We start from the raw sequence: 279,446 nt of genomic DNA, 5'->3' as shown, positions 1-279,446 counted from the left end.
CACTCGCCAATGACAGTGGGAGAGGAGCAGTATAGAAGGTAAGGCATGGAGCTCCCTGGCCAGTATGGGTACCCCCTGGCATGGACTCTGCATCTGGCTATGAGAGGACCAGTTGGCTTTCTCCTTGACATCCCTGCCACTTCCTCCTGCTGCTTGTACTCCACAGGGCAGGTTGGCACCTGCTATGTTGGCCTTTCCCCAACACTGTGTCACTGGAGTCTGGTAGTGCCCTTAACCGTCCCTCTCCCTGACTTCTCATGATGGACCAAAGCAAAAGTGGCAGCTCAGCCCCTTAAGAGGGAAAATGGGAACTACCACTAGGTCTTCCAGGATGCAGGCCCACCTGTCATAAAAAAAAGCTTGGTTTTTGTTCCTGATTTCTCTCTGCATCTTGGAGTCCTTTATCCCAGGCATGGGGAGGGGGAGGGGTGGCAAGGGAGGCAAGAGGTGGGGACATGGCCAAAGGGAAACAGCCAGGATGTCACTCTTCTATGCCTCTTCCTCTTCTTATCCAGGGCAGCACCCAGTGCCCACCCTGCCCCAGGGAACTAACAAGAAATGGGATCAGCAGCATAGGACTCTGAAGAAAGTGGAGTTGTTCGTCTACTTGCCTTCTTTTTCATTCATGAAAGCCTCCCCAGCTAGAGTCAATAACTGACCTCTTAGAGAGCTCCTTCTCCATCCCAGCAGCCTCTTACTCCTTCACTCCAGCCCTCAATAGCATTATCCCACAACCACACCTAGGTAGGGATAGAAAGCAGGAAGCTAAGGATGGGAGTGGGGAAGATTCTAGAGGAAGAGTGGGGCTCTGTTTAAATTGTTTATTAAGGGCAGCCCCGGTGGCACAGTGGTTTGGTGCCACCTGCAGCCCGGGGTGTGATCCTGGAATCCCGGGATCGAGTCCCACATCAGGTTCCCTGCATGGAGCCTGCTTCTCCCTCTGTCTCTCTCTCTGTGTGTCTATGAATAAATAAATAAAATCTTTAAAAAAAATAAATTTTTTATTAAACATGGGCTTGGGTTTGTCCCACTTTCAACCCCAGGGCCTTCTTGATGAAGCATTTAAAATATGGTTCCTTTCTAGTCTAATACCTGCCATATTCCCTTCCCCCTACTTACCAACTTCAATTCTGCATGCCCACTAAAATCCTCTTTCTCTCAACTCCATCCGCCCCCATCTCAAGCCCCATTTAAACCCCTTTTCCTCATCTTAGCCCAAGAAGAAGCTGAAAGCACCCTCTGACCTGGCCACACCCAAGATCGTGCCATTTGACCTTCTGCCTGAGACTGAGCCCTTTGACCTGAAGCCTGAGACAGTGCCTGAGCTCCCACTCTTTGACCAGCCGCCTAGGACACTGCCCTATTACCCAGAGCCTGTGCCTCTGCCCACCCCAGAGGAGCCGATGGCTGGTGGGGGCACTTAGGGTCTCCTGGTGACATGCGGTTGGGGATATGGGGTGTTACTCCAGTCCACCATCAGCTCACTCCTTAGTGGTGGTCAGTGTCGGGATGGCAGGCCTCTACAAAGCCTCCGGTGGGTGGTGGGTATTGTGAAAACACTCTCGCATTATGCAGAGTTCAGGGGAATGTGGTGTGTGCAATGGGGTGGGAGGTAAAGGGATGGGGCCCTCCCTTACCTCTCAGTTTCTGTCTTAATAGTAGACACAGCAAACACCATACTGGAGCTTCACCCAGTGCTGCCCTGCATGAAATTGCATGAAACTGTGCCATGGCATCTGATTCTCCTTCCTGTTCCCCTTCTGACTCCTCAGGGACAGGCCAGTTTGGCTCAAAGCTTCTTTGGAGAGGGCCCTCATAAGGCCCAGGCCTGCCTGGGGTCTGTTCTGTGTCCTGTCCACCCCCTCTCTGTGGCTGAGGAAAACATTTACACTTATTTTTTCCTTTTTTTTTTTTTTTTAGAAAATGTTTTGCAAAGGGATCCCTTATGTTTGCCAGATCCTGCCTTGGGCGGGGCACCCAAAAGCTGCCAACTCAGAGAGGCCAGAAGGGGGGACATTTTAGCTGGGTCTGGCTTGGATCCTCTGGCTTCCCTATAGCACAAAAGGGTTTCCTCAACTTTTTTTTTTTCTTTTTTTCCAAAATCATCCGTCTAAGGAGTTTTAGACATTTTTTTCCCTAACTGTCCGCTCCTCCATGAAAATTTAATTCTATAGATAACTATGTATCTGTGTATGTACTGGAACTCTTTGAACACTACAAGCTATTGCAATATCTAAAATTTCCTCTCCTCAAAAATCATATTCCACCCTCTTGGGGGCAACATTACCCCTATGGAGAATCCTGCTCCAGCAGAAAGGACCCTCTGCCTTTGGTGTCTCTCACCCCTTGTCTTGGGAATCTAAAGTAACAATCCTGAGTTTTTACAACTTTCCCTCTTTTCTACCTCTCCCTAAGTCTTGCACCCTCTTCTCACTTACTTTCTGAGCAGATCCGGGGTCTCTGAACGCCCTCTCCAAAGACTTCTCTGGTTATTTCCAGGCAGTAGTTGGGGACAGAGCTCTAAGGCAAGAGAGGCTCCCGGGGCACCCGGCTGGCTCAGTCTGTAGAGGATGTGACTCTTGATCTTGGGGTCATGAGTTTGAGCCCCACATTGGGTATAGAACTTTCTTTAAAAAGAAAAAAAAGATTAGGGCACCGGGGTGGCTCATTCGGTTAAGCATCTACCTTCAGCTCAAGTCATGATTCCAGGATCCTGGGATGGAGCCCCAGGCTCCCTGCTTGGCAGGGAGTCTGCCTCTCCCTCTGCCTCTCCCCTAACTCATGCTCTCTCTCTTTTTTTTTAATCTTAAAAAAAAAACAAAAAGATTAAAAAAAAAAAAAAAAAGGAAAGGAAAGAAAGGCTACTTATAGTTATATGACATTGTCCCTTCTCCCTGACAAACGTGAAGTGCCTGGCCAAGGACTAGGCACATAGTAGGTGCTCCATTACATTATAATCATATTAAAATCTTCCTAAGCCAGAGGATCGTCAGTGTATATGCAGGGTTGGGCAGTGGAGTGGAAGGGGCGGGAAGCCTCCCTGGGGCTCCTGAGACTCATCTTGGACTGGTGCCTTCCTGGGTCGGAGAGCTGTGTGTGCTTGGTGGGGGGCAGGGGAAACTGTGCATGCTTTTGCTCAGACCTGGTCATTAAAGGTAACTCTGGAAACCAAGCCTGTTGGGAGTGGTGGTTTTGTTTAATAAAAACGTGAAAACAGAACAAGCAGAGCCCTCCCTCCTTGCCACTCCCGGAAGCCCCTCCTTTGGTGCAGGAGCTCTGCCAGGGCAGTAGGGGTGGGACAAGGGTGCCTGGCCATTGCACCCAGGGTGGAGGGAGGCGCTTTGGAATTGTGTTGGTGGTTGTTGTAGCAACAGGCAGATGGGGTCAAGACAGCACTCCGAGCCTGTGAGTCATAGGGGAAACCTGGCTTGGAAACGGGGAGAAAAGAAAAAATCCATTAATGGAGGGGAAAAGCTAGTCATAGTGGTATACCCTCTGCAGAGCCAGTCCACGGGACACTATCCAGGGACTTAGGTCAAGTTATTTCTTCCCCCATCCCCTGACCTTCCACCAAGGCAGCTCCTCTGGTGTTAAGCCATCACTCTGGGGGAAACCTACAATGAATGGGGTTATTATATTTCCATATACCTTTCTGGAGTGGGAGAGACCCCTTCAAATCCAGGAATAAACCTCCCTTCAGGGGCCCCTGGGTGGCTCAGTGGTTGAGAGTCTGCCTTTGGCTCAGGGCGTGATCCTGGGGCCCTGGGATCAAGTCCCACATGGGGCTCCCTGCAGGGAGCCTGCTTCTCCCTCGGCCTATGTCTCTGCCTGCCCCCCCCCCCATGAATAAATAAATAAAATCTTAAAAAAAAATAATAAACCTCCCTTCACTGGGATTGCTCCCTGATGTTGTATTTGAGAACTTTCATCAGGAACTAGGAAGATGGGATTGGCTATAAGAGGTCTGCAACTCCGTCCCTAGCCCTGTTCGCTTTCAAGCTCAGCTGGCAAACACCTTTATTTTTATTTTTATTTTTATTTTTATTTTTTGGCAAACACCTTTAATCTAGGAAGCCAGGGGCCAGGAAAACCAATCAGCTCAGCCTTTAGGGGGTGGGGTAGGGCAAGGATGGGGGTGGGATGTGGTATCAGGGATGCTGGGGGTGGGGCAGGGAGACAATGTCAATTTGTTTTCCAGCAGCTGGGACTGTTTCCTGACTATTCCCTGCCCATCACCCTAATCCTTTCCCTAGCTCATCCACATTGTCTGAGTTTAGCGAAAGGAGGGGTTTTCCACTACCCTTTGGTGGAGCATGTGTGGGGTTTTAATCAGAGAAGTTGCTGCGACGTCTGGGTGGCTGAGCATCTGTCTTCAGCTCAGGGCATGATCCCAGAATCCTGGGATCAAGTACCGCATCAGGGTCCTTGTGTGGAGCCTGCTTCTCCCTCTGCTTGTGTCTCTGTCTCTCTCTCTTTCTGTCTCTCATGAATAGATAAATAAAAATTTTAAAATATCAGGCACAAAAAATAAAAAATAAAAAAATAAAAAAAAATCAGGCTGTGAAGGAGAGATTAGAACTGGAATTTTTTTGATACTGGAGGTGCAGGCAAATTATGGGTGAAGAGGGATGAAGAGGTAGTAGAGAGTTAGATCATGGAGAGTAATAAAATGGTGTGTAGGAGAGAGGACTAGAGTAGCAGGCAGAGAGAAGTGACTGTTAAAAGGAAACGCAAAGAGTACAACTGGAAATCAGAAGGAGGGGATCCCTGGGTGGCTCAGCAGTTTGGCGCCTGCCTTTGGCCCAGGGCGTGATCCTGGAGTCCTGGGATCGAGTCCCATGTCGGGCTCCCGGTGCATGGAGCCTGATTCTCCCTCTGCCTGTGCCCCTGCCTCTCTCTCTCTCTCTCTCTCTCTGTGTGTGTGTGTGTGACTATCATAAATAAATGAAAAAAAAAATTTAAAAAAAATCTTAAAAAAAAAAAAAAGGGAAATCAGAAGGAATGTTAAAAGAGGTTAGATGACTGGGTGGCTCAGCGGTTTAGCATCTGCCCAGGGTGTGATCCTGGAGACCCAGGATGGAGTCCCCTATCAGGCTCCCTGCAGGAGCCTGCTTCTCCCTCTCCCTGTGTCTCTGCCTCTCTGTATCTCTCATGAATAAATAAGGAGAGGTTGGAACTCTCTTACACCTAGAACAAGGAAAATACCCCTTCAGTGCCTCTATGCTTGATAAGAGGCAGAGGGATGGACAGAATGATAGTACTAAGCCAGCTATGGCAGGTGGAGACTACAAGTCCCAGCATGCCCTGAGCCCAGATCACCTTGCCTGCTGGGAGGTGTAGTTGAGTAATGAGAGCTTGAGGTAGCTTGATCCCCAGCAGTGCTGGTGCCCAATTTGGGAGAAGGGGTGGAACCAGCATTCTGTCTTTGTCCTTGCTAATGCTATTGAGAGGGAGGGAAGGAAGTTGGGAGAGGGTGTTCCTAGTTTTCAGTGTAAACCAGGAAACTGGGGGGATGTAGATGGGAGGGAAGAGGAAAGAGGTTGGGGGCTGGGGGGGAATTTCTGTAGCAGGTGGTGCTGAGATACCAAGTGGTGTGTGTGTGTGTGTGTGTGTGTGTGTGTTTGTGTGTTTATGAGGGATCGATTCATGTTGCCTCATTTTTCTCAGATGGGATTTTATTTTTATTTATTTTTTTTACAATTCTGGGAAACAATCTTCAGAAAACCCTTCAAAAAACTACAGTCTCTCATTCCTTCATGTGAAGTCCCTAAAGACAGTCTGGGCCAAAGAGATCTGGGTTTATGTTTATGTTCTTGGATGTGCCCCCTTTCCCTTTCTGTGCTCAGCCTCCCCTACCTTCTTGGGGTGGGGGGGTAATCCTGAGATTCTGAAATGTTGGCTCAGACTCAGGATCTTGGAAAATCTTCCCAGAATGGAAAACAAGGCTGGTGCTAGGTATTCCCAGGGGCAGAGGGAAATAAATGGCTCTAGATCTCAGGGAATCTGGGACCATGACCCCATTCCTGGCTCTTGAGCTCCCGTCCAGGGGGTAAAACAACAACAAGAACAACAACAACAAAACAAAACAAAACAAAAAAAACAAACCAACAATGGAAAAATTAATCCATCCCTTCCATTCCAAGCCTAGGAAGTCAGAACCAGAATAAATGTCCATGTTGGAGAGAAAACATGCTCTTAGCTGCCAGCCAGCTTCTTCCTCTTTCCTCTCTCAATTTCTACATGTGTTGGGGGGTGGGGAATGACCTCTACTGCAGCAAATCAGTATAAGGAGGTCAAGGGTGGGGAGCATGGACCCCAGCACAGCTCCCCTTCCCTACGACTCGTTCTGAAATGACCTGAAGTCTGGGAAACTCACTCCCCTAATCTTGCCTTCACGCTACCCTACCAGGGGTTCCCCTGACACTGGCTGTGAGCTCACTCCCCTACTCCCACCCCTCAACCGCTCCCCAAATCCCTTTCCATTTTGGCCTGGCTATTGCAATATGCGGCTTAGTGCACCAGAGGGCGCTCTGCCCATTTCCAAAGTTAAGTTGTGTTCCCTGGGACGCGAGGGGCAAGGAGTCGTTTAAAATGAGATGCAGGGATGTAGCAGGCGTGGAACAGGTTTGGAGGCTTCAGAGATATTTAGCCCAAGCGCGGTGCCACTACAGGCCAATCTCCGACCTGAAGCTCGGTTCCCCGCCTCGCCCTGTCTGTATAGTTACCATTCATTCAACACATATTTACTGGGCGCCCAGGCAGTGTCCAGCTCAGTGCCAAGGCTCTGGGGATACACCGGCGAAGGAGCTGGGCCGATGTCACAGCTGCCACGCACTCCTCAGAATCACCACCATCCTGCCCCAGGTTGGCTCAGTGTCCCCCAGGTCCCCGCCCAGCCCTCCGCCCTGCCCCTCACCTCTTGGCTCTGCTCTCCCCTTAGGACGAAGTGAAACTGCCGGCCAAAGTGAGCGTCGGCAAGTCGCTGAAAGAGGCAGAGGCGCTGCCCGAGAAGGAGGGCGATGAGCTGGGAGAGGGCGAGCGGCCGGAGGAGGATGCAGCGGCGCTCGAGCTGTCGTCCGACGAGGCGGTGGAGGTGGAGGAGGTCATCGAGGAGTCGCGCGCCGAGCGCATCAAGCGCAGCGGCCTGCGGCGCGTGGACGACTTCAAGAAGGCCTTCTCCAAGGAGAAGATGGAGAAGACCAAGGTGCGCACCCGCGAAAACCTGGAGAAGACCCGCCTCAAGACCAAGGAGAACCTGGAGAAGACGCGCCACACGCTCGAGAAGCGCATGAACAAGCTGGGCACGCGCCTCGTCCCAGCCGAGCGGCGCGAGAAGCTCAAGACCTCGCGAGACAAGCTGCGCAAGTCCTTCACGCCCGACCACGTGGTGTACGCGCGCTCCAAGACGGCGGTCTACAAGGTGCCGCCCTTCACCTTCCACGTCAAGAAGATCCGCGAGGGCCAGGTGGAGGTGCTGAAGGCCACCGAGATGGTGGAGGTGGGCGCCGACGACGACGAGGGCGACGCGGAGCGCGGCGAGGCGGCCGACCTGCTGCGCGGGAGCAGCCCCGACGTGCACACGCTGCTGGAGATCACCGAGGAGTCGGATGCGGTGCTGGTGGACAAGAGCGACAGCGACTGAGCGGACGCGGGGCGCCACCCTGCCCCGCCCCTCCCCGCCCGCCCAGCCCCCCCATGCCTTTCCCTCTGGAACTTTCTCTTTCGCATTCTCTCTTGGCCCCACACGGGCTGAGATATTTCTAAATTGACAACACCGCCCCTCAAGGAGCACCCCTCCAAGTCTTACAGCTGTTAAGACGGGAGGGGGAGGCAGCCTTCTCCATGGATAACCCCAGTTTGGGCGCAGTCTGGGTGGAACGGAGAGGAGAGTGGTCCGTGTCCTGGTCGTCCAGGTCAGGGACATTAAGGGAAATTGCTGTCATTTCCATAGTCGCCCAACTCCCCTTGGGGTAGGCTGCCTTTCCCCCAACCTCCGCCTCACACTCATACCCAGCTGCTGTCATTCCTGCTCACTGAGCTCTTCTGATTCCTGGAGGCCTCAAAGCCAAAATTACCATTAAAGGAAAGAGTGAATCCTGAAGAGGACCCTTGCCCACTTGGGAGGCTCCATACTGGGAGGACTTGAAAGCAGCTTTTGGGAGAACCTGGGGCAGTTGGAGGAAGAGGGTAGGGTGAGTCCTGACCCTGGAATGAGAGTCTAGCACAGGTTGTCTCTGTAAAAGGTCCCAACAAGGAAGGCTGTAGCCAAGCAGAGCCCTAGGGAAGGAGGGGGTGGTGTAGGGAGCACTTAAATTTGTTTATGCATTTGCAGCAGCAGCACATGGTTATGGCTTTGGGAAGGAGAATGGGAAATAGTAGAAAGTGGAAATGAGTGAAGAGAGGAGAAGTCTCCTCATTAGCAGCGTGAGAAACATAAGACAAGAACCCCCTCTTAGTGGGGTTCTCCGAGGACAGCAGGACAATTTTCAGAATAAGAAGGGTGGACACTGAGAAAGCAATGATCCAAAGGGAAGAAAGAGGAAAGTCTCATCCCTCTTCCTTCACTGAGATCTGAATGGTGCCCCTTGTGGCCGCCCATTTCTCAAGTCTAGAAAATGAGGGTTCCAGAAGGGGGCAGCATCAGACTGCGGAGATCTGGGAGTTTAGGAGGGAGGCCAACTGGAAAGAGAGCAAAGGTGCTAATGGCCAGGCCACCAAGCTGAGAGTTGGAGTGGAGATGGCCCAGAGTGTGTGGGCCAACCCAGCCTTGGCTCACTCCTGGCAGTTTCTTAAGATCCTTCCCTAGCGCTAGTATCATAAAGCTGCAAAACTTGCCAAGACCTCCTTGCCTTTGTGGGTTCCTCTCCTGAATCGGGGATGACAGGGATGCTACTTCCAGTCCAGGAGTCCACTGACAGGTTCTCTGCTGGACACTTCAGTGCCCCCTGCTCCTCCCCAGTAAAGGCGGCTTGTCAGAAGCAAAGACAACTTCCTTTCCCTTAAAGCACAGTCCAAAGAGGAGGACTGAAGGCTTCCTTCTCCTCCCTCACCTCCTCTGCTTTATCTTCCCTTCTCTGCTTTTTAGAGTTGCAGCTAATTGTTTTAAGGGGTGGAGGGAGGGAGCCTGGGGACACAAACCTTTTTTTTTTTTTTTTTTTTTTTTTTTATAATACAAAGCTTTGCTTCTCCGTCCTCCTTTTCTTGGTTCCCTTCTCTCTTCTGAATGGTTGGAGATGCTTCAGCTGAGGGAGGATGGGGATTGTGGGACAAGGTCCCTTGGTGCTGATGGGCTGAAGGGGCCTGAGTTGTGGGCAGGTACAGTTTCCTGTGGGCTCTGGGGAGCCTGTCATGTTGCTGTGTCCTGGTGAGCAGCCCGACCAATAAACCTGCTTTTCTAAAAGGATCTGTGCTGGATTATATTCTAAGGCAATTACAGAGGCTGGGTTATGGAGGACAGGAGACAACCAGGGAGGGGAAAAAGGGAGAGGACTGTTGGTTTAAACCTGCCTCATGTGCCTGGTGTGCGGAGTGTGTGTGTGGGGTATTATCATCCCCATCTCAGAGGTGAAGAAACACAGAATGACTTGTCTGAAGTAAAGTATCGGTAAGTGGTAGAGCTGAGATTCTAAGCCAGGCAGCCTGGCTCCACAGTCTGTTAAGAATCTGTAACCCAGTACTGTCTAGATCCACTTCCCTGCTGTCAGGACATTAGCCCTCCAGACACACTGTTAACTACTCAGTTTGAGCTTCCTCCAGATCCACACTTCCGAGTCAGAATCAGGCCTAGAGGAAGCAGACTGGGAAGGGGAAAAGTCAGAGACCCTGACTCAGAGTGCTGAACATCCTAGAGAAAGGATTCCAGAGAATGTCATATGTGCCAGTCATAGCCACACAGCATAGTTAATTCTCCCCACATCCTGGGATGGGCACCTATGTTGTTGCCTGCACAGCCTCTCTTCCCCATGACCAAGCAGCCTGCCCTACCTGTCCACAAGTTACCGATTTCCTTTTTTTTTTTTTTTAATTTATTTATGATAGTCACACACACACACACACACAGAGGCAGAGACATAGGCAGAGGGAGAAGCAGGCTCCATGCACCGGGAGCCTGACGTGGGATTCGATCCTGGGTCTCTAGAATCGCGCCCTGGGCCAAAGGCAGGGGCCAAACCGCTGCGCCACCCAGGGATCCCCAAGTTACCGATTTCCTAGAGCAATGACTCAAGTCATCATGTAGATTCTGAATGTATCAGAACCACCCTAATGAAAATAGTATCATTTCTGGGGCTCCATCCTAGCCTTCTGCCACTACTCAAACAAGCTAAGTCCTTCCTCATGAGCCATACATTCCTCTTCAACTCTCCTGCCCTTGTCCCCCAGCAATAAGCACAGCAGAGTCTGGAGTTCTAAATCTCCAAGAAATGGTTGGCTTCCTGCCAAAATAAATGAAATGAAAGCTGATGCTGAAAATTCAGAGCCTGCCAGGAGAGGATCCTTCTTTCTCTGGAACCCAGATGTACAGCTGTGAGAAGCAGGGAATGATGTCAGGGCCCCAGCTGTAGAGTAATATGGGAAACCAGGAAAAGCCCTGGGATACCAGGCCATCATTTACTTCTCTTACCTACAATAAGGCACCTGACACACACACACACACCCCTTTCCTTGTAGTCATGCCCTTGGCTGGTCCACCTCCAGGATGACTTGGCTGTACCTTCCTTACTCAGTTTTATTCTGGTTACCACTTGTTAAGAACAGTCCTAATTCTCTGAACAGCCATATTTCTGCTGGTTCCTGCTCCATGGCATTCCTTCTTTACATCTAAGTGTGGTGCCACAGCTTCCCTGGAATTCTTTTTTTTTTTTTTTTTTTTTATTTATGATAGTCACACACAGAGAGAGAGAGAGAGAGGCAGAGACACAGGAGGAGGGAGAAGCAGGCTCCATGCACCGGGAACCCGACGTGGGATTCGATCCCGGGTCTCCAGGATCGCGCCCTGGGCCAAAGGCAGGCGCTAAACCGCTGCGCCACCCAGGGATCCCTTCCCTGGAATTCTTTTCCCCTTCCTTTGCTGCTGAGGGGAGGAGGAGGGCTGGTCTCAGGCACTGATGAAATAGTCAACTGCCTACGAATAGGATTTAATGGCACTCCAAGGTCCCGTAGCTTCAAAGCATCTCTTCCAGTAACTAGTCCTGAACTTGCCCACCAAGCATTTTCCATAACAATAAACGAGGGGTATTGTCTTCTCAAAGGATCCCAGCAAATGTGATCTGGGATCTAAGGAATTTCCACTACAGCCTCAGATTGAGTTTATCAGGTCTCTAAATGGTACCTCCAAAACCCTAAGAGGTAACTTTCTATTGTGGTAGAAAGAAAACAGCTGCAGCCAGTCTCAGACCCGTGCAGACCCTCATCTGCTCCTACCTGGAGTATTTGAATAGACTTTAGATTTTCTTTCCAATCCATTCCCCACATTGCTGCCACGTAGAGATAAAGATAGAAAATATAGAAATAGGGAAATAGATTTTTTTTTTTTTAAAGAAAACATATAGTTAAAGCCTTCTTTTGACCAAAGGGTTAAACTTGGTGACATGGCTCATGAGGTCCCTTAAGAATCTGGTCTGGAGGCGGGGGGTCCCTGGGTGGCTCGGCCGTTTAGCGCTTGCTTTCAGCCCAGGGTGTAGTCCTGGAGACCCGGGGTCGAGTCCCGCATCGGGCTCCCTGCGTGGAGCCTGCTTCTCTCATTGCCTATGTCTCTGCCTCTCTACTTTCTCTCTCTGTGTCTCTCATGAATAAATAAATAAAATCTTAAAAAAAAAAAAAAAAAGAATCTGGTCTGTGGAAAGCCTGGGTAGTTCTGTGGTTGAGCGCCTGCTTTCAGCTCGGGTCGTAATCCTGGGGTCCCGGAATCAGGTCCCGCATTGGGCTCCCAGCATGGAGCCTGCTTCTCCCTCTCCCTATGTCTCTCTGTGTGTCTCTTATGAATAAATAAATAAATAAAATACTTAAAAAAAAAGAATCTGGTCCCTGCCCCAGTTCTTACTGTTCTTCAACATACTCTTTATAGTTTGCTGACCAGAAATGGACCATACATTTTCAAATCTGCGGCCCTTTGCTCAGTCTGTTCCCTCTCCATGGAATGGCCTCCCTCTCCCCACCTCTCCTCTTTTTTTTTTTTTTTTAAGATTTTATTTATTTATCCATGAGAGACACACAGAGAAAGGCAGAGACACAGGCAGAAGGAGAAGCAATCTCCCCACAGGGAGCCCGATGCAGGATTCGATCCCAGGATGCCGGGACTCTGGGATCACACCCTGAGCCAAAGGCAGGAGCTCAATTGCTGAGCCACCCTAGTGTCCCTCTCCACTTCCCCCTCTTAAACTGACATCTTCTCCAGCTCCACTTCCAGTCATTCCCTTCTCAGGGCTCCCATAGAACTTTAAGTCAATAAACACTTATTGAATGAATGAATGATTGAATGAATGAATGAATGACAAGACTCTTTCCATTATGTCATAAACTCACCTTAAACTGGCTTCATCAGAAACAAGACAACAACCAGGGGCGCCTGGCTGGCTCAGTCAGTAGAGCATGTGAGTCTTGATCTCAGGGTCATGAGTTCAAGTCCCATGTTGGGTAGAGAGGTTACTTAAAAAAAAATACAGGGTGCTTGGGTGGCTTAGTCAGTTAAACATCCAACTCATGATTTTGGCTCAGGTCATGGGTTGTGGGAGAGAGCCACAAATCTCGCTCAGTGGGAGTCTGCTTGAAATTGCCCTTCCCCTTACTTGTGTGCACATGTGCGCGCACATGTGTGCGCTCTCTCTCTCTCTCTCCTTTCTCTCTCTCTTTAAAACAAATAAATAAATCTTGGGGATCCCTGGGTGGCGCAGCGGTTTGGCCCCTGCCTTTGGCCCAGGGCGCGATCCTGGAGACCCGGGATCGAATCCCACGTCGGGCTCCCGGTGCATGGAGCCTGCTTCTCCCTCTGCCTATGTCTCTGCCCTCTCTCTCTCTCTCTCTCTCTGTGACTATCATAAATAAAATAAATAAATAAATAAATAAATAAATAAATCTTAAAAAAAAAGAATGAAGGAAAAAAGGCTGAAAACAAATACAGAGGAAATTAATGTAATCAAAAAGTCCTTGGTATTAGGTCCAGGAGTGTCTGGATGCAAATTCTGATGTAATATCATTGGGAGTTTCTCTCTCCTCCTATTTTCTCTTTTTCACTGTGTTTGCTTAACAATCAGATTTTCCCCATGTGTTGGCAAAGATGACCATCAATAACTGTAGGCTTATGGCTTAACAAGCTGAACAACCCCAGTTAAGAGGGTTTCTGTCCAAGTCCTTCCAGCCGGAATTGCGAATATGATATCCATTGACCCTGATAGGTCATAAACCCGAATCACTGTGCCTCTGACCACATCCAGGCAACTTCTAGAACCATGGAACAGAGAGTGAAGGAAGGCTGGTTTCCCAAACAAAAATCGAGTTACTGTTGTCCACAGAAAGGGGAGAGGATGATGGGCAGACAAAACAACAGATGTTCTTTCCCAATGATCTGTTTGTGATCCTGTGCTAGGAGCCAAGAGAATAAAAAGACAACATATCTAGCTGTTGATTTTAAAGGGTTTGCAATTAGTGGGAAAAGCATATGTACAAAAGAGCTCAAGAAGATGACTGTGAGAGAGGTAAAGCAAAATCCAAAGGTGGTACTCTGGAGAGGGATTAATCCTGCTTGGGGAATATGTGGATATTTAAAGGAGGAAGGGGGCTTCTAAATTGCTCTCCTAAACATCGGTAGGATTTCAAATAGATGTTGCAGGAGAGCTGAGAAGGTATTTTATATGATTTTTGTGCCACCAGAGCCTAGTGGTTCCTCAAATATTGTAGTGGTTAGTGCTTATTTGGTTGGGAAATATAAGAAAAAGACATCGGTCATAAAGGGAAAAAAGAACTTACATTGGAAGACTGCCAAGATATCCCATGGACTCTAAGGAATCACTGAACATCTAAGGTAGGAAGAATAGGAATCAGGGGCTCTCCAGAGACTTCTGAGAGGGAGTTGATGGATAGCCCTCTCGAACATGCTGACATTAATGGAACTCAGCTCTAAGGGCTCCCGGGTTTTGAGCCTCTCAGTTTCAAATTCCAGATTCCTGGTACAGAGAATCTGATTAAGGCAGTTAACATCAGTGTTCACCCTGGATTTAATAATCTATGGCCAGGAGGATGCGATCATGTAATATAGACATGGCTGAAAGAACCCTTTCCAGTGTGTGATTACAGTGCAGAAAGAGGGGTAGTTCTCAGGAAGGGAGGACTTGTTGAGAGCCAGGCAAGATCCAAGAGATCTCTGTTAACATAGTAGGTACTCAGTAACGATAACTGAATGAAAGCAGTGATGTGGGACATGGAAAGTTCTGCAGGTAAAGGGAACAGTATGTGGAAAGGCAGAGGCAGGAAAGCTGAAAGCATGGTTGAGGAACAGCTAATAGAATTATGGAATGTTGGAGCTCAAAGGGGTTTTGTTTTATAGATGAGGCAACAGAAGGAACTATTTTATTTTATTTTTTATTTTTAAAAAAAATTTTATATATTTATTCATGAAAGACAGAGACAGAGAGAGGCAGAGACACAGGCAGAGGGAGAAGCAGGCTCCGTGCAGGAAGCCCAATGTAGGAATCGATCCTGGATCCTGGGATCACGCCCTGAGCCAAAGGCAGACGCTCAACCGCTGAGCTACCCAGGCGTCCCTTTATTTTTTAATTTTTAAATTTTATTCAGAAGAGCCACTTTATTTTTTTATAATAAATTTATTTTTTATTGGTGTTCAATTTGTCAACATATAGAATAACACCCAGTGCTCATCCCGTCAAGTGCCCACCTCAGTGCCCATCACCCAGTCACCCCCACCCCCCACCCACCTCCCCTTCCACCACCCCTAGTTCATTTCCCAGAGTTAGGAGTCTTTCATGTTCTGTCTCCCTTTCTGGTATTTCCCACTTATTTTTTCAGAAGGAGCCACTTTAAAAGGAAGTTACTGTGCACCCAGGGAAGAAAGTAATTTATCTCCACCTAAGACTCAGCACAAAAGAGTTGTCAAAAGACAAGTGGTCCTTAAAGTGCTAGGAATAGGTGAGTTTGCCAAGGGAGGGAATCAGGAGGAGAAGAGGATGGAATTTAGACTTAAAGATAGGAGTGCCCACCTTTAAGAGGTTGTGGAGATTGAAAGGTGAGGAGCTGCCAAGTAGACCATGGATGGTCAGAGAAGTGAGAGGACACCTTGGCGAGTGTATGGTACTTTCATAAACATTATTTCAGGTAATTCTTACGAGTATTGGATGTCCCTCTTCTCAGAAAAGCCCCTTTCCTTCCCTCCAGGGCTGTGTCTCCACCAGGTGACCGTGATCCCTGCCCCTGTCCACAGCTGCCTTGTCAAGGACGGATATCTGGTCCTTTTTGGGCCAATGAAATCTTCTCTGCCAGCAATTCAGAATTTTGAGCTGACAGCCACAGAGACTGAACATTTTCATCAACAGCTTCAAGTCATAACAAAGAATGGGCAGAGCTTGAGTGAGACATTCTTTTTTTTTTTTTTAATTTTAAGATTTATTTATTTGAGAGAGATAGAAAGAGCACAAGGACGGGCAGAGGCAGAGGCAGAGGGAGGAGAAGCAGGCTTCCCGGTGAGTAGGGAGACTGACTTGGGGCTCAATCCTAGGACCTGGTGACCATGACCTGAGCAGAAGGCAGATGCTTAACCATCTGAGCCACCCAGGCACCCCCAGTGAGTTGTTCTACAAAGATTCCCTTTGGTGTGGTTCCTCAAATTGCCTTTCCCAAGATGTGGTTGTTCAACTCTTCATCGGAAGTTGGGATGGGATGCCTGGGTGGCTCAGCGGTTGAGCATCTGCCTTCAGCTCAGGGCATAATCCTGGGATCCTTGCGGGGAGCCTGCTTCTTCCTCTCTGTGTCTTTGCCTCTGTGTGGTGTGTGTGTGTGTGTGTGTGTGTGTGTGTGTCTGTCTGTCTGTCTCATGAATAAATAAATAAAAATCTTTAAAAAAAATAAACTTTTAAAGAAAAGAGGAAGTTGGGAGAAATCTGTTTCCTTCCAACAAGTCTCCCTGATTTTGCAATTTATTTTTTATTTTTATTTTTTTAAAAAGATTTTATTTATTCATGAGAGACACAGAGTGAGAGAGAGGCAGAGACACAGGCAGAGGGAGAAGAGGCTCCATGCAGGGAGCCCGATGTGGGACTTGATCCTAGGTCCCCAGGATCATACCATGGGCCGACGGCAGCACTAAACTGCTGAGCCACCCGGCCTGCTCTGATTTTGCAATTAAAAAAAATTTTACAAAAAAAATTACATAAGATAATGATAGCTAACATATACATATATATTTTTAAAGATTTTTAAAAATTTATTCATAAGAGACATAGAGAGAGAGAGAGAGAGAGGGGCAGAGACACAGGCAGAGGGAGAAGCAGGCTCCATGCAGGGAGCTCGATGTAGGACTCGATGTGGGACTCGATGTGGGACTTGATGTAGGACTCGATCCCGAGTCTCCAGGATCACGCCCTGGGCTGAAGGTGGCGCTAACCTGCTGAGCCACCCGGGCTGCCCCAATAGCTAACATATATTGAGGGGTTTCCATGAGCCAGACTATATTGAATGCTTTGCAGGTTATCTTATCTAATCTTCACAACAACCTATGAGGGAGGTGCTCTCATAGTTCCTGTTTCATTGAGGAGGAAACTGAGGCTCGGAGAGGTTGCACAACTGGCCCAAAGTCACATTACTGCATAGGTGGAGTGGCTGAGCACTGGACCCTGACAGGACCTGGCTTTTATCAGCTATGCTTCACAGTTAGCTTGAGATCATCTTCCAAAGACATTTTGGGGCACCTGGGTGGCTCAGTCAGGTAAGTACGTGTCTTTGACTCAGGTAATGATCCTGAAGTCCTGGGATAGAGCTCCAAGTCAGGCTCCCCATTGAGCAAGTAGTCTGTCCTGTGCCCCTCACCCCACTCATGCTTGCTCTCTCTCTCAAATAAATAAAATCTTCTTTAAAAAAAAAAAAGACATTTTAGGGACGCCTGGGTGTCTCAGCAGTCTGTCTTTGGCTCAGGGTGTGATCCCGGGGTCCTGGGATCAAGTCCCATATTGGGCTCCCTGCAGGGAGCCTGCTTCTCCCTCTGCCTATGTCTCTGCCTCTCTCAGTGTCTCTCATGAATAAATAAATAAATCTTAAATATAAAAAAATAAATAAGACATTTTAATGTAAACTAATCAACATCAGAATTATGTTCTCCATTCAAAGATGTGAGTGCTGAGGCTCAGAGAAGGTAGGGAACTTGGCCAGAGGAGCACAGTTCATTTTGTGTCAAAGCCAGGATTCAAACCCAGTGTGTCTCACTTCAGCTCCATCAGCTTTGTAGTTAATGCAATGGCTTCCACTGACCACTGCAACGGTCAAGGGAAGAGAAAATATCTTCAGAGATAGAAGAGAAGGATAAGTAGAGAAGGTCAGGAAGGAGGGGAGAATTGATAAAACCCAGAGAGGAGACAGGTGGGATCAGACCAAGGGCACTTCTATTCATTCACTAAGTATTTATTAAACACCTATTATATGCCCAGCACTGAGGAGACAAGGAAACAACAAGATTCATTTTCCTGGAACTGACAGATAAGAGACTCTATACAGATAAATAAAATGAGAACAATAAGAGTTCCACAGGAAACGCACAGAAAGATAGTGATTAACACACTGGGAGCAACTGCAACTGCTGGTGGGGGTAGTTAGACAAGGCCTCTCTGAGCAGCTGAGACCAGTAGGGTGAGAAGAAACTAGCTGTGCCAAAGAGGAGAAGGAAAAAGAATGGACTGTGCAAAGGCCCTGAGGTGGAAAAAGGATTAGCTGGAATTTGGCAGGCAGGAGGGAGGTTGGTGAGATAGGCAGGGCCTTGACAGGGATAAGGAAAAGGAGAACAGGGCACCTGAGTGGCTCAGTCATTTGGGCGGCTGCCTTCGGCTCAGGTCATGATCCTATGGTCCTGGGATTGAGCCCCACATCGGGCTCTCTGCACCTCTGGGAGCCTGCTTCTCCCCATTCCTTTGCCTCTCCCCCACAACTTGTGCTCTTTCTCTCTCTCTCTCAAATAAATAAAATCTTAAAAAGAATAAAAAAGAAAAAGAAGAACCATTTTATCCTAAGCCCCATGGAAGGCCACTGAAGGGACAGAATGACATGGTATGCATGATGTTTTAAGTAGCATAAGAACAGAGCTTTGCCTTGAAAATATTGAGGAAGGAGGACTGCTCTTCAGACAGGAGGAGGGAGAGATGATCTTCTCTGTTACGTTAGTGAGGGGGAAGTTGGGCAGTCCTGGTGAGTCTTCCCATGGCTGAGCCCCACAGGGGTCACCACACACACATGTTACCCCTTGCCCCCTTTGGTCACCACAGTGACTTGCCACTTGTTTATCACCCCCAAGATTCTTCTCCAAACCTCTTCTTTGCTGTGTCTTCTAGATTTAGAGCTTAACTGCCAATTCCTCCAGGGAAGAGAGAATAAGTAAAGTTTCTAGAACCTTACAAAGTCAGTTCTTAATCTAATTCCTGAGTCTCTCTGAAGTGATAAATGGAAACTTATCCTACTTATTACTATGTAACAAACCACCTCAAAACTTACTGGCTTAAGACAATGACAACATTTATTTTGCCCATGAATTTGTAATCTGTGTAAGGCTCAGCAAAAATGACTCACGTCTGCTTCACTAGGCCTCCATTGGGTGGCTTGAAAGCTGGGGGCTAGAATCATCTGGAGGCTGACTCCACTCACAGTTGATGCTTGCTGTCAGCTGGGCCTTAGCTGAACTACGCCTTCATGTGGCCTCTACATAGAGCCTGGGCTTCCTCAAACTGTTCCAAGGGTGAGTATCCCAAGGGAAAGAGTCATGTGGAAGCTGTATCGTGTTTGATGGCCTAGCCTCAGAAGTCATGCAGCATCGTTTCCACTGTATTCTATTTATTAGAAGTGAGTTACTGAGGGAGTGGAGTCAGACGCTACCTTTAAATGGGAGAAGTATAGGGTACCTGGGTGGCTCAGTGGTTGAACATCTGCCTTTGGCTCATGTCATGGTCCCAGGTCCTCTGATCAAGCCCTGCATCAGGCTCCCTGTAGGGAGCCTTCTTCTCCCTCTTTCTATGTCTCTGCCTCTATCTCTGTGTCTCTCATGAATGGATAATTAAAATCTTAAAAAACATAATAAATGGGAGAAGTATCAAAGAATTTGCAGACATGTTTATAAACCACTACAGGCTTGGGGCGCCTGGGTGGCTCAGTGGGTTGAGCATCTGCCTTCGGCTCAGGTCATGAGCCCAGGGTCCTGGGATTGAGTCCCGCATTGGGCTCCCTGCTCCATGGGGAGCCTGCCTCTCCCTCTGCCTCCCTCTCTATCTCTCATGAATATATAAATAAAATCTTTAAAAAACCACTACAGGCTTGAATGGGATGGACTCTGGGTTATTCACTTGATGGGTAGATGGTGGGAACTCCATCTTTCCCCTCCTTTAGACTCTTCCTTGGGAATCCAAGAGGAACGTTAAGCCTGGAGATATAGTTAGACACACTTGGATTTGAATCCTAGCTCTGCCATTTATCTGCTCTGTTTCTGGATAAGTCACTTAACCTTGGATAAGCAAGCCTCCTATTCTTCATCTGTAAAATCATAGTATCCTTCTCATGGGGTCATTATAAGGATTAAGTGAGTTAAAAGGTGGGTTACATAATATATGCTCAGAACAGTGGCTTCACAGTAAATGCTCCGTGTTAGCTACTGCTGATATAACTATTCAATATATGTTTATCAATACTTAACTCATGCTTAGGTGAGTTCTGGGCTAGATGCTATACGCTGGAATTACGAAAATGAACATGAAGGGCCTCAAGCTTCCAGGAACCTACAGCTCAGGGGGATATATTTTCTTTTAAGTAATCTCTATATCCAATATAGGGTTTGAACCCATGTCTCTGAGATTAAGAGTAGTATGCTCCACCAACTGAGCCAGCCAGGTGCTCCTGGGATGTGTTTTAAGCATGCAGGCAGAGTCTAGGCTTTGAAATCAGCCAGACCTGATTCTCATTGAGTTTGTCCATAGTTTCTAGTTGTGGGAACTTGGACCTGTCTTTCACTTTCTCAACCATAATTTTCTCAGTTGAAAATGAAAATTACAATAGCATCTACCTCACTGAGTATTGGTGAGGATCAAATGAGATAATCCAGGTAAAAAGCTTAGCACAGTTCTTAGAGCATGGTAGTTACTTAATACTTGTTAACTATTGATTTCATTTATTGGGAAGTAGGCTAATTAATGGAGACATTATAGTCCAAGGTAAATAGTGCTATACTAGACCAGGAAATAAGCTACTAAAGGAGTCCAGCAGATTACTTTTGCCAGGAAGAATCTCAGAAAGCCCCGAAGAGGTAATGTTGGACTGGGCTTTAAAGAATGAGTAAGAGTTTTCTGTCTGGATGAGGAAAGAGAAGGCATTCCAGACAGAGGGAAGAAGATCTGCAAAGGCATAAAGTCACAGAAGGTGTTGACATGTTTCGAGGACAATTATAGATTCAGTGTGGGAGTTCAAGGTGTGTGGCATGGAGGGAAGGAGGTGGGACATACTTCAGGTCAAAGCATTGGCTTACGTGGGAGAAACTGCCATCTGTAAGCTGGGGAGATTCAGTAGAGTGTGGAGAAAGGCCAGTGGTGGGGCTGGAGAGAGTTTTATAGGTGGAACAGATAGGCTCAGGGGAACATTTTATGTGCATGTGGGGGAGGGCAGTGAAAGAAACAAAGGCCATCTCATGAGGAGTCAAGGGAGGAGGGCAGGATTTGAGTGGATGGAACAAAGCTATGGGATGGGGAGTCCAAAAACCTGGTTCTAAACCCACCTGGTAGGGACTCCTGGGTGGCTCGGTGGTTCAGGGTTCAGCGGCTGTCTTCGGCTCAGGGGGTGATTCCGGGGTCCCCGCATTGGGCTCCCTGCAGGGAGTCTGCTTCTCCCTCTGCCTATGTCTCTGCCTCTCTCTGTTTCTCATGAATAAATGAAAAAAATCTAAAAAAAAAAAAAAAAACAACCCAAAAACACATGGTATAGCTCTGAGTATCTCTGTGATCTTGAGAGTGTCACACTACTTTGTCCTTAGTTTTCTATTGGTAAATAATATGGCTTCTATCTGCTACACATAATTATTGTGAAAAAGAGGTTATGAGTAAGTACTCTGCAAGCAGTAAATAGCAAAACAAATATCAGACCTTATGTTATTAGGAGAAGGTCAACTGCATGGAACAGCACAGCTAAAGCAGAGTTTAGGTGAGATGTAAGGTAAGGATATCTGTTCTACTGTTCTGGGGTGAAGATAATCATAAACACAGCAACACACAGACACACACACACACACACACACACACACACCAGATAAATAGAGTAATTTCCACATTGGTGCTGGACTGGATCTACAGGAGGGCAACGGGAAACTCAATTCTACCACCAGTGACTCTACCAATTGTGCTACAGATGTTTCACTTCTCCCTTGGATTTAAGGTGGTCCAAAGATCCAAATCTGGAGTCTTTGGGCTTCAGGTATCTGGGGAACTATCAGAATTGTGAGTAGAAGTCATGCTATTAATTTCTTGGGGTTAGAATCCATAGTCTTTAGCCAATCTCAAAAGGATCTGTGACACTCTCCCTCTGCCCCCCCCCCCCCAAAGATTAAGGGTCATTGATTTTTCTCACCAGAAATTGAGAAATTTCTCACCAGAAGGCAACAGATGTTCATTTTTAAATTTTGACTATTTGATTTTTCAAACCATGGGTATGTTTCATTGAACCATGAAATGAAAAGTTTCACTGAAAAAAAAACTCATCAGGGGTTATCTGGATGGTTTGATAAGGGCTCTGTTTAGATTTCATCTTTATACCTCTTTGTATTAAACACAATAAATGCAAATATTAATAGCTGTTATTTAAAAAAACCCTGGTAGTGTCAGCTCGCAAACACACACACACACACACACACACACACACCCCATTCCATTATGCAAGGTACATCCCTTATTTTGTAAGGTAAAATGTCTCCATTTCCTATAAACTACTAACTTCAAAGCAGTAAAACTTGGAATCGAAATAGAGTAGACGAAAAAGGAAAAGGCAGGTAATTTCAAGTATTTTAGCTCAGACGCATAAAGGTAATGTGTCTATGTGTCAGTCTTCACATGCTCTCTGGGCTGCCTTCTTGTGAACCCGCCAATGTGCGAGCCGTTGGCGTTTGATGCTAGAAGCGACGGAACGAGGGACAGGGTTAAATCCACTACCCTCTCCCCACGCACTCTAGTAATTACTCTATTTCCACGTCATGTTTCCGGGTGTGTGTGTCCCGACTCACGCAGAAACTGAAGTTCAAAGCAGGCGGGAGTCACCCATGTTCATTTTGCTGTCCCCAGAAACCCAATTCTGGCTTTGGGCCCCCTGAGAAACTGGCGATACCTGGGGACTATCTAACTGGTTGATTCCCACGTGGTAAGTGGCTTGCAACCTCGCCCCCACGTGGTGCCAAGAGCTGGGAAAAGGGAGAGCGGGCAGGAGAGAGCCGCATCAGGGGCATTTAAAGTGTCCTGACGTCACGCATTGCCAGGAACTCAGCTGAGTTTTCAGCAGGACATTCCGGTCATCTTCCCTCCCTCCCCCCGGGCTTCTGTGCCCAAGGCCGCCGCTCCTCTCCTGCTGTGGCGGAGGGAGGGGCACTAAGCGCTCGGAACAGCCAGCACTGGGGCGTTCCCAGCCCAATATTGGCTCCGCCCTTTCCCCCAGAGGCTCTCCTCATTGGCCGGTGGGTGGGGCCTCGGGTGTACAGTATATGCATCAGTGCCCTGGGTGGCCGGGAAACCTGGCCGTCTCATGAATTATGCAGAAGCGGCGTGTCCCTGCCAGGCTGGGGCTGGGCGGGGATTGGCTGGAGGGGCTGTAATTCAGCGGTTTCCGGAGCTGCCGCGGCGTAGACAGGGAGGGGGGAGTCTGGGGTTCCGACGTCGCCGCGGAGCGAGCGAGCCCGAACCGGATCCTTGACGAGCTCCCCTGCTCCGCGCTCTCTCTCCGCTTCTGCCCGGAGAGGCCCCGCGGCCTGAGGGAGCCCCGCGGCCCGCACCCCGGCGCAAGTGCAGCCCCGGCCTGTCGGGCCTGAGCCCGAGAAACAGGTGAAGGGGGTGAAGGGTGGGGCCGCCCCCCCCACCGGCCCCCAGGCCCGGGGACCCCGGGTGGGGGGTGCCAGAGGGTCCAGGAGCTTCTGCCTTGTGTGGGGGAGTTGTGGATGGAAACTTGAGTGGGGCAGGGGGGAGGAATACGTGGAGATGGGAGCGTCAATCAGGAGACAAGTCCCGGGATGACAGGAGCGGGCCTCTGAAGGGACAGGGGGCGCTGGAAGGAAGTTTCGTTCTTTGGAGAAAGGGCAGACTCCGAGGGAGAGGGAAAATGGGGTTAAGGAGGAGGACTATGGGGCGAGGACACTCTAGGGTGGGGGTGGCAGGAGTGAGGGACAGCCCCCCGACTTCCTGCTCCCTGAGGCTCTGGGGACGTTCCGGCCTCAGGAGCAACTGTCACGCCGGCGGAGATCACGGGGGATCAAGGGGTGGGGGTTTGGGAAAGAGCTTTGTCTGCGCTCCCCGGCGGCTGCCGGCTGAGCCAATTCCTCGGCCTTGCTCTGTGCCCTCTCCTTTAGGAGCCAGCCTGCCCCTCCAGAAGTAGGAATAGGTGTCTTCCCCCTACAGCCCCACAGGCTGGTTGGTTGTGGGTCGGATTATTGCATAAGAATCAAGTTTCCTGTAGGGAAATTGACAGTCTTGTACTCTTTAAATTCCTTCCCGGCTTTTTTTTTTTCTCCCTAGATTAAAAACCCTGCTTCCCTCCTCCCCTTCTGAAAACAAAGCAAAATACCAAAATACCCCCCCCCCCCCAAGCCAGTTCTAGGGAGAAATAAGCCTCTTTCTTCCTTGACATTGTTCTTTTATAGACACCTGGTAAACTTGGCCAGAAGATAAATAATTGAGTCCTTGCGTTTACTGGATTGTGGTGTTGCTTAATTGCATAGGACAGAATGAACCAATCGCGAGTGGGAGTTTTCTGTCTTGGAGCCAAGATCTTGGGTAAACGCAGAGGGAAACAAAGACAGGCTGGCCTTGGCAAAGCCATGTGTGCAAACTTTACCTGTGATTGGGGGGTGTGGTTGGGCTTAAGTTAGCAAAATTCAAACCCTCATCCAAGTTGCTTTTTTCTTATTTAGTGCATATCTTTCTCTGTTACATCAGGTGAGTGTGTGGTATGGACACACTTTTTTTTTAAGTTAAAAATGTACATAATGTGTCTCTGCTGGTTTTTATCGGGTGTGGATCTACAGGCTATGTTCTGTGTATGGGTTGTAACTTTTTGGCTGCTGTGCTGATAATGCTCTGGTTGGAATAAATCAGAACTATAAATCATCTCAATCTTTTTTTTTTTTCATCTCAATCTTTTATATGTGAATTTAGACTGTGTTATGACTTGATTCAGCCAAATTTCTGTTTTATATTAAATATGTCTGTGTTCCTTGAGCCAACACATTTATTTCCTTGTTATATGTGCCAGACTGGAGTACTAGCAGAATTTTTGCTCAGACATTTATTTGCATAGTGAGATGGGGAAATCTGGAAAACCAAAAAAAAATAAAAATAAAAAAAAGTATATATTGGGAGGTTGATCTTGAAGTCTATATATTTGTTAGTGAATCTTCCACGGAAAACGACTAGCAAATTCACGATTTTTAAAATTTCTGTATATAGTACTTTTGGGAAGGATAACTATTTAGAAATATCCACAGCTATGACTTGCGGTACAAAGGGTAGGTAGTTCACATGACATTAACCCCATTTTATAGATAGGGGAACTGAGGCCCAAGGAACAAAGCACTTGCCCAAGGCAGTGGAGTGCCATAGTGTTAGAACTTGTACCTTTGGTGTAGTTTGTTATTTTGACCTAACTATATTAAGTATTAGGTATTGGTTTACAGTGAGTGAGTGTAGACCCTGCTGGGAAAAGCGTCACTGAAATTCTAACATATATCTGGACAGTGAAATATCACCAACAGGCTGCTAAGACTCCTACAGAGAGAGCCAATAAACAGATGCAAAAAGAAGTAGAAATAGGGTTTGCCTAGGTTATTTTTCCATCTTCTGTGTCTAACGTGGGAAGTCACAAACTTTTTAGTCCGCATGACTTTTCATCAGAATTTAGCTATTTGCTAATGGAGGGAGATAAAAATGCCCTTTAATCCAGAGTGCCTTGTGGCTTCACCAGTGATCATTTGTGTCTCAAGAAAGTTGCTTTCTCCTGCTTGCCTCTACTTGTCTTGACTTTCAGATGTGAGTTGGGGCAGAGGTAGTGACCATCGCAGATGCTGAGGCCAGCACCTTTCTACCTTACAGTTTCCTCAGAGATGGTGTACAGGTCAACAAATATTTACTTTTTGCAACGTTGTGAAAGTTGCCATGAAGAATCAGAGGCTTTGTTCACAGCACTTGCAGACCACTAAGGGGACTTGATAAATGCTTTATCCCTATAGTGCAACATGTCCTCAAAGAGATGGTGAGTCGTTAAGGCTGTGCTCTCCAACAAAGAAGCTATTATATATTAAAATATGGATAGCACAGCTATAGAACATTTCCGCTATCCTGAAAGTTCTATTGGATAGTGCTGCACTAAGTGCTACCGGTCTTCAGAGGAAGGAGAGGTTATGAGACCTGGAATGGTCTAGGAAGTCTTCTTGCCAAAGGTGAGATTTGATCTGAGTCCCAAATAATAGTTGGAATTTGATAGGTGTAAAGAGCTTGGGGTGAGGAGGTATGATGGTACAGTAGGAACAAAATCCTGGTAGATTAGGAAGGTGAGTAGGGGAGGAATGTTTGCTTGTTAGAGGCCTCATTGAATGCCAGATCACAGAATTCCAGATTCTGTCCTTTTAAAGATTTTTGAGGTCAAGTATTAGTGTTTAATTATGGAGTGCCTATTATGTGTAGGGCATGTTCCTGGCATTGGTTAATTTGTACAAAGTAGATCAGTGCACATGGCCTCTGCCCTAGGGGAGTTGTCTTTGGGGCTGAGCTTATAAATTGGGCCAGACCCAAAGAGAGGTGTTCTGACTTATTACCAGATTTGTGTGTTTAAGTGCAGAAATGCCTTTTAGGATTTTTAATTGGCTGTAAATAGCCACTTACATTTTATGTCTTCCATATTTGAACAGTTGTACTATAACTTTTGGGTCATTCATAAAACCACCAAAAGAGCAATTGAGGGACATCCCCAAATCTTGAAGGAGTCCTGGTGTTCTGGAGCAGCCTTGGTGAGATCCAGCAGGATGACACTGAATGGCTGTTTCAGTCTTTGTTGGCTATAGTGAAAAAAATTAATATCACCATTACACATTTGTTACTAGGAACCTTGGCTTACTATGGTGCACTTTAGTCAAGATGGCCAGATGGTACTTTGGTGGTCAGTTGTTAGAAATGTCTCTAGTTTTAAAAGGAATAGTGTGTGGAAGAATGAATTTCTGTTCTGCTTAGTTCTCACTTGTCATGTTAAGATTATTGTAACTCTTAAGTCAGATAAGGCAAACATTTCATTTTGTTTTGCTTTAATTTATTTATTTATTATCAGCAAACATTTTATGCTGAGAGCTGATTACTGTGCTAGGCAGTATCCAAGGATAATGAAATATGGTTCCTATTTTCACAGAACTAGAGGTGTTATGCGGACCAAGGTATGTGTTGCTTTACACAGGGCAGAGGAGGTGACAGGATAAATGGTTTGAATCTCTCTCTCTCTCTCTCTCTCTTTTTTTTTTTTAAAGATTTTATTTATTTATTCATGAGAGACACACAGAGAGAGAGAGAGAGAGAGGCAGAGACAAAGGCAGAAGGAGAAGCAGGCTCCATGCAGGAAGCCTGATGTGGGGCTCAATCCTGGGACTCCAGGATCATGCCCTGAGCCAAAGGCAGATGCTCAACTGCTGAGCCACTCAGGCATCCCAGTGGTTTAAATCTCATGCTCTGGAGTCAGACAGGTCTGGGATCAGATCCTGAATCTGCTACTTCCTCTTCAGAACCTGAATCTCAGTTTCTTATCTGTAAAAGTAGAGGATAACAGTGCCTATCTCTGAGGCCCATTAAAGATTCAATGAGATAAAAGAGGTAAAATGCTTAGCATAATGCATGGCACACAGGAAGAACTCAGTAAATCTAAGTTCTTATTAAATGCCCCAGGAAAAGAGATTAATTGTCTTCAGGAGTGAGAAAAAGGCTTTATTACAGAGGGCCTTTATTACTTCGAACACCTATGAACAGCATTTTGTAGGATGAATAGGAATTCTGACAAAGTTGAGTGGTGAACAGTTGCTTACAGGGCCAAGAAACATGAATGTGCAGAGGCTTAAAACAGCAGAGTGTGTCCAGGGAGCTACAAGTAGAAGTTTTTTTTTTAAAGATTTTATTCATTTATTCATGAGAGACACACAGAGAGAGACAGAGACATAGGCAGAGGGAGAACTAGGTTCCCCACAGGGAGCCCAATGTGGGACTTGCTCCCAGGACCCCGGGATCACGCCCTGAGCTGAAGGCAGATGCTCAACCACTGAGGTGTCCCTAGAAGTGGAAGTTCTTAATTTAGGAGGACTGAACTGAGGGGAGAGGAAGCTGCTGAGCCATGGCTCTTACCTCTTCTCTTAATTATTCTTTTCACATATCATTAAAAGTAAGTTGTTTTGTCCTACTTACAAAAGAAATATTTGCTGTTACAAAAAATTTAAATTTGTAGAACATAAACTATGTGTATTTTATGTATATCTTGTTAATAGTTTGGTATGTATTTCTCCAGATTTTTTTGTACCCTTTTCTATTTACCAATTTATCTGGGACATATTTATTGCAAATTTCTTTTTAATAGCCTAATAAAAGAACAAGAAGAAAAGCAAATCTGCCCCCCAGAATACAGTAAGTTTTGGATTATCTAGCTTTTCTTTCTGCTACCCTCATCTATAAGAATAATGACTCTTCTAATCAGTGAACTTTTGCCTGACCTGATTTTTTTTTTTTTTTAACTACATTGGAAAAGGAACCTATTTTGAGCATTTATAAGGTAACATTGTAGCGTCGAAACTCTTAGGCTGTGTATTGGAGGGTTTCATGATCCAACATTGCTATAGGAGGTGAAAGATCAGGCTATGAGGTCAGACTCCTTGGACTTTAATCCCAAATCCAAGGACCCCTGGGTGGCTCAGTGGTTGAGTGCCTCCCTTCAGCCCAGGGTGTGATCCTGGAGTCCCAGGATCGAGTCCCACATCGGGCTCCCTGCATGGAGCCTACTTCTCCCTCTGCCTGTGTCTCTGCCTCTCTCATGAATAAATAAAATTAAAATAAAAATTAAAATAAAATTAAAAAAAAACAAATCCAGTGCCTCTTAGACTTTGGGTCAGTTGCTTTAACTTCTCTGGGCTTCAGTTTCTCTAGCCATAAAACATAGATACCAGGTTTCATTGTAGGGAAGTTGTGAGGATTAAGCAAAACAATGTGTGTATATATATATGTGTATATGTTTGTTTCTTTATAGTATAGTAGGCTCTATGCCCAATATGGGGCTTGAACTCACAAACTGTAGATCAAGGGTCGCATGCTCTACTGGCTGAGCCAGTCAGGTGTCCCGCAAGATAATATGTTTAAAGTACTTTACACAGTGCCTGGCAGATAGCTAAAATTTGAGTGCTAATAATTAATATCATTAAAATATCTACCTACAAAGGCAAGTTATGATTCATGGTAGCCATTAATGAACCAAAGGAAAGAAGGAGTAATTGGGAGATTCTAACTAATAGGAAAAAAAACTAAATGAATAGGGACCAGGGGGATTTACATTGTGGTGGAGGAGATGGAGGCTGTCACGTAAAAGGAATAGGCAAATCGTAAATTCCTGTCTACATGAAGGTCCCTGTGATAGGTCTCTTTGCATCTTCCAAAGCCTATGATTGTGGGCTATTTAAGTAATATTTAACACATTTTTAAAAAGATTTTATTTATTCATGAGACACACACACACACACACAGAGAGAGAGAGAGAGAGAGAGAGGCAGAGACACAGGCAGAGGGAGAAGCAGGCTCAGTGCAGGGAGCCTGATGTGGGACTCGATCCCTGGACTCCAGCATCATGCCCTGGGCATGAAGGCAGACTCTAAACCACTGAGCCACCCAGGGATCCCTATTTCACACATTAAAAATGTATTACACTTAGGAATTTGAACAGTCCCTTAGAGGTCTTCATAACACTAAAACTGGAGGTGATGTTGAAGGTTTGAGGGGTAGAGGAGTCAGACACGGAAGGTGGGGGTGTGGCATATCCCAAGTAGAATGAATGACCTATCTGAGGCTAGGAGGTGGTTTGTCCCTTCACATCTGTGTGTGTGTGTGTGTGTGTGTGTGTGTGTGTGTGTGTGTATTTAAGTGCATCTGTTTTCACCAGAGGAGTAGAGCTTTATTTTCTTATCCTGTAACTTACCTTTGCAAACGCATCTGTATTCAAAATAGCCTTGCGGTTAAGAAGAACCACTCAGCTTCTCCCTGAAACGGGTTTTCTCACACTGACTCTTCAGTTTGGGATCCGAGAAGCCAGGAAAGAAAGGCCCCCCAGTTGCATCTAGTCCGTATGTGGGGCAGGAGGAAGCCAGCAGAGCTTGAAAGAGAAAGTAAACCTTCTGGTAAATAAATGGCTTCCTTATTGTGGAGGAGGAGCACAAATTATTAGGGGGATGTTTGGGTAGTTTTTGTAAAAGCCATTTCTGAAAACTGATTTAGATTAGCGAAGGTGAGCTCAATTGAGGAAAACCCTGCCCAGTCTGGTGTTAACCACCTGTTTTCCCGCTTTGTTGATTGATTTTATTAGTTTTCGGTATCCTGACCACTCATTCTGGTTTTGAGAAATGGCAATTTGAGTCTGAATTTGAGCACCTGCTTAAGTGAAAGCTTCCTAAAATGCATATTTTTCACATCTTTTCTAATGTTAATTTTGTTTTGTAGTTTAGCAGACACTTTTTCTGGCAGAGTGAAAAACATTAGACTTTCCTTCTTTGTCCTCCCCTACTCTCCCCACTAGGGTAATCCTCAAAACCCCAAAGACCTATGTTAGCTGTGTAATTACCTCTCTAATAAACCAAACAGTGCAATATCGCATCGAGTTAGCATTAAAATAGTCAGCCTTTGAATTCTTTTCTACTTGTGGTTTAGACATGATAAATATTTAATCTCAGACTGATTTTGTCTGGCAAATCAGTTTGGAATTTGGGTTCCTTCTTAATCAATATGTTTAGGGAAAGCAAATTTATTGAAATGTTAACCAAAATAAAACATAATTAGGATGGTACCTGTCTTATACATTGGGCCAAGTGGAATAATTGAAGCATTCTGGAGCCAAATAGCTAGCTAGCTTGCTTGCTTGCTTTCTTTCTTTCTTTTTTTCTTATTATTTTTAAAAGATTATTTATTTGAGAGAGAGAGAGAGAGAGAGAGAGAGGAGGAGCAGTAGAGGGAGAGGGACAAGCAGACTCAAGAGCCCTAGGTGGGTGGGGCTCCATCTCAGGACCCTGAGATTATGACCTGAGCCGAAACCGGCACCACACGGGTACCCTCCCCCTCTTTTATTTTTTTTTTTAACATGTATCGCATTCTATTTAATTTGGAAACTCCTGGGTGTTTTTTTGTTTTTGGTCTTTTTTAAGAGAAGGAGAGAGAGAGAGAATCCCAAGCAGGCCCCTCACCCAGCACCGACCTCACAACCCTGAGATCATGACCCGAGCTGAAATCAAGAGTCAGACGCTCAACTGACTAAGCCACCCAGACGCCCCACAAATCTCAATATTTATTCTTAATTCTATGTGTTATTGTCCCTTTGCACTGAAGCGTGTAAATAAGAGTGGATTGTAAGGGAGCCAAAGCACGTGGGGACACTTTAAGGTCCACATAATTGTCTTGGAGAATATTGGGTTCATGGAACTGTCTGAAATTCCTGTTTCTCAGTGTACCGCTGTGGTGCCAAATGTTGATAGTGGACAAGGTTGTGCCTGTTGGGGGGGTAGAGGGATGGGGTGGTGTGTTTATGGGAACTCTGTACTTTCTGCTCAGTTGTGCTTTGAACCTAAAACTGCGGTAAAAAGTAAAGCCTATTAGTTAAAATCCTATTTCTGCAGAAAAATCCAAGGTGTCCTGTGTGATTCCATAGGCTTCTGCCTCAGTTTACCCTAAGCTTTCCAGTGAGAGTACCGTTCTTATATACCCAGTGAGAATATCTCCTGAGGAAGGGAGAATGAAGCTGGAGGTGGGAGTTAGAGACCCACACCATACAGCCTGGATTAAACTACTTCCCCTTTCCTGAGGAAAGATGAATGCTAGCTGGTCTCAACCACAGATTTGCTGCAAGAGTATATCAGTTTTGTTTTTCAGTTCCAGACTCCAGTTTTCTTTATGGTAAAAGCAATATTTTAGAAAAAAAAAAAAAAGAAAGAAAGAAAGAAAGAAAGAAAGAAAAAGTTTAATCAGTACCAAAAGGTTTGTAGTAAATGGAGAGTTTTCTTTTCACCTTATTCTCTGAACTTTTCCCAGGGACAGCTAGTTATCCATTTCTTATTTTTTTTCAAAGTGATTTCATTTGTATACATGCAAATATACTATTTCTTTTTCCCTTCCCTAAAAATGTAGTACATTATACACATATCAAAAGGTATCTTACTTTTTGTCACTTTGTTTATCTTAGTAAACACTCCACGTGAATATGTTTATGTCTGTCTCATGTTTGTTTGTTTTTAAGATTTTATTTTTAAGTAATCTCTACATTCAATGTGGAGCTTGAACTCATTACCCGAGATCAAGAGTCGCACACTCTTCTGACTGAGCCAGCCAGGCACACCTGTCTCGTGTTTTTAAGATGTACATAGTATTCTGGACTATGGATGCTATAATTTATTTTGATTTTTTTTTTTTTTTAGATTTTTTTTTTTAAGTACAGTCTACCCCTCCCCCATGTGGGACTCAAACTCATGATCCCAAGATCAAGAGTCACATGCTTTACTGGCTAAGTGAGCCAGGTGCCCCCCCCCCCTTTTTTAAAGATTATATGTATTTATTCATGAGAGACACACACACACACAGAGGTAGAGACACAGGCAGAGAGAGAAGCAGGCTCCATGCACGGAGCCCGATGTGGGACTTGATCCCAGGACTCCAGATCACGCCCTGGACCAAAGATAGGCCCTTAACCACTGAGCCACCCAGGGATCCCCCTCTTTTAAAAAAAATTAATAATTTATTTAATCTAATGATAGCCATAGACCATAGAATCTAAGACAGAAAACAATGTTGTGGTAAATATTCTCATATTTGTCTTTAGGCACATATGAATAAATCTGTACATCTATACTTTAAATGTTGTAACCATCAAATGCATACTGTTTAGAAATGTAGCTTTTCAGTTAACAGAGAACACATTCTTCTGAAACTTTAATTTTGGGGAGAAGTCTAGCTATGTCATTAAATGAAACTCCAATCTGTCACTTGGGCAGATAGGAATATTGCCTTTACTTCCTTACCTTTACCCTGTGCCTGCCCCCATTCAATTTTTTTGAACGCTTGCTGTTCATATTACCTATGATGTTAGGGCCCAGTTTCCATTAATTTCAACTGTTCCAGTCCTAAAACAACATGCCATTTTGTGTCCTTGAGCAAGTGGGGCAGAAGCTGTGTTTTGATTTTTGTATTGTTCCCTTGGATGGGCTGCTCATTGATGCTTCAGTTTAAATTTATAGAAGCAGTTCTCAAGAGTATTGCCAACAGACCCCTCAGGGCCCTGAGACCTTTCACAGGGTGTCTTTGATATCAAAATTACTTCCATAATGTTATTTGTATCTTTTACTTAGTTGTCATTTACACTTAATGCTAGTTATTGTATGTAGTGTACTCACAGAAGGAAAAAATGACTTTACTTAAGAATGTCCATGACACAACAGTAAACAATATTAATTTCATTTCCCTTTCAACTCTGGAGGATGTGCCTTTTTTGATATCCTGTGATGAAATGGGAGGTAGGCATAAAGCACTTCGGCTGCACACAGAAGTATGATGGTTGTCTCAGGGAAGAGATCTTGTGGGAACATTTCAGTTACAATTTCAAACTAGCTGCCTTTTTTTTTTTTTTATTTTAATGAAACACCATCTTTACTCTGAAAGAATGACAGACCAACTGGTATGCTGGTAGACATTTTCTCACAAATGAAAGAAGGGAAGCCATCTCTTCAAGGAAAACAACTGGCAATCTTTGTTGCCAATGATAAAATTTAAGCTTTTGAGGGAAAATAAATTTTGAGTTTGACAGTTTTTCCATATTAAACTTTTTAAATGATAAAACAAATGTTTTTTTTAATAGTTTATAATGAAATGTGTTGGTATTTGAAAGGTCTGTGTGTCTCTGAAGTAGTGTTTTCCAAATGATTAATGTACAACATTACTAAATCATGTTTGGGAAAACATTCTACTCAAAATGCAGGATAGGGGCACCTGAATAGCTCAGTCTGTTGAGTGTTTGCCTTCTACGCAGGTTGTGATCCCACAGTTCTGGGATAGAGCCCTGGGAGCCCTGTGTCAGGCTCCCTGCTTGACAGGAAGCCTGCTTCTCCCACTCGCTCTGCCCTTCTCCCTCTCCCTCTGCCATTCCCATCACTTCTACTCTCTGACTCTGTCAAATGGATTTAAAAAAAAAAAACAAAATCCAAAACCCCAAAAGCAGAATAGACTAATGGATCTCAGTGCAGCTGAGTATGAAAAGTTAGTTGAGATCCAACAGCATGCAATCTACATTGCATCTAATCTTTAAGAAACTACCACTTGTTGAATTTTGGTGTGATGTTAAGGAATATCCAAAATTATCTGTAAAGGCTATTAAGATAACCTTCATTTTCCAATTGGTGTTAGATCAAGTTTTCTTCATTCACTTCTATCAAAGCTATATACTGCAACAGATTGAATGCAAAAGCAAATATGAGAATCCAGCTGTCTTCTATTAAGCTGGATATTAGAGAAATTTCCAAAACTTTTACAGTGTCACTCTCCACTAATTTTTTTGGTTTTGGAAAATAGTTATTTTTCCACAGAAATGTTATTTATGTTAATATATAACTGGTTTAGGGGTAGCCCCGGTGGCACAGCGGTTTAGCACCGCCTGCAGCCCAGGGCGTGATCCTGGAGACCCTGGATCAAGTCCCACATCAGGCTCTCTGCGTGGAGCCTGCTTCTCCCTCTGCCTGTGTCTCTGCCTCTCTCTCTGTGTGTCTCTATGAATAAATAAATAAAGTTTAAAAAAATATATATAACTGGTTTATTATTTTTAATGAATATTTTTTAAATTTCTATTTTAAATTCTAATATAATAAATATTAGTAGATATAACCTTCATAAACAAAAGTTCTTTAAGGTCCTTATTTTTAAAGATATAAAGGAGTCCTGAGACCAAAAAGTTTAAGAACTACTAGTCTAAAGATTTTAATACAAGAACCCCCAGGATAAAAAAAAAAAAAAAAAAGAACCCCCAGGATACTTGTTTAAAACAAAAAGAAGATTCTATGGTTTTGACCCAGAGAGTCTGATTTTAGTAGATCTAGGGTCATTTTAACAAGCAATCAGGTATTCTCAAACAGATGATCCTTGGCTTGAGATATGCTGCTTTAAAGAACCATAAGCTATGAAGTCTTTTTTTCTTTTTTTCTTTTTTTAAAGATATTTATTTATTCATGAGAGACACAGAGAGAAAGAGAGAGAGAGAGTGAGAGAGAGAGGCAGAGACACAGGCAGAGGGAGAAGCAGGCTCCATGCAAGGAGCCCGATGCGGGAGTCGAACCTGGGAATCCGGGATCACACCCTGAGCCAAAGGCAGGCGCTCAAACACTGAGCCACTCAGGCATCCCAATATAAAGTCTTTTTTCGGATTAACAAAGTCATGTCTACAGGGTTCATAAATCGTTGTTGTTCTGGAGATAAAGGTAAATGGTAGGCATATAGTTTACTAAGGAAAAATGCTTTGGAGATCCTTCCTTCCTATTTATTTATCTTTTTAAAGATTTTAAGTAATCTCTACACCCAATGTGGGGTTTGAACTCACAACCCCAAGATCAAGAGTTTTATGCTCAGGTGCCTGGCATACAAGAGCAATATGCTCTTAATCTCAGGGCCCCTAGATATTTCTTTTTATTCTGTTTATTCTTCTTAGCATTTATGGACCTTAATATTAATCAGATGTGGATTATGACTATCAAAAGAATCATGATTTTACCAGATTAATATTCAGCCTTGTTTTATTGACAGATAATAAACGAACATATTAAGACAGTTTTTGACTGCTTTGATTAATTTCAGAGATATCTATTTCAGACATGACATGTCTTTTTAAAATATTACTTATTGAAGATTTTAACTTATTTAATTATTTTAGAGAGTGAGCATAAGCAAGGGGAAGGGCAGAGGGGGAGGGAGAGAGACAAGCAGACTCCAGAGCCCCACATGGGATAGGGCTCAGTCTCACGCCCCTGAGATCATGACCCGAGGCAAAATCAAGAGTTGAACACTTAACTTACTGAGCCACCCTTTCAAACTTGTCTTTATAATAAAGTTAGCTTTCATTTATTACATGTAACATAAGTAAAATTCTTATCTTCCTTTCTTTAAAAAAAATATTTTATTTATTTATTCATGAGAGATACAGAAAGAGAGGCAGAGGGAGAAACAGGCTCCCCACAGGGAATCCAATGTGGGACTCGATCCTGGGACTCTGGGATCACGCCCTGAGCTGAAGGCAGATGCTAAACCACTGAGCCACCCAAGCATCCTTCCTTTCTTCTTATAATTGCTTATATAACCAATTCAAAGAGGAATTTACTTGTCAGAAATCACACAGTATAGGTAAGACTTAAAAAGATAATTTTTAAAAAAGATTTTATTTATTCATGAGAGATACAGAGAGAGAGAGGCAGGGACCTAGGCAGAGGGAGAAGCAGGCTCCATGTAGGGAACCCAATGTGGGACTTGATCCTGGGACCCCAGGATCACGCCATGAGCCGAAGGCAGACACTTAACTGCTGAGCCACCCAGGTGTCCCTGGAAAGGTAAATTGATTCTACTAGCCTGGGAATTTGAAGACTCCAAGTTTGTGTTCTGGCCATACCATTATCATTGTGATCACGTAACATTTCTGTCCTTATCTGTAAAATGGGAACAACAACCTATTGATAGAATTGTTACATACAGTATCTCAGCCCCCTCAGGGTTCTCTTTGGCTGAGTGATTAACTGGAAAACCCAATGTGAGTTCATGCTTCAGGCCGAAGCATGATGTGAGTCTAAGAATTTATTCTTTTTCTAAATCATGTCCACTACCTCACATTGTTGGATTATAATTTCATGAGTAGTTGTGCCTTTTCATAAGTTCTTTTATTTTTTTAAAGATTTATTTATTTATTTATTTATTTATTTAGACAGAGAGAGAGAGAGAGAGAGAGAGAAGCAGAGACACAGGCAGAGGGAGAAGCAGGCTCCGTGCTGAGAGCCTGACTGGGACTCGATCCCGGGACTCCAGGATTGCACCCTGGGCCAAAGGCAGGCGCTAAACCACTGAGCCACCCAGGGATCCCCAAGTTCTTTTATTTTTTTAAAGATTTTATTTATTTATTCATGACAGAGAGAGAGAGAGGCAGAGACACAGGTATAGGGAGAAGCAGGCTCCATGCAGGGAGCCTGATGTGGGACTCTATCCCGAGTCTCCAGGATTACACCCCGGCTCAAGGCAGCGCTAAACCACTGGGCCACTGGGGCTGCCCAATAAATTCTTATTTGGACGCTAATGGATAAGATCAGCTCTTTTCTGAGTGCTTATATTACAAAACTATGATGTACATGAGGTGACTTATTTTTCCAAGTATTCATTTTGAGAAGACTTAATAGAAAAGCTTTTTTTTTTTTTTTAAGATTTTATGTATTTATTCATGAGAGACGCACACAGAGAGAGGCAGAGACACGGGCAGAGGGTGAAGCAGGCTCCATGCAGGGAGGTCGACGCGGGACTTGATCCCGGGTCCCCAGGATCAGGCCCTGGGTGGAAGGCAGCCCCAAACCACTTAGCCACCCGTGCTGCCCTAGAAAAGTTTTTTTTTTTTTTTAATTTTTATTTATTTATGATAGTCACAGAGACAGAGAGAGAGAGGCAGAGACACAGGCAGAGGGAGAAGCAGGCTCCATGCACCGGGAGCCCGACGTGGGATTCGATCCCGAGTCTCCAGGATCGCGCCCTGGGCCAAAGGCAGGCGCCAAACCGCTGCGCCACCCAGGGAACCCGAAAAGGTTTTTTTTAAATGGGGAGATAGCCTAAATAAAATTTAAGCTTTGTAGGTCAGATTTATCTTTAAAAATCCTTTTCATAAAGTTCAACTCATATATCTTAAAAATTAATGGATTATATACATTATATATACATTTTTTTTTTTTTAAAGAGAGAGAGCATGTACACAGGGGTGGAGGGGAGGAGCAGAAGGAGGGAGAGAGAGAATCTTAAGCAGACGCCATGCCCAGTGCAGAGGCCAACTCAGGGCTCAATCTCATGACCCTGAGATCATGACCTAAGCTGAAATCAAGAGATGCATATTAACTGACTGAACCACTCAGGCACCCCTATAGACTATATATATATTTTTAGAGCCATTTTAGGTTCATAGGAAAATTGAGCAGAAAGTATAGAGTTCCCATATACCCTCTCCTGTCTCTCCTCACAGTTTCTCCGATTATTAACATCTTGCTTTGGAATAATACATTTGTTACTATTGATAAGCCAGTATATATATTTTAAATCTCTACACCAGATGTGGGGCTCAAACTCATGACCCTGAGATCAAGAGTCACATGTTCCACTGACTGAGCCAGCCAGGTGTGCCATGAGCCAATATTAATACATTATTATTAACTAAAGCCCCCAGTTAATACTATAGTTCACCTTGTTGTATATTCTATGGATTTTGACAAATGTATGAGGACATATATCCACCATAAAATAGCAAAGAGCCTGATGCAACTCTAGGATCATGACCTGAGCCAAAGGCAGAAGCTTAACAGCTTGACTGACTGAGCCACCCAGGTGTCCCTCCCCCTAAATTTAATTTTCAGATTCTCCTGGGTCTAGATGGGGCTGGCCTGAGGACTATAGTCCAGAGTATGGATTTTTTTTTTAAAGATTTTATTTATTTATTTATGAGAGAGAGAGAGAAAAGGCTCCATGCAGGGAGCCCAACGCAGGACTCCTGGTCTCCAGGATCACACCCCGGGCTGAAGGCGGTGCTAAACCACTGGGCCACTGGGGCGGCCCCAGAGTATGGATTTAAATACTGATCTTTATTTTTAGAGTGATCTCTCTACCCTTACATATAATGTGCTAGATAGAGTGTTGATTCTTCTCTAAGACCTGAAAATTTCTGGGGATCCCTGGGTGGCTCAGTGGTTTAGCACCTGCCTTTGGCCCAGGGTGTGATCCAGGAGTCCCAGGATCAAGTCCCACATCAGGCTCCCTGCATGGGGCCTGCTTCTCCCTCTGCCTGTGTCTCTGTGTCTCTCATGAATAAATAAATAAAATCCTAACATTTCTGACCCTAGGTAGATTGGGATAGTGGAGAAATACTGGAGGTTTCTAAATCTTTTTCAGGAGAAGAATCACTATTTTTGGAGGTCATTTTTTCTAGGGCCCTTTTTAATTGCCTTTTTTTTTTTTTTTTTTGGTATATATCAGATTAAGGGATGAAAGTAAAAAGATACTATTCCAGGGGGTCTTTTCTTCTAAGGAGAAAAGTAACAAGAGCGGTTTGAGTGCTTTTGTGATCTCCTTGGTGGATTTGTCTTGGGGTTCAGAAACATTAACCCAATTTAAGTGGTATTGGATTCAGTTGAACGCCTTTTTTTCTTAAAAAACCCTCTTGGCTTCTGTGGCAACATATTCAGCCTGACTGGTCTTTCCTAGTTTCCTTTCCTGATTCATCCTCTACCTGAACACTAATGTTTGAAGGCCCTTAGGCTTCTAGGGCTTTCTTTTCCTTCCTTTTTCTAGATTCTATCCTCATTACCTGGCTTTAAACATCATTTCCATTCTGGTGATTATCAAGGGTGTGCCTCCAGCCCAGGCTTCTCCAGGCTCCCAATTCCTGTGTCCTGCTGCTTACTTGACATTTATTCTTGGGCAACTTTGTAGTTGTTTCCTGTTTGTCTTATCTAAAATGTAACTCTTAAACTTTCTCACCACAGGCTTGTGCCATTCCCCCCACCCAGTTTTCCCCATCTAAGTAAATGGCATCATCGTCTAACCAAACATCTGGAATAGCCCTCATTCACCTCTGCTTTTCTTCAAATCATCTTCACATACTTTTAGTGCTACCTCTAAAGTGTTCTTAAATTCCTGTTCCTGTCTCATTCTCACTTCTGTTCTAGCTCTGTGGTAGACTAGATACACTGAAAACCCTCTTCTGGAAAACACCAAGAAATGTTGTATAAACTGAGCTTTTAAGAAAGTTGGGGAAATCTTCAGAGCCAAAATCAAATGGCACCTCACCCAAAAGAAAGAGAAGACACCCACTTAGAATGCTGAGAGTGTGGCATTTACCTATCTTTTTGCCAAGGATTTTTAAAAAATAATTTATTTATTAGAGAGAGGGCACGTAAGCCAGGAAAGGAGAAGGAAAGGGAGAGGGAATCTCAAGCAGGTTCCACAGAGTATAGATCAACGCAGAGCTCGACCTCACCACCCCAAGATCATGATTTGATCAAGACTTGGATGCTCGGGATCCCTGGGTGGCGCAGTGGTTTAGCGCCTGCCTTTGGCCCAGGGCGCGATCCTGGAGACCCGGGATCGAATCCCACGTCAGGCTCCCGGTGCATGGAGCCTGCTTCTCCCTCTGCCTGTGTCTCTGCCTCTCTCTCTCTCTCTGTGTGACTATCATAAATAAATAAAAATTAAAAAAAAAAAAAAAAAGACTTGGATGCTCAACTGGCTGAGCTACCCAACTGCCCCTTTACTAAAGGTCTTAAGTTTAAAGGACACTCTAGGCAGGAGTCCAGGCCTTTGGTCTTGGTGAGGAGTTGGAGCCGCCAATTCTCCTAAAGAATTCCTAGGTATAGGCCTGCCCATTTTAACATTTGAATTTGAATTTGCACTATCTTTTTGGTCCTGGAAACTACAAGCTGAGATTTTAACATCAAAAGGTCTGTTTTCCTTTATTTTTTAAAAATTATATTTAAATTCAGTTAATTAACATATCATGTATTATTGGTTTCAGAGGTAGAGGTCAGTGACTCATTAGTCATATAATACCCAGTGCTCATTATATCACATGCCCTCCTTAATGCTCATCACCCAGTTACCCCATATCCCCACGCCCCTCCCCTCCAGCGACCCCCAGTTTGTTTCCTGTGATTAAGAGTCTCTTATGATTTGTCTCCCTCTCTGATTTTGCCTTATTTTTTTCCCCTCTGTTTTCTTTTAGAAGCCAGGACAAATAGTTACTTCCTCCAAGATGACTTCCCTAACTATCTAAAGTTTGCCATCCTGATCTCAGTCACATACTATCCTGTCATCTTTACTGTTCTTATCATAAGCGGTAATTACTTCCTTATTTACTTGTCTGTTTTCCTCCCTGTCTCAAGGAGCCAGAGACCTGTCCTGTTCACCACTCCATAGCTTGCCCTTGGTTCCTGATGGAGTTTTTTTCTTTGCCCTTTTTTTTTTTTAAAGATTTTATTTATTTATTCATGAGAGACACGGGGGAGGGGGGGTGCAGAAACATAGGCAGAGGGAGACGCAGGCTCCATGCAGGGAGCCCGATATGGGACCCGATCCCAGGACTCCAGGATCATGCCCTGGGTCAAAGGCAGGCACCAAACCGCTGAGCCACCCAGGGAGCCCACTTTGCCTTTTTTTTTTTTTTTTAAGATTTTATTTATTTATTTGAGAGAGAGAGAGAGCATGAGCAGGGGGAGGGGCAGAGGGAGGGGCAGACTAGCTACCAAGTAGGGAGCCTGTTGTGGGACCCCAGGATCGTGACCTGAGCCCAAGGCAGAAGTTTCACCGACTGAGCGACCCAGGCACCTCATATGTTTTTCTTTTCTGGATGAACAGATGGATGAGTGAGTCAAGTAAGGAGGTTCCTTCTGAGACAAGATAAAATGATGTGACCTAAATTTTCTATTGGTATTAGCCATTTCACTTAGAAAACACAATTAGGGATCCCTGGGTGGCGCAGCGGTTTAGCGCCTGCCTTTGGCCCAGGGCGCGATCCTGGAGATCCGGGATCGAATCCCACGTCAGGCTCCCGGTGCATGGAGCCTGCTTCTCCCTCTGCCTGTGTCTCTGCCTCTCTCTCTCTCACTGTGTGCCTATCATGAATAAATAAAAATTAAAAAAAAAAAAAAAAAAAAAAAAGAAAACACAATTATAGGGATCCCTGGGTAGTGCAGCGGTTTGGCGCCTGCCTTTGGCCCAGGGCGCGATCCTGGAGACCCGGGATCGAATCCCACGTCGGGCTCCCGGTGCATGGAGCCTGCTTCTCCCTCTGCCTGTGCCTCTGCCTCTCTCTCTCTCTCTGTGTGACTATCATAAATAAATAAAATTAAAAAAAAAAAAAAAAAAGAAAACACAATTATAATTTTTATCCAAATAATGCATATAAACAATTTAGAAATTTAAGAATACTGAAAAACTTATATTGAAAACAACAGTCCTCTGTCTCACCCCTCCTTACTTCGAAGCATTGCTTCCCAGACTGCTACTTTTTGGCCACTGAGTTTTTTCTCTGGTCTTGACTTCCATGCTTCTCAGTAATATGTGCACACTGCTATTTTTGACCTCTTAGGATTGTAGAGACCATATAACTTCATGTTATCATTGGTGAGGATGTATTTCTTTCACCACCAGTTCCTTCCCATCCTTCACAATAGAGTAGTCATAAGTTTTAAGCCACTTTAGCTAAATACCAATCATGTATTTTATTTCAACAAAAGATTGTTCACTGGTAAGCCAAGAAGGGTACTATGGTTATGTTTCCTTTTATATACAAATACTTGTTTTTTTCCTGGAGTTAATACTTTTATTTTTAAAAACTTGTTTAGTTTTCTTATACCTATTGCCAACTTCCCCCAAGTATCCAGCAGGTTTCTCAAATGCCTGGCAGTTTCCTTCCAATGCTTAAAACACATTGGCAATCTAATGTTTATCTTCTCGACAGTCATCCCTACCCCCACTCCCTGTCCTGCTGCAGTCAAGGTCTCCTGTGTTGAATTTCCTCTTTCCCCCGATCTCATGTCTTCCTCTTTCTGGCTTTACTACATATGTTGAAGCACATATATCAGTAACATGTTATCAAGAAAAGGTGCATGGAAACTCAATTTTTTTGAATAGCTGAGTATCCGAATTATCTTTATTCTTTCTTCACACTTGAATGATCATTTGGGCATCGAATCATTTTTCATCATTTTGAAGGCATTTTGGCTCAATTATTGGCTTTAAATCCTTCAGTATTTGTATTGAAAGTCCAATGCTGGGACACCTAGGTGGCTCAGTGGGTTAAGTGTCCAACTCTTGATTTTGGCTCAGGTCATGCATGATCTCAGGGTCATGAGATGGAGCCCCGCATCGAGCTCCATGCTCAGTGTGGAGTCTGCTAGGGATTCTCTTCTTCTTCCCCTGCCTTCCACCTCACCCCCGATAAATAAGTAAATAAAATCTTTAAAAAAAAATCCAATGCCTTTCTGATTTCTGATCCTCTCCAAGAGACCTAATTCTTTTCTCTGGAAGCTTGTATAACTGTTAAAATTTCACAGGATGTGCCTTAGGATGAGTCAGTTTTCATTTATTGGATTGGGTAGATGGACCCCTTTCAGTCTGGAAAAGGAAGTTCTTATTCTTTAATAATTCCCACCTACTCTTTTTCCTTTCTCTTTTTCTGGAAATCTTCTTGGTCAGAAATTGGATCTTCTGGACATCAGAGTCTGCTTTCCTCTCTGCTTCTATTTTCCATCCTTTTTGTTCTGGAGTATATCCTAAAAGGCTTCCTTGACTCTTTTTTTTTTTAATTTTTATTTATTATTTATGATAGTCACACAGAGAGAGAGAGAGAGAGGCAGAGACACAGGCAGAGGGAGAAGCAGGCTCCATGCACCGGGAGCCCGACGTGGGATTCGATCCTGGGTCTCCAGGATCGCGCCCTGGGCCAAAGGCAGGCGCCAAACCGCTGCGCCACCCAGGGATCCCCTCCTTGACTCTTTTTTTAAAATATTTTATCTATTTATTCATAGAGACACAGAGAGAGAGAGAGAGAGAGAGAGAGAGAGAGAGGCAGAGGGAGAAGCAGGCTCCATGCAGGGAGCCTGACATGGGACTTGATCCCTGGTCTCCAGGATCACACCCCAGGCTGTAGGCAGCTCTAAACCGCTGCGCCACAAGGGCTGCCCTCTACTTAACTTTAAATTCTGGCTGCCATTTTCAATTTCAAGAGCGCTTTTTTACTTGTCATCTTCATCTTCATCTTCGTTTTTGTCCTAATCCTGTCTAATGCACGTAACTTGTTTCTCCGAGGATACTATTTATAGTTTTATGATATTTTTCTTTTCTTTTGTTTTGTTTTTTTAAGTAGGCTCCATGCCCAGCTTGGAGCCCAATCCTGGGCTTAAACTCATGACCCTGAGATCAAGACCTGAGCTGAGATCAAAAGTCAGTCTCTTGGGACTCTTGGGTGGTGTCTGCCTTTGGCTCAGGTTGTAATCCTGGGATGGGTCCTAGGACCGAGTTCTGCATCAGGCTCCCTGTAGGGAGCCTGCTTCTCCCTCTGCCTATGTCTCTGCCTCTCTGTATGTGTCTTTCATGAATAAATAAATACAATCTTAAAAAAAAAAAAGTCGATTTCTTAACTGACTGAGCCAATCAGACGCCCCTAGTATTGTGAATTTTTTTTTTTTTTTTTTTTTAGTTTTTTGAAATTTTTATATGCTCCTAGTATTCTCTGATTCCAGGGTTCCTTTTCTAGTCTTTAGTCTCTCTAGTCTAGTCTCTCTTCCCTTCTCTCTCCCCTTCTCTCCCTGTCTCCCCCTCTCTCCCTTTCTCTCCCCTTCTCTCTCCCTGTCTCCACCTCTCTCCCTTTTCTCTCTCCTTCTCTCTCCCTCTCTCTCTCCCCTTCTCTTTCCCCTTCTCTTTCCCCTTCTCTCTCCCTTACTCTTCCCTTCCCTCTCCCCCTTTTTTCCCCTCTATGTTGGAGGTTTTCTTCCAAAGTGTAGTAATCCTTAGGAGCACCTGGCTGGCTTAGTTAGTAGAGCATGTGAGTCTTGATATGGGGGTTGTGAATTCAAGCCCCACATTGAGCTTAGAGCTTGCTTTAAAAAAAGAAAAGTGTAGTAGTTCTTATTTCTCAGTTCAAGTTGGTCTTTTGTGCTTGTTGGGCTTCACTGTGGGGTGTCTGGGGAAAGCCCTGGCTCCTGGGATTCTAGCATCTGATGTATGTAGCTTCTTTTTCTTCTTCTTCTTCTTTTTTTTTTTTTTTTTAAGATTTTATTTATTCATTCATAAGAGACACACAGAGACCTCAGGATCATGCCCCACCCCACCCCCCAAGCCAAAGGCAGCTGCCCAGGCATCCCTGTATGTAGCTTCTTATCTAATCTTTGTTGTTTTAGTTCACTGACTCTTGCTCTCAGCTGTGTTTGGTGTCCCCAAGTCTGTACTTGGCTTTCTCTAGACAATAGGTACTTTGTCTCCTACTAGGTTCAGAAAGAGATAGTTATCTGGGAAATCTCAATCATACAGATTTTTCAACAAGTTCTCTTATTTTCAGCCAAACCTTTCATCCCTGACCTCAACCATTCGTATTCCCTCCAACTTTGAGCTTTTTTGGGGGGGTGAGGGGTGGGGTGGGTGGGGCGGTCATCCAGCATTGTTCTGGCTGGAAATTCCTTCTGCAGGCACTTCCTATTCAGTTTTCTCAGCTGCGCTAGGTCAGTTACCATGTCTCCACTTGCTAGATTCCAGAATTCTATTGACATCTTTTGTCCATTGTCATCTCGTTTCCCATTCTTTGTCATCTGCTTTACTATCACTTTAGTAAGTTTTTTGTGTCATGGTTAACCAGGAGATCTATGTCGTGTTGTCTTGAGCTCTTCTTTGTTTGCATATGCTATTCCCTGTGTTGGGGCTGGCTACTCCTTCCTCTGTAGCATTACTACCAGTCTTGGAGAGCTGCTATACCTTGTAAAGGATCTGCCTTCTCATGTCACACCATCTATTTACATATAGTTATCTCATGACATGTCTGCTTTTCTTTCAAAACTGTATCTTCTTGGACAGGGACCTGACTGCACAACTCCCAGGAGCACCATTTGCCTAGTTATTTTGGAGTTGTGTTCTGGGTGGGGGTGCCCCTCTGAAGTTGTGAATTCCTCCTACTCTGGCAGGGACTGTAAGTTCTCTGGTTCAGGGTCCCTCACAGCTTGGTAAAACACCTGGTAAAGAGGCACTTAGGTGGTTAGTGAACCAATGTCACCCCTACATGTAACCTTCTAAATATCACAGGTGAACCAGAAAAGCTGTGAGATGAGGATGTTATAGATACCAGGGTGACCCTAGGTAATAATATTATGTTGTATATTTGAAAGTTGCTAAAAGAGAAGATCTCAAAAGTTCTCAACACACACAACACATTTGTGAGTCTGTGAGGTAATAGACATTAGCTCAGCTTGTGATCATTTAATGATATATACATATATCAAACCATTATGTTGTATACCTAAAAATAATACAGTATTATATGTCAATTATATTCCAGTAACACTGAGAAATGAGGAAAGAAAACTTGAGAAATGATGTATTTGGTTCTTGTGCATTTTTATCTAGCTAGGTCGTAATTATGTGACCTCCTCTTTTTTTAGTCCCAACAACAAAATACTTCTTTGAGAGAATAACAACTATGACCCTGTTTTTCTGCCTGGAAATATTATTTTCTCTCTGCAGTTACATGTCTTTTCCCCCTCTAACCACATTTTTCCAGTTACAAAGTTTATGGCTCTATGTACGCCTTGCCTCTTAAGTCATAGTGTGGTGGAAAGAGCCATAAACTAAGTCAAGAGGCTGCCTGGTTGGATATTATTCCTGATGCTCAAGTCAGTGGTCTTTTTCCACATCTGTGAAGTGAGGAGGTTGGAAGGGTGCCTTGGTGGCTCAGTCAGTGGAGAGTCTGCCTTCAGCTTAGGCCCTGATCCCAGGGTCCTGGGATGGAGCCCCGTGTCAGGCATTTTATATATTTTAAGAAATCTTAAGCAACAACGATCACAAACATGTTTTTTGTTATTGAGTGAGAGCCCAAGTCTTGAGAGTAAAGCATTGAAAAGCAAGCAATTGATTTACTGTGTTAAGTTTATTATTGGCAGCCTTGGTGGCACAGCGGTTTAGTGCCGCCTGCAGCCCAGGGTGTGATCCTGAGACCCAGGATCAAGTCCCACGTCAGGCTCCCTGCATGGAGCCTGCTTCTCCCTCTGCCTGTGTCTCTGCCTCTCTCTGTGTGTCTCTCATGAATAAATAAATAATAAAACCTTAAAAAAAAAAAAAAAGAAGAAGCTTATTATTGACTCTAGGTTGGATCTTAGACTTTTTACTTTGGGAGTATCTCAAAATAAACTTACTCATCCAAGTGGTTTTGTTTTTTGAAATGCCTCATTTCAGTGTCTTCTGTCAGTATTAAGTTAGGGTATAATTTCTTAGATTCCCAAATACTACCAACGTCATGAAATATGTTTTTTTAGATGATGACTGGGTAATAAAGTCTCACTATTGCAAATTAAGGAGAAATGACTATATCAGTTTAGCTTTATATCTAATTTTTTAAGGTTTTGTTTTAAAATTTATTTCCTTAAGTCATTTCTCTCTCTCTCTCTTTCTCTCTCTCTCTCTTTTAAAGGGTTTATTTATTTACTCATGAGAGACAGAGAGAGAGAGAGAGGCAGAGACACAGGCAGAGGGAGAAGCAGGCTCCATGCAGGGAGCCTGATGTGGGACTCGATCCCAGATCTCCAGGATCACACCCTGGACTGAGGGCGGCGCTAAACTGCTGAGCCACCCGGGCTGCCCTCTCTCTCTTTTTTTAAAAAAAGATTTTATTTATTCATGAGAGACACACAGAGAGAAGTAGAGACATAGGCAGAGGGAGAAGCAGGCTCCATGCAGGGAGCCCAATCTGGGACTGGATCCCTGGACTGAGATCACACCCTGATTCAAAGGCAGACACTCAACTGCTGAGCCAGCCAGGTGTCCCTATTTCCTTAAGTAATCTCTAAGACCTACGTGGGTCTCGAATTCACAATCCTTTTTTTTCCCCCAAAGATTTATTTATTCATGAGAGACACAGAGACAGAGAGAGGCAGAGACACAGGCAGAGGGAGAAGCAGGCTCCATGCAGGGAGCCCAATGTGGGAGTCGATCCTGGGACTCCAGGATCACACCCTGGGCCAAAGGCAGGCACTAAACCGCTAAGCCACCCAGGGATCCCTCGAACTCACAATCCTGAGATTGAGTCACATGCTCCAAATGAGCCTACTAGGAGCCCCTAGCTTTATATTAAAAATTTTTTTTCTTGGGTTGCCTGAGTGGTTCAGTAGTTGAGTGTCTGCTTCGGCTCAGGTCATGATCCAGGAGGTATGGGATAGAGTCCAGCATCAGGCTTCCAGCATGGAGCCTGCTTCTCCCTCTGCTTGTGTCTCTGCCTCTCTCTCTCTCTGTCTCTCATGAATAAATAAATAAAATCTTTTTAGAAAAAAAAAACATATTTTTTTCTTTTGAAGCTTATATATTTTTAAAGATTTTATTTAATTATTTGCAAGAGACAGAGACCGTAGATTGGGGGGAGGGGCAGAGAGAGGGAGAAGCAGACTCCTTGCTGAACAGAAAGCCCTATACTGTTCAATCCAGGGACTCCAGGATCATGAGCTGAGCCAAAGGCAGATGCTTAACTGACTGAGCCACCCAGGTGCCCCAAGGCTTACATTTTTTATTTATTCATTTATTTTTAAAGATTCTATTTATCCATTCATAAGAGACAGAGAGAGAGAGAGGCACAGACACAGGCAGAGGGAGAAGCAGGCTCCATGCAGGGAGCCTGACATGCCACCTGATCCCTGTCTCCAGGATCACTCTGGGCCAAAGGTGGCGCTAAACTGCTGAACCACCGGGGCTGCCCATACATTTAAATAGAAATTCTTCTATTGGGAAATTTTATTTATTTGCTCATCACTTAGAGTAAATCTGCATGAATTATTGCAACTATTAGCAGATGCTGAAGGAAGACCAGTATGCCCTTCTGTGGAGTTAATTAGCTTTTTAAGATATTTCAGGCTTCTTTGCTAAAAAGAATGTTACAGATTTTTTACTATTTTAAAATTTTTATTATTATTATTTTTAATAATTGCTCCATGAGCATTTTTTAAAAAGATTTTATTTATTTGAGAGAGAGAGCATGAGCAGGAGAGTATGGGGTAACAGGCAAAGGAAGAAGGAGTAGTAGACTCCCTACTGAGCAGCTGAGCAGGGAGCCCTCTACCAGGGCTTCCTCCTAGGATCCTGGGATCATGTCCTGAGCCAAAGACAGACGCTTAACCGACTATGCCACCCAGGCTCCCCTTTTATTTTATTTATTTATTTTTTTAAGATTTTAATTTATTTATTCATGAGACACACACACACACACACAGAGGCAGAGACAGAGGCAGAGGGAGAAGCAGGCTCCATGCAGGGAGCCCGACATGGCACTCGATCCCAGGTCTCCAGGATCACGCCCTGGACTGAAGGCACCGCTAAACTGCCCAGCCACCAGAGCTGCCCTCCCCTTTTATTTTTATAAAAGATTTATTTATTTATTTGAGGGACAATGCCAGTGGGGTTGGGGAGGGACAGAGGGAGAGGTAGAGAATCTCAAGCAGACCCCGTGCTGAGCACGGAGCCCTTGTGGGGCTTGATCCCACAACCCTACATCATGACCTGAGCTGAAACTGAGAGCCAGGTACTAACTCACTGAGCCACCAGGTGTCCGTGTTACAGATAGGTTTTTTTTAAAAAAACCTTTATTTTCATTCATTTAGTCAACAAATATTTGAGCATCCTCTAGGCACTGGGGAAATAGCAGTGAATATAAGAAGGTCTTTGCTCTTCTGCAGCATACACCTGTAGCAGATGGTGGTGAAAGGAGTTAAAAAAGAAATACATGGTGTATTGAAGGGTACTGAGTACTGTTAAATATTCAGCAGGGATAGATGTGCTGTCTTCTATGGAGTGATGTGAAGGGATGTTTGTGTGGAGGTCTGAAAAAAGTCAGAGTGTGAGCCATGCGATAGTCTAGGGAAGAGCTTTCTGGGGAGGCATGGTGTGTTCCAGAAGCAAAAAAGGGGACCAGCATGAGCAAAGGGGAAAGCAGGGGGAAAGGAGGTCAGAGAGGCCTCCAGAAGCAAAATGGGTTATCTGGGAGGCTAAAGTAGGAGTTTGCACTTTTTCCTGATTGGGTTTCGAACAAAAGAATGGAATGATGGGACTTCTGTTTTGAAAGGATCTGTAATGTGGAGATTAGACTGTGGAGGGACAAGAGTGAGGGCACCAAGACCAGTTAGGAACTTAGCACATTGATGGCAGCAGGGTAGAGGTGGGCTAGGTAAGAGGTGGCAATGGCTCAGGTTAAGATTGTAGCAGCAGTGGAGATGGTGAGAGGTGCTCTCATTCTAGATACATTTTGAAGGTAGAGCCAACAGGATTTGTTAATGGATTGGATGTTGGAGGGAAGAGGTGGAGAAGAGAGATTGGAGCCAAGGCTTATTTTAAAAATTTTTAGCCTGAGCCTGTGCAGAAATGGAGTTGCCATTTGCTTAAATGGGGAAGTTGGCCAGGAGAGGTCTTTAATGATGGGGTTGGTGTGGGGTACATAAAATTTGATCTCTTTGTTAGTCATCCAAGTGGAGATGCTGAATAGGCAGTCAGGTAGAAGATTGTGGAGCTCATGAGAGAGGATAAGTCAAGGGATGTAAATTTGGGGATTGTCAGTGTGTAGATGTCATTTTGAAGAAGTAGAATTGGATGACTAACTTAGAAAATGAGTGCGTAGAGGAAAGAAGAGGTTTACTATTCAAACCAGTTTTAACAGTGGCGACTCTTGATCTCAGGGCTGTGAGTTTGAGCCCCCATGCTGTGTGGGGCAGCAGGGTAGAGGTGTGTTATTTATTAAATAAATAAAGCTTAAAAAATAAAATAGTTTTAACAAAGCCTTTTCCTTTAAAACTGCAAATTCTTTTCTCATGGAAGTTAGACTCTCTATAAAGAATGATATTCTATCACTGTTTAGTAAAATAGTGTTTTTCTGCCACCAATGCAATAAGCCCCTTCAAACTGGGCACCCAAGTGGCTCAGTGGGTTAAGCGTCTGCCTTTCAACTCTAGTCATGATCCCAGGGTCCTGGGACCCACCCCCATGTTGGGCTCCCTGGCTCATCGGGGAGCCTGCTTCTCTCTTTCCTCTCTGCTCATGTGCGCTCTCTCTCTAGAAAATAATAAATAAATAAATAAACAAACCCCTCAAATTCAGTGGCACAAAGCTGTGGGCAGATAATCCAGAAAGACACAGCAGGAGTGGCTGCCTTTGCTGCACAGTTTTGGGAAGACTTGAACATCTGGGGCAGCCATCATCTAGAGGCTGCTTCACTCACATATTTGCTGCTGGGCTGGGATGATCTCAGCTGTGACTGCAGACCAAGTGCCTCCATATGGCATCTCCTGCCTTGGGCTTCTCACAGGCTGTTGGCTGAGTTTTGAGAATGAGCCTTTCAGGAAAATCAGGCAGAAGCCTTGGAAGTTGCATGTCGACACTTCTGACTTACTGTTGGTTGGAGTAGGCATGGTCTTAGCCAGATTCAAGGGGAGGAGACAAGGACCCCATGTCTCAACCAGAGGAGGATTAAAGAAATTGGGGTCATGCTCTATGACCACCACAAATGCCCTTTGAGTTTGAGGCTCTGCCCCCAAACCACAGCTACTTTGAAGGAAGGAGTTCCAACACAGGATCCATGGATACTTGTCATCAACCCCAGTTGTGCATTGCTCGAGGGTAAGTGACCAGGATTACCCTAATATCCCTTTTAGGGAGAGTGATCTGAATAAACCTGGGAAAAGGTTCTTCCTTCACTCTAATAAGTGGTGAGCTATATTATGGGTCGGTGATACTTAGATTCAGAAATTTAACTTCCCTTTCCCTGGTTTATTCCAGTTTCCTGTCTTTGAAGAATATTAATAATTCACATAACATTCCAGATCAGTGGCTGCTTTTTTGACTTGTATTTGGGTTTGTCCAAAGATACAATACCTACAGGCTTCTACCAGCAACTTGCCCTCTTTCTCCTTTCAGTTGCCCTCAAACCTGAAGATTTTGACATGATGTTTGCTTACCCAATCCACAGTTGTTTCTTTTTTCTTTTTTTTTTTTTAATTTTTTTATTTATTTATGATAGTCACAGAGAGAGAGAGAGAGGCAGAGACACAGGCAGAGGGAGAAGCAGGCTCCATGCACCGGGAGCCCGACGTGGGATTCGATCCCGGGTCTCCAGGATTGCGCCCTGGGCCAAAGGCAGGCGCCAAACCGCTGCGCCACCCAGGGATCCCCCACAGTTGTTTCTTAAGGGCTGTATTCCTTCCGTTTTAAAAAGTTGGCAGCCTGGGGTACCTAGGTATCTCAGTCAGTTAAGCATCTTCTTTCCACTCAGGTCATGGTTTCAGGGTCCTGGGATCGAGCCCACGTCAGGCTCCCTGCTCAGCAGGAGAGTCTGCTTCTCACTCTGTCTTTGCACTCTCTCTCTCTCTCTCTCTCTCTTAAATAAATAAATAAATAAATAAATAAATAAATAAATAAATAAATAAAATCTTTAAAAAAAAAATTGGCAGCCTGCCTCAGATTCTTTTGAGGGTGAGTCCCTCTGCATTTGTAGCTTGTTGGAAGGATACTTCTCCCCAGAAAAAATTCTAGATAACCGATCATCCAGGGGAGAGCCAATCTTGTCTCCTTGGATGTAGTTGTCATATTTGTGTCCTGCTTTTCAGTACGGTGCCATTAGTAGACGTTTTTGCAATAGGAGGTGGTATTTATGTCTGTGTACAAATGTGAGTGAAGGAAACTAAAGGGAATGTTCATTTGGCATCATCTTACATCCAGTTGGAAGCTCTAACTCAGAATGATACATGAGGGTTGCCAGCTGAGAACTCCTCCCATGGAGAAGGAATCAAAGCAACAGGAGAATTTTTGACAGGACACATGTTTAAGTACTGTGGATATTCAGAGTTAAAGCAGTGACTATACCAGAGATGGGGTTAAGGAAAGCCTTTTTTTTTTTTAAGATTTTTTAATTTATTTATTTATGAGAGAGAGAGAGAGAGAGGCTGAGACACAGGCAAAGGGAAAAGCAAGCTCCATGCAGGGAACCAGACATGGGACTCAATCCCAGGCCTTCAGGATCACACCCTGGACTGAAGGCGGTGCTAAACCACTGAACTACCTGGGCTGCCCAGGGAAAGCCTTTCTAACAGAGATAGTAAAGAGACATAAGGTACCAACAAGAAGAGAAACTCTTTAGGCAAGAACATCTTTGGGGAAGGAACAAAGGCTGGGGTCATTCAAAAGGAGGAAATAAATGGACTTGAAAGTCTTCTTGATGCTGGAGAGAGGAGGGAGTTAATGGAATTGGCTGAGGACTTGGGAAACCTTAGCCAGGGCTAAAGATTTGGGATTGGAAAATGAGAAATTAATGTATGTCTTTATGCTGGGGGAGTGCTGTCTGTGATTTTACTGTTATTGGAAGGTCCCTGAGGGATTATCCTTGAATTTTTCCAACAGCAGAACTGAAAGAGTTGATCAGTTGGTCTGCTCCCCAGAATAATTCTTACCAGATGTGGTGTCCATGCCTGGGACCATCTGGCTGATTCAGTATAGTGGTAATATCCCAGAGGTTTATTCAGTACATGCTTTAGGAATCTCTATTATAAACGTGGCTGTGCTGGATGCTTCAAGGGTGAAGGGGAGAATGCACTAATGAGCGACAGCCAAAGCTCTTTCTGCCCTTGTAGGGCTGGCGTCCAGCAGAGTGGTTGTAAGTGCAGGTTATGGAGTCCTGTTGCTCAGGGATGGGGAGGGATGGTGATAGGAGGACCTCGGGAGGGAGGCCTTGGTGTTTTTGAGCAACTGGAAGAAGAGCATAGTGAGTGCTGGGCGCTCAGCCAGCAGACCAGTGCCAGCCAAGACAAGAAAGGCATGGCTCACCAGGCCATCGGTCACATAAGTTAACACTTACAAACACAGACTGTGTGGCAACTGCGTCTTAAGTTCTTTGTGGACATTAACTCTTTCAGTTGTTATAGTGACTCTCTGAGGTAAGTCCTGTTTTCTGCCCTTTTCCACAGGCAGGGAGACTGAGGCACAAAGAGGCTAACTGGCTGGCACTCACTCCCCTACACGTGTCTAAGTGGTGGTGTCTGGATCCACGCTTGAGGCATAGCACTATTCTGCCTTGATATGACATATTTTGGTTTTCGGCCTGAGAAAAAAGCAAAGTCATCAGAGGTGCTCTAAGTACGGGAGTAGCAAGATCAAGCCTGTGTCCTAGAAAGTCCTCTCTACTCAGAGGATGAAATGGGACTGGTGGGAAAGCAAGCACACTTAAGGAGACCCTTAAAAGCTCTTGTCATGGCCCATGTGTATTTCAGCTTTGAGCTTTCTGGCTGATTTTCTTTTCCCTTTGATTACTTTTCTGGGGATTTGGCAGGGAGGGGAATAGGTGAGTTTGTCAGTTGACATGCAAGCCCCAGACCTTTGTTGTTAAATGTCAATGTACTCCCTCCGCTGCAGCATTTATTCTTGGCTTACAGGAACCTTCATATCTTGAGGGAATGAAGCCTGATCGTAATTTACAGACTAAATAGTCTTTGGAGGCCATCCTGCCCAGGGTCCTCCATTTGGACATCAAACGCAACAGGAGCCTGGGAGGTTGTCTCTTGCTCCTTTCTTTGTCTGCATCCCTTTTACCCTTCAGACAGTCATCAGACCCCATCATAACTCCCTCTTTAATATCTCTGGAAGATGTCCACTTCAGAATAGCTCTGGGGCTGCTACCCAACTTCCAGCCACCGCCAAATCTCACCTTGATTATTGCTGCCTGAGGGATCTTTCTGAAATGTCAATCAAATTGTCACCAGTCTGCTGAAAATTTTTTAGACTTCCTTATTATCCCTGGTTAAGAGTTCATTATTTCTTAGTATGACTTACACAGGAGCCTTCTCCAACTTCATCTCATGCCATAATTTTTACACAGTCATTGTGATGTCCTGCTTCATTGCAACTGCCTGAACTCCATCCCGGAAATTAGTATTCAGACCATCAGGAGTAAGGACCAGCATCCAGCTTCTGAAAGCCCCTTAGGTGATCCTGATGATCCAGAGTTGAACTCTGGTCTCTGCTCTTACTCCAGGATTCTCAATCTGGCCACACAATTTGCATCATCCGAGGAGATTTTTTTTTTATAAAGATTTTATTTATTTGCTCATGAGAGACACAGATTTTAAATTATCGAAACATGGTTCCCTCCCTCAGCAATTCCGATATAATAAATCTGGTTTGATTTCCCAGGCATCTCTACTTCCAAAGAAAAAAAAATTGCTCTTGGAATTCTGATCCGCAGCCAGGAAGGGGAACCTCTGCATGCAGAGGGAATATTCCAGAGGGCAGAATTGGGGGTAGGTGTTACGGGGAAGCGGATTGGTTCTGGGGTGTTTTGCCCTTTCATGTGCAGATCTCCGTGTATTTGAAGAACTGCTCTTCTGTAATTATCTTCCCTTCTCCTAACCACACTTCCTATTTCCCAAGTCTTCTTAGTGAGCAAAATGTTCAAGTTCTGACTCCTCACACCCTGATTATCCCTCCCTGAAGAGTGTCTGTTTTTTAGTGCGCCATTTTTTTAAACTATTCTTTTTTTTTTTAAGATTTTATTTATTTATTCATAGAGACACAGAGAGGCAGAGATACAGGCAGAGGGAGAAGCAGGCTCCGTGCAGGGAGCCCGACATGGGACTCGATCCAGAGTCTCCAGTATCACGCCCTGGGCCGCAGGCGGTGCTAAACCGCTGCGCCACCGGGGCTGCCCTAGTGGGCCATTTAAATTGTGATAAATTAGAGATTCATTCTAGATGTGGGCCAGTTATAGCGGGATGGATAGATTCTTTAATTCAAACACTGTATATGGCTGTTTAAAATGCTATAAGATCAGGGTGCCTGACTGGTTCAGGTGTAGAACATGCGATTCCTGATCTTGGAGTCATGAATTCAAGCCACACGTTGGGCAGAGCGCTTTCTTTAAACAAAACAAAACAAAACCCCATAAGATCACATTGGCTTGATGTCATGATTAACTTCATAGGTTACTCAAAAATCAACGAAAACTCCCTCTCTAGCCTAATGTAACCATTAGGTTCAGAGCAAGAATTCTGAAAACAGACTGCTTGAATTAGGATTCTAGCTCCATGACGTTACTACCTGTATGACCTTGAATGAATCGCTTAAAATTCTGTACTTAGATTCCTCCTCTGTAAAACAGGGATAACAATGAATCTATCTCCTAGGGTTGTTGTGAGGATGAAATGAGTAAATAAAATATGTTAAGTGCGGGCAGCCCTGGTGGCGCAGTGGTTTAGCGCTGCCTGCAGCCCGGGATGTGATCCTGGAGATCCGGGATGAGTCCCACGTCAGGTTCTCTGCATGGAGCCTGCTTCTCCCTCAGCCTGTGTCTCTGCCTCTCTTTCTCTCTGTGTCTCAATAAATAAATAAAATCTTAAAAAAATATATGTGTTAAGTGCTTAAAAATAGTGCCTGGAACATAGTAAGTGCTGTACAAATATTAGTGATAATCATTAGTCATTAGGCCTAATCATAAACCAAGATTCTTACTTTCCATCTTTTTCTTTCATTTGGGTTATCACTTAGTGTTTTCACCATTAGTCTGTTTAGGACCTGGAGCTATCCTTAGGTGCACTGTGTATGGAGATACTTGATTGGGGGGCACCACCCAGCCACCTCCTGTTCTTCTCTTCTCCCCTTATACATACACACTAAATCACAGCTTTACAAATTCCCTTCTTCAGGAGGTAATACAAAGACTCATTAAAATGCATGCATTTTATGTGGCAGGGAAAGCTGACTTCATCATTTAACGCGACTAATCCGATGAATTTATCTGTTTCCCTGGACACTAGGAAATGGAAGTTAGCATAGGAAGTACTGACAAAGGAACAGCAGTGGGAGGAAGAAACAATTCAGTATACTGTGCACCCAGCATCGCCTAGGAGAGATGCTGTATATCCATTATTGTTATTATTATTTTTTTTAACTTAAAACAGTCTTTCAAAAGAGTGGCTCTTCCCCATTTAACTGAAGGAAAAGCCAGTTCCGTAGTTAAGTAATATCCTTAAAAGAAATAGCTGGTAAATGGCAGGCAGAGTTTGGACCCTGGCCCATCCCATGTCAAAGTCACTCCCATGTCCTAGGCCTCACACCACCCTGCTTCGGTGGAGCGTGTCTGGTCAGGGGAGTGGAAGTGTCACAAAATGGGGGGGCTGTGTGACGCACCAGTTTGGTCTGTGTTGTGGTTTTTATCTAGAGCTCAGACCTGTTCTCAGGCAGCTTTAACCATAAGCTGCACACTCTGTGACTGACAAAGCACATCTTCTTGTGTTACTTTCAGTTTAGAAGGAATTATGTTTATATTGTTGCTCCTCACATCTGAAATATTTGTAATCAAATATGGTGCCTATGCCACATGAAGTATGGAGAATACATCATTTTTTCAAAGATTTTATTTATTGGGACACCTGGGTGGCTCAGTTGGTTAAGCTTGGCTCAGGTGATGATCCCAGGGTCCTGGGATCAAGCCCTGCATTGGGCTCCCTGCTCAGCTGGGAGTATGCTTCTCCCTCTTCCTCTAGCTCCCCCTGCTTATGCTTTCTCTCTGTTAAATAAATAAATAAATAAATAAATAGATAAATAAATAAATAAATAAAATATTTAAAATTTTTTAGATTTACGTATAATCTTCCTATTATAAAGGCAAACACCTGCTCTTAAACCTTATAAAAGTACTATTTGGACATGTTTACTATACGGGCATACTTTTTTTTTTTTTTTTAAGAGAAAGTGAGTGTGTATGAGTTGGGGGGGTGGAGGGGTAGAAGGAGAGAGAGAAAATTTTAAACAGGCTCCATGCCCAGCATGGAGCCCGATATGGGGCTTGATCTCATAATCCTGAAATTATGACCTGAGCCAAAAGCAAGAGTCAGCCGCTTAACCAACTGAGCCACTCAGGGTCCCCCAAGCATACTTATTTTGAATTATCTTTTTCTAATTTGAAATTTCAGAGTCTTCATGTGTTAGGTAATTGTGAATGCAATGGTTAAATAGTTAAAACTGTAATAGTTAAATGTGAGCTCCCTGCTATTCATTACACCTTTATCCTACAGTGAAAATTTCATGAAGATTAAGTATCTTTGCCTAGCATTAATTGCCTTTTACTTTATTCATTTTTTTCTCCTCCCTGATTTACTCTATGGAGTTTATAGCTACCTCAGATTATTTAAGAATGTCATATGGAAAAAAAAAATGTCATATGGTGGGACACTTGGGTGGCTCAGTGGTTGAGCGTTTGCCTTTGGCTCAGGATGTGACCCCAGATTCCTGGGATCGAGTCCCGCATCGGGCTCCTTGCGTGGAGCCTGCTTCTCCTTCCTCTCTGCTTGTGTTTCTGCCTGTCTTCCTGTGTCTTTAAATCTTAAAAAAATAAATAAAATTAAAATAAAAAAAAAAGAATGTCGTATGGTAAGGAAAAATTAAATTAAAGCTTGCAAATCTAAATAATTTTGTGGCCCTCAATGAGATTAGCAGGATTAGATTGAAAACACTGATAGAAATCAAGTAGTTGGGCAGCCCCGGTGGCGCAGCGGTTTGGTGCTGCCTGCAGCCCAGGGCGTGATCCTGGAGACCCTGGATCGAGTCCCACGTCAGGCTCTTTGTATGCCTGCTTCTCCCTCTGCCTGTGTCTCTGCCTCTCTCTCTCTGTGTCTATCATGAATAAATAAATAAAATCTTAAAAAAAAAAAAGAAGAAATCAAGTAGTTGTTTTGTGGCCTTTGAACAAAAATATCTTTTCATAGAAAAGTGTTTACTATATATTAAGTTTTAAAAGAGAAAATAAAAAAAATAAAAAAATAAAAAATAAATAAAAGAGAAAATAAAGCTGTAAAATTACTCTGATCCCAGTGTTTAAGATTTATTTTTTTACTTTTAAGTAATTTCTATATCCAGTGTGGGTCTTGAACTCACAACCCTGAGATCAAGAGTTGCATGCTCTCTACTGACTGAACCAGCCAGGCATCCCTAACGTCTTAAAAGAGATAACGTATATGCATACTCTGAGATAGATTAAAAGGAATTACATGAATTTGTCAACTGTGGTTCTGGAAAGTGGTTAGGATATGGGTGATTTTATCTATTGTTTTTTTGTTTTTTGTATTTTTCCAAATTTCTATAGTGAACATTATTACTTTTATTATCTTTAAAAACATCTTAAAGGGGTGCCTGGGTGGCTCAGTCAGTTAAATGTCCAACTATTGCTTTCCACTCAGGTCATGATCTCCTGGGTCTTGGGATTGGTCCATGTCAGGCTCTGAGCTCAATGGGGAGTCTGCTTGATGATTCTCTCTGCCCCTTCCCCTGTTCTCTCTCTCTCACACAAATAAATAAATCTTTAAAAAATATATATATCTTCAGAGTGCCTGGGTGGCTCAGTCAGTTACGCATCTGCTTTCGGCTCAGGTCATGATTCCAAGGTCCTGGGATTGAGCTCTGTGTCAGGCTCTCTGGTCAGTGGGGAGCCTGCTTCTCCTTCTCCCTCTTCCCCTGCCTATGTGCTTTCTCTCTCTGTGTCAAATAAATAAATAAAATCTTTTTAAAAAATCTTCTTAAAAGGACTAATTTCTATAGAAGTTAGTGCAAGAATATTTCTGTTACTTTAAACTTAGGTTGCCTTAGTCACTGGGCCTTTCCTGACAGCAAAGAGGGGCTTAGTATAGGCAACTGATAAAATAATGGCTATGCTCTATTTATAATATAGGTATTTCTAATATAGAGTATGGCTAGTACCCAAAGGAGAATCTTGTGACATACTGCAAGGTGGAACAGAAATTATCTTTAGATCACTTTCTGTTCTGGATTGTTGGATGTCCCCAGGGGCCTCACTTTGGGCCCTCACTCCACTTGTAAATCCACCAGTGCATGGATGTGAAGTAGAAATCTTAATTTAAAACAAAGTGTTATGAAATGATAACGAATCCCTTTTGTAAGGGGTCCTGATTTGTGTTTCTCAACACATCTCTTGGTTTCCTTAGAATGCAGTATATTAATGAGAACTGTGACTTTGAACAAATTTTTGTGTGTGTGTGTGATCTTTACAGTAATAAGTTCCCCATCAGACAATAGCTGTTTGCTTTATGACTTGTTGGTAAGTTATCCCCAAGGGGTTGAGAAATTCCTGTTTTGAAAAGTCCGGAAAGTCTTTGGTGACTTACTGTTTCATTTTTATTTTTCTTTTCTCTAAAGTTGTAGAAAACAGGATCACACTTACATTCCCTTTATATGCTACCATCTGCTGTCTGCTAACCTAAACTTAGCACTCATCTTTGGAGAGAATTAACCCGGACATTGTGCCCTCAGCCAGCCCCTCTGTGGAATGAATTCACTTCTCTCCTGTGCGCACCGAATGGTACTTGGCATTCAAATTGTACAAATCATTTTCTGGGCCCTGTGGTTCAGTGAAAGTGGTTATTAAATTACAGGCTTAGCATTATTCTGCAGATAAGAAATACTTTAGTTAGAACTTAAGTGGAGTTCTTTAGATTAATTTGTAATTTGAAAAAACAGAAATGAGATTGTGAAATAAGTAGGCTCTTGTAAAACTTTTTCCAGTAAAACAGTGGCCACAAGCTAGTTGGCAGTGGTTTTCCTAGACAATTTGGCTAGTGATCTCCTAAAGATATGCAGTTCTAATGAAGAGCATTTGGGCTGATTGCCCTGTGACTGCTGTGAGTTAAATATGGTTTATAACTAAGCTGCCTGTAAGGAAGTCATCACTACTTGACTCTGCTCATGTTCTCCTTGAAAATGCTACCTGCTTTTTGGCTTTAATTTGCAATGATTTTTAAAAAAAATATAGGATAGCTATTACGAGATTACCTGAAGTGATTAGACTAAGAAGTAGAGCATAATGCCAGTCATTTTTGGTGCTTTAATTTTACAGAAAAAAAAAACAAAAACAAAAACTAGGAACTGGTTGCTGGCTTAAGAAATGACATAGTTGGGACGTCCAGGTGGCTTGGTGGTTGAGCATCTGCCTTTGGCTCAGGGCCTGATCCTGGGGTCCTGGAATCAAGTCCCACATCAGGCTCCCCACCGGGAGCTGCCTTCTCCCTCTGCCTGTGTCTCTGCCTCTCTCTGTGTGTCTCTCATGAATAAATAAATAAGATATTTTTAAAAAAGAAAAAAAGAAATGGCATAATTATTGTGCTACTTACTATCCCCATTGTATCATCCCCCCCACTAAAACCAAAACTACAACAACAAAAAAACCCCTGTGAGTTATGGACTAGAAATCAATTAGACGATTTTCAACAATTTGTAACTTTTTAATGGTTTGAAAATGCAGACATTTGTGTGTGATCCCAGTGTTTCATCTCTAATTGAGCAGGTGTAGTGGGATGTTGCTTTATGGTTCTAAATAAAGTAGGACTTCAGGGAGGAGATTGTGATGGCTCTACATTTGTATCCAAGATAAGCAATTAGTCTATTTTTTATTAATTTATAACACTGGACTTTATTATAAAAAGTAGGGGTCTAGGGGCTCCTGGCCAGCTCAGTTGGTAGGGCACGTGACTCTTGATCTTGGGGTTGTGGGTTTGAGCCACACATTGCAGTTACAGAGTATACTTAAAAAAAGTAGGTATCTATTTCTTTAAATCCTTTATTAGGAGAACCATCGCTTTTTGGTTATATCAGAGAGGCAGTGTCCAATAAAAATAGAAAGTAAGGGACACCTGGGTGGTTCAATGGTTGAGCATCTGCCTTCGGCTGCTCACCGGGATCAAGTCCCACATCAGGCTTCCTGCATGGAGCCTGCTTCTCCCTTTGCCTATGTTTCTGTCTCTTTCTCTGTGTATCTCTCATGAGTAAATAAATAAAATCTTAAAAAAAAAAACAAAGCAAGACACATATGTAATGTTTTATTTTCTAGTAGCCACATTAGAAGAAGTAAAAAGAATTGAGTAAGATTAATTTTAATAACATATATGTGTGTATATATATATGTGTATGTGTGTGTATATATATATGAAGAATATATATATATATATATATATATATATATATATATATGAAGATTGTATTTATTTATTTGACAGAGAGAGAGAGAACACAAGGAGGGGGAGCAGCAGACAGAGGCAGAGGGAGAAGTAGGCTTCCTGTTGAGCAGGGAGCCCGATGCAGGGCTCGGTCCCAGGAGCCTGAGATCCCAACCTGAGCAGAAGGCAGACACTTAACCCACTGAGCCACCCAGGTACCCCTGAATAATATATTTAGTTTAACTCAGTATATCTAAGATACCATTTCAACATTGAGATATTTTACATCCTTTGTTGTTGTTTATACGAAATCTTCAAAATCCAGTGTATACTTCACACTTATAGCATGTCTCAGTTTGAACCAGCCACCTTTCGAGTGCTCAGTGATCACATCTGGCTAGTGACTATCATGCTGAATTATGTAGTTGTAGAGTTTTGGCACTTGTATACAGTAGCATCTACATAAAGTGACATGTTATACAGATTTCTATGCAAATCACATCCTGAGAAACATAAGGCAGATCTTCATACTTGTAGCTTTAAGGCAGATTTTACCTTGGCCCTAATGTGCATGTTGTAAGAGAGTTCTAGTGGCCTTTGATTTCTTGTTGAGAGTAATATACACCATGGTTATAATACCTTAGCTACTGCTTTCATTCCAGCCAGTTTAGTATACATGTACCACTGCCCAAGCAGCATCTGTCCTGTGGCGGGTTGGTCATGGGGGTAGTGAGGACAGGGGCAACAGCAAAGGTGTGGTAGCTGAAAATGTTTGGGGGTTGCCTAACAGGAAGGCAGACATTGTTTTGGGTTTTTTTTTTTTAATCTCAAGCGCCACTTCTAATGTTGTTGAAAGATTTACTTTATTTGTGTAAACATTGGTCTGATTGGGGCAAATACCTCATTCTGACAATCTCATTGCTTTGCTTGTTGAACCTTTTCACCAGTGCAATTTAAGCCTGTGAATACCTCAGTTCTGTGCTGTAAATGTAAAGTGCACACTGGATTTAGAGAATTTAGTACCAAAAGAAGAATGAAAAGTACCTCATTAATTTTTGTGCAATTACATGTAGAGGTGCTAACGTTTTAGATATATATATTTTTAATTTAATTTTATTATTATTATTATTTTTAGTAAGCTCTGTGCCCCATTCAGGGTTTGGACTTGTGACTCAAGATCAAGAATTGTGGGATCCCTGGGTGGCGCAGCGGTTTGGCGCCTGCCTTTGGCCCAGGGCGCGATCCTGGAGACCTGGGATCGAATCCCACGTTGGGCTCCCGGTGCATGGAGCCTGCTTCTCCTTCTGCCTATGTCTCTGCCTCTCTCTCTCTCTGTGTGTGACTATCATAAATAAAAAAAAAAAAAAAAAAAAAAAAAAGATCAAGAATTGTATGCTCATGGGACGTCTGGGTGGCTCAGAGTTGAGTGTCTGCCTTTGGTTCAGGATGTGATCCCAGAGTCCCAGGATCGAGTCCCACATCGGGCTCCCTGCATGGAGCCTGTTTCTCACTCTGCCTATGTCTCTGCTCTCTCTGTGTGTGTCTCTCATGAATAAATAAATAAAATATTTAAAAATAAATAATAAATAAATAAATAAAATTAATTTACTTGTTTCTATTTTTTTTTTTAAGATTTTATTTATTTATGAGAGAGAGAGAGAGAGAGAGGCAGAGACATAGGCAGAGGGAGAAGCAGGCTCCATGCAGGGAGCCCTATGTGGGACTCAATCCCGGGACTCCAGGATCACACCCTGGGCCGAAGGCAGATGCCCAACTGCTGAGTCACCCAGGTGTCCCCCCCCCTTTTTTTTTTAATATGACTGCTAGAAAATTTAAGATTCCATACGTAGCTTGCATTATATCTGTTGGATAATGCTGCCTTAGATTGTTCATTATTCAGTGTAAAAGACTACTGGGGGCAGTAGTTGGTGCCTTGGGCAGAGCTGGTGGCTCAGCGGTTTAGCGCTGCCTTCACCCCAGGGTGTGATCCTGGAGTCCTAGGATCGAGTCCCACGTCGGGCTCCCTGCATAGAGCCTGCTTCTCCCTCTGCCCTTGTCTCTGCCTCTCTCTCTCTCTTTCTCTCTCTCTTTCTCTCTCTCTCTCATGAATAAATAAATCTTTTTTTAAAAAATTAAAAACATAAAAGACTACTGGGAAGATACTGCCTGTGCTTTTCTGAATGTGTGCGTGAGAGTTCCACCAATTGATGGCATCTTTGCAGTAGCAGGTGGGGTATTCTGTGTGTGTCCCCAAAGAAGATGGAGGGAGAACTGCAGTGCAGGCCTCTCGAGTTCTGTACAGAAACCTGATCCTGAACCACATAACTACCATTACGCTTGCTTCTTTAAAAACAGAAGACCTGCTGGTTTTGTCACCAGTTTGCCCCATACTTTTTAACGAAAAGAGCAGTTATAAGGGTGCTTCTTTGTGCCTTCTCTGAGAAACAAATCCAAGAACTCTAGATAAGTGTACGTGTTTGTGTGCATTCAGCCTTTCATTAAATGTTCGCACAATCCCGGAGAATCATCTTAGTATACTTTGATCTGTAAGTATATTAGTCTTTGGCTATTACTCTAGTTATTTTGGCCACTTCTTAAGACTTCTTAGTCTGTAATGATATTTTTGTGACCTAAGCTATTCAGGAAGAGGGCTAAAGGCGATCAGTGGGGTTGTTTTCTCATACCTGAGCATTTCTCTGGGGTATTTGTGAGCTTGGGGACAACTCGTATGACTGGTATTTAGCTTCTCTTCTTTCTCATCCTCAACTGAGAACTTTTAAAATTTTTATTTATTTATGATAGTCACAGAGAGAGAGAGAGAGAGAGAGAGAGAGAGAGAAGCAGAGACACAGGCAGAGGGAGAAGCAGGCTCCATGCACCAGGAGCCAGATGTGGGATTCGATCCCGGGTCTCCAGGATCGTGCCCCGGGCCAAAGGCAGGCGCCAAACCGCTGCGCCACCCAGGGATCCCTTAACTGAGAACTTTTAAAAACAAAATGCTTTTCATTGAATGAGAGAATCCCAGGAAGGTCTTTGCTTATACTTTTAAACCTATATTCTTAGAGTTAGCTCTGTGTCTTTGCCGAACAGCTACATCCGACATATTGGGTTTAGCGTATGTTTGTTGACTATATCTTCCAGTTAACCCTCTTAAAAAGGGGGATAGGGTAGAAAGAAAGGAGCTGACATCTGTTGAGCATCTGTTGCATGGCACATACTGAGCCGAGATATTTAAAAATATTATCTCAACAGCCATGAGAGGTGGGAATGATGATCTCTGTTTTATAGATGAGGAAGTGGAAATCTGGAAGTTAAGGTATTTTTCAACTTCACGTACCTCTGGTAGCTAATGGATTCTGGAACTTGGCAGATGCCATGCTCCCATTGACATCCCAGTGTAGGAGAAACTGTAGTGTGCTTCCAGAGGTAGAGACTATCAATGTGTCTATGTTGCTGTAAACTGGGAGAAACATATAGGATCCTGTCCAAAGCATCTTGTATCCCTAATCACAGACCTGATGCCTGTGTTGGGTAGATGGGGTGTTTCTAGATTGTTTACTCACACTAGTGCTTGCAGTGACCATATGAACATTTTGGTTTACAGTTGGGACCCCTGATTTCCACAGGATGGCCCAATGGAATCAGCTACAGCAACTCGACACACGGTACTTAGAGCAGCTTCATCAGCTGTACAGCGACAGCTTCCCAATGGAGCTACGGCAGTTTCTGGCCCCGTGGATTGAGAGTCAAGATTGGTAAGTCCTTCCTGAGAAATTCCCCAAAGTGTCAAGTTTTGATTTGAGTCAGGAAACATAACCTATTCTAGCTTAACTCTGTCCTATTTCATAAAAAAACTGATGGGTACAGGTGATGGGATGAAAGAGATCAGGAGATAAAGAGGTACTCTCAGTCTTGCAAAAGCGTTTTATCCATTAGAAGTGTGTGTGGGCAACTGTCTCTTGGCACCTCAAAGCAGCCTGCCTGGGGTAGCTGTTTTGAAGGCTGATTTGAATCTCATTTCCTTGCCGAGGTCCTCTGTGTGTTCTGACACTCCAGGGATGCACTACAAATATTTTTTGCTTCAGTGAGAGTTCTCTCATGGGTGGAAATTGGGACCATAATTCTGATTCCCCTTTAATTAAAGGAATGAGACACAGAGTAAGAGAAATAAACTCATTCATAGAGAAGATAATGGCTCAGAATTCCAACAACTATTTCCTTTTTTTTTTTTTTTTTTAGAGAGAGAGAGAGCTCCAGGAAAGGGCAGAGGGAGAGAAAGAATCTTATTTTTATATTTATTTATTTATTTATTTATTTATTTATTTATTTATTTATTTATTTGTTTGTTTTAAAGATTTTATTTATTTATTTGTGATAGAGATAGCAGGAGAACAGGGGTAGGGAAGAGGGAGAAGCAGGCTCGTTGCTGAACAGGGAGCCTGATGTGGGGCTCGATCCTAGGCCCTCAGATCATGACCTGAGCTGAAGGCAGATGCTCAACCAATTGAGCCACCCAAGTGCCCCGAGAATCTTAATTTTAAGCAGGCTCCATGCCCAGTGCAGAAGTCACACGGGGCTTCATCTCACAACCCTGAGGTCATGACCTGAGCCAAAACCAAGAGTCAGATGCTTAACAGACTGAGCCACCTAGGTGTCCTTTTTTTTTTTTTTCATTTTGATATGTTCAGATCCATATATTAATTTTCATTTAATTCAGGCCTATGACCTAGTTTTTTCTAGAATTTGGTGAGGGCCCAGGGAGGTGAGTCAGAGATGATGGAGATGGGCCACCCCAGCCTGGGATTGCTTATTAGTTACTAATAATCTGGCTGTGGAGCTGAGAAAGCAAACTAGCATATCTGTTCACTTTGCTCTTATATCTTATGAGTATATAAGATATTAATCTTATACTAATATCTTTTAAGTATAGACTATGACAGTGGCTTGTAGTATCTGATTATAATTGTTAATAATCATTAAGTTCATGACATATCTTGTTGCTGAGCAAGGTGAATCTAAAGTGATGAGTGAGTTAAAGCATCAGGTTTGTCTTGTTTTCTTCGCTCCTTAATGGTGATTTCTGTGCATGCATGTGTGCGCATGTGTGTGCATGCGAGTGTATGTAGGTTTCAGAATCATTCTGTATCCTTCTTTTTTTTCCCAGGGCATATGCAGCCAGCAAAGAATCACATGCTACTTTGGTGTTTCATAATCTCTTGGGTGAGATTGACCAGCAGTACAGCCGTTTCCTACAGGAGTCAAATGTTCTCTATCAGCACAATCTGCGAAGAATCAAGCAGTTCCTTCAGGTGTGATAAGAAACTGACCTTGCAGAGTAGGATGTTAGCTTCTGTCCAGGAAGTATTTCTCTTCTCATTAGCCTGGGTAATGAGATTCTATCTTGTACTTTAAGTCAAAGGAGAAATTATTAGCCCTTTCTCAAACCTCTGTGTACCCTCCCTTGAGCATCATTATCTGAAATCCAATTCTTTTGTCCGTTGACGTCATCGCATAATTGTTAACGGTAATCGTATTACATTAGCATGTTAATAACAAGATCAGAACTAGTGGTTTCATAGGAAGATGACCTAATTTTTTTTTTTTTTTAGTGGGGGGATGTGGGCAGAGAGAATCTTCACCAGGCTCCATGCCCAGCAGAGCCCAGTGCGGGGCTCAATCCCATGACCTTGAGATCATGACCTGACTCAAAGTCAAGAGTCAGATGCCCAACTAACTGAGCCACCCAAACGCCCCAGATGACTTATTTTTCAATGTTAAATGTTTGACCATAATTGGACACCCACGGACAAGGTCTGTCACCTCCATGTAAGACCACGATAGCATATTGTCCAAAGACTCAGACTAATGTACCTTTTGTCACAGTACATCTCATTGTGACGGTCTTTTTTCTGTTTTTCCTTCATCTCCCACCAGTGGCAGCCAGGTTCTGAGGCCCTTGTTTTATTGTTTCATGTAGTAGATGTAATCTTTTGGGTCCACATCTTCTTAGTCTACTGCTACTTTTCGTTTTCTCTCTCTCTTTTTTTTTTTTTAATTTTTTTTAATTTTTATTTATTTATGATAGTCACAGAGAGAGAGAGAGAGAGAGAGGCAGAGACACAGGCAGAGGGAGAAGCAGGCTCCATGCACCAGGAGCCCGATGTGGGATTCGATCCCGGGTCTCCAGGATCGCGCCCTGGGCCAAAGGCAGGCGCCAAACCGCTGCGCCACCCAGGGATCCCATCATTTTCTCTCTCTTACTTATAGAGCAGATATCTGGAGAAGCCAATGGAGATTGCCCGAATTGTGGCCCGGTGCTTGTGGGAAGAGTCCCGCCTGCTACAAACTGCAGCCACTGCAGCTCAGGTGAGACATGGGAAGAAACAAAGTACTATTGAAGATGTGCTTTTCTTCTTGTGCACAAAGATGTGCTTGCTCTTACACAGTCATTAGGATGGACACTGACTTCCATGGTAGAAGTGGATGTACTGGGGGTTTTCTTTTAAACAAGGAAAAGAATTTATTTTTTTTCTTGAGTACATAATGTACTCTTCTTTAAAAAAATTAAAACTTGACACAATACAATAGTACAAGGAAGAAAATTTTACAAAAATCTAAGATGTCATTCTCTCTCTTTATTATCTCTTCCCAGGAAATCAACATTAATAGTCTAGTGTATATCCTTTCATGCCTTTCTCCAGCCTCGTATAAACTACAGAAAACACACACACACACACACACACACACACACACCCTTTATTTATTTATTTGTTTATTTATTTATTTATTTAAAGATTTGTTTATTTATGATAGACATAGAGAGAGAGAGAGGCAGAGACACAGGAGGAGGGAGAAGCAGGCTCCATGCCAGGAACCCGACACGGGACTCGATCCCAGGACTCAAGGACCACGCCCTGGGCCAAAGGCAGGCGCTAAACTGCTGAGCCACCCAGGGATCCCCCACACCCCATATTTAAATGAATTTAATTCTCTGCATCTGGCTTTTTTCATTTAATATTATATCCTATAAATCCTTTAGTGTCAAGTTGTATAAAGTTAAGTCATTTTCTTTATTTGCTGCATAATATTCTGTGGTGTAGATTTGCTGTAATTTATGCAATTTTCCCCTCTTTGATAGACATTTGCTCCATTCTAGTTTTTCTTTTCCATTATAAAAATTACTACAGTGTCTCTCTTTACAACTTTACATATTTGTGCTTTGACTTCTCTATGATAGATTTTCCGGCATGGAATTGCTAGGTCAAAGGGTTTATGTATTTTAATTTTATAAGTCTAGATTCCTTTTCCCAACTGTAACAGTTCACATTTGCCCCAGTGTGGTATGATAATGTACTCTTCTTAGGTGTATAGCCTTGGAGATGGTTTGGGATTAAATCATTCAGGTTCATATGCATTTCTCTTTTGTGGTTAACTTTGAGAGTATGCTCACTAGAGTAGAGATACAGTTAGTTTAGGGAATAGAGATAACATGACACTAACTGGCCCATTGAAGAAACAGTTCCATGCTACTGGTCTTCTCACTTATGTTAATATATGAGCGACATGTCTATCTAGTATATTAATATATTATCTGTCTAGATATATTATCTATCTAGAACATTTAGAATATCTAATATATCTATAATATCTGATCTATTATGTGTGTATGTGTGTACATATCCTTTGTGTTACGTGAGTTTTGACCCTTGCTTTTGAGGTGGTTGTGGTCTGGCATAAAGAGAAAAATCAAACAACTTCATAATGCACAAAACACAAAATTAAAATATACTAAAAAAATAATAAATAGATCAATGACCATAAAAAATATATTGAAAAAAAGACTTTTAAAAAATGTACACTCCCTATCCCACCAAAAAAGCCAATAGGCCCGATGGTTTCAAAGGTTTTGTTTTAATAACTTTTGTGGTATAGATAGTTCTATTATCATTTAAACTCTTTCAAAGTATAAAAAGACAAGAGGTATTTCCAGCTTATTTTATGAGGTTGGAATAATCCTAATATAAAAGCCTAAAAAAGAAGTGTAAGTAAAGAAAATGGTTAGGATTTTGGTATCTTTTTTAGTGTACCAACCATGGCTTATATTTTTGGTATGCAAGGATGGCTCAACATTAGGATCAAGAATTTTATTAATGTAATTCATTAAATTAGTAAGTTAAGGAAGAAAAACCATATTTTTGTTAGATAACAAAACTTAGTGCCCATTCTAGATGAAAATAATTTCTTAACACAGTAAAGAATATTTGTCAGGACCTTCTTAATACAATAAAGAATATTGTCAGAAACCAAATGGAACAGAATGCACAATGGTGAAACACTAAATACTAAAGTATTTTCATTAAAAACAGATACAAGGGGCGCCTGGGTGGTTCATTCGGTTAAGTGTGCAACTCTTGGTTTCTGCTAGGATCATGATCTCATGGGTCGAGAGATTGAGCCCAGTATTGGGCTCCCCACTCCATGGGAAGTCTGCTCGAGAATTCTCTCCCTCTGCCCCTCTTACCCCACTCTCTGTCTCTCTCTCTCTCTCTCAAATAAATTTTTTTTAAGATTTTATTTATTTATTCATGACAGAGAAAGAGAGAGGCAGACACAGGCAGAGGGAGAAGCAGGCTCCATGCAGGGAACCCAATGCGGGCCTTGATCCCGAGTCTCCAGGATCATGCCCCCGGGCTGAAGGCAGGCACTAAACCGCTGAGCCACCGGGGCTGCCCTCAAATAAATAAATCTTAAAAAAAAAAAAAAAAAAAAACAGTTACAAAATTGAGGATGCCTCCTACAATTGATATTTTTATGAAGGATGCAACTAATACAGTAAAACAGAAAAAGGAATTGGGTTTAAATATTGGAAAGCTAGAGACAAAATTGTCATTATAGATAGGTCTTCCTATAAGATCCAAGAGAAATAAAAAAAATAAAAAGACTATTGACACTAAGAAGAGTTCAGAAAGATGATTGCATTCAAGATAAATAGTTTAAGAATCTTATGTAGTTCTCTTATATAATAGCAACAGTAACCTGTTAGAAAATGTCAGGGAAGAAAAGATCTGATTCATAATAGTAAAAACACTTGTATGCAATATGCATATATTATTGGTATGTATGATAAAATGTCTGGAATGTTTTATACCTGATTCATCACAGTGGTTGGTTATAGGAGACTTTTTTTACTTTCTCTAAGTGGGTTTTATTTTCTTTACTATAATCAGAGACTTTTTTTCTTCCCCACCCCACTTTAAAAAATGTTTTTGATAAAATACACATAACATAAAATTTACCATCTGAGCCTTTTTTTAAAGCTTTTCTTTATTTGAGAGAGAGAGGGAGAGAGAACATGAGTGGGGGAGGGGAAGAGGGAGAGGGAGAAGTGAACAGGAACTTGATGCAGGGCTGGATTCCAGGACCCTGAGATTGTGACTGGAGCTGCAGGCAGATGCTTATCTACCTGAACCACCTAGTCACCCTTATCTGAACCGTTTTTAAGTGTACAGGACAGTAGTGTTAAGTTCACTTACGTTGTTCTACAATTCCTCTCCAGGACTCTTTTCATCTGACAAACCTAAAATCTATACCCATTAACAGTTCTTTGTTCCCCTCTCACTGCAACCTCTGGCCACCACCACTCTACTTTCTATCTCTGTGAATCTGGGACCTCATAGAAGTAGACTCATACACAGTTTGTATTTTTGTGCCTGGCTTCCTTCACTTACCATAATTCCTTACAGTTCATCCTTGTTGTAAATGAGTTGGAATTTCCTTCCTTTCAAAGGCTGAATAATACTCCACAGTATATAGACCACATTTTGTTTATCCATTCATCTGTTGAGGGACACATGGGTGGTGTCCACCTTTTGTAAATAATGCTGCTGTGAACATAAGAGTACTTTTTTTTTTCTCTGACATGACAAAGATGTAGCCAGAACATAGAAGAAAGGACGTGTAAGCCTAACTGAGGGAGTCAGGGCAGGTATCACAGAGAAAGAGAGATTGTGTTTGAGCCAAGACTTAAGGCTGATTACATGTATACCCAGCTGATGAGGAGAGAGCACTCCAGGCAGAGAGAAGATCATGGTCAGACATGGAGACATTAACACATTTATTCTTGGGAGGGTTGTGGAAAAATTCAGCATCTGGTTGGATAAGGAAAGGTCAAGGGCCATATTGTGAACACCTTTAGGTAGTCATGCCCATCGACTGGGCTTTGGAAAAGCGGTTTACCACAAGGGTTTGGGGGCCAGACTGCCTAGGTTTGAGCCTCATAGCTTTGCCACTTGCTGTGTAAACCTCAGGCAGTGGGAATGTTCCTCCATTGGGAATGATTATAGTACCTACTTCCTAGAACTAAATTAATTCATGCCTGTAAAATGGTTAGAACAGTACCTGACACATACATGTGAAGTAAACAGCAACTGCCCTTAGCTGCTGCTGTCACAGTCACTATCACCCACATCATCAATGTCACCAAGACTGTAAGAAATGAAAACCCGCTGAAGAACTTTAAGTAGAGTGTTGATGTGCTCAGATATGGGCAAGGGGGGAACAGATAACACTACTTTTGGAGGCACTGGAAACCAGGAGGTTATCAAAGAGTGCTCACCCATGCATGGGTTTTGGAGTTTTCTGTCATGGAGAACCTTTATATTTTCATCCTGTCCCATAAGATAAAAATATTCGATTTGAGCCAATGTGGGTACAGGCTCTAACTTTGTCATAAGAGGCAGGGGAGAGTAGATGCCCTACGGATGTTCCCAATCTTATAGATACAGGGTTGGCAAACAGTACCGATGGCCCAAATCCAGCCTGTTATGCCTGTTTTTGTAAATGAAGTTTTGGGGATCACAGCCACACCCGTTTAGCGATACGTTGTCTGTGGTTGCTTTTATGCTGCGATGACAGGGCTGAGTATTTACAGCAGAGACCGTATGACCCACAAAGCCAAAAATATTTACCATCTGACCTCTGCAGGAAAAATTTTCGGCCCTTGATCTAGAACTATGAATTGAATATTTGCGGCCTCAGCCTAGGCCTTGCTGTTATTTTCTCTGTTTACATCATCTGGCATATTCTTAAGTATCTTATGAGTAGAGCACCAGAGAGGAAGATGAATAGATGTGATCCCTACTAACCAGGGCTCTCGGTCTAGTTGGGATGATAGATATACAAACAGTCAAAGTGAGAGAAACATAGAGGAAGATGTGAGTAATTTTGCCTACAGAAGTTGAGTAAGGTTTTACAGGAGAGCAAATAGTTGCATTGGGTTTGATTGAAGGTGAATGAGTTTAGGGGTGCTTGGGCAGAAGCACATGCCAAGCTGAGCGGACAGCTCGTGAGGAGGTAGAGTGTGAAAAACATGCTGTGTGTGGGGGAAGACTGAGTAGTTTGGAATAACTGCAACACAGGGAGGGAAGGCTTCACTTGTCATCAGATTGTGTGAAGCATCTGTCTGTGCTGGGTTGAGATGGATATACCAAGCAGCGGGGAGCCAATAGTATTTTATAAGGGTACTAGAGGCAGGCTTCCGTGGGTAGTATTTAACCACCTCTGTTCCCCTTTATGTACAGTGCCAATTTAGAAATAGACCTGGCAGTCAAAAACAGACCAAAGTCTGAGCTGTATTGTTGTTGGCAAAACAAAACTGGAAAACATGATTTGGGCTGGCAACTCTTGGGGATCTCTGATGCCTGCCCCTGTATTAGATCTTGGTGTGCAGAGATTGGGTTTGCAAAGCATCACATCCCCAGCCATCCATATTGGAGCTTCAAAGACCAGAGACTAATACTTACTGAACACAGAGCGCTAGGTCTCTAGAACTGCTTCTAGAAACCAGGCGCTCACTTCTGCCCCAAGTGTACCCTAGGAAGGCAGAGGTGGAGGAGAAGTACCAGCTAAAGTGCTGGGTTCTTCGAAGATCTATGAGTGCAGAGTCTTTCTCCTAATCTCCCCAATCAGATGAGTCACTCCCCCTCTGAAGAGAATAAATAGGAGAGGAGGTTGCCTTCTCTAAACTTCTCAGGGAAGTTTGTGTTCTGTGGACTTGGTTGGGAACAATTGGAAAGGGGGAGAATGGGTCCCTGTAGAACTGGCATGTTTGGATCTATTTTGGTGACTCCTGGTATCAGTGTAGAAACCAGATTGGAAATGAGGATTAGAGGCAAAAAGGTTAATAGTTGGGGCTGAAGCTGAGCTGGGGCACTAGAAATCTGTTTGTGTGATTACAGAGCACAGAGCCAGGAGGATTTGGTGATTCAGTGTGAAGTCTGTCTCTAAAAAAAGAAAAAAAAAAAAAAAAAGTCTGTCTCTGAGACAGAATTTCTAGTTTGGAAAACCGGGCCTATGATGTCTTTCCTGGACTCTCAATTCTGTTCCAGTGATTGATACCTCAGTCCTATACCAACATACACTGTCTTGATTACTATAGCTTTTTTTTTTTTAAGATTTATTTATTTGAGAGAGCATGTACTCAAGCAGGTGGCAGGGCAGAGGGTGAGGGAGAGAATCTCCAGCAGACTCCCCACTGAGCACAGAGCCTGATGTACCTTGATCCCACAACTCCGAAATAAGACTTGAGCCGAAATCAAGAGTTGGCCACCTAACTGACCGAGCCATCCAGGCTCCCCTATGTGGTCTTTTTTGGGGCTCAAGTATCTTATTACTCTTTATTTTTAAGTTTTTATTGATTTATTCATTTTAAGTAATCTTTGTACCCAGCATGGGGCTCGAACTTACAACCCTGAGGTGAAGGCCTGCATGCTCCTCCAACTAAGGCAGCCACGTGCCCAGATATCCTATTATTTTGACAAAGTTTATCATGTTCACATTTCATGTGCTATTTGACCTTTTCAAGGTACCAGCCTCGCCTTCTCCTCTGAGGTATTTTCTCTTAATCTGGCATTTCACCTCTGGGACAGTGGCTTTTTTATTATGCCACAGAAATGTGTTGGACACCACCTACACTAAATAGGCATCCGAGATCTGCAGTCATAATTATTCTGAAAATTTAAAAAGATTTTATTTATTCGGGAGAGAAAGAGAGAGAGAGCGAGTGAGCATGAGTAGGAGGAGTGGCAAAGGCAGCAGGAGAGGGAGAAGCAGGCCTCCCGCTGAGCCGGAAGTCCGATGTGGGGCTTGATCCCAGGATCCCTGGATCATGATCTGAGCCAAATGCAGGCACTTAAACAACTGAACCACCCAGATGTCCCTATTTTTCTGAATGTTTTTTAACATACTTAGCCTAGAATGAAGTTTTTGAAGGTAGGGACCATGTCTTAGTTCAACATGTGGTCTCCTAGTGCAACACAGAGTGGCTTTCTAGAATGACTTAAGGTGAAAAAGGCAAGAGCAGAGGCAAGGTGTCGGGAGAGCCTCTGTGGCATCACCCTGACGTTGCCTGGCACACTACCTCTGTTTCCCTTTACCTCCCAGTGGCAGCCACACCACAGCCAAAGAGGAAGGGCAGTGGGTGGGATGGCGACTGGACAGAGGGAGAGAGTATTTTTCTCCCTTTATTTCCCACATTCTCATGTGTGCTGATTCCCTTCTCTGGCAGCAAGGGGGCCAGGCCAGCCACCCCACAGCCGCCGTGGTGACGGAGAAGCAACAGATGCTGGAGCAGCATCTTCAAGATGTTCGGAAGCGAGTACAGGTGAAGCAAGTCGTGGGCAGGAAGCCTTTCCTTGGGGACATTGCCTGTGGGTCCTGCGTGTGTCTTTTTTGAGGTTTTGGCTCCATTTTAATTCTCAGAAACTTTCTTTTCCCTCTTCCCAGGAAAATCTTTTTCACTTCTGCTTTTTTGCTGTTTTGTTTTCTTTTGCTTTGGTTTGTTTTGTGTCTTTGTTTGAAACAGGATCTAGAACAGAAAATGAAAGTGGTCGAGAATCTCCAGGATGACTTTGATTTCAACTACAAAACCCTCAAGAGTCAAGGAGGCAAGTGAATAATATTGGAGACATTAAAATCCACTGTAGAAACTGAGCCTGTTCCCTGAGTTTCAGGACTTACTGGATCTGGCATCTGTTTAGACATGGTGCTGGGGGTGGAGGTGACACATGGGGGCATGGGGGTTGGGTGGGGTGGGGGGTGGCTACTGGCGCTTCAGGGAGCACCATGGTTAAGGATACAAGTATTCCATCAGGCCAAGGAGGTTTTCCTTCGTCCACAGACATGCAGGATCTGAATGGAAACAACCAGTCGGTGACCAGACAGAAGATGCAGCAGCTGGAGCAGATGCTCACTGCACTGGACCAGATGCGGCGGGTAAGAGCACTGTTACCGTCCCTCCCCCTTTGTGCCGCCCCCCCAAGCTGTATGGCATCTTGTGGCAGAACTTGCCTGGTTTCTAATAAATTCCTTCTCTGGAATTGACTAGAGTGTGGTTAGGGATGGTCTGAGAAAATGTTTTCTGACTTTATTTGGGTTTCCAACCAGAGCATCGTGAGTGAGTTAGCGGGGCTGTTGTCAACTATGGAGTACGTGCAGAAAACTCTCACGGATGAAGAGCTGGCTGATTGGAAGAGGCGGCAACAGATTGCGTGCATTGGAGGCCCCCCCAACATCTGCCTAGATCGCCTAGAAAACTGGTAAAAGATGACAGAGAAGTGCCTCCTTTCTTTCTAGAAAGCTGTGCTATAAAAACATGGTCATAACTGCAGGCTCAGGAGTTGGGTGCCATCTCACAGGTGCAGCTTTCATGTCCTCAAATTAAGTCTGAGAGTTAAAATCTGAAGAGTTTTACTTTATTTGGGCCAAATTTATTTTTTACTTTTATTTTTATTTTTTAAAGATTTTTATTTTATTTATTTGACACAGAGAGAGAGCCAGAGAGTACAAGTACGGGGAACAGCAGAGGGAGAAGGAGAAGCAGATTCCCTGTAGAGCAGGGAGCCTGATGCAGGGCTCGATCTCAGGACTCTGGGATCATGGCCTGAGCCCAAGGCAGCCACTTAACTTACTGAGCCACCCAGCCACCCCATTTGGGCCATTTTAAAATAAAAATTTGCTTATATTGCTATATCTTAACTATGTTTTTATTTAATAATTTCTTTATTAGAGAGAGTGAGAGAGTATGTGGAGGGAGGGGCAGAGGAGGAGAAGGAGGAAGGGAGAGAATCTGAAGGAGATCCCGCACTGAGTGCAGAGCCCCTTGCCAGTGAGATCATGATCTGAGCCAAAACCAAGAGTTGGTCATCCAACCAACTGAGCTACCCAGTTGCCCCTGTTTTATTTAATATTTTATTTTATTTTTATTTATTTATTTATTTTTATTTATGATAGTCACAGAGAGAGAGAGAGAGGCAGAGACATAGGCAGAGGGAGAAGCAGGCTCCATGCACCGGGAGCCCGACGTGGGATTCGATCCCGGGTCTCCAGGATCGCGCCCTGGGCCAAAGGCAGGCGCCAAACCGCTGCGCCACCCAGGGATCCCTTATTTAATATTTTAAATAAAACTTTTGGCTTAGGGATCCCTGGGTGGCTCAGTGGTTTGGCACCTGCCTTTGACCCAGGGCACGATCCTGGAGTCCCGGGATCGAGTCCCACGTCGGGCTCCCGGCATGGAGCCTGCTTCTCCCTCTGGCTGTGTCTCTGCCTCTCTCTCTCTCTGTCTATCATGAATAAATTAAAAAAACAAACAAGCAAACAAAAAAAAAACACTTTTGGCTTAACTATGTAGCACAGACCAAAGTTTGAATTTTAGTTACTCTAATAATCTAAAATGACACATACTGTTTATAAGGGAAACCACTTCATACACAGGAAATTATTAAAGAGAAGAAGAGCCTTTTATTTTTTTTTATTTTATTTTTTAAAATTTTTATTTATTTATGATAGTCACACAGAGAGAGAGAGAGGCAGAGACACAGGCAGAGGGAGAAGCAGGCTCCATGCACCGGGAGCCCGACGTGGGATTCGATCCCGGGTCTCCAGGATCGCGCCCTGGGCCAAAGGCAGGCGCCAAACCGCTGCGCCACCCAGGGATCCCAAGAAGAGCCTTTTAAAAACCGATCATTGGGGATCCCTGGGTGGCTCAGCAGTTTAGTGCCTGCCTTTGGCCCAGGGTGTGATCCCGGATTCCCGGGTTTGACTCCCACATCGGGCTCCTTGCATGGAGCCTGCTTCTCCTTCTGCCTGTGTCTCTGCCTCTTTCTGTGTGTGTCTGTCATGAATAAATAAATAAAATCTTCTAAAAATAAAAAGTAAATAAAAAAAATAAAAACCAATCATTCAGGGATAACTGGGTGGCAGTTAAAGATCTGCCTTTAGCTCAGGTCATGATTCTAGGATCCTGGGATCGGGTTCTGCTTTTCCCTCTCCCTCTGCCATTCCCCCTGCTTGTGTTCTCTTTCTCTCTCTATCAAATAAATAAATGAAAACTTTAAAAAAATAAAAAATAAATAAAAACCAATTGTTCAGAGATACCTACAGCTAAAATTTCAACGGCCATCCCTCTAGCCATCTGTTATTGAACATATATCCATAAAGATAGTCCTCTCTAGGGGCAACTGAGTGACTTTGTTGGTTAAGCATCCAACTCTTGATTTTGTTTCAGGTCCTGATCCTCAGGGTCGTAAGACTGAGCCCCATGTTGGGCTGTGCCTTCAGTATAGAGTCTGCTTGTCCCTCTTTCCCTGGCCCCCACCCCTACCCCCAACGCACATTCTCTCTCTCTCAAATTAATAAGTTAAATCTTTAAAAAAAGAAAAAAAAAGATGGTCATCTCTACATTGTCACATCAGTGGAATCATTCTTTTTTTTTTTTTTTTTTTTTTTAGTGGAATCATTCTTTATCTGCTCTTTTGCTTTCATTTATGCAGCAGATCTTTAGTGAGCTGAGCATCCAGATGTGCAAGGCCCAGCAATGTGCATGATGCATGGGCTTGAACTATGAGAAATTTGACATAAAGGGGCACCTAGAGACTTAAAGCATGACATTGGAAATTTAGGACAGCCCTACATGAGAAAGCCTGTTTGTTCATATCCTCACTAACCCTGAATTTTGTTAATTCACTTAAAGCAGTGTTAAGTGTTTTCTGGTCAGGGACCCAGAAAGCTTAAGTTCTGGCAATGGGAGAATGTAAGTGGCAAAAGAGAGTTGGGGAACCCAGAAATCTCAGCAGCTGTCCTGTTCCTCCTCATGCTCCACACACCCCCACATCTCTGCCTTCTCTCTTCAAGGTCTTTTAGTGTTTATTAATCATGCGCTTCAACCTCTTCTGTCATGCAAGGGGACACGAAGACCTGTGCTGCAAAGGGACGTGGCCAGGGTTACACAGATAGTAAGTGACAGAGCTAGCTCAAGCCCATCCTCTTGGGATGTCTAATTGCCTACACTTCCCACATTTTGGTACAAGGATGGGTTAGGATAAAGGCAGTACCACATTTCATATTTCATGTTCTCCATACCTGAGTTTGAATGCTTGTCACTTTCTTTCTTTTTTTTTTAAGATTTTATTTATTTTAAGAGAGAGGGGGAGAGAGAGAGAATATAATCGAGGGGGAAGGGCAGAGGGAGAGGGAGAAGCAGGCTCCCCGCTGAGCAGGAAGCTCCACCCTGGGCTCAATCCCAGGACTCTGAGATCATGACTTGAGCCAAAGACAGATGCTTAACCAACTGAGCCAGCCAGGTACCCTTTCTTGTCACTTTCTGATGATTATTCTATTCCTGCTTCTTAGGGATATAAGTTTTAACACTTCTTCCTCTATGCCAGCTCTTTTTGAAATGTTAAATTTTAAGAAGGAACTGTTAAAACACAAAATCCCTATTTCTTATTTTTATTTATTTATTTATTTACTTACTTACTTACATAAGCGCTGCACCCAACATGGGGCTTGAACTTATAACCCCGAGATCAGACGGCACATGCTTTACCAACTGAGCCAGCCAGGTGCCCCCCATTTTTTATTTGATATTGCTGAATGATACACTCACAAGTGATAAATGTTACGTTATACCACAATAAAAAAAAAATTCCCCCTTTCTTATCCGAAGGGACTACATGGTGGTGTTTATATCTGTGGGCTTCCCTTCCCCTTCTCCAGCTCACCGGTGTGCACTCACTTAGTAACTGGTAGCTTTCTCATTTTATTGGCAGGATAACCTCATTAGCAGAGTCACAACTTCAGACCCGCCAACAAATTAAGAAACTGGAGGAGTTACAACAAAAAGTGTCCTATAAAGGGGATCCCATCGTCCAGCACCGGCCAATGCTAGAGGAGAGGATTGTAGAGCTGTTTAGGAACTTAATGAAAAGGTAACTTCGAATTCCGGTTCCTTTCCCTCATCGCTCCCCACCCCACCACCTCCTTTGCTTTGAGGCGTAGAACGAAAACCAGTTCACTGCAGAGTGTATATGTGGACTGCTGTCCTCTTTGCCTTTCAGTGCCTTTGTGGTTGAGCGGCAGCCTTGCATGCCCATGCATCCTGACCGGCCGTTAGTCATCAAGACTGGCGTCCAGTTCACTACCAAAGTCAGGTGGGCCCCATATTTCCTCTTTTGGTAGATATTTTATTTTTTAAATAAATGTTATTTATTTATTTATTCATGAGAGACACACAGAGAGAGTCAGAGACATAGGCAGAGAGAGAAGCAGGATCCATGCAGGGAGCCTGATGTGGGACTTGATCCTGGGACTTCTGGGATCATGCCCTAGTCTGAAGGCAGACGCTCAACCACTGAGCCACCCAGGTGTCCCTGGTGGATATTTTATTGAGAGATGTTCTTAGGATGAGAGCCGAGTTGATGGCCAGAGTTTTCCTTTCTAGGCCTCACGGGTGGTAGTATAGTGGGTATGGAATTTGCTGGCATAATATCGTATCAATTTGCTTCTTAATTCTCCTGTCAAAAGCTAAGGAATGATTACCTCTTTTTGAGGTTACATGAATATATTCCTACAATTTCAGGCCTATAGTCTTGGGCCATTGTGTCTCCTTCATCCCTGCAACAGAGGCATACTAATGCTGGTTATGTTCTATCCTTGGTGCCTACTTTTCACTACGAATTTTAGGGGAAAGAGTAAGGCATCGAGATATAGAAGCTAAGAGGCCATAGAGCAGGTGGGTGGTGGGCCTGCAGGGTGGGGTGTGACTTTCACACCCAAGTCAGGACAGGTATATTGGGGTTTGGTCTTCTGCAGTGAAATTTCCCTCTTTAGAAACTGGGTGTTAGGTTTCAGGCTTAACAGAAAGCATACCAGCTGCAGAGCGCGTGTTCCTGTAATAATTCTCATGAAACGACTTTCATTATCCTTTTGTAAATCTCATACAACTTTGTCCAAGTTTGTGGTTTTTACGCTTTCTATCAGTAACAATGGGCCTGAAGGGGTGATACTCAGTGTAAGGTCAAAGATGTCACTAGTAGGAAGAGGAATCTGGGATTGTGTTTTATTCACCTTTTAGAAATGAAGGGTTATGAATTCTGTATTCCTTTGAGTAGGAGTTAGTGGTGGAGCCTATTGACTTGTTTTTAAAACTGATATATTTTTTTCTTTACTCAAAAACTTTCCCTCCCACTTTCTTTTGAAATAGATTGCTGGTCAAATTCCCGGAGTTAAATTATCAGCTTAAAATTAAAGTGTGCATTGACAAGTAAGTACTCTGTATGTTAGCTTTTTTTTTTTTTCTTTTTTCAAATGAGGGACAGAAATGAGAACTTGGATAATTATCATGTGAACTTAGAGGCTTTATCTCCATTTGGGGATCTTCATTTTTTGAATAGAAGTTTTCAAAAGTCTTGCAGTTCATTGTCATTTGCATGCCTGAACAAAAAACCACAAAGCTGGTGGTACAGATATGAGTTGTGATTGCTATTGTGACCCTGGGTCCTCCTTTTTCTTTAATTTTTTACCTGCAGACTTTTATTATAAAGATGTTGATCCTTCTTGAGAAGGTTAATGTGGCATAAGCAAAATACGTATAGAATTTCTTAACTCTTGACTTGCTCTTCAAGCTGTATCTTAGATGAGAAAAATAGCCAAACATTGTTTCTTTAAAGGATTTATTTATTTATTTATTTAAAATTATGGTAAAAATTTTAACATAAAATTTACCATTTTAATCATTTATAAGTGTATAGTGTTACATATATTCACATTGTTGTGCAACGGATCTCCAGAACTTCATCTTGCAACATGGAAACTTTCCAACCATTAAATAACAAATTCCTGTTTCCCTGTCCTCCCAGCCCCTAGCAACCACCATTCCACTTTCAAAAAAAATTTTTAATGAATAAAGATAAATAGGAATGGTGTAGGAAGATGCCTTGCCAGATACTAAAATGTATCACAAAGTTTCAGTTACTATATGAGTGTGTTACTAGGGCAGGAATAAATTGATTGATCATTAAAACAAAACCTTATGTCCAGAAATAGACTTCAAATTTATAGAAAGAATTAATATACGTTTAAAGTGATATCTCAAATCACTGAGTAAAGGATGGATTATTTAGGAATTAATTATGGGAAAACCTGATACTGAGGGGGAGGTGGAGGATTTGAATGATAAATTAATGTTTTATTTTTTGTTGTCCATCAGATGTATTTATATGTTTAATGATCTTAAAAGCATAGGTGAATGTGTAATATAATGATGGTAAAATCGCAAAATGGTGGGACCACTTTGGAAAAGACTTTGGCAGTTTCCTACGAAGTTAAACATGTACCTACCCTGTGAGCTTACTATTCTATTCCTAGGTATTAACCCAAGAGAAGTGAAAGCATATGTCCACACAAAGGGCTATACACAAATGTCCGTTAATAGGTGAATGAATTTTAAAAATGATAATTGAAAAAATAGGTGAATGAATAAACAGTTTGTGGCATATGTATAAACATACACTAACCATACCACTGGAGCTTCATGATTTGTGGTATATCTATAAATGGAATATCAGGGCAGCCCCAGTGGCACAGTGGTTTAGCGCCGCCTGCAGCCTGGGCCGTGATCCTGGAGACCCGGAATCGAGTCCCACGTCAGGCTCCCTGCATGGAGCCTGCTTCTCCCTCTGCCTATGTCTCTGCCTCTCTCTCTCTCTCTCTCTCTCTCTCTCTCTGTGTGTGTCTCTATGAATAAATAAATAAAATCTTAAAAATAAATAAATAAATAAATAAATAAATAAATAAATAAATAAATAAATAAAATATCATTTACCGATAAAGAGGAATGAGCTACTGACAATTGCAACACATAAGAAATCTCAAAATAATTACACTGAATGAAAGAAGCCAAACCAAGAAAAGTACATACTTTAGTTTCCATTTCTATAGAATTCTAGAAATGCAAATGAATCTATAGTGATTGAAAATAGATCAGTGGTTACCTGGGGACAGGTGGATGGAGTGTGGGATTTGGGAATGGATTACAAATGGACTTGGGGAAACTTTGGTGATGATGGATATGTTCAATATCTTGTTTAGGCTGATGATTTCACAGGTATTTATAACACGTATAGATATGTCAGACCTTATCCAAATACATTTTCAATAGTGCACTTTATTATTCATCATTTATGTATCAAAGCTATAATACAAAAAGTTTTTTTTCTAAAAAGGAAATCTAAGGGTGCCTGGGTGGCTCAGTCAGTTAAGCTTCTACCTTCAGCTTGGATCATGATCCCGGGGTCCTGGGAACAAGCTGCATGTGGGGCCCCTTGCTCAGCAGAGGGTCTGCTTTCCCTCTGCCTGCTTGTGTTCTCTCTCTCTCTCTCTCTCACTCTCTCTCTCTCTCTCTCTGTTAAATAAATGATTAAAATATTTTTTTAATAAAATAAAAAGGAGATCCAGGTGGAAAATGAGGGGAATTTCCTGGTAAAAGGACTCTTAAGTTTTAAAATGTGATATAGGGAAAGATACCTTCTAAATGGTTTAAAATTTGATCTATTTTATTTATTTATTTGAGAGAATGAGCACTCTTTTGAGAGTGACAGAGAGTACAAGCAGGGGGAGCAGCAGAGGGAGAGGGAGAAGCAAGCTCAATCCCAGCAGGGCTCAATCCCAGGACCCTGGAATCATGACCTGAGCCGAAGGCAGATACTTAACCAACTGAGCCACTCAGGCACCCCAGAATTTGATCAGTTTTAATCTGTAAGCCCACATGAAATGTTTTATTTAATAAATGTGTAGATATATTAGTACATATATAGCAATGGATAAGCACTTTTAAAACTACTAGAATAACAAAAAGAAGAAAGGAAAAAAAAGAAGAAAGGAAAAGACTGAAAAATGTGACTATATAAAAAAATATAGGGACACCTGAGTGGCTTAGCGTTTGCGCATCTACCTTTAGCTCAGAGTGTGATTCCGGAGACCCGGGATTGAGTCCCACATGGGGCTTCCTGCATGGAGCCTGTTTCTCCCTCTGCCCGTGTCTCTGCCTCTCTCTGTGTGTGTCTCTCATGAATAAATAAATAAAATCTTAAAAAAAAAAACAAACCCTATATATTCAAACACATAGAGCTGAAAGATGGTGGATGTAGTGGGAGGACTGTTTCCAGCTAACATGAAATGGGATGATCTGAGTTGTGGGTAATAGTAAACCTTTACAGAAAACCCAGTGTGGCTTCATTAATAAGGAAATTTGCAGCCCAGTGTAACTGGAAATGCAGAGTGAGGGCAAGTTCCTGACGGTGAGATTAGTGACTCACTTATGTCACCCAGGACCCAGAAACTTCCGTCTGCCTTCTCTGCCATCATAAGTATCACCAGCTTTGTAAGGTTTCCTTCTGAGTTGCAGTATGGTTGCTTGTAGTAGTTAAGAATCCATGCTTCCTTGCTCATGTTCAGTTGAAGCTATGGAAAGTAAATCCACCCTGGGTTGTAATTCCTTCCAGTCTGCATGAGACAGGGTAGGTACATCCTCACCCCAGGAGCACTGCACTGTAGACATGCTGTGATCTGATGTGCTTAATGATCAGGATCCCCTGGAAGGATCCTGAACAGGATACTTGAGCAGAACCAAGGGTCTATTGCGAAGGAGGAGTTGACGCCGGGTAGGTATGTAGAGGGTTGTCGTATTTCATATATGAAATGTAGTTGAATTGTTTACAGAAATTCCTGGGAGAACAGTGATTTTTCCAGCAAAGTAAATTATAGTATTCAAAGTAGACTTTTTGAAAAAACACGGAGCCAGTTTTATTAACACCAGTTTATATTCTTAACAGAGACTCTGGGGATGTCGCAGCTCTCAGAGGGTAAGTTCAGCCCAGAGGCTTCCTTTTGATCTATTTAATCTAACTCTGTCCTCTGGCTACTCAGTCACCTGTGTGGTTGGTTTTTCTCCTGTGATTCAGATCTCGGAAATTTAACATTCTGGGCACAAACACAAAAGTGATGAACATGGAAGAGTCCAACAACGGCAGCCTGTCTGCAGAATTCAAACACCTGGTATGAGGCAGAAGCCTGGATCCTGGTCTCCAAGGGCCTCTGGCAGAGGGAGAGGGTGGTAGTGGAGAGCCTCACATGACTCAGGTGCTCTGCTTTTCTTACAGACCCTGAGAGAGCAAAGATGTGGTAATGGGGGCCGAGCCAACTGTGATGTAAGTTTTCTTGGGAATGAAAGCCAACTGGGAGGGTTTTCTTTGATGGAAAGAGAACAGGTGCCTTCTTATTGCCCAGAATTGGAGATACTGACCCATGGTGAAGCTGTAGTCATACAGAAAAATCATCACAGGTCAAAATGACATAGTCAGAAGTCACATCTGCTATGGAGTTCTCCAGCTTAGAGCATTTCCTTGAGTGTCTCAGGAGTTGGCGGGAGTTGGCTCATCTTTAAGGAGTGGAAAGTCCCTGGCTGACTTACCCACACCCATTTAATAGAAAAGAAGCTTTCCACCTTGCCTGGGGCTTTCCAAATTCCCCTTCCAACTTCTGCCAGCAGAGGCTGCTTGGCTCCATTTTTTAGTGACCTGTTTTTCTCACTGAGATGGCATAGAAGGTTGTAATAGATCAGAGTTAAACATCTAAGAAAAAGAAAAAGAATCAAACTGGTCCCCCTATTTCTCTTATTGTCTTCCTCCCTTGGATTCAGGTTATTGGATTCTTAGTGTCAAGAATAAACTTTTAAAAAAAGAAATAGGTAAATGTGACCAGGAACTAGTTTTTAATCTTTTTAAAAGATTGTGACACCCTGTTCTTTTTCTTTTCTTTTTTTTTAATATTTTATTTATTTATTTGAGAGAGAGAGAGAGAGAGAGAGAGAGAGAGAGGCAGAGACACAGGCAGAGGGAGAAGCAGGCTCCATGCAGGGAGCCCGACGTGGGACTCGATTCTGGGTTTCCAGGATCACACCCCAGGCTGCAGGCAGCACTAAACCGCTGCACCACCAGGGCTGCCCCCCTGTTCTTTTTCTGATGTTTATGCCCTGGGCCATTTTTCCCTTCTCTAAAATATAGAATACCTTAAAAAAAAAAGTGAATTTATAGTACTTGACTATAAAGAGTGATCTATGTGCAACAACATAGAACAATGTATGTGGCATATTTGTTTAGAAAAAGCAAGATGCAGGCACCTGGCTGGCTCAGTGGGTAGAGCATGAAACTCTTGATCTCAGGATTGTGAGTTCAAGCCCCACACTGGGTGTGGAACCCACTTAAAAGAAAAAAAGAAAAAACAAGATGCAAGATAATTTGAGTAGTATATTGGTGTATCTGTTTAAAAAGTATGCTATACTTTTTTTTGTCTATTCATGTGTGCATCACAAAGTTCTCAAGGAACTTTGTATACTGAACAGTGTTTATGTATTTTTGTAATGCTGTTAGTATCCAAGACTATTCTATCTCTGCAATATCTGTATTTTTACACTGCATGTATATTATTTTTATAGTGTAAAAAGTGTTTTAAAAATGAATTGGAAAAAAAACGAATTGGAATTGTGTTTCTGAGAATTCACTGGAAGTCTTAGTGAAAATTAGGTTGCTATATTGCTGGTGGGAGTATAAATTGTCACTTCAGAAAACAATTTGGCATTATAACAAATGAACATACCCTATAAACCAGCAATGCCACTCCCAGGGTGTTTTTTTTTTTTTTTAAGATTTTATTTATTTATTCATGAGAGACAGAGGCAGAGATACAGGCAGAGGGAGAAGCAGGCTCCATGCAGGAAGCCCAATGCAGGACTCAATCCCAGGACTCCAGGATCACGCCCAGGTCCGAAGGCAGGCGCTAAACCACTGAGCCACCCAGGGATCCCTCCCAGGGTTTAACAATAGAGAAATCTTTGCACATATGTACTAGGAGACATGTACGAGATGTCACAGCAGCCTGATGGTAGGTCCTAAATATAAACCATCATCACCACTAGAGTAGCTAAAGGATTTGCGGTAGAGCCATATGGTGAAATGCTATAGCTGTGAAAATGAATTACCAGCATATTCACACAACCATGGACACAAAAAGTGAGGCATGCAGAAGTGAGTCACTAACACATAGTATGTTTCCATATGTAGAAGATTCACAAACATCTAAAACTAAACAATGTATACATTATGTAGCGATATAGATATGGTAAAGCCATAAAGAAAAGCTAGGAAAAAGGGGCTCCTGGGTGGCTCACTTGGTTAAGCATCTGCCTTTGGCTCAGGTCATGATCCCAGGGAACTGGAATCTAGCCCTAGGTCGGGTTCCCCACTCAGTGGGTAGCCTGCTTCTTTCTCCCTCTCCCCCTGCTCATGCTTTTTGTCTCACTTCCTCATTCTCTCTCTCAAATAAAAAAATTTTTTGAAAGGAAGGAAGGAAGGTAGGCAGACAGGCAAAGCAAAGCAAAGCTAAGCTAGGAAATGATAAACCCCAAAGACAAAATAGCAGTTACATCTAAGGGAGGAGGGACAAGGATGGGAAGTGCACCCTGGGAACCTCAGTAGTAATGATCTTTTCCTTAAACTGGATCATGGGTATAGGTGTGCATTGTTTTGTTTTGTTTTGTTTTGTTTAAGATTTATTTATTTATGATAGAGAGAGAGAGAGAGAGGGGCAGAGACACAGGAGGAGGGAGAAGCAGGCTCCATGCCTCGGAGCCCGATGTGGAACTCAATCCCGGGACTCCAGGATCGCGCTCTGGGCCAAAGGCAGGCGCTAAACCGCTGAGCCACCCAGGGATCCCCTGCATTGTTTTGTTATTCTTTGTGCCTTGCCCATCTTATAAATAACCTATTGGGTCTGTACCATTATAATAAAACCTGTAAAAGATGAGGTTGAAGGGATGCCTGAGTGGCTCAGTGGTTGAGCGTCTGCCTTTGGCTCAGGTCATGATCCTGGAGTCCTGGGATGGAGTCCCACATCAGGCTCCCCGCAGGGAGCCTGCTTCTCCTTCTGCCTATGTCTCTGTCTCTCTCGCTCTGTGTCTCTCATGAAAAAATTAATAAAATCTTTAAAAAACAAAAAAGATGAGGTTGAAGATCATAGCACTTAGAGTTGAAGGGCATATGTACTGAGAGTGGTCTCCCTGGCTGCGTGTCCATGGCCTCCTGGTGGATTACCCTTCATGGTATAGTGTGGCTGTGGCATGTCACTCTCCTCAGCTGTGGCTGTTAGTATCCAGGACTGTTCTCTCTGAGGAAGGGGGTGTGTCCTTCTTGTTATTGTAGGCCTCCCTGATTGTCACTGAGGAGCTGCACCTGATCACCTTTGAGACGGAGGTGTATCACCAAGGCCTCAAGATTGACCTTGAGGTAAGTTCTGCTGCAGAGTCGGGACAGGGCTGTCTGCAAGGGTGATTCAGGACAAGAACTTGTAGTTGGGATTTTTTTCTACAGAAGGTAGAGTGATGATGACTCTTTGCTCAGCACTGTGTTTGTTTTCACTTGTTTTTCTCCAAAAACTCCAGAGTATACCAGTAAAGTTTTGCGTGGGTGCTTAGAAGATGCACAGTTGACCATCAAACAACACAGGTGTTAGGGGCATCAACCCCCTGCCCAGTTGAAAATCTGTGTAACTTTTGACTCCCCCCGCCAAACTTAACTACTAGTAGCCTGTTGCTGACTGGAAGCCTTACTGATAACATAGTCTATTAACACACATTTTGTATGTTTTATATATTCCTATGATAATGTAAGCTGGAGAAAAGATAATATTGCTAAGAAAATCATAAGAGAAAATACATTTACAGCACTGTACTCTATCAAATAAACCAAATCATCCACGTGTAAGTGGACTTACGTAGTTCAAAGCCATGTTGTTCAAGGGTCAACTATAAAGTCAGCTTTCAGCAAACTTGATATGAAAATCTGCATTTAAAAATTAGAGTTGACTTTATAAAGTTTGAGCAAAACAGTCTTTAGACTTAAACCAATGTCTTTAGGATACAGGAAACCATGGCATTTGCATTCTGTTTTACCAACTTTCTTGATTTTAAGTTCAAGATATACGCAAAGAAAGCTTTGTCTTTGACTACTGGGAGCTCTCTGTTTAATGGGTAAATGTAGCTTCAGTTCTCAGAGAATGCCTTCCAGGTTTTCTAAATGTGGAATCTGTGGACTGTGAGTCTGACTTTGAGCAAGTCTGATTTTCAAGTTCCTGATTATGTCCTGTGACCCATGTTTGGCATTCTTTCCACTCTTGGTGTTGAGCTGACTCAGCCACACTCCTCCCCAAAAGTTGACAGTAGGTGTGGTTCATGGCACATCCTTTTATTCCCAAACGTGCAGTTATGGCTAAAGAGATGTTCAAAACTGTGAGGGTCCTCCCCAATTCATTCTCCATTTTCTCCACAGACCCACTCCTTGCCAGTTGTGGTGATCTCGAATATCTGTCAGATGCCAAATGCCTGGGCATCAATCCTGTGGTACAACATGCTGACCAGCAACCCCAAGGTAGGTGCCCGTCCTCTGGAAACCATTGTTGTGGTCCCTCGTGTAGGTCATCAGGCGCCGCTGTCTCATCCCAATGAGCAAATATGTCATTTTGAACAGAACGTGAACTTTTTCACCAAGCCCCCGATTGGAACCTGGGATCAAGTGGCTGAGGTGCTGAGCTGGCAGTTCTCCTCCACCACAAAGCGAGGACTGAGCATCGAGCAGTTGACTACGCTGGCAGAGAAACTCTTAGGTTAGCATTTTCCCTCTTTTCCCTGCTGCCCTCCTCAGAGAAGGAATCTGGCCCGTGGGGCTATTCATTCAGGAAAATTTGCTGAGCAAGGCACTGTGCTGGGGTCAGAAAAACATGTGCTCCAGCAGTTTTGGGGGGCGAGTGGAAGGATGCAGAGGCAGCTTGCCTCATGGTCGTCATTTCTGAGGTAAGAGGCAGATTTCTTTTCTCTTGGTGGCTGGACTCCTCACCCCGTTCAGAGCACAGCTTCATCTAACCTTAGGAAGATATTTTTTAAGTGCATGTTAGAAGGTGGAGATGAAAGCTTGACATCCATGTCTGTTTCTTCAATAAACTGGAGAGGCTTGTTTTTTATGTTTTTCTCCTGAAAAAAATTTCATGCACTATTTTACATGCTACCTGGACTATAAGTAGCTTTATCCTGTGCTGTCCCCAAACTTGCCCCTCTAATTCTGTCAGCTTATTACTGTGTGCTGCTGGTCCCCTGTCCACCACACAAGACCAAGAAGAGGTGGTATGTGAGTAGCAGGGAGAGACTTGGTATGTCATCCACCACCTCTGCGAGGCTAAACAACCCCTCAGGTGATCAAATGATGATGGGGTTTTGTGAGGGTGTAGGTGTGTATACGCACGTATGTGCACATACATGCCCTCTACTGTAGGGACCTGCAAACACATGAAAACCGATGGTTGCTCGGCCCATTGTGGGACAGATATGTGTGAATGTATGTTGTGTTACAATCCTAAGATCTTGATTCAAAGCTGAAAATTACACTGTTTTATTTGTTCTTTTCCTTCAGGACCTGGTGTGAACTACTCAGGGTGTCAGATTACGTGGGCTAAATTTTGCAAAGTAAGCTATTTTATTAAATCCTTATGGATTGGGAGTGGGAGTGAATGCACACCTGTGAGGTTGTCCTGGATGGCACTGGGCTTGAAGACTCATGGTCTGGAGGCCAGTAGGACCTACTTGAGGGGAGATGGGCCTGGGGATTTTGGTGGCATGGTGCCCCTGGGAAGGAAAAGACTGGAAGGGTAGACTTGGCTTTCCCATTATTCTTTTCTTTAGGAAAACATGGCTGGCAAAGGCTTCTCCTTCTGGGTTTGGCTAGACAATATCATTGACCTCGTGAAAAAGTATATCCTGGCTCTTTGGAATGAAGGGTAGGTTGAAACTTTTGTGTCTGGTGGAGTGCACATGTGTAACAAGTCACTTGCTCCCTCAGCAGGCTGGTGGTGGGGACCCTATCAGCTCACATCTGGTTGCTCTTCTTTGGCTCCAGATACATAATGGGTTTTATCAGTAAGGAGCGGGAGCGGGCCATCCTGAGCACAAAGCCCCCAGGCACCTTCCTGCTACGGTTCAGTGAAAGCAGCAAAGAAGGAGGTGTCACCTTCACTTGGGTGGAGAAGGACATCAGCGGTAAGTTTGACTCTCACCCACCCCACCTAGTGGCAGTTGCCTCCCCGCCTTGGTTACTACTAGTTTCAAGCACCTACTGCCCCCTAGTGGGCAGAGATGGCTTCACACTCCCCTGTCATGGGCTTGTAAAATACTTCAGTGACTTCTTTTCTCCAAATTCTTTCAACTGGAGGATTGTTTGCAAGTTTTGTTTTGTTTGCTCCAGGGTCTAATATTTGCCTAGCAGTTTAAATCTCATTCTTCATCTCCTTGCTTACCTACCCTGTTAATATATCTCACACGAGTAGTTTTCAGGTATATTGCCTACGACCCAACTGGGTAGTCTCTCCAGAAGCCAACTGAACATTTCCATAGTGCCAGGTTATTGAACAGGATATTCAGGGCTCCGGAGCTAGGTTGGCATAAGTCTTTCCCTTTCGAGGAAAAATAAATCAGGTTGTTTTCTCTGAGATTACCTGGCCATAGGTTCCCTTATCTTCCCTTACAATATCCCATGACAGGTAAGACCCAGATCCAGTCGGTGGAACCATATACCAAGCAACAGCTGAACAACATGTCGTTTGCTGAAATCATCATGGGCTATAAGATCATGGATGCTACCAACATCCTGGTGTCTCCACTGGTCTATCTCTACCCCGACATTCCTAAGGAAGAGGCATTTGGAAAGTACTGTCGACCAGAGAGCCAGGAACATCCTGAAGCCGACCCAGGTAGTTGTTGATTTTCCGAGGCTGGCATTTAATTCTGGGAAAAGTGGGAAATTGCAGGATCCCAGGCGTACAAACAGGTAAATGCCCAAAGAGTCTGGTGATCTTTATTCCTCTTTGTGGGAAAGAACTTTGTAATGAGTGCTTTTTTGGGGTGGCTGATGGGGTTGGAGAGAGGAGAGGAGTCAGAGTCACTTGTCTCTGCCCCACAGGGAACCTGCCAGACTAAAGGGAGAAATAAGCACATACACACCCAAACATCTAAATTGCCACCAAGAAAGAGTGAGAGTGAGGACAGGACTCTTTAGTAACAGGATGTCCAGCCAGCACCACACTTCTTACACGGTAGCTGCTGGAAGGTTTGCGACCAGACTTGAGTCTAGTGTATTTCCTTTTCCCCATCACTGAACAATGTGAGCAGTGTCGAGTGGGATGGAGAAAAGCTTTCTGGAGGAAATGAGTGTTAGCAGCACTGAAACGTGGTTTACGGTTTATAAGCAGAGGCAGTGGGGGAGTGGTGATTGAAGGGGAACCTATAACCGGTGGGAGGGCGCAGGATGGGATGCAGAGTGATTGAAATAAGTGGTTGTGTAATGTGCAAGAGCACAGGTGTTTCTGTAAGTCTGTAGACATTGTTCCACAGTAAGTTTGTAAGGGTTAGTGTTGTCATCAGTGCGGAGGGGGGGCTCTGCTAGTCTGTCCCATCCGAATTTGCTTCTTTGGCTCCCTGGGTTCTTCTCCATCCATATCCTGATGGGGAATCTATGATTTGCCATTCTTTGTTTTTATTTCACTTCCCTTAATAAGAGAGCCTTCTGGGGGCTCCTTAAAGTCATCCTTTGAGGGTAGCTTCCCTACCCCAGTTGCTTTTGGAAAAACTGTTTTTATGTAAGGACCTCAAGCACGCACACACCCACCTTTTCCTAGGAATCCCCTCTGAGGAATTTCTTGGGATGGGGGAAGACTGGGACTTGGAAGAGGGAATTTGAGTTACTTGATAATTGGCTTCCCTCATTTCTCTGCTCTAGTGCTGGGTTTTGTTCATACTATAGGAGAGCTAACTCTCACTTCCTGTCTGCTACTTATCTTGCTTTGCAGCCGTGCTTCAGTTGGGAGATCTGTTTATCAGCCTCGACACACTACTCTTTGTTCCTTTTGCAGAGGACATTTAGGTCCAAGTGCTGGTCCTTTGGCTCATTTTGCTTTCATGATCCAAGTTCCCAATCTGAGGCCATGCCCTCCATTATCATCAGCCATCCTGCGTGACCGGGAGGCAAGGTCCTTTCCTGCCTATAGTCACCGGTGTTTTCTCAGGGGCAAGACTCCAGGCATGAGAAAGGAACCAATTACTTGAGTGCTCTGCCCACCTCCTGGGGAGGCAAGTGTAGGCAGTGGGCACTGGAGGGCTTGGTGTGGTGGGAGCATGACGAGGGGATGGGCCCAGTGCTACGGGAGTGCCTGCATTAAAGTGGGAGTCCTCTGGGAGATGGGTCTGTGCCCATCATTTCCTCTTGATTTCCATTATGAAAATATTTTTGTCCCCAGGGACAGATCATCTTCCCAGGTCTCTTCTTTCCTCCTTACTTCTCCACCAGACCCCTCAATGGCTTGAAGGAGAAAGTCCTCTCTTAGAAACAAAAGCCCCCTTACCTTACAAAATGGATGAAGTATGTTGACAACCTTGTACGCAGCCATAGCTCCGCTTCGAGTCTGGGCTCTCCTCTGTTTCTGGTCTTGCTGAATCTCAGGCCGAGGCTCATTTTCTCTGCTATCTGATCACTGAGGAACTAAATCCTTTTCTGTCAGGGATGTCAGCTCCCCTCAGGTCTATGCCACAGTGGATTTATGACACCAGAACCCTGCCTGGGTAGTGTCTTTGGATTCTGCACCATGTGAATCTATTTCTTGGCCCCAGATAACCTTGGAAGGCAGTCTAGTGACCCCCTGACAATGGCTTTTCTCAGATTGTCAGCATACTTTCTGCCTCCTTAGTCTCTCTATAAACCACAAGCTTTACAGTTGTGCTGCTCTTGGCCCACCCCACACCTACCCCACCCCTGGCTCACACCTCCTAAGTGATTTGCTCACCTGAATCCCTCAGATTTCATGCCAGTGTCTCCAAGCTCCTTGACCTCTTGGTGTAAAGATTTAGCACCTAAATTCATTTATTCCAGTCCTCACATTTCTAACTACGGAATAAGAATTATAAATGACCGGGGCGCCTGGGTGGCTCTTGTCAGTTAAGCGTCTGCCTTTGGCTCACGTCATCATCCCAGGGTCCTGGGATCGAGCCTCGCATTGGGCTCTGCTCAGTGAGGAGTCTGCTTCTCCCTCTCCCTCTGCCTATTTGTGCACACATGCATATGCACTCTCTCTGTCAAATAAAATGTTTAAAAGATAAATTATAAATGACAGAGATGGGCACCTCCCTCTTCCCCTCCCTTTTAGAGGAGAAAGTGCTTTGCCCTGGGTGTCTTAGCTGTGGGAGACATAATGAGGCCCCCTGTCTTCAGCCCAGAGTGGATGGTACTGCCACACCAGGCAGGCTCCCTTAAGAGAGAGGCTGCTTTTTGTGTGATTTCACTATCCAAATGGGGAGTTACTAATATAGCTCATCTGAAAAGTAGTAGAGGCAGATGGATGCCCATTAGGAATGAAAGGTGTGACTCTGGGCCTTTCCGAACAGCACGAGCAATTTCCCCATTCTCTTCAAGACTTGGTGACTTTGGCATCTGAGCAGGACTGTGGTATCAGAGCCCAGACAGGATAGGCTCCAATCCCACCTGCAGAGACGTTATCTAAAAGACTCAGCCAGGCCAGAACACAGTCCTCAGATCACATGCAGGCAGGTCAGTGCTCACATCATCTAGGGAAAGAATGAACGCAAGGTTCTAGGCTCAGGTGGGACCAGGGTGTGCTGAAAAGTCTCTGCACGTCAGGAAGGCTTTATGGAAAAAGTTCACCTGCCAAGCTGCAAGCTCCTCGCTGGAACCCCAAGTCATACAGGGTGGTGGGCGGGCAGCCCTGAGGGGAGATGGGGTTCAAAACAACCTCTGCTCCAGGATGAGGTGAGATGCATGTCAGCCAGCGCCGTGAGGCAGCCAGCTTCCTCCTGCCCTCTACCCACAGTGGGGTCGCAATTAGTAAGTCCCACTTCTCTTCTTCCCAGGTGCTGCCCCATACCTGAAGACCAAGTTTATCTGTGTGACACCGTAAGTGGCTTCCCTTCTCAATTTGGCCTTCATTTCTGGTGTCCTCAGTTATCCTGGGAGTAGGACACTGGGTGAGAGCTACCCTGTGAAGGGCCCGAATGCCCTGGGCTCTGTGTAGTACTCAAAGTGATCTTGCGTGTTTAAAAAGCTTGAGCTTTTATTTTTCTGTTGGAGACCAGAGTTTGATGGCTTGTGTGTGTGTGTTTTGTTCTTTTTTTTTTTTTCTCCATTGTGTCTTGTCAACCCGGCCCTTTCCCCTCCTGCTGCTCCCCATTTCCTACAGAACGACGTGCAGCAATACCATTGACCTGCCGATGTCCCCCCGCACTTTAGATTCATTGATGCAGTTTGGAAATAATGGTGAAGGTGCTGAGCCCTCAGCAGGAGGGCAGTTCGGTGAGTGTTTGGTGACAGACTTGGGCCTTAGGAGGGAAGTCTGTCCCCTTTGTGTGGCCAGCCAGCCCAGAGCTGGCCCCCCATGCACTGGTAGAAAGAGGCTGTACAGCAACACTTTCCCTTAGAAACCAAATGCGCACCATGCCTGTGAGTGCAAATTTCCTAGTAGCAACATGGGAAATAGCAATAAGAAACAGTGAGGTTAACGTCAATAATATCTTTTCTGTAACCCAATAAATCCCCAATACTAGCATCTTAACACATAAGAAAAAGTTAATGAGGTTTTTTGAGGGGGTACTAAATCTTTGAAACCTGCTGGGTGTTTTACAGCAACGACCCATCTCGATTGGCACTAGCCACATTTTGATGTTCAGTAGCCACCTGTGGCTCCAGGCTGCCGCATTGAACAGGACAGCTTTAGATCTTCTTTACACATGGACAGTGAGGAACAAGTTAAGGGATGAAGGGGACTGAGCCCTTCCAGAAGATAAGACCCTGTAGGGAGGAGAGTCCATCTGGATTATCGGGCCCCGTCTTGGCCATAAGCGGCAAGGACACTGGATGGTTGTGGTGGCAGTGGTGGCCAAGCCTCAGGAGTGTGCCCCACCAGCTGTTGGGCTCAGGCATCTGAACGAGCTCTCCCGGTCTGTCCCCCCAGAGACCCTCACGTTCGACATGGAGTTGACCTCGGAGTGCGCTACCTCCCCGATGTGAGGAGCGGCGGGCTGAGGCTGCAGAGATTGGACGGAGGCACCTACCTGTGTTCCATCACCCCTTACACAGCCAACCCCCAGATCGTCTGAAACTCCTCTAACTTTGTGCTTCCAGATTTTTTTTTTCAAATCTCCTTCTTCTGCTATCTTTGAGCAATCTGGGCACTTTTAAAAAATAGAGAAATGAGTGAATGTGGGTGATACGCTTTTACCTAAATGCAAATAAGAATGTGTTCTCAGAGACTGTGATCAGGGGATGTGGAAGAGGTGGCAAGAGGGAGAAAAAGGAAATGTTCTGGTCTTTTCTTGCTCCCCCGCCCTCCTTTCTCGGCAGCTTTGTGTTGTTAGACAAGTGCCTCCTGGTGCTCGCGCATCCCTCTGCCTGTCTCTGTAAGCTAATGCCTCTAGCTACATTACTCCTGGCATTGCACTTTTAACCTTGCTAACATCCAAATAGAAGATAGGACTTTCACAGCCCCTATAGGTTTCTTTTTAAATTAAAAAAAAAATTAAAGGGCAAAAAACACTGTATCAGCATAGCCTTTTCTGTATTTAAGACAAGTCAGTAGCCTTCTTGGTGCTTTAGGCATTCAGCTTTCTTCAGGCTGATAATTTATAGAAATCCTGAAATGGGCTTCAGATCCACCCCTTAAAAGACATCTGAAGCTGTGGCTTGGCCTTTGGTTTTGAAATAGGAAGGTTGAAGGACAACCTGAACCTAGACCTTTTTTTAATAAACAAAGTTTTGTTTTGTTTTGTTTTCCCCTTTACTGTGTTGGCCTATCAGTTGGTAAGGCTGGGCAGAGGACCCCACCCCATCTCCCTGGACTTCCGCTCCTGTTCCAGAGCCTGGGTCTTGCCTCTGGGTGCCTTATAAAGGATGGAGTGATCCTTCCTTCCTCCCTGTCCACCTGACCCCCCCACTCCTCGTGTAGGGCTCCTTCCAGTGTCTAAAGGTCCCTTGTCCTGTTTGCTTTGGGAATCCTGGAATGAGAAGGTGAGAGTTACAGGTTGACCACCACAGACTGTGGGGCCCCAGCCAAGGGTCTAATTGAGCTCAGGGAATACGGTTCTTATCCCGGTTTCTTGGTGATTTCCCGAGGCACCTCTAATCACTTCTTCACTTGGTTAACCCAGGGGCAAAGGCTGACTGATAAACTCGAGGTCTATCCCTTGTGTGAGGGAGTGTGTACCCTGGCCTCCCCCCAGTGCTGGTGACTGTCTCCTCCCCACTGGGGCCTCCCAGATGAGGCACAGCAACTCCCGTTTACTGTGCATTTCAGAACACTGAGCGGTCTCCAATATTCAGGCCTCCTCTGACCCAGAGGCCTGACTAGATTGTGTGGTCCGGGACCACCTTATCTGGGTTGGTCAGAGTTTCTGTGTTGTTTGTTTTGCCCATACTCACCAGGTTCAGAACTAAAGGGAATGAGGACCTTCTCTCCAAGACAAACAGGGGTTGCACTTGGCCATCCCTGTCCTTCAGCCTAGAAACGGTAGGTAGTACAGAGCTCTCCCTTCTCCAGCAACTCTTCACAATAAGCTTAACTCAGAAACTGAGAGAAGATTTAGATTAGAGGGACCTGGGGCAAGGATCCCGGCTTCTCTGGAGCAGATATTATAAAGTTCATGGCTTTGAGGTAGCATGTGTATCTGGTTTAAACTCTGAGTGTAGCAAAAGTTCTGAGAGGCTTCGAGACTTGTTCTGACCCCTTCCCTCCAAGCATCGAGCCCTCCAGGACCTGCCCACCTTCTCTCCACCGTCTCCCCCTGCCCACCCCCAGCCCAGCTGAAGGGTTCCCATAGATGGCTCCACCTACCTGCACAGTGGTTTGTGTGCTGCTGTCCTGGTCACCGCATCAAATTCCAATGTATACTTCATAGTGTAAAAATTTATATTATTGTGGGGTTTTGTTTTTGTATATTGCTGTATCTACTTTAACTTCCAGAAATAAAAGTTATATAGGAACCGTCTGCGGGTGTGGCAGCTCTGTGTCTGGCTGCTGGAGATGCTCCCCCTCACTCCACCCCCTTCAGCTCTGAGCTCTGAGGGGGCCTTACCCCCAGGCCGAGCCTGGGTCCTGACAGGAGTTGAGTGCCCCTGGCTGCTGGTCACTGTAGCCCACCTCTGGGGCCCCAGCTCCTCCCCCGCCTCACGTTGGCCCGCGGCCTCCAGGGCAGGGGGGGGGAGGGGGGGATGGGGGCAATCCGCAGCCGCCTCCCCTCCCCCCCCCCCCCCCCGGGCTTGCAGACCTCTGCAAGCCGCACCAGCCTGGCTGGGGTCAGATAAGCGCTACCTCAGGGGGCTCGGGGTGAAGATACTCCCACCCCACCCCACAGCCTCCCCTCCCACAGCCGCTCCATTATCGCTTTCTCTTCAGTTCCCTCGGCGGGGATGAACGGAAACGCTCCACCGGCTGCGGGGCCGGGCCGAGGGCGGCGATAATCCGCAGACGTCGACGCGCCCACTCGGCCGGCTCCCCGCCCCCGCCCCCGCCCCCGCCCCCGCCCCCGCCCGGGAGCCGAGCGCCGAGCAGACCGCGCCGCCCGCCGAGATGCGGGGGGAGATTAGCGGCCGCCCCGCCCCGCCCCGCCCCGCCCCGCCCGGGGCCCCTGCGCCTCCTGCGCCTCCCGCGGCGGCCTGCGCACCCCTCCTCCCCGCTTTGAGCTCCGAGGAAACCTCGCGAGTAGGTCCTGGCTCCCCAGTCCGGGCCCCGCCTCCCCTCCCCGCCCAGGGCCCCAGTGACAGCCCCTGGGCCGCCAGCAGGCCGGAGCCAGGGGGTCCCAATGGGAGACCGTCCTGCCCGCCCAGCTTCCCTGCGGGTCACCGGCCCGCCGGCCCTTCGAACGGGCTGGTGGCAGCGGGATGGTGCCACCTGCTGGCGTCCGGGGAGAGGCCTCGGGAGGAGGGACTGGTGGGGAGGCGCTGCCGCCCCGGCCCGGCCCCGGCCCTCCGCCAAGGGCGGGCTGCACGATCGCTTGGAGCGGCGACTAATGCGGAGAGGCCCGGACCCCCGGACCCCGTTCTTCCCGCTCCCGGCCCCTACCCCGGAATTCCCGCCCCACCTTTCCCCAAGGCCTCAAGCGCTACTCGTTCCGTCGACTGAGCAGCGCACTGACAGCGACCGGGGGCTGGACAGCATCCTCAACACACGGAAAAGGGAGCAGAGTTGTAGCTTTAGAAACAATTACAGCATCAGGCACACAGGAGGGAAGGGCAATGCAGCCCCAGTGCCAGGGATCCCCATTCCCAAGGAGCAGGCGGGGCAGGGGCGGGGGCTGCCCAACCAGGAGCCGCACCACCAAACATATGAAAAAAAAAATACTTTATTCAAAAACACTGTTTACACAAATGTGTGGCCTATGTACAAAGTACACAAGAATCCCTCTCCTTGTCCCCACCTTCCTTCAGGGATGTTTAGACCTGAGACTCCCCACCTTCTGCCAACAGCGGCCCCCCACTGCATGTCTCATAGCCTCAGAAGGAGGGGCGCATGAGGCTGGGAGCCAGGCTTTCTCAGACCTCAGCGTTATGCAATGGTGATGAGGCCTGTTCCAGGTGTACCCCCCAGCAGAGTGGACAGAGACAGGCTTTTACCCCTCGCTCCAGATTGCACAGGCCTGCGGCAAGCAGCTATAATTGATGCTGTCTCTTACTGCAGGGTTTTTTCTTCCAGGAGGGGAGGGAATCAACACTGAAGTCCCGGGCCCTCTGTTCACCCACCATGTCCTAGACCTGTTCCTGGCCGTGTCCTACCTCTCCTGGGAGCAAGGTTGCAGAGCGTCAGGGAAAGGTGGCTGAGGCCGGATGGAGGGAAGGGGAGAGAGTTGGAAAGAGAACAGGACTGGGCAACAGCACCACAGATGTGAAGCCCAAGTACCCTGGTGGAGGCCAGGAGGCCAAGAAACTACATGCTTACAGCAGCCCTGACAGACCCGACTCCAGTGACCCATTTCTGCTGTATTAGGGCCACGGCCTGGATAAGCACTTGGTTCACAAAAGTCACAAGTCCATAGTCATTAAACTATAAAATATTACTCAAAATTGAACCCCTGGCCTCCCTCCCGAAGGGAAGAATCAATAGACCAACACACGTTGAGAGCAGATGCACATACATAAATGCACATGTACAAGCTTTGGGAGTCAAAGCTTCTAACTCAGGAGTACGACTTAAGCTTAGAGACATGACCTGCCTCCGGGGCCCTTCTTGAATAATTTCATTCAAACAAGTGCTAGGCAGTAAAGGCCCCTGCAGGAATAGGTTTGCCTGCATTGCGTGCCTGCAATAGCAGCAAAAGCGGCCCCTTCTACAACAGATACAGGCCCCAAGTGCTCTTGGGATGCCCTGATCTGAAAAGCAAGAGGGTGGCTGCTGTCCCAGGAGGACAAAGGCAAGACAGGCACATCTTGTGTGTCCGCACGCACACACATGCACACACACACGTACGTGTGGACATGTGCTGCCAGCAGAGGCACCAATATATGCACAGCAACACTAAAATCACAATTAACATGACCCCTTCACACTGAGTGTTGTTTCCAAAGAGAAGCCTGGGATTCAAGCATTCATGAGAGGGAGCCTCGGGCCGCAGTGAAAAGACCAGCAGGTGGGGAGAGGCGGGGGTCCAGACTGTCCATTGGGCGGCGTAAGAGTTCCTCCACATGCCGGGCTACGTCCATGGTCTCGTCCAGGTCAAATTCTCCATCCTGGTCAAGGACGGAGTCAGGGCTGGGAGGGAGAGGGTGAGGGAGGTCAGAGGGAGCTGGTGTGCCTCTGGCCCCCTCCGCACTCAGACTACAGTCTCATGGGAACACGACTGGCTCTGCCTGGACGCCTCCCTAACCCCAAATTGAAAACGTCAGTTGTTGGCTCATTGGGAGATACTCAAGTTCTAGTCTCAACTCTCACTGCCTTCTTCAGTGGATTCAGAGAGTTCCTCTCCCTGCCCCTGTCTCTGTCATCCTCTGCAAAACGGGGCGGTTGGGCCAGTGAGTTTGGCCCACTGCAATGCTATTCCGCTCTATCCTGGGCTCCTTCTGAACACCTACATCAGGTGTCATGTCACCTTAGCCACCTGTTAGGTAGGTATTTACTCCACTTTACAGAGGGGAAAACTGAGGCTCAATTTGGAAACTTGCGCAGGGCCACCTGGCTGGCAAATTGATTCAGGACTGGTCTTTGTGACTTGTAACCCATGGTCATCCCACTGTAGCTTGTGCCTCCCAGGCACCCAGACACATCCAGCTGGGGCCACCCATGGCTCAGAAGAGAATTATTTCTCTGCCCTGGAAACTCCAGAGGAAAGCAATTGATACCTTGTTTCCACCCAACTCTTAAGAACAACAGCTTCACCTGAGCTAAATGCTTTTACCTGTACTCTCTCAGTCCTGCCCCCAATCCCATGTGGTAGGTATTCTTGCCTTTATTTTACAGATGAGGAAACTGAGCATCTGGGAGGCTCAATAATTTTCCCAAGGCCACATAGCTAGTCAGCCTCAGAGCAAGGAGCCTGCTATGTGTAGCCCATGCTCTACACTTTTTACTGACTGATCCCCCTCCCTGCACCTGGGTACATGCTAGAGCCCAGCCTGGGTGGTCTTAGACCTACAGGAGCTCTGGGTCCCTTTGCCCACCAGCCCTCTGGGGGCCCAGCCTGAGGCCAGGTGCCCAGGTCCTCCCCGAGAAGCCCCGTGAGAACACAACCTACTTCTGTGGGTACATGTTATAATGAGCCTGGGGGCACACGGCCGGGGAGGGGGCCTGGTCCATGTAGGTGGCGCTGGCCCCAGCAGAATCTGTAGATGCGCTCACAAACCTGCAGGAGAAACGAGGCAGAGCCTCAGCGGCCTCACGGCAGCAGCTGACCTGGGGAGGGCCCAGGGGGTATGGAAGGACAAAGTGCCCACTGTGCCTGGGACTCCAGATGTGGGCCTGGGGCCCTGGGTACTGGTCCCACTGATACTAAGCCCAGTTCCCTCTCCAGGGGGAAACTGAGCCAGGTTTCAGGGGGAAGGGAGGGCTGGGCCACGCAGGGCCTGTGAGCGGGAGGGGCAGTGGTGAGGGGTGAGGGGTGCTGAGGGGAAGAGAGAGGCAGTGGGAGGCCAGAGCTGGACCCTGGGTACTTACTCAGGGACCACCTGCTTGATCTGTGGCTTCACGTATCCGTCTACTGCTTTAGCTGCCAAGAGGGGGGAACAGTGATGAGAACCAGTCTCTGGGAGCTCAAGCCCACCGCATGCAGCCTGCCTCCTATTCCCATCCCCCAGGGCCTTGGCAGGGATGAGATTTCCCAGACTATTCCTATAAACACCTGCTGATGGCCTCGGCCTCAGGGCCACCCAGACCCCATTGCTCTCTCGCTCCTCGCCCCACCTCTGCCAAGGAAGTAAAATCAATGCCAAGCAGCAAACCCAACAACGGATTGGGGACAAGTTGAAGATGAAAAACTTGTCCATTTTGCTTCCTACACTCAACTGGCAGGGTGGGGGGGAGCGGGGACAGGTTTGAGGGTGGGAGTCCTGAGAGCAGCCCATTAAGATAGGAGTAACAGGTGATCTGCCAGTATGATTATCCTGCCTCCTTTGCCAGCACTGGTGTCTCTTCTTCCCAGAGTGCAGAAGGGAGAATCCACCCAGCTTTTTGGTTTGCAGAGAAGACAACTGGGTCAGAGGCTTTGATTTCCCTCTCGGTTGTAAGTTCTGAAACCCCCTCCATGAGTTCTGCACCAAGCCATGGACCCAGTCCACAGGGGAGATGGACCCTGGGCTCCTCCTGGGGAGTCCCCGCTGCCTGGCCCCAAGAGCTTTGTCTACAGGCTGAGGAAGGGCCCAGGACCATCAGGGTGAGACACACCGAACACAGGAGTGTAATACTTGGAGAAGACCTCATCCTTGGGCCGGTCGGGAAATACGTAGATGAGATAGTTCAGGTCCCCCAGCCGGTCCGCCAGAGACCGGATAGAGAAGTCGCGTGTGGTGAACGGCTTCAGGTTCCACAGGTTGCGGTCAGCTGTGAAAGGGAAAGGCTCATTCCCACCACCCACTACCCTCAGGGGCAGGGGCATGGGGTTTGAGATCAGGCTTGTAGAGACATTTGGGGTTTTACTAGCCTGCTCTGACAGCCCACCCCTTGTCTTGTGCTCCTCTGGCATAGGGGTGAGTAAGTGACCATGGGACCATTCTACCCAGCGAAACAAGCAAGGAGATGCCAGGAAGGCTAGGTCAGGGCAGAGAAAGGAGAAGAACCCAGAACTGCTGAAGAACTTCCCCAGCAGCTCTGGAGGCTACGGGGCCAGTGATTTTAGGTTCTCCACAATGGAAGATGGTAGAAAGGAAATTCAGGTCAAGTCTTTCCCCTGGTGAAACCTTTTAAGGATGCAGATGTCATGGAGAATGGGGAGCAAGGACATGGGAGCCCAGGTTCCTGGGGCCAGAGTGTGGGCAACATAGAGCACTCACGAGAGTCAAACTTCCAGGCAATGGTGATGCCCCCAATTTCGGAGTCGCTAAAGCGCAATAAAAAGGTCCCATCGGGCTTGTTGATGAGCAGGTCATGGGCCTGTTGCTTATTCACAAAACCTAGGATGGCCCTGGGTGCATGAAGCATAGAGTGTCACTACTGGGCCAGCGTCTCCTGCTCCCTGAGCCCATGGCCTCCCAAACCCTGGGCCTCTCCATTCCTCACCCGTCATTCCAATGGGGCTTGTGATGCTTCTTCAGCACTTCCATGACCCCATCGAACCACTGCCAGAAGGTATAGTTCCAGCCGGGCAAGTTCTCCTGAGAGCCCCCAGGAAACCCTCAGTCAGTCAGGGTTTGTGGCCCGGTCATCACAGGTGGCCCAGGAAACAGTCAGTGCCCTCTTGTACTCACACATACTCTCAATTCCTCACCTGACCTGCCCCCCACTCAGCAGTCCCTAAACGGACACAACCCCAGCCCGTAGCCTAGCGATGGGACAGTAAACCCGACTCTCCTCTCAGACACAGAGGTTGGGGGTAGGAAGTGCCCAGAATTCTCTGAGCTGGACGAGACCTCCAAAGTCATTTCTACTATAAGGTACAGGGGGGGAAACTGAGGCACAGAGCCGTGAAGGGCCTGGCCATAGTTAACAGATCTAGGACAGGGATCCTGACTCCCAGCCCCAGGGTCCTTCCACTGTCCTGCTCTGGCTCTTAGAGCTTAGTGCAGTTTCTCATTGCCCCTTCCTCCATTCCCTGGGGTATTAGCTCCTGTCTCTCCTGGCTATAGGAGAGGGCAACTCAGGATGGAGGGTGGGGCACTGACTGAGGCCAGTAACCTGTCTGTGAGGTGGGGAGAGACTGGCAGGGCATGGGTGGTCCCAGGCAGGCGGCTGGAGGCAGTTCCCTCACCCTGTTGAACTGGGACCAGGACACCGACATGCCGTTATAGTCTTCAAGGTGGCTGCTGCTGCTGTTGAACAGTTTCTGTGCCAGGAACACGAGGTTCTCCTTGGTCAGGCCCCGGTTACTCTGCACTTCGGCCTTGAATTTCATGTTGAGCGCCTCACACAGCTGTGGCCACAGCACTTTGTCAGGCACGGCAAATGGCACCCTGCCCTGAGAGGGAAAGAAGAAATATTTACACACACACACACACACACACACACACACACACACACACTCAGATACACAGATACCACTCGAGACAGGACTAAGAAAGATCCAGAAAAGGAGACACAAACACGAGAGAAAGAAAGGCAGGGTGGCAGGGGCAGAGGGGTGGGCATACGGTGATAAGAGACCCAGACTAGGAGTCTGGGATAGAGATCAAGGACTCAAACCACAAGCTGAAGTGAGATCAGAGACCAGAGCCCAAAGTCTAAGCTCACAGATTTAGGAAATCCCAGTCCCGAGACCCAGACCCCAGATGGTGCCTGAGGACGTGCCATGGGTGGCGCACTCACACAAGCTGCTCCTTACCTTACCTCAGCTCTGATGTGGCCGTGGGGCTGGTGGGGGATCACCCAGCAGGGGCCCAAGGGGTTGGGGCCTACCCAGGGAGACTCCTAGGACCCAGGGGGGCTGGGGGTGGGGGCTGAGCTGGGACTCCCACGAGGACTCACCGGCTCGGCAAAGGCATTGTCCCACAGCACGGTGGCCGTAGCATTGTGGTCCTGGCTGCCGTGAACGATGACAACCACCGGAAGGGACAGAGTCTACAGGAGTTAAAGGAATGAGTATAGAAGGCACACAAGCACCCACCTTGCCCTCACGTAGCCCTCATTCCTCACCCAAGATCCCACCCACAAGCCCTCCCAATCAAACCAAGGCAAAATCAAACAAACACAACACAGCAGGCTTCTTCTTGGCCCATTACCTAAGCTCTGTGGCTGGTACCAGATTATAACTTAGCAAGCAGGCACCAGCAGACTGAAAGCAGGTTTTCTGATAGCCTCATGGGCTAAATGGTCCGTGACCGGGTGAGGATTCAGAACTCTGGCTTTCCCAAACCAGTCAGGTGGCCTCGGCTAAATCTTCACCTTTCTCGGTGACCTGTGGGGGCTGGTAGAGCCCGGCCTCACCTTCACCTGGAACACAAGCTCGTTGCTGCCAACGCTGAACTGAGACTCAAACAGGACTGTGAACTTCTCCTCTGTCACAGACTCTGCGCCCCTCCGGTCAGCACGCTTGATCCTCTTTAGGGACTGCAGGGTAGGGCATGGGGCGGCGGATGAGGAGAGAGCGCTGGTTACAGCTACTTGGCCCTGGGCAGACATTCCCTCCAGGGGTCAGGCCTTGGCCTCACCATGTTTCTGAAGTGCGCGCTCAGAGTGCAGGTGGCTTGGTGATACTCCATCACACAGCAGTTGTTCAGGATCTCTCCACTGCACTCACTGAGAAGGAGAGGAGAGCCCTGTCATGTGGGCCCCGGCCAGGAGCAGGGCTCTGTGCTTGCCCTGGGCCGGGGGTTCACGCCGGGGAAGCCCTCCAGCAGCCCAGGCCTCGTCCCCCAAGAGCATTTTATCTCCAGGTGCCAGGGTGGCTGTCAGTTAAGTGGCTGACTCTTGATGTCGGCTCAGGTCATGGTCTCAGGATTCAGGGGATCAAGCCCAATGTTGGGCTCCACACTCAGCATGGAGTCTGCTTGTCCCTCTCCCTCTGCTCCTCCTTCTGCCCCTCTCCCCGCTCTTTCTTTCTCAAAAAAAAGAAAGAAGAAAGAAGAAAAGAAAGAAGAAAGAAAGAAAGAAAGAAAGAAAGAAAGAAAGAAAGAAAGAAAAGAAAGGAAAGAAAAGAAAGAAAGAAAGAAAGAAAGAAAGAAAGAAAGAAAGAAAGAAAGAAAGAAAGAAAGAAGAGAAGAGAGAGAAGAGAAGAGAAGAGAAGAGAAGAGAAGAGAAGAGAAGAGAAGAGAAGAGAAGAGAAGAGAAAGGAAGGAAGGGTGTTTCTCTCCATGTCTTGGGCTTACTTTCTCATTAACCTGAGAGTAAAGCAAAGTCTTCAACGGTGGGCTCTGGGTCTCTGTCATTAGGTTAAAAATTCCTTCAACATTGAGATTGATGTGGGGACCTTCAGGGCCCTCTGGCAGCTTCTAATGCACTTAACAATAAAAACCATGACCACAGCCAACAAGGACCTCATGGTCAAACCCTGCCCCAGTTCCCTGGCCTTAGTGGGTTCTTCTCCCCTCACATAGGACAAGGGGAGCCATGCTGACTTGTCTATTTGCTGAACATGCAGACTTGGTGCTACCTCAGGACTTTGGCACCTGTTCTTCCTATTGCCCCAAACATTCTTGACTTTCTTGTTTAGGTCTCAATTCAAATATCTCCTCAAAGAGGCCTTCTCCAGCCACTCACATGGTGAGGTAACATCTATCCAGATGCTGTGGCATCACTCTGTTTTCATTTTCTTTCTAGAGTTCATCACTTTTTGACACTGCTGTATTATTACAAGCATATAATTGTCTCCCTCCTGAGCCAACATGTAAGCTCTAAGAGAATGAGAACCTCTTTGCCTTCCTGTCCCCAGACCCCATGGTAGGCACTCGATACACAGGACCAAGTCTCCCACTTCACTCATTTATGCCCTCATCCATTCATTCACTGCATCCTTTGTGGGCAGCCTGCCCTGATCCCTGGATCCCACTCGGGGTTCTCTAGCCACATAAGCCTTCTCTCCACTCTCCTTTTGGTCAAGGCCCATGTTCTCTCTGTCTGAAAGTCGTCTCTCTCTTCTCCCTCCACATGGTCTCACTAGCCACTCCCATTCACCTGCATCCCAACACTGCCATCCTGCCCCCTGCCCCAAGACCTCCTTCTGCAGGGCCCTACATCTCCCCTGTCACACACAATACTCTTCTCATGACTGCCACCTGCTCTGCTGGGTTAGGCAAAGACGGGACCAAGTACTGTGTGGATCATCGCTGTGTCCCAGTGATTAGCACGGGTGCTTGAACAACCCAACAGTGCAATCCATGCAGACCAACTATGTGCCAAAGGAACAAAATATATACCAGGACAGACAGAATGAGCTAGAGAGACACTGGACTATTGCTGCAGAAAGGGAGGCTGAGCTGCTCCATCACACAGGACCCTGGCTACAGAATAGACATGAGCTTCCAGGCCAGAATGGAGGGAGGGGAAGGCAGGGACTGAGGCACACGTACTTGCGAGCGTTCTCATTCTTGAGCAGTGACTTGGCCTGCTGCTCGCTGATGATGGTGGCCTTCACCTGGGGGGGGTTCATGTGCACGTTCAGCTTCCCGCCCACCAGCAGGCGCACTGTCGCTGCAAACTTGGTCTGGGTCTTCAGGACCTGAGGGGGCTGCTTCTCAATAATGAATGTGCTGCAAGGACACAAGGGACCAGACCAGACATGATGCTGGCTCAGGAGAGGGGGCCTGGTCCCCCTTGTGGGGAGGCTACTGGGGTTTGGCAGGTAAAGGAAGAGCACGTGGCATAGCTCCTGTTCCCAGAGAGGCCACTGAGAAGTCAGAGGAGACGGTGGGCCAGGGGAGGGGGACAGTGAAATGACTCAGCAGCTGGCACAGGCTGGCGGGGGGCTGGGAGGAGTCCACATAGCGCCCACAACAGAAACCAAGCAGCCATTGCAACTGAGGACAGAGGGCTTTGGGACCCGGGCAAGAGACAAGGACTCAGACAGGAGCTGCCCCCCAACCCCAGGGGGCAAAGCACCTGCCTCCCCCAAGGCAACCACCCGGGGCTGGGCGTGGCCAGAGGCAGCAATCACCTGGTCACCAGGGCTGAGATGATGTCTGTGATGGTGGCATTGACCTCGGCCAGCATCTCCTCCACTGGGCCGGGGATGGGCAGCTGCTGGCAGAGGTGCTCAGCTCTGCGGATCTGCTGCCGGTTCTGCCAGATGATCTCGGCCAACTTCTCACACCTGCACGGGGGCCCCAGGCCACCGGGAGGGCAATAGAGTCACCCCATCGCCCGGGCTCCAGGCCCCAAGTCCCAGCTCCAGCCTCACCAGGGAAGGCTCTGTACCTAAGCTCCCGCCCCTGTTCACAGAGCAGAGCAGAGCAGAGCAGAGCAGAGTGCCCTGCCTCTCAGGAACACACAGAACCATCTGGGAGCAGCAACTCCAAACTGAGTCCACTCAGCCTGAGTGTTGCTCCGCACACCCAGCCCTACCCTCCTGCCCCCTCCCTAGCACAGTGACTCCCTTCCTGGGTAGGTGGCACAAGATGGGGGCCCCAAAGTCGCTATCAGAAACCAGAACCCCTAGTGAACGAAGCCTTGCCACGGGGTGGAGCGAGCTGGCTGCTCAAGGAAACGCAGGAGGCAGAATGAGCAGCTGGTAGCACCATTCCTGCCCCAGGCCACCCCCCAGCCACCATTACCAGGACTGTAGCACGTCCAGGCTGCCCTCGGGGGGCCCTCCGTTCCCTGCCAGCTGCTGCCGCCGCTTCCACTGGATCAGTTCATCGTCCAGGATGATGGTCTGCTGCTTCCGCAGCAGCTGCAGGGTCTTCTGGTGCTTCTCGGCCAGCTCCTGAAGGGAGGTGGGGACAGCAGGCCCTCCTGGGCTCCCAGACAACAACCCTGCAGGCCTCACTCGGGAGGCACAGGCCTTCCCCTCTCCCAGACCTGCTCTGCCTCAAGTGCCCCCCACAGGAAAGAAGGATCTGGCCTCCAGCTCTCTCGGGTCCTGCTCTCTTCCTGGCCTTAGCCCTCCCTCGGGTTTCGCGGGTAGCTCAGGATGCGGACTGCAAAGCTTGGGAGGAGAGGAGAGAGGACGCAGATCCCACTTACCACGCGGTACTGCTGCAGCGTCTGGGCCTCACGCTGCAGCCAGGCCTCCAGGGACACTTGCTTCTGCTGGAGGGCCGTCTCCCGGCTCAGGCGCTCCTGGGGATTCAGCTGCGCCAGCTGGGAAAACTGAGCTACAGGAGGGGACAGGACACCCATCACCATCATCTCCCAGCTTCCTGTAGGAAGCCCCGTGCAACACACACACCTGTTCTGGAGGAAACACCCTCGAGGGTCTGCCTGACATCTGACCAATGGAACCTGGGCTCCTAGCGGCCAGGGGGGCCAGACCTGAGCAGGCTCTGGTCCCTGGCCTCTCCACTCTGATCTCCCCTTTAGGGAGTGTGCAGCCAGAAGGAAGCCTGAGGGCACAGCGAGGAGGATCCCGCCTTGAGGCCTCCCCTCCCACCTCAGTCTACACAGCTGCCTGCCACACAGGGGTCCAGCATGGAGCCTCGCTGCCTGGTTCGCCCTGTGCCCTCACCATTTACTACTAACTGGGTGAACTGGGGCAAATCATTTCACTCTTCGGGGCCTCTGTCCGTCCATGTGCAAAATGGGAGAATCTCGGCCCCTGCCTCAGTGGGTCGCTGAGGATTACAGAAGTGATGATGCACAAAAGGCTCAAGGAACCGCCCTGCACAACATGGATGATGTAGGTGTTAGTCCTGGCTGGTTATAGTGGCTTACAGAGCAGGTTTTTTTTTTTTTTAAGATTTTATTTATTTATTCACAAGAGACAGAGAGAGAGAGAGGCAGAGACACAGGCAGAGGGAGAAACAGGACACACACAGAGAGAGAGAGAGAGAGAGAGAGAGGCAGACACAGGCAGAGGAAGAAGCAGGCTCCATGCAGGGAGCCTGACGTGGGACTTGATCCCGGGTCTCCAGGATCATGCCCTGGGCTGAAGACGGCGCTAAACCGCTGAGCCACCTGGGCTGCCTACAGAGCAGTTTTAAAGGGTGACAGAGCCCAATGGCGGCTCGGTCCTACCCATGTCATAGGGCAGAGCCTCCTCAGGGAAGCTCCAGCCTTGCTGGCCTGGATCCCACCCCTGGAGCACAGCAGCCTTTCCTAGGGAAGAGGTGTTTCTCTAGGGGCTGGGAGGAGCCTAACATGTTTGTTTGTCCAGGTTGGGTTACTGTGAGCTCAGCTGACCAACCAGAAGGAGATGGAGAGGCATGGAGAGGGACAGAGAGGGACAGAGAGAAGGCAAGAGAGAACGTCCAGGGCCCACTGGCCACACAGAAGCAGCAAGATTCTCTCAGGAGAGGGAGGCAGCTTCTCTCCAAACTAGTGTTGGGACTCACCCATGGCAGCAGCAATAGGGAGTCAGGGAAGCCTCCTTACCCTTTTACCAAAAATGTATTATGAAATACTTAAGACCCAGGGAAGGAAGAAGGAATGATGCAAGGAATACCTGTGTATCAATAACCCAGCTTAAGAAACCATACATTTCCACAGTGAAATCACACCTACACATCCTTCCCTGCTTGCAAACCCATCCCTGCCTCTAAAGGTAACCCCTATCCTAAATGCTGGGATTATGATGCCCTGCCAATCACCTTTCTGAATATCCCAGTGTCCTCACTTGGGCTGAGTCAAGGAGATGTGAGCATCGGCAAATCATTGGTTAAGTTCACAGCAGGCCTCGGAGGGCCATGTCACACTGACCTAGGCCCTGTCTCATGGACACACAAACTGAGACAGATTAAAGCAAATCTAGACAGCCCAGAGAAGCCCAGAACGAAAACACAACTGGGAATACGGTTCTGATCCCACTACCCGGGACTGAGAGAGAATACTGTTCAGGTGTGTTACGCAGCAGAGTAGTCCTGAGGCCGCCTCAGAAATCCTGCCACCCAGAGGGAGGTCATGGTGATCCTCACACCTGGGCCCAACCTCCCTAAGCCAATGACCCACTTAGGTCTCTCCTGACACTTTGCAGAAGCTTCTGGGAGGGAGGTCAGAAGATGTGAGGCAATTGTCTTCTCTGCTGAGGGAGCTGAGCCTTCCCTCACACAAACAGATCAACAGTCTGTGTTCCTGATGAGTGAACTTGATAAATGAGACAACTGACATTGCATGATGGGTACAAACCCAAAGCAGAATCTAATCCAAACCCATAAGGAGGAAACAGAAAACCCAGGAATAGGATCGGAAGTACTATGAACCATCAAAGGCTTGGGGTAGAACTGATAGCCTGGGGGTACCTGGATGACTCAGTTAAGCATCTGACTTCTGCTCAGGTCATGATCCCAGGGTCCTGGGATTAAGACTTGCATTGGGTTCCCTGCTCAGTGGGGAGCCTGCTTCTCCTTCTTGCTTTGCCCCTCCCCTCACTCGTTCTCTCTCTCTCAAATAAATAAAATCTTAAAAAAAAAAAAAAAAAAAAAGAACTGAGCCTGAATTCTCCTATTCCCAAATCTAGGAAGAAGGCTGTTCTTTCTCTGGGGTCAGTCTGAGATGGATTCACAGGAAGGCATGCTAGAATCATCTCACCAATATTTACTCAACACCTACTATGATTCTGGCAATGTGTTGAGAAATTCAGAGTACAGGAAATACTGACACAGCAGGGTGAGGAGAGCTCAAATAGTTAAAACAGCATAGGGGCGCCTGGGTGGTTCATCAGTTAAGCATTGGACTCTTGATTTCTGCTCAGATCATGAGATCAGGGTCTTGAGATCAAGCCCTGTGTGGGGCTCTGCGCTCAGGGGGGAGTCCGTTTCTCTCCTCCCTCTCCCTTTGCCCCTCTCCCTGCATGGTCCTTTTTTCTCTCTCAAATAAATAAATCTTAAAAAAAGATAAAATAAAACAGCATAACAGCATTCCAAAAATATTTAAATAGTTTTTAAAAATGAAGGAACAGAGGCAAATAAAATTTAGGGAGAACACAAAATAAACATTAAAATATAGATCTCAATACAACTGTATTAAATAGTACATTAAATATTAGTGGAGTAAACACCTCAATTAAAAGCAGAGATTGTCAGAATACATATAAAAGCAAGATTCAACTATATGGTATCTACATTTTTTTATAAAGATTTTATTTATTTATTCATGGGAGACACAGGAAGAGAGGCAGAGACACAGGCAGAGGGAGGAGAAGCAGGTTCCATGCAAGGAGACCAATGTGGTACTCGATCCTGGGAATCCAGGATCACACCCTGAGCCAAAGGCAGACCCTCAACCACTGAGCCACCCAGGTGTTCCTATCTTATCCTTTTTTTTTTTTTTTTTTTTTTTTTTTTTACGATTTTATCTATTTATTTGAGAGAGAGAGAGGAGAGCTTGAGCAGAGTGTGTGTTGGGGGCGGGGGGGGGTGGTGGTGGGAGGGCAGAAGGAGAAGCAGATTCCTCACTAAGCAGGGAGCCCAATGCAGGGCTGGATCCCAGGACCCTGGGAACATGACCTGAGCCAGAGGCACTTAACTGACTGAGCCACCCAAGCACCCCAGTATCTACATATTAAATTTTAAAAAACAGGGATCCCTGGATGGCTCAGCGGTTTAGTACCTGCCTTCGGCCCAGGGCATGGTACTGGAGTTCTGGGATTGAGTCCAGTGTTGGGCTCCCTGCATGGAGCCTGCTTCTCTCTCTCTGCCTGTGCTTCTGTCAATCTCTCTCTGTGTCTCTCATGAATAAATAAATAAAATCTTTAAAAAAAAAATTTTTTTTTAGGGGCAGCCAGGGTGGCTCAGCGGTTTAGTGCCTGCCTTCGGCCCAGGGTCTGATCCTGGAGACCCGGGATCGAGTCCCACATCAGGCTCCCTGCATGGAGCCTGCTTCTCCCTCTGCCTGTGTCTCTGCCTCTCTCTGTGTGTGGCTCTCATGAATAAATAAATAAAATCTTTAAAAAAATTTTTTTTTAAAACACGTATCAAGATATGCTGTAGCTGTACAGAATAAGAAGGCTGGAGTGGAGGCAGCCCGGGTGGCTCAGCGGTTTAGCGCCGCCTTCAGCCCAGGGCCTGATCCTGGAATCCCAGGATGGAGTCCCATGTCAGGCTCCCTGCATGGAGCCTGCTTCTCCCTTTGCCTGTGTCTCTGCCTCTCTCTCTCTCTCTCTCTCTCTCTCTGTCTCTCGGTGTCTCTCATGAATACATAAATAAAATCTTTATTTTATTTTATTTTTTTTAAAGTTGCTTGCATTTTATTTATTTTTTATTTTTTATTTATGATAGTCACAGAGAGAGAGAGAGAGAGAGAGAGGCAGAGACACAGGCAGAGGGAGAAGCAGGCTCCATGCACCGGGAGCCCGATGTGGGATTCGATCCCGGGTCTCCAGGATCGCGCCCCGGGCCAAAGGCAGGCGCCAAACCGCTGCACCACCCAGGGATCCCTAAATAAAATCTTTAAAAAAAAAAAAAAAAAAGGAAGGCTGGAGTGGACTTCAAGATAAGAAGTATTACCAGATATCAAGAAAGGCATTTCAAAGTTATCAACATAGCAATCAATCAGAAAGACATAATAAGTATAAACTTATATGCATCTAATAACAAAGCTTCAAAATACACAAAGAATATTTACAGAAATAATTGGAGAAGCATACAATTCCACAATATAATAGTTTTTGATCCTTTTTCAGCATCTGATAGAACAATTAGGCGCCCCCCCCCTCCAAAAAAAATCAATAAAGACATTGACCATGGTGGTTCTTAAAGTGTGGACCAGGGATTCCTGGAGGCTTTCCAAGAACTTTACTGAGAATCTACAAAGCCAAAACTGTTTTCATAAGGTCTGAAGACCTTGTCTTTTTCTCTTTTGATCTCTTATAGGAACACAGTGACATTTTCTAAAGGCTACAAGATATGTGCTCTACAACAAATTGAAAGCAAGACCAAGCTATCTCCTACTAAACCTCACATTAAAGAGATGTGTAAAAATCTAAAAGCAATTCCACTCGCTAAATTTTGTTTTGGAAAACACAGATTTTTTTTTGGTTTGGGGGATTTTTGGGGGTACAACTTTTTAATGTTAACATTATGCATTATGTTACATATGTTAATATTAATTAACTTAAAATTGCTACTTTTAAATGAAATAACTTTGAAATACACATTCTTTCAAAGTCCCAAAGATACATTCACCGAGATAGGACATACACTGGGCCATAAAACATGTCTCAATAAATTTATTTTTATTTATTTATTTATTTATTTATTTTTAATAAATTTAAAAGAACTGAGATCAGGGTGCCTGAGTGTCTCCGTTGGTTAAGCATCTGCTTTCAGCTCAGGTCATGATCCCAGGGTCCTGGGATCAAGCCCCCTATCTAGCTCCCTGGGGAGAAGCACCTCCTCTCCTTCTGCCCCTCCACCTACTTCTGTTCTTTCTCAACTAAATAAATAAAACCTTAAAAAATAATTAACATAAAAGAATTGAGATCATACAGCGTATGTTCTCTGACAATAGTGGGATTCAATAATAAAATGCAACTAAAAAAAAAAAAGACCAAAAGGAAATGCAAGTGAAATCAATAATATGACATCTAGGGAAAAAAAACCCCAAATATTTGGGAATTAAACAATATACTTCTAAATAATATGTAGGCAAAATGATTATTCAGAAAAGAAAATATTTCAAAATCATGAAATTCAGCTAAAGCATTGCTAAGAGAGAAATTTAAGCTCTAAACATATGTATCAGAAAATAAAGGCTAAAGTCAATGACCTGTGGTTTTACCTTAAGAAGCCAAAGAAAGAAGAGCAAAAGAACAGGCAACTTGACACTTCTTAGTCTCACTAGGATGGGGCCTGTGTGGAGTTGGGAGAAGATGGACCATGTCTCAAGACTCCTCAAATTATACTGAGAGTTAATTTGTTCTGAGTTAAATTTTCTTTCCCCACACACTTATCATGACAGTCACTGGAAAACTATAGACCTAGGAGTTTCCACTGTCACCTCCTCTTTCCAGTTCCATATCCTATCAGGGAGGCTCAAGAAGGGGCATTTCTGGAGTTCTACCTTGCCCCAGCCTGGTTCAACAGGAGACTCCCAATCTAAGTCCTTCCTCTGATTGGGGAACACCTTGTCCATATTCATTCATTCATTGAGCTACTCACTGAATACCTACAATTAGGAGAGAATATTGTTTAGTAGAGTACAGGGATTTTATGACATATCTCTAGTTGAGATCTGGTTCCACAACTAATAAACAATCCAGGCCAAATTACCTCCTCTCCTGGAACCTCAGTCCTACCATCTATAAAATAGGGATGATACAAACTATCTACTTCCTGGGGCTGTTGTAAAGTTTGGATTGAAAAAATGCATGCAGGGACACCTGGGTGGCTCAGTTGGTTGAGCATCTGCCTTCAGCTCTGGTCATGATCTCAGGGTCCTGGGATGGAGCCCCTCATCAGGCTCCCTGCTCAGTGGGGAGTCTGCTTCTCCCTCTCCCTTTGCACCCCCCCCCGCCCTCCCCCACCCATCCTCTCTCTCTCAAATAAATAAATTAAATCTTAAAAAAACAAAAAAGAAAGAAAAAGGAAAATGCATGCAAAGCCTGAAGTCTGGCCCATCGCAGAGGCTCAATCACAGGGAACCATTACTTTACTCCAAAGCTCCGAGTGAGGCTCTGTGGAAGCAGACACTCACCCTGGATCCTCAGGCTCTCCTGATACTGGATGATGAAGTACTCTTGAGTCTGCTGCAGCTTCTTCAGTTCATTCTCTGTGTCCTGTGTGACCAGTCTCAACTCCTCAAATGTCTGGTTGATCTGGAGGTGTTTCTGGGACATGGCGTCAACCAGGATGCCAGCTGGAGAATTACCCTGGGGACATATTAGAGGGAAAGTATAGGCCACAGTGAGCTGGGCAGTAAGGATGGAAGGCAACCTCAGGCTTTGGGGAACACTACGATCACAGACCCCAAACTTCAAATCTAGAGTAAAAAGGGTAATTTGAGTCAGAAGGATAGTCATTTACCAGAATTGGTGTGGAGTTGGAAAGAAGGAGGGAACACAGGTGACCTGGCAGATTATGGCAACTTCATAAAGCACTACAGAATCTTCTATTATTATAGTTCTGGCGTCCACCAGAATCACCCAAACAGGGTCTCTCTTTGGAGAGACTTGAACTCAACACATCCAGGAGTTACCTGGGTTTTCCTGTGAATGATGATGACCCCTCATTCCACATCCATTCACTGATCCAATGTCTTGGATCGTGAGAGTTGCTGGGGACCCAGTGGAGAACAAGGCTGGGTGAACACACATCATCTGTGTCCTCACACAAGATCTTCTTGTAACTGAGGGAATTTACAGGGGAGGCATCGATAAAGCCTTGGATCTGGCCATTTAAGTGACCTGGTCTGATCTATTCCTTCCACATCTGGCTGAGAGGAGACCAAATCTTCAGGGCCTTTCCAGTAAACTGTTCTCAGAATAAAATCCAAACTCCTTCTATAGCCTCCGCTGCCCTAGCCAGTAGCTTCTGCTTACCGCCGCCCCCCCCCTCCCCGCCCCACTGCTGCCCAAGCACATCAGGTACTTTCCGTTCTTTGAATACACAAACATGTTCCTGCCTCAGGGCCTTTGCACTTGTTCCATCACTCTGGAACATTCTGGCACCAAATCTTCCTAAGGCTGGCATTTCAACTGGCACCTTTTCAGAGTGACTTTCTCTGATGCGTCAATTTCAAATAGTACCACCCTTATCTGAAAGTGTCTTGTTCTTTTTTCTTTCTTCCTTGTCTGCCTCCCTGCACTAGGATATACGCTCCCTGAGTGCTAGAACCTTGTCTGTCTTGTTCACCACAAAATCCCCAAGGGGTAGGTCATCAGAGGTTTTCAAGAACAGCTTGATGTGGTTGGGAGAAGGAATGATGTCCCCTGTGAGCATGACAACCCCTATGCTATAGACATGTATTTCTTAATTGGAGCTAAATTCATTCATATGTTTACAGAGAGTTCTGCGGTGACAACAAGTCAAGGGATATAAAAGTTTCCTAGAAGACTCTTTATGACCTGGCTTTTGCCTCTCTCTGGCTTTACCTATTGGGGTTCCCCAGTTGGCTCCCTTCCCCCCAGTACCACTGGCTACCTGCAAGTCTTCAAATGTGCTAAGACGGTTCCTACCTTCCTACCCACACATACACTCTTGTTATTTTGCTCATCATTCCTTCCCCCTCACCCCTATAGCTTAGACACCCCTGTCTTCATGACATCCCCCTGCCAGGCTATCCCAGTCTGAGCTGGGTGCTCTTTTCATATATGCCCCCTTAGTACCCAGCTCAGCCCTAGAGAATTTATCACTGCTTGAATTCCTTTTAGGTGAGGACCAGGCCTTTATCTGTCTCCCCAGTCCTAGCCCACAGGACCTCCATAATTGTTTACTGGATGAACTGTAAGATTCCTGACATCAGCATCCACAGCAATAAATAAATAAGCTCCAGGCACTATTCTGTGGTCTGTACCCATGTGATGCCATGTTATGAAATTCATCTTGCTCTACTCTGGATAATATAATGTTCATCCCATTGTTCAAGCAGATGTGCAATGCTTCCAAGATTACAGAGCTTGGGGGATGAGGTTCTAAGCCTCACCTCTCTGAGCTTGCCAGGGTTCTCTTCTGACACAGATCTCAGCTCCACCTCTCCTCACAGACACCACCAGAGAACATTCCTTATTTCACCTCAGTACCATTTATTAAATGACAAATCATTTCCCTAGTGGTTTGTGATGCCATGTCCAGTGTGGGTTGAATTTCCAGGCATGTGTGCATGTGTATATGTGTGTGTGTTTAGGGCCTCCTTTTCTGTTTCATTGGTCTGTTTGTCTATCCCTGGCCCACACAGTATCTCATTCATCCCTGATACCAACTCCATAAAGTAGATGCTGGTACTATCTCCATTTACAATTGAAAAAACAGGCTAAGCGAAGTTAAGTAACTTACTCAAGTTACACAGCAAGTAAGTGCTTGAGCTAGGGCCTGAAGCCAAGGACTGTACATGCATGTACTGTTCCTTCTCACACTTGCCCATGTCCCTTATCTCTCCAGTGCTCTCTTGCCAGCATTTATAAAACACAGTTGTGTCTGGAGAAAAAGACCTCAGCTCCTGTCCCCACACCTGTGGGACACTCACATTGTTGGCTTCTCGCACCAGCCTCTGTTCATTGTATAGAATATGTCGGATGCAGCGGACCAGCTCCATGGGGCAGCCATCATATGTGTTCTGAAAGAATCCAACAGCAGTTCTGATTAGCTACCCGCCACTCCCACCATGCCGGTCATGGTGCCATGTGCCCTCCACCTACCCCCCACCTCAACTTTTTTCTCCTCCAGCCTCTGGCTCAGCTTTCCCTGAGAAATCTCAAGAACTGTCACCGACACCACTATCTCTCCTTGACTCGATTTCCACTCCCAAAGCTTTATATTTGGTTTGCAGTGCATTAGAAACTCAGTTCACGAAGTTTACAAAATACTTCCAATCTGCCATCTCCTTTGGCTTTCAGAGCATGGATCCTATGATGCATGCAGAAACTATTATCCCTATTTTGCAGATGAGAAAACTGATGCTCAGAAAGGTTAAGTACTTGTCCAGAGGCAAACAAATGAGCAGATGACTCAAGACTTGGGGCATCCAATGCCACGGTCAAGGTACTTTCTACCATGGCCCTGGCCCTGGGTTCCTATTTTGCCTTCCTCTTCCTCCCAGCTTTCTCCTGTTTCCCTCCTCTTCTGGGATGGACTTTTTATTGCTCTGGAACCCTGCTGCTTGTATTTAAGAAGGGTTCTCTAAAAAATATAAGTAAGTTCCAATAAATGCTTGGCTGTGATTACCACCCACACCCCTTTCCTGCTTCCACAAAAACTTCCTCTCCCCCCTAGACTCTTCCCGCTACCTCCCCAACCTTCCCGGTTAAGAAGTCACATCCTAACAACTACGTCCTTCATTCAAGGCTCCTTTATCCAGCTCTCGCCTTCAGGGCAGTTCTGCCCCTCTTCCACCTGACTTCAGCTGTTCTGGCACCTTTAAAAGCGTCTTAGGAGAGATGTCTGGTTGCCTCATTGCCTCATCCCCTCTTTTCTAGGACTTTCAGGTCTTCCTTTCCCTAGCAAAGTACTCTTGACTCAGTCTATCCCCATCCCCTTTGCTTCATCAGTTTAGAATGCCACTTCACCCATCTCTCTTCTGTCCGGTACAAACACACACCTCCTCTTGCTCTGTAGCATGGTAAAGGTATCGACAGGTCTGATTTAGAAAGAGGGGGTGGGGGAAATTGAACAGCAGAAGTCATGGAGCAGCTCAGGGTCACACAGTGAGTCAGTGACCAGGCCAGGAAAAAACCCAGGGGTTCTGATGCTGTAAAGAGAATGCAGACACTGCTTTCCTGCTGATGACCTAGTGTTCACACCCACCTGCAGCTGCGAGGCATAGTGCCCCAGCTTGATCTTCAATAAGAACCCATCTTCCCCGACTTGGTGCTCTGCCTTCTTCTGCAGCTCCTGCACCAGGCCCTCCAGGAGCTGGGTGGCCTGTGCTCGGTCCTGGGGATTGTCCAGGTCAATGGCATCCCTTGGGGCAGGGGAGGGGAGAGAAGCCTACTGTGATGTCTCCTTGGGCAAGAAGGTCAGGAACCGAGAGGGACTTGGAAATCCCAGGCTCTGGTGAAGGGCACTCCAGAGCTCACAAGACTTGTTCCCTGGCAACTCCACAGGCCCTGGAGTCTAGAAACACCCCCTCTCTCCTCCCAGGGTCCCATTTCCCTGTTCCCCTTTCCCAGGGACGCCACCCCTTCCACACAGACGGGCAGAAAGGACCAGAATCACACGAAACCACAAAGAGGAGAGTTAAAGGTCAAGGGGCCTGGCTGGTAGGCCCCGCAGCGGACAGCTCAGGGCAGGGGGACTTACCACGGCTGGCTCTCGATCCACTGCGCTAAGTAGTGCCGAACCTCGATGGGGAAGTGCTGCCCATACAGCACCTGCATCTGGCGCAGGGCATCTCCCTGCAGCTGCTGGGCTTGGATCCAGCCCGCCATGTCTGTTCACCTAGGGTGGGCAGGGGGCTGCAGAGGCGTCTCTCCGCCACAGGGGTGAGGGCTGGGCCTGCCTCCTCCCTGCCGAGCCCACCCATCCCTGGACCGCAGTCAGGCCTGGCCCCTCCCCTCCCACAGACACAGACACGCTTTCCTGTGCGGGAAGAAAGATGGTGAGGAGGGGAAGGCCGCCCTGCCCTCCAACAAGGAACCCGCTGAGGCTTGGGGAGGGGCTCTCGAAAGTCAGGTGCCCTCCCCCTCTTCCTCTCCCCTCGCCCCACCGGGGCTTCCCCGGGGGTGGGGGGGAACAGCTAGAAAACTGAAAGAGAAACTTGACGCCGAGGCCCACGGGCCCTCTGGGGAGGGCTGCAAGAACCCCCACTACCCTGCCTCGAGCCCCCCGAGTCCCAGTTTCTGGGGTGGGGGGCGGGGTGTTATTCTAGCCGAAAGTTTGGGCGACGGCACCGACGGCTCCCCCTAAAAGCTCGCTCGGTCCCCGCCGGCACGTGGCTGGGGTGGTTGGAGGAGGCAGGACGGGGGAGGCAGACGCTGCCTCTTCCACGGCGCCCCCCGGCCGTGCCCCGCGGTCTCCCACGGTCCAGCCCGACAGCGCCCCCTGCTCCCCGTGCGCGGGGACGGCGCCCACCCTCGGCCCCCTCCCTCCGTCCGCGTCCAGCGTCCAGCGCCCGGCACCCTCGCCGCACCGAGGCTCCCTCTCCGGTCCCGGACACCCGTCCCCGCGCCCGGGCCGGCCGTCGGGCTCCGGGCCCCGGGGCGCGGGGGCCGCGGCGGGAGTCGAGCGCCCCGGCTCCGCGCGCGCCGCTCGGGCAGCGCTGCCGGGCCACCCACCTGGTGGCGCCGAGCGGTCGGGCGGCGGGGCCGGCTGTGCGCCCCGCGGCTCTCGCTCGCGGCCCGGGCTCCCGGCAGCGGCGGCGGCGGCGGCGGCTGTTACTACAGGAAGGAGCAGAGAGCAGCGATTTCCTCCTCGAAGGTCAGCTGCCTCCGATAGACCATACACAGCGCGCGAGCTCTCGCCAACACCCCTCCCTGCCTCCGCCCTCGGTCGCTGGCTCCCCTGCGAGTGCGCAGCGGCGGCCGCGGCCCGGGCCCCCGGCGGCGAGGATGGGCGGCGCCGCGCCCGGGGGCTGCCCCGACGGCGGGGTCCCCCGGGAGTCCCAGGCGGCCCTCGCCCGTGGGCCCCGGACCTGCGGGCAGCAGGCTCTGGAGTGGCCGGGGATGGGGGTGGGAGAGCCGGGAAGCCCCGGCTTCTGGAAATCCCAAACCAGGGCCTCAGTTTTCTCACCTGTAAAAAGGGAGGTGGGAAGGGTTGGACTAGCTAGAGATGCCTTCCAGCTCTGCATTTGTCATCTTTTGAGTCTCTAGGTTAAAAAAGTAAATGTAAATGTGTGTATGTGTGTGTGTTTCTGTGGGTTGGGGACAGGGCTTTTGTGACCTCAGAGGCAAAGCCGTAGGGAGGGGAAAGACTGGGGATTCCAGAGAACGCAGTTCACCCCAGGGCTCCACCTCCCCTCCTTCCATTGCTCCCACCACCCTGAGCTCGCCCCTGCAGTGGAAACAGGAAAGAACTTGGCAGTCTTATGTTTCAAACCCCTCCCCAAAATTGTGCAAAGAAGAAATGGAAGCCCAGAGAGGGGAAGGAGCTTGCCCAGGGTCACAGAACGGGCATATGGCCTGGTGTGCAGACTATGATCCATAAATGAGCCTGCCCCTCTGCTCACCCAGTCCAGTCACATCTGAGGCTGGTCCTACCTTCAGAAAGGTCCAGGAGGGCTGTCTTGAATCCTCACAAACTCACAACTGCTGGTAGGCCTTGCCAGAGTAGGACACGCCCTCCCTGAACCTTGCCTGGATCACAGTCCCCCCTCCCTGAGAGCCCCCTACGGGGCCTGCAGAGTTGGGCAAGGCTCGGCTGGAAGCCTTCCATCCCCTTTGCCCAGCTTCCCTCTCCCCTGGGCCTCCCCTCTGCCTGGCAGCTGGCATTGGCAGCACCAAGGGAGAGCCTAGCTGGGCCAAGACCATGTGTCCTGGAGGGAATCGTTCTTGTCTACCTCCCTCCTCCTCTATGCTTTCTTGGATCTGCCTTTTCTCTCCATTCCCTACCCCCTCACAACACTCCTCAACCTTCTTGCTCCTCCCTACCTCCCCCACTTTCATTCTTTTTTTTTTTTTTAAGGTTTTATTGATTCATGAGAGACACACAAAGAGAGGCAGAGACATAGGCAGAGGAAGAAGCAGGCTCCCTGAGGGGAGCCCGATGTGGGACTCGATCCCAGGACCCCAGGATAATGACTGGAGCCAAAGGCAGATGCTCAACCACTAAGCCACCCAAGCATTTTTTTTTTTAATTTATTTTTAAATTTCAGAGAAAAAGCCAAGTTTCAGGCTCCTTAAGCTGGGATATATAAGTCTGACACACATGCTTCCACGTATGGCTACAGTATCTTAGTCTCATGGAGGAGGAAGCATGCAGCCTCTCCCTTGCTTCTTCCCTTACTCTAGGTGATTCATTTGGCAGAGGAGGACCAGACACATAGCACTAGGAGGTCACCTGGAATAAGAGTCAAGTGTCAGAGGTGGGAAAACCTGTAAAGATGATTTCAAATGGGGAAACAGAGGCTGGAGAGAGGAAGTGATTTGGCCAGTGTCATACCACCTGTCAGTGGCAGATGCAAACCCATTGCCCATGAGCCTCTCACCTCCAGCAGATGGGTAAGCCAGTTGTTGGAAGGAGAGTCCTTGGATTCTGAGTCCTCTGAGCCGTATCTGGAAGGCAGAGAACCATTCTTGCCATGGACCCTCTTCTGGGCATTTGAAGAAGGTGATATGGGGGCACCAAGTCCAGAGTGGGAGCCCTGCCTGCCCCCTTCCAGGTAGCCGCCTCTCTAGCCTACTCCCCAGGGCCTGTAGGGGCCTGCTGCTCCAGCTGGCAGCTGCACCCACCAAACATCTGGCTAGATTGGGCTGGGCTTGGCTAGAAGGTAGATAGTCCTGGGTCCTAAAAAGCTAGGACTGAAGTGCCAGTGAACATAACTGGAGGGGTTGGCCTATAAATGGATGTGCCCCAGGACCTTCAGGGAACTCACATGCTATGCCCTCACCTTGTGTCCAGTGGCTGCCACTGCTCACCTGGCTAGATCTGACTCTCTCCTCTTTGGCCTCTGTCTGTGAGGCCCTGAATCTCAGTGTCCTTCATGGCCTGTTGCCTCCTCTTGCTTTTTGATTTTCCTCTTCTTTTAGCTTCTTTCTCTTTAGGGCTCTGTCTGGTTCTCTGGTCCTGTCTGGGTTTCTCTCCATTTCCTTGTGCCTCTGTCCTCCCTTTGCGATGCAATGGGGTGGAGGAGGAGCTTTGGAGCTTTCCCAGGATGGGCAAAGGCCACCCAAGGGAGTGGCAGAGGGAAGGGTGTCAAAGTTGGGTTGGGGGCAGAGGTGATTGTGGTCTTGGCTCTGGATAACACAACTACCCGGAAATGTCAAATTTGGGGTTTCTTTTTGTTTTCAGTCCCCTGCTTTGGTCTCTGCTATTTCCCACCACAAAGCACTCTGGTGGTTTTAGGGGCCCAGACTATAGAGGAGAAAACTGAGGCCTATGGGATAGGGTTCAGGAAGATCAGAAATTGCTTAGGGTCCCAGGCTGGCCTCTGTTAATTGCCCCTCATTTCCAATTCCAAGACACACCATTACATGGAGAGTGAGAAAGGATTTTAAAAAATCATATGGGGGGCAACCTCGGTGGCCCAGCGGTTTAGCGCTGCCTTCAGCCCGGGGCATGGTCCTGAAGACACGGGATCAAGTCCCACGTCAGGCTCCCTGCATGGAGCCTGCTTCTCCCTCTGCTTGTGTCTCTACCTGTGTGTGTGTGTGTGTGTGTGTGTCTCATGAATAAATAAATAAAATCTTAAAAAAATCATATGAGACTACATCCCCCAAAAGAAGACAGACCATAAAATATTATTAGGAGCAGTAATAATCCCTAGCCTAGTTTGCAGTTAGCATATGACATACATAGCCTGACTGAATCATGGCACATTGGTATACAAACGTCATCCTAGGGATCCCTGGGTGGCGCAGCGGTTTGGCGCCTGCCTTTGGCCCAGGGCGTGATCCTGGAGACCCAGGATCGAATCCCATGTCGGGCTCCCGGTGCATGGGGCCTGCTTCTCCCTCTGCCTGTGTCTCTGCCTCTCTCTCTCTCTGTGACTATCATAAATAAATAAAAAAAAAAAAATTAAAAAAAAAAAAAAAAACAAACGTCATCCTACCCTTTAACTCAACTGATCCTTGTGACAACCTTGAAGGTAGGCAGAGCCCCCTTCATCCACTTTGGTTACTCCAGGAAGGAGAGCTGTCCACAGGTGTCTGGCCAGTTAGTATACAGCTGGATCCAGTTAGTATATACTAGGATCCCAGTAGCCCAGCCCATGTGCAGGTCTCCGTAGAGCCTTCCTGACATCCCCCAACCCCAGCACACACCCACAGAGGGAAGACGTCTCCTCTGGCTGGGCTAGCCCATAACTGTTCTGTTGCACAGCACATGGCACATCCATCTCCACACCACTCCGTGCCCCTGCTCTGTTGACCTGTGCGTTCTATGAAGGTGGGTTTGAATTTACAGAGGAAGGGAAGAATCATCCCAAGTCCCATTTCCAGCCTGCCCTTGGAAACCAGGTTAGCCTAGAAGGCTGTGCTCATGCCCCTTCCCTGGAAAGAACAGATTGAGGTCACCTTGACCTAACCGTCCCTGGCGGGTGGGAAGGGCTGGCAGAGGGAGGTGGTATAGAGATGTCTTTGTTTCCTCTGCTCCAAGTCCCTTCTTCAAGGAGAGTTCGTTTGGGAGCCAGAGGGCAGAGGGGAGGCGGGGTGGGGGTGAAGAGCCTTCCCAAGAAAGCTGGAGGCATTCCAGGAAGTATCTCTGCTGGCAGAGAGAGAATTGAAGCCCTTGGGCTTATCCATTCTGCTTTCCCCCACCTTGCCTCTGCTGGATTGTCGACCTCCTCTCTAAACTCTTGGAAGGGGAGCCATAGGCCCACATTCAGCCTATCCTGCACCCCCAGGATCACTGTCCCTTTCTCTCCCCAGATTCCCTCCCTATCCTGGTACCTACCTGTAGGAACACTGCCCCATTCTAGTCCCTGAAGAATGTCCTTCATTCTTCTTAGGGGAAGCAGGACTTACGGAAGGGGTGTGTGTGCAGTCAGTAATTCTGCGTGAATTGGGGGGAGGGGAGGAAGCTGCTGGGTCCTGGGTGAAGCCTGTCTGCCCTTCCTGCCTCTGTCCCTTGTCCTCCACCACTCTTCAGGGAAGTCAGTTTACAGTGAAGTTACCAAGAGAACACAAGGCCATCCTGCCTGAGGCACAGTGACTATCTCCTGTTTCTGGGAATAGGGGCGGGAGGGGTTCAGGACCCATGGGGGGGAGGGAACACCTGCCTCTCTTCCTTTGTCCAGCTGCCCTATCCACCTGCCCAGGGAGAGCCACCTATGGGATGAGGAGGTGAGAGGGAAAATGTCTGTGCTCAGCACACATTTCCCGCCAGTTAGGAGAACAGGGAGGAGCTCATCTTTGCTCTTCCTTTTCAGGGCAGGGGTTAGATCCTGCTGCCTGCGGGGTGGAGAGAGGACAGGTGGCCCCCAAGTGGGACTGCCAACTGTCCTAAGCAGCCCTGCCTCGAGTCTGGCTCTCATCCTCTCCCACGAAGACTACCAGGTCCCTCTACTCACTCATTTCTTCTCCTTCCAGACCAACAAGAAATCTTTTGTGCCTCAGCCAGCCAAGTACCCTACCTCAAGCCTTCAGTGGGGTGTGTGGGAGAAGACCGTGCCTCTCCTTGCTTGCCACCCCCACGGCTTGGCCATTCTCTTTTGTTACGACTAGAGGGGGTTCCTTTCTCCCTGTCTGTTTTTCATTGTTCCCTGGGTCATTATGTTACAAACCCAACCACAACTTTGCTGCCGTTCCCCTGCTCCCAGCCTCCGAAGGTGGCTCCCCAGCACAGGGCAAGTGGTAGATGTAAAGCCAAAATGAAGATGAGGCCAATGCTCCGTTCCCTCCCCACTGGCTACTGGCCTGCTCTTCATTGGCTACTGGGATCCACCGACTCCTGGGCCTTCCCTTTACTCTTTCTTAAGCCATGCAGTCTCCCCAGTGCCCTGGCCTCTCTCACTCCAAGCTTTTGCCCCCTTCATTCCACCTCCCTGCAATACCATTCCTCCCTTGGCCACCTGGTAACATCCTGCTCATCTTTCATGGGGTCAGTGTGATGTAGAGAAAAATACAAAGGCTTTGGAGTCCTAAGGACCTGGTACAAAGCCTGGCTCTGCTGTGTGACTTTGGGCAGCTGAGTTTGCCTTTCTGGGCTGAGCTACCTCCTTCGTAAAAGGAAAACAGTGAGACCCATCTCCTAGGATTGCTCTGAAGATTCAGTCACAGTGACTAGCATATGATAGATGTTCAGGGACCCTGGCCAGTAGAGGTAGGCATTTTCTCCTGGGCCTCCTGTAGCTCTCAATCCTGTACTGAGGCCACTATTTCTGGCTCTTCACTAGTTGCTGAAAGGCTATGTTCCACTGCTTGGTTCATGATAGAGGCTTCATAGGTATTTGTTGGCCTTTTTTTTTTTTGGCTTAATGAAGGTCCCTCAAAAAGGAGAGGGATTCCCCATGCTCCAACACTTCAGGGGGTCCCTTGCACTGATACAGACCTCTGTTTCCCTTTCACACATCCTGACCCACAGCATCCAGAAGGCTCTCTCTGCCACCCTGGCCTTTGCCTGCTCTAGTGCTACTGACTTGCTTTCCTGCCATGCAGCAGCAGCAGCAGCAGCAGCCTCATCTTTGCCTGAAGCTGGGCTGACTTTTGAATTCTTAATCCAATTCTCCAAGCCAGGAAGATACTGCCTGAGGTGACACTCTGCTCCTTCCTCTGTGTCAATTTTGTCCTCCCTGGATACCACCACATTGCCCTAGGGCTCTGAGTGGAGAGGGCACTGTGACACTGTCCCAGGAGGCAGGTGGCTTTCCAGAGAGCCATTCCTTTAGTTCTGGCTGGAAGGGAGCCCAAGTAAGTGAGGCACACAAGAGCAAGACAGAGAGTGTGTGAGAATTCCCGTGTGAGTCCTGCAAGGACCTGCACATCCATCCTTCACATCCCATCTCCCCACCCTCACCTCACTGCCACGCCACCTACTCCCGGCCCAGCAAGCTGCCTGGGGTTGGGCTGAGGGAAAGAAAGAGTAAATACACATTTATTAAGTGCCTTCTGTAAGCCAGGCATGATGCTTGGCTACTTTCACAAATATTGTCTCTCCATTTTTTCTTTTTAAAAAAAGTTTATTTATGTTTTATTTTTAAAAAAGATTTTATTTATTTATTCATGAAAAACACAGAGAGAAAGAGGCAGAGACACAGACAGAGGGAGAAACAGGCTCCCTGCGGGGAGTCGATGCAGGACTTGATTCCAGGACCCTGAGATCACCCAGGTGCCCCTAATGTTTTATTATTAATAATAAATATGTAATCTCTACACCCAACATGGGGCTCGAACTTGTGACCCCAAGGTCAAGGGGTCACATGCTCTTCCGACTGAGCCAGCCAGGTGTCCTTTCCTAATGTTTTAATAGGTAGTACAGCACATGGCAAAAACTCAGAAGATTCCAGGGTGCCTGGGTGGCTCAGTTGGTTAAGCGGCTGCCTTTGGTTCAGGTCATGATCCCAGGGTCCTGGGATTGAGCTGCGCATCAGGCTCCCTGCTCAGCGAGAGGCCCCACCCAAGCATGCTTGCATGCTTTCTCTCAAATCAATAATTAAAATCTAAAAAAAAAAACAAAAACAAAAAAACCTCATAAGATTCAAAATGGTGAAGAATTAATTTTCCACCTTTCCTGTCCCCCAGATCCCTTTTTCAGAAGCAACCACAATTACTCAGGTCTTGTGTGCATCCCGGAAAGATTCTATGTATTTATAAGCCTATACTTTACTTCCCATGACTCACACATAAGGGGAAACTGAGGCCCTGAGAGAATTGAAGTAAGGTAACACAGCTGGTAAGTTGGCAGAATTGGGATTTGGAACCAGATCTAATTGAAAAACTCAGCTCTTTTCACCACCCACGCTCTGGCATTGACAAAGCCTCTCCTGAACCACCGGCTGTGACAAATCTCCATTCTAAGGCCCTAGAGATCTGGAGATCTGCCTTGCTGTCTGTTGAGTGTCCAATGCCTGTATTGACTTAATAAGGAGGAATCACTCCCCTATGAAAGAAGATAATTTCCTGCCAGGGTCCTTCCTTGGCTTCTGTCCCCAAGAATAGCCTGATTCCCAGGGTTCAGAGCATTCTGGAGAGGGAAGCCACATGAGCATAAGTTTCTGACTAGAGGGGATTGTGGTTGTGGTTTCAATGATGTTTCCAGAAAATGGTCTCATGTTCTCCCTGTGGCTGGGCAGGGCTGAGGGAGTTGTGAAGCAGGGAGCTGTTCTCTCTTCTCCATGGCAGCCACATGTGTGTTCTTGAGAGCAGGGGAAAGAGGCTGGAGTCAGTCCCTGGGTGAGAGTAGGTTGTATGTATGCACAACGGCTGCCCACCAGAATTCCAGGCTCTCCTCAAGCCTTTTTCTCTCCTGGGTCAGGATAGGGTCAGCTAAGAGATGACCAACTCTCTCTCCAGTGGGTGTCAGTGCGTCTGTAGGTATGTGTCTGGGAAATTTCTATGTGGGCTCTCTGTAGGGCTTTCTGGATCGTAGCTTCCCGTTCAGTTTCTTTCTCGGATTCCTTCTGTGTTATGTCCCAGTTCTGTGTCCCCTCCATCTAGGGAACTACATCCCTGAGGCCCAAGAGAAGAGGGTCTCACCTTATCTGAATTGACAAGTAGGGAGAGGTAGGTGTTAGACCTTCCTTCCTGTCTTAGGTTGACAACATTCTTGTTTTGCTGAGGTAGTCACCCAGAACATTCCGTCTTTCGTGTCTGTGCACACAGCCAGCCAGATCTAGCTTGATTCATAGTGGTCAGTCAGACATGTGCTGTGAGACACAAGAATAAAGGTGTACCTACCCCACCCTCATGTGCTGTGAGACACAAGAATAAAGGTGTACCTACCCCACCCTCCAGGACATTCTAACTAGCACCCTGTAGCCGTCACTTAGCAGCAGCCAAGGCAGCTGGACAGAATTCTAGACCTCACTAGTCCTAGGAAGAGGGGTGCAAATCTTTGCTGTTAATAGCTCTATAGTGCCTAAGTCTTTCAAAGCCCTATACATGTATTATCTCACTTAATTCCACAACAATGCTACAAGGTAGGTCCTATGACCATCACCACATGACAATGAGGAAATCTAGGCCAAAAACTTGCTCAAGCAGTTGACAGCAAGTCTGGTTTTAGATTCTTTGCTCTTAATTACTACACAGTCCTCCTGATTTCCATTTCTATTCTTAGAGTATAGGGTTTGTTCCTCAAATATTTATTGGGTGTCTGCTCTGGGCTGGGCATGGGATGGACTTAAATGGGATATTGTGTGCTGTCAGGGGTAGAGAGATACATAAACAAGACATTGTCCTTCAACACAAGAGGTGCCACGATCAAGGCATGAACATCATGTGATGGGAGACAGGGAGAGGGAAGTTCTCACTGCCTAGACAGAGGGCAGACATCTAGAGGGCAGGACCACATTCCAGGCAAAGGGAACAGCATGTGTGCAGATGGGAAAACTTACAAGGAGAAATATGGTATACTCAAGTGCCAAAACATCTTGCACAGGGACCATCAGAGGGGTGCCAGAGAGCTCAGAGCTGGTGTTTCCGTCCAGCTTCCTGCTCCAGCCTGTCCTGCTCTAACCTCCAGGTGCCCCGCACCTACTCTGGGCAAAGCACTGTGCCAGGTGTTGGCCCAAAGTGTGGGATAGAAGCAGTTGCCTAGGTGGGGGTGGGGGGGAGGGAGGACTTTGTGATCAGCTACAGACACAAAGATCTTTGTGGTTGGTGCCATTCTGGAGGTAAAGGGAAGGCTGCTGGGAAGAGCTGCCAAAGGAGGTTTATGGGAGAAGTTGGGGCCTTGCAGATCTCGATCATCTCTTGACATGAAGATTTTTCAGACTGTGAGGAAGGAAAGCTCGGTGTCTCTGTGTAGGGTCCTCCTTCTGCCCCTGCAGCTAGGTTTCTGGAGATCTGACACGTCTTGCTTTGGTGCTGACCCTTGGAGGGTTGCCAGGGAAACGGTTGGCCAGCTCCAGAGATATAGCCAGAAGAGAGGAGAGTGGGTGACTCAGGCTCACAGGACACCACACCCCCTCCCCATTACACGGAAGAGGCTCTCAGAGACCCCTTTCCTCTGGATCTTACAGAGGCGATCGTGTTTATTCTTCCCTTTCTTGATAGAGCAGTCCTTCCCTCCCCGCAGCTCTGACTGGTGGGAGCTAGCAAGAGTCCCCAGGGAGGGAAATGGTGTCAGACGCCCCCCCCCCCCATTCACTCTGGAACAGTGGACGCATCCAGTTGGCCTGGGCGAGTGTAAACTCCTGCTGTGCCCATTCAGGCTTTCCGCCCGGGGGGTAAGCAGGCAGCCCTGGCTGAAACGCCCTCCAGGGAGCAAACCCGGGATAATTATTGATGGGGCAGCGGTGGACTTCTGACCTGGGCCTGGGAGGGACAGGCCCCGGAACGCGGGCCTCGGCCCGGGGGAAGGGCGGGTGGCGGGCCGCGGAGGGGGGCCAGTCGACGCGACCCCAAGAGTCGGCGGCGGGCGCTGCTCGCGGTGGTCGAGCGACCCAAACAAAGCAGCATGTGCTGGCGGCCCAGTGGGACCCGGCTCGGGGCCCGGGAGGGGCGCCTCTCGCAGCGGCGACAAGGGGCCGCGCGCGGCGCCCGCCCCTCCCCCACGCCGGCGCGCCGGGGGGTTCCGGGTCCCTCCCCGGCGGCCGCGGCCCGGGTGCGAGGGGCCACGGGGCTCACGAGCGCGCGCCGGGCGGAACCAGGAAGCGGCGCGCGCTGGCGCGGGGCGCGCTCGGGCCGCGGTGCGCGAGCGGCGCGCGCGCCCCCGCGGGCCCCGGCGTGAGGAGACACGGCGGCCGGAGCCGTCACCCCGGGCGGGGACCCTGCGCAGGCGGCTACGCGCGGCGGCCCGGCGGAGGGAAGCAGCGAGCGGGCGGGCGGCGGCGGCGACGGCGGCTGGCGCCCGGAGGGCCGACGAGGTAGGAGCTGCTGGGCGAGCGCTGGGCTCGGGGCCGGGGAGCGAGGCCGGGGAGCCTGCACGGGCGGGGCCCCGCGCCCTGGCCGCCCAGACGCCCGCCGGGCCGCGCCGCCGCCGCCATCGCTCCCCGGGCCGCGGGGGCTGCGCGCCGGGGTCGGGGGCGCGGGGGGCGCCGGGGCACGCGAGGGGCGTCGTGCCGAGGCGGGGGCGGGCGGAGGGGGTCGAGCGGGGGGGCGGTGCGGGCGCGCGTGCCGGGGTGGGCGTGTGAAGGGCCCCGCGCCGACCCCTGCCGGCGGAGGGGGCTGCTGGCGTCCACCCCGCGCCTCCCGGTTGCGGTGCCAGGCAGCCCCTGGCGGCTCCTTGCCTTGCCTCCTGTTTCAGAAGGGGGATCTGCGACTCCCGGGGTGGGATGAGCCCGGGGGTGCCCGGTGGGGTGAGGAGGTGTTAGGCAAGCCTCAAGGAACAGTGCCTTATAAGGAGTCAAGACAACAAATACGAACGTTTCGATCCGGCTCTGGGGTCCGGGATCCCACATCAGGACCCGCCAGGCCCCGGCTGGTGAGTGTGGCAGCGGGATGCGGCATGCTTTGTGTTTTTTTTTTTTTTCTTTCTTTCTTTCTTTCTTTCTTTCTTTCTTTCTTTCTTTCTTTCTTTCTTTCTTTCTTTCTTTCTTTCTTCTTTTCTTCTTTTTTTTTTCTTTTTTTTTTTTGCTAGCCAGGGATAGTAAAAAAAAAAAAAAAAAAAGCCCTGGTGTCGGGGGTAGATATGGAGAGTCGGAAGGCAAGTCGTGGTGTCACAAAAGCTGGTCTGAGGCTAAAGGAATCTGGCACGATGGTCAGGCTGATCAAAGAAGAGAAAAGAACTTGTGTGGAGCAAGAGGCGTTTGCAAACACTTGTAGCTAGCAGTGATGGAAAAGGCAAAGAAGAAAAACAAGTGCCAGCTTTTAGGAAGATGGGATTAATGAAAACCACAAGAATGTGAAAGGCAGAAACAGAAGGGATCCTTCCCAGTTCTTGTTCTTGTCCCTCGTGAGCCTGTCAGACCTTTGTATCAGATAAATAGTACTAAAAGTGGGTCATAGAATGTTGGAGCTGGAAAGGACCCTGGGATTATGCTACATTCTCTTATTGTACAAATGAGGAAATTGAGGTCCCAGGTAGATGGAGTAAGTGGCCTGCTCTGTTGTCGCAGCTGTTCAGTCCTTCTGGGGCTGAAATGTCGGGTTGAGGACTCTCAGGTCAGTGCTCTGCCCAAAGCACTGTGCAGTAGATATTTACCTAAATACAGTTCCATTAATTGTCGCTGGAATGTCCTCGGGGAATGCCCCTTGGAAGGGCTAGTGTGTCACCAAATTATTAAACAGGTTTATGTCTTTTTTTTTTTTTTTTTTTTTCCCAGTCTTCAAATGGTGTTTATCATCTACTGGTATCTTAGGTTTCCAAAGTGTTTGGATAGCCGCCTGGGCCATAATAAGCTTTCAGCTGTTGCGTATATTATCTCAGATAATTTTGTTATTGTTCAATGGAGATAGCATAACTTTGCTTTTTTTCTCAACTTTCTTGTTATTTGTTTGTTTATATTTATCAGCTAGTAGGAGAGGATGTGTTTTATTTCATGTGCCTTTCATGTTTTTCTAATTTTATTTTGTAACACTGAACATTGGATCAGTTCTGATAATTTCAGATAGTGGAATCCTATTGATTGATTGACTTTTTATCGAGGCTTTGAGTTTTTTGTTTTGGTACCAATTTCCATCTCATGGCAGATTATAGTTGTTAGAATTGATAGTGTAACGGGGAGAAGGGGGTTCTGATTTTAAGAAAAATTTACCATTTGGCAGTTTATGATGTCATGTTTAAGTAAAACACTACACCTTTGGTCAGGTAAGTGTCATCTCGTAGATTACTTGTTTTCCAGAGCCTTTCAGAAGATGAAAATTTCAAGTGCCTGGTTGAGACACAGGGAAGGATTGGAGAGAGCTTTCTTCAAAAAAGCAAAACCTCAGAAAAAAAAAGTTGATTTCTATCACTAGCAGTTTGGTTATTGCATAACTTGGAGCTGAACTACATAAAATCTTTGCTGTATACCCAACTCCATAAATTATCCAGCCTTCTCTCTTGTCCTGGCTTTTTCAGCATTCATGTTTTTGCCAACAGGATATTTTGGATTGTGTTAAGAAATTTAAGGTGGATATATTTCTTCCATGGGTACTTCGTGATATATATGATAGAAAGGGGGGAAAAAGTGCTATCATTGTTTGGAGTGTTACAACATAAATATTTTGGTCAGCACTTCCTATTGTGCCCCAACTTCTCATTTCATCTTCATTTTCTGGCTCTCAATTGATTTTTTTTAAGTGTTATTTACATATGCAGAAACCACATCAAGACTAGTAAAGGGTGCCATTTATTTATTTATTTATTTTTTTTAAGGGTGCCATTTATTGCTCTTCTGGTACTGATGTCAAGTTTTTCAAGTTATATTAGTGTTAGTATTCAAACTATTTGATTTGTGTTAGGTTTATATTTATGTATGTGCTTGTGGTGGTTCATTTGACTTGTTTTTGTGTAGGTAGGTGATCGAGGTAATCTTATAAAGGGAAGATGTTATAAATAGGTAAATAACATGCAAGATTAGATTGCAAGTTGAAGGTAGAATCAAAGGAAACTTAACTATTCTAGTGCCCTGTAAACATATATGAATCTCAAAAGTGTTCACAGATTTCTGGATATTCTAACTACCAGTGAGACATTTTTGCCTCTCTTGTTAGAGTATAGATTGCCACATTATTCTTACAAAAGGAAGCAAAAACAAAAACCTTCCAGTTTTTATTAATTTGTCTTGAGTATTTGAGTATCTTTTAAAAAGATATCTGACAATTCCAGGTTACTGAGTTCTTCAGAAAAATAATATCCCTTTACTGCACAATAAAGTGTCAGAATACTTTGACTCCGGAACTTAATAAAAATAATGTTGAAAAGTTAGCGCTAAAGTACCAGTGTCCCCAATTTTGTGTAGTGGTTAAAGGAAAAAAATTTTTCTTTAAATCTTAGCTTTGTTAATAGAAGTGTTCTAAAATCGGAAGTATTTTTTCCCCTGCAATGTTGGAAACACAAGTTTTAGGCTTATTTCTGGGAATAAGAAAGTCAAATTTCACAATCTAGTTTCCATTGATCAGACTGTTTTTTTTTTTTTTGTACATTTAAATCGTGAGCATCACAGTGATAAAAAACTTTTTTGAAATTGTACTCATTTTTAATTATCCTTATTTTAAGTAGAATATTGACATTGGATCTTTTCTTGTTAATGATGATAATCCCTTGTTACTGAAAAACTTAAGTCAGTTTGGAGATTTTACAATATAAATCTATGCTCTTTTTACTAATCAAAGAGAGGAGTAATTTACAGGTGTTAGATTTCTAGTTGGTTGAATGAGACCCTCACTTTTGATGGTTTCAGGGTTTTAGATGACGTTTATTACTTTTGTTAGTTTTGGACACACCCATGACTTCCTTGGAAGGTATCTTTGAGGTTTGGTTTCCTTTTTTTTTTAATGGTAATATTGGGGTGGGGGTGCTTCCTGTTTGTATTTTCAAAATTAGGTCCACATGTTAACTTTCTGATACTGTCACATTTTAATTTTAAACATATAAAGACAAGAATCAGATGACATGTCGTTTATCTTTGTCCATTGTACTGCTTGCTTCCTGACAGCCTTACTGAGCTCAGCCTGAATACCCAGTTAGGAAGGCAGGGCATTCCTGATTCTTTTCCCAACTGTCTTCAAGGTATAGCAGCCTCAGAAGGACTCTTACAACAAAGGTGCAGTTAACAGAAAAAAGGGGCTATTGGTATCTGTCTTCTTCCAGGTACCTAGATAATGTATAGCACTAAGAGTTGAAATGTGTTCTGTGGAGCCTTGAACATCAGAATTTTAAAGAAGGGTTGCCTGGGGCTTATGTTTATATGGTCTAGAACCCCATGTATTAGAGTGATTATAGCAGGGTGTTTTTTTTTTGTTTGTTTGTTTGTTTTTTTTTAAGTTGTGAGAGACACAGAGAGAGGCAGAGACCTAGGCAGAGGGAGAAGGCAGGTTCCTTGCAGGGAGCCCAATGCAGAACTCGATCCCCACACCCCAAGGATCAGGCCCTAAGCCAAAGGCAGACACTCAACTGCTTAGCCATCCAGGCATCCCTGACTATAGCAGTTTTTCTGACCTCACTTAAGTCCTACAGAATGTCATGGAGAATTTAAATAAGAACTAGAACAAATTTAGGGTATGGTAGTAGAACTTAGGAGAAATCATCCTCAACTATAAAACTCTTCTTTGACCCTCCTGGGTAATTTTTGTGTGGTATGTCACCTTTAACATAAATATTGGAATATGGGTTATATGGAGCCTTGAAGAGAAGTATATCCTTGAAAGGAATACATACAGTATTGTTTCAGGGATTAAAGCTAGTGGCCTTTTCCTGGCTCTTAACTAACTATATTCTAAGGACTATAATGATGAGATAGACTCCAAATTAAATTGGCATTCAAATATATTTGCAGCTCAGGGGCATTTTATGTCTCCTAAATTTTCTTTTGTATCACATTAGTAAAGTCAATTACCATGTTGCACAGTTATGCATAATGCACTTTGCAGTTGAGCTTAATACAGATTATCTTGACCTCCCAGTCTCCCCTCCTCAATATTCAATAAAGGAGAAGTTATAATTTGTCTCGTACTGGATATTTTCTTTCTTGGATTTATTCATAATAATTACATCCATTATCTATGTATCATAATACTATTAAGATGAAAAACCATATATTGATTGATAAGAACATTTATGTTTTGGAAGCTGGCTTGCAAAATCTACTCCAACATTCACTCTCCATTTATTACTCCATTGCTTTTGGCACTCTTTTTTTAAAAAAAAATGTTTTCCAGATTTATTTTTATTATGTGAAGTATCTCTACATTCAGTGTACTGCTAGTTTTCTGAGGTGCTTGTGCTGACTCATTTTTTTAATTATACTAAGATATAGAGTATGATTTGAGAGCGGCAGTGAGATTCTCAGAAAATATGAAAACTTTCCTTTCTGACTAGTTAGAGAAAGGTTGGGGAAGACAAGGGGAAATACATCAATGAACCAATCAATTATTGTTATTTGTTGGGATTAATTTGATGACTAATATTTTCAATGCCCATCAGGCTAAGTAAAGGGAATTTGGCTTTACCCTGTAATGATAATAGGACAAACCCAAGTATTTTCTAATACTGCTTGTTTTCCCCTGGTTGGGTTTTTTTTTTGTTGTTGTTGTTGTTGCATATGGGAAATCAAGCCAAAGTTACCAGTAACAGCCACATTCATTATTTGTATTAAAAACAACTATTTACCACTCTGGGCTATAGCTCTACCTATCAGGGGCTCATCTGGGAAGATGTTAATAGTTATCTGTATAATTATTCCATCTTTCAAAAAGTGATCAGAAAATTGGTTTAAAAATATTTCAAATTGGGATGCCTGGGTGGCTGCCTTTGACTCAGGGTGTGATCCTAGGGTCCCAGGATCAAGTCTCGCATCAAGCTCCCTGCATGGAGCCTGCCTCTCCCTCTGCCTATGTCTCTACCTCTCTCTCTCTCTGTGTCTCTCATGAATAAATGAATAAAATCTTTTAAAAAAAACTACTTCAAATTATGTCCAAAACCTAAAAGTGGAAAGATAACAAAAATAATACCTAACACTGCCCACTTAAAAGTGTGCCAAGCAATGTTATAAGCTCTTGCCATATTTTAACTTATAATCCTCAAAGGAGAGAGTATCATTTTCAGATGAAAGATGAAGAAATGGCCACAGAGAAGTTAACTTGTCCAAAGTCATATTGCTAGTAATAATGGCAAGACTGGATCTAGACCCAGGACAAGCTGACTCTGTAGGCTGTGTTCCTAACCACTGCACTGCAAACAAGAGCAGGCAACTGCAACTTTGCAATGACATTTGGTGTCTTTAAGGCTTATATTTCTTTATTTGTGCTCCCAAATGGACTTTTGTTTATTTTTAATAGAAAAAAATGTATTTAGAAATTTTTAGTTTATGAATGTGATAAGTATTTTTCCAACTAAAGTATATAATCATGGTAGAAATTATGTTAAAACAGAGAATGTCTTAATTCTGACTATAGATTGTCCTTTGTTGTTCTGCCACTAGCATTATCAGATATATCATAGAAGATCTATAAACTATCTCCTTGGCCTCTTCTTTACAAACAAAAGGATCATTTGCACCAAGTTAACATGTAACATATTTGTTTATTGAAAATGCAAATACCCAGTTCATTTTATTTACAACTTTATTTTGAAGGGATTTGCGACCCTATTCTTGCTGTATTGAAGCTTTTTAGAGTTACTAATTGTGATTTCTAAGAATTTTAATTTGGGGTTTAATTTTTAAGGCAACTGAAGCAATTATTGTGTGTTTAGAGCTATGCAAACGCCAGAAACTAGAAACTAGTCTCAGAAATTTATTCCTTTTTATATGCAGTGGTCTCAGTGTTTTTCCTTGGAGGTAGATTGTTGTGAAGTTAAATCTTGGAGACAGAATTCACTACCCTAAAGTGTAGTAGTTTGAATTTGAGAGGTCAAGTCAGAGAGGAGAGAAACTCGAATTCCCTGAGCAGAGGGTATAAACTTGTTCAAATAAACAGAGGATGTTGTCTTCCAGGATTGTCAAACTGTCACCTTTGACCAGGGTTGAATTTTCTTTGAATGTTGACAGAAGTTACAATGTCAGTGGAAAAAGCTTAATGTGAAGTATCTATAACTCAGAATTTCCTTATGTTTGTGTCAGTGAGATCCTACAATTAAAGCTGTTTTTTTTTCTTCTGTGTCTGATGAGTTTTAAAAAGCCTTCAGTGGGGTTTTCCATCCTTGAGGTAAGAGTAAATTAGAAAGTTTGTAAGAAATTATTTTGTGTTGTCTAAAATTCAGAGCCTATAATCTGTGGCAGATTGTTATGTTTTTATAAAGAATGAGACTTAATTCAACCTGCAGAAAATGTGTTAAATAAGCGACGTTCACAAATGCCATTGTAGTTTTTGTTTTTTTTCCATTGTAGTATTTGTAAATAGAAACTTTTGAGCCCTTAATCTGTTAAAGTACTAAAAATTACATTTATCAGCTTTATTTAATTTTTTTTATTTCTTTTTTTTTTTAAAGATTTTTTATTTATTCATGATAGACATAGGGAGAGAGAGGCAGAGACAGAGGCAGAGGCAGAGAGAGAAGCAGGCTCCATGCAGGAGCCCAACATGGGACTCGATCCCAGGTCTCCAGGATCACACCCTCGGCCAAAGGCAGGCGCTAAACTGCTGAGCCACCCAAGAATCCCCAATCAGCTTTATTTTTTTTCTCAGAATTTATTTACTTATTCATGAGAGACACAGAGAAAGGCAGAGACAAAGGGAGAGGGAGAAGCAGGCTCCCTGCAAGGAGCCTGATGCGGGACTGGATCCCAAGAGCTGAAGGCAGATGCTCAACCACTGAGCCACTCAGGTGCCCCGAATTTATCAACTTTATAATGCAGCATTCTACAAGATTAAGATAGTCATTTGTAATTTGACTAGGTAAAGCATTCTCTCAGAAATAATTTTAATTTTATGTTTTCATTTTGCTTCATGTTTCTAAAATATTTTGGTAATCTTTTATGCTTGAGAAAAATAGCAAACTAGAGATCCATAGAAATACATAGCTCTTTACAAAATGAAACAGTCCACCCTGTGGGTTTATGTTTTATAATTTGTGATCTGTTTCTGATAGAAAGTGAGGGAGAATTACAGTGAGAACTGGACATTATAGAGCCTTACTCAAAAGATATGGAAAGCCTAATAGGTACAGATGCAATGCACATACTCCTCTTTGTGTTGTTACTGTTTCAATTATGTAATGATATAAGGAAACTCTGAACCTATCCTGAGCATATTTTAAAGATAAGTTTATCTTGAAATGAGTTTTAATATCAAATAAAAATACTGAATTCATTGTGATGCATATAGATTTATCTTCCTCCTTAACTGCTGAAGGTATCAAAACAAAATAGAAAATATTTGACTTCCTGAACGCCATGGCTACAATTAATATGCTGAATTGTGATGAAGCAGGATTCCTTGATTTTGCAATACCAGAGCATAGCACATAATTTTAGAAGAATGGATCCTTAAGTAAGTTATTACCTTAAGCACACATTTTAAATTATGTCCTAGAAATATGACATTGTCAAAATTTATGGTTTTGAATTTCTATTACCCAAATGTGAGAAATTCTAGTTTGAGAGAACTTTGTAATACATTCCAGTTCTGTTGGTAAATTTGAACAAGGCAAACATAAAAACTAGCCAGTGGCTTTTATGGAATAACTCATAAAAGAAAAAATATATATGTAAGTGCATAAATATTAACAAGTTCCTTATGTCAAAAAAAATGCCAGAAGCCAAAGATAAATGACAAAAATAAGAAAAACATTGCAAACATAGATGGCAAAAGGTTGTGGGTTAATGTTATTGTTGTATTTATTTATTTATTTATTTTTAAAAGATTTTATTTATTTATTCATGAGAGACACAGAGAGAGAGGCAGAGACACAGGCAGAGAGGGAGAAGCAGGCTCCATGAGGGGAGCCCAGGTGGCCCAGTGGTTTAGCGCCGCCTTCAGCCCAGGGCCTGATCCTGGAGGTCCGGGATCGAGTCCTGCATCGGACTCCCTGCATGGAGCCTGCTTCTCCCTCTGCCTGTGTCTCTGCCCTTCACGTGGGACTCGGTCCCGGGTCTCCAGGATCAGGCCCTGGGCTGAAGGCTGCGCTAAACCACTGGGCCACCCGGGCTGCCCTGTTGTTGTTTTTAATAAAGTTTGTTTGTTTGTTTGTTTGTTTAATGAGAGAGAGAGAGAGAGTGTGCGCGCCAGCCAAGCAAGGGGAGGAGCAGAGGGAGAGGGACAGGCAGATTCCTGCTGAGCACAGAGCTGGATTCGGGGCTTGATCCCATGACCCCATGACCCCGAGATCACAACCTGAGCTGAAACCAAGAGTTGGATGCACAACTGGCTGAGCCACCCAGGTGCCCCAGGTTATGGGTTAATATTAATATATAACGAATATATATCAAAGTTAAAAAGATGGTCTCCCAAAGGGAAAATGAACAAAAGAAGAGTTACAAATGCTCAGCAATCATATAAATTTATGTTCAGTTGCACTAGAAATCAAATGCAATAAAACAATTACATGATTTTTCCACCGAACAGATTTACAAAACTAAAAATATTGAAAAAATAAAAACAGTGTTGCTTAGGAATGTGGGGAAACTGACACCTTCATATTCATTGGTCAGCTGTAAATTGGTACTTTTTTTGAAAGGCAGTTTGATGTATGTATTGAAAGAATTAGAAATGGGCATTCCTTTTGACCTAACAGTTCTATTTAGAGGACATCTGAAATATATTAAAAGATTTATATATAAGGATGTTCCTCATAGTGTTTGTTTGTTTGTTTATTTATTTATTTTTTTTTAAATTTTTATTTTTTATTTTTTATTTATGATAAGCACACAGTGAGAGAGAGAGAGGCAGAGACACAGGCAGAGGGAGAAGCAGGCTCCATGCACCGGGAGCCCGACGTGGGATTCGATCCCGGGTCTCCAGGATCGCGCCCTGGGCCAAAGGCAGGCGCTAAACCGCTGCGCCACCCAGGGATCCCTGTTTATTTATTTATTTATTTATTAAATATTTTATTTATTTATTCATGACAGACGCACAGAGAGAGAGAGAGAGGCAGAGACACAGGCAGAGGGAGAAGCAGGCTCCAGGCAGGGAGCCTGATGTGGGACTCGATCCCAGGTCTCCAGGATCACACCCTGGGCCAAAGGCAGGCACTAAACTGCTGAGCCACCCGGGGATCCCCATAGTGTTATTTAAAATAGCAACAAGGGATCCCTGGGTGGCGCAGCGGTTTAGCGCCTGCCTTTGGCCCAGGGTGTGATCCTGGAGACCCGGGATCGAATCCCACGTCAGGCTCCCGGTGCATGGAGCCTGCTTCTCCCTCTGCCTGTGTCTCTGCCTCTCTCTCTCTCTCATTGTGTGCCTATCATAAATTAAAAAAATAAATAAATAAATAAAAATAAATAAATAGCAACAAATTGGAAAAAACTTCAGTATTCAGCATTAGAGGATAAATGAACTAAATTGAATATTTTATATAATGGAATACTATTCAGCCATTTCAACATGTTATAAAACAATATTTAATGATGTAGGTAAAGTTTACAATATATTACTAAATGAAGAGGCAAATTGCAAAGCACAACTGTGCTTGGAAAAGTATAAACATTGAAAAACATATTCTGCGTTATAGGATTCTGGGTGTGTGCATGCATGCGTGGTTTCTAAGTGTCTTCCCATTACAAGTAATAATAAACGGAATACTTTGTGTTCAAGAAAGAAGTTATTTTTAATGAATGGAAAAAGAAAATATGAGATATATATGTGTAACAATATTATTTAGCCATAAAATAAGGGAATCTTGCCATTTATAACAACATGGATGAATCTAGAGAGCATTATGCTAAGTGAAATAAGTCAGAGACAAATGTATGATCTCACTGATATGTGGAATAATAAAAGTAAAAAACCAAACTCATAAAAAAAAAAAGATTGGTGGTTGCCAAAAACAGGGGTAGAGGACTGTGTGAAGGTGGCCAAAGGGTACAAACTTCCAGTTACCAGATGAGTAAGTTCTGAGTATGTAATGTACAGCATGTGACTATAGTTAACTGTATTGTGTATTTTAAAGTTGCTAAGAGAGTAGATCTTAAAAGTTCTCCCCCCACACACAATTGTAGCTATGTGAGGTAATGGATGTCTTTTTTTTTTTTAAGATTTTATTTATTTATTTATTCATGAGAGAGACACACAGAGAGGCAGAGACACAGGCAGAGGGAGAAGCAGGCTCTATGCAGGGAGCCCGATGTGTGGGACTTGATCCCGGGACTCCAGAATCATGCCCTGGGCTGAAGGCGAAGGCAGGCGCTAAACCGCTGAGCCACCCAGGGATCCCCAGTAATAGATGTCTTAACTAACCTTATTTTGGTAAATGTTTTACTATAGATATATGTGTGTATGTATATGTATACACACACACATACATACATATATCAAATTACTACATTGTATACCTTAAACTTACACAATAATTTATGTCAGGTATGTTTAAATAAAGCTGAGGGGAAAAGTTAAAACGACTTTTGTGTGTTGATTTGGAATGAGAAACTTATTTTTATTTTCAGTTAGTATTTCCTTTTTAGGAGCAGAAAGTGAGTAGTTTGTGATGTTTATGTTAAATATTTCCCATAGTATATTTATTTGGTGTGCTTTATGACATCTTTTTTTTTCATATGACATCTTTTATTAAAGAACCATATTAAAACTATTCTAATTTTATATTTAATGTTTTCAGAATCAACATAATTTGAACTTGAGGACTGAGTTATTAACTATATTTGGTGGAATGGTCCATATTTTTATATATAAGCTTATGGTGAATTACATTGTTTTTATAATTGTAATGAAGAGATTATATTGCTTTATTTGTGTATGTGCTCTGTTAAGCTACCATTCTTTTTTTTTTTTTTTTTTAAGATTTATTTATTTATTCATGAGAGACACAGAGAGAGAGGCAGAGACATAGGCACAGGGAGAAGCAGGCTCCTTGCAGGGAGCCCGATTTGGGACTCCATCCCGGATCCCAGGTTATCACGCCCTGAGCTGAAGGCAGATGCTCAACCGCTGAGCCACCCAGACGTCCCATTACCATTCCTTTCATATTGAAGATGTGTTTTTGTTTGTTTGTTTGTTTGTTTCAACTTTTGGGAAAAAAAGTTAGGTCTAGTTTATTTTAACATGTGGTAACCCTGTGAACATCGTATTATTTCAATATATTTTGTGTATTTGCTTTTGTACTGCTTTCTCTTTCATGATGATACCTACAAAGATTGCTAGGTTTATGGGTTTTTTTCCTTGTAATCCCATTAGTCATGCTTAATGACTTCTCTAAATGTTTATTATGTTATTCATTTGGGACTATCTGGTAAAGGAAACCTCTAGTGAAATATTTTCTCTTGGGTGTATGTCATTTCTAATACAAGAGACTTGTATTCTGCCTTAATTAAATTCACATTAAATAGTTTCCTTGTAATTAGATTTAGTGTTTAAGAAGTGTTAAGTGTTAAGTTTAAAGGAGAAAAATGAAGATAAATTACAAGTTGATGTTTCAGAAGAATTTTGGTGCACAAGTATTTAGGTCTTAGTACTTTTGCAGCAAATAAAATTACAGTCTTAAAATATATATATTTGAACCCAGCAGAAGACTTACTTATTTTATTTTTAAAATTCTAAAGATTTTATTAGAGAGAGAGTAAGCATACAAACTGGGGGACGGGCAGAGGGAGGGGGACATGGATACACTCTGCTGAGCAGGGAACCCAACTCTGGCCTTGATCTTAGGACCCTGAGATCATGACCTGAGTGGAAGTCAATCGCTTAACCAACTGAGCCACCTAGGTACCATAAGATTTTTTTTTTTTGAAGTAATCTCTACATCCAATGTGGGGCTTAAACTCACCACCCCAAGTTCAAGGATTGCATGCTCTTCTGACTGGGCCAGCTAGGTGCCCCAGGCCTACTTATTTTATGTAAAATTCAGCTCGTTAAAAATCTTCCTTAAGGGATCCCTGGGTGGCGCAGCGGTTTGGCGCCTGCCTTTGGCCCGGGGCGCGATCCTGCAGACCCGGGATCGAATCCCACATCAGGCTCCCGGCGCATGGAGCCTGCTTCTCCCTCTGCCTGTGTGTCTCTGCCTCTCTCGCTCTCTCTCTCTGTAACTATCATAAATAAATAAAAATTAAAAAAAAAAAATCTTCCTTAACCTGGATTGTGCCATATAATTTATTATAATGGAATTTGCTGTAACAGAATTTTTTTTTAAAGATTTATTTATTTATTCATTCAGAGAGAGCGAGAGAGAGGCAGAGACACAGGCAGAGGGAGAAGCAGGCCCCATGCAGGAAGCCCGATGTGGGACTCGATCCCGGGTCTCCAGGATCACACCCCAGGCTGCAGGCGGCACTAAACCGCTGAGCCACCAGGGCTGCCCTGTAACAGAATTTTAAGTCAGTTTTGAGAATACTAAAACATAAGAGAAATCATATAGTACTTTTTAGTGCTTTGTAAACCTAAATCCATAAAATAGTTAAATGTATAAAGATAAATATTTTCATGTATTGAAGTTAAAACCATAAACATATACTGCCCAGGATGCCTTCATAAATAAATCCTGTTGATTTTCTGGTTCTTTTTTGCTTATTATTTTTCTTTTCTTTTCTTTTCTTTCTTTTTTTTTTTTTTTTTGCTTATTATTTCTTAAACTTCTCTGCCTCCTAAAAATGTGATCAGTCTCATTTAATCCAAAATTGTTTTCCTTTGGCTTCAGTGTATTGATCATTGCTGATTTTCTCTCTCATCTGTTTTATCACTATGATATTATTATGACCAGTTAGAATAATCCCCTTCTATTTTTTTCTGCAATTTTTATGTTTTTATTTGAGAGAGGGAGTATAGGCAGGGGGAGGGACAGAGGGGCAAGCAGACTCTCCACTGAGCAAGGAGCCTGTTGTAGGGCTCCATCACATCCCTGAGATCATGACCTGAGCTGAGGTCAAATGCTCAACTTACTGAACCACCCAGGTGCCCCTCTTCTTTCTTCTTTTATGTATCTGAATCATACTTACCAAACCATGAGATACTTAAAAAATCATATAAATTTGGGGCCTCAAATTTAACATCATAACTTTTATAATATGGCATCAGCAAACTATAGAATATATTTTTAAATTAACATATAAAATGATTGGGCACCTGGGTGGCTCAACTGGTTAAGTGTCTGCTTTAGGATCAGGTCATGATCCCAGGGTCCTAGGATCAAGTCCTGTGTCAGGCTCCCTGCTCTGCAGGGAGTCTGCTTCTCCTTCTGCCCTTCCTCCTACTCATTCCCTCTCTCTGTTTCTCTCTCATGTATGCACTCTTTCAAATAAGATCTTTTAAAAAAGGAATAAAATGATTTATTGCTTTCTTAATTTAGAACTAATTATTTGATTGTGTTCTAGTCTTTTTTTTTTAAGTTTTTTATTTTTTGTTTTTAATTTGAGAGAAAGAATGAGAGCATGAGTGGGTGGGATAGGGAGAAGCAGATTCCCTGCTGAGCAGGGAGCCTGCCCTGGGGCTCCATCCCCAGACCCAGGGATCATGACCTGAGCCAAAGGACGCTTAACCTACAGAGCCACCCAAATGCCTCGATTGTCTTCTATCTAGTCTTTTGTCTGATTTTTGAGAACTTGGTTATTTCTCACAAAGATGAGTCTTCCCCAAGTCTGTAAATCTTAAGGTTATCTCTTTAAAGGAGCTCAAATATATGTAACATTCAAAAGATAAAAAAAATATTTCTTTCAAAAGTTATTATAATTTTGTTTGAAACTCTTTAATCTGCTTTTTGTTTCTTAGCTGCCAGGGGGCTTTGTGTGTGTGTGTGTGTGTGTGTGTGTGTGTGTATGTACTTAAAAATACTTCCAAAGTGAGTAAAGAAATTTATTTCAAAATTTTCCAGTAATTGGGCTATCGGTTAAGGTAAGACTTAATAAATATTTGTTGACTGGTGAATAAATGGGCTGTATAATCACAATACTTTTTAAGGCAAAATTAGATAACAACTTGCCCCATTAAACTGTATTTGCTAGTGGTTCTTAACTGGAAATGAGGGGACCTTTTGAGACTCTAATGAAACCATTGACTCTTCCCAGTAAAATACGCATACACATAAAATTTTGCATATGTTTCAAGAAGTCCATGGACTTGGGTGGCTCAGTGGTTGAGTGTCTGCCTTTGGCTTAGGGCATGATCCCTGGGTGCTGGGATCAAGTCTCACATCAGGCTCCCTGTAGGGAGTCTGCTTCTCCCTTTGCCTATGTCTCTGCCTCTCTCTCTCTGTGTCTCTCATGAATAAATAAATAAAATCTTAAAAAAAAAAAAGTCCATATACTCAGGCTACAAACCCCTAATATAAACATCCAGCCTTCATTAATACAGGTAGTGGAGGTGGGGGCATATGGAGAAGAGATAATAATCCAAATTTACACAATGTGTACTTATTTTAAAACCTCTAGCCTGATTTTCTTACCTGGGGGCTCAGGAAGGACTTATTTACCCCCAGAAACTCAATAAATATCAATCTACTTCAATATTCAAAAGGTCTATTTCATTGCATAGCCCTAGCATAATTTAATCTACTAACATCTATTAATGGATATTTAAGTTGTTTCCAGTTTTACTTTTTTATAACGAATTCTGTGGTGTAGATTCTTAAGTTGAGTGGGTGTTTTTGCATTTACTGGACCATCCTTTTATTTTTTTAATTTATTTTAAATTTATTTTTAAAGATTTTATTTATTTATTGATGAGAGACACAGAGAGAGGCAGAGAGAGAAGCAGGCTCCATACAGGAAGCCCAATGTGGGACTCGGTCCCAGGACTCCAGGATCACTCCCTGGGCGGAAGGGAGGTGCTCAACCACTGAGCCACCCAGGCATCCCTGGACCATTCTTTTAATGTAAGTTCTAGAAGTTAGAGTTGCTGAGCAATTTGTATAAATAGTTCACCCTCCAGAGAGACCATTCAAAAGCCACCCTTGGTAGTTAACATGCCTACTAAGAACTAGTGTATGATGAGGATGGCCATTTCCCCATATCTTCCATGACTAAGTATCGATAACCTTTATATCTTTGCTAGTCTCCATATTTTTATTTCTTTGATTTCTAGCAAGGTTAGACAGTGCTTCACATGTTTAATGGCCATTTTGTTTCTTCTTTGTCATTTGCCCTTTTATATAATTTAGCTAATTTTTTATATAGCTGTTTGAGTTTTCCCAAAGATCTTTCTGTCTTATGTATTTCCTCTCAGGAAATTACTTGCCTTTCAACTTTGTGTAGTATTTTTTTGCAGTACAAAATGTTAAATTTTTATGTTGTCTAATTTAATAGTCTTTCTTCTCTGATCTGGGTATTAAGACATGCTTAGAAAAACCATCTCTACCCAAAAATTATAAAATTTTCATTCGTATTTTCTTTTAGACTATTTTGTGGTTCTATTTTTTGCATTAAGTTTCTCCATTCATCTGGAATCTATTTCTGTATAAGAAGTGAAGTGGCAATGTAGCATTGTTTTCCTGAGAACAATACTATTTATTGATCACTCACTATATGCCAAGCATTGAGCTAAATATTTCACATGTATTAACAATTTTAGGGCAGCCCCAGTAGCGCAGCGGTTTAGCGCCGCCTTCAGCCCAGGGCGTGATCCTGGAGTCTCAGGATCGAGTCCTACGTCGGGTTCCCTGCCTGGAGCCTGCTTCTCCCTCTGCCTGTGTCTCTGCCTCTCTCTCTCTCTCTCTTTCTCTCTCTGTGTCTCTCATGAATAAATAAATAAAATCTTAAAAAATTTTTTTAACCTAAACCAATTCCAAATGGTGAGCTAGTTATTAAAAGAAAAAAAAAAAAAAAACCACCATTCCCCACCATCTCAGCTCCCTCTTTGTATACTGATAAAGTACATGGTTAACATATATTTTAAGTCCTCATAGCTGTTTAGATCCACTGCTTCTTTGTTAAGTTCCAGAGATCAGTGTGTCTCTGAATATATCCCATTATTTTAATTATTGGACATTTTATTTGGTTCATTACAGTTTTTTCAGAGAGTAAGTCGGAGAGGTGAGAATTTTTCTGGATTGCCTCTGAAATAGGCATTAGGATAGATTTTTTTATCTGATTCAAAATGAATTTCATTCTTTGAGCAGATGGTAGATAATCACCAGTAGTTCCATTAAAGATACACTAGATTTAGTCTTAAACATGTGTTCCTATAGAAATAGTAACAGAGTAGTAACTTTTAAAAATAATACTCTGTCCACTTTCAACTCCCAATAGTGTAATTTCATTATGACATTTCAGTAAGTTATAGTAAAGCTTTATTTTTTTAATTTAATTTAAAAGCTTAGTATTGCTTTCAAAATGTTCTTCTAACCAAAACATTGAAGGAAAGTTATACATGTTACAGATAAAACATGTATGAACTAGAAAAATGTACACAAGAGTTATATAGGAATATGTAAAATATTTGTTATGGATAAGCACAGTTGAGTACAAATACAAATGCAGTTTTCTAGTAGCTACCTTTATTTTTTTAATACATTGAACTTTATTGAAATGAAGAACCTTTGTTCATCAAAACCACCAAAGAGTAAAAATACAAGCTACTGAGAAGATATTTGCAACATTTATCACTAGTAGCTACCTTTGAAAAAGCAAAGAGAAACTAGTGAAATCAATTTTAATAATATATTTTCTTTAACCCAATGTATTAAAAATATTGTAAAAGGTGAAAGATTTATGCGATCTGAAGAGAAACCAAAGTATATGTATTCAAAATATTGTCATTTCAACATGTACTCAATATAAAAACTACTAATGAGATATATTTTACCTTCTTTTTTTGCCAAATCTTTGAAATCTGGTGTTTTATATTTATATACCATATCTCAATTTGGATGCAAAATTTTCATCAGATATGTGTGAACTGAATAAAAAATACATATACAAAGTGTGTTCAGATTTCATAAGATTTTCAGTTGATGAAGTGGATTCACATAGCCAGGTTGTTCCAAACATACTTGAAAATTTTCCAATAACTAAATCAAGTATCAATTTTTAAATTTACATTTAAGTTTATTAAAATAAAATAGCAAACTCAGTTCCTCAGTCATACTAGCCACATTTTAAGTACAATAGCACATGTGACTAGCGGCTATCATATTAGGCAGTGCAGTTACAGGCCTTCTAAAGAAATAAAATATAGGCTGGTCTCCTACTTTTAACATCTAGCTTACAAATGACTCAAGTACAAATAGGGTCTTCTCTCTGGGAATTGAAGCCATTGCTCTGTAAGGTAGCAGAAGCTACTCTTACCTAAAGATGATGATGATACCCCTAAAACTTCCCACCAGACCCTCCACCATCACAAAATACACATAAACATATACAGATGCACTTACTTAAAAAAAAACAACAACAAAAAAAAAACTGCTGCACTGAATGCCTGGGTGGCACAGTCACTTAAGTATACAACTCTTGGTTTCAGGTCAGGTCATGATCTCAGGACTGTGGGATCAAGCTCCACATTGGGCTCTAAACTCAGCGGGGAGTCTGCTTGGGATGCTCCCTCTCCTCCTGCCCTTCCCTCCTGAGTGTGTGTTCTCTCTCTCTCTCTCTCTCCAGCAAATAAATAAAACAAAACAAAAACAAAACTGATGCACTGAAGTATGGTTGAAGCATTATCTACCTCCTGGAAGCCCTTCTCTTTTCTTGGGAATAGGAGAAGACCAGTCTGTGCTGTGTGGCTGCTGGGATGGAGAACAGACAGGGGTAGAAGGATTATTATTTTTTTTACTAATGGTATCCCTGACTAGAAATCCTAACATCTTTTCCTTCAGAAACAAAATTATAGAGGGTAACTAGTTTTTACAAGATTGTAGATCAACTGAGGTTTTGGGGTTTACCTAGGTATTTTCATCTCTTTATAACTTTGTTCCCAAGGGAAAATGTTCCATGTTCCAAACAACATATGTACAAATGCATTTTGAAATATGATTACAGTTGTAAAGTGACCAGGAAGAGGATATGGGAAAGATGTTGGGAGTTGCTTGTCATTTTTATTATAGGAAGATACAGGGGCTTGAGTACTGAACTTTGATGCATCAGACCAAATTGTCTCTTGTTGCCCATATGACCTTATTTATAGCTGTGGAACTAAAACCTAAAATGGCCCATTCAGTTCTAGGTATAACTCGCCTATCAAATCACTTTTAGGTAGAGTTTTTTGTTGTTTTGTTTTCCTTCTCTCTCTCTCTCTCTCTCTCTGTGTGTGTGTGTGTGTGTATGTGTTTAAAATTGAATTTGCCTAGAAAATATCTTTTGGTCTTAGCTACTATTCATTTTTATGATATACATAAAGTTGATACTTAGAATTTGAAACCTTCTGGTTACAGTTGAATTCTTTTCCTTTCAAAAGAGATTACTGGGCAGCTCGGGTGGCTCAGCGGTTTAGTGCCTGCCTTTGGCCCAGGGCGTGATCCTGGGGTCCTGGGATCAAGTCCCACATTGGGCTCCCTGCAAGGAGCCTGCTTCTCCCTCTGTCTGTATCTCTGCCTCTCTCTCTCATGAATAAATAAATAAAATCTTTAAAAACAACAACAACCGAAAACAAAAGAGATATTCCTCCCCCCCAATGTTAGTTTAGTCTTTGAAGATACCTAAGGAGGAGAGTAATTTTTAGTTCTCTGTAGATGAGGTGAGGATAACTCCAACTGTGTGAAAGACTGAACAAATAGAGCTTCAGAAAACCAACTTGGTAGAGAGATTTTGGAACCTAGATAATGCCTAAGCTCCATTTTTTTTTTTTTTTGCCATTCTTAAGACCTTTCTACTTAGTTTATCTTATCTATTTATCATTTTTTAAAAGATTTTATTTATTTATTCATAGAGTCAGAGAGAGAGAGAGGCAGAGACACAAGCAGGCATCATACAGAGAGCCCAATGCGGGACTCGATCCAGGGTCTCCAGGATCACACCCTGGGCTGTAGGCGGCGCTAAACCACTGCACTACCAGGGCTGCCCTATTTATCATTTTTTAAGTAGGTGTTCCACACTGGGTATGGGGTCCAAACTCATGACCCTGAGACCGAGACCTGAGCTGATATCAAGAGTCAGGTGCTTAACCGACTGAGCCACCCAGGCACCCCTCTACTTAGTTGGAGATCTAGATCTTTGATTCTAGAAGGAATCCTTGAAGAAATGGATAGAACTTCTGTGTTGCTTTGAATATTGGCTGACCTCTAAGCCATATTAGTTGGCTTCTTAATGTTTAATACAATATACTTTGTAGCCCTTACTGCTAGGTAGGCCTTAGGAACTCCTTTATTTTAGTTTGGTCCCCAAAATAGGTTAATTATATTAATTATACACACACGCAACATCCCAATATAGTTTATTGAATATAAATTATTCCTCAATAAAATTGAGGATTATTTTCATTAAAAAACTTCCTGGGGTGCCTGAGTGGCTCAGTTGGTTAAGTATCTGCCTTTGGCTCAGGTCATGATCACAGGGTCCTAGGATTGAACCCCACTCTGGCTTCCTGCTCAGTGGGGAGTCTGCTGTTCTCTCTCCCTCTGCCCCTCACCATGTACTCTTTCAAAAAAAAAAAAAAATCCTGTTTTCCCAATATAATATGATAACCTATTTTAGATTATTTAAAATATCTTAAAAATGAAAATTTAAAAAAAAATAAATAATAAATGAAAATTTAAGAGCATGCATAACAGTTGTTATGCTTTTAGGGAGTCTGTTTTGTTTTAAAATTCATTATATTCATTATTGTATTAAACAAAAAAAAAAGGTTGTGTTGATTTGAGAAGCAGGTGGCGCATTTTCAAGTATTACAAAATATTTATGTTATACCTAAGTTTTCACTGTGATGGTTACTTTAGTCTACTTGTTATTTTAGTAGACTTTGATCTGTATTTTATTCTGTAGGAAAAAGAAGAAATGGAGTGTTTGCTAGCCACCTACCACCTTGTGCTGCTATGCATTGATAGGTAGAAACTTGAGTCCCATTGAATTTTTAACTCTGCCCTATATTTTTAATACCTTGTAGAGATTGAATCTGCAAATCATCTTTGAAAGAGAAATGATTTGATGTGATTGTATCAAGCAGGAAAGCTATCCATATATAACTGTGTATCTTGGAAAAAAGCTAGACTAATACCACACTGAAATGATCTTAACTGTGGAATCCTTGATTAGACCCGATTTGTTTTGCATGTACTATATAGCTCCTTAGAGATGACCAGCTTTCAACGAGGATAAACAGATGTCCTAGTTTTATCAGAAATTGCTTTTACATTACCAGGCCTTTCACAAAAGCAGTCTTCACATTTTCTGGTTGATTTTGTTGAGGTGCTTTTAAAACTTTTTTTCCAAATACTGTTTTGAATACACAGATTTTGTTCTTGTAAGATCCTGTCTCAGGTGGTATCCTTTGACCCCAACAGAAAAAAAGAAGAAAATTAAAGGCAGAAATTAGAAAGTATAACATAGTCTGTATCTGAATTTTAAAGTATTTAATACTAGGATCTAAGTTCCATAAAAGGCATGTCTGTTTTGTTCACTGCTATATCCTTAGTACCTAAAATAGAACATGGCATCTAACAGATGCTCAATAAGTATTTATACAATAAATACTGTTTCTGTGAGAGGGTTGATCCACTTTTGTTTGTGGTAGGCAGATACTCGTCTTCGGTAATAAGCATTGGCTTGTGTTGAAGATACCTTAACTCCATTTATTCCCCTTTAATCTCAATATAGAGGACATATCCAGAGATTGCTTCAGCCATCAGAAAGTGTTGCCTTTTCTATGGGAAAAAAAACGAGAGGGGAAAGCCAATTCCCTTTGTTACTTTTGCATTTAAAGTTAAAGATGGAAGAAATATGAGTTAACTAGGTAAGAACTAATAAATTTACCAGTTTAACCAGTTCATTCCATTAAGTATATTTACATTGTAGAACGGCTATCACCATTCATCTCCAGAATGTTTTCATTATCCCAGACTGAAACTATGCATTAAACAATAACTTCCCATTCCTCTCTCTCCCAGTCCCTGGCAACCACCATTCTACTTTCTCTCTAGAAGTTTGACTATTCTAGGTGCCTCATATAAGTAGAATCCTATAACATTTGTCTCTTTGTCTATGGTTCTTTTTTCTTTTCTTTCCTCAAATTTTTTTAGTTTTTGCTTTGTACCTAGACCTAGCCAGTGATGCACACAAAATAAATATCCAAAAACAAGTTAATTCAACAGCTTGTTGCATACCACTAGGGGGTTATTAAAGCTTTGAAATAGGATTCCTAGTCTTTATGTCTGTAAGCTTATCTCCTCCAGGTCTTGTTGATAAAGCTGCACTCACAGTAATAGCAGAGATTAGTCTTTCTCCATGTTTAATAAAACAAATTGTTCTTCTTTTAGCCTGATGATGAACTGGAAAATTACTGGTACACTGTTGGAATTGTTTATACAGATACTAAGGTAAACTCTACATAAGGGGACAGCAACTACAAAAGAGATTTTGATTGTAGCTTCAGTAAGAAATTATGCACCTGGGTAGCTCAGTCAGTTAGGCATCTATCTGCCTTTGGCTCAGATCGTGATCCTGGAGTCCAGGATCAAGCCCCATGGAGGCTCCTTGCTCAGTGGAGAGTCTGCTTTTCCTCCTTCTCCCTCTGCTCCAATCTCCACTCATGCTCTCTCTCTCTCAAATAAAATCTTTAAAAAAAGAAATTTTGTTCATAACTCGTTTCTTTTCTGTTTTCTATTCTCATTATATCTTCCTTGTTCCTTCCCTCCCTTTCCTTTCCTTCTTTCTCCAATCTGTCCCTTCCTCCCTCCCTTCCTTCCTTTTTGTTCTCATTTTTCCAAGTAGTTGCTACAGAGACCAGCAGACCCTGTGGCCCAAATATAAATAAAATAGTTGTGACTCTCCATCAGTTTATCTGGAAGGATAGGGAGAAAGAGAGAGAACTGAACTGAAGGAGGAAATATCCCTAATTTTTTTTTTTTAAGGGTGGAAGTAACTTGTTCGGAGAAAGAAAAGAAATACACTGTGAGATCTGATGCGTAAAGAAAGAGAGGGAGAACCTTGGAGAATGATTTGAAAAACAACCCATGCAATTTAGATTTCAAGTAGAATCTTAATCTGTGGACTACTTTAGAGCCTCTTAAACAGAACATTAAACATATGGCCATAAAGGTAGAAACTTGAGGTTTTTTTTTTTTTTTTTACCACTGTATCTCTTGCTCACTGACCCTGGGCAGATGATTTCTGTTATCCTTGACTCCATCTTCTCAACCTGTAAAATGGAGTGTCACCAGTTAGGTTCAGAACCAGAGGAGTTTGGGCCAAAGCCATAAGAATATGAAAGGCATTTATTTATTTTTTTAAGATTTTATTTTTATGTAATCTCTACACCCAAGGTGGGGCTTGAACTCACAGCCCTGAGACCAAGAGTCGCATCCTCTACTGACTGAGCCAGCCAGGTGCCCCTGAAAAGTATTTTTTAAATTCAATTTTTTTGATGTTTACTAATGCAGGTGTTAGTGTGCGAGAGACAGAAGTATTGACAATGAGAAATTACCCAAAACCAAAATTGGTTTCTATTAGAAAGGTAGAAATAGTTGTCATGGAATTCAATAACCTCAGTATTCTGAGATTTCTATAACTTTCAGGAAGTTAGGAGAATATTCCAGTCCTTCTTGTTTAAATATGAATGGATGTGTATTGCTATTATTGCCCTGCCCCACTTCTTACAAATTTAGATTGCCAGTATTTATAAAGTTTACTGGTCACAAATAGAGTCTTGCATCTCCCATTCCTTGTCATAGGGCCCTCTTGCAGTTCAATATGCTTTTATTGGCACTTACTTTGGTTTTCTTTACAGAGGCAGCTGCTAATTAGTGACAGCTTTTGAGCAAGCAGCTTGTCATTTTTGGCAGGGGTAGGGGACATCCATAGCAATTCAAGACTATATTTCACTTACTAAATTTACTTTTGCTTCATGGAAATACATCTCAAAAAAAGTCTGTAGTCAAAGGTGGTTGTGTTTACTAAAATACCTCCCCGAGTTGGCATTCAGTCCGACAGTTGAAGAACCCTCAGGAGATTAAAAAATAGGTTCTGTGTCTACCAGACCAATGCCCATTCATTTGTCCTGAGTCATCCTTCTAACGTTAATCTACATTCTGGTTGTAGAACCTCATCATCTTGTTTTGGCACAATAATAAATCTTACTGGATTGTATTTGGTAGTATGCATGGTAACCAGAGGAGTGAACTGTTGATAAATGTTGTGCTTTCCATTTATACTCAGCTTCTTTCTTGAGACATAATTAAAGGAAAGAAACAGTTTAGTTTTCATAAAGAAGAAGCTTTCTTTGGAATTTCAGCTTATATTAGCACCATCGTATTTCATGTAATTCTCCTCTTTGAAATTGCTGCAATAAGATGTTAGCTCTATTTTACAAACTTGTCACGATGTTTGTGGAATGGTACATTGCAATTATATTTATCTTGATTAGTACCAATGATGAGTCAAAACCTCCGTCACAGTTTCTATAAAGTGTGATTCAGTCCCATTATTCCTGTAATAAGGATTCAAGTTAATGACTTCCATAGTGTCAAAAATAACATCTTGGAGAAAATAACTGACCTACCATTCATTTCCACTAATTTAGCTTCTTTTTGTAACATGAAGGTCTACCAAAATTATATTTAATTTAACACCCAATTATTGATTATCTCTCATGTACCAAGTACTGTGTTGAGGAAATCAAAATGAATGAGAAAGGGTTCCTGCCCTGGGATAACTTCTAGTCTAGTAGTTAAGCAACAGATGACCCAAAATAGCATTGGTTCTTATGCCCAGAGTGTAGGGTAAATTCTAATTCTAGAGAGGTAAAGCATTCTACCTTTTAAAAATGGGATGTTCAAGGGGCTCCTGGGTAGCACAGTCAGTTGAGTGTCCAACTCTTAGTTTTGGCTCAGGTCGTAATCTCAGGGGTCATGAGATCAAGTCCTACATCAGGCTCTGCGCTCAACGCAGAGGTTGCTTGAGATTCTCTCTCCCTTTCCCTCTGCTCCCTCCCTCCCCACTCTCTCTCTAAAATAAATAAATAAATCTTGAAACAAATGGGATGATCAAAATAATAAAAGGCATAAGATACAAGTATTGTGTTGATTCTTTTTTTAGCTAGAGATGGTAAAGATTGTATGAGGGACCTTTCAAGATTGTATGGAATTGCTGGGTATCCTTGTCCTAAATTTTCCCTTGACATGTTGCACAACACTACTATTATTATTTTTTAAAGATTTTTATTTTTATTTATTCATGAGACACACAGACAGGCAGAGACAGGCAGAGGGAGAAGCAGGGTCCATGCAGGGAGCCCGATGTGGAACTCGATCCTGGAACTCCAGGATCATACTCTGAGCCAAAGGCAGACGCTCAACTGTTGAGCCGCCCAGGCATCCCACACGATACTATTTTTTAAAAAATATTTTATTTATTTATTCATTAGAGACACAGAAAGAGAGGCAGAGACATAGGCACAGAGAGGAGAAGCAGGGTCCATGCAAGGAGCCCGTTGTGGGACTCGATTCTGGGAATCGAGGATTAGGCCCTGAGCCAAAAGCAGATGCTCAACTGCTGAGCCACGCAGGCGTCCCTCGCACAATACTATTAAATTCAGAAGTTGTCTTCCACATTAGAGTAGCTACTTCTTAGTGGCATGGCTTAGTGAACCCACATGATCTCCTAATATTCAATTAATATTTATCCTGCACTGTGCACAGTAACCTAGTTATTTCTATATTTGTCATATTAGCATGTATCAGTGATCGCAGGAATTTACCATTTACACATTGTCTAAATATGTGTATCAGTTTTAGGCAAGTTGATGTTTAATTATTGATGTAAGGTGAAAAGTTATTGAGATAACTGACTTTAGTAGCTTTTAAGATCCTATCTTTACCCCCTGGAATATTTCACTAGTTGTTGTCTCATTTGTATTAATGATATTGCCCTTTTAATGAAAAATGTTTTTTGCCAGCAGAAAAGCCTGAGTTTAGAATGATCTCTGGTAAATATTGGTGATGAATAGTAATGTATCTAAGGGAAACCCAATAAGGAATTCAGGGACAAATATAACAAATGTAACCACTTTGCTGCTTATAGGAAATGTCACAGTGCTAATTCTGACCACAGGTGGTCAGGATCTAGGTTTTGGCCTCATTGAAAAGTTACCCACCTCCAGAACAGTTCTCGTTATTCTCCTCCCACTCCTTTTTACAATCTAAAGCATTAGGTGATTTCTGATTGATTTAGAGGAGTGAAGGCGAGCCACCAAAGACCTACTATGGCTGGCTTCATTTGATTGTGTTTTAAGGTTGGTCATCTCGATGTTCTCTCACCTTTAGGAAAGGGGAGTCCCACTTAAAGCATTTTGGGATTGTCAAATAATTTTTCATACCTATTGTGATTTGTACTTTGTGTTAATTCACTTTGTACCTTTTATCATAAAGCAGTCTTGAGTCACAGATATCAAGTCAGGAATTAGATGAGGGTTCTTTGAGAGCATGAGCCTTGGAGGTGGGCAGCCTTCGTGGTAATCCCAGCTCCTTCACTTACTTGCTGCAGGACATCAGGCAAATTCTCTAACTCTTAGGCCTGTATCGTCATCTATAGAAGAGGGATAATAATCATACTGCCTCATAGATTTGTCATGAGGATTAAATGAGGAAGCTACGTGCATACAACAGTACATAATGGGGATCCCTGGGTGGCACAGCGGTTTGGCGCCTGCCTTTGGCCCAGGGCGCGATCCTGGAGATCCGGGATCGAATCCCACGTCAGGCTCCCGGTACATGGAGCCTGCTTCTCCCTCTGCCTGTGGCTCTGCCTCTCTCTCTCTCTCTCTCTCTCTGTGACTATCATAAAAAAAACAAAAAACAAAACAGTATATAATGTAATAAGAGCTCCTTGAATGTTTACCATTACTATTATTCCTATTACTCCTACTATGACTTGTACCCTCTTTTTCTCCTTTCCCATGCAAATTCTTTCTTATTATTAAAGACTTGATGATTAAGTATAGGAAAGGCTTGGCAATTTAATAGTTTATTTTGTTTCCAACGCAAACAGTTTCTAGTGTGGGTAGCAGCAATTAATTTAGCATATATAACAAACAAATAAGTTTTTCCTTAAACCCCAAACTTTCTTCGTTTTAAGCAAGGTATTCTCAAGAGTGGGTTACATACTCTCCATCATCAAAGCGTAGAATCTTTAGAACAAGAGCTTGTCTCAGAAGAAGCCTCCTGTCTCCATTGCCACCACAACCTGAAACTAACGAGGTAGAAACCACATAGAGCCCTATGACATGCTGTAGGAGCCCTTCTTAAGGACCCATCACTTTTAAGTTCTATGTAGATAACTACACCAGGAATCCATCTGAGAAAACTTTAAAAAGTCTTCCTTTTTTTTCTTCCTTCTCCTTTACTTTTATACTCAAAAAGATCTAATTTTGTTGCCTCTAGGAAGATTGAATGTATGGATGCTTGCTTAATTTAAAGAAGTCTACGTGCGAATACAGTGTTGTTTCTTTGGGGGTCGGAAATCTTTGTTATTATAACTATTCAGCATCACTACCTAAAGAAGATTAAAAATCATATTCTCTGTCCTCTGCTCCTTCTTGTTATTAATCATAGAGTCTTTTCCACATCTGATCTAAGAAACTGTGTAATCATTGTATGTACGCCTGCCTATGTGTGCTACTGATTGTCAGCATTGAACCTAGCCAGTGTCTTAGCATGTTGGACTTTAGTTTGAGAAGAGGAAAGCTAAAGATTTATTTTTATATCAATCAGCTGGAGACCTTATATGTTGTCACATTTATTGTAGCCAAAATACCGTTTTATTTTTAGATGGAGAACTCTGGAACACTAGTATAAAATCTGGGATGGTTCCAATTCTTTTCTTTTCCTCATATTTAAGTACACGTTAAATCTGGTAGTTCTTAACAGTTCAATTGCCATTTAAAAAGTGTAGCTCCATGTGATCTTATTGTTTTTATTTAGTCAAGTGAGACACTTTACATTGCCTCGGTTCTGGGTCTCACACTTGCTTTGTTTTTCTCTGGAGCTTTACTGGAAACCAAATGCTCTTGCGTACTAGCTGCAGAAGCGGGAGGGGAAGTTGGCAAGAATTAACTGCTTTCTGTTTGGTCTGTCTGAAGCAGCTGACCTTTTGGAAGGAAATCGCTGTGCTTTGCTTCTTCCTGTAACAGTGCAGCCTGTGAAAGAACATATACACCGTTATCCTGGCTGATGTCTTACGGCGTAAGCTGTTAGTTAAGAGGCAGGAGTCTTTCACTGCCTCTGTTGTGTGGTATAGGAACAAGCATTCAGGTTCACAGTGTTAAGTTGTGTAGAGATATCCTAGTTGGTATGTAGTAAGGGAACATTGTTTCCGGAAAAAGTAGTTTGTTTAGCAAAAATGTTTGCATTGTATTGCAGAGTTTAGCAAAAGTATTTCATTGTATTGTGGTAAACATGGACAATTACTTTGTGCACAATTTTAATTCATCTTAATGTTGAACATAGTACCTCTTACACTAGACAGTCTTTTTTCTGAGAGACCAAACATTTTGATTTTCTAAGAGGTGAATGCTTATTTAAATGTCATTTCATCTCAGAATTAGCTTCTTAATATACCTGCTGCCCATTGTTGGACCATCTTTTCTACAGGACTTGTTTTACTGAAATGCAGTGAGTATTATACCCCCACACATAGACATTATTTTCAGAAAGCTGCAGTTGGGCTTCACAAATGGAGTATCAGCCAGTGAGTAACAAAGGAGCGAGCTGATGGAACAGTTCTCTCTTAAAGAGAGGATTTTAGTCTTCATTATTTTAACCAAAACCATTTAGGTTCATTTTTTAGTTTTTTTTTTTTATAAAGAATCACATTTTTTTATTTTTTTAATTTTTATTTATTTTTATGATAGTCACAGAGAGAGAGAGAGAGAGAGAGAGGCAGAGACATAGGCAGAGGGAGAAGCAGGCTCCATGCACCGGGAGCCCGACGTGGGATTCGATCCCGGGTCTCCAGGATCGCGCCCCGGGCCAAAGGCAGGCGCTAAACCGCTGCGCCACTCAGGGATCCCTTTAGTTTGTTTTTTGAAATGATTTGTATTCAAGTAAATATAAGCAAAAACAAAGTAGATGATGATTATTGATAAATACGGAGAACATAGCTACATGAAAAGAGGGCAGAATACTGTGTTCTCCATTTATTTGGGGTTCACTGGGTAGGTGTGCTTTTCCAATATATTATTGGTTTCTCTCCTGGTATTTACTATTGATAGTAAAGATTATTGGGTGAGCATTAGTGCTAGTGTTCAGAAAAAATATAGACAGTAACATGGGGAGAATTATCTCACGGTTTCCTTTCCAGGATTTCCCTACAGGATTTCTTTTCTGTTCTTGGAAACTGGTCTGATCTGTTCAACCTTCTTGAGACAGTGAAGAATCCCAGAGGGAGTGTAAACCTTCCTTAGCTTTGGCTATAGATTCTTGGCACAAAATAAGTCGATATCAACATAACAGGAAGACTTTCCCCCAGTTCTGTTGGCCTAGGAGCAAAGTGAGGAACCAATGGCTAAGGTTTTCCGTGATCTGATTTTATAACTATAATCTTCTATGGCCTTGAATTGTTACCTTTAAACTATGAAGGGCCTTTACCTAGGCCGGTTGTATTCAGGTGTGTCATTAGGGATAAAGGAAGTATAGTTTTTGAAAAGCAATTCTTGAGATGCTGTGAGTGGTTTTTTGTGTATTTCATTCTGTTTATAATTGGTAGGTTTGCAGGGACAGTTAGTCATATCAAGGATGAAAAAAGAGCCAAATATGAACCTAAGTATATTATTTCTTGTCGTGAAATATGACTTTCCCAAACATTCTTTTTTTCTGTTTTTCATGTTTCTTTCAGAAATCACAATAAAACCTCCTAAATTAAAACTCCATTATCCCTAAGCTCACCACTCTTTAACTTGGTCCAAGTTCTGGTTCACCTTTTTTTTTTTCTTCTATTGGTATTCTGAACTTTTTGGTATGAACATTTTCAAACATGCCCAAAATAAGAGAATAGTATATAATGAATATCTGTAAATTCATCCCTAAAGTTAAAAAATTACCAGTTTTCTTAATCTTTTTTCTTCCATTCTCCACAAACACTTTTTTGTTTCTTATGGACTTCAAAAAAAAAAAATACTTCAAAGTATATTACTTTTATACTACCTCTAAAGGATTTATTAAACAAAAAGGATAAAATGAACAGTTATTGAATGAAAGGCATTTTAAGGAATTTTTTTAAAAGATTTTATTTGGGATCCCTGGGTGGCGCAGCGGTTTAGCGCCTGCCTTTGGCCCAGGGCGCAATCCTGGAGACCCGGGATCGAATCCCACATCGGGCTCCTGGTGAATGGAGCCTGCTTCTCCCTCTGCCTGTGTCTCTGCCTCTCTCTCTCTCTCTCTCTGTGACTATCATAAATAAATAAATAAAAATTTAAAAAATAAAAATAAAAGATTTTATTTATTCAGCACACCCAGAGAGCACAAGCGGGGGGAGCAGCAGACAGAAGGGAGAATAAATAGAAGAGACACACACACACAAAAACAAAACAAAACAAAAAAACAAAAGAAGAGACACACAGACAGAGAGAGGTAGAGACATAGGCAGGGAGAGAAATTCCCTGCGGAGATGACGACCTGAGCCAAAGGCAGACTTTCAACCACTGAGCCACTCAGGCATCCCACACCCCAAGGGACATTTATATTCTTTGCTTTGCTTTGCTTTGCTTTGCTTTGCTTTGCTTTGCTTTTTTTCTTTCTTCTTTCCTCTTTCCTCTTTCCTTTCAGATTTTATTTATTTATTCATGAGAGAGACACAGAGAGAGAGGCAGAGACAGACAGAGGGAGAAGCAAGCTCCATGCAGGGAGCCTGATGTGGGACTCGATCCCGGGACTCCAGGATCACACCCTGGGCCGAAGGCAGGCTCCAAACCACTGAGCCACCTGGGGATCCCTATACATTTATATTTAAATGAAATATAAATAGATGTCAAAATTATAAATTAGTCTTAGCCATTAATAGTCTTGAACTACTATTTAAAAATACATTGTTGCTATATATTTGCAAGTGATAGAATTGTACTTCTTTTTAAAAATGATTCTGGGGCAGCCCCAGTGGCTCAGGGGTTTAGCGCCGCCTTCAGCCCAGGGCGTGACTCTGGAGTCCCGAGATCGAGTCCCGCCTAGGACTCCCTGCATGGAGCCTGCTTCCTGCTTCCCCCTCTGCCTGTGTCTCTGCCTCTCTCTCTCTCTCTCTCTCTGTCTCATGAATAAATAAATAAAATCTTTAAAAAAAATTAATAAAAATAAAAAATGATTCTGAATTTTTACTATTTCATGCCCTACTTAAATCAAGACTTAATTAATAAGAAATTTGTAAGAGAAATTGCCATAACCTGGATATTGTTTTGTGGGAAATGTTTGTTTTTATGTCTTTTGCATGTCCCTTTATGGAACCATCCTGTGGGATGAGTAATACCAATTGCTCATGATCATTAAATTTATATTTCAAATTTTATATTTTAAACCAATTTTAGTAAATCAAAAACTATAAAAAAGTGTACCAAAATGCCTTCACCTAAATGGAACAACTGTTTATAGTTCTCTTTGACCTTTCTCTATTGTTTGTCCTTTAGCATACATACAGTGTACACTTTTCATTTAACATTCTTTTCTTTATATTTAAAAAAATAATGTCTACATGGCCTTATATTTCAATATTGCCTTTATATTTCATTCAGATTGCTGCATAGTAGTCCATCACATTAATATGTTATAGTTTAACTATCCTCCTATTTTAGATTTACGTTGTTTCCAGTTTCTTACTATTGTGTATTATATGATCTAACTAATGATTGTCTCTGGGAGTTGACCTAGTGCAAGTGTTCTTCAAAGCAAATTTTGCCAAGTGAAAATAGTGTAACTCTCAAAGGCTAGAGGGAAGCTATGAACTTTAATGAGGAAAATTTGGGAACATATATAGATTTATTAATAAACTACCCTTTTTAAAAACCAAAACAAGAGTAAGGGATTATCTTTTGTACCATCTAAGTGGTACAAAATCTCAGTATATTGCAGTGGCTGAGGAATTTTTATTTCGAAACTGAAGGATTCGAACTATATAAAAGCCACATTCTAAGATGAATTGGGGGGATCCCTGGGTGGCTCAGCGGTTTGGTGCCTGCCTTTGGCCCAGGGCGCCATCCTGGAGTACAGGGATCAAGTCCCACGTCGGGCTCCGGGCATGGAGCCTGCTTCTCCCTCCTGCTGTGTCTCTGCCTCTCTCTCTCTATGTCTATCATGAAAAAATAAATAAATAAATCTTTAAAATAAAATAAATAAGATGAATTGGTCTTTTTTTTTTTCTTTTTTTTTTTTATTTATTTATTCATGATAGTCACAGAGAGAGAGAGAGAGAGAGAGAGAGAGAGGCAGAGACACAGGCAGAGGGAGAAGCAGGCTCCATGCACCGGGAGCCCGACGTGGGATTCGATCCCGGGTCTCCAGGATCACGCCCTGGGCCAAAGGCAGGCGCCAAACCGCTGCGCCACCCAGGGATCCCCTGAATTGGTCTTGATTAACAGTACAGAATGGGTCCAGATATAAACCTTCATTAGAAATGAGGCTGGGCAGCCCGGTGGCTCAGCGGTTTAGCACGGCCTTTGGCCCAGGGCCTGATCCTGGAGAACCAGGATCAAGTCCCACGTCAGGCTCCCTGCATGGAGCCTGCTTCTCCCTCTGCCTGTGTCTCTGCCTCTCTCTCTCTTTCTTTGTGTTTCTCATGAATAAATAAATAAAATATTTTAAAAAAAAGAAATTCTGAGACTAACAAAGGCTACATGGCAGTGTCAGATCATTTCTTACTTTTCCATAATGCAGATAATCGTTATTTGTGGGCTCCAGAAACTGTTTTTAGTTATCTGGAAAATAGTATTGATGTGGCTTCTTCCCAAATGGGTTGTTCAAGTTGCTTAATGGATTTTGACACAGAGATGATGATAATGCACGTGTGTATTAAAGCTGCGGGCCACCATGGCATGAGGGAGCCCAGTTTCTATAACGGTGTCCTACCAGCTTCAGCACAAAGTCTGAGAAATACAGATTTTTATGTCCCGCCAGGGACAGTTTCAAGATGAGAGTCAAAACTCTACTCTCACTGATTTTTTTTCTTTTTTTGCAGTTTTCAGCCTTGTTTTTGATTTTGAAAAACTGAAAGGACAGATCAATGAACACTCATGTATACCTTGTCTACATTGACCAATAATTAATAGTTCTCTTTGCTTTGTCACTCTCCCTACTACCACCTCCCCCTTTCTCTTTCCTGTGAAAGTAAATTGCAGCCATCATGACTCTTTTTTCAAACATTTGAGTATGTATCTACTAAGAACAAATCTTTATAACCTCAATGCCATTATCAGTCTCAAGATATTTAACATTGACACAATGATATCCAGTATATAAACTATATTTAAATTTAATTTGAATTTAAAATTTTTTTTGTAATTGTTGCAGTAATGTCCTCTTTTTTTTCTTTTAAAGATTTTGTTTATATATTTGACAGCACAAGCAGGGAGAGCAGTAGGCAGGGGAATGGCAGGCAGAGGGAGAGGGAGAAGCAGGCTCCCATGGAGCAAGGAGACCAGTGCAGGCTCCATTCCAGGACCATGGGATCGTGAGTTGAGCTGAAGGCAGATGCTTAACCAGCTGAGCCACCCACATGCCCCCCAGTAATATCCTTTAGAGATGTAGTTTGTTTTATTATTTTAAAAATTATGCTCTAGGTCATAATTGTGTCTCTTTAGCCTCCTTTAATCTAGAATAGTTCCACATTTTTCTGTCTTTCCTAAGAATGTTATAATTTGGATTTGTCTGATTGTTCCATGAGTAGAGGTGAAACATTTAGTTTGTATATTCTTTTCAGTAGATCACATTTGGAGACATGCAACAGTTCCTGCTTATCCACAGTTTTGCTTTCTGTGATTTCAGTTACACATGGTCCTTCTGACCTCTCATCAGAAGGTTAATAGTAGCCTAATGTTAAATCACAGTGCCTGCATCATTCACATTAGCTTATCTCATCATGTAGGCATTACCATCACAGGATGGATGAATGCAGTACAATAGATATTTAGAGAGCAAATGAGACCACTTTCATGTAACTTCTATTATGTACATTGTTAAAATTGTTCACTTTAATTTTTAGCTATTTTTAATCTTTTACGGTGCCTAATTTATAAATTAAACTTTATCATAGGTATTTATGTATAGGAAAAACATACTATATATAGGGTTTCGTACTATCTGTGGTTTCAGGTACCCACTGGGGGGTCTTGGAACATATGCCTAGCAGATAAGGGGGGACTACTATAATGTCAGTTTGTTCCATGGTTGGAGATACTTGATTATTTGGTTCATCAGCTTTTCCACTGAAAATGTATCTTTTCCCCTTTATGAATAGTAAGTAATATGTGAGTTAATACTTTGCGACTGTGTGAATATCCTGTTCTCCAGCAAGTACCACCTAATTAATGGTTTTAACGGTTTTAGTACCATCTGAGTTTATTCTCTTTATTTCTGAGATTGCGTTTTTGGCTAAAATATCTTATATGTAGGTGAGAGTTTTAATTTTAAGTATGTGATAATCCACTAAGACTTAACCTATATATTTAGCATATAGCTCCCCTTCCCCCTTCCTTCCCTCTCTCTACCTTCCCTCCACTTCTCCTTCTCCCGCCCCCCACCCCACCCCAACTTCCCTCTCTTCCCAAAGTAGTATGTAATGATTTGGCTGTGACATGAAGATTTACGACTGATTGTCTTCCCAGAATATGATCTCTATGTTGCCTGGGCAAATTTTTCCTTGTTTCTATGTGAGCCAAATACTTTCATTCTTTCTTTTTTTTTTTAATATTTTTTTTAATTTTTATTTATTTATGATAGTCACAGAGAGAGAGAGGCAGAGACACAGGCAGAGAGAAGCAGGCTCCATGCACCAGGAGCCCGACGTGGGAATCGATCCCAGGTCTCCAGGATCGCGCCCTGGGCCAAAGGCAGGCGCCAAACCGCTGCGCCACCCAGGGATCCCCACTTTCATTCTTTCTATTCTCTTTCCATCTGTTTAATAATCTGATTTTGTTAGCAGTTGCCTTTCTGATTACTTATAAAGTAGTGTTTAGAAATTTTTTTTTAAAGAGCAGATGGCTCTGGTATTGACCTACTTCTAGATGAGATAGTAGGTCAATACAAGTAAAAACTTGAACCTTGTTACTTGATGTTAGGTCAGTTTTAATCTGAACAAAGTCTTTTAATCCATTATTATTGCTATTTAATATTTTTCCATCCTTTCAAGTTTCTACTACTAGTTTTCCACCAGCACTGAGTATTGTGTAATAATGTTTATATTGACAGTAAGGCAGTAAACCCAACCAAGGAACTTGCTCTTTATAGTCTCTTCAAAGTCTGTAATCACTAAATGGTGCTGATATGGTTAACAGTTTCAAATCCTGGTTCCTTGCCTTAGACTTTTCAGATCAGAAGCAATGTTTGTGTATCTTCTGCATCATTTGCCAAGTAGCCCAAGCCTTTGCCCAAATCAGAGAGCCTTGCCATATTAAATATGTCATCTTATTCTAATTTCTTACTTTTTCTCCTTTTTAAATTATGAAATACAACAAACATAGAACAATGCAAAAAATAATATGAAAAACCACCACCAGTCCCCAGGACAGAGGCCACCTGATACAGTTGAGGACTGCCCAGATCCACTGCCCCTCAGTGGTATGAGACCTGGAGCAAATTTTTCACTCCATAAAGAAACCCATACTTATTAAGAGTCATTCCCAATTACTATAGCCCTTGTTAACCACCAGCCTACTTTATTTCTATGGGTTTACCTATTCTGGACATTTCATATGATGGAATTTACAGTATGTAGCTTTTTGTGTCTGGCTTCTTTCATTTAGCATGTCTCAGTATTTCTTTCCGTTTTATGTCTGAATAATATTCCATTTTATCCATTTTATTTTTCCACTTATATCCATATTATCCATCCATTCATTGATGGACATTTGGATTATTTTTACTTTTTCACTGTCATGAATAATGCTGCTTTGAATACTTGTGTACACGTTTTTGTGGACATAATGCTTTCAGTTCCCTTAGGCATACACCTAGGAGCAGAACTATGGGGTCATACAGTAACTCTGTATTTAACCTTTTGGAGAACTTACAGATTACTTTCCAAAGTTATACCATTTTATAATCCTGTTTAATTTGCTGAGCCTCAATTTTCTCATCTGTAAATTAGGGGTAATAGTAGTGCCTAGTATGTTTGGGTTTTTTTTTTCTTTTTTTTTTAAGATTTAATTTATTTATTCATGAGAGACACACAGAGAGAGAGAGGCAGAAACACAGGCAGAAGGAGAAGCAGGCTCCTTGCAGGGAGCCCGATGTGGGACTCGATCCCAGGACGCAGGGATCACGCCCTGGGCCAAAGGCAGATGCTCAACCGCTGAGCCACCCAGGCGTCCCAATGCCTAGTATGTTTGTGAAGATTAAATGAATAGATTCATAAAAGTGCTTGCAGTTATAAATAATATAGTAGATATTCAGTAAATGATAGTAAATGATATATCTAGATGATGGATAATAACATTAATATGTTATTTTAATTCATTTTTTAATCATTTCTGAAATTTAGTTTTGTTTATTGGATAAATCAAAATATTTGTTGCTAATAAGTCATACTTTAATTATGTGTCCTTGGAAGGAATAGGAAAAGGTACAGCTCCCCGCTGGCTTGGTCTTCTCTGTCAGAAGGGCACATTGGAATGGATCTTTGTTTTTTTCTTTTAAAGTTTAGTATACTTAGACAGTCTTGCTCTTGTTACACCACCCTTCACAGTTCTTGGCTCTCTTATTTGGAGGTGTGAGAACAGCCCCCCCAGTGCTTTCCCACCACCTTTCATCCATTCTCATCTATAGAAGTCCTTCTGCCAGTAAATTTGCCTAAGAAATGGGAATTCCATCTTTTAAAAGGAAGATAATTGAAGGGTAGCAAGAGCTTTTTATGGAGGGTTGACTTTGGAAAGGGTTACTGAAGTGAGTTAAAATTGGAGATGAGGAGAAGGAAGTCAACTTTGTAAATTTAAGGTTGTAAAAATCAGAATAATTTTGGATGCTTATGATGGCCCAGGCACTGTTTTAGCATTTACACACATTAACGTATTTTTTTAAAAGATTTATTTATTTATTTATGATAGACATAGAGAGAGAGAGAGAGAGAGAGAGAGAGAGGCAGAGACACAGGAGGAGGGAGAAGCAGGCTCCATGCCGGGAGCCCGATGTGGGACTCGATCCCGGGACTCCAGGATCGCGCCCTGGGCCAAAGGCAGGTGCTAAACCTCTGAGCCACCCAGGGATCCCCACATTAACGTATTTTTTACAACTTCCCAAAAGGTTGTGCTCTTAGTACCATTTTACAGATAGGGAAAGTGAGGCACAGAGAAGTATAAGAAGTTAAATCTTACAGAACTTTATGTAGGTGAGTTCACCATTATCTCCAAAACTCTAACCTCATTTTAGAGACTTTGTTCCTGAGATATGATGGGATGGGGTGGTGGTTGTGGAATGGAGAGTACAAGTTACAAAATGCTTTAAATTATGCACATGAGGGGCATCTGGATGGATCAGTTGGTTAAGTGTAGATTTGGCTCAGGTCAATGATCCTGGGGTCCTGGGATCAAGCCCTGCATTGGGCTCACTGCTCAGCAGGGAGCCTGCTCATACTCTGTCGGTAGCTCTCTGTCAAATAAATAAAATCTTTAAAAAAGTGACGCCAAGGTGGCTAAGCGGTTGAGCGCCTGCCTTCAGCCAAAGGAGTGATCCTAGAGTACTGGGATTGAGTCCCACATCGGGCTCCCTGCTTGGAGCCTGCTTCTCTCTCTGCCTGTGTCTCTGCCTCTCTCTGTGTGTCTCTCATGAATAAATAAATAAAATATTTTTAAAAAATCTTAAATTATGTACACAAGTCCAGTGAGACAAGTCACTACACACATTTTAAACCCCCCCCTCCTATGCCAAGCTACAATTCATTTACTCAGCACATATGTATTGAGAGCTTTCTATTGTCATGTACTCTGTATCCCCACCCCCACCCCCAGTTAGATATGCCATGGCTTTGGCCAGTGTTCTAGAAGTCTTAAAAGAGAGTGATGTTTTTACTTTTTTTCTATAAGATTTTATTTATTTGAGAAAGAAAGAGCTCTGCAGGGCTCCATCCCAGCACCCTGAAATCATGACCTGAGCAGAAGTCAGACTTTTAACTGACTGTGCCACCCAGGCACCCTGAGAATGAAGTTTTTCTGGAGAAAGGTTTATATTTTACTTTTAAAAGGGAAAGCATCTAATAAAAAGGTACTCATTGTCTAGACATGATTATTCCTAAATCCCACCCACTCATATCATTTATTTGTTAGCAGACATTCATTTTTATAGTTTTGAATAAGCCTGTAGAATCATGAGCTTATACTTTGAAACTTTTTTTAAGGAAGTGCCCGAAGGTCTGCTTTATTTGAGACTCCTAGGATATATCCAGATATATAAGTTCGATTTCAGTACCTGAGGCTTTCAGAAAGCACAACATTCTGCATCAAGGCTGGTTTAGAGAAGCCCCTGTAATAACATACCAAAGATACAAACCACTTCCTTGTCAGAACATCACGCATTGAAGATGGAACTGCCTGTAAATAAGCAAAAGAAAGTATGTATTAAGCACAGAAGTGCAGTTACTGCATATGTGGAGTAGTATTTCAACGGCGGGATGAATACTGGTGAGAAAGGACAAGGATTCAGCTTATGCCAGGTATAGGCATAGCTTAATGATGAGTGTGAAGAATTTGGGCACATATGAGGAAAAGCACTACTTAGGTTCTAGCTTCTATTGATGTAATGTGGGGTGGGGTTTTTTCTCCAAATTGTATATTTTAAATTGTTATATGATAATTTCAGTAACTCATCTTATGTTCCATGTGTATATAATTATTAGCTAAAAAGTAAAATGAAAAGGATTCTGTGCTATTTATTGTACTTTTATTTTACATTTTTAACTAGTACTTGGCAACATCTACTTTTCTAGCTCTGTCAAAGCATTTTTATGTAGTGAAGTTAAAATTATTTTTATTTTTCAAAATAAGGTGGTTACCACCTTATATTTATCAGCTATTCTTCAAATGGCATTTTAGAAAATAACTATTATAACATGTTCATATTTAGAACCATAAAAGCTATTCTGACAAACTCTAAGAGCTCAGCATTCTACTCTGTTTTTTGTTTGTTTGTTTGTTTGCTTAAAGATTTATTTATTTATTTGAAAGAGAGTGAGCGAGCAAGAGCACACAAAGGGAGAGAAAGGCAGAGGTTCCCGCTGAGCAGGGAGCCCAATGTGGAGCTCAATCCCAGGACCCTTGAGATCATGACCCAAGCCGAAGGCAGATGCTTAACCAACTGAGCCACCGAGGCACCCCACATTCTGCTCTTTGATAAAAAACTAAAAACTAATATAAAAACTTAAGATAGTATGTCCTTTTTTTTTTTTTTTTTTTTAAGATTTATTTATTTGGGAGGGTGGAGTAACCTGAGCTGGAGGAGGGTCAGAAGGAGAGGAAGAAAGAATCCCAAGCAAACTTTGCACTGAGCATGGAGCCTGATGTGGGGCTCACTCAGTCCCACAACCCATGAGATCGTGACCTGAGCCAAAACTAAGAGTCAGATGCTTAATCAACTGAGCCACCCAGGCACTCCATAGTGTGGCATTTATATAGTATCCCCACATATATGGCATAGTACCATGGTACTTCTTTCTTAAAGCGATAATAGGCACCTGTAATATGCTAAACCATCAGGATATATGAAATATTTACTAAATATGTATTTATTCACTAGCAAATATGTCTTGATTACTTATTTGCCATGGCAAGCCACTGTACTAGGCATTAGGGACACAGTAGTAAATAAACATGCTCCCTTCACTCACTGTTCTTAGAGTTCAGTGGGGAAGATAAACAAAAATAAATTAACAAAAACTAGAAGGGAAAATTACAAATTGCGGCATTATTAAGGAACAAGTAGAATATTGTTAATACAGATTCATCCACGTTGTAAAATCTGTTCCATTTTCTTGCATTAGTATTTCATACTGATGATCATTGTTCCATAATAACTTTGAAAAGAGGTGATGGATTTGACCAAATTGTGTGTATACGTTTATTTATTCAACAACAACAAAAAATTGACAGAATGCTATGTGCCAGGCACTGTTCTAGGCCTAAGAGAAAGTATGAACAAAACAAAGTTACTGTGTTCATGGTGATTTTACCCCAATGAGAAGTCAGTAAACAAATATGTTATAAATGTCAGGAAGTGATAAATGATGTGAAGAAAAGTCAAGTAGACCAAGAGGTTACAGTGTGACCGGAATACTGTGCTCTTTGCAAGGACTGAGGGGTCTCTGAGGAGATAAACAATTTTCCTTCTTTTGTCTCTTGGGTCAGTTCAGTTAATGAATGCAGGATTCAAGACAATTTTTGTGTTTGTTGGTATTGTTCATATAATCATTAAAACAGCTATGGTGAGGTCCTACTTCTTTCCAGTTCCTTACTACTAAAAGATGAATACCTGAATTATGTTTTTCGTTCCTTCATTGTTCTTCCATATACTTAACTGTATAAGGATCTCCACCCTCCCATCCATCCCTTTTCATTTTATCCAAAAAACATGTGTTGGTATCTGTCCCAATTTTCCAAAATCTTGGGTTACAATTCATTTAATTAAACATTATATTGTAAAAAAAATATATTGTACAATTAAATTCTTCCAGATGTTAGATTATAATATTGATTGCCTCTGGAAAGAGCTCTTTTATCCAAACCTTTCTCCTAGTAAACTCTCAGCCATTGACATTTGATGTCTTAGATGATCTTACAACGATCCCAGCCTTAATGCCCAAAAGCCCTAAATAAAATTGTACACTGCTCAAGTGTTCTATAGCATTGCACAAGTCTAAAATAGGTAACTGGCACCCACCCCACATCTCATTGTTGGCTAACTGACTTGTCCCATAAATAGCTCAGTGTTACACGATCAGACAACTACAACTGACAGAAGGGATTTTTGTTTCCTAATACACATGTGTAGTTTCTGGTACTCAACAAAATCAGGATCTGATTCACTGGACCCTAATTGTAACACAGTTAAGAGAATGGTGCAAATCAATAGCCAAATCATTTTGGGTGGGTTTCAGGTTAGCCTGCCTTCCACCAAATTCTACATTATGGATCATAGTATTACAGCAAGATTCAGTTTTACTACCTCTGTGTACATAAAGTAATGTTGCTGCCACAATTGGATTGATTGCAGAGAATTTCTGCCAAGTGAATTAAAAATTCTCAGGTTAATCTAAGAAGACATTATGGTAGTTTTTCTACCAAGTTTTCTACCAAAACTTTTTCTAGAATCAAGAGTGTATTTTAAAAACCTACCTACTATTGGAATATAATGGTTCTTGTTTCTAACTCTTAGCTGGGATGTATTGTTTTTATGTAAGAGAGATTTTTTTTTAAGATTTTATTTATTTATTCATGAGAGACACACAGAGAGAGGCAGAGACACAGGCAGAAGGAGAAGCAGGCTCCCTGCAGGGAGCCCGACGTGGGACTTGATCCCGGGTCGCCAGGATCAGGCCCTGGGCTGAAGGCGGCACTAAACCGCTGAGCCACCTGGGCTCCCTTAAATACGGTAATTTAACAGAAGATTGCTTCATAAATTTCTTAGCAGTAACTCAGAAGGTGAAAAATATAGATAAATCTATATACCCTTTGTGTGTAAAGCATTGCTGCGTAGGTAACTGGTAATAGTACATAGGTTCAATTCATGTTTCAGATATTTTCATTTATCTTCTACTGGGTCTTTTTCAAAATGGCGGTACGTTTATTGCATTTCTTAAAAGGCAAAAGACCAAATCTAAAACAAATGATTTTTTAAAAAATTCCAATGCTAATTATCTTACTGTTGAAATGCTGCTTATTTTTACTTCAAGTTTGGAACAAAAATAAAGAATATGTGTGTGATATCAAAGCTATAGGCAGTTCTTCCCCTAACTGGCTTTGTACTTTTACTTGTAGAATTTCAGTATGTTTTACAGTCAGAGCTTTATGAAGCTATATATCAAGTTATATACCTTTCCATGGCTATACTGAATGTGTACATTTTGAAACTTTTTTTTTTAAGATTTTATTTATTTGGGACGCCTGGGTGGCTCAGTGGTTGAGCATCTGCCTTCAGCTCAGGGAATGATCCCAGGGTCCTGGGATCAAGTCCTACACCAGGCTACCCACTGGGAGCCTGCTTTTCCCTCTGCCTCTGTCTCTGCCTCTCTGTATGTGTCTTTCATGAATATATAAATAAAATCCTTTAAAAAAAGATTTTATTTATTTGACAGAGAGAGATGGGCATGCAAGCCATCACATAAGCTGGGGGAGGGGCAATGTGAAAGGCAGGTGGGGAGAGAGAAACAGACTCCTGGCTGAGCAGTTCTGCCAATGCAGGGCTCCATCTCAGGCGCACGAGATCATGACCTGAGCTGAAAGCAGGTGCTTAACCGACTGAGCCACCCAAACGTGCCCATTTTGAAACAGTTTAAAGCTAAAATTCAATTAAAGAATACTGATCTTTATATTCTACCAACCAGGGCTTAAAAACATTTATCTCTAGGTTTTTATACTGTGAATATTTATTCTAATGTATTTAAAGGGGGAAGAAGGAAAAAACCCACCCAAACCACTGATTGTTTGTTTAATAGATTGTAAACCATGGCTGTGTGGATACAAGCCCAGCAGCTCCAAGGCGATGCCCTTCATCAGATGCAAGCATTATATGGTCAGCATTTCCCCATTGAGGTGCGACATTATTTATCCCAGTGGATTGAAAGCCAAGCTTGGTAAGTGAACACAGTTTTTTCTATCATATTTAGTGAAGCACAAGTATATTAAAGTTTGATTGGAAAGATAACATGATGGAGACTTTAAAAGTTGTACATTTTTGGGCAGCCTGGGTGGCTCAGCAGTTTAGCACTGCCTTCAGCCTAGGGCATAATCCTGGAGACCTGGGATTGAGTTCCGGCTTCCTGCATGGAGCCTGTTTCTCCCTCTGCCTAAGTCTCTGCCCCTCTCTCTCTCTCTTTATTTCTCTCTCTCTCATAAATAAAATCTTTTAAAAAAAGTTGTACATTTTTTTAAATGATGTGACCCATGAAAATGTATTTAGCCCTAGCTTAGATTTTAGGGGGCTGGAATAACTCTCGGAATTTTTAAAATAGGATTTTTTTCCTATTTTATTTTTTTTCTATTTTATTTTATTTTTTAAAAGATTTTATTTATTTATGAGAGAGAGAGAGAGAGAGAGAGAGAATGGCACAGGCACAGGCAGAGGGAGAAGCAGGCTCCATGCAGGGAACCTGATGTGGGACTCCATCCCAGGACTCCAGGACCATGCCCTGGGCTGAAGGCAGGCGCTAAACCGCTGACCCACCCAGGGATCCCCTCCTATTTTATTTTAATAGTAAATTCTGGCTAAAAGCATTAGAGCATTGCTGCTAATAAACAACAGTTAACAAATATGTTTTGAGTGCCTATAAGGTGTAGAATTCATATGAACAGAGTAAAGCGCTTGTCCACAAAGAATGTAGTGCTTAATGGGGCAGCTAAGGTATGCATATGCTTATCATTTAATAAAATGTATTATTAACAAAGTTAACAATGGAGACATTGGTGTTTTTAAATTTATATATAAGGTAAAGACCAAAAGACAATACACAAAAACATTAACAGTAATTACGTTCTTGGTGGCAGATTTAACAAGCATGTTTTTACTTTTCTTATTTCCCAAATTAGTGTTTATATACTCAGAAAATTGTTTTTAAATTCTTTCAGAGTTCGTATAATGCAGTAGATTGACAACAGCTTTTATTTTTTTTCTTTAAAGATTTTATTTATTCATGAGAGTCACAGAGAGAGAGAGGCAGAGAGAGAAGCAGGCTCCATGCAGGGAACTTGACGTGGGACTCGATCCCAGGTCTCCAGGATCACGCCCTGAGCCGAACGTGGCGCTAAACTGCTGAGCCACCTGGGCTGACAGTGGCTTTTAAATGGATGTTACTGCATACCAGGCAGCAGGCCATCACTGCTCTGTTCAGGGCCTGGGAGCATGTTGAATGCCTGTCCATCTGATCTGACAGACTCATCAGCTGCTTCAGGCCTCTGTGAGGGTGGTGGGGTGGCAAGGCTGATTGAGTGACTGGGGGCGGCCTCCACCCCAGCAGAGCCCAGGAGAAGTGGCCACTCTGCGACTGTCTGAGGAGGGCTGTGTACCTTATCAGTAATGCTGACTTGCAATAATTGCAGTTGTATGTTAGTAGCAGACTTCTGGTCGGAAGGTAGAGAGCACCAAAGGAAGGCAATTTTCTGGGCAATTTAAAAAATCTCAGCCTCGTGTAATGAAGTGAGAAAAAACCAAGCTAAACATAAGCACATCAGGTGTACTTTGCATAGCACTTCTCTATTTCTTTTTCATTTTCTTTTCCGTTTAAATAATTTGGAGTTCAGAAAAACATTAGAAGTTTCTGGTGATTTAAAATTTCATTTAGTAGATTTCCCTGTGTAGTTTCTTACCGAACAAATGTTAAAAGACTTGTGTTGATATCAAGGAAAGCCTGAATTTTATTTAGTTTTGGTTTTCTTAAGAACATAAAGATTTTTTTTAAAGATTTTATTTTTTTGTGAGAAACACAAGAGAGAGAGGCACAGGCACAGGCAGAGAGAGAAGCAGGCTCCCTGCAGGGAGCACCATTTGGGACTTGATCCCAAGACTCTGGGATCACGTCCTGAGCCCAAGGCAGATGCTCAACCGCTCTGCCACCCAGGAGTCCCAGGAACATAAAGATTTTAATTTTTTAAAATGTCCAGTTCTTCATGTTTAAGCTAAAGCTAAGAAAAGCTTTTTTTTTTCTTTTAGAGTAGAGAATTAAGTTTTCAAATACCAGAGCCAGTACTTGATTTCCTGAGTTTTGCACGGAGACTGGAACTTCTCAAGAGTGGGTTCCTCAGATGAGGAGCATTATTGCCAGTCAAAACAGAGTTGCAGGGCTGCCCTTCATTCCTCCCAGGCTTTTGTTTAACACATACTTTATTTAGTAGAGAGAGGCTACATATTTAAAATTTGCCTTTCTCTGCTCCATTCTCAGCAGATATGGGCATATTATTTGCTGAACTACATTATCAGTGTTTCGGCATACCTGTTTGTACCTTTGTTTGAAATTAGTTGCTAACTGACTTCAGGGATGGAGAGGTATAGCCTTTTAGCTACCGCTAGATCTCTTGTTTGGCTTCAGACCCGGTCAGCAGTAAGTGAATGTTATTTCAGTCTGACAGCTGTTTGGTTTCTGCAGTAAAGCAACTTAATACTACTCAATAGCAATTGTTGCCTAAAGTGTTTGAAAACAGAAAAAGAGTTGGAGAGGGGAATGGGGGAAGGAATAAAGAAGAGAAGAAAGGGAAGGAGAGAGGGAAACCATTCAATCTTTGTGACCAGTTCAATGGCTCTGAATTAATACAAAGTCCATAGAGTGGTTTCTCTGTGTCACTAGAAGAGTTAGCATTGCCCACAGGTCCCAGATCTGCAACCATTGACTTGTGTAAATACTTTTAGGCACCTTCTGTCTTAATATCTCATTTCCAGGTTCCTTAGAAATAGCAGTAAGTGTTGTTCCACCTGTTTTTAAGAAATATTCTGTGAGGGCAGTCCCAGTGGCTTAGCAGTCTAGCGCCGCCTTCAGCCCGTGATCCTGGAGATTCAGGATCAAGTCCCACGTCAGGCTCCCTGCATGGAGCCTGCTTCTCCCTCTGCCTGTGTCTCTGCCTCTCTCTCCTTCTGTGTCTCTCACGAATTAATAAATAAAATCTTTAAAAAAAATATTCTGTGAAATTAGCAACACAGAGAATTAGTCAAGGCTAGAAAAAGCATGTAGAGCATTCTTGACCTCGTGCCTCTTTACCCCCTTGAGGGGTAACTATAAATAGGAAGTTATCAGTGCCCTTATTTCCTTCAGAGTACACGAAGCACTTTCCTTTTCCCTTCATTTCTAGAAGAGATAGCATATGCACCAGAGCAAGTCAGTAGGAGGAAGGAGAATGGGTAGTACATTGTAAAAAAAGAGAGAAAGAGAAAGAAAAAAGGGAGAAAGAAAAGATACAGCTAAGCTAATTAGAGGATTAGTGATAGATTAACATAGGCATCTAGTTGATTTGAAGTGGACCGTTTCCTAAAACTTGCAGTGAGTGTTATGAAGAAATCACTTCAGCTCAAGAAAAGGTGTGATGCATTGAGGCTGCATTTATACAGGCTCGTGTGCATGTATGTATACATATGTATGTAATTTTTTTCCCCTAGGGACTCAATAGATCTTGATAATCCACAGGAGAACATTAAAGCCACCCAGCTCCTAGAGGGTCTGGTGCAGGAGCTGCAGAAGAAGGCAGAGCACCAAGTCGGGGAAGATGGGTTCTTATTGAAGATCAAGCTGGGGCACTATGCCTCGCAGCTCCAGGTGGGTGTTAAAACTGGTCACACTAACTCTCTCCCCTAGGAGGGACTCTTCCTTCATTTAGTACTTCCCATAGAGATTTTCTTTCTCCAACCAGTGTTGACTTACATGTTAGGTGTATAAAGTTCTTACTATATAACTTTGTCATTGTACCCTTTTCTTTTTTAAAAATTTAAAAAGATTTTTATTTATTTATTTGACAGAGCACAAGCAGGGGGAGGGGCAGACAGAGGCAGAGGGAGAAGCAGGGTCCCTGCTGAGCAGGGAGCCTGACATGGGTCTCCATCCCAGAACTCTGGGATCAAGACCTGAGCCGAAGGCAGATGCTTAACTGACTGAGCCACTCAGGCACCCCTATTTTTAAACTTTTTATTTGAAAATTATTTCAAATTTATAGAAAGTTGTAGGATTGATACAAAGAACACCTACCTATGCCCAGATCTACCCATTGTTAACATTTGCTGTATCATATTCTGTTTCTACACACATAACATTTTTTGTCACTTGAGAGTAACTTGTGTATATCATGTCCCTTTGCCCCTAAGTATTTCAATGTGCATTTTCTTTTTCTTTTTCTTTTTTTTAAGATTTTATTTATTTGAAAGAGAGAGAGTGAGTGAAAGAGAGAGAACATAAGCTAGGGGGAGACACAGAGGGAGAGAAAGAAGCAGGCTTCCCAATGAGCAGGGAGCCTGATGTGGGGCTCAGTCCCGGGATCCTGGGATCATGACCTGAGCCCAAGGCAAATAAATGTCTAACTGACTGAGCCACCCAGGTGCCCCCAATGTGCATTTTCTATACTTAGTTATAGCACAGTTACCAACTTCAAGTACATGTGACACTAATAAAACATTCTTAGGTGATCTTATATTTCCATTTTGTCAACTGACTTAATAATTGCCCTTTAGGGCATTTTTTCCCTCCAGCTCAGGACCACATATTGCATCTGGTTGTCATGTCTGTTTAATCTGGAACTGTTTCAGCCTTTGTCTTTCATTACATTGACTTAAAAAAAAAAAAAAAAGATTTTATTTTTAAGTAAGCGCTACACCCAGTGTGGGGCTTGAACTCACAACCCCGACATCAAGAGTTACAAGCTCCACCAACTGAGTCAGCCAGGCGCCCCTTCATTGACATTTTAAAATAATTCAGCTCATCTATTTTTAAAGATAAAGTGGACCTCCTTTTAGGTTTGTGTGATGTTGCTACCTTAATTAGATTCAGGTTACACGTTCCTGATCAAAATTCTGAGTAAGAGATGTGTGTCCTTCTCAGGATATCACATCTGGAGACATACACCATCCGTGTTTCCTGCATCAGTGGTAGTAATTTTGATTACTCAGTCGAGATGGTGTCCACTTTCTCCTCTGATGTCTTTTTTTAAGTTATGTATACTTTTTCCAAGAATGATGCCCTAGTACTTTAGGCAAATTAAGAGGCAAGAAATAAAATAATCTTACTTTCTCATTGTAATTGGGTTTCCTATGATGTACTTTTCTTGTCTCTCATTTTTTGGAGGAGCAGCATTGCTTATGATTATGCCACATGTTTCCAGAAGTCTCCTCCATCATAAAATCTTAACCCTGCTCTGAGGTAGGTTTAGGCCCCATTACATGTTATGGACCAAAGTGATGTCTGCTATTGGATTCTTGCAGAACACATATGACCGCTGCCCCATGGAGCTGGTCCGCTGCATCCGACATATTCTGTACAATGAACAGAGGCTGGTGCGAGAAGCCAACAATGTGAGTGTCCCATGGGTGTGGGGACAGGAACTGGGAAATCTTTCCTTGCCCACCTCTCTATGGATCCAGATTTTTAAAGATAATCCAGTGTGTATCTGTTGATGTCTCTATAAACAGAGTACTGTCCCAAGAGGCACAAAAGAAATAGAGGACTGGTCTCTAATCTTTTTTTTTTCTTAAAGATTTTATTTATTTGAGAGAGAGAGAGGGAGGAAGAGAGGCAAGAGAGGGAAAAGCAGACTCCCCACAGAGCAAGGAGCCCAATGCAGTGCTCAGTCCCAGGACCCTGGGATCATGGCTTGAGCCAAAGGCAGACATTTAACCAACTAAGCTGTGTAGGCACCCTCTCTGATCTTAATTGTTCCATAACCTTGATGAGATTATCACCACAAAACAGTATGAATAGTGTAAAATAATTTAACCCCCAACAAATGGTTTTGGAGTAAAGGCATGTTCATATTTCTTTTTTTTTTTAAGATTTATTAATTTATTCATGAGAGACACACAGAGAGAGGCAGAGACATAGGCAGAGGGAGAAGCAGGTTCCATGCAGGAAGCCTGATGTGGGACTCGATCCCAGATCCTAGGATCACACCCTGAGCCAAAGGCAGATGCTCAACCACTGAGCCACCCAGGTGTCCCATATGCTCATATTTCTTAATCATACTTAAGAAAGGTTTCTGCTGAGCCCCCTCTCAGCTAAGTGTTGAGAGAATGGCTGAGACCAGGTCACTTAAATGGCTAGATCCATAAAAGCCTTGTTGATGCCTCCCCTGTAACTTCATTTTGTGGTCTCCCTGATGCTGTCTATGAGAGGTTCAGCTTCTTCCTTCAGTTACAAGAAGATCTTGAGTGGGACACAGATGATGTGTGTTCACACAACCTTGTTCTTCACTTGGGTCCCCAGCATCTCACATAGTCCAAGACATTGGATCAGTGAATGGATGTGGAATGAGGGGTCATCATCATTTGTAGGAAAACCCAGGTAACTCCTGGATGCGTTGAGTTCTAGTCTCTCTGGAACAAATTCGGTGGTATAGGTTTGGGTGACTCTGGTGGAGGCCGGACAGCTACAGAAATTTCCACTATGGTTTATGAAGTTGTCACAATTGGCCAAGTCACCTGTTTTCCCTCCTTTCTTCCTTCCTCAGCAGCAGTTCTCACAAATGATGTGTGCAGTTCCTTTGACTCAAAATTTCACTTTTGGGGATTCAGCCAGATTATAGGTGCTAGCCTCAGCTTTTCCTTTAGATTAAGACCTGAGGTTTCTTCTATCCTCACTGCCCAGCTCACTGTGGTCTGCACTCCCCTCAATCTGTCTCCAGGGCACTTCTCCAGTTGGAAGTCTTGCTGATACCATGTCCCAGAAACACCTCCAGATCAACCAGACATTTGAGGAGTTGAGACTGGTCACACAGGACACAGAGAATGAACTGAAGAAGCTGCAGCAGACTCAAGAGTACTTCATCATCCAGTATCAGGAGAGCCTGAGGATCCAGGGTGAGGCCCGTGCAGCCTGGACAGTGTGTGTCATGAGGGCTAGAAGGAAATTCAGGTCAGGTTGGAAGAGAACCAGATTTCCATTCAGAGACACTTCCCTTTCTCTGGAGTGGCCAGAACCATTTGCACTAAGGTTGGAGCAGGGAGGAGGCTTAGGAAAGGGAGAGGACACAGGCTTGCCCTAGGGGAGTGTGGGTCTCACTCAGTCACACTCGGAGCTCCTGATCTACTGGAGAAAGCATTTCCTCCTATGGGAAGAAGTTCCAAGTCTAGTAAAAAACATTTGTATATTATTGGTGTTTCATAAATGCTGCTTCACTAAAATGTTAAATTCTCTGATTAGGGAAGTATAAGGGCTAAGAGCTGTGTTTGTAATGACATTCAGTGCTGTTTTGTGCAGTGATTCAAAAAGGCTGTCCAGGCGCAGTGCATAATACATGCACCTTTCTTAGCTCTTATAAAGAAAGCTCCCCGTCCTGTGTAAATCCTTTAGGTGCTTGGGTACTGAAAACTTCAGTCTCGAGGTTGTAGAGCCCCACCAGTGCCCCCTGTTGACCTTGTAAGAATTTGACAGGATGACTTTAATTTATTTCCCTCTCCCTGCAAACATGCCCAGCTGAGAATCAGCAGGGCATCATAATCCCAGCATTTAGGATAGGGGTTACCTTTAGAGGCAAGGATGGGTTTGCAAGCAGGGAAGGATGTGTAGATGTGATTTCACCGTGGAAATGTATGGTTTCTTAAGCTGGGTTATTGATACACAGGTATTCCTTGCATCATTCCTTCTTCCTTCCCTGGGTCTTAAGTATTTCGTAATAGATTTTTGGTAAAAGGGTAAGGAGGCTTCCCTGACTCCCTATTGCTGCTGCCATGGGTGAGTCCCAACACTAGTTTGGAGAGAAGCTGCCTCCCTCTCCTGAGAGAATCTTGCTGCTTCTGTGTGGCCAGTGGGCCCTGGACATTCTCTCTCGCCTTCTCTCTGTCCCTCTCTGTCCCTCTCCGTGCCTCCATCTCCTTCTGGTTGTTCAGCTGAGTTCACATTAACCCAACCTGGACAAACAAACAAACATGTTAGGCCCCTCCCAGCCCCTAGAGAAACACCTCTTCCCTAGGAAAGGCTGCTGTGCTCCAGGGGTGGGACCCAGGCCAGCAGGGCTGGGGCTTCCCTGAGGAGGCTCTGCCCTGTGACATGGGTGGGACCGAGCCGCCACTGGGCTCTGTCACCCTTTAAACCTGCTCTGTAAGCCACTATAACCAGCCAGGACTAACTCACCTACATCATCCATGTTATGCTGGGCGGTCCCAGCATATGAGCATATGAGCATATGAGCCTTTTGTGCATCATCACTTCTGTAATCCTCAGCGACCCACTGAGGCAGGGGCCGAGATTCTCCCATTTTGCACATGGACAGACAGAGGCCCCGAAGAGTGAAATGATTTGCCCCAGTTCACCCAGTTAGTAGTAAATGGTGAGGGCACAGGGCGAACCAGGCAGCGAGGCTCCATGCTGGACCCCTGTGTGGCAGGCAGCTGTGTAGACTGAGGTGGGAGGGGAGGCCTCAAGGCGGGATCCTCCTCGCTGTGCCCTCAGGCTTCCTTCTGGCTGCACACTCCCTAAAGGGGAGATCAGAGTGGAGAGGCCAGGGACCAGAGCCTGCTCAGGTCTGGCCCCCCTGGCCGCTAGGAGCCCAGGTTCCATTGGTCAGATGTCAGGAAGACCCTCGAGGGTGTTTTCTCCAGAACAGGTGCGTGTGTTGCACGGGGCTTGCTACAGGAAGCTGGGAGATGATGGTGATGGGTGTCCTGTCCCCTCCTGTAGCTCAGTTTTCCCAGCTGGCGCAGCTGAATCCCCAGGAGCGCCTGAGCCGGGAGACGGCCCTCCAGCAGAAGCAAGTGTCCCTGGAGGCCTGGCTGCAGCGTGAGGCCCAGACGCTGCAGCAGTACCGCGTGGTAAGTGGGATCTGCGTCCTCTCTCCTCTCCTCCCAAGCTTTGCAGTCCGCATCCTGAGCTACCCGCGAAACCCGAGGGAGGGCTAAGGCCAGGAAGAGAGCAGGACCCGAGAGAGCTGGAGGCCAGATCCTTCTTTCCTGTGGGGGGCACTTGAGGCAGAGCAGGTCTGGGAGAGGGGAAGGCCTGTGCCTCCCGAGTGAGGCCTGCAGGGTTGTTGTCTGGGAGCCCAGGAGGGCCTGCTGTCCCTACCTCCCTTCAGGAGCTGGCCGAGAAGCACCAGAAGACCCTGCAGCTGCTGCGGAAGCAGCAGACCATCATCCTGGACGATGAACTGATCCAGTGGAAGCGGCGGCAGCAGCTGGCAGGGAACGGAGGGCCCCCCGAGGGCAGCCTGGACGTGCTACAGTCCTGGTAATGGGGGATGGCCCGGGGCAGGAATGGTGCTACCAACTACTCATTCTGCCTCCTGCGTTTCCTTGAGCAGCCAGCTCGCTCCACCCCGTGGCAAGGCTTCGTTCACTAGGGGTTCTGGTTTCTGATAGCGACTTTGGGGCCCCCATCTTGTGCCACCTGCCCAGGAAGGGAGTCACTGTGCTAGGGAGGGGGCAGGAGGGCAGGGCTGGGTGTGCGGAGCAACACTCAGGCTGAGTGGACTCAGTTTGGAGTTGCTGCTCCCAGATGGTTCTGTGTGTTCCTGAGAGGCAGGGCACTCTGCTCTGCTCTGCTCTGCTCTGCTCTTTGAACAGGGGCGGGAGCTTAGGTACAGAGCCTTCCCTGGTGAGGCTGGAGCTGGGACTTGGGGCCTGGAGCCCGGGCGATGGGGTGACTCTATTGCCCTCCCGGTGGCCTGGGGCCCCCGTGCAGGTGTGAGAAGTTGGCCGAGATCATCTGGCAGAACCGGCAGCAGATCCGCAGAGCTGAGCACCTCTGCCAGCAGCTGCCCATCCCCGGCCCAGTGGAGGAGATGCTGGCCGAGGTCAATGCCACCATCACAGACATCATCTCAGCCCTGGTGACCAGGTGATTGCTGCCTCTGGCCACGCCCAGCCCCGGGTGGTTGCCTTGGGGGAGGCAGGTGCTTTGTCCCCTGGGGTTGGGGGGCAGCTCCTGTCTGAGTCCTTGTCTCTTGCCCGGGTCCCAAAGCCCTCTGTCCTCAGTTACAATGGCTGCTTGGTGTTGACCTTGCTGGGTTTCTGTTGTGGGCGCTACGTGGACTCCCCCCACCCCCCGCCAGCCTGTGCCAGCTGCTGAGTCATTTCGCTGCCCCCTTTCCCCCCGGCCCACCATTTCCTCTGACTTCTCAGTGGCCTCTCTGGAAACAGGAGCTATGCCACATGCTCTTCCTTTACCTGCTAAACCCCAGTAGCCTCCCCACAAGGGGGACCAGGCCCCATCTCCTGAGCCAGCATCATGTCTGGTCTGGTCTCTTGTGTCCTTGCAGCACATTCATTATTGAGAAGCAGCCCCCTCAGGTCCTGAAGACCCAGACCAAGTTTGCAGCGACAGTGCGCCTGCTGGTGGGCGGGAAGCTGAACGTGCACATGAACCCCCCCCAGGTGAAGGCCACCATCATCAGTGAGCAGCAGGCCAAGTCGCTGCTCAAAAACGAGAACACTCGCAAGTATGTGCACCCTCCCCTCATGTCTGCCTCTTTCCTCCAGTCCTTACAACAGAAACAAAGTGCTCCCGCCTCCTGGCCAGAACTCTGGATACTGCCATTCATAGTACGAGCTCCATTAGCCCTTCTGGCCTCCTCTAGCTCTCAGAGAAAGAATTTAAGGCCTTTCTTCTGTTGCAGAAACACATGATTTTCATTCCTTTAGTAGGAATACATCCAAGAAAAATTTATTTTATGTTAACATGTTATTTCTTAGTATTTTATGCTGCTAACATTTCCTCTAAATGACATCAATTTTTACAACTTTCTTTATTGGGTCCCCCCCAAATATTTTCTACCCTATATTTACTGAGACACTGTGTGGGTTTAGAGTCGAGTCTCTCTCTGCAGTGACTACAGTGGAGAGATCCTGAACAACTGCTGTGTGATGGAGTATCATCAAGCCACGGGCACTCTGAGCGCGCACTTCAGAAACATGGTGAGGATGGGATAAGAAAAAGAACAAGTTTTCCCTAGGGGTTGGAGGGCTTTAACCTTTTTGTCTCCTTTGCAGTCCCTGAAACGAATTAAGAGGTCTGATCGTCGTGGAGCAGAGTCAGTAACAGAAGAAAAATTTACAATCCTGTTTGAATCACAGTTCAGTGTTGGTGGAAATGAGCTGGTTTTTCAAGTCAAGGTAAATTAAAGCCTTCCTTCCTGTGAGTTGATGTGTGTGTATGTATTTTGTATCACAAAATAATTTTTTCGATCACATAGCATCTTAACTGTCAGTGAGCAGAAAGTGGGAAATCCGCATCCTTGAAATTGCATCTCCTAGATTCCCTTGAGATCTATAATAATAGGGATGCCTAGGTGGCTCAGTGGTTGAGCATCTGCCTTCAGCTTGGGTTGTGATCCTGGGGTCCTGGAATCGAGTCCCACATCAGGCTCCCTGCCTGCTTCTCCCTCTGCCTGTGTCTGCCTCTCTTTCTGTGTCTCTCAAGAATACATAAATAAAGTCTTTAAAAAAAAAAAAAAGATCTACAATAACAAGCAATAGCAAATTGAAATAGCTGGAGATACAGGTAGGAATGAATCAAGAGAAACATCACTCTGGATGAATTTGAGTAACAGTTATAGTAAGTTTTATTTTTTTATTTTTTTTTAAATACAGTGTTTATTTTTAATTTTTATTTATTTATGATAGTCACACAGAGAGAGAGAGAGAGAGAGAGGCAGAGACACAGGCAGAGGGAGGAGCAGGCTCCATGCACCGGGAGCCCGATGTGGGATTCGATCCCAGGTCTCCAGGATCGCGCCCTGGGCCAAAGACAGGCGCTAAACCGCTGCGCCACCCAGGGATCCCCTATAGTAAGTTTTAGACACTTGTTACTAGCTCTTTTTCCCTAAAAATGTCTCACATACTCATTTTCTTTTCTCCTGTTCTCCATTTGAGAAATTTCCTGCACCCTTCAGAAAAATCTAAGTAACATCTCTTTTAAAGATCTAAAATTGGGCAGCCCTGGTGGCTCAGCGGTTTAGTGCCACCTTAGCCCAGGGCATGATCCTAGAGACCCAGGATCGAGTCCTGCATCGGACTCCCTGCATGGAGCCTGCTTCTCCCTCTGCCTGTGTCTCTGCCCCTCTCTCTCTCTCTGTCTGTCATGAATAAATAAATAAAATCTTAAAAAAATAAAAAATAAAATAAAATTTCTAATTCGCCTGTGATTCCTTGAGCTATTCAGTTTCTGTATTCAAGGGTGACATTTACCGAAACTTGAGGAGAGAATGAATGTGTCATGATGAAAAGAAGAGCAAGAGAGGAAAGTGTCGCTCTTGACACTCAGCCCTTCTGTTTTGTCTTTCTAGACCCTGTCCCTCCCGGTTGTGGTGATCGTCCATGGCAGCCAGGATAATAATGCAACAGCCACCGTTCTCTGGGACAATGCTTTTGCAGAGCCTGTGAGTGAATTCCCTGGGCCTGCGGGTGTCAAGATCTTGATGCTGGTGTCATTAATCTCTTTTGTGTGTTCTCCCCCAGAAAAGCATAGAAAAAAGTGCAGTTTTCTGTGGTAGAAGACAGAGTGGAGAGTATGTGAAGAATGGAAAGAGTGTGGCCTTAGAGTCATGCCAAGGCTTAAACTCACAACCCACCGTTTGCTCACATTGTGACCACAGGGAATTCACTTTCCCTCTTTGAGCCTAAAGTTTCCCTTAAGTTTCTGCACCACAGGGATAATAGTGCTCCATAGCACTGTTAGGAAAAAGAAATTAAGTAACATGCAGGGGCACCTGGTTGGCTCACTCAGTAGAGCGTGCAAGTCTTGATCTCATCATCGTAAGCTCAAGTCCCATGTTGGGCATAGAGTTTACTTAAAAAAATAATAAATGAAATTAGGTAACATACAAAATCCGAAATGCTTGTCACATAGTCAATATTTAGTGAATGTTCTTTTGAATCCTTGTGTGAGACCATGAATGGAATTTGGGACTCCCAAGTTCCTTCTAGATGGTAGACCTCTCAGGACGCTACTTATAGTTTAGCAGTTACTTCTTGACATCTTCTGGACAATAAACGAGGGTGCCATTTAATGTCTTTTCCAAATCTTAGGTTCTTGATTCATGCCAAGTCTCTCATGAAGAATGAAATACTGTCTAAGGGAATAAACATGATTTTGTGGATTTATTCATCAAATACTATCAGAATATCACTATTATGCACTTGAGCGTTTTCAAAACATTTTCAGGAAGAGTTCTAAAAAAAAAAAATGGAAGAGTTCAGGGGTTACACATTTCCAGGAGCAAGTAGTCCATTAAAGCATGATAAAAGGTTACGATTGGTATTCAGGATATAAAAGTATGTCCTTCTCTAACATGACTCTAACGTGAAGAGTCTCACTGAATTCTCTCAACAGTCCTCTTTACAGAACAATATTTTTGCTGCAAAGGTGAGATTTTTAGCAGAAATTCTACGATAGCCACTCTATAGATCCCGAGTTTGAGGCTTCTCTTAAAACTATCTGCCTGCAGCATGTCCTGATAAGCCTTCTGGATAGAATTGCTGCCTTTCCTCTCATTCCCTTCCCTGTCTGTCCACTGAGCTCATTCCTCATGTAACTTTGGCAGCTCTTGCAACATGGTCTTGCTAAATAAATTGCCTAAATTTAGGCAATGCCTGAATAAATAAGCATTTTTAACATTTTAAGTTGTGTTAATGACAAGTGTACATTTTATGCTCTTTTAAAATAAATACATGCTTATGGGAATATATTCTACAGATATATTCCATCTGTGTCAAATGTATAACTGCATTGCAGAATTTTTTGTAATAGCTAAAGGTCACTAGGCTGATACACAGATGTCCATCTATGGGGGCCTGGCTAACTATAGTACTGTTCTTCCATTCTGTGACGTATTTAGCAGCCACAAAAGAACATGTGTTTATGTGCTGATATAAGGTCTTGTAGGTATAGTATTCAGTGAAAAAAGGGAGATGTAGAACATGTAGATTTTATGCTACCGTTTATATATATGTGTGTGTGTGTGTACTTTTTTTTTTTTTTTTTTTGGTATTTACTTATTTAGAGAGAGCTGTGCGAGCAGGGGTAGGGGCAGAAGAAGGAGTAAAAAAGAGAGATTCTCAAGCAGACTCTCCACTGAGCATAGAGTTTGATGCAGGGCTTGATCTCACCACTCTGAGATCATGACTTAAGCTGAAATCAAGAGTTGGGCACCTAACCAAGAGAGCCACCCAGGCACACCCCCATTTATATTTTTAAAAAGGAAAAGTTACACATATTTCCTGGCATGCATAGAATATCTTTAGAGGCATACACACTAAACCAGATTACATACTGTTGGGACATATGGGGCTGCTGGGACACAAGGTTAAGAAAGTGACTTCACCAGGATGCCTGGGTGGCTCAGTGGTTGAGTGTCTGCCTTTCATTCATGTTGTGATCCTGGGGTCCTGGGATCAAGTCCCACATCCGGCTCCCCACAGGGAACCTGCTTCTCCCTTTGCCTATGTCTCTGCCTTTCTCTCTCTGTGTGTCTCAGTCTCTCATGAATAAATAAAATAGAAAAGAAAGAAGAAAGAAGAAAGAAAGAAAGAAAGAAAGAAAGAAAGAAAGAGAAAGAAAGAAAAAGAAAGAAGAAAGAAAGAAAGAAAAAGAAAAAGAAAAAGAAAAAGAAAAAGGAAGGAAGGGAAGGGAAGGAAGGAAGGAAGGAAAAGAAAAGAAAAAAAAAAAGAAAAGAAAGAGAAAAAGAAAAAGAAAAAGACTTCACCGTACACCCTTCCAAGCCTTTTACATTTTATATCACATATATTGCATTACTGGGTATTTACTCAAAAGATACAAATGTAGTGATCCAAAGGGACCTCTGCACCCCAGCATTTATAGCAGCAATGTCCACAATAACCAAACTAGGGAAAGAGCTGAGATGTCCATTAACAGATGAATGGATAAAAAAGATGTAGTATATATATAATGGACTACTACTCAGCCATCAAAAAGAAAGAGAAATCTTGCCATTTATAACAACGTGGATGGAACTAGAGGGTATTATGCAAAGTGAAATAGGTCAACCAGAAAGACAATTATTATATGCTCTCACTCATATGTGGAATTTAAGAAACAAAATGGAGGCCTGGGCAGCCCCAGTGGCTTAGCGGTTTAGCACCGCCTTCAGCCCGGGGCGTGATCCTGGAGACCTGGGATCGAATCCCATGTCAGGCTCCCTCATGGACCCTGCTTCTCCCTCTGTCTTTGTCTCTCTCTCTATCTCTCTCTCTCTCTCTGTGTCTCTCTGTCTCTCATGAATAAATTAATAAGATCTTTAAAAAGAAAAACAAAATGGAGATCATAGGGGAAGAGAGGAAAAGGTAAAACAAGATGAAATCAGAGAGGGAGACAAACCATAAGAGACTCTTAATCATAGGAAATAAACTGAGAGTCGCTGGAGGGGAGGTGGGGAGGGGGACATAGTAACTGGGTGTTGGACATTAAGGAGGGCACATGATGTAATGAGCACTGGGTATTACATAAGACTGATGAGTCATTGACCTCTACCTCTGAAACCTGTAATACATTATGTTAATTGAATTTAAATAAAAGTTTTTAAAATAATAAATTTTATATCATGTGAAGCAATTGCCTTGTCCAAAAAAAATTATAATAATGAAAAAATGAAGTATTGTGACTGAATGGAACGAAAAGCAGTTTATTAAAAATTCAAATTGTAACCTGTTTCTCGATAACAAGTGGTCCATAGTTTCCATTCTTCCACATGAAATTTTTTCATGTTGAGCTGGAATTCAAGGATCACACTTGTGCACACACATGCATGAGTGCACACACAGTTCTCTCTGCCTGCACCTAGAAAACTTAGTCTTTCAGATTTCTGCTCTCCTGAGCTTACAGTGTAAGAGGCAGACCTTGGTCACATTTTGTTTTTGTGGCTCTTAGAATTAGGATGAGACTGTGCATTCAGCAGCTCTTTTACAGAACACCATAGATAGCTTGAGGGTACCTTTTAAACTATATGTGAGGAAGGGAAAATGGAAACTTCTGAATTTCACAGAACCACATATGTCAAAAAAAAAAAGCTAGAACTTATCCTCAGGCTTTAGCAAGACAAATGTTTGTAACTGCATTGAGCCATCAATGTTTTTGTTTTGTGGGTTGAGTGAATAAATCACACACTGTTTTCTCATAAGATTCTGGCCTCTCTCCCTCTCAGGGCAGGGTGCCATTCGCCGTGCCTGACAAAGTGCTGTGGCCACAGCTGTGTGAGGCGCTCAACATGAAATTCAAGGCCGAAGTGCAGAGTAACCGGGGCCTGACCAAGGAGAACCTCGTGTTCCTGGCACAGAAACTGTTCAACAGCAGCAGCAGCCACCTTGAAGACTATAACAGCATGTCGGTGTCCTGGTCCCAGTTCAACAGGGTGAGGGACCCACCGCCAGCTGCCATTAGATCAGTCCCTCCAAACTAGATGCCTTCTGGAGTCTTCCTGCCCTGGCCACTTGTTCTTCATGACTCTAATGAAATGTGCCCAAAGCAATAGAAAGTTCCTGAATACATGGATAAGCACATACTTTTTTTTATGTAGAAAATTAGATCTTTGAATAAGTAAGCTGGGTTGTATGTGAGGTTAGTGCTTTTTTTTTTTTTCCTTTATAAAGGAAACAGAGCAAAGCAAATGACATATCTCACAAGAAGTAAAGCTTTTGTGATCCGAAGTCTATATATAGTTCTTTCCCATTGACTCTCTGATGCTCCCTGCTGTGTAATCCTGTAAAGCCAGGTTAACCATGGGACCCTCAGCCCACAAAAGGAAATACTGATGGTGGAAACTTCTCCTCTGGCATTGAGTAATTGAGATGTGACCTGTCACATCTTTGACTTCAAAGCCAACTTTTGTTTCTTTGCTTACAACCCCATCCCCAGGTGTTTTTTTTTTTTTTTTTTTTTTTTTTTTTTTATCCCCAGGTGTTTTAAAAGCCCTCATTCAAAAACAGCAAAGAGGGGATTCCTGGGTGGCTCAGTGGTTGAGCATCTGCCTTCAGCTCAGGGCCTGATCCCAGAGTCCTAGGATTGAGTCCCACATTGGGTTCCCTACATGGAGTCTGCTTTTCCTCCCTCTTCCTACGTCTCTGCCTTTCTCTCTGTGTCTCTTGTGAATAAATAAATAAAATCTTAAAAAAAAAAAAAAAACAGCAAAGAAAGAGCGCAGATCTGAGTGAAAGTGTTTGTAGCAGAGGGCCACTGGGTGTTGGTAATCGCTTTGCTGTATTTTCTCCCTCTTTTCTTTTCCTCTGTATTCGTGGTGGTTTGTTTTTGTTTTACTGTAGGACCATTTGGTAAAATTCAGGCAGGCACGTATAATTGTATGATTCTGACAGTGTGGATGTTTGTTTTCCATTTAATTTTTTTCAATTTAAGTACATGCAGGCAATATTCAAGGTGTTACTTGGCCTTCTTGTGTTCACTGTCGTATCTCCAATCAGGAGAATTTACCAGGACGAAATTACACGTTCTGGCAGTGGTTCGATGGTGTGATGGAAGTGTTAAAAAAGCATCTCAAGCCTCATTGGAATGATGGGTGAGAATCGGCATTTCCTAAGTCAACAATAGAGTATGAAGCTCTTCTTTCTGCTGCTAAAACATCACATCTGCTTCTCCTCCTTTGGCCTTTGTGATCTAGGGCTATTTTGGGTTTCGTGAACAAGCAACAGGCCCATGACCTACTCATTAACAAGCCTGATGGGACTTTCCTGCTGAGATTCAGCGACTCTGAAATTGGCGGCATCACCATTGCTTGGAAGTTTGATTCTCGTGAGTTGTTCCCTTTTTAAACCTACCATGGCTCTAGTTAGCTGCTTTTTTTGTGAAATTACTTCAACAAATGACTTATTGAGCACTAATTATGGGGTCAGTTCTGATGAAGGGCACACAAATGGATCACCATGAATGAGGCAGCTGGATTGTGAGCTTATTTCAGTAAATTACTTGGATAAGTTAGAGTCCTTAGAGTGGAAGTAATAGGCTATTTTAATTATTCCTTTATTCTAATCAACATAAAGGCATGGCCTTTATGGGTGATTATTTCCACCCAAGAACAGTTCTTTCCTCTGATCCTCACAATAAGATAACAGTAGCTCATTAGTTTTTTTGCAGCTTAAAAATATTAAGTTTTTCACAGCTTCATGCATTATCTGGCTATGGACATGCTTTCTGTCTCTCTCATATACTTCTGTACAGAGATCAAGGATTGGGGTCAATCAGAACTATTTCTTCTACAGAGGAACTAAAAGCCATTTGAACTTGAAGCTACCTGATATCATTGGATCTCTAAGGAAGTGCTGTATGCATTACCTGCTTATCTCCCCATGGCTTTTATAAATCACTTGACCTACAACCTGTGGTTATTGGTTTTATTTTTGTTTTAAGATTTATTCACTTACATTAGAGAGAGAAAAAAAAATAGGAGGGGGAGAGGGAGAGAGAACCCCAAGAAGACTCCCCACTGACCTTGGAGCCCATCACTGAGGCTCACTACCACAACCCTGAGCTTATAACCAGAGCTGAAATCAAGAGTCAGAAAATTGACTGAGCCACCCAGGTACCCTACCACTTGTGGTTATTTTTAAATGGAGCTCTTTATGGGGACAGTAATAACTCATAACACAGAGCTTTGGTTTGTAGCATATTTGGGTTTTAAGATTTCCTGTTCAGAAATCATGCTTAGAATATGATTATTCTGTTTATTGTTCTAGAGGAAAGAATGTTTTGGAACCTGATGCCTTTTACCACCAGAGACTTCTCCATCCGGTCCCTAGCTGACCGCTTGGGAGACCTGAATTATCTTATCTATGTGTTTCCTGATCGGCCAAAAGACGAAGTGTACTCCAAATATTACACACCAGTCCCATGCGAGCCTGCCACTGGTAACAATGTTCGCATTCTGATTTGATTTTGTTGTGATTTTAGTTTTCTTTTAGTTTTTTTTTTTTTGCGTGTGTGTGTGTGTGTGTGTGTGTGTGTGTGTGTGTCTGCCTGTCTTGCATGAAAACCTACATAATAAGTATTTAGTTATTGGTATTCAAGCATTATTCAGGGCAATCGTAAATCCTGGACTATATTTTTCAGTCATATAGGTAATATTTGTTGCTAAGCTTATTTTTTTAACGATTTTATTTATTTATTTATTCATGAAAATACACAGAGAGGAGAGAGAGAGAGAGAGAGGCAGAGACACAGGCAGAGGGAGAAGCAGGCTCCATGCAGGGAGCCCGACGCGGGACTCGATCCCAGGTCTCCAGGATCATGCCCTGGGCTGAAGGCGGCGCCAAACTGCTAAGCCACCTGGGCTGCCCTGTTGCTAAGCTTAAATCAAACAAAATTAGAAAGATAAAAATTGTTTTTCAAAACAGAGATGGTTTCATTGTTTTCTAAGCATAAAGGTATTCTGTGTTAATTGTAAAATTTCCAGAAAAGTATGGCAAAGAAAACAGATACCACATAACATCTCTCACCTAGAGATTAACCACTGTAAAAAATTCAGTGAATATTGTTCCCATCAATGTAGACGTGTATTCTGCATTACATCAGTCACCAGATGCCTGTTAGGTACTTCCTGTGTAGAGATGACAATCTAGTAGAGGAAGGAGGGCAACAAACAAATACATTTATTTAGTGATGGATGCTATGAAGACAAGAAAGCTTGGTAAAGGGTTAGATGTGGGACAGGGAGAAGGATGGGGGGTGACATTTCACTAGACAAGTGGTGGTCAGGCAAGGTCTCCCCGAGGAGGTGCTGTCAGCACAGAGCTGAATGAAGTGAGGAAGCTAGCCACACAAAGATCTTGACAAAAAAACTTCTCAGTTGAAAGAAGTGCAAAAACCCTGATGTGGGAGTGAGGTTGGTGTGTTTGAAAAACTCCATGAGGACCCAGGAGATAGAGCTAATGAGCCAGAAAGAAGAGTGTAGGAGGTGAGGCCAGAGCAATAGAGGGGCCAGACTGTGTCAGGCTTGGAGTCCAGTAAATGTTTTGGGTCACACCATATATCATCTTTTGTGATCTGATTTTTTTTCTCCCACTTAAAAATATACCATAGGCAGAGTTAGCAGGTCTGTAAATATAATCGTACAACATTGCTTTAATGATTGCATAGGATTCACTATATAGTGATTCAATGTCAGTTATTTTGAAAGATTTACAATTTAAGTTATTGACAGTTTTCTGTCATGAATTAATATCGAGATAACCTAGGGTACCTGACTGGCTCATTCATTAGAGCATATGACTCTTGATCTCAAGATCAAGAGTTCAAGCCCCATGTTGGGGGTAGAGCTTACTTAAAAAATATATAAATAAATAAATATACTGAGATAAAATGGTGCATACATCTTGGTCAACTATTTCCCTAGGATAGACTCCTAAAGTAGAATTCATGTCGAAGAGTATATATACTTTTTTTTTAGATTTTATTATTTGAGAGAAAGAGAGCATAAGTTGGGGGGCAGAGGGAGAAGGAGAAGCAGGTACCCCCCTGATCAGGGAGCCCCACATGGGCTCAATCCCACAACACTGAGACTATGACCTGAGCTGAAATCAAGAGTTGGATACTTAACTGACTGAGCCACCCAGGCGCCCCTAGATTTATGTGGTAATTTGGATTAAACTTATCATGGTTTCTTGTTAGCACAGCTAATCTAGATTTTTAAATCCTATTTTTTTACAGCATTTCTTTGGTTTTTATCTTTTTCTGCCAATCCATAAAATTCTTTTTTTTTTTTTTCATAAAATTCTTTATAAACTATGAAACACAAAAAGCATGCAGTATTATAAAAAAGTAGTTCCTCACATTTGAAGCCTTAGAAGAAGCTGGTTAGGATAAGAAGCAACTTGTAAACCATGTAGCATTTCACTGTCTTGGACTTGGTTACCAATATAGGTTGTAAATCCTCCCTCTGAACATCATTGTAGGGTCTATCAATCAAGCACTTTTAACATTTCGTAGTTCCCGGCAGCCAAGGTGGCTCAGCGGTTTAGCGCTGCCTTCAGCCCAGGCGTGATCCTGGAGACCCGGGATTTAGTCCCATGTGGGGCTCCCTGCATGGGGCCTGCTTCTGCTTCTGCTGGTGTCTCTGCCTCTCTCTGTGTGTCTCGTGAATAAATAAATAAGATCTTTAAAAAAAAAATTTCCTAATTGCCAAAGGGTATGGAATACATAATTAGATGTTAACTTCCCTGAAATCATTGCCTTCCACATTCACCACAGGGATACAAGCCTACTTGTGATGGGAAAGAGCACTACAATTTAATGGTCATCTAAAAGTAGAGTTTCTGTTGGACAGAAGAATTATTTAAAAAAAAAAAAAACATATTTTATTCATTCATGAGAGACACAGAGAGAGAGAGGCAGAGACACAGGCAGAGGGAGAAGCAGGCTCCACGCAGGGAGCCCAATGTGGGACTCGATCCCGGGTCTCAAGGATCACACCCTGGGCCGAAGGCAGGAGCTAAACCGCTGAGCCACCCAGGCGTCCCTGGACAGAAGAATTAGAGGGAAGTTTATACTCTCTGATGCACACACAGAAAAGCCCTAATAAAACTTATTATGGTATAATGTAATTAATTTTGTGAGTATAAAATTAAAGCACTTGTATTTATAAGCATTTTCCTTCTTTTTAAGATTTACTTTTTTATTTTTTTTAATTTTTATTTTATTTTTTATTTTTTTATTTTTTTTATTTATTTATGATAGTCACAGAGAGAGAGAGAGGCAGAGACACAGGCAGAGGGAGAAGCAGGCTCCATGCACCGGGAGCCCGATGTGGGATTTGATCCCGGGTCTCCAGGATCGCGCCCTGGGCCAAAGGCAGGTGCCAAATCGCTGCGCCCACCCAGGGATCCCAAGATTTATTTATTTATTTGAGAGAGAGCGAAAGAGAGAAAGCACAAGCAGGGGGAGCAGCAAAGGGAAACGGAGAAGCAGGCTCCCCATCAAGCAGGGAGCCCGATCCCAGCACCCCAGGATCATGACCCAAACCTAAGGCAGATGCCCAGCTGAGTGAGCCACCCAGCTGCCCCTTAAAGCACTTATATTAGAGTTAGTTACTTGAAGATTGAACATTGAATCAAATTCTCAGGATTTTACAGGGTTTTTTTTTTTCCTGTTATTCAAAATAGAAAATAAAGTTCTCAATCATTAAAAAAAAAAACTCTTTATCCTCTTGACCATACTCACATAGCCAAGCAACAGTGATTCCAGAGACCATCCAGTCAAATTCATTCCTTTCTTTGTTTTCTTGGTGCAACAAGTGTTTGTACCCCTCCCACTTGAAGGTCTCCAGTGATCAGGAAATCAGTTCTTCCCGAGACAGCCCGTTTATTTTGTGGGCAGTTCTAATTATGACAGCATTCTTCTTTCTGTGGTTGAAATTTTGTCCTCTTCTTATCTCCTTCTAATTTTATTCCCTGGGATACAAAGCAAATCCTGTCACTCTGCTGCATCTGTAACTTTAAGCTTTTGAGATATTTTTTTGTTTTTATACTTAATGTACAATTAATGCTCGGTTTAGATTTGTACTAAAGTATATATTTTCTGTGGCTTGAAGAATTTATTAACACACTCAAGCCAACTCGGAAGGTAACTTAACTTGCAGTTTTAGTATTGAGGCTTCCCCTAGACCAGGTCCAACTAACATTAAAATATTAAGTGCTTGTATCAGATCCTAAGATAGAATTAGGTGGTTGTGTCCTATCCTGAAAACTGTGATTTTTAAGAGAGATTGCATTTTTATTTCACTGAGAACTTCGGTTCTCATCACTGTTCCCCCTTCTTGGCAGCTAAAGCAGTAGACGGATACGTGAAGCCACAGATCAAGCAGGTGGTCCCTGAGTAAGTACCCAGGGTCCAGCTCTGGCCTCCCACTGCCTCTCTCTTCCCCTCAGCCCCCTCACCCCTCACCACTGCCCCTCCCGTTCACAGGCCCTGCGTGGCCCAGCCCTCCCTTCCCCCTGAAACCTGGCTCAGTTTCCCCCTGGAGAGGGAACTGGGCTTAGTATCAGTGGGACCAGTACCCAGGGCCCCAGGCCCACATCTGGAGTCCCAGGCACAGTGGGCACTTTGTCCTTCCACACCCCCTGAGCCCTCCCCAGGTCAGCTGCTGCCGTGAGGCCGCTGAGGCTCTGCCTCGTTTCTCCTGCAGGTTTGTGAGCGCATCTACAGATTCTGCTGGGGCCAGCGCCACCTACATGGACCAGGCCCCCTCCCCGGCCGTGTGCCCCCAGGCTCATTATAACATGTACCCACAGAAGTAGGTTGTGTTCTCACGGGGCTTCTCGGGGAGGACCTGGGCACCTGGCCTCAGGCTGGGCCCCCAGAGGGCTGGTGGGCAAAGGGACCCAGAGCTCCTGTAGGTCTAAGACCACCCAGGCTGGGCTCTGGCATATACCCAGGTAGGAGAAAGATTCAACCAGAAGATATTGAGAGTTTAGAGTGGATTTGGGCAAATGTCATCTCCCCTTTCCCAAAGTGGAGATTTTTCTTGCTCTGTATAAGGACCAGATGGGCTTTAGATATGTGGACAGCCAGGATAAGGGGGAGCTGGGGTGGGTATGCTAGTTTGAGTCTCTATCCAGATAGCAAGAGGATTCTTTTTTTTTTTTTTTTTTTTTTAAGATTTTATCTATTCATTCATGAGAGACACAGAGAGAGAGAGAGAGAGAGGCAGAGACACAGGCAGAGAGAGAAGCAGGCTCCATGCAGGGAACCCAATGTGGGACTTGATCCTGGGACCCCCAGGATCACAAGCCCTGGACCAAAGGCAGGCGCTAAACCACTGAGCCACCCAGGGATCCTCTAGCAAGAGAGGATTCTACTCTCCACTGTTTAAATCATGAGTATCTTTTCCCATGAAGCCTAGGCCAAGGGTGTAGGCAGCCTTGGGCCGTTCACTTGGTAGGGTTTGGGGCTTCGCTTGGTCTCTGCTGCTTATCATTAGGTCTGACAGCCTTTCCCTTCCCTTCATTTTTTCTTTTTCTTCCAAGCCCTGACCCCGTCCTTGACAATGATGGGGAGTTTGATCTGGACGACACGATGGATGTGGCACGGCGTGTGGAGGAGCTCTTAGGCCGACCTATGGACAGTCAGTGGATCTCTCACGCACAGTCGTGACCCCGCATCTCCACCTGCAGCTTTTCCGTCCTCGCCAGAGGAGTTACTCTTGTGGATGTTTTAATTCCATGAATCGCGTCTCTTTGGAAACAATACTCATAATGTGAAGTGTTAATACTAGTTGTGACTTTAGTGTTTCTGTGCATGGTGGCACCAGTGAAGGGAGTGTGTGTGAATGTGTGAGTGTATGTGTGCGTGCGTGCGTGAGTTTGCACGTTGGGCTGTTTCTCCCCCTTGCTGTGCAGAGTGTAGTTGCAGCATCGGGGCCACAAACAGAGGCTGTGGTTGTTTTAACCTTGTGCAAAAAGGCAATAGTTCTGTGAATCCTGGAACTTAGCCATGTGTCTGTTGGAGTAAGAGGACAAAGGGAGGAGAAAGCACCTCTTCTCCAGTGAGATTTGTCACTGTGTCTGCCAAGCAATTGATATATAACCATGATTGTCTCTGCTTTCCTTTGAAATGTAGAAACTGCCTTTTGAAAAAGAAAGCCTCCCTCCATCTTTCCCTGTCCCCCACCCCTGTTTTCCTGAGTAGGGATGGGCAAAGGGGAAACACACCATGATTGTTGGGACAAGGGAAGTCATGGGTTGTCTGATGGGTAGTGGCTTTTTAAATAATGCTTATAGCCCATCTACATGTTCTCTCCCTTGCCCTCCTTCCTTCCCCTCTGTGAAATTGCCACTCAGTCCTGTGTTTGTATACACGCACAGACACATTTGATGAACCAGGGGAAAGAGGGTCACATAATCGCAGCTTACAGTGTTGATGTCCTTTGTGTCGTGGCCAGAGTGGAAGGAAAGTCGGCTTGCTACCCAGAGCAGCTGCCCCCCGCCATCCCCGGTCTGCCCGTCCTTCCACCCAAGTGCGGCTACCCCAAGGCTTATTGATAATGGCTGTTTGCACATGGTGGTGTTACGTTTCTAAATTGGGATTTCTTGTTTTCCTCTTCCCACCCTCATCTGACATCACAGTTCTTTTGACCTGTGGCGGGTTCTGTGGCATTCGTGCCCAGGTCACCTCGTTTCCCTTCACTGTTCACATGGGCTGTCTTGGGGAGGGGGTGGTAGGAATGCAGCCTGAACCTGGGGCCGGCGTGTTCCGCGCTCTGTTGCCCACTTGGTACGGGCTGCTGGGTGTCACGCGTTGGTAATTTGGGAAATGCAGTCAGTGGATTTCCTAGGAAGTTTGGTAAGCTGCAAAAACAAAACAGCTTCAGTACAACATTGTCCACAGTTTCTTCCGTAGTTTTACATCAAATGGAAGGAATGGGCTATGGCAGTCAGGTGGGAAGAGGGGAAAGCAGATGTAGCTTTTGGGGTAGGCCTACAAGGTCACTCACCCCTGGCCCCCCTCTCCAAAAGAAGGAATGGCCCTAAAAACCTTATTTTTATACATGTGAGTAAATAAACATATTTTTTTTACAAAAATGACTTCTGAATTTATCAGTGTTTTGATGTTAAAGGAAAATATTCCTCTGTAGTAAATTATTTATTGGAAGATGACTTTTTAAAAGCTGCTGTTTGTCCTGGCTTGGTTTCATACACTGATTTATTTTTCTATGCCAGGCAGTAGAAGCTCTCTGCCTCTGAGGAGCAGGCCGACCCCTCCATGACACCAGCATTGACACAGGATGCGGCTAAGCCCTTTACACACCCCTCAAGATTTGATTAAAATTCCAACCGTGAGGCTGAGACTGTTGGGGAAAAGGGGAAAGGAAGCCTGACTGCTCTGGGACCCAGTCTTAAAGAGCCCTTACCTGCCTGTCACTCAGGCTTCACCGACACTCACCTCTGAGGCCCGGAGTTCAGCAGCCCTGCCGCCCGGCCATATGGGGCAGGGACTGACTCGCTTCCAGACTGGTAGCACACCCAGCCCCAGGGAGTGCTGTTGGCACTAGGGGTGCTGGGACTGGCAAGTGTGGCTGCCCAGAGCACAAGGGTTCCGTGCTGGTACAGTTGCTGAGCTGTCCTCAGCTTTCCTTAGGCTGTGCCTATAGATGGGAGAGATCTTTGACCGAAAGGTGTGCTCGCTATCTGCATTGTATTTTCTCTTTTCTCCCTGCTCCTGCAAACCACAAAAGAGGCAGTGACAAGTCTTGACCACCTCTGCCTCTCACTTGCTCACACACACACACACACACACACACACACACACGTCATCAAAACATTTCAATGTGTGGTATGTGCAGGGTTTTGTAGGGGGTTGGGGAGACTAAAAGTGAATATAACTTAAAGTGGAAGTATACTTTTTATAATTTTTCTTTTTAAAACTTTGTGAAATTATTTCAGATACATATTTTAGTGTTGAGGCAGATTAGTCTATAGCCACCAAAAAAGTATTGTGTATAATTTGGGGCAGTCACAAAATTGTGTATTTTATGTTACAATAAAGGCTTCCTCTGAAGGGACAATATTGAGTTCTGTTTTTATTTTTTTCCTATCAGGAGGTCAGAGAAAGTAGCTTTGATAGGGACATATTTGAAATCATCAGTGGAACTGTGAAAAGCAGAACTAGTTGGGAACTGGCCTCAGAGAGTGTCTTCAGCTTTGAAGGCAGAGGGGGCATTTCTGACCTTCCTATTCATAAGATGGTTTAAAAATCAGAATGATAGTCTGTATCTCCTAGCCACCTGATAAACACTCTTCCTGTTAGAAAGCTCATCCTTAAACTTCACATTTGAAGTGCCCACCCTATGCTGGGTATGGTGTGTGGGAGGAGAAATCGTCCTGTCCTCAAGAGGATTATAGTTGGGGAAAGCCAGCAATACAACCAATCATGATAGGATATTGGCTCCTGCTGCAAAAAAGTTATCCTGAGGCCAACACTAAATACTAGAGAATAGGGAGGAAGGGCACCAATTAGTTTGAGCTGACTCCTAAAGAACAAAGAGTTGAGAAAGGAGAGGTATTCCTCCAGAGAGACCAGTGCAGGCAGAGGCTGGAGATGACGGAGGGTGTGATATGGCTGGATAAAGTGATTTGTGGTTCTAAACCCAGGCATGCATCAGAATCTTTTGGGAGACTGGTTTAGAGCACAGATCGGGCCAGCCCGGGTGGCTCAGTGGTTTAGCGCCTGCCTTCAGCCCAGGGCTTCGAGTCCCATGTTGGGCTCCCTACATGGAGCCTGCTTCTCCCTCTGCCTGTGTCTCTGCCCCTCTCTCTCTCTCTCTCTCTGTCTCATGAATAAATAAAATCTTCAAAAGAAAAAAGAAAAATATATAGCAATCAGCTAACAATAAGTGTAACTTAGCTGGGTGTGGTCAGGGAAAGAGATCTGTGAAAATAACTGTCATGTGAGGGCAACTGTGGGCATACTCAAGTCTGTACCCCCTTATTGAGCAATATCTAGCTTCACGCCATATGAGGGTGGGTGGTGGGAAGTAGAAAGACTCCCTAATATGATCCAGCCACTCACTAAACATGTAAATAATAATAACAAACCCTGGAAAATTCACAAATATACAGTAAACAGTATACTCCTAAATAGCCAAGTGAAAAAGAAGAATAAATTTAAGTAGTCACACTTCACAATAAGTAAGTCAAAACACTACAAAGCAACAGTAATCAACATAGTGTAATACTGGCATGAGGATAGACATATGGATCAGTGGAATAGAAATCAGAGTGCAGAAGGAAACCCATGTGTCTATGGTCAACTGATTTTTTTTTTATTTTAAATATTTATTTATGATAGCCACAGAGAGAGAGAGAGAGGCGCAGAGACACAGGCAGAGGGAGAAGCAGGCTCCATGCACCGGGAGCCCAATGTGGGATTCGATCCCAGGTCTCCAGGATCGCGCCCTGGGCCAAAGGCAGGCCCCAAACTGCTGCGCCACCCAGGGATCCCCCTGATTTTTTTTTTTAACTGATTTTAACAAGGGTGCCAAGACCATGCAATGGGGAAAGAATAGTCTTTTAAACAAGTGGTACTGAGACAACTGGATAGCCACATGCCAAAAAGTAAATTTGGAACTTTACATCACATACAAAAATTAACTCAAAATGGATCAAAGACCTAAATGTAAGAGCTAAAACTATAAAACTCTTAGAGGAAACCATAGAAAGCTTCATGACATTGGATTTGGCAATGATTTCTTGGCCATGACACCATGAGCAACATAAGGTAAGTTGGACCTCATAAAAATAAAAACTTTTGTGCATCAAAAGACAGCAGAGTGAATAGGCAACCCACAGATGGGGAGAAAATATGTGAAAATCATGTCAGATAAGGAATTAATATCCAGAACATGAACTCTACAGCAACAATAATTTTTAAACAGGATGTGAACAGATATTTCTCTAAAGATACACAGGTAGACAATAAGTACACAAGAGAGGCTCAATCATTAGAAATCATTAGAAATGTATATCACAACCACAATGAGATACCATTTCTTACTCATTAGATTGGCCATTATCAAAGCAAAACAACAACAACAACAAAAAATAACTGGTAGGGTACGTGGAGAAATTGGAACCCATATGCATTGCAAGTAGGCATGTAAACTAGTGCAGCGACTACTACCATGGAGAAGATAGCGTGGAGATTCCTCAAAAAGTTAAACAATTCCCATGTGATCCAGCACTTCCACTTCTGGGTATATACTCAAAAGAATTGAAAGCAGGGATCCAAAGAGATATTTGTACACCCATGTTCATTAGCAACATTATTCACAATAGCCAAAAGATGAAAACAACAGAAATGTCCATCAGTGGATGAATGGATAAACTGTGGTCTAGACAATGGATAGACCACAAATACAATGGAATATCATTCAGTTTTTAAAAAGAAGGAAACTCTGACACATGCTACAACATAAGCAAATCTTGACATTATGCTGAATGAATTAGGCAGACACTAAAGGACAAATATTGTACAGTTGCCTTTATACCAGCTACCAGGAATAGATTCATAAAGACAAGATAGAATCATGGTCATCGGAGAATGCGGGGAGGAAGAATGAAGAGTTACTGTTTAATGAGTAGAGTTTCAATTTAGGAAGCTGAAAAGGTTCTGGAGATGGATGGTGGTGATGGTTGCACACAATGTGAATGCCACTGAAGTGGATACCTGATATGGTTAAAATGGTAAATCTTATGCATCTTTTATCACCATAAAAAATAAAAACCTAAATGTAAGAGCTAGGATTATAAAACAATTAGAAGAAAGCATAGTATTCTTCATGACTTCAGATTTTGACAATGGACCCCTAGATATGACACCAAAAGCACAAGCAACAAAAGAAAAAGTAGATAATTGGACTCCCTCAAAATTAAAAAAAAAAAAAAAAAAAAGGGCAGCCCCGGTGGCGCAGCGATTTGGCGCCGCCTGCAGCCCGGGGTGTGATCCTGGAGACCCGGGATCGAGTCCCACGTCCGGCTCCCTGCATGGAGCCTGCTTCTCCCTCTGCCTATCTCTCTCTCTCTCTCTCTCTGTGTGTGTCTCTCATGAATAAATAAATAAAATCTTTAAAAAAAATGAAAAGACAACTCACAGAATGGAAGAAAATATTTACAAATCATCTATCTGACAGGGGACTTGAATGTACAATATGTATAAAGAACCCTTACAACTTAATAATAAAAAGACAAATAGCCCAATAAGAAAAGGGTAAAGGATCTTAAAAGACATTTCGTCATAGAAGTCAACAAATGGCTAATTGATACACGAAAAGATATGTGATCATTGGTCATCTGGGACCATGCAAATTAAAATGGACTCTGGGGAAAAAAATAAAAATAAAAATAAAAATAAAAAGGACTCTGGGGCACCTGGCTGGTTCGGTTGGTAGAGCATGTGACTCTTGATCTCAGGATCTGAGTTCAAGTGCCACTTTGAGTGTGGAATGTACTTAAAACACACACACACACAAACTCAAGTCACTTCACACCCCACTAGGTTGGCTATAATCAAAAAGTCAGATAATAATAAGTGTCAACAAGGACCTAGAGAAATTGGAACCCTCATATACTCCTGGTGGGGTATAAAATAGTGCACCAGCTATGGAAACCAGTTTAGCAGTTCCTTCATCAGTTAAAGAGTTACTATAGGACCCAGCTATTCTACATTGGAATGTGATAAATCACTTGCATTCATTACATTTTTATGCAAAAAAAAAAAACAATAATATATGTCCACAGAAGGACTTGCATGCAAATGTCTATAACAGCATTATACATAGTAGCCAAAGAACAGAGATGACCCAAATGCACATCACCTGATGAATGGGTAAATAAACGTGATGTGGCATATCCATACAATGAAATAAATATTATTTGGCAATAAAAAGGAATGAACTACAGCTACACAGTAATACATGGAAGAACCTAGAAAACATTCTAAGTGAAAGAAGCCAGATACAAAAGACCATGTGTTACATGATTCCATTTATATGAAATATCCAGAATCGGCAAATCTATTTTTAGAGAAAGTAGATTTGTGGTTGTTTTTGCTGGGGATCAGAAGGTGGGAAGGGACTGGGGTGATAGCTAAAGGGTATGGAGTTACTTTCAAGGTGATGAAAATGTCATGAAATTGCTGATGTTACACAGACCTGTGAACATAGTAGAAACCATTGAATTGTATGCTTTAAGTGGGTGACTTGTATGGTATGTAAATTGTACCTAATAAAACTATTAGTTTTTTAAGATTATTTATTTGTTTGAGAGAGAGAGAGCAGAGCAAGAGTGAGAGAGCACGAGTGGGGGGTACACAGTGGGAAAAGCAGGCTCTCCACCAAGCAGGGAGCCCAGTGAGGGGCTAGGATCCTCAGGCCCTGGGATCATGACCCTCAGGCTCTGGGATCATGACCCGAGCTGCGCCAAAGCCAGACACTTAACCCTCTGAGCCACCCAGGCGGCCCGCTCTCACTCCTTTTAATTTCTTGTTTAGATCTTACACTTGATTTTTTTTTTAAATTATAGCTTTCAGGGCGCCTGCTTCTCCCTCTCCCTCTGCTGCTCCCCCTGCTTGTGCTGTCTCTCTCTCTCCTTCTCTCTCTCTAATGAATGAATAAAATCTTTTAAAAAAATCAATAAAAATGAGGTGCCTAGATGGCTCAGTGGTTGAGCATCTGCCTTTGGCTCAGGTCATGATTCCAGGGTCCTGGGATCGAGTCCCACAGCGGGCTCCCTGCAGGGAGCCTGCTTCTCCCTCTGCCTATGTCTCTGTCTCTCTCTGTGTTCTCTCATGAATAAATAAATAAAATCTTTAAAAAATAAAATAATATAAAAATAAAAGGGGGTGAGATCAAGGTGGGGTAGCCCGACAGCGAGAGCAGAAATGTGCAAGGGAGCTCAGCTGTGAAAAGGAGGGAGACCCCTGTAAGACGGATGAAGGGTTGACGGGAGAGGTTTCAGTGTTTGAGAGCCTGGGTCCAGAGTACAGGAGGAAGGATGGCTTAACCACAGACAGCAGAAGAACCTCATTCTAGAGCAGAGGTTCTCAAACTTCACAGTGGGAGGGTAGGAGCCTAACTGAGGTGGGCACCTTGCTCCAAGCTGCAAAAAGACCTCATGTCATTAAGATGAGAGAAGTTTGTTTTTCCTGGGCATAAAGGTTACTAGCTAACACCGATGGTGACCCCAGTTAACAGGTAAAGTTGGGATGAGCTACGGGTGACAAATGGTGCCACCAAGTCGTCTTCTTTGAGGGCTAGTTATCGCTTGTCTGGATGACATGCGGGTGACGGGTTCTGGCAGCTTGGCTAAGTGGGGGAGGGAGATTCTCTTCTCCCTGTGCAATCTCTCAGTCATTGCCTGTGATGAGCATCCCATTCTGGTTTATGCTTATTCAATAATAAAAGGGCTTCCTGGGACGCCTGGGTGGCTCAGTGGTTGAGCATCTGCCTTCAGCCCAGGGCGTGATCCTGGAGTCCCGGGTTGCGTCCCACACCGGGCTCCCTGCATGGAGCCTGCTTCTCCCTCTGCCTCTCTCTCTCTCTCTCTCTCTCTCTCGTGAATAAATAAATAAATAAAATCTTTAAAAAATAATAATAATGATAAAAGGGCTTCCTTTCTCTACTACCTTTGTCAGGGAAAGCTAGTGGATCTTCGGGGAGAGGGTTTCTGGACTGGGAGACAATTTTGTTTTTTAAACAGTTCTCAAGCTTGAACCTGCTCTTCCGGGGTGCTGCGCCCTTCTCCCAACTCAGGCTGCTTCGTGGAGCTCTTTTTCCTTTTCCACACTCAGCCTTCTCCTCCTTCACCTGCAGAGTTTGAAGGCCACACTGCTTTGGCGGGAGACCTCCTCCCGCAGGCGGGCCGGGGCGGCTCCGCGCACGTGCGGCCTCAGGCGACTGTCCCTTTAAGAGCCCCTCCCCCGGCCAGCTCCGCCCTCAGCCCGCGGCCGGATTTCCCCGTCGGGGCCCCACCCTTTAAAGCCCTGGCTCCATCTTTCTGGCTGGCTGTGAGCGCAAACCAAACCGGAGGGCCCGGGGCCCTGGGAGCTGGGAGTGGGCACAAGAGGGCTGTGACAGGTGCATATGGGCCATGGAACCACCGCCCGGGCCGCAGGAGGGACCCGGAGCCGGGACAGGGTGGATCCTGGGATGAAGCAGAGCCCCTCGGGTGGGCAGGACTTGTCATTGGTTGAGCAGCTGCTGGCTGCCAGGCACCGCGTCAAACCATTTCTGTATCTTCTGCGGAGCTATTATTATTCCCATTTTACAGACAGGGCAGCGGAGCCCAGAGCAGCAGGCTGCCTTGCCCAGGGCCCTGCAGCTAACCAAGTGGCAGAGCCAGGGTCCGAACTCAGGTCAGTGTGACTCCGAAGCCTTGATGTCCCCTCCTCTGCATCACCTGCCTGATGGGTCCTGACTTCTTCTCAGCCTTCCTTTTTCTTTGGTTTCTTGTGTGGTAGAGTGCGGTGAAGGTTGGGTTGGGTTATGGGGAGAAAGGGGTTACCCTCTCCTCCCCCCAGTACCAGAGTTTGGGTCCCTTCCTCCTCCCAGGAGCTGCTTGGAGATGCTGCTGCTACTGCTGCTGCTCCTCCTCCTCCTCCTCCTGGGGCTGCTGCTACCACTGGCCTCGCTCCGGCAGCGGCAGCTCCAGGGTGCCAGGCCGTCCTGGCTTGCCGGCCTCCAGCACCGTGTGGCAGGAGCGGCCCTGCACTGGGCAGCCGCCTGGCAGCAGCGCAGACTGGAGCAGAGCACCCTGCATGTGGGCCAGAGCCAGCAGCACGCCCTGAGGTGGTGTCTGCAGGGAGCCCAGAGGCCCCCCTGTCCCCTCACGGGGGCCACAGGTGTGTTTCCAAAGGTCTAAGGAGGTGGCCCAAACAGAAGTGCCACCAGACAGTCAGATTCTGGAACCTGAGGACTTCCCTTCTCCCCTTCTACTGCCAGCACAGAGGGGCCTGATCCAAACACCCTACCCAGGCTCAGGATTATTCAAAATGAATTCTCCATTCCTGTGCGCCAGTAGCCTTGTCCCGGGCCTCTGCTGGGCTCCTTCCTCAAGGGTCTTTTTTTTTCTTTAAGATTTTATGTATTTATTCATGAGAGATACACAGAGAAAAGCAGAGACATAGGCAGAGGGAGACATAGGCAGAGGCTTCCCGGGGAGCCTGATGTGGGACTTGATCCCAGAACCCCAGAATCATGACCTGAGCCAAAGGCAGGCGCTCAACCATTGAGCCACCCAGGTGCCCCAGGTCTTATCATTCTTACCTGAAACTCAGGAAACTGTGGCTTCAGGAGGAGTTTATGATGTCTTTGGGGCTACAGATACAAGCGCCTTCCGGAACCGTCTCCCTCTGACCAAGGCCAGCCAGGCCCAGGAGGAAGAAAGTCGGGGTCAGGAGCTGCCCCCTACCTCAACCCAGTACTACGGGGAGGTCTCCCTGCAGGTAAACTGAGAAGGCTGGAGCATAGCTGCACCAGAGGCCCCATCAGGCCAAACCTTCCCCCATCAGGGTAGACAAAGAACCCCTAACCTGGGGACTTGGGGACTGGCTCGGGCCCAGGGCCAACACCCTTTCTTGTCTCCTTCCAGGCCACCTTGCTGGGTCTGGCAGCCCTAAACAAGGCCTACCCAGAAGTGCTGGCTCCAGGGGGCACTGCCCGGGTGACCCCTACATCCCCCTGGCCTCACCCTCTCCCTTGGCCTTGGCATGCCCTGGGCCAGGTTAGCACCCCTGGAGCCAAGCACCCCGGGACCCTGCTGCAAGAGGCACTGAGGTCCCCAGGGCTGCGGGCCCTGGAAGCTGGGACGGCAGTTGAACTCCTGGACGTCTTTTTGGGCCTGGAGGCCGATGGTGAAGAGCTGGCTGAGGCAGTGGCTGCCGGGAACCCAGGGCGGGCGGCTGAGCTGCGGGAGGCCCTAGAGCAGGGGCCCCGAGGACTGGCCCTCCGGCTCTGGCCAAAGCTACAGGTGGTGGTGACGCTGGATGCAGGAGGCCAGGCCGAGGCTGTGGCTGCCCTGGGGGCCTTGTGGTGTCAAGGGCTGGCCTTCTTCTCACCTGCTTATGCCACCACTGGAGGTGAGCAGGACTCAGGGCTAGTGAGTTGGGGGCATGGGGCAGACGCCACACAGCGAGCTGCCAAGTAGTGAGCCCTACCTAATCACTTCATTTAATCCCCCCAACACCAGCAGCTCCATTTTACACATGCACAGACTGAGGCTCGTAGAGGTTAAGAGACTTGCACACATTCACGCAGCAACAGCATTTACCCCCAGGTCTGCTCCCCCCGGAACCACTGCCTCTTCCCAACCAGGGCCCTTGAGGCAGCACCCTGAGCCTGCGGGAGCCAGGAAGGAGAGGTGGAAGGGCAGCCATGGGATCAGTTGCTCAGAGACTTGGGGCCTGGGGTCCCTAGCAAAAAAGCAATGGCACCACCAGCTAAAGGGCTGCTTGCTCCCCCCCAGGGGTGGTGGGCCTGAGCCTGTGGCCAGAGCAACCTCGAGGGCTCTACCTTCTGCCCCCTGGAGCTCCTTTTATTGAGCTGCTCCCAGTTACGGAAGGAGCCCAGGAAGAGGCTGCCTCTACTGTCCTGCTGGCCGAAGCCCAGAAGGGTGAGGAGTACGAGCTGGTGCTGACCAACCACACCAGCCTCACCAGGTGATCACCTGGCTTACCTCTAGGGCCACCTCAGGCCCTCCGGGACCCTACCAAGGGCCTAAGCTCACCAGCACTCCTGCCCTGTCAGGTGCCGCCTGGGTGATGTGGTACAGGTGGTGGGTGCCCACAATCAGTGTCCAGTCGTCAGGTTCGTCCGCAGGTAGGTGACTCCCTGGGGGAGCTGAGGGGCTGTCCTAGGGCCCCAGGTTCCTCTGCCTCCCCCTTCCTCCTCCCTAGGCTGGGCCAGGGCCTGAATGTGCGAGGAGAAGACATTCAAGAGGATACATTCTCTGAGGCCCTGGGCAGGGCGGTAGGGCAGTGGCCAGGGGCCAAACTGTTAGACCACAGCTGTGTGGAGAGCAGCATTCTGGGTAAGCTTCTCCATCAGCTCCTGCTCCCCATTCCTGAGTTGGTTGCCCACCCCACCCCCCGCCCATACCAAATCCATCCTGAAGGAAGAACTCTACGAAAGAGGTAAGACCCAGCCTCCTTTGCTGCTCCTAGTAAAGCCCTTCCCCACATCTAACTCCCATCCCTCCTGCTGCAGCCCCACCCCTTCCCTTTCCTGGCCTGTTTCATACTTACAATTAGGCTTTGGGTTCCTCTCCATTTACCACCCCCCCGCCTTTGCCAAGAAATTCCTTTCCTCCCATGAACCTCAGGGTGAGGGAGAACAGGTAGGGGCACAGGACTCGGTGTTGGAAACCAAGAGCATGTGTGTGCATGGGGGTTTGTCTCCAGATTCCTCCGAAGGCTCTGCTCCCCACTATGAGGTGTTTGTGGCGCTAAGGGGGCTCAGGAACCTGTCAGAAGAAAATCGAGACAAGGTAAACAAGACAGGGATGGGATGTGACTGCCTGTCCTCTTCACTCTGCACGCCCCCTCCTGTCCCCGTGCCATGGGCCCAGTGCTGCGATGGGGGGGAGAGTAGGGGGAGGAGAACCTCCCTGGGGCTCTGGGAAGGGAGAGAGGTCCACAGACACAGGAGACACAGGTGAACATATGAAACGCCTCCCACACGTCTCCTGGCATCCTCAGGCGCCCACCATCCACAGGTCACACAGCCACACACCAGCCTCCTCACTCCGGCCATTCTGTTTCCAGCTTGACCACTGCCTTCAGGAAGTCTCTCCTCGCTACAAGTCACTGCGGTTCCGGGGCAGCGTGGGCCCTGCCAGAGTTCACCTGCTGGGGCAGGGGGCCTTCAGAGAACTCCGGGCCACCCTTGCAGCCTGCCCCTCGTCCCCCTTCCCTCCCGAGATGCCCCGGGTCCTCAGGCAGAGGCATCTAGCCCAGTGTCTGCAGAGGAGGGTGGTGTCCTGAGCTGAGGCCTACCTGCTGCCCCATCCCCCTCAAAGGCCACCTGGCTCTTTCCTCTGTGGCCTTTCTGGATGGGAACCCTTGGCCAGGGTCGTGGACTCTGTCACCTGACAGTGGCCCATCAGAGCTGCCAGGCCTTAGGGAGGCTTGGCCTAGTCAGCTGCTGCCTGCAGAGCCCTGCTTGGAGCCCCAGGCCCCCTCTGGAGGACACTGCTGGAGTTTCCCGCCACGCTGATGCTCCCGCGTCTCCAGCCAGTGCACTGTGCAAGCTCCAACTGTTGGCAGTTACTGCTCCCAGGAGCCACCCTCGGCCTATAAGAAACAGGACTTAGAGAAAAAGACCTTGGCGTCATTGTCCCTCAGGGCGACAGCTCTGAAGTGTATTCTGTGCCAGTTGTCCACAGTGATAACCTTCTCAATAACACAGTTCTTACTGGTTTTCCTGCCATCCCTCCTATCCCCACCCCCTTCTGTGGTTTCTAGGATTACCTCCCAAATAAACCTCTTGCACCAGATTCTTGACTCCGGATCTGCTTAGGGAGGAACTGTAAGAGGCCTGTTTGCTCTGCTCCTGCTGGCGGCTGGTTCCCCCCACCTTCAGCTCTGGACACCAGGGCTTTCCCCCCACTCTCCACTCCAGGTCACCCCCAGTGTGTGTGCACCTTCTTTCTATCCCAAGCTGGTCCTAAATGTGGAGGGATTGCTCCCCAACTTCCCTTGCCCTGGCTTAGCACAGGTCCCTGTCTGGCCCAACACCCACAAACCACTTTCCTGTGTAGGAACTGTACTACACATCATGAAGTATCACAACAGGAAGCAATCTCAGAGACCATCTGAGTTAACTATCCATCTTACCAGTGGGGAAACTGAGGCTTCATGAGGTTGTCAGCCTCACCCAAGGCCTTGAAGCTCCTCCTGAGTAACATGGCACCAGTTCCCCTTCAGTTGCTAAGTCTCCAATCCTGCCTCTGAATTACTTCTGAATTCCATGGCCACATCCAGGCCACCCAGCCCCCCATCAGCCCCAGGACTCCTTCCTGCTAGAACCCTCCCCTGGCTCCCCAGTGCCCACAGGACTGAGGCCAATCAGCTTAGCCTGTAAGACCCTTTGACCCACCCTGGTCCTCACTTCCTTGTCCAGCCACCTCTCCCCTATGAGGGGAGCCACAACTATGATGCCCACACCCTACTATCCCACATGAACTAAGCACTGTCACCTCCAGGTCTTTGCTCAAGTTGTGCCTTCTGTGGAATGCACCCCTCCCCCAGCCTTACCTGATAGAAATCCACCTTGCATGCAAGGCCTTTCTGGGGTCCTTTCTCCTACTGAGCTATCATCATGCTGGGCTGTCTTCTCACCTGGATTCTGGAGTCTGGGAAAACCGGAAGATCCAGTGCACACTGTGCCCCCAGCACCCATTGCAGGGCCTGGCAGAGAGCAGGTGCTCCACAGACGTGCCCTGTATAAAAGTGACTCTGGCTTGGAGATGGCACGGTCCTTCCCCCAAAGGGGCTCACTCTTTGCTGATGGTGGGATGGGACTCCATCCCCCTCTCCAGGCAGCCTGACTAGGAAGGAAACTGCACAGGTTGGAGGACCTGCTTTCCTCTCCCTGCCCACGTTCAATTTCCAGGATTTTCCACCGTGGAGGTTGGTGGGAGGGGCAGAGAGAAGGAGAGAACTGGGGAAAGGGAGAGGCAACTAAGAAGCCTGTTCCAAGAAGGAAGAAGGCCAAGGAACCCGACAGACCCCAGGTACGGCAACAGAGGCAGAGGGCACAGACCTGCTGCCTGGCTGCCCTCCCCCCACCACACACCCCATGTGAAGTGTGGGGCTCATAGCTGCCTTCTCTTCTGCCCTAATTAGCAGCTGCCCCCCCACCATTGTCCCAGGCCAGCGCCCCAGCCAAGGCCTCCTTTGTGCTCCCAGATTCCTGGGTGCAAGGTGGCCTCATTAGTGCCGGGAGACCGCCCCATCTCCAGGGAGCAGGCAGACAGACAAGGGGGGTACCAGGGGCACAGTGATGGCACTCCCGCTTCTGAGAGCCTTGGCGGCCATTCTTTGGGCCCAACCTGGAGACGGTCCCCCTGCAGGAGGCTAATCTTAGATTTGCCTTTGTCTGGCCCCAGAGAGGACGCAAGTACCCGCCTGTCCCCCACCACCTCAGAGCACTATAAACCCCAGGCCCTTGATCGGGGGTCACAGTCAACGGCCTCAAAGTTCCTGGCTATTCCGACCACTGCAGACAACACCCTTCCTGGCTACCCCACTCTGAGCTCCAGACGCCATGAACCCTCCCTCTACAAAGGTAAAGCCCCAGGGATAGAAGGGGTGACTCATCCTACCAGCCAGGCAATGGAAATGCTTGCTCAAGGGGCTGGAAAGAAAGCTGAGGTGTCTCTGCCCTTGGTCTTTTCCCATGTGGGATCCGAGGCAGGAGACTGATGGGGTGAAGCCTCCGCGGAGAGCCTGGGGTAGCACTAGAACCATGGCCTTCTCCTGAGAGCTCATGCATCAGGCGCGGTGCTTGCACCTGGTCTTTTGTGTCTTCCTCCTGCGGCCTGCGCTATAGGGATTAATACCCCTTTACAAGGGAGGAAGTTGTGGCCCCTAAGAGGTTTGGAAACAGGCCCGAAGCCACAGAGTGCAGTTTCCCCGGCAAGGGAGCAGGCAAACAAGACAATTTGGAACCTGCTAGCCCTTGACGTGCACGTGTTTGTCCGAGGAGAGTCTATACAGGGCCTCTGTTTCCCTGAGTGAACAAACTTCTGGTGCAAACACGCACCCGGTTTTCAGGCGCTTTAATGGGGGCACAAGGGACTAAGGGTCCCCAGAAAAGAGGGATTCACTGCCCAGGGGATCTCAAAACGCCTCCTGGAGGAGATGCTGTGCTGGGGCTTGAGAGATGAGCAGGTAAAGGAGCCAGAGAGGAGGCCTCCAGCAGAGGCAGCAGCGCGCAGAGGCAGCAGCGCGCAGAGGGCGGGGACCTAGCGGACTGAGAGGTGGGAGCGCAGGCGGCGGGGGCGGAGCCAGGTGGGCGGGGCCCGGGCCGGGGGGCTGCAGCCTGGCGCGGCCGGAGGACCCCTAGCGTGTGGCCCGGTGTCTCCCTAGGTCCCCTGGGCCGCCGTGACTCTGCTGCTGCTCCTCTTGTTGCCGCCCGCGCTGCTGTCGCCCGGGGCGGCCGCGCAGCCCTTGCCCGACTGCTGCCGCCAGAAGACGTGCTCCTGCCGCCTCTACGAGCTGCTGCACGGCGCGGGCAACCACGCGGCCGGCATCCTCACGCTGGGCAAGCGGCGGCCCGGACCCCCGGGCCTCCAGGGCCGGCTGCAGCGCCTCCTGCAGGCCAGCGGCAACCATGCGGCCGGCATCCTGACCATGGGCCGCCGCGCAGGCGCAGAGCCAGCGCCGCGCCCCTGTCCCGGGCGCAGATGTCCCGTGGTGGCCGTCCCCTCTGCAGCGCCTGGAGGGCGGTCGGGAGTCTGAGCTGACGCTCGCGCCGCGTCCTGGCCCTGCCCTCTCCTCGCTGCCCGCCGGATGTCAGCCCCCGACAAAAGGTCAATAAAGACGAGTCTCTTGGTGTGGCTGGTCTCTGTTCTGCGTGGTCGCATTCCGTCCTGCAGGGGGCGGGAGAGTCGAACTATAAAGAGCTCGCGGCCTGAAAGCCTGGCTCTGGGGCACCTCCGCCCTGGCGTCTTCCAACTGGAAACACAGAGCAAGGAACTGTGTGAGGCCCCGTGGTACGGAGACAACCGCACAGGCGCATGGTCGGAGGGAAGAATGGGGGACAGACGTATCTCGCAATGCTCTAGTAACCATTCTGTATCTCGGCCTTTACAGACAAACAGGGAAGGGAAGGGAGGGAGAGCCAGGAAGGTTGCACCGAGGAGCGGAGTCTGGCTGGGAAGGGATAGGAGCTGAGCTTGCTGAAAAGGCCAAGAATATAAGGTTCAACAGGAGCTGCACGGTGGTTGACGTTTGTGGGGAGCGGTGAGGCGCTGGAAGGGAAGGAGACAGGATCCTGCAGCCTAGATTGTGAAAGCCCTCACAAATCATCAGGCTTTACCTTTCATTCTGTAGGTACGTGGAGTCAGGAGAAATTCTTAACCAGAGACGGGACAAGGTTTTCCTGCGTCTTTAGCCAAATGCACCCCTTACCCCCAAATATACGTTGGAGTCCTAATTCCCAGTACTTGGTACAGTGATCTTATGTAGAAATAGGGTCATTGTAGATGTAATTGAGATGAAGTCATTCTGGAGGAGAGTGGACCTCTAATCTGGTATGAGGGGTGTCTTTACAAAAAGGGGGAATTTGAATGCTCAGAAACGTACACAGGGAGAAACCACGTGAACATGAAGACAGAGGTGGGGTGATGCAACTATAAACCAAGGAACACCAAAGATTGCAACATACAGAAGCTAGAAGAGAGACATGGAACAGATTCTCCTTCACAGGGATCCCTGGGTGGCTCCGCCGTTTAGTGCCTGCCTTCTGCCCAGGGCGTGATCATGGAGTCCCTGGATGGAGTCCCACATCAGGCTCCCTGCATGGAGCCTGCTTCTCCCTCTGCCTGTGTCTCTGCCTCTCTCTCCCTCTCTCTCTCATGAATAAATAAATAAAATCTTAAAAAAAAGAAAAAAAGATTCTCCTTCATAGCCTTCAGAAGGAACCATTCCTACCTTCTCTTGATCTTGGACTTCTAGCCCCCAGAACTGAGACAATAAATTTCTGTTTAAACCAGTTCGTGGTCCTTTGTTATACTAGCCCTAGGAAACTCATATAACACCCAAAAGTAGAGACCCAGAAGAATGTGGCACTTTTAAGCAATCTAACAGCCCAGATAACGCCCAGTTCAGACTCTGGGGGTGAAGGTGAGGAGCTATTGGCCTGAGATGAGCACCAGCCTCTCTTCCCATTCTCACGGCTTTGTTCTGGGAAGCTGCCACGCTAAGCCCCACATTCAGCTGCTCCTGTAATTTTCTGTGTTTGTAGTGAAAAAGTCCCATGTCTGGTTTCACCTCCGTCCTTTTTGTTGCTGCCCTGGTTTCCTCCTTGGGAGATAGAGATCAAAGACCACCAGTAAATACATCTTTGAGATTTGCAAACTGACTCTGCCCACCTTGAAGTTTTCTGGGCAGCTCGGATGGCTCAGCGGTTGAGCACCGCCTTTGGCCCAGGGCGTGAACCTGGAGACTCGCGATCGAGTCCTGCATCAGGCTCCCTGCATGGAGCCTGCTTCTCCCTCTGCCTGTGTCTCTGCCTCTCTCTCTGTGTGTCTCTCATGAATAAATAGATAAAATCTTAAAAAAAAAAAAAAAAAAGGAATTATCTTTCTTGTCCCAGCCTCTCTTCCCACTTGAATGGCAGCAGAGAAAAAGAGGGTTCAATCAAGACTGTAGGAAGAGAGAGACAATTGCTCTCCAACACACTTAGGGTGTCCCCCAAACATGCATGATGCTATTAGGTTCTCACCACCCCATGAGTTGAAAATTATTAGCTCCATTTTACAGATAAGGAAAAAGAGGCTTGAAGAGGCTAAGTCACACATTCAGTGAGTAGCAGCAGAGTCGGGATTCTACCCCATGGACTCCAAAGCTCTTTTCATCCATCTGGCTGCACTCAGAGGCCGACCTCGCCTCTAGGAGAACTACTCAAAGCGAGGCACGAGTGAGGGTTAAGCCATTCTAGAAATTGAAATCCAGCCTTCCTATTGATCCTCCACCGGCAAAACTAGTCTCTTTAACCGATGCTGTCACACGCTCCAGCGCAGGACACCGGGGTGCTGCGAAATATCCTAACTCCAGCAGGCGGCACTGTGAACCAAACACCATTCCCAGCGTGGGCGGCGCGCGGGGAAACCCGCGGGGCGGAGCCACAAGGAGTCGCCGGGGGAAGCACGCGTGGGGGCGTGGCCACCCGGGAAGAGGGCGTGTCTGTCACCCAAGCCCCGCCCTGCCTCTTGGGTCTCTGCTCCAGGTGGGCGTGTCCCGAATTCTCTCTGGGAGAGACACGCGTGGGCCGCTCCCCCCTGGGAGGAGAGCCGCGGAGAAGGGTGAGGGTGTCGCTGGCGGCCCCTCCCCGTGCGGGCCACGTGGCGGGTGCGGGCCGAGCCCGGGGGAAAGAACTTGGCCCGCGGGGAGGTGGGGGGACCGAGGCGGCGCCAAGCTGAGCAGAGAGCTGCGGGGTTCAGAGCAGAGAGGCAGCGGCGGCGGCAGCGCCGAGAGGAGGGGAGGAGGCAGGCGGGCGCATGGGGCGCCCCGGCCCCGCCGGTAGCGCGCCCCCTCCTGCCCCGCCGCGCTGAACGCCCCCCAGCGCCGAGCCTCGAACCCCAGCCCTGAGGCCATGCCGGTCATGAAGGGGTTGCTGGCCCCGCAAAACACCTTTCTGGACACCATCGCCACCCGCTTCGACGGCACGCGTGAGTGGGGCGAGGCTGGGGCTGGGTGTTCGAGCGGGGGCCAGGTCCGCTTGGGCGCTGGCGCGGGTCCGCTAGACGTGGGGAGACCCGAGGCGGGGAGAGTGGAGTTGACGGTCTAGGAACTCCCGAAGCCGCGGGAAAGGAACAGGACTGGAGTGCACTGTGAAGGGAGGCGGGGAAAGGGCCAAGAGTGCGGGGGGCCAGGGTTGGGGGTGTGACTGGAGTCAGAAAAGGTTCTTGGTGCCGCAAAACGGAGGAGAGGCCTTGGCAGCCGCCTGCTCCCAGGCAGAGCTCTGCTGGGGGCGTGTGTGTGGGTATCCGAGACGCAGAGGTGGGACGAAGTGGTCAGGCGCTCTGGAGTCTACTTCCAGAAGGCTCCAGGATCTCCTTCCCCCAGAAGAAAAAAAAAAGAAAAAAGAAAGAAAGAGAAAAGATCAGATTTCAGCAGCACCTAGCTTGGATTAAGGTCATGCGCCCCCAAATCTTGGCTCTCCTCTGTCTGAGGGAGGTGAGGCAGGCGGAGGAGGGGTGGTCCGTGTGACGGAGGGAACTCTGCTCGCCCACCCCCAGTTTGGATTCCAGGTTCAGCACCTTGGACAGCCACATTCCTCCTTCCCTGCCTATTCTCCCGCCTTTCCCTTTTCCTACTTTGGAGCAGAGACATCTCCCCCTGGCCCCTTTGGGTACCCTGGGCCGTATCTGGAAGGTGGGGGGAGCGACACCCGCGGGCGGAAACCAAGCCGCCGGGGCCCTAGCCGCCTCCCCACTCTCCCCCAACAGACACCTCCCTTGTTTCCATAGCTCCCATCACCGGGGCAACGGGCCCTGGGATGGAAGAAGGAGGCTGCTGCCCAGGGCCCAGAGCCTCCCAGGCACCTTCAGTCCCCATCTGCCTGTCTACCCCCCAGACACTCACCCCTCTTAGCACCTGGCACTGGTTGTGTCTCAGGCCCCTTCCCTCAGCTGAGACTCTGCCCCCGGATGGCCCACAGAACCCTCCTGTGGCCTCCACCCACTGGAGCCAGATGGAGCCAGCTCAGGTTCTGCTCCTGGTGTTGCTGGATTTAAAAAAACAGCCCAGTGCTCTCAGAGTTTGAGCACTGGGACAGACCCTCTGAAATTACCTAAAGAGATGCTAAAAAGAACACCTTCCTTGGAAGGCAGAGAATGAGGACACTAACTCATCACTGTCTCCTTCCCCCAACCAAGGAGATTTATGAGTTTGGATCATCTCTGTCTTTTGGTTTCCTATCAATAAAATGGGTGTGATATCACCGAAATCTCTGCCCTGGCTACTCTCTAATAGGATGACAGGATAGCAGCTCTGCATGCATTTTGAAAGCTGTGGGAATGTAGGGGAATCCTTTTACCTTCTCAGTGTAGTGCTTAGTATGTATCAGGATTTGTTCTCCCCAGGCAACTCATGTAACTTTCACAACAACCATGTGAGGAAGATATATTACCCCCCACTTTTGCAGATAAGAAAGCTGAAGCACAAGAGTTCATTAGCTTGCCCAAGGTTACCCATCAGAAAATGGCACAGGTGTCTCACTGGAGCCCATGTCCTTACTATATAGCTGCTCTGTAATAGTTCACCAGCTTGAAGGCAGGAGGAAAGATCATCTTCAACACCCAGTGATCCCCATCTCAATTCCAGGCCACACTTAAGTCCCTGTCCTTTTGCTCTAGCTCTTCTTACTCTCATTTCAGAATATCCAGAAGGGGATCCAGGAATCACATGGAAGCCTAGGAAGTTTCTGGCTCTGTGACCTCTGACCACAGCTTGGGGGAGGTACTGCCCACCTTGAAGCTAGGCTCTTCTCCTGGCCTTGACCTAACCTTGACTTCTTCTTCCCACAGACAGCAACTTCCTGCTGGCCAATGCACAGGGCCCACGGGGCTTTCCCATTGTCTACTGCTCTGACGGATTCTGCGAGCTCACGGGCTACGGCCGCACAGAGGTCATGCAGAAGACCTGCAGCTGCCGTTTCCTCTACGGTCCAGAGACCAGTGAGCCAGCCCTGCAGAGGCTGCACAAGGCCCTGGAAGGCCATCAGGAGCACCGGGCTGAAATCTGCTTCTACCGAAAGGATGGTAGGGGGTCTGGCCCGCCCTGCAGCCCTGCCCAGATCCTGGACCTTACCCAGAGTCCACTTGGCATGGTGGAAGCCTGGGTACTGGTCCCCACACCACCACAAGCTGACTATATGACACTGAGTGCATCCCTGATTCTCTCTAGGCCTTGGTTCTCCCATCCAGAAGGGAAGGAGTCAGTTGACATAATCTCTGGGGTTCTTTCCATCTCTAAACCTTTGCCAAGCCCTTTGACCATGCCCAGGAACCTGGGGTGATGAAGGGGAAAGAGGTGCCTTGCAAAGGGCTGCTCACCCTCCCCTTCCATCCCTCCACATCTACAGGCTCGGCCTTTTGGTGCCTCTTGGACATGATGCCCATCAAGAATGAGATGGGAGAAGTCGTGCTTTTCCTCTTTTCCTTCAAGGACATCACTCAGAGTGGAGGCCCAGGACTTGGGTCCCCAGGAGGCCATGGGGACAGTAATCATGGTAACTGCAGGTGTTGGGAGGAGGCATGAATGGTCAGAGGTCCTTGCAAGGTCATACAAGACTTTTTCCTACCCAGCCTCCTAGGATGTGCTCCCACTTACCTCTGCACGCTTCTTTCCAACAGAAAACTCCCTTGGTAGGAGGGGAGCCAGCTCGAGACTTCGATCTGCCCGGAGGCAGAGCCGTACTGTCTTACACCGGCTGACTGGCCACTTTGGCCGCCGGCGCCAGGGAGGCATGAAAACCAATAATGTGAGTCCTATCTCTACCCCAATATCTCCCAGCTGTGATTCTAAGGCGCCCTTGCTAATATCTCCCTCCAGTGGCTTATTCCTCCGACCATCCATTTCTCATGTACGACTCTCTGCTGTGTCCCATGTGTCCTCACATTTTCCAACCCCATCTCCCTTTCTTCCCTATGATTGACATCATTCTACTCTGATGATGTCATAAGGGCAGGGATCTAGCAGCAACTATATCACTTACATCTGAATGATAAGGTTACCTCATAGGAGTGAAATCATAAGCTGTGGTTCTAGGGAGAAGGCTTCCATTGGGGTTTTGGTTCTAGCCCCAGGACCCTGATAAAGCCACAGGATTGATTCTCCAACCCTCTGTGTAGTTTGTGGGGGCTACAGGGAATGGGGTGCACTGTGCCAGTGTCCCCTCATCTCTGGGATATCCCCATCCCCTACAGGGATCCCAGACTCCAAGCGAAACTTGAAGAAGTTAGCGACCCCTCAAGCTAAGGCATGTGCCTGATTTGTCATAATCTCCTTCTCAAGCAGGGTTAAGGTCAAGCCTTATAAATACCCCACACAGGGGTCCATGGGTGGTTCAGTGGATTAGGTGTCTGCCTTTGCCTCAGGTCATGATCCCAGGGTGCTAGGATTGAGCCCCACATTGGGTTCCCTGCTCAGTGGAGAGTCTGCTTCTCCCTCTCCCTCTGCTCCTCCCCACTGCTCATGCTCATTCTCTCTCAAATAAATAAATAAAATCTTTAAAAATAAATAAATACCCCCACACAAAATATGATTTCTCAAAAGGGGACCTGAGCAGTAAGTTGGCAGAGGAAGGTAGTGTCAGGCGCCAGCCCCTGAACCCCTCTCCTGCACCTTCTATCTCCTCACGTGGTCATGCCTGCAGTGCCCACTCCCCTCCTCCCCATCCTGTGCCTCTCCCTTCTTGAAGCCTTGCCTCCCCTTTCCCTTAAATGTCCCCAACCGCCACCCCTCTCCCCCTAGAACGTGTTTGAGCCAAAGCCATCAGTGCCCGAGTACAAGGTGGCCTCCGTGGGGGGGTCCCGCTGCCTCCTCCTCCACTACAGCGTCCCCAAGGCCGTGTGGGACGGCCTCATCCTCCTTGCCACCTTCTACGTTGCGGTCACCGTCCCCTACAATGTCTGCTTCTTGGGCGATGATGATACCCCCATCACTTCGCGACACACCCTTGTCAGCGACATCGCCGTGGAGATGCTCTTCATCCTGGGTCAGACCCTCTGCCCCACATATCCTGGTGGGTGGGCTGGGGGGGACCCATGCATCCAAGCTTCGCTCCATCCTAGGCTTACAGGCCCCAGGCATTCAGAGCCCAATCATTTCTAAAGGGTCTTTGAGTCCTAATGGTCCATGCACCCTGACCCCTGACCCCTGACCCCTTCAGCCTTCAGCCTTTAGACCACTCCTCCCTAAAGAGTGGCCAGAAGCCTAGTCTGTCTTCCCCATTTCTGCCTCCAACTCCATTCTGGGTCTCAGGCTTGTTCTCAGCTTACTTAGTTTGTTGGCCCTATAACCTGAATTTCTGGGCCAAAGCCCCCTATTAACAGCCTCTTGCATTCCCAGATATCATCCTGAACTTCCGCACCACCTATGTGTCCCAGTCCGGCCAGGTGGTCTCTGCTCCTCGTTCCATTGGCCTTCACTACCTGGCCACCTGGTTCTTTGTTGACCTTATTGCTGCTCTACCTTTTGACCTGCTTTATGTCTTCAACATCACCGTGGTGAGTGACCCCCATCCCACCCTGCAGCCCAGTCTCCCAAATTTAGCACAGCATCTCCCACTAAGAGACCAACCCCAACCCAGACTCAGCCCTTCCCATCCATCCATCTGCAAGTAGTTGTCAGGCACCTGCTGTGGGCAGAGCCCTGAGCTAGCTGCTCAGAAGGAGCTGGGAGGGTCTGTGCTCTGGGGAGCTCAGCTCACAATCACTGAGGGAAGCTGAGACAAATGAAAAGCTAACTAGGGCTACCAAGGCGGCGTTGGTCTGATGCCAAATGAGTGGTACTTTTCACATTTTTATTTAACAAACAACCGATGAGCATTTAGCTGTCTGCAAAGCACTGTGTGGAGCATGGTCACTGTGGAGAAAAGGGACAAGGATTCAGCCTCCAGGCAGCTAAGCTGGTGAGGGGGCAGGACTGTTGGAGGGGACAGCAGGAACGGAAGAGGTGAATGGAGAGGAAGATGGGGCCCAGGTATTGTTGGGGGCTGGGCATGGAGCTAGCCTGCCTTGGAGTTCCAGGCAGGAAAGTGGGCATGTGTGAAAATGATCTGAAATCTAGCCAGCACCTGGGAGGCCAAAGCACCCCAGCTGGGAAAAAGGCCCCGAAGGGTCTGGGAAGGATTTCTGCAGGGAGAGAGAGCAGAGCTAGACCCTAGACAGAGATTTGGCTGGCAGGAGATGGGGAGAGAGCATCTGGGGGGAGCATAGTAAGCCAAGACAAGGAGGCAGAGGCTGTGGGGTGGACTTGGAGGCAGAGAGCCAGGACCTGGGTCCTCCCAGCTCTCTGGAGAATGCCTGGAGGTGCCCTGAGTGGTCAGCTCTGCACCCAGCCAGCCGATAGTAGGTGTTCTCAAGTCCAGGGTGAGGAAGTCCCACCTTGTGTCCCCAGACTCCCTTGGCTGTTGGGTGGGGAGGTGGAGAGCAGTTTCCCTGTGCGCTCCTCTCTCTGCCACACTCAGCTATAGCAGGAAACCACCTACACGCAGCCGGATTTAACTAGCCGCCAACGGGCTGTGGGCCTCTTCTCCTGGCTGTGTACACGTGTGTGCACGCTCCCACACACGTGCATGTGTGTATGTCTGCCCTGAGGCTCCGGCCACTCTGAGCAGAGCTACCTATCCCTCCCTGTGAGTGCACTCTCCCAACCCATGCCCACCAGGCTGGTGTCAGTGGGCAGACAACTGTCCCTGGAGAGAGGAAGAGCTGCAGAGAGGCCCCTGTTCCTCCTCACAGGCAGTCCCCCTCCTCTGGTACCTTCAGGAGCACCTTCCATTTACTAAGTGTGTTCATGCACATCATCCCATAGGAGTCTCACAGTAACCTCTTGGGCAGATTCTCTTTTTCAGAGGTAGATGCAAAGGCTCAGAGAGGTGACGCAGCTAACAGTGGCAGGCAGGAGATTGGAACCAGGTCTCCAGACTCCTTGTCTATTCCTCTTTCTACCATACTACCCTGCTTCCCCGGAATCCAAGCTCCCCCCCCCAACCCCGAGTGGGTGATGTGGCGTGAGGAGAGATAAGGAGCAGTGCTGGGCCAGAAGGAGGCAGAGCAAGGATAGAGGATGAGTGGGCACTGGCAGAGCTGTGGACTTAAAGGATCCAGGCCTGGGACATTCTGGTCTAAGGAGAAGGAGAGGAGGGCACCAAGTGAGTGGGGCACAGGAGCAGGTGACTAGAGGCAAGCCCTGAAGGATTCAAGTTTGGAGGCAGAAGTTCTGGGAGGTGGGGGCAGATGTTAAGCCCTGGAGATGGTCCATGTGGGGAAAGCAGGGCCACCTCCTTTCCAGCTCCTTCACCTAAAATTAGAGAAAAGGACAGGAGGTGGCTCAGGAGCTGTGTAGGGCCAAGGCTATGGGGGATGCTGCTGGAGGGCCTTTGTGCTAAGTTCACCAGGCGCTGCCCCAGGGCCCCCAGCCCTGGCTTCCAAGCTATACCCTCCCTTAGAGTACCTGCTCCTCATCTCTAAAATTTGAAGGACCAATTGAAGCATTAATGATCACAGTGAAAACAGTCATGGTGGTAATATTAGCTAACACTTACAGGATGCTTACTAGGTGCCACTAGCTCCATTAACCTCCAGCCAGCCCCCGCAAGGGCTAAGACCTCAAAGCCGAGGCTCCCTCTGTTCCTGGTCTCTTTCCCTCAACATTCCAGCATGCTGCTGTCATCAGCAGCTGACCCACCATGGGAACAGTTCCCAGGCCTCTTGCCTGTTCCCACTCTACCTTGCTCTCTGTGTCTTGAGGGATGGTCCCCTCATAGATGCTGTAATCACTGACACCAGCTCCTGTCCACAGCTGATTGTGCCTAGGACCGTGGGGGCTTCAAGCAGGGGCTAGAGATCATTCTGTATATTCCCCTACCTCTGACCAGGACTTGCTTTTTCACCAGCCCACAGTGCTAGAGGCAGAACAGCACAAAATGGACTTAGGTAGCAACTCAAATGGAAGTCCCAGTTCCATTATTTCCTTGGGTGTGTGACCTTGAGCAAATCACTAGCTTCACTGAGCTTTAGTTTACTCATCTGCAAACTGGGAACAATGATGATAATTTGAACTGAAGGCATGAGTTTTTCATGAGGATGATAAGTGCTTCACCCAGTGCCTGACATATATAGCGAGTGCTTATATAAGTAAGCCAGGACGCATATAGTAAGTGTTAGCCTTTATTGGTTTTAGTATTATTCTCTCCCGGCTGCATTCCCTCGTCATTTTCTCAGGACAGCAGGACCATTTTTCCTGCTGCAGCTTCCCCTGTCTCTAGGGCATCTGGTGACAAGGCGCTGGGAGGGGCCTTGGGGGTTCCGAGGCGAGGCGGTGTGCCTGCTGACAGCCTCTCCCCCGCCACACTCCCTGCAGACTTCACTGGTGCACCTGCTGAAGACGGTGCGGCTGCTGCGGCTGCTGCGGCTGCTGCAGAAGCTGGAGCGGTACTCCCAGTGCAGCGCTGTGGTGCTCACGCTGCTCATGTCCGTCTTTGCACTCCTCGCCCACTGGATGGCCTGCATCTGGTACGTCATCGGGCGCCGGGAGATGGAGGCCAATGACCCGCTGCTTTGGGACATCGGTGAGCCACCGACCCCAGGCTTTCACTGACACCCATCCACCTGCCCTGTCCACACAGGCCCCCAAGCCCATGCCTCCCCTGGCACCACCCCCACCACCCCCACATTCTTCCCTCCATCCCACAGATGTGCATTGAGCTCCTTCCCCGTCAGGTGTGGGAGTACTGAGTGAAGATGAGGGTTCTGCCTTAGGTTGGCTGACCTCACAGCCTAGCAGGGGAGCAAGAACAGTGACAGGCAATCAGAACAGTACAGAAAACATTCTGATGGTGGGGAGGGTGTTTGGGGCAAAGGGAGCAGGACTCCTGCCTGGACCCTTTCCATGACCCTGCATTGCCCTCAAAACAAAGTCTGCACTCTGTCCACACCCTGCATAGCCCTGCAGCCTTCTCTCTTCCCACCTGGCTTCCCCTTCTCCCCTGCGCCCTGTGCTGCAGCCACATTGGCCTCCTGCCAGCGCCCAGGATGTACTGCTTTCTCACAATGGCCTTGAACATGTTTTCCTCTTGGGAATCCTCTCCCTTTTTGTCTTCCCTCCCCTTCTTCCCTTACGTGGCTTTTCTATTCCTTGCAATATCCACTAAAGTGCTCTGTCCTAAGGGAGTCCTTCAGCAACCATACCCCATTGCCCCTCAACTGGGTGGGCTCTCCCTAACCTATTATGGCTCCTGGGACACCCTATACTTCCCTTTTAGTAGCTCACTGACTACCTGCAAGGTATTTCATGTGTCTTTCCCCTCTAGACTTGTAGGTTCCACCAGGGTGGGGAGAATGTCTGGCTGGGTCAAGTGCCACCACGCTGTACAGAGGGGGTTGCTCAATAAACTACAAGAGAGTCAGAACCCGCCTCCCCCAAGAGTCAGCAGCTTAGCAGTTTAGCCTTGGTTTGCTGCAACTGTAACCAGTTCAGAGTGGGGAGTCCCAGGCCCAGGCTGCTCCTCACATTTCCTGTGCCTGCGGGTGCAAACCTCCCCTCGCCTCTGTAAATACTTGCCCAAGGTCAGGCGCGGCAGCTCGGGGAAAGCCAGCTCCCAGCCACCCCGGGCAGCTGCTCCTTGCCTCCCTCCACCCCCCAGGCTGGTTGCACGAACTGGGCAAGCGGCTGGAGGAGCCCTACGTCAATGGCTCGGCGGGCGGCCCGTCGCGGCGCAGCGCCTACATCGCTGCCCTCTACTTCACGCTGAGCAGCCTCACCAGCGTGGGCTTCGGCAACGTGTGCGCCAACACCGACGCGGAGAAGATCTTCTCCATCTGCACCATGCTCATAGGCGGTGAGGCCGGGCCTGCCAAGCCCCGGGGTGGCCCTGCTAAGCCCCGCGTGCAGATGGGGAAACGGGCTCAGAGAAGGCAAGATGTCCACCCACGTCCAGCCAGCCGTGCATTCATTCATAGCCGTTTCCTCGGCATCTACTACCTGCTGGCCCTGGGGGCATGCCACAAGAAAGGGCGTAGCCTCTCACGGAGGGGATGAGACACCCAAGCTCATGATCTAGTGGGGGGCGGGCAGGAGAGGAGCACCAGACCTGGCCCCTTCCTGCTGCCACCCCAGCCCACTGGCCCTCCTGGCCCTCCCTCCCCGGGACCCCGAGCCGCGGAGGGCAGGGAGGAGGCAGGGAGGGGGCCGACCCTCACGGGCTGCCCGCTGCCGCCGCTGCAGCGCTCATGCACGCCGTGGTGTTCGGGAACGTGACGGCCATCATCCAGCGCATGTACTCGCGCCGCTCGCTCTACCACAGCCGCATGAAGGACCTCAAGGACTTCATCCGGGTGCACCGCCTGCCGCGGCCGCTCAAGCAGCGCATGCTCGAGTCCTTCCAGACCACGTGGGCCGTCAACAGCGGCATCGACGCCAACGAGGTAGTGCGCTAGTGCGCGGGGCTCCCCGGGCCCGCCGCAGGGAAGGGGCGGCCGCCCACCCGGGTCTGGAGTGGAGGCAGCCGGGGGCCCAGGAGGCAAGGTGTGGCTCACGGGGGACGCGCACCCACCCAGATCCACATCCCATTCCCTTTGCGCTAGGACACGGGAGCTGAAAGGGAGCTCAGGCCTCAGCTAATGCCAACCTCCCCGCAGCTGGCATTTCCTGATCACTGGCTTTGGGCCAACCTCTGTGCTGGACACAGGGAGCTCAGAGACGATGACATTCAGCCCTTGTCCTCAGGGAGACACCAGTGGGGTGAGGCAGGTGGACAGGTAAACCATTAGGCAGTGAGTAGGACTCTCCTTCAGGGTACCATGGTGCAATGAGGGGACATTGTGTCTGGGCCTAGAGGAGTCAGGGAGGTGGCACAGAAGAGGGAGCGTTGTGAAGGGCAAGAAGGAAATCAGCCTGCGACCAGAGGCCATTCCAGGCAGAATGAGCAATAGGAACACTGGTCAGGAAACGTTGACGCAAAAGAACGCGGTGAGTTCAGGGAACTGAAAGTCCTTCAGTGAGCCTTCAGGAACGGGTGTGTGAGTGCGGTGAAGGGAGGAGTGAGACAGTGCAGGAGACAGGGTCTGGGAGGTGGGCCAGCCCAGCTCATGGATGATCTCGAATTTAGATTTTATCCTGCAAAATTTAGGCTGGTGAGTGGTCTGGAGATGTTTCTGAGAGCAGGAGCCATGGGACCTGGTGATTAGCTGGTTGCAGGGGAAGAACTCAGAAAAAGTCCCAGGTTCCTGGTTTGGGCAAAGGGGTGTGATGGAGGCATCGCAGGAGGAAGGTTGGACTTCAGGATGAAAACGAAAGTCCATGGGCAGCCCGGGTGGCTCAGCGGTTTAGCGCCGCCTTCCGCCCAGGGCGTGATCCTGGAGACCCGGGATCGGGGTCCCACATCGGGCTCCCTGCATGGAGGCTGCTTCTCCCTCTGTCTGTGTCTCTGCCTCTCTCTCTCTCTCTGTGTCTCTCATGAATAAATGAATAAAATCTTAAAAAAAAAAGGAAGAAAGAAAGAAAGAAAGAAAGAAAGAAAGAAAGAAAGAAAGAAAGTCAGTCCAGGATTAGGCCATGTTGAAGGTGTGGTGCTTGTGGGAGATCCAGGTGGAGGCTGCTCCATAGGTAGATGAAAATACAGGTCTAGACCCATATGCAGGGCTCCAGGCTCCTCAGGAGTGGGGAATTCACAGAGTTGGTTGCCATGATGCAGGAAGAATGTAGCAAGTTAGAAGAGGAGCCTGGGGAGGAAATGAGGACAAAAGGAAGAGGTCAGCAAGTCAGATTGGCCTAGAGGCTCCGTACCATGAGGATGGATCTGTGAACATTAAGTTTGGTTCCTTGAAGGTCATTGGTAATGTTCAAGTCTAGTGTAACTCTGCATCTTTACAGATGAAGATACTGAGGTCCAGAGAGAGCAAATGGATTGTCCAAGGTCCACATAGATTTAGGGGCTGATTTTAGTTTCCTGATGCCTGGTTGAACGGCTGACCCACCAGGGCTGGTCCTTGTGTGGGATTGAGTAACTAGGACAACATGTGTGACCTCTGCATGTAGTCACGGGTGGTAGCCAGAGAGGAAGACTTATCTCTGCTCCAGAACTTGGGTTGGGAGGTCCACACACACAAGCAAAATTGAGGTTTGACATGCACAGTTCTTCCTGATGGTCAGAAATGGGTAACTTCAAAGCAAAAGGCCAGTTGGAGCTCTCCCCTTGGAGACAGCTCAGCACATTTGTAGAACTCAAGTAGCAGCTGTAGGGGGATGGCCAGAATGACCTATGCCCCTTATGCAGTTACTGCGTGACTTCCCAGACGAGCTGAGAGCTGACATCGCTATGCACCTGAACCGGGAGATCCTGCAGCTGCCGCTGTTCGGAGCGGCGAGCAGGGGCTGCCTGCGGGCCCTCTCCCTGCACATCAAGACCTCGTTCTGCGCTCCAGGCGAGTACCTGTTGCGCCGTGGGGACGCACTGCAGGCACATTACTACGTCTGCTCCGGCTCGCTTGAAGTGCTTCGAGACAACATGGTGCTGGCCATCCTGGGTGAGGATCCCACCACCATCTACTACCTACCCCAGAACCTTGCCCCAGAGGCCTTGGGTGTGGCCAGGAATCAAGGGACTGAGAAACCCCTGGTGGATATGTGGAATTCCTGCTGAGGAGTCCTCTTTCCTGGTCCCTTCACCCTACTATCATCCTCTTTCGTCCATACCCTTGGACTCTGCCCTAATCCCATTGGCCATCAACGCATCAACCCTTCCCCTGCCAATGACTCTCTCCCAACTCAATTGGTCCTTTTCCCACTGTATTGTCTTCCAATTCCACTGGCCCTTCCCATTGACCCTCAACTTCACTGACCTTTACCCTTTAACTGACCCGTCTGGCCATTCTTTACTGATCATCCAATTCCATTGATTATACTGAAATCCCCCATTGACTATCTTCCAACTTCATCCATCATTCTCCACTGACTTTTTCCCAACTCTGTTGATTATTTCCACCAATCCTATTGATTGATCCATCTTCAACCACCCTTCAAACACACCTACCATCCATCAAATCCATTGACCACCTCCTGCTGATATCCTCTTGGTCCCTCTGCCCCACCTGACTGTCCCCATCCCTTGCCCACAGGGAAGGGGGACCTGATTGGGGCAGATATCCCTGAGCCGGGGCAGGAGCCTGGGTCAGGGGCAGGCCCAAGCTGCGTGCTGAAGACCAGCGCTGACGTGAAGGCACTGACCTACTGTGGCCTGCAGCAGCTGAGCAGCCGAGGGCTGGCTGAGGTCCTGAGGCTCTATCCTGAGTACGGGGCTGCCTTCCGGGCTGGCCTGCCCCGGGACCTCACCTTCAACCTGCGCCAGGGCTCTGACACCAATGTATGTAGACCCCCTATGGCCTGTCTCTCCTCCGAGGTCCCCTCCTTCAGAGCAGACCTCCCCCAGCCCAAGAGAGGGCCCCATGCATCTCCTTCCACCCTGAGAAAATTGTTTCTCAAGCCCAGGCACCCCCTTCCATTGTCCCTTCCATGCTTGCTTCGCATCTTCCACTCCCACCTGACCCTTCTCCATTGGCCATCACCCAACCCCATGGACCATCTCTCACCACTTCTACTTCCAACTCCTCTGACCCATCATCTCTTATTGGCCACTTCTCAGACTCACTCCAGACTCCTCAGAGGGCCCTCACTTTGGAAACAGTCTCCTTCATGTGCTCCTCTTCTGTCAAGTCCCTCTCTAAACTGGGCATCATCCCCTGGGTTTCCTCTTCTGCACTCACCAAATATTTCCTGAGCCCATTTTGGCTTAGGCTCTGGGCCCTTGTCTTTCGCTACTTTTCAGATTTACTTTGCTACTCAGACGTCTCTGAGTTGGAGTTGGAGGTATCTCTGACTCAACGCCACAGAAAAACCCCACATTCTCAAAGCCCACAGCACTGATGGGTAGGACTAGGAAGTGCTGCAGCAGGGGAGGGAGGAGGTGTGAGTCAGCTTGAACCCCTGTGTGTCCCCCGCAGGGCCTCGGCCGCTTTTCCCGGTCTCCTCGCCTCTCCCAGGTAACACTGCCTTCCTGGGGAGGGTTGAGGTTGCATGGGGGAGAGTCTGGGAGCTGGGGGGTAACTTTCCTTGGCTCCTTTGCTGTGGGGAGAAGGGAGGGAGTGAGGAGCAGCATCTGCCAGTGAAGGCTATTGCTTAATGAAGAGGCCTATTGTTCACTGTCCTGACATCAGCTGCCCTCTGCCCACAGCCCCGCTCGGAAAGCCTTGGCTCCTCCTCAGACAAGACCCTGCCATCCATCACGGAGGCTGAGACTGGGGTGGAGTCTGGGGGTGGTTCTAGGCCCCGCCGGCCCCTCCTGCTGCCCAACCTCAGCCCAGCACGACCCCGGGGCTCCCTGGTCAGCCTCTTGGGCGAGGAGCTGCCCCCATTCTCAGTCCTTGTCTCATCCCCTTCCCTGTCCCCATCCCCTTCCCCTGCCTTGGCTGGCCGGGGCCACAGCCCCTCGCCTCATGGCCCCCCCAGGGGCTCTGCTGCCTGGAAGCTCCCCCAGCTTCTCATTCCCCCACTGGGAACCTTTGGACCTCCGGACCTCAGTCCCCGGTGAGACGCCAGCCTCCCCTGCCTTCCCCATACCCCTGCTGGCTTCCAGAACCTTCTCTGGGCTCTGTCCCCAGCATTCCAACCAGTGCTCATCCAGTGCTCATCCTGTCTCTGCCCCATCTGCCCCTTTGCCTTTCCTGATCCACCACACTTGCAACCCCACCCCTCTTTGAACGCTACTCCTCCCCAGCTCCCTGGCACTGCTGCCCCCAGTCACCCTCTGCCTGCTCTGCTCTGGCCCTTGCCCTCTCCCCGTGGGACTGATGATCACTGCCCCCATCCCAGGATAGTGGATGGCATTGAGGACTCGGGCAACACAGCAGAGGCCCCTACATTCCGGTTCAGCAGGAGGCCTGAGCACCCTAGGCCCTGCTCACAGGCCCCTCCTTCAGGTAAGAGCCAGCCACAGACTTCACCTCCTGGTCACCCAATTCATATCCACCATACATCTATCCCTTCATCCATCCATTCCACACATAGTAAGGGCTGACCACATGCTGGGCTCTGTGCTGGGCGTACACAGATAAACCAGACCTGGCCTACACCCTTAGTGAGCTCCCAGTGTAGTGTGGGACACAACTGTGTCCTCAGATAAATGATTCTAGAACAGGGTGTTGAGTACCATGACTGAGACAAGGACAAGACTCTAAGGTAGAAGAGGGCACCCATAACTCTCCTTCTTAGAGGAGGGGACACTTCTGGTGGGACTTAAAGTTTCGGTGGGAGTTTGAGGGGTGGCACAAGGCAGTTGTTGGAAGGCATGAAGGCAGGAGAGAAGAGCATATTGTGTTTAGGTGCTGAAGAGAAGCTTCTCTGTAAAGAGCTTGGGTGGGGGAGGGGGGAGGGGCTGGGGAGGTCAGCCAGCCTGAGGAGTCTGGGTTTCCCATGGTCCTGAGCCCAGAGCTCCCTCTCCCCTTGTTCTGTGCCTGCCCAGCCCAGGCTGTAGACTCCTGCTTCCCCGCACTCACCCTACCTCCCTTCCCCTCTGTTCTGTCTGCAGGGACCAGGTCCAGCCAGGAACTGGCCACTGAGGCTGAGGAGATGAAGGAGAAGGTCTGCAGGCTGAACCAGGAGGTAGGTTGGTGCTGGCTCTCCCCTCCCACCTTGGAAAATACTATCTTGGGAGATGTGCCTCTTAGAAGAGATGAGCCTCATAGAAGAGCCTTTCCGTGTTCAGAGCCAGAGTCCTGAGTTCACACTAGCTGGGTGACCTTGGGCAAGTTCCACAAAGACCCTGAATGTCCATTTCTTCATCTAAAAATAGGGAAAATAGGTTTTTGCCAGAGTTATTGAAGATAAGAGCACCTGCATGCCCGCCCTGCCCAGTCCGTGGCACACTGTAAGTACTCAGTGCTTCCACTGAGTGCTTCCACTCCTTCCCAGCTGCTTCAGGTCGTCCTGCCTGTAAAGAGAGCCTCTCTTCCCTCCACCACCTTGGGGTTCTCTCCTTTAGGGACCTGACCTACCAAGTCCTTTTACTCGCTCCAGCCCTGGGAAGCGGCTGCTCAGCAAATGTAGGAGGCAGAGGACAGGGAGGCAGAGAGGCTTTCAGCCCTGGGAGAGCTGGATCCTAATGTTTGAACCCTGGTCAGGAGGAGCCCAGATCTTGTATGGCAAGGCGCTGTGTTTGCCTCCTCCCCAGGGATGTCTGAGCCATCACCAGGGCACAGCCAGGCCCAACCCTTTGGGAGTGGGTCTTCCCTGGGTTCTGATAAACATCGGCTGCATCCCAGGAGGGCAGCCCCTGGGCTGGGCACCCCTGGGGCTGGGGGCGGGTCCTGGCCCTGGTTGAGCCAGATGAAGGGCTAGTCCTGCTTCCGTCATAGTCCTAGGCTGGTGGTTCCCACACTTGGGCGTCCATTAAGATGCAGACTCCTAAGCCTCACCCAGTTTGGAATGTCTGGGGTGGGGCCCAGGAATCTGCATCTTGACAAGTTTTACAGTTGATTCTGTACTCCCTGAAATTTGCAAAACACTGAATAGACACACTTGAGCTTGTGTCCTGGGATCACCTGAGACTAACGCTGTGTCTGTTACCTTGAGCTTTGTGGCCTCTTTGAGAAGTCGGGGTGGAGGAGGTGGTTTGCAATAGCTGCTGTCCCAAATCCTTTTCATAGAGAGGCTGAATGTTTACATCTTGACAAAGATAACCCCTGCCCTGCCTTTTTCTCAAGGTGGCCGTGAACAGCAGTGGCTGGGAAGGAGTTTTGTAAACTGAAGGAGGGCGTGTGGTAGCAGGGAGGGAGGGGGGCTGTAACTTGCACTTAGGAGAGTGGTGTGGTTGTGGCACCTGGGGAAAAATTTGTTATGTTTTCAACAGATCTCCCGTCTCAACCAGGAAGTGTCTCAACTGAGCCGGGAGCTTCGACATATCATGGGCCTGCTACAGGCCAGGCTGGGTCCCCCAGGCCACCCAGGAGCCTCGGCTCGGCCCCCAGACCCTCCTGGTCCCCAGCCAAGGGCTCCGTGCATCTCTCCCTGTCTATCTGGACCACTGCCTAGCCTCCAGGATACTACTCTCGCTGAGGTCCACTGCCCGGCCAGTGTGGGGACAGCAGAGATGGGGGCCACCCCCTCCAACCTGAGACCCTCCATGCTGTCCCCCTACCCCTCAGAGCCTGAGTCTCTGGGACCCTCCCCAGTGCCAGAGGCCTCACCTCCGACCCCACGCCTCATGCGGCAGAGCTTTCGGTCCAGGCCAGACACGTTCCACTGACCCTGGCCCTGGGCCCAGGCCTGTCTGGGGTGGGCACTGCTGTCTGCCCTCCAGGAAGGGGCTGGGCCCCTTGGCCTCCTGCCTTGGGTCAGCGGCCACCAGCTGGTCTGGTTGGCTCGGCATTCTCTGGACTTTTTTTTACAAAGCCTGGTCACTTCTGACCCTGTTCCCTTCTCTAAACCCTCCCCTGTCCTTCCCCTCTGTGAGGGGAGCCACCTGAGGCTGTGGAACCCAACAGGCATAAGACGGAATGCAGTGCGGATTAGGCCCGGCAGATGACATGTCCTGCTTTCTCCCCAGGACCTGGAGGCAGGTAGATATGGGGGAGCATTGGGGGCTGGGGGAGGGTCCCAGATCCAGCACAAGAAGTGAAGGCTGAGACAAGAGCAGGGAGGATCTTGGTGTCTAAGGCAAGAGGGACAGATTGCAGATCCCACTACAAGAGATAGCTTCATGGTATTGTGAGGCCTTCTGTCCTAGCCGCCCTGAGCCCTGCTGGAGACCATGGAAGCAATGTCACCTTGAGAGGGATAGGTTTGAGATGGCTGGCATCTGAGCAACACAAGACTCCTTAGACCTCCCACCACCAGCCCAGGCTGGAAAGGTTCACTTCATTCCTCAGCCTACACAGGAAACCCCTAGATATGTATTCTTCAGTTCTCACAGCTTTTTCTTTTTCTTTTCTTTTCTTTTTTTTTTTTTTCAAAATATGAATGATTGCCAGCACTAAAAATCAGGAGAGTTCACATAAATATCCAGATATTCCAGCTTCTCTAAAAAAATTTGAGGAGCTCTAGCAATCCTGGGCCATATTCCATGTGGCAATAATCAACTGGTATTGAGTGGCTACTGTCCTCTTGAGAGGTGGCCTCTTGAGACCATCTCCTGACACCTAGCTAGCTTTCCTCATTTGAATTTTTTGTCTGGTCTCTATAGGTATTTGGGTTTGTGGTTCCTGCCTTAGAGTGTCCTCCTAGGTTTCTCTGCTCCAGCGGGTGCTTTTTCTCCAGCAATGTCTATTTCTACCCCTGGGCCTGGGCCTGTCAACATCTCTGTTTCTGTCTTTCTGCAGGCTGTCATTGAAGATGGTCTCTTCTGCGGCCAGCAACATGAAACAGTCCCCACAGCACTCTCTATCCCTCCCCCCTGCACCAGACCTCAGCCAAGCCTGTTCTTCCCACATCCAACATGGTCTCACTCAGGGCCCTGACTTCTCATAAACCCACCCTGGTCTCCAACTCTCCTTTACTACCCAACACCCAGGGCTCACTTTTGGATAGGAAATAAACGCTTTATTTTTGTAGTTGTTGGCTCTGGATGTTTCTGGGGGTTGATCTGAGAGCCCCAGGGCTTTGGAGGAGTCTACAGGGCAGTCACTCCCCACCACACCCCAGGGCCCTGTTGCTGTCTCTAGGAAGAAGGGCAAAGGCGCCAAGCAATCCACTTGGCACCGCATTCACGCCACCAGAGGCTCCAGGGATGAGGTAGAAACATTAATGAGTCACTGTGGGCCTGTTGTACCCCCTCCTCCTCCCATGCATCACAGCCACAGATTCAGATACAGTACGTGAGAGGGGCAGAGTCCTGGCTCAGGCCCACCTCCAGCCCTGGAAAGGTACCCCATGGGACTCCCCACTGATCCTGTATAACTGATCTGTACCTGTTGCAGGCTAGGTACAGCAGGGGTTGGGGAAAAAGCTTGTCACTAGCCAAGAACCTGTTAGGAATTCTACTCTGCCCTGTCTCCTTTGCTCTCCCAAGCCTCTCTTCCCTCTTAGCTTTCATTTCTCAGATGATCACTGAAGGGGTGCAGGGGTAGGGAGATGGGAGTTATGAATATTGTTAGAAAGAAGCACCCTGGTGACCAGATGGAACTAGGTGTGGGCAGTTTTATGGCAGGCTGTCCCAAACAGGTTGATTCTCCAGCTCAGGCTCCAAAATATGATTGGTGTTCACCCATGTCACAGGAGCAACGCCTACAGCTCTCTCTGGCCTGAGCTTTGATTGCATACAGGTTTTGAGTACTGTTCCAGGGAGTGGGACACAAAGGCAGAGGAGATACCGGTCTGTGTTGGGGGATGGGGGTGGGCGGAGACAAGAAGTGGTCCTAATCCACATTGAGGAAAGAAAGAAAAAAAGAAAGAAAGAAAAAAAGAAAGAAAGAAAAGAAAGAAAGAAAAGAAAGAAAGAAAGAAGAAAGAAAGAAAGAAAGAAAGAAAGAAAGAAAGAAAGAAAGAAAGAAAGAAAGAAAGAAAGAAAGAAAGAAAAAGAAAGAAAGAAAGAGTCCTGATCCATACGGAGGTCACGGTGGGGGAGGCAAACAGAAGTCGTTCTAATCTGTGTTTATGGATGGAGAGAGAGTCAAAGCAGAAGTGGTCCGGCTCTGTTTCTGGCAACAGAGACATGAGCTGATTCTGGCTGGAGGTGTGGGAGGCAGAGGTAGAGGTGATCCTGGAGTCTTGGTGTCCGGCCAAAGGAGGAGGGTCCTGGTTTATGACTGACAAGTGGCAGGAGCTCTCCACACCTCGAGAACCCTTCCTATTAGCACTTCCATCACCTTCCCCATCGCAGAATGTCCCCAATAGTCGAGCTCCCGGAGCTGACTTGGCCTGGGAAAGTGCAGACAGGGGCTTCTCGGGTTTAGCCAGTGTTCAGGACTGCGGCCTCCTGTGCATTCATTCACACCATGTTTTTCCTTAACCAATTCTGCACACACAGCCTTCTGCCCTCTTCCAGCGCCCCACCACCCGCCTCCCCTCGGGGCTCCTGGAACCCAGGGTGACGCTGTTGGCAGCCCTGGCTTTAAGAAGTTCCCGGCCGAGCTCCGCCTCGCCGGCAGCCGGCTCCACCCTAAGCCTAAGTCCCAGGCGGCCACCGGCTCCTCCCAGCGCTGAGAACTACAAGTCCCGCCGTCCCTCGCGCGCGCTCTCCCGCCTCTCCCTTGCCCCCCAAAGGCGTCGCCGGTGAGTCGGCCAAGAGTGCCTCCCATTGGTCTCTCCACCTTGTCAGTCATCTGGGAGTATTGAGGGGCGGGTCTGAGGTGGAGATCCGGATCCGGAGCGGCTGAAAGGCGGAAGTGGAGGCCGGAGCCTGGGACACCGCCGGGGGGAGAGGAGCGGAGCCTGTCCGAGCCCCGGCCCCAAGTAACGCCGCCGCCCCGGAGACGCCGTGAGTGTGCCTGTCCCGGGGCCTAGTGTCTCGCTCGCGTTGAGGCCGTTCGGGGCAACACTTCCTCCCGCCCAACCCCGGCTTAGGGGGATACTGACCCCTCCCCCGACCCGTAGCCCCCTCTTCAGGGGCTCCCCAGGCGTCGGGCCAAAGGGGGGGCCCTCCTTTCCTTCCCTTACCTGCCCTTTATGAGCCTTGGGAAGCCGCCAGGGTTCTCCTCTGGCCTGTCCAGTCCAGTTGTGGGAGGCAGAGACCACAGATTCTGCTCTCTCTGCTCCCAGAACTGGAGGAATCTTTGCTAGGTGTGAAGGAGTCGGTCTTCCTTCTCTATAGAGGCGGCGAGGAGTGCTGTCTGTCGCCGTTTTCCTCGCACCCCCCCCCCCAACCGTCCCACAAAAACAGTTGTCTCCTCCAGCCCTAGAGAAATTTTATCTCGATTTCCTGGGGCGGGGTGGGGGCGGAGGGGTCCTGGGTGAGAGCCTTCCACACACACAGACTCCCACAACTCCTCACTTCCTCTCTTTCCTCAAGCCCAGGGAGCCAGCCAGGATCCCAGCAGGATTTAAAGTCTAGGCCACTTTTTAGGAATGAGCTGTTGCCTCCTTATCTTGCCCCCTCCACCCCAACTCTGTCCTCTGGTTATGTTGTTCTCTAGTTGTGCTCTCTGAGTGTATCTATCTCTCTTCCTGCCTCTGAAAAATTTAGCTGAGGTTTGCTTAATCCTAGCTACAGATCACAGATCATGGTGGATCTGCCCATTCATTATCTTCTCTCTCCCCTCCTCTCCCCCTCCCCCTTGCTCCAGGCTCAGCCCTGTCCTCCCAGAGCACGTGAGTGGTTTCCAAGCTGCTTCAGAGGGACTGCTCCTCCTGGGACTGCTGTCTGCTGGTCTTTAGGGAATAGGGGAAAGACCAGAAATAAGGACTGTGGAAGTGAAGGGTCCTGGCCTATCTCATTCCCACTCTCAGACACACATACCCCTCTCCTTGATCAACAGGTCTCTGCCACTTCTAGTCCCAGGGCCTCTCTCCAGTCCCTTCCAGGAGGCTTGAACAGATTATAGATTACAGAGAAGTGAATTGAGACCACAGTGGCACCTCTGGGTTCTTAATGTGTTAATTTTTGTAGCCCAAGGAATTCTCATGTATGCTGGAAAGTGCTGACATCCGCCCCGCCCGCGCCCCCCGCCCCCCCTCCAGCCTTTCCAAGAGGCAGCCTGTGCTGACATCTGATCCTTGTCTGTTGCTTGGGACTTAGGTGTGTGAAATGGCTGTTGTCTCAGACCAGGTTCGCAGGTTTTGTTATGTGGCCAAAGTACAGGCCAGAGACTATACCTTAATGAGAGTAGCCTGACTCTTTGAGGCCATGACTGACCCTTGCTATCTACAGCCAAGGGAGGGAGGAGAGGCCATGCAGCCTTTGGGAATTTCAGTAGCTCTTCAGTGTTTCGGGCCATCTTTACTGTCCTTACAGGTGCTAAACATTTTTTGTCTTGGGATCTTTTTGACTTCTTGTGGACAGTCACCAGTGTCCAACTCCTACAAACTTTTGAGCTAGACCTGGGTTGTACTCATTTCATTTTTTATTGGACAACAAGAAAGCCTACCTTATTAGGATCAGTGGTTGGATCACAAGCTCTCTATCTGTGTGGTCTTCTTTGGAAAGTCGTTGGAGACTTCTGCGGCCAGCTTAGTTTCTCTAATCTGGTCAGCCTGTGCCTCTGAGGGACAGACCAGAGAAGCCTCTCTGCTCACTGGCCACTGGTCTCTGACCAGACTTACCTCCTCGGTAGTGGGCTGTGGTTTCTGGAACTCTTTGGGAGTCCCAGGATGAGGCTGCCAGCCTTCTGAGGGGACCGTCTTTGTCTGGACATGCTCTCCCAGCTAGGATTCTAAAACAGGTTTTTTGAAGGAGAAGCTCTTGTTTTCAGAGAGACGTGGAAGGCATCATTGCCCCGGTAGTTAGGTAGTTAGGCTGCCACTTCTGGCATCCAGAGATTGTAGAGTCCAAGCAGAGCTCTGATGTTACTTGGCAGAAAGAGGGAGGGCTCTGTGTGAGACAGAAGCCTCTCCTCTCTTGCCTCTTCCAACTAGTTGGCCTTTTCCTGCCTTCATACAACAGAGAGGTGGTAACAACTGATTTTTAGAAATCACTTTAAAGTTGCAGTTTTTTTCTTTTAAAGATTGTATTTATTCATGAGAGGTGGGGCAGGGTGGGGGAGGCAGAGACAGGGAGAAGCAGGCTCCCCTCAGAGCAGAGAGCCTGGTGTGGGACTCTATGCCAGGACCCCGGGATCACGACCTGAGCCAAGGCAGAGGCTGAACCTGACTGACCCACCTGGGCAGCCAAAGTTGCAGTTTTTTCACACATGTTTCTCACAGGAAACAATATTATATTTTCACACCTGTTCCTCACAAGAGTCCTGGGAGATAGTGGGATTTGTATCTCCGTTTTAGAGATGAGGCTGAAGGAATTTAAGTAGCTAGCCTTAGATCATCCAGTTAGAAAGTGGTGGAGTTGAGGTTTGGGATTTGGGATTTGATGTGCCTCATCTTCCCTAAGAGTGGTCCCTTCTTGGGTCTGTTTAAGGAATGAGCATGCAAAGTGAGCAAACAGAGGCCCCAGTGCAGAGACCCTTAAGCATCCCTCATCCTTGATGCCCCTCTGCTTCCATTTACTTCCCCACCCCCACTCTGTCCTGCCATCATCCTGGATCCCCATCTCCTCTGCCTCTGGGGACCATGGCAGTTAGGAGTCCCAGCTCAGTACTCTTCAGGGCCTGACAATTGGCTGACATCTGTACCATTAATTTCTGGGAACCTGAAAGCCATGATGGGTAGAAAATGAAAGTAAAAGTGACTGGATTCAGGGGTCTCTCTGGGCAGGGTTATGGGTAATGGGAGCCAGCAGAGGCGGCTTCTGCTTCACCCTCTTCATTCCCCCTTGGGGCTGCCTGCTGCTTGCAGGTGGGAAGACTGTGGCTCTCCACCAGGAGCTCCTTTCACTAGAATTTACATGGAAACAGCGAGGTCATACATTTAAATTAAACCCCACAACACAGGTACTTTTTAGAGAGAGCTTTCTTGCTCTGACCTTGCCCAGTAAACAGGTGGTATGGTTTAGAGTCAGCCAGAGCCCAGTTGTCATCTGGACTCTCCCACTTAGCAGTTGCAGGGCCTTGGACTTGTTACTTGACCTTGTTGAGCCTCTGTTTCTTCCAGTAAAATGGGGAAAGAAAGTATTTTGCAGAATTGGAAACAGAGGGTAAAGGAGCTAGTCCAGGCCCTAGCATGGGCTAGATAGACACAAATAGTAATTTTGTGGATTGGTGGGGTTGTGAAGGTGCATTATAATTCATCCCTAGGATTCTGATTCAGCATTTGTACCAGGTGTTGCTGTGACACTTGGTGCGCTTTGCTTGATGATTTCACATGTTGTCTCAGCTCATAGATATCGATCAGAGTTGCTGTGGGTTGTATTCCCATTTTACAGAAGAGAATGCTAAGACCTTGACTGCTTCTCCCACTGGGGTTCTCGGACCCTGCTGGGGTCATGTGTGGTGGATACTCAGAGCCACAGACTAAGAGAGGCCTTTGAGTCTCCTAGGCACTTCCGTCTTCATTTTAAACATTTTTGTATTAAAATGGTTCTGGATCTATTACAGATTAGAATGCAAAGTTTGCAGAATCTAAGCTAAGACAAGAAACTCAAAGACAATATTTTGGTTGTGGCAGGCTGCTTTGTGTTTTGCATTCCCCCACCCTGACTTTAGTCAGGGGGACTTTTGTTGGGGCTATTTGAAAGGCAGTGCTTCAGGTAGGATTTATAAACTGGGATGGCACCAAGGTCAGGTGCTTTTGGGAGCCATGGCAGAGGAGAATTGAAATACTTGTTTTTTGTTTTTGTTTCTGTTTCTGTTTTGTTTTTTTTTTTTTTTTTGAATTGGAATATTTCTTAAGTTCTCTGTGAATAGCTTGGTATTTTGAGAGAGTAGTTTTCAAATTAAAGATCCCTGTCTCCTGTATATACGAACAATAATACAAGTAAAAAGTGCAACTTTTTGAGCTTTGCTTACAAGTACCTGTGTGCCAGATAGTCTCCTCAGCCCTTCACATGTACTGATTCCCTAAGCCTCAGGACAACCCCAGGAGACTGTGTTTAAACCCGGTACTGTGTTTAATCCCCCTGTTACAATGGGGGAACTCGTGGGGGAACTCTGGCAGTCAGGGTCAGAATCCAGTCTGTGCTCAAATCCCCATGCAGCACAGAGCCTCTTGTCCCACATCTGAGCTCTGTGTTCTTCCCTTCACCTGGAGGGCTCTTCTCCCCTTCACCAGCCTGGGGTTTCACCTGTCTAGAAGCTGCATCTCCAGATTTTGCTGTCAAAGTGCAGTTGGAACATCACTTCCTCTGTGAAGCCTTCCCTTCCCCCCAAGTTGGCCAAGGGCTTCTCTCCTCCCTGCAGTTGCCTCTCCACACCCCTTGTCTAGTACATGAGTCCTGTAGGGGTGTAGATCATGTCCTGTTTGGTCCATGCATGGTCTCCAGCATGGAAGGGAGGACTGGTTGTTAAAGGAAAGGGCAGACATTCATAGGTGGCCTTGAAGCATAGGGCTGTCCACATCTTTGAACACAAATTTTCTGAGCTCAGTGTAGATCTGGTGAACCCGAGAGTCACATCCATCTGATCCCAAAGCCCAGGCCATATCATTAGCCCATCCTCCAGCAAGTTGCTCATAAACAGGAGACTAAGCAAGTGAATGGGATGAATGTTACAGTGCAGATGACACAGAGGTGGGGACAGGTCACAAACTAAATTTTCAGAGGGTAGCGATCTCCCAATCTCCAGTCTTTCCAGTGAAGAGTTTTGTAGGGAGGGCACCTGGGTGGCCCAGTTGGTTAAGAGTCTGCCTTTAGCTTGGGTTGGGATTTGGGATTGAGCCCCATGGAGAACGAGCTCCCTGCTTAGTGGGGAGTCTGTTTCTCCCTCTCCCTTTGCCCCGCCCCCATACTTGTGCGCATGCTGTCTCTGAAATAAAATCTTTTTTTTAAAAAAAGCGTTTCGGGGATCCCTGGGTGGCACAGTGGTTTAGCGCCTGCCTTTGGCCCAAGGCGCGATCCTGGAGACCCGGGATCGAATCCCACGTCGGGCTCCCAGTGCATGGAGCCTGCTTCTCCCTCTGCCTATGTCTCTGCCTCTCTCTCTCTCTTTCTGTGTGACTATCATAAATAAATAAAAATTAAAAAGGGGGGGGGGTTCGTAGGGAAAGGTGGGCATGGTTTTGGCCATCCACAGTTCTTTTGGCCACGTTCTACAGCAGGTGTATCTGGTAGCTGGGATTCTGTGGCTTCTCGTGGTCAGGCAGCACTGATGCCAGGCCAGGACTTAGGGAGGATCATTGGGAGTGACTTTAACTCTGATCCAGGAGTGCTGCTTTGCACATCTGCATAGGCTCTTTCTTAAAAGAAGGAAGTCTTTTCTTTTTTTAATATTTTATTTATTTATTCACTGAAGACACACACACACAGAGGCAGAGACACAGGCAGAAGGAGAAGCAGGCTCCCCGCTAGGAGCCCAATGTAGGACTCGATCCCAGATTCCAGGATCAGGACCTCAGCCCAAGGCAGACACTCAACCGCTGAGCCATCCAAGCATCCCCAAAAGAAGGAAGTCTTAAGAAAGTGGCTCCAGTAGCTGTGTGGACCAGTAGTGGCGAGAGCAGCCTTGCCCGTGTAACCTACTGGCATGGCCTTTAAACTCCCAGGCCCCGTGCCATGTGGAATGTAACTCCTCAGGACTATTGGTATGGCTCCTGCCACCTTTCTTCGCCACACGCCCCTCCGCACAGCTCCATGTAGAGTTAACTTGTCTTGGGAACATGAGTTTATGGTCACTGGAGTCGTTGGATCTCATTTTGTCACAAGATAAACCACTGCCTTTTTTTTTTTTAAATAAACTTTTATTTCAGAATAGTTTTAGAACAAGGGCAAAGCTAGTACAGTTTTCTTGCCTGCCCACTGTCCACCATTATTGTACATTTGTCAACATGAACGCACCAATTTGGATACATAATTATTCATTAAAAGTCCATACCTTATTCAGATTTCCTTACCTTTTTCTGTTCCAAGATCCCATCCAGATACCACATGGCATTTAGTTGTCATAGGTCCTAAGGCTCTTCTTGGCTAAGACGGTTTCTTAGACTTTATTTTTATTGTTGTTGTTTTTTAATTTTAATTTTTAAATTTTTCTTTTAAAGATTTTATTCATGAGGGACACAGAGAGAGGCAGAGACATAGGCAGAGGGAGAAGCAGGCTTCCCACAGGGAGCCCCACATGGGTCTCTGTGATCACGCCCTGAGCCAAAGTCAGGCACTCAACCGCGGAGCCACCCAGGTGCCCCAGACTTTCTTTGTTTTTGATGAGCTTGACCATTTTGGGAATACTGGTTGGGTATTTTTTGGTGTGTTTTTCAGTCGGGATTTATCTCATGTTTTTTCACAGTGACACTGGGGTTATGAGTTTTGGGAAGGCACTTCACCTGTGTGAAGTGCCACTCTCATTACATATCAAGGGCACATACAGTTCACGTGACTTACCCTGTTGATGTCAGTCTCAGTCACCTGGCTGAGATGACATTGTTGATCAGGTTTCTCCCCTATGAAGTTCCTCTCCCCTCCCCTTTCCATGCCTCCTCTTTGGAAGGAAGTCATTCAATTCAGTGCAGCACACTTTTGAGGAGTGGGGGAGTCAGCATCCCACTGAGGGGAGCATGTCTACATGAATTATTTGGAATTCTTGAACAGGAGAGATCTATGTTGTCCCTCATTTCCTTTTTCTTCATTTATTTATGACAGCAGGAGCTTATGAATAATTTCTTTTCTGCTTGAGTTTATCATCTAGTACTACTTTGTTTTATTGTTCAGATTGTTCCAGGTCTGCTCACTGGGAGCTCAGTTGGCTCCTGTTGGCCCACCTCTATTTCATTTTTGCGAACATTTCCTAACTTATTGGCACTGCAGGTGCTCCAGGTCCACCTTGCCTATCTCCTGCCCTGGTCCTAGAACTGGTTGTCTCTCCAAGACCACTGCTTTCTTAGCAACCATTTTCCCTAAGTATGTTGATACGGAGCTGTGTGGATGGGTTCTGGTTGTGCCTCCTCCTGCTGGTTAGTTGCCAAAGACACCAGAGTTAGACAAGGTGGAGATACCCCTGGGAAATGTGTGTGTGTGTGTGGGGTGGGGGGGCTGGCAGGTGATCTCCAGTAGCAGGGGCATTGCTTCTCGACTCACCCATTCATACTTCTCATAACCCTGCCTGATTCTTGGCCTGATCCACAAATGGTCAGATGTGATGTTTACTCTGGAGTTGACTATCCAATTGGGGATGGGATACATAATCATTCCCCTACTTCAGCTGCTAAGTTTTCCAGCCAAACCTTCCAGGACTCTGGGTCTCATAAGAGAGTCCGTGTGTTCCAGGCCAGTGTTCTTTTACTGCTATTCAAAAACAGATCTCCCCTACAGGAGGGTTTGTGGCTCTAGGCAGGCCCAGGGCAGGCTGTCACTTGGAGCTGTGATCCTGAATCATTGAATAGTTTAAATCCTTCTGTTGTACTGTCAGCCCTATGAAGACTTGTAACTTGAACCCTTCTGGAAACACTAACTTGGGATCTTAACTGGAGTTGGTTTACAAGCCTCTAGTCTTCTATTCATAGCTGCATGTGTGTCCCCTTCAGGTGGCTCTGTCAGAGCATCCCAGGTGTGGGGGAGGGTGTGGGTGGCCTTCGTCACCCTGGCTGCTCTCCTAGTCATCACATTGCTCTCTGAGCTGCTCAGAGGTTGTGGTGATTAATGATGCCAATTTCCAAACCTCTAGCATTTCCAGCCTGTTTCTTTAAAAGGAACTCTGGTTTCTTTGTCAGCTGTCCTGGTCCTGTCCCCTCCCCCTCTCCACAACTGAACTACTTCTTCTCTTTTCCTGAAAGAGGCTTTGAAATGGAAGGAAGGGCTTTTGGGCCTTCAGATGCTTTCTCCTGTGGGGCTTTTTCTTTTTTTTAAGGGGTTATGGTTTACCTGGTTGAGGGTTCAACTCTGCTGATTCTTCTGGATAGTGGTGGTCTTCCCTCCATTCTTGTGGCTTTGGAAGCCAGTCTCCAGAGAACACAGGGTTATGGTTATTGACTGGACACAGGACATCAAGGGTGAGCTGGTCCTTTTTCTAGGACATTGTTGAAAGTCGTTGTCTTAGTCTATTCTAGCTGCCATACCAAAATGCCATAGGCTGGATGGCCTATAAATGGGAGATTTATTTCTTACAGTTCTTGAGGCTGGAAGTTCAAGATCACAGGGGCAGCCAGCATGGTCAGGTTCTAGTGAAAGCCCTCTTCCAGGCTGACTTCTTATTGGGTCCTCACATGGCAGGAGGGGAAAGGGAGCTCTCTGGAGCCTCTTTTTTTTTTTTAATTTTTTTTATTTATTTATGATAGGCACACAATGAGAGAGAGAGAGAGGCAGAGACACAAGCAGGCTCCATGCACTGGGAGCCCGACGTGGGATTCGATCCCAGATCTCCAGGATCGCGCCCTGGGCCAAAGGCAGGCGCCAAAACGCTGCACCACCCAGGGAGCCTCTTTTAAAAGGGCCCTAATCCCAGTCATGAGTGCGCTGCCGCTGCTGCCCTCGTGGCCTGATCACCTCCCCAAAGACCCCCACCTCCAGATACCATCACGTTGGGATTAGGATTTCAGCATACGAATTGAGTGTGGGGAGGGACACAGACATTCAGGCTATAGCAGTTGTCCTGTTAAGCTTTCTCTCCAGATGAGGAGCATTGAAGAATGGGGCCCAGGGAGACCATAAGCAGAAGGAATGTATGAATAGTGGAGGAACATATACTGATTGAGGAGTGACTTCTTTGTAGGGAATTCCAGGGGCAGGGGCTTCCCTGCTGCAGCAGCATTTACTGAGTGCTCCCTTGGAGCTAGGCCCTCTGCTGAGTCTTACACATTGTGCTTTGGTCTCCAGGCTCCTGAGAGCAGCCCTGGTCCCTCAGATCTCATAGGGGGAACTTTGACCTTGTTTCTTGTTCATTGGGCAGCCTCTGACCACGGTGTATGTGGTGTCTGAGCAAGAGGAATTCGGTTTGCTGGTGTCTGATACCTGATTCTCTTTTCCCTGTTTACCTCTCAAATACAACCTCTGCCCTCTTCTCTCTGTTTAGGAGCTAAGGGTAGTGAAATAAATTGGCTTTCTTTGTTTTTTTTTTTTTTTTTTTTTTTTTGTGTGTGTGTGTGTGTTGTTTTGTTTTAAAGACAGGAAGGGTTAGTGAGGGGTGTCAGTTGCACTTGTTGGTGTGAGTAGCTGGATGAACAGGTGTTGCTGATGACCCTGACATTCAGCAGAGGTTCTTGGCATCTTTCTGGGACTGGGCAGCAGCCGAAGTGACAGCTGTCCCCGCTAGTGCTCTTGGCCCCTGCAGAGCCAGAGGGGAAGATGGGCCCTGCATTGCTGAGATGCCAGTTAGAACTGTCCTAAGTTAATAGTATAGTAACTACAGGAACCGGAACCAACACAGGGTAGTTGTGAGGCTTGAGGGTCAGCAGGGACCCCATGTCTGTCCTCACCAGCTTTCATGTTACCTGTGCTCCATCCTGGGGCCACAGCAGGTGTGGGCGGTGCTAGGACGGAATCTGGGCCTCAGCTGGCTCTCTGGCAGGGACAGGTGAAGAGCTGGGTGGTGGGGTGTGAGCCATCACTCCACCTCAGTCTTATCCCCACCATGCCGTGTAGTTAGTTGTATGTGGATTTGTGTTGCAGAAGGTTCTAGACTTCACATCCTTCTCACCGAGCTCTTACTTGAGGCTTCTTACAGAGCTGCCCTGGTTGGGGCCAGGGAATCTGCAGCAGCCTTGCTGACTGGGGTGTGCTGAGTCAGAGACTGGGCCCTCTGAGGGAGAGTAGTCCCTTAGGAACGTCACTCTGAGTGCCTAGGGCCCCCGGTACCTCTTTAGAATCAGGAGGCATAACGAGCCTTGTCTGGCTGCAGCCGCGGGCAGGCGGTCCCGTCTGTCTGGCCTTCCTCGCGAACCTGCTGCCCGTGACTCCCGGGGCTCTTCAGTGGACAGTACGGGCAGCCCACACTGACCAAGCTGTGTCAGCAGATACGTGATGTACCCCCCTTCTCACCAGCAGTCTTCCTCCCCGTGGGCGCAAGGACTGGAGGTTTCCATCCTCCGCCTGAAAGTTAGCGCTGAGTTGGCTTCTGTCAGCCTCTCGGGGGCCGTCTGTTGTGGAGAGCCGAGAAGGCAGTGAAGCTCAGGGAAGACTCTCAGGGTGTGCTTGCTGGGGCAGGGCTCCTGGAGGCTGAGAGTCTGGCCCTCAGAGGTCTCTTCTTCCTAGGTCGGCTTGGCCTCTTTCTGCCCAGGGGAAAGGGCTCTAGAGCCCCAGCTTCTGCCTGGTCATGTGCGTTTAGGGTTTAAGTGTCCTGGAGCCCCTGCACACTGTGAGTGTGAGCCCCCTTCTGGGAGTGTGGGTGCTTTGGTGGTGTCAGCTGCCAGGGCCTCCCAGGGCCCCTGCTGTAGTGGGGAAGCCCAGGCAGTCAGCCCCAGAGGAGTGTTCTCATTGAAAGGGGAGTAAGACGAAAGGGAGTTGGATGGGCCAGGGCAGATTCAGGGGTCTGTTGCAGTGGGAGGGGAGCCAGCTAACTCAGAGCCCCCCTCTGGGCTGATTTACCTCCCTCTTCCCCAGAAAGGGAGTCCTCTTCCTGTGGAAACACAGCATCTCCTTCCATTCCTGCTGCCAGCTCTCCTAATCCCAAAGCCCCTACTTATCAGTGGGATGAGGGGCCTCACATACCCCATCAGCATTCTCCCCAGATCTCAGCCAGGCTTTTAAGCTTCTGGCTTCTAGGGCCAAGATTCCTCTGTTATACTCCAGGTGGGACACAGGTCCTCTGTGTTGCAGTCCCACAGTCCTGGTTACACAAGAAGACGCCCCTCTCTTTGATTCCATCCCCCAGTCTGTACCCCTAAGCCCTTTGTCCTCGGCACAGACTCTCTGGACAGGTTGGAGAGTGCAGAGCACCACTGTTGTAACCTTTCTCCTCACTAAAAAGACATAAATGTCACCTCTTTCTGTTATAAAGCTTGAAACAACTTTAACATTCTTCAGCCCACAGTTAAGTACAAATATATTTTTAGTAAGTGTGTGGCAGTTCTATTTGTATTGAATCCTATTTGCTTGAGCCTATTAGATGGGTACCTTTGTTCTGTCTCGGCCCTATTTATTTTTTTACTTATTTATGTAAACGCACCCAACGTGGGGCTCAAACTCATGACCTTGAGGTCAGGAGTCCAGTCCGAAGGCCTTTGACTGAGCCAGCTGGGGGCCTCTCTCTTGGCCCTCTTCTAATTCAGGCATCATCTTTTTGATTATCTCTATTGTCCTGAATTATACTGTTAAACTGCTATATTACAGAGGAGACAGAAGGTATCATATATAGGAGAGTTGGATTGGTTTCATGTTGTTTGTAAGCTTTAATTTCTCAGTGTTGTATGTAAAATTCTATACCAGGAACATTCCTTACCTCTTTATTGACATGCAACTCATATGTTGTAAGACCTACACATCTCATTTTGGACTGCTTGATGGATTTCTACATTTGTGTATATATATGTGTCTACCTCCCACATCAGGGTGATAGGATTTTTCCACAAGCCGTATGCTCTGCAACCCTACATAGAAGGTGGCAGCCCCTCTTATTTTTATTGGCTGTAATAACACTGTCAATATTCTTGGGTTTTTTATCAGTGATGGAGGAGCTCTGCTAGAATTGTGAGTCCTGGGCTTGGGCTCTGCCACCACCTGGCTGTGACTCTGGGCAGGCCACTCACCTCACCTTCATCTCCTCTGTATTTGGAAAGAAGAGGATTAGGTCTTCAAGGACTTTGTGCTTTGATAACCAGTGAGTCAAAATTAGTTAGGCCTTCAGTGGTATAATAAACCTGTCATTTGTCGGAGCCTTACCTTCAGCCTCGTATTGTGTTGTACACACTATGTATTGTTTTATTTAACCTTTACAACAACCCCATGCGATCAGTATTAAACAATGCCGTTTTTTGATAAGAAACTGAAGCTGACAGCAGTCGCTTGTCTGACTTGGCCAAGGTCACTCAGCTAATAAATGGTGGAGCCAGGCTTTTCTCAAAACTCAGTTCAGTCTCCCAAGTCCTAACCTGCCAGTCATGCTGGGGAAGGGTGAGTGGGTATCTCATGTGGGTCATGGCTTGTGTTGCTTCAGATTTTTCTTCCCTCTGGGTGTACAACCAGCCAGAGGCCTGGCTAGTGCTGCTGTGAGTCTGCCCTCTGGGCCTGTACGCTGGTGGTGGTGATTTTCCCTTTGGGAAAAGTTGTGTTATTGAGCCTATGGGTAAATCATCTTCCCAGCTGATGCGAGCTTTTTAATGTCTTCCATCTTCACCTTTGAACCTAATTACCTCTCCTGCTGTGCCCCACTGTTTGATTCTCTTTAAGCTAACAAATCGCTTCTGCTCTCATCTTTTCCTGCCCAGCTCTTGTGGTGTTAAATATTCAGGAATGCTTCATCTAGAGTAGAGTATAGGTGAAGAGTCACTGGCCAAAAGCACCTTGAGGGGGCCCTAGGTGGGATGGGGTCACTTGGTTCCTCCTCCCCTCCAAGGGCTAACTTTGAGTGAGCCCTTCTCTCTCTGGTCAACAGAATCTGATTGGTTTCCCTAATCAGCTCACTATCCAGACTGTGCCAGGACTGTCAGCTAGAGGAAGTCTCTGAAGCAAACAGGAAGCACGAGAGACACCCATCAGCTGGAATTGCTCACCCTTTTACCAGGAAGGACAAAAAGTATGAAGTGGGTGACTTCATGGTTAGAGAAGAGACATTTCTAGGGGGGTTAGGGTGAGGAACAAAAGTCCAGCAGCTTCTGGTGTCTTGAAGTCTTCAGTTGTTGAGTGAAGCCAGGAATCAGCCCCCACTCCAAATCTGATCCACCTATATTGTCCATGGGGCTAATCTGTGGGTGCCTTACTGTCTCTTGAATTCCTTCCTTTATCAGTTGTAGCTCTTATATTTGAATCTGCTGCCTAGAATCACGGGGAGGGGGTGGGGAACTTAACATTTTTTGGACTCCACTTTTAGAGATTTTAATTCAGTTGGCCAGGGTTATTTTTCTAAATGCCCTGGGTGATTCTGATTAAAAAAAAAAAAAAAAAGTTTGGTACCCACTTACCCATAATGTCCAGAGCAGAGAAAAACCAAAGTAAGGAAGAGCAGTGTTTTACTGTTTCTCTCTCTCTCTGGCCCTCGGCCCCAAGGCGTATGCCCAGGGCGTATATGTTTCGGAGCTTGGGTCCCTTTGCCCTTTCATGAGCATTGTTGGGGAAAGTGTAAGGCGCCCCCGCCCCCAGTCCTTGACAATCTCTCCCATTTCCTGTGAAGATAATGAGACTGGGGAGAGTGCTTGTCCTCCATGGCCTCTGAACAAACTAAGGTCGAGGTTTGGAGAATGAGGGGAGCAGGTCATGTCAAAGAGAGTCTTGTCATGAGTCTAAAGTTCTGCCTGTTTTAGCAGCTTCATGAAAATATCCAGGAGGAAATCCATCCTACTTGTGTGTTTTTCCTGGTGTTAGAGAAGCTGATTTAAAAAAATAAAATCTTTGGCCCATCCATCTTATAAGAAACTCTGACTACAACTTTGGTTCTTAAAGAGAATTTGGTTTTTGTCTGAAAGAAGACTTTTGCTGTGGTACTTTTGGTTACAATTCTATCACCTGACTATACCCATGGATAATTCTTTCCGCTGTTCCAGAGGATTCCCTTCCCCAGCTGGCAGACCAGCTCAGTGCATGAATTCACCTTTGCCACCTGCTGGAGTGCATCCTCAGTTTCCCAATCTTGGGAGGGGAGGGCAGAAAGCTTCCTGGGGCTCTGCATGTGGCCTTCGCCTATCTTAAAGCACCCTCTTGTCTTCATGTGCCCTTTGGGGCAAAATCAGGTTCAACATCTTTGTTCATGTGATCCCCAGGTGGGACTAGGAAAACCACAAGGTAATGCAGGCCATAAAAAGTGCCACGTGTGTCTGCTCAGGTATCTCTGGAAGGCAGGACCAACATCCAGGCAGAACATGTCACCAGCCAGTGTGTGCCAGGCAAAGCACCTACAACACTCTTAAAAAAAAAATACAGGAGTGCCTGGGTGGCTTGGTCGGTTAGGCGTCCGACTGTTGATTTTGGCTTGGACCATGATCTCAGGGTCATGGGATTGAGCCCCACATCAGGCTCCCCACTCAGTGGGGAGTCTGCTTCTCTCCCTCTGCCCCTCCCCCTGCTTGCTGTCTCTTACTCTTTCTCTCTAAAATAATCTTTTTAAAAAATGTTTTTAAAAAATACAGATACCAGGCCCTCCTCCAGATCTTCATCAGAACCTCTAGGGGCTGGCTGCACAGGTGATTTTAATGTGCAGACAAGATCAGGAACCACTGGATAAGAGCTGTCTTTCCTTCTGGCTTGTTAAAAATACCAGGTTCTGTCTGGGAAGGTTTGGAAACCCACTGATTCGTTAGGGACAAGACTTAGATGTTATCTCTATGTTTCTTGATTCTTGGGTGCTGGTTACTGCCCACTCCGGTAGCCCTTAGCCCCATTTGCTTTGGTTTTGTTGGAATCAGGGACATCACCTTCTCTCCGTACTCCTTCATACCTCCTTCTGCAGTGTCCCAGCCACACTCTGGCCCAGCCAAGATGATGTGTCACATGGATTTGTGGTAATAACCAACTTGTAATTCCACTGTGGTTTCCTCTGCTGCTGTGGCCCTGCCTGGCCCTGGGAGGCTCCTCCCATTGTTGGAAGTACTCAGGGCCTGCAAGATCCCTGTGACTGTCAGCTAGAGCCACACCTTGCAGGCCAGCAAAGCTGCTGCCACAAAAGCAGGGTCTCATTCACCAGCCACCAGAAACAAAACACAGGGTGAGCATTGTCTCCAGCATTCTTCCCAAGGCAGGGAGATGGGCAGGAGAAGAGCAGGGGGATAAAGGAGCACACAGGCAGCCTGCGTCCTGCTCTGTCTTCTATATGTTGGATGGCCTTGAGCAGGACATGTAACACCTGAGTGTCAAGCTACTTATCTGAAAAAAATGGGAGATTGTTTTAAAGCTTAAGGGAGATAATCGTTGTGCAATCATTCAGTAAATGCTGGCTGTCTCTGGAAATGACTTCCTTGGTGAGCACTCTGAATTCCCAGTATGTAAGTAGGCCTTGTGAAGAAGGCTCTCAAGCCAGAAGCACTTGGGGCGCCTGGATGGCTCAGTCAGTTAAAGGGGCTGGCTCTTGGTTTTGGCTCAGGTAGTGATCTCAGGGTCCTGGGATCAAACCCTGAATTAGGCTTCTCGCTCAGTGGGGAGTCTGCTTGTGAATTTTCTTTCTGTCCCCTGCGCCTCCCCCCATGTGTGTGGGCATATGCTTGCGAAGCCAAAAACACAGACTCTGCTTCAAAGGGCCATAGGGTCTTGTAAACATCAGTGACTGGGGTGAAAAGAGAAAGCCGTAAAATATGGTAGAACTAGCATTATTTGTCCCTCATCAAAATCCCTCCTGTATATAGTGCCTTCCTATATTCTTGGGGAAGAGGTGGCTCCCATTTCAAACCTCTTTTCCTTTGGCGCAGTCCAGAAAGGAAACTGTTGTTCCTGGCTAGTGAATCATTCTTCCTGAAGCTCACTTTTTAAATGAGTTGCCAGGAGGACGGGGATGTGAAAAAGGATTTCAGATTGAACAAAGCAAGCCCTTTGCTGTCAGCTTCTTGCGTGAGCATAGCCCATCGCTTCCCACAGATCTATCCTTCTCTTCATTCACGCCCCCGTCCTCTGACTGTGGGGTAATGCACTCCCCTTGCTCAGGGGGCAGGTCAAGGCTAGACTCAGGATCTGTTCTGAAGACCCCTCCTGTGTTGACTCCATTATGCTGAGGGCAGTTGAATCAGAACTTTTTCTTTCCAGCTTAGGTTCAGATGCTGTACAGATGCTCAGGACCAAATACCTACTCACAGTGGTTGTCTGTAAAACATTGTGTATACGTTTTGGTATTTTTTAATATGTATGTCTTCTAGAGGCTTCTGGAGATAGGGCTCCTCATCCTTCTTTGCGCCTCCAAAGCTATCACTAACAGTGACTAAGCTGTCGGTGCTGGAACACCAGCTGTTGGGGGTGCAGGTCTCCATGTCCCTTGTTTGTCTCTGCCCTCCCATACCTCCCCTGCTCTTTCTCTGCGTCACCCTCCGCCTCTGCCAGTAGAGAATGGAACTGAGGTCTCTGTTTTAAAAGAGAAATTTGGCAGCCGTTCTGCCTGCCAGTGGAGCTCTCTGGCTTTGGCGTGTGTTTGCTTTTGTGTGTGTTTTGTGTTTTAATGTGCGTGAGACTTCTGGCCCATCACAAATGAGAGAGCTGGGGGAAGAGGTTCAGGATGGAGGATCGAAATGAGGCTTTGATCACAGTGTACAGTCCAGCCTCAGACTGAGAAAGTTGGTCAGTCTTTCTAGAGATGGCTGAAAAAAATAGCTATTTTGGGAACAACTCGTGCTGGCCAGGCCCTGGTCCCCAAGTGCCCACGAGGTTGGCCAAGCACCATGTCTGATGAGCTTTCTATCGGGACTCTCCATGCCCTGGTCAGCCTCACCACTTGCTCTGGCTTTGCACAGAGGAGGGTTTGTGATCTTAGCTACCGGACCACAGGGTCACTGTTCACCTAGACCGTAGCATCTTCCCAGGTGATTTTTTTTTGGTATCCTAAGGAACCTGTTAACTGTCACCAGGCTGCCAGATGCCCGTTGTTCTTGTGTGTGTGTGTGTGTGTGTGTGTGTGTGTGTGTGTGTGTGTGTTTAAAGATTTATTTTTATTTATTTATGATAGACATAGAGAGAGGCAGAGACACAGGCAGAGGGAGAAGCAGGCTTCCTGCCGGGAGCCCAACATGGGACTCGATCCCGGGACTCCAGGATCGTGCCCTGGGCCAAAGGCAAGCGCGAAACCACTGAGCCACCCAGGGATCCCCCCTGTGTGTGTTTAATGTGTATGCACATGGACATAATTGGGATTGGGAAGTATGTTTGCTCAGAACCAGAACCTAGAGTTAGAAGAGCACTTTTCACTGCTCAGATGACTGTAGAGCATATGGGTGTGTAGTACATCCTAGCTAGGGCTCTTTTAACTTCTGGGGTCAAGGGTGGGGGTCAGGAGTTGGCAGGAGGGGAGGTAGGTCCTCAGGGAGGGCAGAGGGAGAAACCTGTGATTTAAGAAGACTTCGCCATCTAGTAGTCGGGACTGACCAGTACTGGTGATCTCTCTTACAGTTGGAGGCCCCCCCTCCTCACTAAGTGCCTCTTCACACAGCGCCGGCCCCCGCCCCACGCTCACTGGTACCACTACAGCAGGACGGGCCATGGCGGGTCGGGGAGGTGCAGCGCGACCCAATGGACCAGCTGCTGGGAACAAGATCTGTCAATTCAAGCTGGTCCTGCTCGGGGAATCTGCAGTGGGCAAATCTAGCCTCGTCCTTCGCTTCGTCAAGGGACAGTTCCATGAGTACCAGGAGAGCACAATTGGAGGTGAGTGGGCACAAGGGAGTGGGGTGGCCTCAAGAATGCCAAAGAAATGCCTTGATTTTGAGGAGAAGGAAGCCGCCTGCCCAGGGAAGCTAAACATGCCTGGGGCGGCAGCACCTCTTCCTCACTTGGGCCCTGGATCTGAATCCAATAGCTAGTCTCCCTGCCAGAGCCCCAGCAGTCATCCGTTAATACTTAGCTCCTTGTCAAAAACTGGCTTCCTTTCCTAATTATGCCACTGGATTCTTAAGTGGCTTTGGCTACGACTTTTCCATTGACCTGGCCTCTGGGAAGGGAGAGGCTGGGTCTGAATCTCTGAGAGTCCTCACTGTGCCAGGCAGTGTGTCTACCCCTGGCCTCTCCTACTTTCCAGAATAGGGAAATGGCATGGTGAGTGGGCCAGCGTTTCTGAAGTCGACCTTTACCCTCGAGGTCAGAGCCTGTCATTGATTTTCTAGTGGTCAGCATTTAGCACGTAAGGGTCTGAACTCAGTCCCCTGCCTCAGTTGTCAGGACAAACTTTGAGGGGCCAGGGCCAACCTTGGGCTTGAGTCATCCTTTCTCTCCCCTCTTGGTAAGAGGTTTCCAGGCAGCTGGAAGCTAAATGGGTCGTGTCAGCAGTCTTCTGCTGCCTCCTCAGCACTCAAGTCAGGAGCTAGAGAGAGGGAAGTGAGGCAGTCCCCAGGCCCCTCATGGAGGTGGGGGGAGGGCAGACGGGGAGAGCTGGCTTCCACACAGGGCTCTCTGGAATCCTCTGTTGGGTCCCAGGGCTAGGGGGCTCCCACCTGCCTCCCAAAGGGGACTCCTCCCCCAAACCATATGCACAAGCACCACATGGTCCTTTGTCTCCTCGGGCCAAAGATAGGGTCACTGTTCCCTGAAGGTCGAACCACAGGGTAGCTAATCAGGAATGGGTCAAGGTCAGAGCTAGAGGTGGTAGCTAGCTGGCATGCCTAGAGGTGGCAGGGGCAGCTGGGAAGCCAGCCACCCAGCCTCCGCCTGGCAGTGGAACAGCGTGTACTTTCAGGCGTCCCCAGTGTAGCTAAGTGTGTGACAGTGTCCTCAGGAAACCGAAGGCCAGTAACACCCCTGGGCTGGAGCAAACTGAGGGACTGTGGAAGTTTCCAGCTGGACTGTTCTCTGTGAGGGGAGGGAGGAGGAGGAGGAAGAGGAAGAAGAGGAGGAATGGGTGGGCCCACCCTTCTGTGCTTGGAGTCTGTTTTCCCCTGGGTTCTGCCTCTCCTGCCCCTTGCCGCATTCCTCCTCAGAGGGTGCTCCTGAAGTGGTTCAAGTGCAGGCAGATTTCCCTTCTGCCCTTGCCAAGCACGAGTCTGTAAAGCCTGTGCAGCCCCCTTGCCCCGTTGACACATGACAGAAAAATATAAACTCCACTGACCCCGCTTGGGCCTGCTTCGGCTGCTGGGCTGGGGGCTTTTCTGGGCCCATCTCAGCAGAGGGCCTCTAAGTGCCAGGGCCCAGATACAGTACTGGAGATATGTGGGGGCAGCTTCTTGAGTTCCTTCCTGCCATATAACATCACCTTTCCTCTTGCAGCGGCCTTCCTCACACAGACGGTCTGTTTGGACGACACAACAGTCAAATTTGAGATCTGGGACACAGCTGGACAGGAGCGGTATCACAGCCTGGCCCCCATGTACTATCGGGGGGCCCAGGCTGCCATCGTGGTCTATGACATCACCAACACAGTAAAGATTTCCCCTTACTTCTTGACACTTTGTTCCTGGAATGGGTGTGGGCAGATTTCCTCTGTTTGGGGGTGTCTCACCAGACTCTTCAGGGCCGTGACATCTTAAACACCTTGGCTCTGCCAGTTTGGGCTTTTCTAGTGAGCGGCACTGGGCAGGATGCCTCCTCTGTCTGTTTGACATTCTGGCCTTGTCCCCCCAGGATACATTTGCACGGGCCAAGAACTGGGTGAAGGAGCTACAGAGGCAGGCCAGCCCCAACATCGTCATTGCACTCGCGGGGAACAAGGCAGACCTGGCCAGCAAGAGAGCCGTGGAATTCCAGGTGCGGGGGGGGGAAGAGGGGTGTGGGGTGAGGTGTTGCAGAGGGGAATGCGCAGGACTTGGCAGGGAGGAGTAAGCCAGCTCCACTTGCAGCTCAGCCTAGGCTGCTCAGGGGCTTTGCAAAGGGCCAAGCCTGGAGGCAGCAGGAGAGCTGTTATCTGCTATCCTCTTGTGACTTGAGCATAGCCCTTGAAGCAGTTGTCTCCCTCTCCTTGCTCTTTTTCATTGGTTGATGGCATGTGTATAAAACGCTTGCTGAAACCTCATTTTTTTGTGTTAACTGACTTTTTTTAATGAAACCTACTGAGAAAGAATTACTTTTATCCACTCAATATATGCACGAGTAATCATAGTACAAGAAGGTATATAGGATGAGATGTGAATCTCTAACCCAGAAACACAATCTCCCTTTCCCCAAGTTCATTAGTTTCTTGTTTTTTTTCTAGAAATATGCATATGTGTACAAATCCCTTTCCCATAGACCAGAGTGTGCATTTCTTACCAGGCCCTAACTGATTGGACTTCAAGGTTGTTTGCAGTAGCACTGCAGTCATCTACATACTTTTTGTGTTCTTTCCCAATGTGCAAGTGCATTTGTAGGATAACTCTCTAGAAGTATTTCCTAGCTTAGTGATTTTGAAGAGCAAGAAAGGCAGAATGGACCTGGGGAAGCCTGAGTGAAACATGTGCCAGTGTTTGTGAGTTGAAAGGTGCTGTGAAGTGGAGGCCTTGGGGTTATGGTGCAGGTGTCTGGGTGGGGGGCAGCCAGAGCAGAAGAGCCCTGGGCCTGAAAACCCCTGCATTGTCTCTGTTGTGTATAAAGGAACTGTGATGAGGGAAGATTTTAATCCTGGGCCCTGGCCCCTGCCAACTGTCATCATTTCCCTCCTACTCACTTTCTCACCTCCATCCAAATCAGGAAGCACAAGCCTATGCAGACGACAACAGTTTGCTGTTCATGGAGACATCCGCAAAGACTGCAATGAACGTGAATGAAATTTTCATGGCAATAGGTGAGTTGCTTGCGTCCCCTCCCTGACCAGGTCCTATCACTTGTCTGCTGTCTAGAGTATGTAGTAGGTCTGTAGGGTCCCTTCATCTGACTCTCAGATGGAGATAAGTCACCCCAGAAGTTTCCAAAGCCTGGGCCAAAGTCTCAACATTTCTTTCTTACCCTTTAGCTTATCACCCACCTAAAACCCTACGTGACCTTCCCCGTAACCTACTTCTTAAGATTCTTAGGCTCATCTGGCTCTGTAGTGAGTCATCATGCCCAGGTTCAAATCCTTGTTTTACCACTTAACTCTGGTCCTGGACAGGTTATTATTTTTTTTTTAATTTTTATTTATTTATGATAGTCACAGAGAGAGAAATAGAGAGAGGCAGAGACATAGGCAGAGGGAGAAGCAGGCTCCATGCACAGGGAGCCTGATGTGGGATTTGATCCCGGGTCTCCAGGATCGTGCCCTGGGCCAAAGGCAGGCGCCAAACCGCTGCGCCACCCAGGGATCCCCTGGACAGGTTATTTAACCTCTCTTTCCCTCAGTTTCCTGAAACACTCGGTATGCACCTGGCACATAAAAGTGAAGTCCTCGATGGGTCCTTGTACATTGGGTGGTAAAAAGGCCAACTTCCACTCAAGTAGACTTGGAAGAGTATTGGGGTACCCCCACAAATGCATTTTCCCCCTCCTCTTCCAAACAGCTAAGAAACTTCCCAAGAATGAGCCCCAGAATGCAGCTGGTGCCCCGAGCCGGAACCGAGGGGTGGACCTCCAGGAGAACAGCCCAGCCAGCCGGAGCCAGTGCTGCAGCAACTGAGCCCCCCTTGCCTGCCCACTGCCCCCACCTCCTCCGCCGGCCCACCCGACTGGAATCCACTCTAACCAATCGCACTTAACGACTCGGGCTACCACTTGGGGGTGGGGGGGGCAGGGGAGGGGTCTGCCATGATTTCTCCTAGAATTCTGATCATAGGCCGGAGTGAATTATTCCACCCGCACCTTTCTGTACAAATACTAATTCAATTTTAAGTCTTAAGTCACTTTTTTAATATATATGATCTTCTGCTCTTCCCACTTCCAGCCCTTTCTACTGCTCTCCCACTCTTCCTTCGCTGGTAGTAGCCACGTGCCCTGTTCCTCCACCCCCCACTCTGTATGTGGGGAGGCAGGGGTTGGAGCAGTTACCCTTCTTTCCCTCTTGCTGATGAGCAGACTCAGCAAGAGCATCCATATCCTTACCATGTTCGGAGTGGGCTTGGTCCTGGGTGGTGGGGCAGGCCCTAGGGGCGAGGGAAGGGAGAGGCAACTCTTCCCTCAGCTGGCTGTCATCACGCTGCAGCCCCCACTCACCCTCTGACTCACAGCTGGGACAGAAACCACAGCATCACCACAGCATTATTGTGACAGCCACCAACCCATTGCCCACAACCTGCCCCCCTTCCCCACCCCTGGTCACCCTGACCTCTGGCTCTGAGCCCTGTTCTGACCAAATCACGATGATGAGTATTTGGGGGTGGGTGGGTGGGTAAGGGGGGGGAGTGGGAGGGGATGGAACCAACTTTTTCTGTATTTTGTATTGTATGTTTTCTTCAACATGTAACCAATCAGTATCTTGTCAATATAGTCAGCCGATCGATCGACCTCCTGCTTGTCTTCCTTGTCTTTCTCTGGCAGAGTTTATCAGACCATATCCGCTCTAGCTTACTTGAAGTTAATTTAAAATGAACCACTGAATCTTGTTGAACAATGGCTTCCCTCCCTCCCCCAAAGTGAGGGGTGCTAGTGGTTATGGTAACCAAGAGAAAGAGGCCCTTACTGGTACCAGCTGTAAGGGGGTGGTGGTGGTGAGAGTGACCTAGAGCTGATTCTCCCCAAGTTTGAAATTGAGGGCTTGTATTAGCCTTGCCCCCACCCCCCTCCAGATTATATTGGGGTGATGTGCAGTTTGTATTTGAAAATAGTTGGTCTCTGAAACAACAGAAACCACCTCTTGGGGTTTTTTGGTTAGTCTGTACCTTGTGAAGGACTGGGTCTTCTCATCCTCTTCCCAGGTGATCTCTGGAACCTTTGCCTGGTCTTCAGACCAAGAGACCACCCCACATCAAGTCCAGTCTTTGTATCTATCTGATCTCTGGTCTGCCGGGGCCCTCTGCTGGTTGTGGAGCCTGGTGCCCCCGCTGCCATCCTGGCCCTCTGCTGCTCCCTGCTGGAGCTGCTGCTGTCATTTGCCCAGCACAGGGCTGTTGGTCTACTGAGCCCCGGACCCAGCTCCTCCCGGGGCCACAGAGGCCTGATTCTTGTTGGACCACCACCGTAAAGTGCTTTTCCTGCCTCCCTAAGCCCTCCACTGGCCCTCTCTCTACCTCCATTATGCCTCCACCTTTGATCCCAACCCCAAGAAAAGACCACAGAACACCAAGGCTGCTGCTGCACACTAGGATTGTTTACTGGGTCAGGGTAGGTTGACCTTTCTTAGAGCCATGGCCTCGGAGTCTCGGGGATGGGCCTTTTTGGGCTTCCGGGGAAGGCAGCGCCCGGCACTGGCCTCCGAGGCACAGCTGGCCGGAGGGGGTCATGCTGCAGGTCACGGCAGTGGGATCCAGGTCCGGTGGTAGTTGGATCTGCCGATGCACCCTCTGCGCCACACGGTAGCCAGCCCCATCTGGGCTGCAGCCCTCCAGTTGCCTCTGGCCGGTCACCATCAGACATTGGCCGTCCACTTGCACCACCAGCTCCTCCGGGGCAAAGCCACAGGCATCCACCTTCATCTGGAAGCCATTCTCTGCATGGAAGTTGTTCTGCGCAGTCACCACATCGTCCCTCAGGAGCCGTACGGGCAGTGTGGCCACCTGGTTCTGTTGGGCAAGGGCCACGCTGGGACAGCGGGATGCCACCTGGCTCCCGCTGGGGAGACCGCTACCAACCCGCTGCATCCGACTGAGCAACTGCTGTCCGAGGGCTAGGGCGCGAGGCCCTGGGCGTGGCTCTGGGCGCTCGGTGGTGGCGGCGGCGGCGTGGGGAGGGGTGGGGGGCGGGGGTGCGGCTGCGCGCCCTGGGGAGAGGCCCTGGGGCGGCCTGGCTCCTCCGCTCCTCCGCGGCCGCCTGCTACGCCAGTCAGGTCTCCGCAGGCCTGGTGGTCACCGCCCTGGCGCGCCACTGCTGCTCTCATCCTGGCTCCCGGGGCGGTGACCCACCAGCGCAGACCAGCCGACCCTGTAGCGCTCACCAGCGCAGGGCGGAGGCGAGATGGAGCCGGGCTCTTGCCCTTCCCAGAATCAGGCCTGAGGACAAGAACGGCTGTCCCCTGAACCGAGCCCGGGGTGTGACCGTGAGGGTCTTCCATCCTGACCGCGCACGGTCTTGTGACACGGGGCTTAGGAGGTGACCGCGACTTCCTGGTTTCCTTCATTCGTCAGACTCTGGGTCTACTGTGGCCGCCTGAGGGCTGGGCTCTGGGACAGAAGGAAGACGCGAACCCTGCCTTCAGGCGCTCACGGCTTTATTGCTGAAATATAACATAATAGAAGAAGCGCACCAGAGATTACCACTGAATTATCCCCCAGAGAGCACCCCCATGTAGCCACCTCCACGGGGCAAGAAATGGAAGTGTTGCTTCTTAATCTCCGCTGTGGCTGCACTTCCGTGTCCGCAGACGTGTGGGACAGGGACAGGGGGTGGAGGGGCGGAAGCCAACACGACCCCGGGCAGCATCTGTGATTCCCCTCAACAGGAGCCTGTTTTCTCAGATGCTCCTCCAAGTCCCCAAGAAAACGGCAATCCTCGCTATCCCATAAGACTTCAAAGAGATTAGAAGTGAGGAGGAGACAATCTAGGGTAATGGCTCAGGCTTCACTTGCTTGTCTGGGGCCAAGAGGCAGGACAGAAAAGTCTGGAAGCCAGAAACGGAGGGAGCGGTCGTGGAAGACTACAACTCCCATCATGCTCCGGCGCAGCGACGCCTGCGCACCGAGCGCCGGTTGCCCATGCGGCCCTAGGGCTGGGAGCGCCGCGCCGCGCTCCGCTGCGGGGGAGGCCATGGCGGAACCTTCCCAGGCCTCGACCCCGGCTCCGGCCACGCAGCCCCGTCCCCTTCAGTCTCCAGCCCCTGCCCCACCTCCGACTCCTGCCCCCAGCCCGGCTTCAGCCCCGACTCCGGCTCCCACTCCGGCACCAGCCCCCGCGCCAGTTGCAGCCCCAGCCGGCAGCACAGGGACTGGGGGTCCCGGGGTAGGAAGTGGGGGGACCGGGAGCGGAGGGGATCCGGCTCGACCTGGCCTGAGCCAGCAGCAGCGCGCCAGCCAGAGGAAGGCGCAAGTCCGGGGGCTGCCGCGCGCCAAGAAGCTTGAGAAGCTAGGGGTCTTCTCGGCTTGCAAGGTGGGGGCGGGGCCTGGGGTGAGAAGGGGCGGGGCTTGGGGCATCCCAGGGCTCCGGTGGGAATGGGGGCAAATCTGTGGCTGGGGATCGGCTCCCCGTGCCCGGTTACAGGGCTATTGACCGAGTTTTCTAACGCCAGGCCAATGAAACCTGCAAGTGTAATGGCTGGAAAAACCCCAAGCCCCCCACTGCACCCCGCATGGACCTGCAGCAGCCAGCTGCCAACCTGAGCGAGCTGTGCCGCAGCTGTGAGCACCCCTTGGGTAAGGCAGGTAGTGCCCTTGGAGCTGGGGCGGGGGCAGGTCCTGGGGCCTGCTTGGACAGGATAATTTAAGTGCCACTGAGTTTTATCTTTGGAACCAAAAATGCCTCCGAAGGAGGGATTGGGTTGGGAACATGTATCCCTCCCAAGGGAAGAGAAAGGAAATTTGCCAGCCCAGAATAGACAGGGTCCACCCAAGGCTGACATAGTAGCAGTCAGTCTCACTACTGGTCATGCTGTTTGGAGCTACCAAGGTTGTAAATTGACTGGTGATGAAGAGTGAGAGAGAGCTCTCGTCATCTATCCTTTCTTTCCAATCCTACCACCTTTCCTTCTTGCAGCTGACCACGTGTCCCACCTGGAGAATGTGTCAGAAGATGAGATTAACCGGCTGCTGGGTATGGTGGTAGACGTGGAGAACCTGTTCATGTCTGTTCACAAAGAGGAGGACACGGACACTAAGCAGGTCTATTTCTACCTCTTCAAGGTGAGCTTCATCCAAGTGAGTGTGAATGAGCAAAGGAGGTGGGGCTGGACTGGGGAGTTTGCAGCTCTGAGCTCCACTGACCTCTACTCCTCCCTCTTCCTCTTCCTCCAGCTCCTGCGGAAATGCATCCTGCAGATGACCCGGCCAGTGGTGGAGGGCTCCCTGGGCAGTCCCCCATTTGAGAAGCCTAATATTGAGCAGGTGGGATGAGGAAGGTAGTAAGAGAATTGGGGGCATCTTGGAGGAGTGAGGAGCCTGTGTTCCCCATCTTCCTCAAGCTGAGAACAAGGGACAGGTTCAGAGAAGGGAGGATGTTCAAGATGGGCATGGAGCTGGGAAGGGGGCACAATTTTTCTTCACAGAGAGCCCGAGTGAGAGGGGAGCTTTAGCCTGCCCTCAGGAAGCACCAGATTTTGTATAAGAAACCCCTGCTGGCCGCTCACGTCTCCTTCCTGGTCTTGTTCCCTACCCACCCCTTCTCAGGGTGTGCTGAACTTTGTGCAGTATAAGTTTAGTCACCTGGCTCCTCGGGAGCGGCAGACGATGTTTGAACTCTCAAAGATGTTCCTGCTCTGCCTTAACTACTGGAAGCTTGAGACTCCTGCCCAATTTCGGCAGCGGTCTCAGGCTGAGGATGTGGCTACTTACAAGGTCAATTATACCAGGTAGGGCTGGCCAAGGCCAGCGGGGGGTGGGGGAGGGGGTAGGGGTGGGGGTGCTTGTGCTCATAAGCCCAACCTGGGTTTAGTGTCTCCATTCTCCATCCTACCTCCCCTCTGCCCGCAGATGGCTCTGCTACTGCCACGTACCCCAGAGCTGTGACAGCCTCCCCCGCTACGAGACCACTCACATCTTTGGACGAAGCCTTCTCCGCTCCATCTTCACTGTGACCCGGCGGCAGCTGCTAGAGAAGTTCCGGGTGGAGAAGGACAAGCTGGTGCCTGAGAAGAGGACCCTTATCCTCACCCACTTCCCAAAGTAAGGCTCACTCCGGCCTGTCAGGAGTTTGCTCCAGATTCACATCCTCCCTGTTGTCCCCTTTTTTCCAGGAAGGCTTCTTGGAATGGTCCCTCCTCCCCCTCCATGAGCCTTCTGGGATCTGGGTGTCTACCTGGCAGACTTGTCTGGGGCCCAGATGCAACTTGCTGGCATTTGCCTTTGCGTGTGCTAGTCTGGGGATGGCAGGTACATGGCCTGAGTGCTAACATTACCCCTGCCCATGCCCCTGGTAGATGTGACTAATTGTTTCCCATGGGGCCTGGACACAGCCTCAGAATCCTTCCTACCGCAAGGTGCCAAGAAGCCAGAGCTTATGCTTGAGGTGAAACCGATTTCCACTCCTGTTGTAGTCCTTTCCGTAAGATTTTGCTCTGTTGTGCTGCCCTCTCTCCCACTTTAAACTTGGCTCACCACTCCCCAGTTTGAGACGCCTTTGCTGACTAATGCAGGCCTTTCAGGGCCCCTTCTGCTGCGAGGTGGGAATGTGAGGTGGCAGGAGTGGGTGGATTCTGAGCTCCGTTTCACACTGAGGCCCAGGGTGACTTAGTGCCCTGCCCGGCCGCATAGCACAGGATGGCACCAGTCAGACTCTATCCCCATGTGCTGCACACCATGGCAAACTGGGCCTCTGATCCTGTCCTGGATGTCCTGTTCTGCCTTTGACCAGGGGACTGTGTCTCCCCCTAGTCTGAAGCTGTCTCCACTCTCTGGCTCCCAGTTTCCTGAGAACAGGGTCTTTTTGACCTGCCTCCAGTCTGGGTCTGGTCCAGGCTGCTGCCTTGGTTGGAGGACAGAGTTGCGAGACACACTGTACCCTCCCCACAGATTCCTGTCCATGCTGGAGGAGGAGATATATGGGGCAAACTCTCCAATCTGGGAGTCCGGCTTCACCATGCCACCCTCAGAGGGGACCCAGCTGGTGCCCAGGCCGGGTATGTGCTCCAGCAGGATCTGCAGGCTCCTGGCTTGACTTTCTTGGCAGAGCTCAGCCCTCTGCTAGGGAAGAGGCACTGCAGATGGCTGCAGTGGGGATATGCAGAAGGGTGTGTCAGGGAGTCCCTTTTTGGGACCCACCACCATCTCTGACCCCCCACTCCTAATTTCGCTCACTCCCAGCTACGGTCAGTGCAGCAGTTGTCCCCAGCACCCCCATCTTCAGTCCTACCATGGGTGGAGGCAGCAACAGCTCCTTGAGTCTGGACTCTGGAGGAGCTGAGCCCATGCCAGGTGGGTACTGACCCCTGACCTCTGACCCTCATTTACCCCTCCCCTGACTTCTCTTGCTGTCTACCAGAGACTCTGCCAACCTTCCCAGCAGGTGAGAAGAGGAAGCTTCCGGAGAACCTGACCCTGGAGGATGCCAAGCGGCTCCGTGTAATGGGCGACATCCCTATGGAGCTGGTCAACGAGGTCATGCTCACCATCACTGACCCTGCTGCCATGCTGGGGCCCGAGGTGGGCAGCCTGACTAACTGACCAGTGTGGGGAAGGGGGCCTCACCAGCCTCTGAGGCCTCAGCTTCCCACCTCTCCTCTGGTGCCCAGACGAGCCTGCTGTCAGCCAACGCAGCCCGGGACGAGACAGCTCGTCTGGAGGAGCGCCGAGGCATCATTGAGTTCCACGTCATCGGCAACTCGCTGACGCCCAAGGCCAACCGGCGGGTGTTGCTCTGGCTTGTGGGGCTGCAGAATGTCTTCTCCCACCAGCTGCCACGTATGCCTAAGGAGTACATCGCCCGCCTCGTCTTTGACCCGTGCGTCCGCAGAAGAGTCCTGACCCTGGGGCACCACACCTGTCCTCAGCCCCTGCCCCCACCCCACCCAAACCCGTGGGAATACTTGCTTCTCCTCTCCCAGCACTAAATATGGCCCTGGCCTCTAAGGCTGTAGAGACCTGGGGGGCACTTGGAGAACAGGTAGCAGCAGTGACTTGTCCTCTCTCCCCTCAGGAAGCACAAGACTCTGGCCTTAATCAAGGATGGGCGGGTCATCGGTGGGATCTGCTTCCGCATGTTTCCCACTCAGGGCTTCACCGAGATTGTCTTCTGCGCTGTCACCTCAAATGAGCAAGTGAAGGTGAGTACCTGCTCCTGGCCTTACCCCTACCCACCACCCACCACCTGCTTCTGGTTTGGGACTGTCAGAGCCACAGTCCCTAACCCTTCTCTTAGTGCCCAGGCAGTTCCTTCCAGCCCCACAAGGTGGCACTTGTCCTTTGGTAACTGCATTAAGAAAACACTTGTTGACAAATGGAGTCCCAAAGTCGATAACCCTTTTATTTATTTATTTATTTTTGAGAGATTTTATTTACTTCTTTGAAAGAGAGCATGAGCAGGAGGAGAGGCAGAAGGAGAAGCAGACTCCCTGCTAAGCAGGGAGCCCGAGGTGGGACTCAATCCCAGGACCCTGGGATCATGACCTGAGTGGAAGGCAGATGCTTAACTGACTGAACCACCCAGACGCCCCTCAATAATGCTTTTAAATGGACTTGAAGTTCCTTCATCGCCTGAACATTCACATATACGGGAGGGAGGGGGTAATACTTTTTACACTGGTCTTGCATTGGAGGATAGTTGTGGGTTCCATCCTTGATTTGGCACAACAGACCTACTGGTAGGGTCCCCAGTTCTCCTGTTTTATGTAATCCAGATCTGCATGGTGCCCCTTCGGTCTTGACATATGGGGGGAGACACTCTTTCTTCAGGGTTCAGATATTGAAACGAGTAGGGCCCTTGTGATGCCACTTCCCCTTTTGCTCTAACTCTGAGGCCTGGGAGCTAGGAACCAGTGACACCTAGATGGCAACTTCCTGGTTGGGTTTTTAGTCCTGGCCTTACCGTGGCTGGCTGACTGACCTTGGAGACATTTCTTAAAATAGTTGAGTTTGGGATCCCTGGGTGGCGCAGCGGTTTGGCGCCTGCCTTTGGCCCAGGGCGCGATCCTGGAGACCCGGGATCAAATCCCACATCGGGCTCCCGGTGCATGGAGCCTGCTTCTCCCTCTGCCTGTGTCTCTGCCTCTCTCTCTCTCTCTGTGACTATCATAAATAAATTTAAAAAAAAAATTAAAAAAAAAATAGTTGAGTTTCAGGTGTTTGTGTTTTTTGTTTGTTTGTTTGTTTGTTTTCTGTATAACGGAGATAAAAATATTTATCTCGTGGATTAACTTAAGAGGTGACCTGTAAAGTACCTAGCAAAACGCCTGGCTCAGAGTAAGCGCTGAGCAACGCCAGCATCCTTCACTTCTTCCCCATAAATTCCCCTTCCTCTGCCAGTTGCTTTTCCTCCTCTGGATCCCAGATCCCCAGCTGTCCGTCTCTCCTGTGCAGTCCACTCTCTGCTCTAGGCTGCCCTGCTAAGCCCTGCTCCCCTTCCCCACAGGGCTACGGGACTCATCTGATGAACCACTTGAAGGAGTATCACATCAAACACAACATTCTCTACTTCCTCACCTATGCCGACGAGTACGCCATTGGCTACTTCAAAAAGCAGGTGACCCGCACCTCAGCCCACACTTGCCTGCTGCCCGGGGCTCAGGGTCACTCGGTCTAGCCCACTGGTGTGGCTGGGGTGGGAGCCCCTTGGTGTTTGTTCCCTGTGCCATCTGGCGCCAACGGAGAGGTCTCCCATGCCCATCTGCCTGCCTCCTGCTGCCGCCCCTGTGACAAGTAGGCACCTATAGAGTGGGAGGGCAGGCTGGTAGAGCTGGGAGGCTCTGGAGGATGATTTGGGCGGAGCAGCTGACCTGGAGCCTTTCCAGGGGCAGATTAATTGAGCCCACACAGCACAGAGCATTGTATCAGCTACCACAGAAGGTGATCCAGGAACCGGGGAGAGGGGACACAGCATGCACAGCCCCTCGGGGGGTTCCTGGGAGGAGGATTATCCAAGTTGGAAAAGCCTTGCTGATGGATTGGGTCATAACTGTCCACTCCGTAGGGCTTCTCCAAGGACATCAAGGTGCCCAAGAGCCGCTACCTGGGTTACATTAAGGACTATGAGGGCGCAACATTGATGGAGTGTGAGCTGAATCCCCGGATTCCCTACACGGAGCTGTCCCATATCATCAAAAAGCAGAAGGAGGTGTGTGTGTGTCTGTGTGTGTCTGTGTACACACGCATGCTTGCATGCACACAACCTGGGGGCTTTTCTTGTACACCTTGGGGGTGAGCACACACGTGTGGATGTGTACCACACGTACGCACATGTGTGAGGTGGGCGTGGGCCAGGATCTTGGTTCTTGCTTTGCCTCCCAGGGAAGTTAGGAGATGAGGCGCCTGGACTCAGCAGCAGGGCCTCTGACCCTGGCCCAGCGAGGGTTGCCGCTGGGGCTGGAGTTGGCCCCTCAGACCCTGCCTTCCCTCAGATCATCAAGAAGCTGATTGAGCGCAAACAGGCCCAGATCCGAAAGGTCTACCCCGGGCTCAGCTGCTTCAAGGAGGGTGTGAGGCAGATCCCTGTGGAGAGTGTCCCCGGCATTCGTGAGCAGGGGTCTTGGTGGGGGAGGGGGCCCCTTGCTCAGAATGTGTTCTCAGATTCTTAGGGATGCTCTCCCCACTCCCCGCTTTGCAGGAGAGACAGGCTGGAAGCCACTGGGGAAGGAGAAGGGGTAAGTGTTGTATGGAGGGAGAGGGTGTTGGGGAAGGCAAAAGGACCAAGGGCCTCAGACATGGTGTCTCTCGCCCCAGGAAGGAGCTGAAGGATCCAGACCAGCTCTACACAACCCTCAAAAACTTGCTGGCCCAGATCAAGGTGGGGAGACCAGGTTCCCCTCTGGGGGTACCTGCACCAGCGACTGTGGCCTTACAACCCCTTCTGGGGTGGGTGGTACTCACAGCTGGGCTTGGTCACAGTGGGCCTGACTCCAGCTTGGCTTTCCTCTCCAGTCACACCCCAGTGCCTGGCCCTTCATGGAGCCTGTGAAGAAGTCGGAGGCCCCTGACTACTATGAGGTCATCCGCTTCCCTATTGGTGAGGACACTCCATTTCCACCCCTTCCTTCCACTTCCACCTCCCATACTCCTGCTCCTGCCTTCATCAGGCCCCACAGCACCCCCTCTGGTGGTCACCTTGCTCTCCTCAGCCTCTTAAAACCATGTCCTTGTCTCCTGTTGCCCTAGACCTGAAGACCATGACAGAGCGACTACGCAGCCGCTACTATGTCACCCGCAAGCTCTTTGTGGCTGACCTGCAGCGTGTCATTGCCAACTGCCGCGAGTACAACCCCCCAGACAGCGAGTACTGCCGCTGCGCCAGCGCCCTGGAGAAATTCTTCTACTTCAAGCTCAAGGAGGGTGGGCTCATTGACAAGTAGTCTCTGGCTTTGGACCACAGCCTTGACCTGGAATGTCTCTACATCGGGTTCTGATCCAATCTCGAGGGGGTGCCCCTGGTGCCTGGGTTCCTCTCAGCCTGAGACACTCCAGCCCTCGGCCCTGCAGCCCCTTCTGGACACCTGCAGCTCTGTCCCACTTTTCCTTGTATCTGACCTTGGGGGGGGATCTCCTGGGTCTGGGGCTCCGCCTCTCTAAAGTGACTGGTGGCTAGAGGCACAGCCTTCCTGGGGCCGTGGTGGCCTCCAGCCCTGTCCCCATAGAGCCATGGAGTCTTGGAGTCCTGGGCCTGGCCTGTCCCACTATTTCCTCAAGGGTTGGGACTGCCAATTTTAGCTTGAGGGAAGGGGCTTCAGCATTTGAAAGTTCAGCTGGGACTGGGGGGTCATGCCTCACCCTGCACTGTCTGTCCCCCAGGGGTGGGGGCCCTGGGGACCACTCATTTCCTGGCATTAATCCCTCAGAGGGAACAATAAAGTTCTTTTTATTTCTCTGTGTGATTGTTGGCCTTTTTGGTAGGGCCCCCAACCTTAACAGGTTGACCCTGTTTCTGCCCCCACCTCCTACAACACTGGAGCCTATTAAACATCAGATGGGACCATCCTTCTCACCCAGCCTCCCGCACCGCTGGGGTGATGGCACCTGCCCAACTGCAGCACCTGCTTCTCCCTACTCTCAGCTGTTCCTGGTTCAGGTGTCGGGGCTGCAGGGACCCCAGTTTCCACCTGGCAGCCTTGACCTGGGTGGACGTGGTTACAGCTGGCTCAAAAGGAGTGGAGGTGGGGTGGCCCGCCTGGGCAGACTCTGCTCTTGGAGGAGGGGCCAGCAGGACCCAGGAGGAATGAGAGGGTGCTTTCCAGCAGCTTTTCTGGGGGAGGGGGAGGGGGAAGGGTGGGGAAGGGGAAGGGAGATTAAGGAGGAATTCTGCCGGTGCTGGCTCCTCCCTCAGTTTCAGTTTCTGTTTCTCGGCATAGCCCCAGCCCGGTAACACCAGGCACCAGGGCTAAGCTGAGCGGCCACCCTCAGCACCTCAGTGCCTCAGCACCTAGGCAGGTGTTGCAGATAAGAACCCACGGGGCAAAGGTCAGGTGTAGTTTGTGTTGCTCCCACTACTGTCTTGGCCGGATCGGGTTCCTGATAGATCCCTTCAGTCCTCTTCCTCACCCCCCTCAGATGTGTTGGGGAAGTCTCTGAACCAGACTGGGCCAGCCAGGAGTCTGACTCTCTTTCCATTGTCAGAATGGAGTTGCGACCCTACCAGTGGGAGGTGATCATGCCTGCCCTGGAGGGCAAGAATATCATCGTGTGGCTGCCCACTGGAGCTGGGAAAACCCGGGCTGCTGCTTATGTGGCCAAGAGGCATCTAGAGACTGTGGACCAAGCCAAGGTGGTTGTACTGGTCAACAGGGTGAGTAGCCCACACTTCCCTCGGTGGGGTCTCATCTCCTCAGGTGTCTCACAAGACCCTCCAGAACGCCAGGGCTGCTGTGGCCTTCTCTAAAGTTTACTCACCTTTTCCTCCCATTCCTGCGCCCAGCCAAGTCCTGGATGAGGGAGGGGGGTCACGTTGCCTCCTCCCCATCCCCCTTGCCCCAATCCAACTTCCTCTCCCACCTCATTCTCCATCCCCAGGTGCACCTGGTGACCCAGCATTGTGAGGAGTTCAGCCGCATGCTGGGCAAACGCTGGGCCATTATAACCCTGAGCGGGGACATGGGGCCACGAGCTGGCTTTGGCCACCTGGCCAGGAGCCATGACCTGATCATCTGCACAGCTGAGCTGCTACAGATGGCGCTGACCAGCCCGGAGGAGGAGGAGCACGTGGAGCTCAATGGTGAGGGCTGTGAGCCAGGGGAAAGAGTATGCACCTGAGGCACCCTACCTGCCAACCCCAGGACACCTTTCCTAGTAAAGCTGTTGGGACATTTTGTGGGAGTGCGGGGTTCCCCGTTCTCCAGACCCTGGCATACAGCCTACTAGAAGTAGGCCTGGCTACAGGATCTTGGGCAAGTCCCCCCAACCACTACCGCTGAGCCTCAGTTGACTAATCTGTAAAATGGGGGTCAGTCACCCCAGCCCAGGATGCTATCTGGAGCCTGGCTGCAAGCTGTAAAAGGAGGAAGGAGAGAGATGACCTGTGGGGAAGAAGGGCTTTGCAAATGTGGGTCACGGCCTTGCCCCATGTACCCCCAGCCTTCTCCCTGCTCGTGGTGGATGAGTGTCACCACACGCACAAAGACACTGTCTACAACCTCATCCTGAGCCGGTACCTAGAGCATAAACTCCAGAGGACACGGCCGCTGCCCCAGGTGCTGGGTCTCACAGCCTCCCCGGGCACTGGCGGGGCCTCCACGCTCGATGGAGCAATTGACCACATCCTACAGGTCAGCTTGGCCCCTGAGACCCTGCCCCACCAGAGTCCTCCCTGCCCTGCCCCGCCCGGCCCCATGCCCAGCAGCCCTCCCCAGGCCTTCCCAGGCACCGTCTGGGCCCTTTCATCACTTACACTCCAGCTGCCAGTGGCTTCTTATTGCACTTAGGATAAACCCACGCGCTCTACTGTCACTTACAGAGTTCCATCCTACCCCGCCCTGTCTACCTCTCCAACCTCATTTCCCACACCCTCCCCTCACTCCTACTCTACCAGCTGCCTCTCTGAACCTCGAGCATGTTAGGGCCTTCTCGGGACCTTTGCGCTCACCATTCCTTTTGCCTTGAATGCCCTTCCCCCTGCACTTGACCTGTCTGGCTCCTGCTTGTTATTCAGGGAACAGCTTAAATGTCACCTCCTCAGAGTCTTCCTTGATCACTCCCTTTTGCACTCTTGTCGTGTCATCCAATTTTATTCTCCTCAAAGCTCGTTAACACAGTCTGAAAGCCTCCCATTCTGTTATTCTTGACTGGTTTATCATCTGCCTCCCCAACTCCAAAATAAGACCCTCTGTATCCCTAGTACCTACTGGGGCACAGAGATGGTGAGCAACAAACATTGACTAAATGAATCCCCACTCCTGATGGCCCTGCTCTATGGCAGTTGGGACCTATCCTATCCCAAAGTTCTGCCCACTGTCCTCACGGGACTCCCCCATTCCAGTGAACCCCTCTCTCTTGCCTCAGCTCTGTGCCAACCTGGACACGTGGCACATCATGTCACCGGAGAACCATCGCCCCCAGCTGCAGGAACACAGTGCTCAGCCATGCAAACAGTACAGTCTCTGCCATAGGCGCAGCCAGGTGAGTGGAAGGCCGGGGCGGGGGGGGGGGAGAAGGGGGGTGTGTGGGGTCTGGGGGTAAAAGTAGGTCATCTGGGGTTGAATCCTGACTCCACCCCCTAGTAGCTCTGTGACTTTGGGTAACTTGCTTATTTATCTGAGCCTCTGTTTTTCCCTTCTGTGAAATTGGGAAGTTACAGCCCATGCTCACAGCCTGCTGTATGGCTTGGCTCCAATGCCCCCATGGGCATCTGTGGAAACCCACGGCACCCTGTAGAGTGCCTTGCAAACCATAACCCTCAGGCACTTTGTGCAGAAGCTCTTCTGCCGTGTAGACACTGTCTGGTGCCTGCTGTGACAGGTGCACAAGGACTTAGACATTGCTCTGTGCAGGCCAGAGGTCAAGGGTACATAGGAGGTAGAGGCAGAGCAGGAGCCCTATGCAGGAACCTGACCCCAGCCTCCACCTAGGACTCATTCACATCCCAGCAGGCTCCTCTCTGGAGCTCCCACCGATATGGCAGCAGGAACAGAGAAACTTCAGGCAGAGAGCAGCACCCCCACTGGGTGCTCACGGCCCCCCACCCCCGTGTGTATGGGAATCTCTTCATGCCTTCTTTCCATCCAGGACCCATTTGGGGACATGCTGAAGAAGCTCATGGACCGAATCCACAACCGCCTGGAGATGCCCGCGTTAAACCGCGACTTTGGGACACAGACTTATGAGCAGCAGGTGGTGGAGCTGAGCCAGGATGGTGAGAGGGGCAAGGCTTGGGCTGGGACCTGTTTGGTAGGAGCCTTTGGGGGCGGAGCTCAGCCTGGGGCCGGGAGGAGTCTGGGCAGGTGGAGGCTGGGGGAACGTGGCCGCTCAGACCCTGTGCCCTGCACCAATCGGCCGTCCATCCGCAGCGGCCCAGGCCGGACTCCAGCAGCGCCGGGTATACGCTCTTCACCTGCGGCGCTACAATGATGCGCTGCTCATCCACGACACGGTCCGCGCTGTGGACGCCCTGAAGTCGCTGGGAGATTTCTACGACAGGGAGCGCGCCACGAAGACCCAGGTCCTGCAGGCTGAGCGCTGGCTGCTGGCACTGTTCGATGGTGAGGCTCGTGGGAACTGGACAGGACTGGGCACAGGCACCAACGCAGATTAGGAAGGTGCCAGCGAGGGTCATGGGGCCCTATTTTTCTAACCATGAGTCAAGACCATGGATAGGACAAAGCCGTATGCCCTCACTTGTTAAGGTTTGCATAGATACGAAAACTAACTCATGCTATTGACAAAGATGTTTTAAAAGCCATTTAGTTGGGAGACTGTCCCTTCAAAGTCTGGGGTGTGTGGTACCTTTAACCTGGGAAAGTGAGGTGATCAGAGAGTGACATTTATGATTTTATTTTATTTTATTATTTTATTTTATAATTATTTTATTTTTTTTTTATATTTATTTTATTTTATTTTATTGTACAGAGAGATAGTGAGAGAGCCCAAGCAGGGGGAGCAGCAGAGGGAGAGGGAGAAGTAGGCTCCCCACTGAGCAGGGCTCCATCCCAGGCCCCTGGGATCATGACCTGAGCTGAAGGCAGATGCTTAACCAACTGAGCCACCCAGGCTCAGTTGCCCCTAGAGAGTGACATTTAAGGCAAGAGGCCTCAGCAAGGCTGAGGGGTGAGGCAAGGATCTTTCTGAAGAGACCTAAGGCTGAGTTAATCCTGGGTAGCAGAGGTCAGAGGTATGTCTCCAGATTTTGTGCTGTAGGCCCCTGGTGTAAGGCTGGTTGGGTGGGCACAGCATGTCCTTGAACATTCTCCTGGTGCACCTTCAGGGGGAATTAGGAGCAGAGAACCTCTGGCTCCCTCTGCTCCAGCAATCCTGTCCCTGTGAGCCACACCCTCTCCCATGCATGCCCTGCCTGTCTCCAGGCCTAAATCCTGTGCCTCTGTTTTGGGTTTTTCTGGCAGATTACAAGAATGAGCTGGCCCACCTGGCAACACAGACCCCAGAGAACCCAAAACTGGAGATGCTAGAACAGATCCTGCGGGAGCAGTTTGGGCATTCCGACAGCCCCAGGGGCATCATCTTCACCCAGACTCGCCAGAGCACTCACTCCCTCCTTCTCTGGCTCCAGCAGCAGCCAGGCCTGCAGACAGTGGACATTAGGGCTGACCTGCTGATTGGGGCTGGAAATAGTAGCCAAAACACCCATATGACCCAGGTGTGGGCTTGGGGAAAGAAGCCGGGACTGGGGGTGTTCCTAGGGGAGAAGGGGTGGGGACAGAGTCTTCACAGAGCTATGGGGGACTGATTTTCCCCAGGCAGAGGACAGAGAACTTAGGGGGAGAGAGGTGGACACTGAGCTTGCCAGTCCTGAAGGTCTTCCCAAGATGGGGGTCCTTGGGGGGCAGAGAGGCTGAAGCTTGGGGGATCTTCAGGGAAAGAGGTGAGTGATGTTTTCAGGACAGAGGATCAGATGTCCAGGGCCCCTTTCTGGAGAAGAATAGGTCCTGAGACCTCCTGAGTAGACGGGTGGAAGTCCATAGGGGATATATGGGGGGTTAGATGGTCACCTGGCAAGATGGGCAAGGTCCTGGGGGTAGCAGTAGCAACTCAGACTCCCTAGGAAAAGGAACCAAAGAGGCCAAACTCATTGAACGGGGTGAGGCTGGGCTGACTGGAGGACAGGTTACCCAATTGGCGTACCATCCTCTTTCTCCTCTCCCACCCCAGAGAGACCAGCAAGAAGTGATCCGAAAGTTCCGGGTTGGCACTCTGAACCTCCTGGTGGCCACAAGTGTGGCAGAAGAGGGGCTGGACATCCCCCAGTGCAATGTGGTGGTACGTTACGGGCTCCTGTCCAACGAGATCTCCATGGTCCAGGTGCGTAAATCCTGTGCCGCCAACAGCCTCAGAGAGCCTGTGGAACCCCGGGCCCACTCAGATCCCTTCCTGTCTCCTTTCTCAGGCAAGGGGCCGGGCCCGGGCTGGTCGGAGCATATACTCATTTGTGGCAACCCAAGGCAGTCGGGAGCTACGACGGGAGCTGATAAACGAGGTGCTGGAGACTTTGATGGAGCGGGCCGTGGCTGCTGTGCAGAAGATGGACCAGGCTGAGTACCAGGCCAAGGTCTGTGGGCAGGGGGTCTGAGGACACTCTGCCTGGAAGTTCTCTGGCTGTACACACACCCCTGCTCCCCCTTTCTCTGGGTGCTAACCTGGCCCACCTGGGAAGGTTTGAATGGAGGGAAGGGTAGGAGCTAAGGGTGAGTCTGTCTAGGAAGACAGTGGCTCCCAAAATGCCTTGGGAACAGGGCTTGTCCAGAGCTTTTAATTCCTCATCACCAAATACTTTGTGTATCTGTGAGGGCTGCCTTAGAGTCCTTCTGACACCTATGCAAAATAAGCCCAGAACCAGGACTTAACCCTTCCCCCTGAGGCCTCACCCAGGACAGTCCCGTTTACTCCTGTTACTCCAGCATAATTATTAGTGATGCCACATGTTAGATTCAAAGAAGCAGCTTTGCACAAAATCCTCCAAAGAAGAGGCAAAGATTCGACAACAAAGTTTACTCTGCTCCCATCATTCCCCTTGCTCCATATTATTTTTCTCCCCATAGTTAAAAGTTCTCCTAAAAGCTCCAGGGAGGGTTGAGCAAAGTCCCTTCTGGGTCTTAATGATCTGAGGTCTTTGGAAGCCCTTTGACCCTGAAGAGCATTCTTGGGGTCAGCCTTGGAGGCCCCAGCTTTGCCCAGTGTCCCCTCTGACTCCAGATCCGAGATCTGCAGCAGGCAGCCCTGGTCAAGAGGGCAGTCCAGGCAGCCCAGCGGGACAACCAGCGGCAGCAGTTCCTGGCCGAGCAGGTGCAGCTCCTCTGTGTCAACTGCATGGTGGCTGTGGGCCACGGGAGTGACCTGCGGAAGGTGGAGGGCGCTCACCACGTCAATGTGAACCCCAACTTCTCGTGAGCCCAGGGGAAGGGGCTGGCAAGATTAGAGGGAGGGAAGGAGGGTTGTGATGAGGGACAGAGAACTCCTTCCATCCAGACAGTGCTCTAAGGGTTTGGGAGCTTAAATAGCATTTTGACAAACATTGAGTCAGTATCTTCAGGAGTCTGGTTAGACAGGTTTTATCACTATCCCATTTTGCAGGTGAGCAAACAGAGGCTCAGAGAGGCGAAATGACTTGTCCAGGCTCCCGCAGCCACTGTGTGGTTGAGCAAGAGCTGGATTTCAGGACACCAGATGCTGAGAGGCCTCAACTGAGCTCCCTGCCCCACCCCCACCCCTCTGGGTCTCACCTACTCTGAAGCCATCCTCTCTTCCTCTGTGCCCTAGAGGGTAACCTTTTCCCATCTTCCCTCCCTCCATCCATTCATTATTTATCAGGGAGCCACTGTGTGCCAGGCCACGATGCCGAGGATCTGCACACAGGTCCTCTCCTTCAAGGAGGCAGCTTTTCAGTTAGGTCTTGCAGGACGGATCAGGCTGGAAGGTGGCCTGAGGTGTCAGCACTGCTCCTGGTTGGCTTGCATGGGAAAGACCATGAAGGAAGAGATTCTGAAGAAGACAGGCTAGCCTTTGGAGAGCCAAAGAGGTCAGGCCCCAAATCTAGCCCTTGTCTCACAGGCAGTGAGTAGTCTTGGGTGGATTCTGAGCCAGGGAATGTCAAGGTCAGATTTACAGTTTTAGAAGATCACCCTGGCAGTTGGCAGAAGGATGGTGTGGGTTGGGAGTGAGGATGGGATGGGATGGAAGGGTGGAGCTGGGAGATCTGCCAGGCGACCATTGGAACCATCCGGATGGGTCGTGCTGAGGCCCGAACATGGGCAGAGGACACGCAGTGAGGCCGCACAGGCAGAGCTCATTGGAGGCAGGATCTCCTGGCTCTGGGAAGTCTCTCAGTGCCTCTCAGCAGGCAGAAGAGCCCAAGGCCCAAGTGGAAGCTCAGCAAGCTGGAGCGTGTGAGATCAAGGGTGGCAGGGTCATGAGGACTGTGGCCACCCCCATTCCTCTCCAGGATCTACTACAATGTCTCCCGGGGGCCGGTGGTCATTGACAGAACCTTCAAGGACTGGAGGCCTGGGGGTACCATTCACTGCAGGAACTGTGGGGAGGTAAGTGTTGGGGCCATGGCTCTTAACTCCAGTCTTCAGAAGTCCTCAGTCTGAGAGAGGAGGCCCAGCCTTCTGCCATCAGGGCACCCTCACTGGGATAGGGAAAGCAGCTCTACCTCCAGGAGCCCCCGGTTGGAGGAGAGAGGTCTAACTGCTGTCTTAGAGAGCCCACAGTGTGACTGGGGAGACAGCTCTGAGGTGGGAGACACAAGCCAAGCATTCACGGATCCCCCAACTTGAGGTGAGAAGCCCAGTCTGAGGACAGTGACCCAAACCCAGCCATCTCTGCTCCACTCTTAGGCCTGGGGCCTGCAGATGATCTACAAGTCAGTGAAGCTGCCGGCACTCAAAGTCCGCAGCATGCTTCTAGAGACACCCCGAGGGAGAGTCCAGGCCAAGAAGTGGTCCCGTGTGCCCTTCCCCGTGCCTGACTTCGACTACCTGCAGCACTGTGCCCAGAACCTGGCGGACCTCTCCCTGGACTGAGCACCTCATCACTGCAGTGCCCACCTCAGGCTGCAGGGGGCGGGACAATCCACAGCAGCCACCACCTTGGGGGGGGGGGCCAAGTCCCTCCTGCCTGAGTCACCAGTTGGGGCACCATGCTGACCAGCCACAGAGGAAACTGGGGCGTCCAGGCTGGCTCAGACTGTCATGCTGCGGAAGCACCTCTGAGGGCCACAGCTTAGCCCCAGAGCTCCCCTCATACCACAGACATTCAAAGACACTAGATGGAGGTGGGCGGTGGGGGGTATTGGGAGGGAAACTGAGGCAGGATGCTGGCCACACTCTACTAGCAACTACCAAATTTCCCTTGACCCCTTGACATTCCTTCCTTAATAAGGCCACTTCTGTTTTTTGAGGCTCCTCATAAATTGAATATAGTGGAAAATTGGTAGAGAGAAGGTATGGTGGGGCGCCTGGGTGGCTCAGCGGTTGAGTGTGTGCATTGGGATCAGATCATGATCCCGGGGTCCTGGCATTGAGTCCCACATCGGGTTCCTGCAGGGAGCCTGCTTCTCCTTCTACCTATGTATCTGCCTCTCTCTCTGTGTCTCTCATGAATAAATAAAATCTTTAAAAAAATGTGTAGTATTTTTAAAAATCTGTTGAGGTATAAGTGACATGAAATACACTGTACATACCTATAGTGTACAATTTGATAAATTTTAGCCTATCTTCTACAATCAAGATAACAAGCATAGCCATTACTCACAAGTTTCCCTGTTCCCAAGTAACCCCTCCCCTCCTCTTACCCCTCCCCTGACCTGCTTTGTGGTATATTTTTTAAGGTTAAAAGTTTGGGTTTTTTTTAACCACGCCTCTTTATGGCTACCATGTAACCTTATTTGGAGAGAGCATCACAAGTCTAAATTTGAGAGCCACTCAGTGTGAGGTCCCCCAGCCCCCCCATCTCATTAGAGAAGCTCCAACCCCAGCAGTACCCCTTCCAGCTTCCCCTAATTCCCCAGATCACCTCCCTGGGCTGGGGAGAGGCTGAGATCCAGGACTTGAGGGATGGTGCTCAGGTAGGCATGGGAGTGGGGGAAGTTGTAAAGGCCTAAATTTTCTGTTCTCATTTTAACAAGAAAGAAGAGAAAGGCAAGATCTAGGTTGATTCTTCAGGGAAAGGGCTATTTCTGTAGTAAGAGGCCCAGCAGGCAGGAGTCACCTTCAAGAGAAAGGGAGGGGGCTAGGGCAGAGATTTGAGAGCAGGATGGCAGTCCTTCGCGCCATCTAACCCCCTTCCCTCCTGCTACATCCTTGGTCCTGCCTAAGGGGGTAGACAAAGAAACAAGGTACTCTTGTCCCCAGTACCTCCTTTCTCCTGTCTCTTGTCTGGTTGAGGCTGAAATTCCAGTTCCAGTCTCTGGCCTCCATTGCCCCAGAGAGCACCCCTTTCCCGGGGCCTGTCGTCCTCCTAATCTCCGGTGTCCCTCAGCCTTGGTGCCAGGAGTCACCCTTCTTTCTGCTGTCACATCTCTGCCCCCTGCGGCCGGTCTTTTGCCCATCCACTCCCCATTTCACCTTCAGTTATC

General features: G+C 46.8%; 11 protein-coding genes and 2 long non-coding RNA genes across 45 annotated transcripts in view; 9 read left to right on the top strand and 4 right to left on the bottom strand.

Annotated features, from left to right (window-relative positions):
• The window catches only part of CAVIN1 (caveolae associated protein 1), a 14,871-nt gene extending 5,468 nt beyond the window's left edge, over positions 1-9,403 (top strand). Inside the window, exon 2 of the mRNA XM_072780618.1 lies at positions 6,941-9,403. Coding sequence (XP_072636719.1) covers positions 6,941-7,642 — 702 coding nt within the window. The 3' untranslated portion in view covers positions 7,643-9,403. The remainder of the gene's footprint in view (positions 1-6,940) is intronic.
• Positions 9,404-23,075: 13,672 nt separating this feature from the next.
• Positions 23,076-98,147, top strand: STAT3 (signal transducer and activator of transcription 3). 9 transcript variants are annotated; one of them, XM_072780615.1, is made up of 24 exons: positions 23,076-23,261; positions 65,280-65,430; positions 66,840-66,984; positions 67,943-68,041; positions 75,240-75,335; positions 75,537-75,618; positions 75,852-75,946; positions 76,118-76,269; positions 79,780-79,938; positions 80,068-80,160; positions 81,213-81,272; positions 84,841-84,870; positions 84,970-85,063; positions 85,168-85,215; positions 88,264-88,347; positions 89,389-89,487; positions 89,587-89,722; positions 90,523-90,575; positions 90,792-90,886; positions 91,006-91,145; positions 91,646-91,855; positions 95,022-95,064; positions 95,348-95,460; positions 96,119-98,147. In XM_072780615.1, exons 2-24 carry the CDS (start codon positions 65,303-65,305, stop codon positions 96,172-96,174), a joined length of 2,310 nt encoding a protein of 769 aa, XP_072636716.1. In that variant the 5' UTR covers positions 23,076-23,261; positions 65,280-65,302; the 3' UTR covers positions 96,175-98,147. The 9 variants fall into 9 exon arrangements, with proteins under 9 accessions (XP_072636716.1, XP_072636717.1, XP_072636714.1 ...); XM_072780616.1 differs by having other exon boundaries at positions 23,077-23,261; positions 95,398-95,460; XM_072780613.1 differs by having other exon boundaries at positions 23,077-23,261; positions 91,646-91,858.
• Positions 98,148-99,484: 1,337 nt separating this feature from the next.
• On the bottom strand, positions 99,485-121,760 carry LOC140606762 (signal transducer and activator of transcription 5A). 3 transcript variants are annotated; one of them, XM_072780599.1, is made up of 19 exons: positions 121,702-121,760; positions 120,274-120,411; positions 119,779-119,935; positions 118,502-118,591; positions 116,015-116,189; positions 109,412-109,542; positions 109,000-109,151; positions 108,384-108,539; positions 107,800-107,979; positions 105,943-106,030; positions 105,719-105,841; positions 105,260-105,352; positions 104,547-104,753; positions 103,859-103,953; positions 103,633-103,763; positions 103,028-103,183; positions 102,302-102,353; positions 101,883-101,990; positions 99,485-100,903 (listed from the first exon to the last, which is right to left on the bottom strand). In XM_072780599.1, exons 2-19 carry the CDS (start codon positions 120,399-120,401, stop codon positions 100,741-100,743), a joined length of 2,385 nt encoding a protein of 794 aa, XP_072636700.1. In that variant the 5' UTR covers positions 120,402-120,411; positions 121,702-121,760; the 3' UTR covers positions 99,485-100,740. The 3 variants fall into 3 exon arrangements, with proteins under 3 accessions (XP_072636700.1, XP_072636699.1, XP_072636701.1); XM_072780598.1 differs by lacking the exon at positions 121,702-121,760 and adding an exon at positions 121,248-121,398; XM_072780600.1 differs by lacking the exons at positions 118,502-118,591; positions 119,779-119,935; positions 120,274-120,411; positions 121,702-121,760 and adding an exon at positions 116,516-116,647.
• Positions 121,761-122,597: 837 nt separating this feature from the next.
• LOC140606765 (uncharacterized) lies at positions 122,598-123,750 on the bottom strand. Its single transcript, XR_012009027.1, has 3 exons — positions 123,546-123,750; positions 123,116-123,182; positions 122,598-122,967 (listed from the first exon to the last, which is right to left on the bottom strand). It is a non-coding gene; the product is annotated as an uncharacterized lncRNA (long non-coding RNA).
• Positions 123,751-131,448: 7,698 nt separating this feature from the next.
• Positions 131,449-201,062, top strand: STAT5B (signal transducer and activator of transcription 5B). 7 transcript variants are annotated; one of them, XM_072780601.1, is made up of 19 exons: positions 131,449-131,593; positions 174,371-174,508; positions 178,015-178,171; positions 179,824-179,913; positions 181,239-181,413; positions 183,233-183,363; positions 183,624-183,775; positions 184,229-184,384; positions 184,806-184,985; positions 185,373-185,460; positions 185,536-185,658; positions 186,831-186,923; positions 190,704-190,910; positions 191,974-192,068; positions 192,171-192,301; positions 193,243-193,413; positions 197,323-197,374; positions 197,685-197,792; positions 198,526-201,062. In XM_072780601.1, the coding sequence occupies exons 2-19, from the start codon at positions 174,381-174,383 to the stop codon at positions 198,650-198,652; spliced, it is 2,364 nt and encodes a 787-aa protein (XP_072636702.1). In that variant the 5' UTR covers positions 131,449-131,593; positions 174,371-174,380; the 3' UTR covers positions 198,653-201,062. The 7 variants fall into 7 exon arrangements, with proteins under 7 accessions (XP_072636702.1, XP_072636706.1, XP_072636705.1 ...); XM_072780606.1 differs by having other exon boundaries at positions 131,487-131,593; positions 178,043-178,171; XM_072780602.1 differs by lacking the exon at positions 131,449-131,593 and adding an exon at positions 131,905-132,150.
• Positions 201,063-206,771: 5,709 nt separating this feature from the next.
• Positions 206,772-211,542, top strand: GHDC (GH3 domain containing). 4 transcript variants are annotated; one of them, XM_072780594.1, is made up of 10 exons: positions 206,772-207,128; positions 207,322-207,406; positions 207,603-207,892; positions 208,374-208,495; positions 208,642-209,128; positions 209,515-209,707; positions 209,796-209,867; positions 209,945-210,078; positions 210,449-210,534; positions 210,812-211,542. In XM_072780594.1, the coding sequence occupies exons 3-10, from the start codon at positions 207,616-207,618 to the stop codon at positions 211,028-211,030; spliced, it is 1,590 nt and encodes a 529-aa protein (XP_072636695.1). In that variant the 5' UTR covers positions 206,772-207,128; positions 207,322-207,406; positions 207,603-207,615; the 3' UTR covers positions 211,031-211,542. The 4 variants fall into 4 exon arrangements, 3 of the variants coding, with proteins under 3 accessions (XP_072636695.1, XP_072636694.1, XP_072636693.1); XM_072780593.1 differs by having other exon boundaries at positions 207,012-207,406; positions 210,763-210,902; XM_072780592.1 differs by having other exon boundaries at positions 207,013-207,406.
• A 131-nt stretch (positions 211,543-211,673) lies between these two features.
• Positions 211,674-214,608, top strand: HCRT (hypocretin neuropeptide precursor). 2 transcript variants are annotated; one of them, XM_072780595.1, is made up of 3 exons: positions 211,674-212,781; positions 213,157-213,335; positions 214,139-214,608. In XM_072780595.1, exons 2-3 carry the CDS (start codon positions 213,315-213,317, stop codon positions 214,508-214,510), a joined length of 393 nt encoding a protein of 130 aa, XP_072636696.1. In that variant the 5' UTR covers positions 211,674-212,781; positions 213,157-213,314; the 3' UTR covers positions 214,511-214,608. The 2 variants fall into 2 exon arrangements, with proteins under 2 accessions (XP_072636696.1, XP_072636697.1); XM_072780596.1 differs by lacking the exon at positions 211,674-212,781 and having other exon boundaries at positions 212,809-213,335.
• Positions 214,609-217,049: 2,441 nt separating this feature from the next.
• Positions 217,050-235,104, top strand: KCNH4 (potassium voltage-gated channel subfamily H member 4). Of its 2 annotated transcripts, none has more exons than XM_072780525.1 (17): positions 217,050-217,443; positions 219,304-219,537; positions 219,861-220,007; positions 220,132-220,259; positions 221,252-221,495; positions 221,849-222,006; positions 224,867-225,074; positions 226,149-226,343; positions 226,730-226,929; positions 228,780-229,029; positions 229,621-229,865; positions 230,503-230,541; positions 230,733-231,085; positions 231,371-231,477; positions 232,086-232,159; positions 233,406-234,110; positions 234,874-235,104. In XM_072780525.1, exons 1-16 carry the CDS (start codon positions 217,368-217,370, stop codon positions 233,799-233,801), a joined length of 3,054 nt encoding a protein of 1,017 aa, XP_072636626.1. In that variant the 5' UTR covers positions 217,050-217,367; the 3' UTR covers positions 233,802-234,110; positions 234,874-235,104. The 2 variants fall into 2 exon arrangements, with proteins under 2 accessions (XP_072636626.1, XP_072636625.1); XM_072780524.1 differs by having other exon boundaries at positions 233,406-234,114.
• A 1,705-nt stretch (positions 235,105-236,809) lies between these two features.
• On the top strand, positions 236,810-259,273 carry RAB5C (RAB5C, member RAS oncogene family). Of its 6 annotated transcripts, none has more exons than XM_072780584.1 (7): positions 236,875-236,969; positions 237,775-237,799; positions 254,349-254,603; positions 256,155-256,306; positions 256,509-256,631; positions 257,550-257,643; positions 258,335-259,273. In XM_072780584.1, the coding sequence occupies exons 3-7, from the start codon at positions 254,438-254,440 to the stop codon at positions 258,448-258,450; spliced, it is 651 nt and encodes a 216-aa protein (XP_072636685.1). In that variant the 5' UTR covers positions 236,875-236,969; positions 237,775-237,799; positions 254,349-254,437; the 3' UTR covers positions 258,451-259,273. The 6 variants fall into 6 exon arrangements, with proteins under 6 accessions (XP_072636684.1, XP_072636686.1, XP_072636685.1 ...); XM_072780588.1 differs by having other exon boundaries at positions 236,899-236,969; positions 254,389-254,603; XM_072780586.1 differs by lacking the exons at positions 236,875-236,969; positions 237,775-237,799 and adding exons at positions 253,706-253,765; positions 253,909-254,014.
• Positions 250,095-256,626, bottom strand: LOC140606757 (uncharacterized). The gene is made up of 3 exons (XR_012009024.1): positions 255,997-256,626; positions 255,141-255,255; positions 250,095-252,128 (listed from the first exon to the last, which is right to left on the bottom strand). It is a non-coding gene; the product is annotated as an uncharacterized lncRNA (long non-coding RNA).
• A 786-nt stretch (positions 259,274-260,059) lies between the features above and the next one.
• On the bottom strand, positions 260,060-260,609 carry HSPB9 (heat shock protein family B (small) member 9). The gene has a single exon (XM_072780590.1). It carries the CDS (start codon positions 260,564-260,566, stop codon positions 260,078-260,080), a length of 489 nt encoding a protein of 162 aa, XP_072636691.1. The 5' UTR covers positions 260,567-260,609; the 3' UTR covers positions 260,060-260,077.
• A 150-nt stretch (positions 260,610-260,759) lies between these two features.
• KAT2A (lysine acetyltransferase 2A) lies at positions 260,760-269,579 on the top strand. Of its 3 annotated transcripts, none has more exons than XM_072780526.1 (18): positions 261,154-262,007; positions 262,147-262,270; positions 262,611-262,756; positions 262,868-262,957; positions 263,240-263,421; positions 263,543-263,734; positions 264,581-264,687; positions 264,872-264,982; positions 265,071-265,210; positions 265,300-265,508; positions 265,704-265,830; positions 267,135-267,245; positions 267,693-267,836; positions 268,120-268,234; positions 268,326-268,362; positions 268,442-268,505; positions 268,640-268,724; positions 268,874-269,579. In XM_072780526.1, the coding sequence occupies exons 1-18, from the start codon at positions 261,471-261,473 to the stop codon at positions 269,065-269,067; spliced, it is 2,715 nt and encodes a 904-aa protein (XP_072636627.1). In that variant the 5' UTR covers positions 261,154-261,470; the 3' UTR covers positions 269,068-269,579. The 3 variants fall into 3 exon arrangements, with proteins under 3 accessions (XP_072636629.1, XP_072636627.1, XP_072636628.1); XM_072780527.1 differs by having other exon boundaries at positions 261,155-262,007; positions 265,074-265,210; XM_072780528.1 differs by lacking the exons at positions 268,326-268,362; positions 268,442-268,505; positions 268,640-268,724; positions 268,874-269,579 and having other exon boundaries at positions 260,760-262,007; positions 268,010-268,133.
• Positions 269,580-270,015: 436 nt separating this feature from the next.
• Positions 270,016-278,494, top strand: DHX58 (DExH-box helicase 58). Of its 5 annotated transcripts, none has more exons than XM_072780549.1 (13): positions 270,016-270,169; positions 270,260-270,494; positions 270,719-270,920; positions 271,280-271,470; positions 272,204-272,320; positions 272,927-273,053; positions 273,208-273,399; positions 274,258-274,511; positions 275,024-275,173; positions 275,259-275,420; positions 276,065-276,255; positions 277,311-277,407; positions 277,708-278,494. In XM_072780549.1, the coding sequence occupies exons 2-13, from the start codon at positions 270,327-270,329 to the stop codon at positions 277,891-277,893; spliced, it is 2,037 nt and encodes a 678-aa protein (XP_072636650.1). In that variant the 5' UTR covers positions 270,016-270,169; positions 270,260-270,326; the 3' UTR covers positions 277,894-278,494. The 5 variants fall into 5 exon arrangements, 3 of the variants coding, with proteins under 3 accessions (XP_072636650.1, XP_072636651.1, XP_072636649.1); XM_072780550.1 differs by having other exon boundaries at positions 270,026-270,169; positions 270,326-270,494; XR_012009022.1 differs by adding an exon at positions 276,443-276,887 and having other exon boundaries at positions 270,032-270,494; positions 277,708-277,724.
• Positions 278,495-279,446: the final 952 nt, after the last annotated feature.

Source organism: Canis lupus, chromosome 16 (genome assembly GCF_048164855.1).
Source record: "Canis lupus baileyi chromosome 16, mCanLup2.hap1, whole genome shotgun sequence".
Classification (NCBI taxonomy): domain Eukaryota; kingdom Metazoa; phylum Chordata; class Mammalia; order Carnivora; family Canidae; genus Canis; species Canis lupus.
This window is presented reverse-complemented; position numbering and strand designations above follow the sequence as displayed.

Excerpts from the sequence above, each read along its gene's own strand:
- STAT3 (XM_072780613.1), top strand. The coding sequence starts at position 65,303 with ATGGCCCAATGGAATCAGCTACAGCAACTCGACACACGGTACTTAGAG. Across the intron at positions 76,270-79,779 it reads CTAGATCGCCTAGAAAACTG|GATAACCTCATTAGCAGAGT; the intron begins GTAAAAGATGAC and ends TTTTATTGGCAG. Across the intron at positions 95,461-96,118 it reads CTCAGCAGGAGGGCAGTTCG|AGACCCTCACGTTCGACATG; the intron begins GTGAGTGTTTGG and ends CTGTCCCCCCAG.
- LOC140606762 (XM_072780599.1), bottom strand. The coding sequence starts at position 120,401 with ATGGCGGGCTGGATCCAAGCCCAGCAGCTGCAGGGAGATGCCCTGCGC. Across the intron at positions 118,592-119,778 it reads ACTATGCCTCGCAGCTGCAG|AACACATATGATGGCTGCCC; the intron begins GTGGGTGTGAAC and ends GGATTCTTTCAG. Across the intron at positions 100,904-101,882 it reads TATAACATGTACCCACAGAA|CCCTGACTCCGTCCTTGACC; the intron begins GTAGGTTGTGTT and ends TCTCCCTCCCAG.
- STAT5B (XM_072780601.1), top strand. The coding sequence starts at position 174,381 with ATGGCTGTGTGGATACAAGCCCAGCAGCTCCAAGGCGATGCCCTTCAT. Across the intron at positions 190,911-191,973 it reads CCTGGTCCCAGTTCAACAGG|GAGAATTTACCAGGACGAAA; the intron begins GTGAGGGACCCA and ends ATCTCCAATCAG. Across the intron at positions 193,414-197,322 it reads CCCATGCGAGCCTGCCACTG|CTAAAGCAGTAGACGGATAC; the intron begins GTAACAATGTTC and ends CCTTCTTGGCAG.
- GHDC (XM_072780592.1), top strand. The coding sequence starts at position 207,135 with ATGGGCCATGGAACCACCGCCCGGGCCGCAGGAGGGACCCGGAGCCGG. Across the intron at positions 209,708-209,795 it reads AACCACACCAGCCTCACCAG|GTGCCGCCTGGGTGATGTGG; the intron begins GTGATCACCTGG and ends CTGCCCTGTCAG. Across the intron at positions 210,079-210,448 it reads TGTGGAGAGCAGCATTCTGG|ATTCCTCCGAAGGCTCTGCT; the intron begins GTAAGCTTCTCC and ends GTTTGTCTCCAG.
- HCRT (XM_072780595.1), top strand. The coding sequence starts at position 213,315 with ATGAACCCTCCCTCTACAAAG. Across the intron at positions 213,336-214,138 it reads TGAACCCTCCCTCTACAAAG|GTCCCCTGGGCCGCCGTGAC; the intron begins GTAAAGCCCCAG and ends GTGTCTCCCTAG.
- KCNH4 (XM_072780525.1), top strand. The coding sequence starts at position 217,368 with ATGCCGGTCATGAAGGGGTTGCTGGCCCCGCAAAACACCTTTCTGGAC. Across the intron at positions 220,008-220,131 it reads CCATGGGGACAGTAATCATG|AAAACTCCCTTGGTAGGAGG; the intron begins GTAACTGCAGGT and ends TCTTTCCAACAG. Across the intron at positions 229,030-229,620 it reads CATGGTGCTGGCCATCCTGG|GGAAGGGGGACCTGATTGGG; the intron begins GTGAGGATCCCA and ends CCTTGCCCACAG.
- RAB5C (XM_072780583.1), top strand. The coding sequence starts at position 254,438 with ATGGCGGGTCGGGGAGGTGCAGCGCGACCCAATGGACCAGCTGCTGGG. Across the intron at positions 256,632-257,549 it reads AGAGAGCCGTGGAATTCCAG|GAAGCACAAGCCTATGCAGA; the intron begins GTGCGGGGGGGG and ends CATCCAAATCAG. Across the intron at positions 257,644-258,334 it reads TGAAATTTTCATGGCAATAG|CTAAGAAACTTCCCAAGAAT; the intron begins GTGAGTTGCTTG and ends TCTTCCAAACAG.
- HSPB9 (XM_072780590.1), bottom strand. The coding sequence starts at position 260,566 with ATGCAGCGGGTTGGTAGCGGTCTCCCCAGCGGGAGCCAGGTGGCATCC.
- KAT2A (XM_072780526.1), top strand. The coding sequence starts at position 261,471 with ATGGCTCAGGCTTCACTTGCTTGTCTGGGGCCAAGAGGCAGGACAGAA. Across the intron at positions 262,271-262,610 it reads CAGCTGTGAGCACCCCTTGG|CTGACCACGTGTCCCACCTG; the intron begins GTAAGGCAGGTA and ends TCCTTCTTGCAG. Across the intron at positions 268,235-268,325 it reads GGAGAGTGTCCCCGGCATTC|GAGAGACAGGCTGGAAGCCA; the intron begins GTGAGCAGGGGT and ends CCCGCTTTGCAG.
- DHX58 (XM_072780549.1), top strand. The coding sequence starts at position 270,327 with ATGGAGTTGCGACCCTACCAGTGGGAGGTGATCATGCCTGCCCTGGAG. Across the intron at positions 273,400-274,257 it reads GCTGCTGGCACTGTTCGATG|ATTACAAGAATGAGCTGGCC; the intron begins GTGAGGCTCGTG and ends TTTTTCTGGCAG. Across the intron at positions 275,421-276,064 it reads AGGCTGAGTACCAGGCCAAG|ATCCGAGATCTGCAGCAGGC; the intron begins GTCTGTGGGCAG and ends CTCTGACTCCAG.